Raw genomic sequence first — 286,113 nt, 5'->3', positions numbered from 1 at the left:
TAGGTAAAATGAGCCACTACTTGTACCCAGGCAACTTTTAATAAAATTAACCATTTAAATAAAGATGATAAAAGGTGCAATATGTCAAATGTGATAGAGCTGCAGAATATAACGTTCTTGATTTGATTCTCTGTAGCTATTTAGAGTTCTTGTATCTATTTCTGTTCGTTCTGCACCTTTTTGTTGTAGACCACTTGAAAACTGGATGAATATACAAACTAATATACAAACTGCTTGAACCACTGACAACTGAAAGAATCTATTTTATTTGAAACATGGCAATAAACAATTTCACATTCAACTGAACACTTGTTTCTCCACATTTTCAGCAAACAAAGTATAAATTAAAGAAAACTTACAGTTATTACCAATTTGCTCACTATTAATATTCCAAATCATTATAGGGTCTTGTTTAACTATTTAACAGGTAAGTCATAACAGCTGAAAATGAGGAATTCATTTTTACAAAGGTAAAGTTTATACTAGTGTAACACGGCTGTAACGTCTTCCATATAATTCAAAAATGGTTAGCATCAGCATTTTCTGTATTTAAAAAGTCACTATACTCTTTGCCTTCCAATCATAAAATAAATAATGAACAATGAATCACAAAGAAGTCATTTAACCATTATGACTGAAAAGGACAAAAAGCAGCTCTGTAAAGCAGGATGTTACCTTAACTGGCAGATAATTTAATTCTGGCAAGCAGAATGAGGAAGATACCCCCCCAAATCTTTTTCTATTAAGAACTCCTGATACTATCCTGCCTTTCCACTTCCATCTACTACAGCACTGCCTTTTCCCCACGTCACAATAAATCCTTTTTATTATAGTCTTTCTCGAACGCTTACACACTATAACCAGGTCTGTTAATTATTTTTTAAAAGTTTCTTCTGGGGGAGCATGCCCCCGGACCCCCCTAGCATTATTGGGCTAAGCCCCAGATGTTCACAAATAATGTCTAGCTCTGCCCCTGGTTATAACTATATTTCTGTTGAGGGTTTCTAAGTTGGAGTGGAAAATTGCTGCTGCTCCTCCACCTTGGCCTGTGCTTTGAGGAGCATCATAGTTCATCTGACTGTGGAGCCAGGTTTCAGTAAGACAGAGGAAGTCAGTTTGGTGATCACTTATCACAGGGTCTGCGTCCTGGTTCCCTGATTGTCATTTTAACTTTATAAATCCTGTTCTACCTTATGTTATAATCATTTACATATAGACATACACTTATTGAGAAGTGTTACAATTTGAGTTGTTACTATAATAGAAACCTCTCACAAATTCGTATTATATTCACTTGAATCCCACTGGTTCCAGTCATTGCTGACAAATCATATATCTGGTTTAGCAGAACCACTGACAATTCTGATATAGGATTTCATAGTCCAGTTACAAATGAGCTGATCCTTCCTGTCTCTGAATGAGCAATGTGTCTCTGTAATAGAAACAGTGAACAGCAAACCCTCATTTATTACTGGGCAATGCATTATTAATGGGCTCGGAGTCTGCATTGTACCATACATATGTTGCCTTCTTACAGACTCATCATACCTGCAGGTGCACCTGCACCTGCACACACACACACACACACACGCACACACGTGCGCACACACACACACACACACACACGTTTATTAGGGGAGTTCTCCCTGTGCTTGTGTGGGTTATGTTTATTAGACATAAACATGTCTAATATTGAGACTAAAGTTACACATCAACTTTAAAAATTCTTATTTATTGTTTCAGATTTCTCTGTGACATCGTGTCTACAATAACAGTGAAATCCTTTATTGCTGATATTAATATGAAGCCTCCCAGCACTGCCTTTGAAATGTGGCTGTTTCTAAACCTTTGTGGTTTATGCAGCTTTGTGCAACAGTGAGACTGGAGCTTCTGATGCATCTTTCTGTGACAATAAGGAAGATGACACATGTCTTGACTTGTTTAGAAATGATGTAACATCCTGTTAGTTGCCCAGGTGATTTTGTGCCTGGGTTGACAGGCAGCTCTGCTCCTCCATGTCCAGTCTCCTCTGGTCTTTCCATCTCTGTCTTTGTTAGGGTTAGACAGTGTCCTCAACATCTCTAAAACAGAAGAGTTGACAAGTCAGGTACTCACTGTATATTTTGTATTAAGGTTTTTAAAACCTTGACATGAGTTTGACCAACAGGAGGCCTCAGTGAGCTGTTAGGTCTTGATGTTTTCTTCCCCTGGTGATGGTTGTAATTACCTGTTAGCTCAGGATGACTGGCTGTAATTTGTTTAGGAGAGACACATATTTCCGACCTGTGGTACCATCATCTCCTGAAGAGAATCAAAGCGTTATAATATAATAAAAGATATAATATTTTGATATATAATAAAATATCGGGACAAACTACAAGTTTCAGAATTTCCCCTAAAACAAAATGAAATATTTTTTTTGTTGGTGAGCAGCAAATCAGGTGTTTGAACTATTTTGTCCCAGTCAAACTACAATACTATATATTATATTTTTACATTTATATTTAGATTTATGTGTTTAGACATTGGATTTTTACATTCTCCTTTCAAAGCTGTAATTGGGATTGTAATATGATGATTATTTTGACTGTCAAACATTGTTACATCTGAAACCTAAAAAAAAAAAAACCACCATAATGTAATAATTTATCATTATTGAGCTTCTTCCAAATCTTAGATAGCTAAACTTGGAATCAAACTATTCAGGTCAGATATTAACTAGTTAAGACTTTCAAAATCTTTTAATAATCTTGTCTCCTTTTTTTCACTTGAGCGTTAGAGGTTGTAAGCAGTAGACTGACTCAAGGCAGACTCGTAGGAGGACGTAGTACTGTCTCTCTACCAGCACGCTGCTGGCTAATGCAGCACTGTGCTGCTTTGCCTCCAGGTGCATTACTGTACCACTGCTGTCCATCAGGTCCACACACTCTACAGGAAGAATTTGACTTTTATGCTTTTTCAAACAGCCATATGAATATCAGCCAATACGTGACATCAGTGAGCAAAAAGATATTTTGTTCTGGTTGTGAATGTTGTAGAAGACACTGACATTTTCTGACATATTCCATTGAAAAAATATGTGAGTTGTTGCTTGTTGAATTGCATTATACTGACAGATTATTTTAATATTTACTTTCGGATGTCAGAGAGTTGGACACACTATTAGACACCACTAGATTCAACTAGGTGTACCTAATAAGCTGTGATGTATGAACAGATGTACACTACTGGTGAAAGGTTCGAGAACATTCCAGTTTCTATTGAAATTTAAGCAGTTAAAGTCCAGTGAATAACCTGAAATGGTACAAAGGTAAGCGGTAAACCTCCAGAGGTAAACCCTTAAAACTGTAGCTCTTTCCTTTACAGTAGTTGCAAAGTCAGCCAAGGTGTCAGTGAGTCCAGTTTCCTACACAATCAAAAGACACATTTAAAAACTGGAGGAAACTGAGAGGAAGAGGCCCGGTGGACCCAAAGCCACAACTGCACAGGCTTAAACCCCATCGAGCTCAAAAATAAAGGTTTTCTAAAACAGCGAGACAGAAAGAGTTACACATAAATAAACTGTACATTTAGTTGCTGACACTTCCTCATAGATAAATGTTGCAATTGTATGATAACTACGAAGAGAACTATGCTGTACTGTGTTATCTTTGCATGTTTGACAGTGAAAAAACAAACTGAAAACTGAAATAATAACTGAAAAGACTTGACAACATTAGTTTTTTAGCTCGGAGTAAGCCCCAACAACCTTCACCAGGAAGTAATGACAGGGAGAATAGTCTGCAAAAATAAAAGCAGAAAAAGAAAAGTCGGGGGATGTAAAATTTAAAATGTTCACCCTTAAAGTCCAGACCGCACCTCTCCTTTAAACGATGGAAGAGGTTTATCAGCTTACAGTTGAGATTGAATATTTCCATCCTGTTGTCTGTCGAGACATGTAAAATATTACAAACATGAGATTTCACAATAAAATTTGTACTGTGGTTGTGTGGGGTGTATTCATAGTCACAGTCTTCATATTTAATATATGGTGTAGAGTTTTCCACTACACACAATTAACTGCACTTTACATTAAAATGCATTGATTTAAATGTTTTTCTACTTGAGTAGCAGAGAAAAAGAACCTTACCTCCACACAGGATAGTGACAAACATCTTGTGGTCCTGACTGCAGTTCAGCTTCACACGTAGTGCCACTACTGTTTATTCCAAAGAGCCCAGGGGGTAATGAGGACTGGGCAACAGTTTGAGCTGTGTGGACTGGCCTGCATCATGAAGATACAGTAAATACAAACAATCACTTTGCCTCCTCCTCCTCCTCATCTTCTCTGTTTTAAAGTTTGTGTCTTTTAAATGGGGGGACCCTGTAATGCTGTCGCTTGTTTCCATGGAGTCTCCACACACTGTAACCTTGATAGCTGCTTGTGTGATGTCAAGACTGAGTGAAAATAAGGTTTTTTAAATTAAAATAAATGAAAAGGGGGTAAATAGAATGAAAAGAAAGAAAAATAAAAAACAAGAATATGTTTTTAAAAAGTACAGTGGATTAGTGGTTAGCACTGTTGCCTCACAACAAGCAGTTTCCTGGTTCAAAACCCATCAGGGACCTTTCTGTGTGGAGTTTGCATGTTCTCCCTGTGCTTGTGTGGGTTTTCTCCAGGTACTCTGGTTTCCTCCCACAGTCCAAAAACATGTATGTCAGGTTGATTGGTGACTCTAAATTCCCCATAGGAGTGAGTGTGAGTGTGTGAGGTTGTTTGTCTCTATGTGGCCCTGTGATGGACTGGTGACCTGTCCAGGGTGGACCCCTGCCTTTCACCCAAAGAGAGCTGGGATAGACTCCAGCAGATCCCTGTGACCCTGGTTAGGAATAAGTGGGTATAGATGATGGATGGATGGACAAAAGCATGGTATCTATGTTCTCCACAAAGTCTAAGCAAAAACGTAGTGTATTTACCAAAATGTCAAACAATTCCTTTGATGCAAAAATATGAGAGCAGGTTTTAGCACATTTTTACAGTGATAATTAGGCTTTCCTATTATATATCCTGTAGAGCTGTAATAGCCTAAAGATCAGACAACCTTGATATGTGATTCAACTCACGAGACAAGATGTTGCCACACAAGAAAGCAATCAGGAGGATTTGGAATATCTCTTGGAAAAAGCACTACAGACCAGTTGAAAATGTTACAAAACAAAAATGCCTGAGCTCTGTAACCTGAACTCAGGTTTTCAATAAATGCTGGGAATATAAAGAACTCCAAAGAAACTCTAAAACTGCTTAAATAACAGAACGAGAAAACAGATCTCTGACTCAGGTCTGTGAACTTCCAGATCTGATATAAAACATGAGCCACCCTGGTGAAAACCCAATGGGACGCCTGGCTCTGTTCCTACAGCTACTGGATAATGACTGGAGCATTTTAAGGCCACTTCTCACTGCAAATACATCAAGCCCATGTTGAAAATGTATAAAGGTTTATTTGAAGACAAGACTTTGTGCCGGTCCCCTTCTGAAAACACAGAATGTAATAGCTGCACTGGACCGAGAACTCATCAGCGAAAATAAAAGAATTTCTTCCATGAGTTTGATTTAAGTCTAAAATGTAATGATTCACAGATCATTTCCCATCATCCATTAAACTACGTCAGAAGTCAACATTTACATTTAACTTAAATAAGTGCACAGTCAAGTCACATGTCATAACACTGGGCAAACAGAAATACAAGGTTACAGTTCAGCATTACATTACCAGCTCTGGGGTTTGTGCTACACCCTGTTATTCTCGCAGACAGGAAGAAACCTATCACTGCTGGAAAGTAAGGATTGAGATTTTGTGATCCAATTAGAAACAGCATGGGGTCCACACAGAGCAATGGGACATGAAATGAAACCCGAACCCATCCATTTCACATTTACTGTAAGTCAGTGTCTAAAAGCTGAAATTCTAATGCAAGAGAAAGAGTGGAAAGAGCTGAATCTCAAAAAGATTTTGCAAGTGATGGTGCAAAACTGCATAAGAAATCATTCTCTGCTCATGATTCATGGTGGTGTAAGAAGGTGAAGACTTTCAAAATCTTTTATTAATCTTGTCGTTTTTTTTTTGTTTTGTTTGTCTTTTTTTCAGAGCCAGAAATGGCAGGCTCAGATTTACACACACTGGTGTTCTCTTCGAATCTGGAGTTAAACAACATTGGACATTCAGAAAAGGCAGCAATCAATGCTCTTGGTGTTGAAGAGCATACGTCCATTTGCTGCATGTCTCCATATCAGCTGTGAGTGCATTAAAGAGCTATTTGCAAAGGACAAGCGAGTGCCTGCGTCTTAAAGTGTCAGTGGCTGACTCAAATCAAGTCACTTTGGGTCATGGGGTGTAATGAAGCAGCACAGCCTGTTTGGGCCACTAGCAGTGCTTTTCCACTCTTCTTCTGGTTTAAATTAAAACACCTGTGTTCAAATAAAATCATTTCACATGAGAAGGAGATCTGTCATCTCAGTGACATATGCTGTCCCCTATCGGCTGACAGTGCTGTCATTCCCACTGCAGATCAGAGCTAACACTGACTTTTCACTGTGAGGTCCCTGAATATCAGTCAGCAACACCCCCTGCATCGGGACAACGTTGCACCTGAAGCATCTCCACCTGTTCTGCCTGTGGAACAGCGAAGTGGCTTGGCCAGAGCCGAGGTTCTGTTTGACCTTTTCCTCCACAGCTTCTGGTCCAGTGCAGTTATCTTACTCTACATGAGGACCCACTGGGATTTGAGTTTGTCTGAGGGATTGCAGTGGACTTGCCCCCATTTTAGGGCAGTGGGAGATGACTACTGACAGAGGGGGTTGGGATACGGCCACCAGGCCACCCCCTACAGGAGAGATGTGAGTAGGGCAGCGGCAGGAGCTTTCACAGCTACTTCTGCTGCTGCTGTGCTCATTGAAAAAGTCAAAGCTGAGGCCATTCGCCTTGAGTCTGATGGAGTCAGTGATGCTGTTGTGAGTGGAATTGCGCTTACTGCTCCCACTCTCAAACAGGTCCTGCCGACACAGGATGTGGCGTCGGATAATCTTACGGAAGGTTTGTCGAAACTCGCGGATGCGGTAGGCATAGATGAAGGGGTTGACCACAGAGTTTGCGTGGGAGAGAATAATGGCCACATACATGATCCAGAGTGGAGGCCGATCACACTGAGGACAGAAGAGGGTGAAGCAGTTGATGATGTGTAAAGGCAGCCAGCAGACTGCAAACAGCCCGACTATGATGGCCAGAGACTTGGCAGCCTGGACCTCTTTCTGCAGCGTGGAGTGTGACTTCTCCCCGTGAAATGCTTTCACCTCAATCAGCTTGAGCTGGTGGCGGGCTGCCATGAAGATACACAGGTAGATGGCCAACATCAGTAGCAGAGGAATCAGTACACAGGCAAAAAAGTTGAAGTAGACCATATACTCCATGACCACCACCTCCTCAAACAGGCACTTCATCAGGCCAGGCGAGCAGGTGTTGTTGGTGCTTTCAGCCGGCTTGTGCCAGCCCATCATTGGGGTCAGACCGATGACGATGGATAAAACCCAGCAGATGGCGATGATGCCTCGTGCCCGCTCACCTGTCACCAAACTGTTGTACCTGGAGCGGGGGACAAAACAAACATCTGTCTAAGACTCAGGGGACTGTTTCCCAATAGGACCGTACTAAAATGACCTATAGTTGTTTTAAGAGAACTTTCTATAATGTGTGATGTCATGTTAGCCGCTAACTGCACTGACTTAATAATGTTTTGTATAAAGGGTAGGAGGTTTCCCTTGACTTATAATGTGCTCGTCTGATTGCTCTGTGGATGCACTTCTCATCCAGGAACCAGGACAGAAAGGATAAACAACAAAGTCTTTCAGGACTCCTCAAAGGAAGAATCTATTTTGAGTATGCCTGCGGTGCAGTGTGGGAGAGCAGCTGAGATATTTGACTTGTTTCTATCACATTCTAGAAATGTTAAAGTGCAAAGGTCAACGCAACAAAAACAACCCCCACCCCCCACCCCACCCCACATCAGAGATGCAAAAAAAACAGCACAGGGAAACTCTCATGTATCTTCAGCAAGAGGAGGAGGGGCTGTGTGAAAACAGATTTGCGTCCTGAAAACAGGAAGGCTGAGCTTGATGTGGCTCTAAGGTTAAATATGTCAGTATGATGAAGTCACAGCGAGAGCCGCAGCGTCACTGGTGGTCAGCGTGTCATTAGGTGGCAGGTAAATGTCTATAGAGATACCATCCAATGCAAAGGTGAATGACGTACAATAAAAAGAGCCTGGCGAGCTCCGTATTTTACAGTAAACGAATAGAAAAAGATTCCCCAGGGGTTAAAGGAGGTCACACGGTCTGTATAAGCAATTACAGCAATTTTCATTTGATTGCTCCGGGGGGATATGGCCTCATGGGAGATGCCATTTCTGGACACATTTTTAGACTTTTTGGGTTAAATGTCATGTCTCTGTCGATAGCTAGACACAAACTACTGAGACTTAATGCAGGAGCCACTGCTTTGGAGAGAAAAGCAGATCAGACTAAACTGAAGATTGGGCCACATTTTAACTAGAATCACAAAGTGAATTTTAAAGACTTTGCTTATCAAAACATATTTTCTCATCTTTTTCATTCTTGTCTTCCATGGGTGGACCCTGTGATACCACAATCTGACAAGACTTCTTATTGATGGCCACTGATGTTTCATAGAACATCAAAGGTCATCTAACCCCCTAGTTAGTAGTTCTTGGCTTACACCTTATAACAGCTTATACCTGCTCTATAAAGTATAAACATATATTTTGTTAATGTAAAATAAAGCCACTACATTTTTCCACACTATAGAAATGCAAACTGGAAAGTGAAATCATCATTTTCCCCTGGTCACTGACCTGAGTGGTATCTTGATTGCGATGTAGCGGTCCAATGCAATGGCCAGCAGGCTGAAGATGGAGTTCTGTGTGAGAACCAGCACGAAGCAGGCCATGAACAGGCAGCCATAGAAGTTGGAGCAGAAGCCGGTGCTGATGACGATGGCAAAGGGAATGGCCAGGACGCCCACGGCGATGTCGGCCACCGCCAGTGACACCACAAAGAAGTTGGTGATGCTCTGCAGGTTACTGTTGAGGCACACGGCCCAGCAGACCAGGACATTACCCAGCACGGAGAACACAGCAATCAGCAGCTCCAGGACGATGTAGAGGGCAGAGGCAGCAGGGTCGTCCGGCATGGTGAGACAAACGATGAGGAGAGAGGAAACCTCGCCTCAAAGACCATCGCTGCAGCGGGCTGCTGAGCTCAGCCTCCTCACCTCCAGGTACATCCACCAGATCCTCCAAGCAGCTGTGGCGATTCCTTCACACCTGCTCAGCTCAAACAGCTGATGAGAGCTTTTTTCCAGCAGAATAATCTATCATTGCTCCTGACTGCAGGCACAGGACACAGTCGCCTCCATTCTCTCCTGGTAAAACTCTGCTGTCCTCTCCCCTCAGGTCCTTCCCCTCAGCGTTTTTTTCCCATGAACTTCTGGAGGCGCTGAGATGATGCCAGCAACGCACATCACTGGAACATTATGTCACTGGAGGGGAAGAGGTGCAGAAGTGAAAAAGAGGAAGTGATTCTACAATAAAGGAAGTGAATTTCAACACACACTTCATCATGTAAATATTAAAGCTGGACTCTATCAAGGGTGCTTATTTCTAAGAGGTTGGTATTTCCCAATCAGAAGAGGAGGAAACATACATGTGCAACAGCTCCCAACCACTACTGCCGACTCTGAAAACCTACTTCTTAGTCAGGCAAAGCTGAAGCAGTTTAGGTTTCAGCACAAAGGTAGCACCCATCACTGGACCAAGAACCTGATGAACCTGTCTCAAACAGCTTGTCGGGGCCAGTGACAGACTCTTCTGCTGCAGAAGACCCCACACAGTCTCTGCCCTCAGTCTAAGCCGCTCTGTAAGGAGACTTGTGTTGTACATTATTGCCTTGAATGCTAACTTCCTGTAAGTGACGAGTTGGTGAGAATTCAGCAGCTAAACAGCTGCTGTTAAGTTCCTCAAGTGTTGTTAGAGCACCAAAATGTGCTAAGATGAAGTTTATATTGGGTCTACATTTGGAGGGTGGTCAAAAACATTAACTCCATCTGAATGTCAATAATGTCTGCTGGATACAGTTGTGCTTATAACTTTACATCCCTCTGGCACAAATATTGACATGCATCGTCTGCCTGTTTTACCAAAAATGTTTTTTCATTCTGTTAAAATGAATCATTTATAGCTTTTAAAATGACACAGTATTGCTCGGGTTGTCCCAGAGGTATGAAAATACATGAGCGTAGCTGTATGTAGATTAGCCAGTGCTCGTTCCCTGGTTCACCACATCAACTTAAAAAGTGGTTATTCTCCACAACTTACCAAAACGAAGTGAGTGCAGGTTTAACAATAAAAATGATTTATCACATTTCCATTTGACTTAAATGAACTCCTACATGTCTGTGTCATAGATGGCTGCACACCTTCTGAGACATTTGAAATTGCTCTATCATATATCACGGCTCATGACTGTTTGCAGCTGGTGCTTGTTTTGGAACTTGATAAATGTGTCATATTCTTCATCTAATGCAAAGAACTATACCAGGCCACCTGGTTTTGGTCTGTACCTGACTGACTCCTGTCTTCTTGGCAAATGATTCAGTGTTTGAAAGCTTTATGTGTCCTGGTTCTGAGCAACAGGTTTGACACAGAGCTAGTTCTTCACACAAAAGATGATAGCATCAGCCTTTTATTCTCTTATTTCTGCTAAAAAGGGTAGGTTTTTCACCATATTGTGCCTGTACAGTAACTCTGTATCGCTTCTGCTGACTTTGTGTTGTAAAATGTGCAGAGTCAAAGGAAACCAGGGTTATCAGTAATCAAAATTGTTGCAGTAAACCTTTAGTTTTGATCACATTCATTTCTGGCCTTTGCACTAGCAATGATGGTGCCAGGAGAGTGGTTACGTCTAATTTTTAGAAGTTCGCTAAGTTTGTCCCCTGGTCTATTTGCATTTAGTGAATCAGACTGTAAATCTGCTGTTGTTGCGGTGCTGAATTCCCTCTCAGGGAATTTATCTAGAGGTCCTGTTGAATTTTAGGAAATAACAGCTGTGCTAGAACACAGAGGTCTTTGCTCTCCCAGTCACGCTTTTCCCTTTGGGTCAGATGAGACCTTATTAATAATACCAAAGACTTGTTATTCCAAGAATGATCGTTATCGGGATGTTTTTTTTTTTTCTTCATTCTCATTAACTTACAAATAAAGTTATTGTTGGCCTCTTTCCTCTGAGCCCAGAGCATTTATTTACCTTGATGTCACAGACATTTAGTGTTATATTGCACTTTATATGTTTTATGCAGCAGCGTTGTATCAAAACAAAAGTGCAGGAGGGCATTCAAGGAAATTATGAATCTCTGAAAACTACAGCAGTGATCCTCCCATGGCAGCAGTCCACCATTTAATTCCACGTTGTCATGAGTCTGAATTAAGAAACACATCAGAGAAACTCCTGAGATTAATGGTGAAAGAAGGAAAACAGATCTGTCTTATGGACAGTTTGTGCTTCATATTAGCCACTAACAAGCATCTCAACTATTTAAATTGGAATAGTTCTTTGTAGTTGATTGCAGGGTTGAGATGTTTTTTACAGTCAGTATATGAAAAATTGGATGATTTACAAGGTTTTTAATGTTTGAGTGAATTTGCACCAAGCAGAGTAGAGTGCACCCCCACCCCCCAAAAAACAACAAATCCACTGTGACGCCACCTGTCATGCAGAGGAAACACAAGAGGAACAAACCTCAAAGCTGCAGCTTCCTGAGAACAGACACCATCGCTCTGCCGTGCTGATGGGTGCTCCTCTAGTCAGAGCAGCTCTGTTGACAAGAGTCCATCCATGAGCCTAATAGTGACTACACCACCAGCTCCAGGAGAATCTAATAACGTGAGCCTTAACCAAGTTAGGAAGTACAACATTACGAATGATAATGAAAGCACAGATGCCATATGCCATATAATCGATGATCAAGGCCCTGAGACACAAAGCCTATTGTTTATTTTACTTTGACGTCCATAATGCAAAGCAAATTTGCAAAAATTCTGATTACCACAAACCCAATGACACATAAAGATTACTGAGCCTTAGGGGAGCATGAAGGTCTGACTATGACAGAACTGACTTCAACTGTTATTGAAACCAACTTTTCTCCACAGATATGAAATGAACAGGAATATCCAACCAAAAGCACCAGAGCAGAGGGCTGCTGGGAACCACAGAAGAACCACTTCTGACGACTGTCTTGTTTTCACTGATAAGGAAACCTAATACCCACCGGAGGACAACTGGTACCGCGCACCTCAGCTTTGACCACATACTTTCTAAGTGTCACCTGCAGCTCTCACTGCTCTGACACACATGCACCTCATGTTCTTAGGCACAACGTGCAGGCACCAGATCACAGGTGTGTGTCCCATGCAGAATATAATCAGAATGATCGAAACCAGCATTTAAACTTCAGCTCAGACTGAAACTAAAACCACTCACCTTTTCTTCTTTCTGCACATCGGAGAAAATGGCACTTTGTGAGATGAGGCGATGGAAGCGCGCTCAACCAAAAAATCTGACGCCAGTGATCGTTTACACTTCGCTCGGGGTGGTAAATGAAACTTCTTCAATTTATTGCCTGATCAACAAACCGCCTCCGGCTTCAGACCAGGCCATGAAGCTTCTTCAGCGGATGACTTCAGACAGGAGACACTCTGCTGTCTCATGAAACACTGGTGCGGATGGTGCGCCCGTTTCCTCTCCAGGGGCGGACTCTGCCGTGCGCACAGACCAGACCGGCCCTGACACACAAACTTGTGTCTGCTTTGCAACGGGAGACAAATGAGTCAAGTTTCAAATATATTTGTAAATGTTCTTACACTGAAAGACAAATATCCAGTTATTACTCAGTCCCAGAGCCCTGCCCCTGACTGAACACATTATTCATCGTTTACTGGAAAAGGAATTAAAAAAAAAAAAAAGTAACTAGGTAAGGCAGAAAAATCTTACCAAGACAAAACAATGACAACAAACATGGCTGCTTCAGAGGTCTTTTATAACTATTGCCAGAAAAAATAAGCAATCTAAAACCAGACAGCATTTTTTACAACTGATTATCAACATAGTGTGCACTTAATACTGTAGCTTAGTCCCTTTTCAAAAACACACACACACACACACACACACACACACACATACATACGTCATACAGCTTCAACTTCACCGAGGGAACATTTCAGCACTGCATGTAGTGTGATTAGGATTTTCTCTTAGGAAAATATAGTCCACACAAAAACAAATTGTGGCATCGACTGTTAAAACAGGCAACATGGGAAAAAATAAAGCATTTTCAAGTAAACAGTGAAAACAAAAGTGTGATGTAGTGGACTCAATAATTCACATTTGATTTGTAGATATGGTAAAGCCATACACTCAAAGGGCATCACCTCAGGGTCCACTAGTGTAACATGTCCCTCATGAAGAGCTGGAATGTGCTTCCCAGCTTTTGCCAGTTGCCATCTGGTCTCTCCTCAGGAGGCCAGGCCCCGTGTACATCAATCACTCCACATCCACACACACTGGACCTCGCAAAGTCCTCGGATCACTAAAGTGTGGTAAAAACGCATTCGGCTTCCAGGATGGGGAGACGTCAGATCTTTCTGCAGCTTTAAGTTGCTCCTGTTAGGAGCAATAAAACACATGGGCACGTGGTGGACTCAAGAACACAATAAAACTGTTGGCAGATCATTCTCAGCATCACAAAACGGTCATTGCTTTCAAATGTCTTTAAATAACTCACTCACACTCTTCTCTTGTACACAAACAAAAAGAATGTCACCATTGCAGGCTCTTGTGCTCACTTAAAAAATAAATCACTGACTGTCTGATGCAGCTGTACACACTGTGGTGATGTGGGCTGGCGTGACACAATAGCCCAACGCAATGTGCTTCTAAATCGAGGCAAAAATGTTGTTTCTGATGTTGCTATTGGTACCAGCTGGCTGCTTCATCTGATCCAAATCAAAACCATGTGTAGTCTTTCTCAGCAGACACATGCAGGGATTTCAACCAGCTTCACAGCCCATCACTCACTGGTAGTGCTGCTCAAGAAGAAGGACCTTCTCTCACAAACTACTTCCACACTGTGAAGGTGCCTGGTGAGGAAAAATAACCCCAAGCTTTGACTGAACTCAGAAGGCAGGAAACTAGCGTGAAATACAAAAAGCTTATCTCAGTGCAGCTACTTAATGTAAATGTAAAAAAATGTATAAACACTTCAGACAAACAAATAAAGCAATGACCTCACTAGAATTACTGGAAACCATGCAAATAAATACAGTGAACTTGGTATTTTGAGGCACAATGAACACACCGCAGTCAGACAGCAGTGCAGTAACAACTGCTGACTGAAACTGGATAAATCAAATGACTAAAGTCTCTGAAGAGCACTGGTTATTCATACTAGGAATTTCAAAAACTATCAATATTAACACACAAAATAATAAAGTCTATGGCACAATGAATTCTTCCACTTCACTTGTGCATATTTTGCAATTCATGTGCAAAGCAAAAGGTTTGGTGGCATTTGCTGATGTCACAGGAATAGTCTGACATTTCGGGAAATAAACTTGTTTGCTCTCTTGCAATTACCCACTTTTATACCTGTATGACAACATTATCACGTTATCTTAGCTTAGCATAACAACTGGAATTAATTGAACTATTCCTGTAATGAGATTCTGCATTAACCTACAAAAACAAGTCTTCACCTTGGATCTATCTCTTCTGGCTTCCAAAAAAAAAAAAACAACTACCTTCCTTACCACTATGAAATCTAGTTTCTAATTATTGCAAATTCTATGATCTAAACAGAACTAGTCCACCAAAACACATTTTATCAAAAAAAAAGAAAGACACTATATGCTACTCACTCAAATTTTGGTTATGGTGAACTGTTGTAATGTATGTGCCTAATGAAAGACACCTAAGTGCAAGATAGTAAATGCAGCTCTATAAAATGCAAACACATGATACAGTTGTAAGATCAGCGTTCAGAACTCCGTACTCATCAATTCAACATTAGTCCTCCTTCATGAATCTGTTAGTGAAAAGTATCCTAAGAGTATGTTAGTACTGCTTAACAACAGCTGTAGTAGCACTGTAAAACGTAGCATATTTCTGTGCCTGAAAATCAGTCACTCATGATCAGATTGTGATGTAGCAGTCTGCAGTGTCACTTCTCTCTACAGCTTCTCTAATCATCAGCTTCACAAATTGCAGTGAAATTGCAGACTTTTACACTGCCCCTGCACAGGGCTGGCCCATAGAGAGAGCTCATCTCCTGGTATATCGCATCAAAACTTGCACAGGCACTTTATCCATTGAAAGAGAGGCATCTGTATTGTACTGTAATGTCTGGAAGACCTGGTGCAAAAAGGCGGTCTCTGTCTGAATTTCTTTCAAAGGGAATTTTGAGAGTTGTGGGGAAATTCCAACATCGTTTTTGCTTAGTTACTCTACAGGAGCACATGTTTCCCATTAAGTATTTGCAATCAAACACAAGTAAAACACTGATTTTTTTTATGCAAACCTTTGCAAAGTAGGACACTTAAAGATCAGACTTATCAGAATCCCCTCTAAACAGAGTGGAGACCGGGTATAAGTGTGAGGAAAAGCCAGGTAGAAGGCACTGAGACTTGGTTACTTTTCCATGCTGCTTCTTCAGATGTGAAGCGACGGAAAAGTTGACCTACAGGATTTCATCACCGGTCACTTCTCATGGCTTAATAGTGTAACAGTAAACATACAGTGAAGCCCTTGGACTATAAATCTACACAGAGCGCCTCCTACGCTGCACTGAGAGGGTGGAGTAGGCATGTGTGTCCCATGAGGTCTCGGCCTGCCTGTAGTGTTGCTAAATAAATGCAGTGTGACTGGGAGTTGCTGTGATGAAGGGGAGGGGATCAGTGAGGTATAACAGTTGACTGTGGTGCTGAAAGGTAGCCGAGAGCTCAGGAGGATTGGCGTGGTTCTGACTGTGCTGCAGGAGCAGGGTGGCTGAAGTGAAGTCAGGTCTCAAAGTACTTGTAGATGGCTGTAACGTAAGTCATGACACTCTGCCAGTCTGGCCTTTCTGTGTGCACCATCTCATTGATGTCCTGGAAGAGAAACGGGGTGTTACAAAAGAATCTTCTCAATCAGAAAGACTGACTGTGCCTGAGATGAGACCTAAACATACACAACCTCATTATTTCTTTTAAACCTGACAGGATGTCAACAGAAGCTGTCTGTATAATATTAAAGCATTTAATCCCTTGGTGTTCCTCTGTATGTGCCCCCCTACCAGCACCTTTAGCACGTACTAATTAACATGGCGTCTCATTTGTTCCATTTGTACAAAAAGCTATTGTGGGAACAGCTGTTGGAAACTCCAGGGAAGGTTACGGGTTTGAACAGTCTTCGACTACACAGCTTTGGTTTGCAACCAGTGACGCACCAGAAGGTCAGTGAGGTTTATGAGGTTAAAAGCAGAACTGCAGCTGGCAAAAGGTACCACTGCTTAACGTACTATAGTTCACCTCAGGTTAATGATTAGAGTGAGCAACTTCAGTGGTTGAAATTTATTTTCATTATGGGTGAGGAGGGCTTATCAGAAAACACTGGAAATGACTGATCTGACACTAAACATGAGAATCCAAATAATGCAGGAAGCTTTCTTTGCACTTATTTTTATAAATGATAGTGACATAAAATTTACCAAAGTGCATTTGATGCCCACACTCTCTGCAGCCTGGAAAGCTAATGTGAAGTTTCTCCTCTGCAGAAAAGAGAGAACCAGAAAGAACCACACAGTCGAACAGTGTTTCTAACAATTAAGGCCAAAGTGTTGATTAGATAAGGTGGATGATTTCCGCTGAGCTCTACTTGCCTTCTCTTGGCTGGTGAGCTCATGGTAGGGGATGTGTGCAGGCAGGTAGGTGTGAAGCACAGCGCAGAAGGCCAGGCCATCGTTCCAGCTACTGCTGAAGTTTGTGATATCGATGTTCTGAAAAACACAGTGAAGATTTATTTACAACATGACTGAAGCCGACAGAATCGTTTAAAAGTCCAGGGCAGAAATCAATAGGAAACCCATTTATGGCCCTGATCCGATTTGAAAGAGGGTACTACATTTTGTCCCAGGTCATGAACGTCACCATTGACAATTGCAGTTTTCAACAGTACTTTCAAGAATATTATAGTCACAATAAATTCAGTTGCTATGGAGGCATTTAAAATGATTTACCTGCAGAGAACAGCTCCTCAATCTGATGACGGTTATGAGATTTTATATGTATCAACATGACTCTTCCATATCTCATTCATCAAGTTTTCCACCATCAACTGTCATGTGAATTTTAAAATGAGGGATTTACAGCGCCCTGCAAACAACCACTCAGCTTATAGGTAACTAGATGCTCAAGTCTGAACAGTGTCAACTATAATCCTGATAGTACACAGTGGTTTAGAGAAGGCCTTTTTTGGCAGGTAGGTGCTCACAGGGTGTGTTAAATGTTGCACACTTCCTGGAGCGGACCTGAAGTGCCATGGTAACCATAACCTACATCGACAGTTAAAAGGGGTAAACATCACTTTGATATGTGATGTGACACTAGAAACTCCTGATGATTGTCATTTAAGTCATTTCTAGGAGAATGCTAAGCCATTTATTGTCTCCGCACATGTTTAGACAAGCACGTCGGTTTGAGTCAACTGCCTCAAGAAAGACAACAAACATGACCTACGAAGACAAGAGGGTCATCATGACATTATCTATCCACCATGATACTAGCCTGAAATGGAAGGCACAAAGGAGAAGAAAACTGACTAAAGCAAGTTAAAGTTACAATGTTTTGATTAATTTTCAATAAATATATCCTTGTGTTTCATAATACAAAATTATTATTTATTGTTAGTGGCGGGGGCAGGAAATATTGTAGCATATAATCCAGTTTTACTGTTTTTAATCACACAGACATTAGGTCACCATTTACTGTTCATGGGCTGTATTAGATTACTTCTAATGCAAACCCAACATGTCCTGCTATTTCTATCTCAAATTAAAAGCATTCAAAACGCACCAACACTAAATGTAGTCAATGAGCTGTTAAAGAGCTGCAGGCGACAAGGCTGCACACCTCACACTCCTCTTACTCTGCCCTGTTAAGTGCAAACTGCTGTGATTATTATGAAATTGTGTTACTTTTGCTCACATCATCTTGGAAAAGGGTTGATAACTGATTAACCTGGGTTTGTTTGGTCATGCTGCAAATAGATACAACAGTTTATTTTCTGCTTCAAAAGCATCATACTGCACATAACTGTCTCAGTCACCGCTCAGGGTGCTCCTTCAGTTCAGCAGACAGGGCTTAAGACTTATATTTTTATCACTGTCAAGTCATCAATTTATGTCTTTAGTCTTATCACCTGATCTAATGACAAAAATAATAATCAGCTCAAATTACTATGCAAGGAAATGTTTTTACCTGCTTTTCATATTATTTAAAATATATTATCATGAACTGTGCGTCCAAGCACACAGCAATATTAATTATGTACAAAAATTAATAATTCTATTATAAAACGTAAAGCGGTGCAAAAGAAAACTGCCATCTTTCTGTGCTGCTGTTTTTGTAACTCCCCACACACTGTTTTCTTTGGTGATCTTTGCCTTTACAAAACATTGGTTCATCTTGTTTGACAGGAACTGGCGATACTCCACAAAATACATCTGAATCACCATAGTTGACCCAGGCACATTCATCCTACTATGAAAGAATAACTGACCTTTTGCTTATTTCTGGTAGCCTTCTGTAGTTACTATTTAATTGTACTGTGAGTCTCGCTTCATGTCCTTTCACTGATGACAGTGACTAAGAAATGATTAGCTGGCGTGTGTGACCTTTACAGAGTAAGAGTTTTCCAGTGACTTAGCACTGCACTCCTATATGACTGCAGGCACATGAGGGACAGTTTATTAAAACAGGATCAAAACCACTGCAGCATAACCAAAGTAGTCATCTGCTTTATTCCATGTTTTCTCCTTTTCTGTCAAAGTCTGACTGGTGCCTACAGTAGCCACTACTCAACTCAACCACCAACAGTTTGATTGGATATTTGGGTGTGTTACTTATGCAATCAACAACGGACTTAGACTCAAGCTGCCAGCCACCAGCAGGGATGAGGAAGACTTTTGATCATGTGGATCAGATCAACTTATACATTCCAGGGACAGGGCAGTAAACTACCTGGTAGCCCTCAGTCTTCTTCTGGCACCACTTCAGCAAAGCGTTTCTCTTAGAGCCTCCATATTCTCTGGCCAGTGCTGACAGTGGGTCCTTTCTTTCTTCTCTGTAATAAATGCACAGAGAATGTGTAAGCAAGCACTACTAGAGATTTGAAGCTTTACTGAGTTAGGGAGACAAACAGGTACTAAACATGTTTCCTTAGTCATTTTCTTTCCTAAGAAAGCTGACATATTCTATGAAAGAAAAAGAGACAGGCACTGCAAGCACATTTGCAAATTACAGGCAATATATTTCTCCCAATTAGCATCACATACAGGTGAGTCAGTGCTCAAAAAAGAAGCACTGTACCTTAAGCGGCTGCGTGTGGTGGGAGTGATGGAGGCAGTGGGAGAGGAGGAGGACAGGGACAGTGGAGAGGAGGCTGCACTCATAGCCATCAGGGAGGTTGAGGAGGCCCCGTCTGGAGCTGATATGTCCCTCTTCATCTCCTCACTGCTCCTGCGAGACACTGGTCAGGACAGGGGAGACAATAATTATTGTTCATTTCAACTAAACTGGAGACAGAGATTTTGCTTGTAACTTAACAAGCCTCTCTAACCTGAGAGTGCCTTGGTTGAGTCCATGTTGGAGACCCTCTGGAGGACAGATGGAGGTCGACTAGATGACGTTCCCCTGAGAAGGTGCTCAGCTGTGGATACATCACAGTATTTACGTCACAGAGTAACAGTGTTTCAACTTCCTCTGAAAATTTAGTGGAACAGGGTCAATAAAAAGCCACATTCTTGTTTCTATGAGTTCAGGGAATACCAACGGACAAGACTGGCTCACTTAGCAAGAAAACAATAAATTAGACTAAGATAAACAGAACTCTGGAGACTACAGTCAAGTCTGCACGTTCACATGAAAAACTTGAACTCATTACTGCTAAAAATGACCTGAGGGAAATTGTACAGCATGTGGTAGCTCATTACTCCCTCTTATCATCCATTCTACTGTTTTGATGAACTACAAATTGACATCAGCATACAGTTATCCTGCTAACTCCCATCTCCAGGCCTCTGGGAAAACTAGCCCTTTGTTTCTCATGAAAAAGGGCACAGTCCATTCTCATTAATTGTTTAAGATAGGTTGCTGTCACAAAAGGTGTAGCAGAAAGCAAAGCACTTTTATTAATGTATGCTTAAATTTCTGGGAGGAACAGTTCCGAAATAAAAATAAATCCGTATTTAATTATTTAGAATATAAAGTGTATTTACAGTAAATTGTCACTGTGGCAAGAGCCTCACCTGGCATGGGGATGTCAGTGTAGCTGGGCCTCTTATCGCTCATAGAGGAGAGTGGCTTGGCTGCTGACATAGACCCAGTAATGGAGTGTCTCTGAAACCGCAATAAATAACAACTTTCAGTATTACAAACTCCACAAATAGTCTTGGTGAAAACCAATACAAAATAAGATATATCATATGTCAAACATCTCATTCTGATTTTGCACACACACACACACACACACACACACAAAAAAGAATGATCAAATTGGGTGTTCTTTTATTAATAATAATAATATCTAATAATAATTAATATGAATAATAAAACTGTTCTTACTAGCTGAGATAGAAGCTTTCTAAAATTTCATTATCATCATTAGAGGTCAACTGTAACAGGGTTTAAATCCACTGGTATATCTACCTCATGAAAAAAAACATTCAAAAACTGTATCAAAAAGAATAAGTCAGACGTTCACATCTTAGGGAACAAACTTTAGTCAACTATGGCGACTCGTGAATTGTTGATGCCACTGTCACTAGAACAGCTGACAATGAGTGAGCAGGGAAGAGTGTTTATTAGTATATTGAATGCATCGCCTGCCTGTTTCACAAACTGTTACCTATAAAAAAAACACTATAGTGCACACTGTTAATCACTTGTACACACTTTAATAAAAAAGTCTGGTGCACAGCCCAAGAGTTATTGATTTGGTGGAAAGGTCAATGTCACTTTCTACAGTGCAAAAAACCTAGTTGTTACCGACTCAATCTTGCATCCAGTTGCTATGTTTCATTTATGATTCTTACTGTTTTTTTTTAATATAACCATACTTGTGTCTTTTAAAATCATATTTGTTGATACTACGTTCTTGATGTCTGAGTTCATCAGTTCTCTTATTTTATTTTCTCTGGTGAAGGCAAACAGTACTTTTCACAATATGGGCACTTTAATAGAATAGCCCATAAACAGTTTTGCAGCATATTCACATAAAGGCTGTACCTGTATGGGTGAAACAGCAGCTGCTGGGGGTGTCTTCATGGGACTGGGACTGAGAGGGGTGCGTGGTAGAGGGGCAGCTGAGGCTGTTGGAGCCATGGAGGTACCATTGGAAGGTGGACCTGGGTTAAAATGGAGAAGGGACAGTTACTCATATATGACTCATTTTAGACCTGTCCACACAAGCAGTTAAAACTGCAATGGGGAACAATGCATGCAATGTGAGCCTCATCTATACAACATCTCTATTTATTTATTTATTTATTGTGTGGTACCTTGTGACGCACTGTCGAAGCTCTTGATGAGTGTTTTGACAGTGGGTGAGGGCTCTGAGGAGGTGGAGGACCGTCGACTGAGACCCATCCCCTGTCTGAGAGCAGCTAGGTCTCTCTCCACTGCATTCATGTAGTTATACACTCTGCCTCTCTCCTCCTCCTGCCTGGAAAACATGCAGTATTCTAGTCAGCATGTATACTGGGTGCTCTGCTGCTTTAAAAATGGCTCTGACTGAAGAACTGACATTATGTTGTAGGGACAATTATAGGCAAACAGCTGTAATGGCAGTTTTTCAACTGTTGATCAGCAATGATAAATAAATGTACATTGTGCTAATGAGCATCCAGCATTATAATCACATAAGCAAATTTAATCTCCCCTGCTTTTGTTTAGAATCATTCGATGGACGATGTCAGTATGACCGTTGGAGCTCTTTCAAATCTCTTTGGCTCTTACTTGCGGCTCTTGACCTCATCCAGCTCCTTGCTCAGCTTCTCATTCTTCTCCTGTGCTTCCTGCAGTCGGCGCCGCAGATCTCCAATCTCCTCCTGTGCTTCCGACTTTATGTCATTAGCAATGACAACAGCTGTCTGCAGATCAGCCTGAAACTGACGCCACTCCATTGACTCCTCCTGGATGAGCACACACACAGACACAAAGGCAGAGAGTTGAACATTGTTTAGGCTAATTAAAATGTCAGATCACCCCAGCTTTCAGTGAATCCACTGGCAATCCAGGTAAATATAGTGTTCACATAAATAAATAATTTGGCATCTCTTTCTTCTACTGCATAAGAAGCAAACTACTTTAACTTTTAAACCTCACTTTTTCTGTACTACTACTTCATCACAATTTCATGCAGTGCCCTTACCCTCAGTCTGCGGTGAAGAATCTTAATTTCTCTCTCCATGTCATGCTTCTGGTCCTGCAGCTTCTTCACGGAGTCTGAGGTTGGAAGAAGATACGTGTTGGTGGTATTAATGCTGTCAGCCCACAGACTGACTCTATACTGCAGATGCCAGAATCTCTAGATCAGTAGCTGCCAGCTTTAATAAACATTAGGCTTCAAAAACCTGCTGACTGGTCAAAGTTGGCCAATAGAATAAGACTGCATTCAGGTTACAGTGTGCGCTTCCAGCCGACTTACTCTCGAGGTCTGTGATAATGAGGTTGTCGTGGAGTTTAAGAGCTCGGTGCTGCTCCACCTCATCTTCAAGCTCGAAAATTGTTTCCTTCATGTCTGCGATCTCTGTCTCTTTCTCCTGGAGTTCCACACGCTGCTTCTCCAGTGCACGCTCTTGCTCAGCCATCTGCTGCTGCACCTGATCCTGGAAGTCTCTGTATTCCCTGTCCAGCTGCACACACAATGAAGAATAGTCTTCATTTATTTATTAACATACCACAAGGTAATGGCCTGAATCATGTGAAACAAAACCACAGCAGTACCATACTGTAACATCAAGAGATGTAATCTGTACAGCGTGTGCTCTCTGCCTAGTGAACACGTTTCTTGCACTACTTCTTGCTAAGGCTAGGCTCTGCACCAAATCTGAACTCTGAATTTGGGACATCTGAGCAAAAATCAGGCACTGATTCGTAACAATAAATAGGACTCCTGACTTGGTGACCAAAAAACTCTTGCTGGAGGTTTTGGAGCCTAAATAAAACTTTTATTTAGATCTTAATTAAGTCTATTGTACCTTCAGGACACTGATGATTAGACAGACACACCAGTCTGTGTAATAGCCTCTTATTTTACCTCTCAAGTTCTCTTTCAACTAACCTTACTGGAGGTCTCCTGCAGCCGGCTGAGCTCACTGTGGGCTTCTTCCAGCTCATCCTGCATCTTTGCAGCCTTCGCCTCAGCCTCTTCTTTCGCAAGGCGTACACCTTCAAGGAGCTGGCAGATGTCATTTTTGTCCCCCGCGGTGTGAAGAGAGTACAGCTCAGCCACCCTCTGCCTCTCCTGATCCAACTGGGCTCTGCAACGGCTGAGCTCCGCCTGGTCATTGCTCACTGCTGCCTTGTACTCTTCAAGCGCAGCTGCCATTGCAGCTCGATCCTGTCTCTCAGATTCCATGATGCGCTCCATCTGATGGTTCCTTTCTTTCAGTGCTCCGATCATCTCCTGGGCCTCAGCGTTGTCCTGTTCTGCCATCTTTAATGTGTTAGACAGGTGTTGTTGAACCCCCAGCAGCTGCTCTCTCTCAAAGCGGGCATTATCTGCCAGATCTGCATAGCGCTGCTCCAGTTCCATGTAGCGGCCACTCTTGATGTCCTCCTCAAGCACATAGGATATATGGTGCTCATCCAGCAAAGAGCGCAGGTATTCGATCTGGCGACCGTATAGCTCCAGTTTGTCGCTCTGCTGGCACAGCGAGTCCATAAGGATCACCTTCTCCTCCCCGAGCCGCTCGTTCTCTCCGTTTAGCTCCTGAGTGATTTGCTGCAGGTCAGCCAGCTCCTGTAGTGTGGCCTGGAGCTCCTCAGCAGTGCTGTGCTGGTTCTCTTCCATCTGGTGGATGCGCTCCGTCAGACAGGCCACAGACACCTCACTGGCATTGCCACTGCTGCCTCTCCGGGACCGCTCCCTGCTGGGGGCACACTCTGATTCAGATGAAGAGGAGGCTCCAGAAGGGGCATCCAGAGCATCATCACTGGAGGTGACAGCCTGGTACACCTCACTGGATTCACTGTCAAGATTGTCTGCTGAACCTCCATGCTGGTGACCTGTGAGCAGGTCTTCTAAAGAGCCAGGGGCAGAGCCTTCCACTGAAGAGGTCAGTGTACCTGTGCCTCCACCGTCACTTTGCCCACTGCCTACTGCCAGGTCTGGACTCAGGGAGGCATAGTTGAACAACTTGTCGGAGCCATCCAGCCTCTGCTCCAAAGAGAAGCCCAGCGCATTGAGTCGGTCTTTCAACATGCGGTTCTCACTCTTCAGCAGGTTCAGCTCCTCTCTGATGGCCTGGTTCTGCTCTTGTAAGAGAATCAGAGTGGACTCCACATCAGCTGCTGTGATGGCTGAAACATGGGGCTTCTCTTCCTCTCCAGCTTCTTCCTGCACGGGCATGTCCTTTCCTCCCAGGCCAAGCTGTGCCCTCATGTCCCTGAGCTCACTGCGCAGGTGTAGGATCTCCACATCTTTGCTCTTAGCCAAACCCAACAGGTCTTTGACTTTGGTCTCCAGAGCCACCTTATCACTGATCTGACCGTCTGATTTTGACTTGCTCATACGGCCCTCGGACTCTGCTAGGATTTGGCTGCGAGAACGCTTCCCTGAGGCCACATCCCCTGCTGTAGTCCCTACCAACTTCTTAGCAGCTGATGTCCTAGATATCCGAATACGGTCTCGTGATGTATTTGGTTCCTTGGAATTCAAGGATGTTGTACGTTTGGATGCTGTACCTGATAAGAAGGGAAAAGCTAAGCCTTACATTTCTGACAAAATAAAATGACCAAAGATTAAATTAATATCTGCAAATGAAATCGTATTAATACCTGATGTTGTCTTTGGCTTACTGTCTAAGTTGCTAGCACTAGTCCCAACTGAGGCAGTCCTCTTGGTCTTGACAGCACTATTCGATGCAGGATTTCCTCCAGCCATAGCTGCTAAAAGATCATCACTGCTTTTCACCTGAAAGCACAAAAAATTCAACACTTAGAAAAACTCAAATTAAACTCAACCTGCTGCATGTACCAGCTGCCAAATGGTCACATGATGAGTCTTACCTTAGATAGAGGTGCAGTGGTGGTGCTCTTGGCTGCAGTCTTTCCAGTGCCAGCGGTGGCTGCAGCCTCCGACTTCCCTCGATCTCCACTCACCTTACTCACCGCTGGCCGGACTGACTTCTTCATACTGAGCTCTCTGAGGCCAATACATTTACAGCTCAATCTGTGGACAAAGGAGAGGAGAAAGGTAATGTATGCCAGCATGCAGAGTGATAGCTTCAGTTTTCCATGGATGAGGAATTGTTTCCACGGAGTCTATTCCATAAACACTAGAAAACACAGAGGCACTACTGAATAGCTGCACACTTCTAAAAACCTCTGGCTATGATTTGAGGTTTGGTGGATCACTGTACATTTGTACCTGATCCTGACAGTAATTAGCTGTAGATATTATTCAGATGTTGGAGTCTAAAAAGCGTTTGTTCATATCTACATCATGATACTTCGGCACCTGTGTCCCACTTATAAATTGTAGCTGTGTTTCCTGTGTACAATAAATCACTTCAGTTAGCTTTGGTGGTACCAGCTATTTAAATAACAGTTTTCAATTACATTATATTTGGTAGCTGTTTAGGAAACTGTAGGGACCATACAACAACAACAACAACAACAACAGGGGCGCAAGACAAACCCAAAACCAAAGGCTTCTAAAGGCCAACCAATATGTCCACTAGATGGCCCACGTGTGTTAATCATAGCTCAGTGTAGCCTCGCACCACTGGGGCTGCACTAACTGACACTGATAAAGATACAGTTTAATCTAAGCGGGTGGTGGAGACATGTTCGATCATCAGGATACATTAGCAGTGGAGGGAAGAATGTGGTCTTACTAACTGCTCCTTATCACAGTCAAATGACTGGCAAAAAAGGGGTTTCCTTAGCACTGTGCAGAAAGATCAGCAGGACCAAAAAAGGAGAAACAGAATACTTCACAGATCAAAGTGAAATCTCAAACCAACTGCTATCATATTTTGTGAAGCAAAAATGTGAGTCTGTTAGACCGATACAGGCCAAATGTTCAGATGCACTGGATTTCTTCTTGCACTGCCAAGAAATCAGTTAGTGCCATGTTCATGCAAGATGTTCTCATACCACTTCACAATCACTGTTGCACTGTTTAAACAACCTGACAACCCAGAAAAGATTCCTAATAACAATTTAATGAGGGCACATTCTTGAACACACTTTGGTGGGGTGTGATTCAAAATGCATGCTGAATCCGTACGCCATGATACAAAAATATATCGAACAAAGCACTTATGTCTACATTGGAGTTTCTTGTTACAATTTTGCCAATAAACTATGTTCACCTGGCAGGGAGCAAGGTGGTGAAACTGGCTGAAACCAAATAGGAACGTCCTTCACATGTGTTAAGGTCTGAAGTGAACCTGACTTGATGCCACAATAGCAAAGAGTCATTTGGGACACAGCCGGAGACAAAGAGTAAGTATTTTAGCAGAGACTTGGACATCTTGAAGTTCTCTTAAGAGGAAAAAGTGAGCTGAAGTGATTTATTATACACAGGAAACCTTGCTACAATCTATCTCTGGGTCAGTGCTCTGTTGTTTTCCTAGGAAGAACCTTGTTGTTTGGATATGGAAAGAAATCTCATCAAATAGACAAATCTGACTTCAAATAGAGCACTGTGAGTAGGGTCAGAAATGTTTAAACCATTCACTGACTGAAACCTTTCCTTGAATTTTAGTTAAATAAATACGCAACAGAAAAATGATTCAATGATTAAAATCTGATACAGAAGGATAAGGTGGACAGCAGAGTGATAGCTCGGTTCATATTTGTGTTGCATATTGTTTGCTTTGTCTCTGCAAATATGAGTTTAAAATAACCTGCCACTAACTGTAACTCTGCTTTATTCAAAAACAAACACTTGACTAATAGGTTACAGCTGTGTTTCTGAGGTACAGGTGTTACTTTAAATCATCCTGCACCAAATCTTCCACTTCAAGTGCACTGATGCCTCAATGCGATTCATTATTCTCTTTGTTTGGCTTGTTATTTCTGTCAGGTTAACCTTGGCCTTCAATGACACAGATGTTAGGGTTAGTGTTCAGCTGCACCTACTTCATAAAACTAAAGCACAAAGTACACACACAGCCCCAGCCTCCAGACATTTGAGGAGTCTGTTGGCATTTACAAAGATGTGAGTTGCAGACCTTTACTCAGAATCTGTATTAAAAAAAACTGATTTAGAGAAACTTCCTATGGCCAGTTGAGACCCTGGACAGTTACGTCTAAGTTTAGGAGGTAAGGGCAAATCAAGTATCCCAGCTGGTTAGACTATGCAGTTCTGTGCCTCCTTTCATAAAAAGGTATTTTTACTGACACCGACTTGTACTATAGGACAAAAATAATCCAAACTATATTTTCACTGAGCTCAGAAGCACAGAGTTTCGGGCTCCTTTTTTTTAGCCTGTGTCCTTTACTTGTTTAAAGTTTTTTAAAAATATACACTTTTTTTACAGGCATCCCCACTGCACTAACTTTCCTTGGAGGTTACAGTTATCAGCATTTTTGGGCAAACCAAAACATTACATATTGCCAGCTTCTCCTAAGTTATTTCTGCACTGGAGCTGTAAATAATTTTCTGGAAGACTAGGCCAGGGTTGTCTGTCTGTTTTTCCCCCAAACCTGATTCGAGTCCTCAATATCTGCATATACTGAATCCCAGTGTGATACAGGTATTTTTCTATATATTTACACAGTACACACTTAAAGTACATTCGTTATTCAAATCAATCTAGTATATATGCTTAGCAATGCATTAAGAAAAAATGGCTGCATCTAAGTTGTTGCTTGAAGTTTTAATTAAAAAAAAAAAAACAAATAAACATTGTTATATGGTTATGACAGTTCCACTTAGTGCAGCATTAGTTTTCATTTGCTGCTTAACATAACCAAGTAATAACCAAGTAAGCAAAATAAAACATGTTAAAAGTAGAACACTCAAAGAGTAATGTAATCAAAATCCCACTTTAAAATAGTGTAATATCTTAACTTTAACATTCACAGTAGCAACAAACACAAATCTAATTCCTATTAGGTATAGTAAAATGTGATGATTGAACTGATTGTGCAGTGTTTGTTTTTTAGGTAGTATTGAGTGTAGCTCTGTTACTCCCGTCTCATTAAATGCTCACATTGCAGGCATTGCAATTGGCTGCTGGACAGTTTTTGTTTTCTAACTTCAAATATTTCCATACTGCAGACATTGAAGTCACATTGTGCTGCAAATTGCTTTCTCTCTTTATGACACCAGTGTGACAGATGACGCAAAACAAAGGATAGTGCTTAGGTTCAGCTAAATAAAACCATCTTCAGCTCAGACCAGGACATCCCTAGATTTAGTTTGTAACTAACTAGTTTGTAGTATTTTGACAGTTCTGCTTTCCACGTGTATCAGAACCTGCAGCTGAAATAGCTGTTAGCCTATAAATGAATCATCAGCTATTTCGATAATCATGTAGGTAATGTTTCAAGCAGACATTGTCCAGGATGTTATGATAAAAATGTATTTAGCTACTTTCCTCATACTGTATAGATCAAACTACTAATGAAGAAACTAATTAGCATATCAAAACTGAACATATTTGCAGCACTGACAAACTAATGGACACAACAAGAAAACACCATTGCAAATGCTAACATCATACTATATGCCACCAAGCAAGTTAACTCTTCTCCAACATAAGATACAGGAAACTCAGTGGGTCTCAGCTTGCCATGATAAAACACAAGTATATAGAGAAATTAATTACTTCTCTGCAGACGTGCATTTATCCTTAAGTTTAATTTGTGCTGGGTGTTTTTCCTGAGAACAGATGTGAGATCAACAACTTGCCAGTTTTCCAAGTAGATGAATGTGAGTCAAAGCAGATGTCTGACACAGAGAGCTGCTTGCTAAAGCACAACACTCTTTACTGGAACTGAGTAGACACAGCCTGGGGATCAACAGAGCAGCTAAATGGGGCAGTCAGCTGCCTTTTCTTTCACTCTCACATTCTGGAAAACAGTATTAACTTCAGCATATAGGTCTACACAATCTACAAAAACATACACCAGTGAAATAGGGCTATTTGTTTTATACCAACCAACCAAATCACAGCACAAAAAATAAACACACACTCAAACATCTGTAATGAATCACACTATATCAAAAACAGTGTTATTTATGTGTTGCTGAAAAAAACCAAGACTTTCCTGATGACACCACAATATTGGGTGGTTTGTGTTGAAATACAGTTCAAACTTATGATGAACAGCACAGAGATGAAAAGGTCATAGCCCAGCTGGGTGTGTCTGACACAGCTAAACATTTTCTTAAATATTGGGCAAGGTGATTGACAATGCATCCAACTATTAAGAAGGAAGGGTGGCTACTGACATACCAGTGACCACAAAGATTATATAAAATGTAAAAGTTTAAGCTGTCTATTAAATAGAAATAAAATAATCCATCACTGTTTATCAGTAAGAAGGTGGAGGTTGTCTAATCATGACAACACTATAATGTCATTCTGTACTGCTCCACACTAGCAGCCTGCAGCACTGGTCCTGATTCAAATTAAACAGACCTACAGCATTTGATTTCAGTGTTAATGAATGCAGTGGATGTCATTCAAGCCTAGCCAAAGAAACAAGTGGGCATAGTGTTACTCTGCTGCCTGCTCAATAATAGCAAGTCCCTGAGAAAAGGGACGAAGAAGGAACTGCTTGTGGGGCAGTGGTCTTAAATACCCCCTCCCTGCTCTCCTTCCACACACATGCTTTAACTGTAGGGGAGGCACTTCCTTCCCATAACATCAGCTTCCTGTGGTGGCGTCTCCAACAAAAAAAAAAACAGTAAACCCCACAAGGGTTACTGTGTGCACAAAGAAACGAGGCACCAGTCTGCCTGAGACGACCCAGACACTGTCAGACCTTGAGTTTTATTTCCCAAAATAGACCTCACAGATAAAAACAAAAGCCATTTTATAATATGGCCTTCAACTACAGATACTGTAACTACAAGAAGCTGACTGAAATTCAATTATTTACATTTTCAGCACCTTTAGCATCACATGTGCATTACAGACCAGACATGAATTATCACTTACCTCCCACCTCGTTGACACACTGTGGAAGTCCTGCAGTAGACACACACCTTCCTTTCCCCTTGTTCAGTGATTCTGGGTGAAGCTCCTAACACAGGAATATGTTTTTCTAAAAAGCAATGCAAGATCAGGCTCAGCCAAGTAGGAAGCTCTCATAAATTAGAACTCTAGACACTGATTTAAGGAGGAGGTTGTGAAATACTGGTCTCTCCAGGCTATTCCAGGAAAGCTAGGAAACATCCCTGGTCACCCTTGGCTAACAAAACATCTTAAATGAACCGAGTGTGCAAGAGAGAGGATGTTTAATAACACACAGAGGCTAGAGCTCTGAAACAGTTTGCCAAAAGGCCCCGAAAGCTGCACCCTCATGTTGACTCTCCCAGGGTGGGGGGCAGATTGACATTCCTCCGGGCTACACCCACACGGCTAACATTAGCGCCAAACACAGACGTCCACCAGCCAAACCTTTTTAGTAAACACAGCACACCCCCTCTGTGGAGTCGGCGAAAGACAGGACAACCATGACAAAGTACAGATGGCACCTCGGAACAAACGGAGATAACCCAGTTAGCCCTTAGCTGTTAGCTGTTAGCTGTTAGCCCGGGTCAGACACACAGGGAATTTCGCTTCAGCGACTTCCTGTTTAACCACACACCTTCAAAACAAAAGCAGCGACCCGTCACTGCAGTTATGATACCTGTGTCAAAGAGTATTTAGACCTCAGCTGAAAAGTGGCTATAGTAGATACAACAAAAACAATACAGTCTGGTCACGGAGAGCGATATTTGGAGCCAGATGAAAACATGGTCTCAGTTTGGCTACACAGCCAAAACTGCTAAGGACCTATTAAAGTTGATTTTATAACACCCAGAGTGTTGGCTAAACTACAAATAAAAACTAAACTAAAGTTTACCATATGGTTACAGCACTCTTTTAAACTCATTACCCAGAATACAAACTGACTTTACTGTCGACGAAAACATAGCCGTACTTAAAATAGTCTTCAAATAGGAATAAATCTGGGAATGCACGTCAACGTAGAGCTGAGCCTTATTTTGAAATACACAACACTAAGAGTCCGAGTGACTATTATGAGCTCGACAGCTGAACTACAACCTGGTCTGAGGGTTAAAACAACAATTATGGTGCTGTTTAAATCAAACTAAACCAACACAGCGAGTATATGGAGCTAACGTAGCTTTAGAGCACGTCTCTGTGTTTCTTTCTCTTACTTAATTGAGCCCAGCTGTCAGTAAGCGATGCTTAAAGCTGGAGGTCGCTAACGCTATTGTCAGGCTAACAATGTTAGCATAGCCGGCAAAAACACAGCGCTGGGACAGTAAAGCGATTAAATGTTCATACCAGAGTCTCCTAGTTTTTCGACAGGTTAATAAAAGGTCCAGATAACGTCCCTTCGCAGTCGCCTGAGGCTCGCTGGTCCCGCAGCTTCAGACGGCGCAGGGCTGCATCGCTCCCAGTCTGCAGCTGCCGATGATGCTCTGCCCAGCCTGCTGTGGTTGCATCACCTCAGCATCACCCTGTGCAGCATGTCAGCGCCTGCACGGTGTCTATGACCTGCGCTTCTCTTATTCATGCCCCCCGCTTACCGCTGCACTTTCCCACCTTGCCCTCACGGCGGAGTCACAGGATAATCATTAGTATCTCAATATTAGCTCTTCTCCCTTTTTAGGATTAGATCTCACACAATCTGCCATTACTGAGCACAGGTCAGCACAGTGCTGCAAACATTATTTCGTCTATTTTTTGGGTTGCTTGTTACATAATGATTTTTTAATGTCGAACTTCTAGAAGGAAAAACGCTTGGAGGCTTTATAGAAAAGGACCAAAACATTACTCAGCCTGGTAAGACAAAATAAATCTGACAGCTGCTGAAAACAAAACTTTTTATTCAGTAGTGAGGAAGAACACAACATAAGAACAATGTTAAGTTTTTATTTACAAGAAGCATACATAACATGACACACTAGTCCTTGTTTATCTTAAAACTAAGAGTTACTGATTATTGCTGATTTTACATGAATCACACTAAGCTTAGAGTTTGTGCTAACAAGTATATACTTGTAGTGAGATGAAGAAAAGTAATGCGATCACAGTATATTTTCAGCGAGCTTTGAAAGTAAAACTAGTTTGGATGATAAACCTGTTAATAACTGGACATTTGAATCACTGTGCTATTTCAGATCATCTCCAGGTGCTTGTGTTTCTACAGCAGTGTGGTTTTGTCCTATAGTGGTAGGAGACTACATACAGGGAACGCAGAAAGCAACACATATACATCAACCCCAGCTGAAGAAATGAAACCAGGCAGAGTCTAAAAAAAAAAAACAATGTGAGCACAAAACATATGAAGTATGGACAGAAGACAACTGTGACATTAAAATCACACACAGTACAGTATACAATCCGTGGGTAGAAGAATTAGGCCTCGCCTTTTCCTGGAATGATTTGCCCTTTACTTCTCTGTACCACTCCCCAAAAACACACTCATATCTACATTAAAATGGACTCGGAGACCACCAGAAGGACCTGCAAACTGAATAAGGACACACACGAAATGATTAGGTCAACATGCCTGCATGTTGTTGTGTGTTCACTACAGCTTTCAGTCTCATACTTTTTAATTCTGTACAAAATTATGACAGCGTAAACATCAGGGAAACTGAAACGTTCAATTGGTCCTCAGCAGGGAGACATTGGCACAGGTAAACTTTCAACCAACTAAAACATTTCTAGGGAAAAAATGAATAAACATGACAAATATATTTCTATTCATTAAATCATTCCTCAATCACTCGCCCACAGAAATACATCAGCAGAATTTACACCCTGGGAATAGGGAGCTAATGTGCACTGTGACACAACAGGGCAGGGGAAAATATTAAAGTGAAGCAACTCATTAAATAAAATTTTGAAAAAGGAATGATATATTTTGTCCATGCATCACTTAGGGATGTCTTGTATGGACACAGCAGGTAAACAGCACACGCACGCTATCACATCTTCAACAGACATGGCTTTGATCACGGTGGCTCTTTCCAAGTTTACAACGTGTTGACAGTTCCCCCTGGTGGCTGAATAAAGCATCCTCAGAATAAGCAGGCCAGCCATGGCTGCTCAGTAGGGTTCACCTTATCAAGCAGCTGGCATGTTTTCTCTGGACATGATCTTTATGGACAAGTGCAGGACGTTATACTTCGGTAGAGAAGAGAAGGCTCTGGCGTTTGCTGTCAGGCGTGGGAATGCTCTCCAGCTGAAGGAAGTAGAGGAGGACTTGAACCTGTGAAGAGACGTAAGAGGTGATTAGACCCACACAGGTAATCCAAACATCACCATCTCTTTATCCTGACAGGAGTTTTACCTGAGCCATGACCTCCAGAGACCAGCTGTCATTCATGGAGATTGGTTGTGAGCTGTTTGAAATTTTGCTGTCTTTTTCAGAAGGCCGAAGCAAAGTGGGACCAAAAACTGTGGCCAGATTGTGCAAAGACATCTTGTTTATGCTCTCGATTTCAGCCACCCTGTAAGAACAATGTGAAAACTCATACTCACAAAAATGTTTTACTGTGTTTTTTTTTAACACCGTTGAACTATGGTACAATATAACAGTTACTGTAAGTCAAACACAGCCTGTTTGTGTTATTTATCTCTCTGTAACATCATTATAAAAACAATGTATTCTAACTGAGGTTGTTTACCTTTTTAGATGGTCAAGCAGGAAGAGGAAGGTGACAAAATTGGGCTCTGGTAGAGACAGCAGCAGGTTGACCATGCAGCTCTCCTTGGCCACGCTGTCAGACAACGCTGCAATGTAAAAAACAGACATGAATGTCCTGGTGTCACAACCTGCAACTGCATTCATACCCTCATGATCAAGGAAAATGATGCAAAAATAAAGAACCAGTGGCTAACCGATGCCTCCAGCAAAGTTGGGGTACAACTCATCAGTGAAAAGAGGCTCTGGGAGCTCACGGAAATACAGCTTCAATGTTCCAGCAATGGCATTTACGTCCATCTCCCTCATCATGACAGACACGTCCTTATTGTCTACACAGGAGATGAGACCAGAGTCACTTAATACCAGTCCTGCAGGGCTCTGTCTGAGGTTCTGTCTACTGTTGAAGTTTTCCATTATTCCCATATTTGTCAAGTCGTTTTTGAAACTGAACTCACTTGAATCAAATGCAGCCTTCAGTGCCTGAATGTCAGTCGCGACACCAGACACTCTGTAGATTCCCACCTCCTCCATCCCTCGTCGCTCGATCTCCTCCACACACTGTCTCACAATGAGGGGAACCTTGGAGCGCTCTCGCCTAGTGAGGACACAATCACACAGAAACATGTGTTCAAGGAGCCACTCATAAACCAACACAGCATACAAATGTAAATAAAAGAGACCATGGCTGAAACAAGTGTAGCCTGTACTGTTGTTTGCGGTCACTAAACCAGGATTTCCGGTACAATACACACACTAAACACATCAGTAACTCACTTAGTCACTACGTTGATTTTCACTCCAAAGACGCCCGACTGTTTACGTGAAGGCATCCTCTTCAAACTGAACTCTCTGCTGGTGAATTTCATTGAAAGCTTCACCTCAATCTGAAACCGGTAAAGGAAGGTGGTTACTTTAGACAACCACTACAGGCGCTGATAACATAATCTTAAAAACCTCAAGGCTATTCTGTTCAACCTTTGCCAGACAATAGATTCTGTGACATTAACAGGATACTGATAAATGTTAAGAGACAATAAACTTGAACAAACTACAAAGAAACTAGCTCAGTAAAGGTTGTACCATACAATAAATATTGAATGTTTGCTAAAAGTTAGCTAATTGTAGCAACCCTACCAGACCAATTAATAAGACTGACTGACTGTAGTTGCAAAATTCCCAAGTGAACTGAATTAAATTTAACAAGGGTGTGTTTTACTGTTTATGAATTCAACTTTTCATTTGTAAGATGAAGAATATTGTATTTTTTACCATAATCCATGTATGTTTTTTTGTGGTATCAAAAAGCACTGTTACTACTCATCCACCTATTACTGTTAGAGGTTATTCTACTCATGCTTTAATTTAAAGGTGAAAGCTAAGGGAAAGAGAAATAATGATATTTAACAGCTGATGGTATTTAATGGTATTTAACTGCTGATGCTCCATTTTTAATGAACTAGTAGTTAAAAAGTATGAGATGTCAAGTTAAATGTCTGCTTAAAATTGACTTACAGATTTCTGAAACGTTTATTATATTTGTAAGAGCAGAAAAAAGGAAGTCAGGTCACATCAGAAAACCCGTTCCATTTGTCAAATCTGGGCCAGAGTAACAAGTAAACGCCAGAGACTCTTTAAAACACAGTTTCAGATTTGTCAAACTTTTATTCATGTACAGAACTACTTTACAACTTAAACCTCGTTAGCCTCCAGTGGATTGGTGAAAACACTCACCCCATTCATGGTGATGACTGTCCTCTGCCAGTCTTTATTTTGCAGTGTCTGAGGATCCAGCTGAAAAAAGGTGCGTTTTTATTTTAGAAGCAACATCAGATTCTCTTCAGAATTAAATTCAGGAAATATTGACAGTGAGAGAATCACTATGACTGTATTAAGTTACTAAAAGTGTTCACTGTAATCATAATGTGAATTGTGAGAATTAAGATTACTTGTGTATAGCTAAATAAATGTAAGTAAATGTGAGCGTTACCTGATCAATTACTTCCCTCCACCACACATAAACTCCATATGGGCACGTAGTATTACATCATGGCAGTGATCTATTTAATCATCTGACCAATACTGAACTTCCAGCCTGTATTTACAGTGATCAGGCATGACAACATCATGTCCCCACCACTAAGCACCGTGCCTGTCCAACATGGCAAATGTTCTTTCACCCAGGAAACCACCCCAAATCTCATTCAGATAATCCTTTGTTCAGTGAAAATCAATTTCCTTACATAATACTTTTTAACAAAAAGATTAAAGAAAATGAATCAGAAGACAGACTTGTAAATCTCAAAAGAGATCAATCCCAACATCACGCAACACAGAAAGCAAGAACAAGTTTGTCCTCAAATGGAGGTTCAGGAGACATCCTTTACAGCACCATCCAGTGCAGACATGGCCACAGCTTATTTTCCATATCTTTACCTTTGGTTTGAGGAGACTGCTGCGGACTCTGTCCCACAGGCGGGTCCCTGTACTTTGGGATTTTCGTGGAGTCGTGTCTGCCTCTTCCTCCTGACTGCTAGTGGCCTGATCCACACTCTCCTCCTCATCAGGATTAGTCTTACTCATCCTTTCTGGCATGAGTTCTAAAACGTTACTTTCTCTGACTAAAACAAACAAAGAATCCAGTGCTGTTCCACAAAAATCACAGTTTTCTAAATCACTACACTATCATGAGTCCCCGTTCCTTCCTCTCTGAGTAACAAGCAAATATTCATCATCTTCATGGACATGGGCTAGCTGATATTTTCCACAACCTTTTGTGTCATGTTCCCATCTTGGCATTGTGAAACTCCAAATCCTTTCATTGTGGTGGGAGTCAGAACAGGAACAAAGCACACAGCATGTTTGCTGCTGTGTTGTTCTACTTCCCAGATGGATTTGGAGGATTAATTCCTGAGAATCCCCTCCTACCCTCATTACTAACGTGATCACGCCTACCGCAGTAGGGAGTACTGGGTGACAACTCTGTCTCAGGTAGCCCAAGCAGGATCCTCTGGAGCCAATCACTGATTAGAACAAGGGACTATTAACATTAGCATTAACTAACACGTGCTTAGCCTTCCCCAATGTAGAAACAATATTTAGTGTTGAAATCCATCATATAACCCTTTCTCAAAGCCCTGTATACTTATTTTGATTTATCTATTTATTTATTTTCTATTATTTGCTATTTCGCCACCCCTATGGGTGGTGTGTCTTCCTCAATCTCGGGTCCTCTACCAGAGGCCTGGGAGTTTGAGGGTTCTTCGCAGTATCTTAGCTGTTCCTAGCACTGCGCTCTTCTGGACTGAGATCTATATATATATATATATATATATATATATATATATATATATATATATATATATATATATATATATATATATATATATATATATATATATATATGTATATATATATATATATATATATATATATATATATATATATATATATATATATATATATATATATATATATATATATATATATATATATATATATATATATATATATATATATATATATATATATATATATATATATATATATATATATATATATATATATATATATATATATATATCTATATATATATATTTTTTTTTTTTTTTTTCCTTTTAAAAAAATCAGGTTTTCTTACAAATGTTTTCATTAATTACACTTTCAACAGTTTCAATCTGATAGTTATTAAAGGCATCACTCTGTCTTCTTTGTTCCTTAAGTCCATTTATTACCATCGATATTTATTACAACAAAGCAAGCACAAAGGCCAACATGACAGAACAGGTCAAGAAAGTGCCTTAAATACCTGACAGATGTCCTGTCTCCAGGCTGTTGGCTCCAGAACAACCTCACCAGTATCTGGCTGCCAACACTCTCTAAGACTCCATCATGCTTTGACCCACACGTCCAACAGGGAAATCCCTTCATTGGCTGAACAAAGAGCACTATGTTTCTCTCTGTCAGCAGCAGTGCCAACTGATACATTTGGTCAACCCAAAGTCTAATCCGCCCTCTGTCACAACACCCTATCAGGGGTCAAGCTGAAGTGACCAATGGGCACCCTCATGGCTCAGTTCTTTTTCAACATTGAAACGCCCGACAGGGCAGGATTAGGCGGGAAAAATCCTGGAGTCAGCGTGCCAGATAAGATACCACAGTGGAGCTAGTGGACTCAATAGAGGGAGCAGGTTCACACATAGACAGTAGCGACTGTCCAGTAGATGTTAATGAAACTGCACTGATATACATAAATACTGATTTTTAGTTTCCTTCTCTGCTTTGGTGCCATATGGTTACAATATTACATATATAGTTTATTTCATATACAGTATTATATAGTAGTAAAATATCCCATATATATAGTGCATATAGTATCTTACGTTATATGTTCATGTTTCTGTATATATGAAGTTATACAATCTTGTTAAAAGTCTCAAATACTGGACCTCAAAATTTAAGTGTTAGTCTGGCTCTAATACTGTCTTAAAATCATTCTCTCGGGTCCCTAACATTCACAAAACACTGCTTTGACATTCGACTCATGTTTCTCCTAATTTGGTCGTACCTTTATCTGTCCTTTGGCCATGATCTTGTCTGTGACCTCTCCGTCCTCTTTGCTCTGCTTGGTTTTGTTGCAGCACTTCTCATAGCAGAGCAGCCTCAGAGTTTGAGAGCCCTCCAGTTCAATCTCAAACTCCTTGCAGGGTAGCAGAAAAAGCATGTTAAGACTCAGCCCAGTGAACAGCAATCTACTTAAATGTTATCCAAAGAGTTGAAGTTTACTCAACACCATGCCCTATTTCAAAACTGCTCTGATTTAATTTCACACAGTAATATCTGGGAGAGACCCAATCTTTTATTGCCTTTCTAAAAGGCACAAAGAGTGAGCTACTGACAAAGGGGATTGTCAATCAGGTTTATTTTCCTTTTCAAAATTTGCTTTCTGCACTCTGGTTTGCACTCTCACCTCGTTCCAGTTGGGCTCTGTGGAGTCTCTATACACTCGTGTTTTGGCTTTGTTGACAAAGTAACCGAACGAATCCACCTCCAGAGAGCAGTAGAGGTCTGGTGAGCAAAAGTAGAAGTATTTTTAACAGCTGAATCAAAATGAAACTAAGAACCACGAATCCACATTAATCATCTGGTTGAAAGCTGCCCAGGGTATAAGGCATATTTGAGGCAGCCTGTACACAGTGTTACTGGCTAGTCCCACTTGTTTCCCTGCAGCTGCCCTCCAATCGGAGGGCATGCACAGCCTCTCAAGATGCCAGTGATATGGCAAAAAGAAAGGAACAAGCCACCTACTTAAGCTCTGTTTGATCCCTGATGCAGAGTGGATGATGACATTCAGAAAGCCATATAAACCAGAAGATTCATCATCTGTGGAAAGAAAAGCAAAGAGTTCGGGTTGAAAATAAACTAAAAAGCTGTGGGTATGTGAAACGGCACATTAAATCCTCAAAAGGCAACGTAAAATGAACCTTACCTTCCTTATTCATGGTCATGGGAATAGTGTGGACCGTCTGGAGCTTCACACATGAGTTAGTGAGCATCTGCAGCTCCAGAGAGGTCAGAGAGAAGCTTTTAAAACCTATAGGACACAGGTTAAGGTAAATGGATGAAGCAAAAGCAGATAAAAATTATATTGTATATAAATAGTGCCATGCAGATCCCGTCAGTATATTTTACAAAGAAAAAAAAACCCTCACACTTCTTCTGCTGCTCACGAATAATGTCCCTCCACTCGGCACGCTCATAATCAGAAGAGATGAGAAATGTGAAACCCTGGGAGACCGAAAGCAGAATTGTAGTCGTTTATTGTATCTCATGCTGTTAACAGCAGAGGGCAGCAGAAGCCAAAATGAAACTTATTTATTGAAGGTAGGAGCTATTCCCAACTCCCAGCTGGGTAAGAAGTTTCATTCACTAACTAAACATATGTTCTACATCCATGTTGAAATATGCCAGGGTCAGGGTCAGGGCTCCCGACTCACCTTGCCATTTCTGTTGGCCACTCTGAAGGCCATGTTCGGGGACATAAGCAGCAGCAGTGACTCTTGCTCTGATAATTTCTTCCTCAAACGTTCAATCACCTTAGGCCCCTTGGTGGTTCTCTACAGAAAAACAGTAACAGGGTTAATGTAATACATGGCCTCCTGTCTAGACTATTTGTTTTATTCACGTCTTAATCTTTAAGTTCCTCTTTTTATTCCAGTTTTCAGACTTTGGTACAAAGCGGTCACTGTGGTGTGTCAGTACTGTAGTCCCTGCACATTACTAATAAACCGATCATAAATGGCATGTTGGATTCTGTCATGTGTTCCTTGTATTTTGTGTTAGTGATGCTGCATAGGTGTGCACATCCTCACCTTCTCTCTTTGGATCTCACTCTTGATCTGAGAGATTTTAATCTTCATAGCATCAATCTCCTCATCCTGGATCAGTGGAATGGGGGTGGACTCACAGTCCTCGATGGTCTGGAAGGTCAGGTCAGCCAGTGGGATGTACCACTTACAATCATACTGTTGTCCTTTACTGTTGGAGGTCAGACACGTGTATAAAGACATGGTTTCTTAAACTTCCTGAATTTTCTTCACCAAGTGATTGTTATGCTGTCCTGTTTTCACAGCAGAATAGTTTGTTAGCAGTGGGAAACCAAAGATATGACACACCAAAACCTTTATCCCCTACTGCACCCTCTAGCTGCTCACAACAAAACAGTTCTAGTTTCAACAAAGCAGAATTTACATTAACCACTTTATTGTCTGTCTGGGCGGAGTGACAGGAATTTGAACCAGTGGACTGTCAGGGTCAAAAACCTGAATCTCCATCCTCCGGCTGGATGCCGACCTAGACTCACCCCGCAGCCTGTTTCTTCAGCTTGGCGCAGAGCAGCAGGTCGGTGAACAGGAAGATGTGACGGAGTTTCCTGGAACCTTCCACCAGCTCCACCATGAAACGATCCCTCAGCAGCTGACGGTTCTGCCAACAGGAAATGAGAAATCACGTTATTGCACTCACTAATCAAACTGTGCTGTAAGAACTGATGCTTTTGACTATTGTATCACTGCTAAAAAGTACAGCTTCTAATTATTTTTGGACTGATGTTTGGACATGCTTGGAATTTAGTCAGTAAATGTATACAGTATGTTTCCTCAACCTACAGCTTTGATGACCTCTGTTTTTTTTGGTAATGTAACCTCAGCTTCTCCGCTTCTTGTCCAGCCGTCCTGCTGGGGAATATAGGCGGATGTGATGACACAAGCTCTTCCTGCAGTAACGTGCATCTACAGTCCCTCTCCTCCTTTTGATGTCAGGGCTGGGGCTGTTTACACTGATGCTGCCCATGTGAGACCTTTCCATCCCACACCAACCACAGTTTGACAAAAACAAGGAAATCACCATGGCATGATTTTCCTCTGCTGTTTTCTGAACACTTCAGGCACTCAAACGTGTTTAGCACTCACTGCCCTGGTTTCAGAAAGACGTGGAAGATTTGCATCCACTGTTTTGTGACACAAACATGGACACAAATAGTCAATAATCCAATGGAAAAACAAGAACTGTCACTGCACTGTGGTCACACCCTCCTGACAATGACACTAGATTGTATTCCTATTTTTCTATGGACTTTAAGGAGACATTACACATTGAGGCATGTCAAAGAGTTGAAGCTAAACAAACTCATGGGTTTAAATGGTCATGGTAATTACAGAGAGCTAAAAACACCAACAATGGATGTAAATTTAGCCAAGGTTCAACAACAAACCCATATTTTAAACTGGCTGTCACACGCTGGCTTGTTATCTATCAATCTCCTTGTGGGATTTCTGACTTCCTAGACAATATACAGAACTGTTCCCAAGAACTGTCTTTGATTTGATATTCCACCGTGGTGAGTAGGGCCAGTTCCCAGTAAAATACAGAGGAAGTCCTCAGTCAGGTCACTTGACTCAGACCCCTGAGATGCACGGTTTGGGGGGGCAGAAGGATCAGGAAGCATGGGCGTGTCAGTGCACACCCAGTACAGAAGGCTAGTTATGCAGTAAAGTTGATAAGGCATGTTGCAGGTCATTTCTGGGAAGCAGAGTTGACACCAAAGCAGGGACGGATGGGAGTGAGCGCAGGGGTAATCAGCGGGTTTTCCTGGTTTGCGACACGGAGACCCTCGCCTCCAATGTTTGCAGGGTTTGTCACGAGCTTCCTCTACGTTCCACTTCCTTTACGACTAAAGCAGACAGGCTGAGATGAGTCAGCTACAACTTGACTCACCCACCAGTTTTATTGCAGATTCCAGACACCTTGTGTTCAGAGCTTTTTACTGTCAATAGTCAAGATATGACGGTAAGTATGGGGGTAGATATGATCTTGAATTCCACAATGCTGCTGTCTGAGTGAGCCAAAAGGTTTGCTCTATAATACTGTGGAGTCTTCATTTATTCATTTCTTCACTCTTCAAAGTTTTAGCCACACATGAAATTTGGTAAAGACATTCATGCACCCCACGGGATCAATTGTAATTCTGTCATCATTTCTATTAACATCACCACCAGGTCAGCATTTTTCTTTGTCCAATACAATAAAAACATTGGAAGTTGGTGGAAAAATACAAGCTCAATTATCGTAAGGATGTGTGTACTAAAAACAGTGTGGTGCCTTTGAGTTAGAAGGCCTCCAAAACTGAACAGACATTAGTGAATCATGTACAGGACAAAGATTAAAACATATCAAAGTAGAAGCCATGTGAGGAGCCAGTATGGTGGTGACAGGTCTCATAGCTTTGCCACCTGAGTGGGAGCTGATCCTTGCTGCTGTATTTACCAAAACACATGTTATTTGTATTTGCAGCCCTGACTACAAGGGGAATCTCTCAACCTGCAATCACAAAATCTTAAGTATAAGGCTCAAGTAGTCACTAAACCAAACTGACCTCTCCCTTCTTAACTGTCATGGACTGTCTGCGTGGGGTGATCTCTTCATTAATACTGGACAGGAAGTTCTGGGAGATGCGCAGGGCGTCCTGTAAGTGGGGATAGTCTGGGTGGCTGGATGGTGTGTGCTTCAAGAGGTCCTAGAATAAAATAAAAAAACATGATGACAAATTCCATTGCCAAATTCTCAGGCAGGCAGCATGCTGCTCCAGATTTTTGTAAGGCACGCTGACTTACATGCAGAACCAATGTGCTGCGTGTCACTCTGTCCACAGGTTTGTAGAGAAGAGCTGTAGAGGAGGAAGAGTCAGCTCAACAAGCCTAGTCATTAACATGGAAGATGGCAATTCATTTCACTCGGTACTCACTCTCCAATGAATTTTTAGATGACTGGTCTTTGCAGTCCTTTGTGCTTTTGACCTTCAGATTCTGGCAGGAAGATAACACCAGAGGGAATGGTGAGAAAAATTACCCTCATTAAACCAGAGCAAATGCCCCACAGCGCAATTAAAACAATCAGTGTGTCTGTGCAGTGCAAGGACTGCTAAAACTGCTCTGTCATCACTTGTACAGGCAGCTGTACAACATCAAACACTCGCCCGCTACAACACCGCTGTGCGTAGCTTGATTACATACCTCAGATATCTCTGCAAACTGAGCGTTTGCCTGGCAGCATTTGTCAGCCGTCTCCACAGCAACCTTATAGTTATCCACAAAGGCTCGGTACACTCCAAGCTGGCTGGCCTACAAGGCACAATCAACATAAAGAATAGATTCACAACATAAAAGCAAAGGTAGATCTTACCAGTCCATGATTCTCACTCGATATGATACAGTGTAAAAGTATTCTGTTCTCAGCCACACGTTGCCATAAAAGAAATACATGGATAATTACAAATATTCAGTGAGGTACAGTGTTTGCAGTGTGTGTGCGTATATATATAAAAATCTATGTAGATCTGTGTGTTTTTCATCTTCATTCAACAACAAACACTGAGGCAGCTCTTATTCAGCGACCTCCTATGGGGCGTTTTGTTCTCCTTTACTGCTTGGCATGCAGTGTAGTGAGGCTTTTATCTGGCCAGGAGATGACTCCAGGCAGTCTACTCACATGTGCTCTGCAAGATCCACTGAGCATTACTACCAGCCAGAGACTCGCACCTTTTCCCCTCAGTCGGCCCATTTTAAGCCATCATTAATGAGCGAGGCACGTCGGTCCATTTGATTAAAAATAAAATATATTATTTGATGCTTGTTCTTATCCAAATGATAAGCTTCAAAGGAGCTGAAGGGTTTGCCACACTGAACTAACTTCGCATGTGGTTACTAAACCCTCATCATACAGTGGAATGACTGCAACATTTCACTGATATTAGCCCATCAGATACACTGTCAGACTTTGTCTGTGTGGTTGCCTGACAGTGATCTGCCCTGTTGAAAGAAGTGGAAAAACAGGAATTTGCTGCTTCAGCTCTGAAACATTGTTACTAAATGTTTTCCTCCAAAATTCTATCTTCAAATCATTTGAATAATCAAAAATAGGACTGTATTTGTCAATTTTCTGAGGCATGGTTGATTATATTTGTGGGAACACAGAATTAATGGATTTGCAACATCAGGGCCTTGCTTGTGTATGCTTGTGTTGGCCCACTTATCACACACTGACATGCATAAGAGATAATTCCTCAGTTGCAGTTACAACATGAACATTTTGGTTTTCTTGGTTATCCTATTGAAGTTAATAAAAATACTATATCATCACTGTACCAGTTTCTGAAAGAGGTCGCCCACACACTGCTGGTGGCTCCAGTCCTGAATTCTGGGCAGCAGAGCGTCATAGAAGTCCTTGTGGATCTCATGAAGCTCTGGGACTTTGAAGAAGATGGTCTCTATTTCCTGGATGGTCAGCATTGGCTGAGAGGTGGTGGCTGCTGCCCTCAGAGGCTTCATGGGCTGCATGAATAACAACATTCAATGAAAACAGTTACTGAATATACTGTAAATGAATAACCAATAATCCAAGTTCATTTGCAACTGAAAATATGTGTCAGTAAGATGAAAAAATAGCAAAGTTAAATAAAATTAATGACTTTGTAGAAAAAGACAAAAACGCTTTTTAAATCTTTGTTGTAAATGAATTGCATTCATATTCTGTAGTCAAGGCTTGCAATAAGAAATAGGGAAATTATTTTGTGTGTGCATTACAAGTTACACTTACTATCAGGAGGGCCTCCAGGTGGCTGAGGTAGGTCTCCTCACTGGCTAAGATTCCTGACAGAACCCACTTTCTCATCTCCAGCCCCTTCTCCTGATCCAGCTCCACCTGACACAAACACGTTGGAGAGAGGAAATAAATGGGAAACATGATAAGAAGTCATTTCCTACATTATAAAACATTAAAATCATCATCATCATTTTGACATAATATGTGAACTGTAAAGGGAAATGATTTTTAATAAACCACCTAGACATCTAGCTGCAGATGTGGGATTAAGAAAGACCAGATTTGATTAAATTCTGTGGGAGTTTAGGATTCCAGGAGGCCCACACCAGACTCCTAGCATCTTAAGGAAGACAAATGTGTTTCTAGTCCAGGAGTTGTTAATTGCAACAGGTCATACCCATCAGTCATCCTGGTCACTGGAGTATCAGGCTGTATCAAGATCTTCCATTATATTAGCTAGATAAAAACAAAAAGTTGTATGCTGAGCAGGCTCACCCCCACCCTCAGCCATGACTTCGGCTTTGAAGATCACCATGTGTACACATCAGAGGAGAGGAATACCACAGATAGGACGAGAGCAGAGCAGAAGGGGAGGGGATCTGGGTCTCTATATAACATCTGTTTGCCCGCAGTATGTTTGATGAGCACAATGTTTTTTAAATGCTTTGCTGATTGGAACTAGTTTTTTTTTTAGCGCTCCTCCACTGATTTTACATATGAAGTTCAGAGTACTCATCATGAACTGTACTACTGTTACAGCATTTGTATGGCATCTAAAGTCTAAAGTCTGGAAAAAAACAAACAAACAAAAAAAAAAAAAACAGATGACAACATCAGAGTTACTGTCAAATTAATAACAGAAAACCCTGCGTTTGGGGTATTGTGTATGAAAGCCACTGATATTTTTAAGACACTGAAGGAGTAATAACAAATGTGCAGTATCATGGGAAATGTAGTATTTTGAAACTTTCCCCTAATTAAGGAGAAAAAGTGAACTTATTACTGTTTCTGCAGGTCTCCAAACGTTGTGTAACGGTCACCTTAGTTTCTTTTTAAAAGAAATGTGTTCTTTGCTCTACTTATACAGACATGGATAGGATTAAACCCAGCAAACATCTGATAACTGGTCTCTTGAAAAGTGGTCATTTATTTTTGAGAAACACTAAGACTAACTTTACATTACGATATTAATTTATCAAAATTATCATGTATAATAAGTAAGGAAGAGCACTGCTGAATAGACTGCCCACCTGCACGTTACATTACTGGCCTCGTGTCAGATTTTACAGGTGAACTAGTGATTTTTTTAATAAAACAAAACATGAAGGAGAAACTGTTTTTCCAAATTCAAATTCAAATTCTACAGTTTCCATCATGTTTATCCCTCATACGCACATGCTGTGACACCCAGGAGTAGAATAACAAGTATCATTATCCATTTTCAAGAGGGAGCTCATGATTTATAGGAAATGCTGGTGCAATTCACTGCAACACTTGCACTAAGACTGGCATGTGTTTGAGATGACAAATATCTTAGAGCTCTGAGTCATTTTTTAAGTAGTTATATTATGGGGAAAATGACCTGGCCTGAAATCAACTTTTGCACTTAAGAAAAATATGGAAAAATATCAGCAGGATTGACTTGGTACACCAAAAGCAGACAGGACAGTGAAGGACAGTGCAGCAGAGAGAAGAGCGCAGCAGCATCAATGTAAACTGAGAGAAACAGCTAACATGTCAGACATGGTGGGAGTTGACCCAGTAACATTACCGACAGCGTGGACTCCAGTGAGCCAGAGGACTGGGTGTCGTGGCTGCTCCGGGTCTTTGAGCGGAGCCGTGGCGAGGAGGAAGGAGATTCAGTAAAGGACAGAGGGTCGTGACAAGGATGGTGCTCCTCTGAGTGCTCCAGGTCATATCCATAGGACAGAGGGGTCTCGTTGTAGGGAGGCTCTGTGAGAAACAGTCAGACAAAGGACAATAGTCACATGGTCTATCATTAAACTGTTAAGTTATGTAGTAAACACAGTGAAACATCATGGGAAATGCAGCAGACTTGACATTTTTTCTGTTGGTATTCTCATACTCAGTGGTGCTAACAGAGCGCTAATATCAGAAGGTTATTTTTATGGAAATCATTGGAAAGATTTGATAATAAATGCAAACTGCTCTGGGAATATATGCCAATAAATGGGATTTGAAATGATGAATGCATTAAAGCTGCACTAATCCACATTTTTATATTAACGAAGAACAAAATGAAATGGACACTTAATGTGACCATTGTCCCTACTTGTGACAAACAAACAGCCAAAAATCATCCCATTCTGCTTTAACTTTCAACCCTATAGACCATTTTAGTCTCTTAATGCTCAGAGTTTTGGATCTGCAGCCTTCACTTCACACTAAACTAAATCTTAATGCTGCTTTGATGTTTGGATTTCTAGATAATACTTTGGCCTGGTCTTAAAGACGGTCTGGTAGCAAACCTGTAACATGAATTATTCCTGCACTGCAGCACTGGTTGGTATCCAGTGTGTCCAGGTAAATATATCCATGCAACTCTCTGTGATTTGCTGTGGGTCCTTCCAATAACAGGCTCTTGAAGGCAACATGAAAAAGCCTCAGAAAGCAAAAGGAACAATGGCCTGTTCAGTTCATTTTTGCTCAAGGGACCACCAGTTGGTTAACCCCGTCATAAGTAATTTGCAGTGTATTCTTAGAAGTTGCTGATATTTTGCCCATACCCTGTGCAGTAAGACAAAATATAAAAAATTAGAAAAGCACTGAACTTCTTCTTCACAGCCTCGGAAGGACATGCAGGTCCATTAGTGGCCACTATAAACACTACAATAAGCACAAAGCAGCAGCCTGGTTGTTTACTGCCATTTGTCTATATATCAAATCCTTTTTTAACCTTCATAAACCTGTGACCTACTCAGATCTACCACAAAGCCTGCACCAGCCTCAGTGGGCATGTGCCAGGAGAGTGGATAAGCCTGGGGAGCTGCAGAGACAACATGTTCTCTGGTCATGCAAGGGTTGTTGTACAATGTGTTTTCAGGACAACATAGAAGCTGAAAGACACTGCAGTGATATGGTGTAATATTCACTGTGTGTATGTGTGTATGTGTGTGTGTGTGTGTGTGTGTATACCACTCATAGAGGTCTCAAAGCTCAGATAACAGCACAGTTCTTCCAGAAAATCAGTCAAAAAAGCAAGAAAAGGTTTTGCTGTGTGACTTGAAACCCAAATGTTTTACATCATGCTGATGGCAGTGTAACAAATGAGAAATACATGTTGTGCTTGTCATCGCTGTGCTTTCAGACTTTGCAGGGCACCCTGAAGATGAGGATCAACAGGCTCTGCATCCTGTAATTAGTGTCATCCACCCCTGACTCACCAGCACTTATCATCATTATCGTCGTCGAGGATGTGGCTGTTGGAAGGTGCAGAGACCTCAAAGAGCAGAAACAAACTAAACCGTACATGTCTAGCAATGTTGTATACTGTCTGTTACGAAGAGGCTATAAAACTGGTTTAGCTCGGCTTGAAAACAGGAAAGAGAGGATTCCGGAAACCAGCGGAAGATAAAGCAGAGTCACCCTGAAGAGGCCTGGAAAGCAGGCGGACTGACAGGATGACATCCACAGAGGCCAGGACAAACACACTGAGCTCAGCAGAGAGGTCAAGATATATACTGACTGCTTGAGGAAAAGACCGCTGAAGGTCAAACAGCTTCAGAGCACAGGGGAAGTCCATGTGAAAGGCCACTCCGTGCTCCAGTGAGATTATACATCAGGCTAGCTGAATAACACATCCTCTGTTGGGCTGCAGCCTCAGAGCCACAAACTATCTCCTTTCAGTGGAAAAAGGAACAGAGCTTGGAAAAACACTACAAACAGGGAAAAAAAAAAGGAACTAATTTCAAAATGCATTTAGCAGTATTACATACTGAGCCATGTGTGTCTTTGGTAGGAAAGTACACAGAGCTCACTTGGCTGTGTGGCAAAGTGGACATCACAATAGATCCTCAGTGTGCGCCACTGTTCTAACATTCACAGGGGCCGCTACTGAGGAAGTGTCCAGGCAGGTCTGTCCGGAAAAATCTGCACTTCATCTGCTTCAGAGCGGAAACAGGCTTTCGGCACAAGGTCATCTTTTCACAAACAGCTCCCTCTCCCACTAACTCACATGTTCCACTATGGTCGTGGCAATCATACTGAGATGCCTGTTGAAATTAAAGACCTAACAGAGCCTCAACACTTGTATGAATCTATGCGTATGGGTAAATGGAAACATTTATTTAAAGCACAGTAACTCAAAGAATGTGAGTTGCTTATTCCTAAAGATGTCTTGTTTCTTAAGATTTCTTCATGTGCTGTGGTTGTAGCTTTTGAAATTCTAGTAGTTAAATAAATCCCTCATATTTCAAGACGTTTTGCACAGGACATAACCTTTGTGAACGGACTAAACCTCACTCAAAAACATTTTTCAAATCAAATTAATGTCCATACCCGCACTGCAATTTCTAGTTTTTGACCAACTTATATTAGTACAGCGATACCTGTCATAAGACAGCATCAGTCATTCTTGGATAAATTCAGTTTTTCAGCCAGTTTCGAATGCTCCACAAAACTGTGTTGATCTGAAAACTACACGACAAAAGCCAGAGTGAAGAGATGATGCAGGTTCTTGTTTTTACTCTGGAGTATTCTGGATAATTGACAAAATAAAAAGTATCACACAGCAGGGCAGCAATGTAATGTTGGCAGTTCTGCAGTCTGTCCTCCCTGTGCAATACCCAACTGGAATCAGCTTAAAACGGTTTCAACTGTGCAACAGAGCTGCAATAAATACATTCTAATGATATTACATAAGATTGCTGAGTGCAACAGCTGTGGTTGTGAGCTGTGTGGAGCCATGGATCAGAAAGAAGCTGATTTTGCTTTGGACTGTCTCTGAACTCTGTAATTCTGTGGTTTTCAAGAATTTCATTTGACTGTGTTCCTAACAGTCACAACTTTTTTAGATGCCAGATTACTGCAAATCACCAAAAAAAAAAAAAAAAAAAAAAGCAAGATTTTAGTTGGAATCGCCTTTTATCACACAATACACAGAGCATTTTCTTTCCCACACTACTGCGCTGAATACAGTGCCTAAAAATAGAACTCAAGGATATATAAGGACTCAGCCAAACAACTGGTTCCTAGCTCTCTAGTTGGCTAATCAGTCATCATGAAACACTTTTCCTTCCTGCAACATGTAAACAGCCACATTCAGTAGACAGTTACAATGTTTTGATAGCAGGAGGCATGTTGGAGGTCCTATTGATGACAAACCAAGGCATATTTAGTCCTAATCCTAATCCATAGAAATGAACTATGATAAACAGGCAGATACAGTGACAGATGTGCAGAGGAAAAAGTCTCAGAGCATCAGAGACTCACCATCACAGAAATAATCATGTGGTTTTATTTCCCAACACAACAGTATCAAGGAGGAACTTTCTCTTGGGACACCTTTATTTATATTTCTGTTTTTAGAGTCAGACTAAAAGCTTGTGTTTTCAAATGAAATTGCCATCATCCTGTGACATGGACACAAAAACTCAGCACAGCATTTTCACTGCACAGCAGGACATTTAAATATGGGGTATGACAAGCTTGGTATTGATTCTGGAAACAACCAAACAAGAGAGGCTGCAATCAGAGAACAGAGATCAAATTCAGCCTGTCTGGCCCTCCATTTGAACAGTTAAATTTACCACAGATAGAATATCAGTTCTCTTCTACTGATGGGAAGACAGCAATTCCCAAAAATAATAGCAGCATCAGTAAGCCCCAATTCCACCTCTGGGAAAAGGCACAGTGCCGGCCAGCCTGGCACAATGACTGATCACTGATCAGTGTTTTTAAATAGCTCAAGGGAGGCAAACTCCTGACAGATAGAGTGAATCAGAGCCCAATTACTGCTCCCCTCTGTGAACATATTGACCATCTACACAAAGATCAGTAGGGTGGTAGACAGAATTTAGATTGCAAACTCCCCAAAATAAACACCATAGAGCAAATGTGCTGATTGATTTAAGCATCTATAATTTACCACAGAGGGGCGGGGTGTACAATGAAGGACGTCCTGTCGCCTCTCTAACTCTCTAATGGCTGTATAGATCTGGAGAGAAAAGTTGCACCTTTGAAATAAAAGAAGCAGAAGATGCCAATGTGAGATGCTGTTAAAAGCTTAGCACAACTTTATGGTTCCAGCAAATGGATTTTCCTCTGGACTGTGTGGTCACTGGGGAAACAGCAGAGGCGGGGAGGGCAAACAAAGGGGAGCCTGCTCAATGGTGGTGGCTTTTCAGACACTAGATGTAGTGACCCCTGCCCGGGGTCTTTATAGTTCTCATCACTTTATGGTAAGAGGATAAAACTTGATAGATTTACCTGTGATGCACTTCATGATGACATTGAACTAATGAACAACAATGAACTAAAATTTTGGGCAAATTCAAGTGACCTTATGATAGCTCTAGATGAAAAGCCAGGAAATGGGGAATTAGGAAGTTCTTACAATACATCTTGAGGGTGGCGTGAACGTATACCACATGGCAATCGAGCCAATGTTTGTTCAAGCATCTGACTCAAAACCAAAAATACCAAACGTGTGAAAGACAGGATTTGCCTGCAATCCATCCAATAATTTGTAAGATGTTACAGTGCAAAGTTCTGTATAAACTGCCCAACCCTATAATCCCTTGAGCCCTCCTGCTAGTGTGGCTAAAGATTTGTATTCTACATGCTAAATGTTGGACTCAACATGTTCCTCCAGAGCCACAGAACACATTAAAGAACTGTTTTCACAGGCTGCGTAGTACTCAACAACAGTAGTACAATGATGCTGACATTCAAAGTCCCATACTATGGCAAACACACCCATCAGAGAGTACATACTGCAAGTGGAGCATCTGTTACAGCACTGGCACTGGCTGGTTTTTTGGCACGCTGTAAAAATGTTAACCAAAACATCATCTTCACAAACTGGCTCCCTCAAAGTTCCTGCTGGACTGGGAGGCCCTTTAAACCACAGGGCCGGTGAAGGCAGCGAGGCCCACCAGTACCCGCCTCTGATCTGTTGCAGGGCAGCCTAAAATTAGTGCCAGTCATTGAGCACTGTAGGTCACAACTGGAGCGCCTAGCCAAGCACACCTACTAATCTGTGTGTCGAAATAGCTTAGAGTGGTCAGACTACTGCTTGTAATGTGAGAGAATCAAAAACTGTTCCAGTCTGTGAAAATAAACAGACAATAGAGCACATGCACACACTGGCTACATACACCATAGCTGTTTTGTCTTATCTGGTTGTTGTATTAGGGAATAATTCTGTTCACACTTCTTGTGTGAAAGGCCTGTATTTAGTCCTGGAGCCTGGTCAATGGTTTTACAGTGAACACAAACATACTGTAACTGCTGACACTGCTGATTATGATGAACACACTTAAGTCATTTAACCAGCCACATATGATCAAATATTCATTTGCATGTCTGAACAGAATTAAATTTTAGTGAACAGACCTTACCTGATGTGTTTTAATGTAACAGGCTTAGCTGTGATCAGCCTAGAAACAAATGATGTCAAAAGGGTTATCTGAGCTCGGACACTATAAATTAATAACAGACATATATTACAAATTGAGAGCATGGAGTTTGAGTGGATCAAACTTTCTTTTTCTTTTGTGTCTTTCTTAATATGATTTACTTTCAAATTGCCACTTGTTGTTAAGGCACTTCTCACTCATGCTGACCTTATACTCACTTTGCAAAAGAACATTTTGACTAAAACAAACTGAGTGACACAACAAGCTCCGTGGGTCAGGGTGTTGTGAGAGGTGAACTCATACAACACTTAACATTTCATTAGCCATTTCCCCCCACACCCCACAAGCAGCTGAGACATTCCATAAACACTTGGCCTGCCAGCCAGCAGCACAGAGGGCCCTTTGAGTGGGACCCGGGAGGGGAGCTGAGGCTGCGGGACCAGAGGGCTGAGGCAGAGCACGAGGGAGGCTCCCTTAGCCCAGGGAGACCTGCAGGCTCACAAACATGCCAGAGATTTTTTCTGTTAAGCTTTATCTGTGGAAATGCATCAGTTAGCATCTGAATAGAGAAGCTAAAGGGGAACTTCAGGGTGGATACCTTGCATAGTTTATAACACAAGTGTTTTTATTATGTTTTGTGATCAGGAGGAACAAAATGGCTATTCATGGCTTTAACTGTGAGAGCAGCTGGCAATGGCTGGCCTGGTGTACTGATGGCCTGCCAGCTTTTGACCACTTTACCCAGTACACTGCACAGAAGAACAGGTGTTTTTCTTACACATTCATACACACACACACAGACATGCGCGCGCACACATACTGGCTGCCCTTGAGAACTGCCAATACTTCCTCTGGTCAGCCTACATTTACTCTAGGAAAGGGAGAGGCTGAATTCTTCAGCTTCCTTGACCACTAAACCTCAGATGTTGATATCCAGGTACAATGATAGGCCTGTCTGGGTCTCCTAGAGGGACCTCAAATATTCATGAGTCTGCAATTAACTGGGAGTACAGACCAGTGCTGCTGCTGAGGCAGCAAGAAGTGCCAGCCTCTGGACTGAGGCCAAGTCATCCAGACAGACTTCATCACCTTTCAGACAGACACTTTCTATTAATGTCACAGCCATCTGAGACAGACCTGTCTACCACCTGAAACTGCCATTTCTGGCCAAGGCAAGCTCGGCTAAATGTTTCCTAAAAAAAGAGACAATCTCCTGATATTTGCTAAATGATTATGATTAAACTAATGGGAGATTTATTATGTCCCTTTGGCTCACCTCTTCCTCTACACCCTCTCATTCTAATACATTAACCATGAGACAGTCTCCATGGCCAAACCCTTCTTCATCTACAGGCTGCGGCCACAGCCATGTCAGTGCCATAATGATAATTAATCATGGCAACATAGACCCATCAGAGAGGTGGCCTCCTTAAAGGCCCACAGCTAATCAGCAGCTCTCACAGCTTGACAACTGGCCTAGATAACCAGAAATCAGGAGACAACAATTATTCTTCTATTCATAGAAAACACTCCCTTGAGACGTGTCAATTTTAGACTGGCCATTTCTCACAGTGATGCAGCTGAGTAGCAGCAGGACACATATGGGATTGTTTGTGTCAGATAGTAGCCATTTCATTTTTCCCAGGCAGAGACAGGCTGCCACCACGCTAGACACTCGAACACTCACACAAAAGCAGCAGGAACAATGTCAGTATAGTATCTGTTGCAGACATATTCCATGACAGGGTGCAGAACATAAACACACAGACACACACACACACCAACTACAGCCTAGCAAGCCTAATTTGAGTTGGATTGTACCCTTCATAAAGCCTTGTGTAATAGTTACACAAGGCTTAGTTAACTGGAGCATAAAGCATCTTTACAATGCTGAGATAAAGTTAGCTTTACTAGGATGATTTAACAGATTTCAGTGAATGCCACAGCGCTTTATGATAAATGCAACCAAGAAAACTTTCCAACTGCTCTGTAAAAGTCAGTGACCACAACAAAGAGCAGTTTATTGCAAAAACTTGCCTGAAACCAGATCCCTGCCTGAAGCCTAATCCAGCAATGAGCACAGTAATGTTATTAAACCAGAAAATAAATCCAGACTTCTGGTAATCCACAAAGCAAGGTCCAAATGAGGCAGCTGTGCCATCATGTCAGCAACAAGTCCACCCTGGACAAAAGCTGCACCTCAGGCTCTGCAGCATGGTGATTTGAACAGAATGTGTCAAATGGGACAGAGTCAGTTTACTGGTCACGGGATGTACTATTCAGCCGATGAAAACAGCTGTGTACTGGGCGTGAAATATTGAATTGAAAATGAAACTCCACCAACAAACCAACTAAGACATTTTTTTTACTCAAGCATGTCTTGGCTCTGGATAAGCTTTGGCTAGTCTGAGAGAATTTCTGATGATGATGTCATTAGGTTAATCATCTTCGGCCTGGAGATTATAAATTCATAACAGAAAGTCTGGGGACATGAACATTTACCAAGCAGGAAATACATAATATTGGTTGCATTATGGGAAATGAAGGCCTAAGCATTTTTGGAATAAAAGTCAGGATTTCTCTGCCTCTGCTACATCAATTTTGACCACTGTTTTTTTTTTTTTTAAATCAGTCTATTCCAAACCCCAATCCTTATAGAAGCTCAAACTTAATTAAGTGGCCAGGGTGCTGTTTTGATTTTTTCCAAGTAACTTACACAGAAATATATTTATTCTTTAGAGAAACATACATTTTCTGTGTATCTACTCTTAACTGCTGTTCTGTACATCAATCAAAAGAAACACACCAGAGCCATCCTGACAGATTGTTTTCAGTACTGTGTGACAAATGGTACAGATGCAGACCCAGATTGAATGAATTTAGACATTTCAGTCATCCAACCAGTGTGGTAGCTTACACTTCATGCTGATTATATCACAGTCTATCTGCTTGTTTGTCACATACTTTGTCAGAGAGCTTTGGCCTGCACCACCTTACATAACAACACACTATTCTGCTCATCTGCTTAATCTGACCCACAGCACTTTTTTCTGGATAGAAGCAAACAATTTTCCATGTCCAATCCTAATACACGCTCTGCAACCCAATCCCCGTTTACTGAATATTTGGCCTCTACCAGCAACAACATGTGGCCTCCCTTGTCGCTCATTCTGACAAACGTTCTTGCAGAGGAACACCCACTCCCACCTCCCCTTCTGTCCTTGGCATTACCAAATTGCCCAGACCCCTCTCCTTATCCCACTTAACATTGTTATATTGTTAACATGTCAATACTCATGTTCAATGAGTGATACTGCTATTGTGTTAACGCATAACAACAGGAAACACGGATGGCAGGCATTTCGATTGGGACCCGTGTGACACACTTTAAGCCCATCTATCCTCTTTTTTGAGTGAGTTGTCAGGGCCTTTTCCAACCCACCTCCTGTAACAAAGAGCCTCCCTAAATTTATCACGCTACACATACCCCTTTAAGTTAATTACTCAGCACCAAGGACAACAACACTGATGTGCGTTGACATGAAAACACTCAGGGTGGACAGAGCAGAGCGACTGCGAGGCCCGGGGGCAGCTGCTGTCTTAGTCAGAGCATCTCTGTGAGAGTGCTGCAGCACTCAGCGTGCACAGAGCAGAATGGGGAGAAAAAGAGAGGGCAAACCTCACAAAGGGGAAAGAAAACACCACCGGGTTACTGTTAAGCATTTGGGTATGTAAAGTAGATCTCGTCTATCCAAACGCCTTTTGTGGCAGATTTAGTTTTTACAGGATCCAACATAGTGAAATCTTCTTTTTTCTGTGCAAAAGGTAAAAATATTTGAATGAAAATTCAATATTCAATATTCAATATGGAAAATGCCTGAGAGAAAATTCAGTTCTCATTAATGGAATGAGAACACATATCAAATCTGGCCTCTTTTTTTGTAGGCCATGTTAATCATAATAGCTCAGTTCAATCAGCTAAGTCAAGTAAACTAACAAAGAAAACCACAAAATATGTATTAAGATGATAATATTAGCATTTTAGGATGGATTTATTGTATCAAGACTAAATATTACAACTTTACTCAAGTGATTGGATGTACACTTTACATATGAGTGCTTATTATCGATCAAGGCCAGCCAGGGTAAGCACAGACCTGTCTTTCAGAGAAGCCTTTAAAGTGCTGAGTGCTGCTATCATCACTATGCATTTATTTCATCACTTTTCCATTTTTAATCCTAAAAATCAAAAGCTTGAGGAACATCTGTGTTGTGCAGTGTACCTTGCAGACCTACCCAGATCTCCTTGAACACCGTTGTCATGAGAGGTCCTGTTGGATGTGGTTGAGTCCCTGTCACTTGGCCAGATCTGGCCCATTTTACGGACTCCAATGATGGACGCTTCAGAAACCATGACCTGCTGCTTCAGATGTTTCTGAGACAGAGGTGTAGGGGGGCTACTGCTCTCAAAGGACTGCTGAGAGTTCTGGGAGGGTGAACGGCTTTTCTCCCTGTACATCTGGTAGGTAGTGGGGCTGGGAGACACCTGGCTGGACTGGCCTGAGGAGAAGTCCTCCTCGCTGGATGTTAAGTTCTCGTTGGAGCTGCAGTCTGGTGTGTAGCCACCTCCTACATCATCAAAGCTGCCAGGGGAGTAGGAGCGCCTTGGCCAAGTGAGGTGTGCATCCTCCTCTATGCTGCGGTCCCTAATGTGGATGACTCGAGTATCCCCGTCAGTCATCATTCCCCCAACATAAACACTGGTGTAAGGCTGGCACTCCAGTGGCTGTCGCTCAGACTTTCCCCCAGTGGAACGTATCACACTGTCTTTCAGGAAGTGTGGGCTGACCTCTGTGTCATCATATGACCCATTGTAGCTGCAGTTCCCCTCAGTGGATCTGCCTCTCTGAACAGACTTGCTGATGTCCCCTGTAGCAGCTGACAGGTTCCCTGGGAGGGAGTGCAGGGACCTTTTTCGCTCCATCTGCATGGCCTGACAGCCCAGGGTGCTGATCTTGTCAGAGACCTCTTTGTCATTCACTTTGACCAGCCCTCGCTCGTGGTGGTACTCAACGTTCACATAGAAGGGTTTCTCCTGTCCACTCATAACTGACAGAGCTCTGCCATCTCCAGCTGTATGAGAGTGGGCCCTCCTGATGCGCTCAAAGTTGGATCTCAGCGCTGCTACTGACCCTGTGCCCACAGGGAAATCAGGAATCTCTGACTCCTGGCGGGGAGGTGACACCCCACTCTTCTGTTTTGCTGGCGATGCCCCATCCACCACCTCTACTTCTGGAAGCAATTTACACCTCACTGTTCTGGCAGGGCCTCTGTCCTGCTGCTCCTCCACTGGAGTGTCATTTTTGTGGGATCTCTGGCTGTCTGGGCCACTGGGCAGGTCTCCGTCATTTGCCTGGGGCATCCTTCTAAATCCCCACCTCTGCCCGTCATAAGACTTCCTCTCTTTGGCAAGCAGAGTCTGGAGGTAGATCATCCGAAAGCGCTCTTTGTTTACTTCCTTCTCCAAGTGCTTGATAGACAGCTTACATTTGTCCAGCTCCTGTTCAATGTCCCCCTGTGAGTTCAAGTCCATGCATGGGGGATCAGACTCAGGGAACTGGGCTCTCCATGCCTCCACAAATCCCACCGGTTCAACCATGATCACTCTGACAGAAACTACTTAGTCAAATACCAACATACACACATACATTTCTAAGGCATGAACTGGACTGAACTGTCTATAGCTTAAAGCTTCCATAGTGCTAAAGTACAGGCAGGAACAGTGTTTTCAGGAAGGATCCACTTTACAGGGAATAAAAGCTGCTTAGCTCACGGTCTTTACTCACAAACACAAGAATAAATCCTCCAGTCTCTTTACTCCTTTGGACAAAGTAAAGGAGAGAGTGAGATTAGCCTTTGTCCTCGCTTGGTCCCTCGTTTTGCTCGTGTATTCTCTGGGGAGCCCGTGTCTCCCTCTGTGTTGGGTGTCACACTGACTCTCAGAGCTGTGGTGTCGCGGCTCTTAGCGCTACAGTTGCACCAGAAAGAGGAGGGGCCATAGATGTAATTTAGGTTTACACCACAAAGACATTAAAACAGTGATACTTTGTCAAAACTCTGTTCTCGGAACACAGACTGTTCAGGTAAGAACCGTAAAAATCACCGGGGCACGTGCTCCCGTGGAAACAACAAAAAACGCTAGAGCAGCTGTGAGACCTCACGAGGAGACAGAGTCCACTTTAAAGGCAGAAAACGTCTCTCAGAGCTGGGAACAAGACGGTGCAGTCTTGAGGCTGGTGCAGTTCAGGTAGATGAAAGATGAAAAAACGAGTTCCCGATTTCCAAAGTAACTATCTTTTGACAGCTGCTTGAATCCAGCTCTGATTTCTACCCCCCAACAAGAAACCAAGCGATCTGTCCTTCTTTCCCACCCCGTCTCTTTATGGCACTGCACGCTTGTCCTTTCAGTTATGCTCTGAAAACTGCGCTTAATCCTGGCAAAGTTCATTGTGTTGCAACCTGGAGCATTGCCTGGTACAAATATCGCCACCTGCAGGTTTAAAGGTCTAACGAAGCAGTCTAAAGCTTTGCACAAACAAATGCTTCACTTCGAGATTTTGGTAAACTAGATGTACCAATGTTGAATTTTATATGCTGTAACGTGTGCATCATATTTTTAACTAGCAATACAGTTGAAGAGAAGAACGATAAATGGTTTTATGCGTTTAGTTCTAATCAACAGAGTGTGGTATTTATTTTGTTTTTGATTTTACTGATTTTTAGTTCCAATACAATAATATAGGATATGTCAACTTAATACCAGATATTCAAACGGAGTCTGGGCTACCTACCATAAATCTAAACACAGGCAACAGCAGGCCGGTGGAGTATGGAGCCAGAACAGTGACAATTAGACTTTCACACTGAAAAATCAACTTTGGCATTTGTTAAAAAACAATAACTTTGGCACTGAAAATAGTTGCAACACAATGAACTTTGCCAGGATTAAGCGCAGTTTTCAGAGCATAAGAATAGAGTTTTGACAAAGTATCACTGTTTTTATGTCTTTGTGGTGTAGGTTATAATTATTTTTTGTATTAATGCTTTTTTTCAGTATTTCATTTTTCAGTTCCCATTTTGTTTTCAGTGCCAGAGTTTAACTGTCACTGTTCTGTCTCCAAAGGGTCCATGTCCGCCCTGCTGATTTAAAACACTGGAGCATACAGCTTCTAAAACTACATTTCCACGACTCTGTGAACTTACAAGGCAGTCTGCACAGAGCTGGTGCAACTGAACTCTCCTGAACAGCTCGTTGACCTACTTCCTGTTAGCAACCAATCCGCGACGACCTTCTGGTTTCCATGGGGCTGTTGACAACAACCGCTTCGCTCCTTGGCTGGATAGCCAGCTAGCTAGCTAAAGATTGACAAAGCAACATAACGGGTATATTACAAACGTGTCCTTTTCGTTAGCAAATGGTCGTGTGCCAGCGTCATTATCAAACCAAGTGAACTGTTCTGTAGAGCCTTTACGGACTGGCGAGCTAAATTCGTCGACGACAGAAAACTAGCTAATTTGCCATTAGCTGGCTAATCTAGAAAAACAGGACGAAGAGCAGCGACAGCAAGTTTCAGATTTTCCAAGATGAGTGAACAATTGAAAATCATCGTTGAACAACTCAACAAAGAGCCATTTAAGAAAAACTTCAACCTCATCACATTTGATTCTCTCGACCCGATGCAGCTGCTGCAGATTTTAAATGATGTTCTGGCTGAAATAGACCCAAAGGTTAGTAGCGTTACTTTTATGTCAGCGCAGACTGTGATAGTGGTTAGTTAGGGGGTTTTCTTGTGTGTTATCTTTCGTTCAATTATCTTCTCATTTCTAGCAAACTATAGACATCCGTGAAGAAATGCCTGATCAAACTGTAAAGAGAATCTGTGCTCTGCTGGCAATGCTAAAATACAAACCTCCTGGCAGCCTTTCTGACGTGTAAGTACTCAAATGTTCCCATCTCTTTTAGTGAAACACTTGATGTTTTTACTGTTGCCTCAGAGAGATTTTTATTAAATGCATATACAGCTACTCTCTCTCTTCTTACTTGCAGGAGCAGCTTCAGACAGGGTCTGGTGACTGGTAGCAAACCTGTGGTGCACCCTATCCTCCACTGGCTGCTACAGAGGGTCCCTGAGCTGAAGAAAAGGGCTTACCTGGCTCGTTTTCTGGTTAAGCTGGAAGTGCCTGCAGAGTTTCTGCAGGATGATGTCATCAATGACACCTATCACCAGGTTTGTCAGTACATCACAGCTCCAGTCACCATGTCATTTCCTATTTTATGAAATTGATAATTATACTGATAAATAAGCAAGACTAAGATTAAACATCAATTTCTATTTGTTCACAGTATGAAGAGCTTGTAGAAGGGTTTAAAACATATCACAAGGAATGTGAACAACTGAGGACTTCAGGCTTCTCCACAGCCGAAATCAGAAGGGTAAACAAAATTGTAATCAACCTTTTACAGTTCACTAGGTGTTGGACGTTGTTGTTGCTAAACTTTCTCAGTATAAGTTTGTCTCACATTGATATCAGTACTTAAATTAATTAGTCAACTAATTGATTAGTCAGATTTTAAAAAGTACTAATCTGTTCTGATGCTTTTATTTACATGAATCATTAATTCATCTTCCTTATCTTAGTTAATACAGTGGTATAAAATTATCCACCTTTTCTTGATGATAGGACATTAGTGCAATGGAAGAAGAGAAAGACCAACTAATCAAACGTGTGGAGAGGCTGAAGAAGAGGGTAAGTAAAGTGTACTGCGAGGCCACTTCACTCTTGTAATGCTTGGGAGGTTTTAGGATTCATTAAGGAATGAAAACATGACCTCAGACTTACAGTATATTAGCAGCTCCTTTAATAGACCTGACAGGGAGCTGACAGGCTGCAAGGCTGTTTTAACAAGGCTGTGAAGTAATGAGGTGTTGATTTAATGGGTCCTACTTGTAGGCATGCCAGAAGGTGAAACCTGACTCTGTTAGAGGCGCTTGGTTATTTCTGTTAATGGCCTACTATCGGACGTTGTCATATTAACTTGTCAATCCACTAGGTGGAGTCAGTGTCCAACCATCAACGGATGCTGGAACAGGCCAGACAGCTGCGAGTGGAGAAGGAGAGAGAGGAGTCGCTGACTCATCAGAAGCAGGAGCAGAAGAACCAAGTACATACATGTCTTTAATTGCAGTTTATCATCATGTTTATTGGCTTATTACTATGCCCAAAGCCTTTCAGTGCCTCATACTGTCTTTAAATTCTCGTATCTTGTTTGAAGTAATTGCAGATCCAGTTTGCAGTCTTTTGCAAAACTAGTTTTTTGTTTGACTAAAACATTTTTAACAGTAATTTTTCAGAGATAAGAAAGTTGCTTGTGAGAAACCAACTGTGTGAATGGACAGTTTTGAAATACTTTTACTTTACATGTTGTATAGAGCTGAACTGATTAGTCAGTTGGCCAGCATGGTGGCTTAGTGGTTAGCACTGCTGCCTCACAGCAAGCAGGTCCTGGATTTGCATGTTCTCCCTGTGTTTGTGTGGGTTTTCTCCAGGTACTCTGGTTTCCTCCCACAGTCCAAAAACATGTATGTCAGGTTGATTGGTGACTCTAAATTGCCCATAGGAGTGAGTGTGAGTGGTGGATGGGTGATATTCAGTCAGTTGATTTGTCAAATAACTGATTTAAATGTGAATGATGTGACTATTTGCTGGTTTTCTCTGTCTTCCATAATAACACAATGAATATCTTTGGCACAAACCAAGCAATTTGAAGAGATCACTGTGGAAAACATGAAAACTAATTTCTGCCATTTCGTGAACCAAAAGATAGACATGTTAATTCATAAAATAAGATTAATCACTAATTAAAAGAATGTTATTGAATGTCATTTTCCCACCTTACCTGTCTTAGTAATCATTTTTGTGCATTCAGCTGTTCCAGGCCGAACAGAGACTGCAGAGATCGCAGCAGCAGTTGAAGGATTTGCGACAGGCAGCAGCAGATGCCAATCCAGAGAGTGAGTGCCTGCGTCCTGCTGTTGCTTCTGGACGGCATAGCTGGATGGGAAGTTCAAGGACACAGCAGAGCTTTAGGGGATCTCAACAGGCTTTCATGTGTTCAGATCCTCTAATTATACTGTTCTTTGAAGTGCTATAATACAGCAGCTGAGCTGATGTTTAAATTGTCTTTTTTTTACCTCATTTGGTATTGGACTCTCCTGCCAGAGGAGAGATTTACACATTTGCAGTTTCTAAAATGACGTGCAGTGTGAACTTAGGTGGACCTGCACAATTAGTCAGTTATCACATTTACTGTATGTCTACATCCAAATAAGTATTCTGAAAACACATAGGCATAATCAAATTAATAAATGACTAATTCAATTAATGGTGTGTTTTTCCATATTTTTAGTGACTTGGCAAATATATGTCGTATTCAGCATGTCTCAAGATATTGGAGGCGTTGAAAGCCTAATAGTCCCCAAAAAGCACTAAGCTCAAAGCTCTTAATTAAAAGCTCTGTCTCTTTTAGGTTTAATTCGGAGGCTTGAAGAAGAGATCAAGATCAACTCCTACATGGTCTCTGAGAAACTCCCCAAAGAGCTGGAGGGAATGAGACGTACAGTGCAGTACCTTCAGAAGGTGGCATCAGAGCCTGCCATGGGCCAGGATGATCTGCATGAGCTGGAGGACAAGGTCAGGACCAGAATGTGATATGTTATCTATCTTCATACATTGAAAAAATTCTTAAGTGTCATTTAATTTATACTTTCACAGATTAAAGAAGTCGATTCTCAGATAAACCAACTGATTGAGAAGAGGATGATGAGAAATGATCCCATGGATGACAAACTGACCCTCTACAGGCAACAGGTGTTAGCTTTCTTGAGTTTCTTTATACGTCTGATCTTGACCGTTGTTGCACTAAAGTATATTGTAAATATAATATGCATACTGTTTAGTTTTGAAGATGATTAAAAGCAGAAGTCTATTTTAGGTTTTTTATGTAATGAACATCTATTATTTTAGACACTAAAAAGATTTAACTGGTTTTTACCCCAAAGCTATCTTCTGGATCTGGATTCATTAGTTTCCAGTTTTTCCTAGAACATTTAAAACAGCACATCTAAACATGTTTTATTACATATATAAATACTTTGCTTATCATAATAATCTGACTGCTTTTAAAGTTTTAACTGCTGGATACAAGATGTCTCTTAGCTCACTGAAAGGTTTATTCTATGGGCACTGGAGGTTTTACAATTTCATGTACACCTTTAGTAAGTTGCTTATCAAACCACAGCTGGTTTCAGAACAAGCAAATCAGACTAATGTCAAACTTAGTGCATACATCATTGCTCACAGTGTAGCTCAAAACACATTTTTAGTCCAGTCTTTTCTAGTCTGCATTCAAATGCAGCTTTTAATGTCCATGGTACATTGTATGCTGGGTGTTTTGCCTTCATACTAGTATCAAGGATTCAGCAGACACAACATCCTCATTTCTCAGTTGCAGTCAATCAGAAACTCTTGTCATGTTTGTATATTTAATGTAACATAACTCTTGCAGGCCTCCATCATCATTCGAAGGAAGGAGTCAAAGGCAGAGGAGCTTCAGGAAGCCAGGGAGGAGTTAGCTGCAGCAGAGAGGGTGCTGAAACAGAGGAACAGTCAGACACAAGGCTCAGATGGAGAAGAGGTCATCCGGAGTGATGAGGTCAGAAATGCTTCTTATAGTCACAATGCACGTAATGTAAACAGTATGAGAGCCTATTGTGACTTTTTTCATGGCCACATTATTTATTTTATTTACTGTTATTATTTTTATTAATATTTATTTTGTATTGGATTTGAATGTGTTGCATACAAGATGTCTAACTCTGTGGTAAGAGTCATGTTGCCAATAATCTGTTCAAAGTGTCAGCTTGCATCACCTACAGAAACTCCAGATTTTGCAGAAGTAAAGCTGGTGCAGTAAAGTGGCTATTTCTGTTCCTATCCAAATACAGACAAGCTCACTGTCTAATGTTACTTATCCCTTTTCCCTACTCTCCCCCACATTCCCATGGAGAGCCATAAATAGAACACAGCAGAGAATATCCAGAACAGGGAACTGTTGGCTTTTTTCCCTAATCTTTGATACAATCAATCTCCTAATTAGAGTCAGCTGGGTACATTGTAAAGACTTTGAGCATAAAACCTTTTTTTTACTTATATCTCAAGGCAAGGATGTACTCACCCATTCCTACACATAACATGGTCTACCCAGAGGTCAAGGACCTAAAAACCGAACAATATTAATTGCACATAAGTCAAAAAGTCTTGAGCGATCACATTGTTTGCTCATGTATACATTAATTTAGAGTTCTGTAGTAGCAAATGGATTCTGATAGATGAGGGCTGTGCTGTGACTATATGCACTATGTGTATGAGAATTTTTATAGCCTAGTGTTTGACGTACATGAGGTGAGTGCAGGGTCTGAAACTGCACCAGCTTTCTCCTCCCTCCTGTGTCCTGTGGGGCTGCTGTCCATGTGGATGGTGCACGTGTGTGTGTTGTTACAGAAGTGCTGTCCCACTGCTGACCATGACCCCTGACCTACATGTGTCAGCTGATTGTGAAGACAGGAATTGCCTATGGGGTTTAGAAAATTCCACTTATAACACCAACATTTAAGCTGGTGAAAGTATAATTTAGCATTAGTACATTCATTAGCAATTATTTCAACATTTGGGGAAATACACATATTCACTTTCTTGCAGAGAATCAAATACATAGTTAGACAAGATGAGTACCATGCTGGATAAATAACCACATAATGTGGGACCAGTCTCTGCTCTCTGAGTGTTTAATAAAGCTGCCATGTATAGCCTGCTGTACGGACTCTAACTATTAGGAACTTGGAGTTGACAGGGCACATATACAGTGCATATGAGGGTAGTATGTGAAGTATGAGTATGGGCAGTACTGACATAGAAGCATATTTTGACCAATATTATTAGCTTTGGACAGAGCCACACTAGTTATTTTCCCTCTTTTTTTGTCTTCATACTAAGCTAACTGGTTGCTGGCTATTGCGTCATATTTAGATTTGAGTAAGATATTACAACCGGTCTTCTGATTTAGTTTTGGCAAGAAAGTGAATAGTATTTCCCACAATGGCATACTATTCCTTTAAATAAGCAAGCCCAATGTACTTATGATCAAGAACATTTTCTGACCTTTACAGTATGTTGTATTTTACATTTTTGTACCCACAAATTTTGTTAGAGATATAATAAGGTAGCACAGAATGAAAGAGGAGAGTGTACTTGAACCAGAAACAAAATGAGAATTTCCATTGAGTCTGGCAAATGATAGAGGAAGTGAAATATCAGTGGAAATTTCAACATGTTTATATTTGTTTTCAAAATGTTTATCCTTTTCAGCAAGGAAAGAGAAAGCAGTCAACTAAGCAATGCAGTGGGGCGAAACAGTAACATTTTCTTTGTCACAGAAGAAATATTGTGAAGTGTTGCAAAAAATGTGGCTGACAGTACAACTGCTGTAACGAAAATGCTCACGTCCTATATTTCAACAACTTCATATGTTTTGCATCAATTATACCAACAAATTACAATTAATTAGAGACTGACTGACATACATTTGTGACTGACTGAAAGGATGAGATGAAGCTGTTTGTAGAGACAAAGAGGGCCCTCAAGCCTATACATGAATGAAGTTAATGGAAAATGTTTTGTCAAACACAGCTTATCAGACTCCTCCATAGTTTGGGCCATCAGCCACAGTGGAGATGATCACTTTATCAGAGGTATTTTCCATTCTGCTGGTTATGTGTCATCACATGCCACCCACCAACTGCAGGGTCTCTCTGAGAGGGATGACTATATCTGCTCGTCACTGGTTGGCCAGTAACATGAAACTATTTTATCAGCCAGCTTCATCACACTGGTTAAATTTAGTCTTAACTTCAGTCAAGACACCATCACGAATCTGAATAACATGTTTTTTTTATGTGTTTTGTAAATTATGTGGAGATCAGGCTACATTTTATTTTTTATGAAATACGTTAATGCTGCATGTCCCACATGCACCATCTATGTTTTGACTGACTTTTCCATATGTAAGCATGTTTTGGTGTTTGACTTAGCTGCCATCTAGTTTACCAGCATTTGTTTTGGGGGCACATTGTCAAGAGCACTGTGCAGCACTCTTCTGCTGCACTAATTCCTCTTCCAGCCACGTCTGCCCTTGATGTCCCAAAATACATGAGGAATAAATGTACAGACACACACACCCACCCACTCAAACACACATTAAGCTTTGTCTGTCCCTAAGAGACATGAAGCACATTCTGTGATTTCTGGGGCTGTTCTCCCATGTCTGTGTTCATTTATAGCTGCTCTTCATTGTGGAGGAGTTTCATTGTGTCCCAACAGACAGTCAGGGCGGGGAGTGACTGAACATCCACTTACAGCCGTTTTCCTGCCAGATGAAGCTGCTTGCTGTACATAGCCGGCTGTCAACCTGAAAGGAGCAAGTGACTGTTTCAGATCATGGCATTGCCCCCAGGCTTCTTTTGCTGCAGTCACTGCTGTTCTATAATCCCTTTCGTCCCCTGGCTCAACCCATTGTCTTCTTCTGAATCTCAGCTGTGCTGGACACCATGTCATTGAATGCAAGCTGTATTTATACCTCTTTCATTGAATTTCCCAAAGAAGCATTTGCTTGTAACAGGCACATAAACATTGGTTTCACTGGAGCTGCCATAGTTGAAATGATTTTATTTAAAATGGATCAAATGACTTTGTGTTAGTGAAAGGGGTTACTCTGGTTTACTCCCTTTGGAGTAAGTTGAGACCAAACCAGAACCAAAAGGAGAGTTAAAGGTTCAGTGTGTAATATTTATTTTGATCTAAAAGCAGAAAATAAATCTAGTATAGATGAATATGTTATCATTAGTGTTAGGGGGGGATCTGAAGGTTGCATTTTTCAATCTGCCTACTAGATGCCCTTAAATCTATCACATTGTACACATGGCACCTTTAATAACCACTTAATCCAGGTTTAGGTGTAGAAAAGAGACCCAAAAACATATTTAAAAGCATTGTGTAGTACTCCCTTCTCTCAATACTAATATGAAGTGTTCTTTTAATTTGAAGATATTGTTGAATTCGGTTTCCTTCTTCCTTAAAGCTGAAACGTTTGGTGGCCAAATTGCGGACCAAGGGAACCATGTACAAGAAGAAACGCCAGGAAATTGCTGAGCTGAAAGCAGAATACGGTGTCCTGCAAAGAACAGAGGAGATTCTCAAACAGAAGCATGAGAACCTGCAGCAGAAACTGGTAACTCTCCATTTAGTTTTTTTGTTGCATTTTTCTTGTATCAAATCGCTGACAGGTGAGATCTGAATACAACACTGGTCTACCATCATTTGTTGGCCAGTGAGCAGCTTTGTTTTACCAGTTGAATTCAGTAAATTCCACAATATATAGAGAGTAGTCATCTTAAAAGTGGTTTGAGTAATCATAATTTTTAATGTTTCATATCGTACGTGGACGACAGAAAGCCTCCTAACTGCCTTTAATGCCCTCTCTGCCATGTAGCACACAAGCTGTATCCCCTCCACCTCTCTCCCTGCTCTCAGACTGCCATTCCAACTGTGCCATTTTCACTTGATCTCCCCATTCACACAGTTTGTGTTAACAGTGAAGTGGGAGAAGCTTCCTGGAAAAGGCTTCACACCTCTGTGTAGTCCCAGCACCTGACTTGATGATGGCTGTCTGACGCAGGCAGAATTGCTATTTCTGATGGCTGCATCTGCTGCGCCTCCTCTGTCTGTATCCCACACTAGGATTTGTTAAAGCAGTGAAAGTTTTCCAACTTGTCACATGGCCAGCTCTTATGTGGTTAGATCTGTCATTACAAATGAGATCTCATTTCATAGTTACCTGTAGTGTAACACATTCAAGGTCTTGTGTTTGAATCAGTTTTCAGTTTCAGGAGCAAACCTTGACTTCATTTGGATGGAAACTGTATTTTGTGGTATTTTAAGGTCATTCTCAAAAATTCTCTCAAAAGGGAAAGTCACTAGTAGTAAACTGATTGATGGTTCATATTGATATACTAATCTTTAGAGTGTCTTTTAAGACTTTTTTTTTTTTTAACTTGTAAGGCAGAATTTGCTGAATTTGTTTATGTACAGCAGAGTTACTATGTGTCCCTGCTGTGTTTCTATAGCAAACTGTCGAAGCTGAGAAGGGAATCTCTGGCTACAGTGACACTCAGGAGGAACTAGAGAGAGTGTCTGCCATCAAGAGCGAACTAGATGAGAAGAAGGGTCGCACACTGGATGACATGTCTGAAATGGTGACTATACCAAGAAGCCTTGTAACCTCTACACAAAAGCAAATATTGTAATTTAGTGTAATGGATTTGCAACACCAAAAATTAATTACCAATACATATTTAGTGTTGTCTCTCTGAAGGTTTGTTTTACAGTTGATAAACAAATGCTAATTTTAGTTTGGTAGTAAAAGACAGATTGCAAAATGACACTTGTCACCTTTATTAGGCAGTGTTTAACTATATAGCAAAGATATGTTGTGTTAGAAACCCTGTCTAACATAGAATTTCTTAAATGTACCACACAGCTGTAGCCCACCAACAAAAATACACATGGTGTTTTCACTGAGTGTAGGTAATTGGAGCTCCCTTAATAATTGCATGAGTTTGTACACACTGTGTTTGCTTTGGTTTAAGGGTCCTGATACTGTGCATGCTGGCTCATTGTCACATATCTCCTGGGACACCTGAATACAACAGAGTCATCTGTAGCACCTGTGATTTGCTACTAATTAACTCAAACGGCTAGTACCCCCTTTTCAATTAATTAGTATGTGGTGTTGGTGGCCTCTTTTAATTCCCAACACAGTACCATGGGAATTACTTCAGATTTACCAGAAGTACAATAGAAATGCAAACTGTCTGGATGTGCAGCACACATAATTAGAATTAAACCTTTGATTTGTAGTTTTAGGATCGCTCCTCTACATGTTAGTGCTGAGCTTAGTTGTCACTGGTAATAGGCAATAATTTCTACCTTACACTGTAAGCCTTTTGTGCCATGGTCCTATAGAGGGAAGCAAATTCACCTGTTTAAACCATGCTCCAGGCCATGGTGAGTGTGTTGATCAGTTTGGCACCAAGTGCATTTGGCAAACTATAGGTCACTCCAACTTATGTAGTCAAACGTCCCTGGCTCCAACCTGAAAGATGACTTTTATACACAAACTTTGAAATGCAGTCCAAAGCCATAAAGCTGAAATGTATGCAAAGTTACACAATTCAGCATTTTATGCTATTTCCTCCTACTTTACATTGTGACAGTAGTAAGATTTATGTTGGCTTTAATGCAATGTGTTGTATTGGCTTGGATTTACAGGTGAAGAAACTAAACTCCATGATGGTGGAGAAGAAGTCAGCTCTAGCTCCAATTATAAAAGAACTGAGATCACTGAGACAGCGCTGTCAGGTGAACATAATTTTCATTACAACACCTCTATTTCAAAGAATCCTCACACCATATCAATTAGTGTTTGTAAAGAAAATTGCCACATTTAAATAAGAACCTTAAAAAGGCATGACTAAACATAATTGTTCCTCTTTAACAAACAACCCTGCAATAAAAGTACTCTGCCAAGAAGATGATACTGATTTTTCACTGTCATTCTTATGGGTGTGTCAGAATATGTTGATCACTTACCTCATCTGATTTGGAAATAATTCATGCTCCAACGTGTTGTTTAGAATACAGTATATATAATGCAATTGAGTGGAAATACAGCTCACAAATGACTCATAAATTATCCCCACAAAGCCAAAGCAAAAGCATTTGAATTTTCATATGAAAAAAACATGGTCAACTTTAAATCTAAATCCTAAATTGAAAAACAAATAGTGGGACCATTACTGTGTGTATACAAGCCAGTAAGACTTCAAGTGTGTTGCTTCTGTGTGGACAGGATCCATTAAGAATAATTTACATAGACCAAATCCACAATGGGAAGCCCCCTTACATCAACTGCGCTAAAGCCGAGGATTAAATTTTCCTACACGTGTTCCCAGAATTGCGGTTCCATCTTACTGGGTAATGTCTACTAATGAAGAGCTGCAACAGGAAGACATAAATAGATTTTAAGAGCCTGTTATAAGTTCAACTGCTCAAATGCCAACTGTGATCTTGTGTTGATGTGAAACAGTGCTGTGAGTTTGACAGAAGTTTTGAAAATGTGTATTCTCTGTATTAGTCTCAGTTCTCATTCACTGTGCAGTATGTTAAATCATTTGTCTTCCAGTTCCTGTGTGTGACTGTTTGAATTCTGATCTTAACAGGATCTAAGCCACGAGTATGAAGAAAAGAAGGTGCAATATGAAAGTTGTGCTGCTGGTCTGGAGAGCAACAGATCTAAATTGGAACAGGTCTAGTTATTATCAAGCAATGTATTTATCAATGTATTTATTGATTGTATTTATAGATGCTTAGTCACGGTATTTGTGTGTAATATATTCTGTATTTGCCATAGTGTCATATTATCTGTCTTCATGTTCATTCACAGGAGGTAAAAACATTGAGGGAGGAAACAGCACAGGATGAAAACCGATACCATTATGTCAACTGCATGTCGGAGGTAGAGATTTTTTTTTTTTTTTTTTAAATCACCTAAATGAAAAAGTATTCTAGCCATTGGCCAAAGCCTGTGCTGCTCATTATTTACAAGTCAGAAGTGGTCAAATTGGAATTGACACTCTTGCTAACCACAGGGGTGCTGCAGGAGAGCATGAAATGCAGCATTTTGCAACTAGCCTGCCCCCAAAACCCATGGCGACAATAAACCCACCTCTGTTCTCCACAGATCATTGAGATGCAAATACAGCGGGCAGCTGAAGAGATGAAGGCTTACGTGTCCTCTGATCCACAAGAGAGGAAGAAGGCCATCAGGTGAGCATGCTGAGCTAGACCAGCTGCTGGATAGATGAATCGCCCCTTTTTACCTGGTGGAGCTCTTATTACAGCACAGTCACTTAAGCTGCTTCCATTTTATTCTTGCATACAGCACAGAGGATTGTCAGAAAGTCATTACCGCACCTGATTTTAAGATATGCTGAAACACCTCAGACATTAAAAGAGGCTGGGCAAGATCAACATGAGTTTGTGATGGCTTGCATTTCACTTATATTCTGCTTCTTTTATAGGGAAATGTACATGAAGAACATTTCAGAACAGGAGTTACTTGGCAAGGTGAGATAAGTGTGTTCAAGATGTAGCAGATGTCACAGGTTAAAATATTCTTTTATTCTGTCAAAAACACAGTTGGAGGACATACAGGACAGGCAAGGAAACTTGCTAGAAACTTACAGAACTGCAGTAGTGTAGAGCAGAAGATAAGGACTGTTTCTCACTAGAATGTTTGTAATTTGGCTTTTTTGTATAGTTATATTAAACTATATAAAATATTAGTCAGGCTTTAAACACTGATCAGACTTATACTTTAAAAATATACATTTTCTTTGCATTTTTCTTTGAACTTACTGATTACTCTTTTTCTTTGTAAATTCCAGAAGTTACGTGAGAAGCAGAAGCTGGTGAGGGAGAGCCACGGCGTCAACATGGAGCAGATGAAAATGTGGCGGGACCTGGAGCAGCTGATGGAGTGCAAAAGGCAGTGCTTCATACAAGCTCAGAGCCAGGCATCTATTGGTCAGGTCATCCAGGAGGGAGGAGAGGATAGGCTGGTGCTGTGAGGAGACGTTTAGGCAGGGTCAGCTACAAGACACCCACAGCCCATTTAATATTTTATACCTTCCTCTAACATGTCTACATGTTTCTACAACATACTTATCACAGTGTAAACTGTTATTAGACACTAGTACAGTCAAATAACAGGTTGGCAAGTTACCATTTGAACAACTCATCATACACAAAGCCATAGTTTCACTTGATAATTTATCTTGTGTAAGAACCAGACCAGTAAGTTCTGGTGACGACACATCATAAGATGCGACTCCACAAGTTACATAAAAACACATGTATCAGGGGGTGTGGCAGGACATGGGCTTTCACGTTCTCTGGGCCTGGAGTCTTCTCTTTGACACTTCTTTAGGAATATACTTTCAACCAAAGTGTCTACAGATAATGGCAAACAGAAGTGGGACACATGGGATGTGACTGCAGTCAGCTATTTTTGCAACCACAACTATGACCTTGGACATGGCTGTTTTTCCCAGATTTGGAATTCATTGTAATATAAATTTCATTGAACAGTGGAGATGAAATTGTAATATTATTTCCTTAGAAAATATCCCTTTTTTTTTTCAAGATTACATTTCACATCTAATACATATATATTTTAGTTGTCTTTGTGTTTCTATTAAATGTATTTTATAATAATTTGGACCCATCTTTTATTATAAGTCATCTAAACTGTAACTAATTTGAAAAAGATATATTCACCTAATTCATTTAAAACAGAATGAGACATACAGTGAATACCTGCTTAGACTAAAGTACAAAATAAGGAAATCATGTGTTAATTCAGAGCATTATAGTTTTGTTCTTTAACTGGAGTAATTTTAACTCATATGTTATATACAACAAGATGTGCATTTAACAAAACATGAGCAATTGAATTGTCCAAATACAGTTTTAAGTTTTTTTTTTTTTTTTTTTTTTGTATAAATTAATTTTAAGCCACAAATGCAACAGAACATCATTTAGTTCCTACAACAAAAGATTTATTACCTTTTTTAGCAAGAATATAGAACACACTTGTGCACATAGATTATGGTTTAAGTGTCTTGTATTATTCCCAACAAATGTCTTCATGAATTTTTCAGGATCCCACTGTCAGGCCCACAGAAACTTCATCTGCTGTTGACAGCCAATGTTAGTGGCTCTCGTCCCAAATGGATCAAGTGTGCATTTGTAAAAGGCAGCCTGGTATCCAAGTGGGTGCTGCAGTGCTATATTGTTACAGCACCTTGTGCTTCTTGGGGCCTTATTAAGATGTGTTAACAGATGATGCACGCCAGTCCTGTAAAACATCTGACAATGATACCCCCTAAAGAACACAATGTCACACTGGGGAGGGGGGTTGACCTAGTGTCCTCACACATCTCTGGCAAACTGGCTGCCTGTACAGTTATGTAGATGTAGCTGATTATTCTGGTGCAGTCGGACTGGATTCATTATTTCTGGCAAAAACAACCGTAATCCTGAGTTACTGTTGTGTCTTTATCCCTAGCTGGCAGAAAACTTTTAACTATCTGTGACCCCCTTTTTTTCTTTGGCTCTGAGTCATTCCTGCCAAAGAAGAACAGGGGCCCCCTAGTCAAGTGTAAATGAGGTAGTAACACATTAAGACACGGGCCTCTGAAACAGGATGCTTATCCTTAGAGAATTGAATAGCTTATCTGGTGAGTCTATACCGGCAGGATACACTTGACTGTAGGTCTGTGTGCAGTAATCTGTGTGCAATACCAGCATGGACAAGTGTTTCTGTGGGAACTGTGTTGAAACACTGCTGGTTCTCTCGCAACTTGGATGCTGAAAGGACTCAAACCAAATGACATTAAAACAGCAGGCATGTCAGGTGTTTCCCCATCACAAGATAAACTCTATCACTGGCATAATTTCCGGTCACAGAACAGTTTGACCCGATATTGCGGCCAATAGGAAACAGTAAAATGAATGCAAATTGACCGCGGGCTGGTACTTTACAGGGAAGAAAAGCCCCGGGCTCCGGATGAGCCATGTGAGTGCGCTCCAACTCATTTCCTGATTACTGCCTGTGTTTCTGATGTCTCCCTGGGTTGAAGGCAGCTGACAGCCCTCGTCCAATGATATGAGTCCACATGCGGCGCAGGGAAGAGGGGCAGCAGCGAGGCGCTTTGATAAAACCACCCTGTCAGCGTGTGGAGTCACAGAGCTGCGCCACGGCGAGGCAGGGCAGGGCACGGAAACCCGCAGGAGGACCAGGCTGTGTGAGGACAGTCCTCAGCGCGCTGTTGCACACACGTCCCCGCCGTTTTCCGAGATAAGTGGACGTGTTGACTGATCTCCAACCGGACAGGGAAGAGGAATCTGGCTCACTCCAATATTTTTCCGTAACTCACGCGAAGAGGGTCTTAACGGGGGCCAGGTGGACACGTTCACCCGCGGTCAGTAGCAGTCGATAGCTGTCCCAGCGTGCATGCTCAGCTCTCGCTCGGCACAGTGCTCCGTGTTCCAGTGAAAGTGCCGACAGCTGACAGCAGCAGTGTTCGGGTCGAGCGGTGGGAAGGAGCCGTCTGTCCGCCATGGAGAACGCTCACACGAAGAGTGTGGAAGAAGTTTACAGCTATTTCTGCGTCAACGAGAGCACAGGACTTTCCCTGGACGAGGTGAAGCGGCAGCGGGAGAAATGGGGCCTAAACGGTACGGCAGATTTAACACAGACCGCTACAAGCGCCGCCGCAGTCAAATGTGTGTTGATGTTGTAAGGTGGGCAGTGTGCTCACAGGGGTGAGTTGGTGCGGTGAAAGTCAGGGTGTCACCCGCCGGCCCGCCTCACCGGGCTCCGTGCGGTGGTTTCACTGACGTCATCACCGGTGACCTGGAGGGTTTCCCGTTTCTTACATCTCAGCGGACTAGAGATCACTGAGGGGACACCGGTGGACAGCACCGTGCCCTGTCTGTAGCATTGTGTCAGGGCAGCAGCTGGTGCAGACCCAGCAGGCTGTGCAGGTCCAGAGGCTGTCCGACACTGAACAGTGGATCAGGATCACTGAAGTAACCTCATGTGAGGGAGGCTAATCTCTCCTGTCCCAGGCATTAACAGCTGTTTTTAAATATCACCTGGGAGGTCGTGGAGGGAGGACTCCCCTCTCCTTAAATCACTTTGAGCTTTAAGTTGAAGGGAGTGTGTCTGTTATGTGCCATCATTAGAGCTGATCAGGATCTTAAAAGCATTACATTACTGTAGCATGATTGGATCACATCTGTCATGAGATTCAGTGATCAAACACATTTATATGCTTATCAGCTACATCACAAACCCTCCCCCATTATACAGCACCTACCACTAAATCTTCACCCCTTAGCAGAATCAGAACTGAAACTGGAAATCTCATCCATGTCTGGGATTTAGTTCTCTCAGAGAAACACTGTCTCGCAGCACATGTTTAACTGAACAGGTCCCCATCAAGAAAGAGGAACTGAGTGTCTTGTGGTTACAAATGTGCAGGTATTTAAACATCACTCACCTTCCTTTTGTTTTTGTTTATTTTGTCCTTTTCCTGTGCCGTCTCCGGATCCACTCTCCCCTGTACGTACCCCCACAGAGTTACCAGCTGAAGAAGGTAATCTTTACTGTGATAATACTGACATTGTTACTGCCATTTGATGCAAACAGACCTCTGTGGTGGACTCTTTTTAACTCACTCATTACTCTGCAGGGAAATCTTTATGGGAGCTTGTGATTGAACAGTTTGAAGATTTGCTCGTTCGAATTCTCCTGATGGCTGCATGTATATCTTTTGTAAGTACACTTCAAGATGTTTTTTTTACTGCGGTTGGTGGGTGTTTGCCTAAAGTCAAAATTGTAAATAGGATTATTACACAGTCCTGTGTAATGAATAGCAGGGGACTGTTTATGCATTGCATAGTGCAGAAGTGTGAATGTTTTCAGTTTGTATAACCCGGCTGGGGTTATGCACAGATATTAGAAAGTTAAACAGCTGAGAAGGCTAGTGAGCCATCTGAGGAATGGTGACAACAGCAGTAGCAGCAGTGAGTCGCTATTACCACGTGCCAAGTAAGACATCTGAGCTGTCAAGTATGGCTGCTGTGTAATGACTTACCCAGGGCTCGCCCAGGACACTGACTTTCAGTGCTAGGCAGATAAATAGTTGATAGTGCACTCCTTTTATGTAATACAAGCATCAGCACATGTGCAGGCCCATTCAAACGCCAAAATCAAATGAACATTTACACATAACGTTAGTATATATATATATATATTTTTTTTTTTGTTGAGATATCATGTCAAAAGTCACAACCTTTTTTTTTTTTATTTGCAACAATGATACCCCCTTATTTTGTATCTCAAACGGTTAGCAAAGAGCACAGGCGAATAGACTGACCACTGGCACTGTAAAATCAGTGATTCATTTTGTTCTTTGAATTGAATGCACACTCCGTTAACAGATGTCTGGAGAACATTGGGTATGTGTGTGTTGGTGTGTGAGCTGCTGTGTAGCGTGCAGTGCCCAGTGCCCAGTCAGGTGATACAGAGGTGTCAGTGGCTGCTGTCTGGCAGGGGAACAGATCACCACTCAGGACCAAGTTTGGGCCCTCGTACCTCGGTGGGAGGGCTCTCATCGGACAAACGTGCACACCCACTCCAACATAAATTTAATCACTCACATGCTTTCATGTGTGCCCAGGGAAAATCGGAGAACACAAAGCACTCGCTAACTACTGAAGTGGTTTCTCTCAACTGAATCTATGAACTGAATTCCAGGTTTTCATTAGTCTCGATTTAGTAATTTAGTGCTGACAGGTCTTCAGAGCCTGTTTTTAAAATCACCTCTTTAATGAGATTAATGATTTCAGTGTGATTAAGTTCTTTAGCCTTTGCATGCTAGTCTTTATGTTTGAGCTGAAAAAATAGTTTACTTGTTTGACAATCAGTTAATCTTCAACTCTCCTGAAATGTTCATTTCTTGTTCCAGCTTTTCCAATGTAAGCATTCTCCACTTCTGAATATTGTTCTCTGAATATCTGTGGCTTTTGGACTGCTGGTTGGACAAAACAAGAAAGATGTCACTTTGGACTCTGTCAAACTCAGATGGATATTTCACTGTTTTCTGACATTCATTAGATCTGTGCAGGGCACTGTTGTGCTTCTCTACTGACACCAGCATCAAGAGTTAGTTTGCCAATTTAGTTACGTTGTTTAAATGTCTCTGGCATCCAGCACAGCCAGACACTTAGGTCTTACTGAGGCTGATTGGATTATTATATGATGGGACATTATGAATTTCCCTGAGAGTCTTTTAGGGAACAACAAACCAAATGAGACTCTAGGTCAGGATATTGTAATATTGCTTTCAGCTGGCATTAAAAAGTTCTAGTATAGCATGTCAGTCATCGTAATGGGTATACGTTTGTCATTTGCTGAAATGGAAAGCTGTTAGTACTTCCATTTTAGATGTTGGACTTTGAGTTCTGACATCTGTATTATTGAATGCTTCTGAAATGCTCTTTCTTAAACCAAACAAAAATCACTAACTATCAATATCCATGAATAGCCACCGTTTCCCACAGTGAAATTCAGGTTGTTTAAAAACAGGAAAGGGTTGAGTTGAAGAATATATATATATATATATATATATATATATATATATACACACACACATAGTTTTATACAAGAAATATGTAGAATGATCATCACCAATTAACAGTCTTTGGCTTTGATGTCAGTCTTATTTCATTTATCTGTCCCTTTGTCTATCATGAACAACTCTTGACTTGTCTGACTGCAGTAAGCTGATAGCTGCTTGTTCTGTGAAATGCTGTCAATGCTTATGTCCTCCCTCTCACACTGGTTTCAGGTCCTGGCCTGGTTTGAGGAGGGAGAGGAAACTATCACAGCCTTTGTAGAGCCTTTTGTAATCCTACTCATTCTTATAGCCAACGCCATCGTCGGAGTGTGGCAGGTAAGACTTGGGATGTCACTGTGTTTAAAACCCTGTCTCCTCTGTATCTGCGGGATAGGTCTGGAAGTTATCACAATATTTTTACTTCTGGCTCTGATTCATCAAATTTAATGCATTTTTGTTGTAAATCACTTTTGATTCAATGGCAGAATGATGTATTTTCTGTAAAAGGGGTGCGTGTGTGCATGTATCTGGTGCAGTGCCCAAAATGTTGACCTGACATCTCTGGTGCAGTTTCAATAGAAAAACTTTTGTTTTGGGCTTGAATTCAGATTGTTTAACAACATATGAACTGAATACACTGGAAATGAAGTCTGTGTCAATGTGAAATGCAAAGCCAAAGCTCTTAGTGTTCTGATGTCTAAGACACAGCTGGATAGGTGTAGAACATGAGGTGCATTTTTACTAACATCTGTCATGCTCCACCGGCACTGGAGATGAAACACTGAGATATGATTTTGTCTTGAAGAAGGCCTCTCCTGAAAAGCTGCAGTTTGTCAGTGACGATCAGCAGTCTGTGTGTTGCTGACATATGAGGCTATAATGCTTATTTAAAAAAAAAAAAAAGTGTGGGCAGTCTGCTCTGAGTGAGTGATTGGGTTTTTTTTTTTTTTTGGTTTTTTTTTTTGGTTTTTGCTGATGACAGATGAAGGTGCTGGTGAAAGATAAAATTGGAACAAGAGACAGAACACGATGTGATTTATATTGCCATTCTCTGCACTTAACACCTAAATGTCCCAACTAAGGCCTAATAAAATAAATACTTTGAAGAGTCACAGCCTCCTTAAAATGGCAACACCATCATTCTGTTTAGTGGTGCAAAACCAAGAAACATGCATGCAATTGTGTGAAATAATCAGAGCAACTCAAAAATGTGAGCACCAAATCTCATTTCTCTTTCTTAGGAACGTAATGCTGAGGATGCCATTGAGGCTCTTAAGGAGTATGAGCCTGAGATGGGGAAGGTGTACAGGCAGGACCGAAAAACTGTGCAGAGGATCAAGGCCAAAGACATTGTGCCGGGGGACATCGTAGAGGTCGCTGGTAGGTTGAGCTGTGCATGATTTTGTTTCATAGCTTGTCGCTAGACCACCAGCAAACTGAATGTGACAATTTGTAAATTTTTTTACACTGGATTTGTATACTTGCCTCTGGGGCAAAGGGAGTACCTGGATATCACAGGAACCAGACAAACAAAAAGTTGACATTCATAGAAAACTGGCAGTGCCACTGAAGCTTCTGCACTGCAGCTCCTGTCGTGCTTGTTTTGCTCCTTCCATATGGAGCCATTTTAGCAGATCATAGAAGAGCTCTGGTGTTTTCTGTGTGATAGTTCCTTGCTTGTGTTTGACTCAGCCTCAGATAAAACCTACTGTTGACAGATCATTTGAGTCTAAGTACAGTCATGGATCACATTTAGTACTAGCTCGAGTTAGAAACCCCCTCATCCCCAAGTGCCACTGCAGAGGTGACTCACCCTGCAAGAGTGATGTCTTTTGAGATATTTGAGATATTTTTATTAAATGTTGTTATCCAGGTTGAGCACAAATGCTATTAAGGCACGTGTGCACGTGTGTGTGTGTAACATGATGCTACATCCTCATAGCTCATCCCATTGTAGCAGTTTTGATCCATACAGTTTGTGCACTGAGCACTGGAGTGATTGGTGCTGTCGAGGGCCAGTCAGCATATTTCAGCAGCTGAAACCCTGAGGATGTAAAGCTTTGATTGTAAGAGTGCTGTGCCACCTGCAGCGCACACAGGTAATCCTGGAAAGGGACAAGCAGTGAGAGCTGTGCTGAGGTTCTTAAAACACTAGCAATATTTTGATACTGTTTAATCCTAAACCAGTGAAGTGATGCGTTGTTTTCCTGGGTCTAGCAGTAGGGTGGCTTGTGGCTGTGATTGGCCATTTACATTATGGAATGCAGTATTTATAGAGGCAGTGACAGTCGTGAAGATGACAGGTGTCTGGGCCTACCCTGTGCCTGCCCCTCCCATCATGCTCTGGGGAACATGGCTACAGCGTGTGACGTGGTACAGTGTTCAGCAGGACTTCTCAGTAACCTTGACGAGGACAAGTGAAGCAGGAGTGCACAGAGATTTCATATTATTAATGTTTTCATGTTGTATATAATTCATTATTGCTTTGGTTTGCCTATGGGTTACAAAAGAAGCTAGGCACAAAGCACTGATTTGGTCAGGTTCAAAGAGAGACTGAGTCACTGCTCTTGCATATTAGAAACCTGCAGTGTTTATGAAGGTAGTTGGAGGCTTTTCTGTCAGCAGCATGAGGCTGGTTCAAAAATGCTGCTTAGCAGGCAGCAAAACTGGTCACTTTATCCTGTCTATAGAAGCATATCCGCTTCAATGTGCTTCTTAAATTTTTCTCGTCTTTCACAGCGCTCTCTGTCAGCCTTGCTTTTGTTATGAATAACATTTCCCTGCAGCTCCAAAGTGAGCCCTGCGATGCACAGGCAGAGTGTGATGATGCAGGTGCTGGCTGGATGACTGCTGAGCGGAGGCAGAGGGAGCAGAGACGAGCCCTCAGTGGCTGCCTCAGCCGTGGGAAGAATAGCCTGCAGCCGCTCTGTGCTGCTCTCTGGGAGGGTGCTGCTGTGGGTTTGAACACTGCCTCCCACTCACACCTCATCACTCCTCAGCGCCACAGTCACATGCTCACTCAAATTTGTATCATTTCATAGAAATGTAATGCATCTCTCAGCTTTGTATCTAAACTGGACCAATTAATGCATGGATGTATATTTTGGAGCTCGTGTTTTTAGATCTGGTCGTCAGTAGTGGAGGAAGTGAAGGCTGATGTCAGCCATTTTCTCAGTCAGGTCAGCTGTCCCTCTTGTCATGTTGATAAAATACTTGCTCATAACAATGTGGCTCAGCCAAATCATGTAGCAGTACACAAAAACTGATTTGTTCCAGAAATGATCTCGCTTAGATTTTGAAATGATGAACGATCAGTAATGATTTTTGTTTACTGCAAGATAAATTTGTACAGGCTTAAGAATGCGCAAGTACCAGCAGCTAAAATCTGATAAAGGAGTACATATCTAACTAACGCATCAAAACTGTATTAACTGATAATATATGAAGTTCACTAGCTCTTTTCCAAAACACACTGCGACTGGCAGTGTATGTTGACCTTCTCTCAGAGCAGCAGAGCTCTGTGGGGTTGTTTTCTGCCTGTGAAGTTGAGGAGTCTGGTAGTGGCTCGTGGGGGGCATTAGACAAGGGAGGATCTCATCTGTTCCTATTGTGTTGGAGAGAGATGACCTTATAGGGAAGTGCTTTGTGAATAACCATCCCACCCCACCATGCTCAATGCACAGTGACCCTACCCATCAGCACCCACACCCTCCACTAAGATTCCAGACACCATGGATAGTACAGTATGTGGCATTTAATGTGGTCTGGCAAGCGTCCGTTGTCACTGAAGGACTGTCTTTTGGCAAAGGTTCCTGACTTGTCAGCAAGATGTAGAGGAACGGTCTCATCATGCCAACCAGGGAATCAGGTTTTAGAAACACAAAAGGGCAGAGAGCTTTTTATTCACACCAAACACCGTGCTGGTTGAAGGTGCTGATCAGTGAAATGGAGACAAAGTTGAAGAGAAGCACTGTATTCATGTAAGGCTCTACATAAACACATGGACCAGCTGCACCGATCTTGTTAACCCTAAGCCTTGTAGTGCACTGACTGCTGGCAATCCATGCTATGCTGTCGGCTTATAGATGAGATGGTGAGAGGTCAGACTCTAACCCAGGTCAGACTCTAATGATAGCTGCTAGTGAAAATGTAAACCTCAAGACCTGTTGTCTGAATTTACACCTCTGACCTGTTGTCTGCAGTCGTTTTTGTCAACCATAATTTAAAATCTATACTTCACACAATAACACGTTACACATAATTGTGCCATGCTTCATGTACATGTAATTTCTGCCACACTCCACTAAACCCTCAGTTCGTTTTGACAGGAGCTTGGTGCACTCAGTTCTGGGACAAGGTTTGTTGCTATGGCAACGGAAACAGTTCCATTCTATGTGGAGGTCCAGTCTCCTGCTACCTAAGGTTCATATCAGACTGAGGCAAAGAAGAGATCTCATGGGTGTAGTCTATAGATGGGGCTGGCGTAACTGAGGTCAAAGGTGTGGATCAGCTCCACAGTCAGCTGCTGTGTCAGCTGTTGGTAAATTTTGGTTCATTTCTTACTCCAGCCTGCTAAATAAACATTGCTTAATTCAATTCAGTTCAATTCAAGTTTATTTGTATCATGCCAAATCACAATGCCATCATCTCAAGGCACTTTACAAAAAACCCCAACAAATCCCTTATGAGCAAGCACTTGGTTACAGTGGAGAGAAAAACTCCCTTTAACAACAATAAACAACAAATAGACACTGCCGTGTCCGTAGGATCCATGTTGGAAAGCTGCAGGATACTTCACCTGTTGACCGTTCTGAAATGGCCCTCTTTAAAATGGCAGGAGCCTTTTGTTCGGCTGCTATCAGCACATGTAGCCCCCTGGCTGGCCCTGAGGAAACCTGGCCCTCTGGACAGCATGCTATACCCTAACACACAACAGGGGCGGGTGCCAGTCAAAGCTGGCAGCTTGGTTTCAATCACTGCCTTGTCTTCTGTTGAAAGGTCTGTTTAAAAGGCACCTTTGGGAGTCATATAGGGTGCAATGTGTCACCCAGACTGAGCTTTTGTCACTTTAAAATCTGTGGACTGTATGAGCCATTGGCAAGTATGGAGGTGAAGAAGTGGTCATGCCTGAGGAGATTCATGGACTGCTACCAAGTAGGATGTTGACACAAAGGGATAGATGATATACACACACACTTCATCAGAGAAAGTCTGTGGGGGCACACAGCTGCAGGACATTTCTAGTGTTTCACAATGTCAAAGTCTCATCTGAGCACTCTTTTTGTGTTTTTTTTTTTTTTTTTGGTGAGCGTCATTGTTAGAAGCCATCCTCTGGCCTCGTGCCTTGGCTCAGTACTGTTCTTAGAGGCTGTGTTTCTTCAAAATTAATGACTTAGCACAGGAAATGTTGAACAACTGTCTGGGAAGAATTGTAAAGCTTTTTTGACTTCTAAGAAAAACATTTTATGTTTAGTTCCTGTGGCAAAAATGTGGGTAATCCTTTTGATCTCTTCCAGGGATGGGATCATTTCTCCTAAAAAAGCTAAGTGTGTGACTATAAAATGGGTTCCTACATTTGCTGTGCAGCAGGATTATTGATCCATGCTGTCAAAAAGAGGTTAATTGTAGTCTTGGTTTGGATGACCCTAAGATCATCTGTAGGCCGGGTTGCGTGACCTTCTCGGAAGCGAACCTTCAACTGCGCCTGTTGTTCCAGACTCCAATGGTTTAAAGATGTAACTGAGCTCAACCTTAGTCCTTCTCAGAAAAGCTGTCATTGTCTGTTCTTGATTGGCCAGTGCCTGCGGACAGATCAGAGTTACTGGCACCACTTTCAGGACATCTAATGAGTTGACAGTCATCCAGCCCCTCACAGGGTCATGTCTCATAGTGAGAAGTCAACACTCATGGAACGCTGAAATATATGCAACTGAATGTTTTAGTTGGAAATGGGTGAAAATGTGGGAAAGTAATGAGAGTCAGTATTATGGTGACTTTAATTCAATTGTAGACGGAGGTGATGTAGAGGAGCCAGGGCCCAGTTTTGGTCCCCTTGTGCTTCATGTGGCAATGATGAGGAAACAGCTGCCATTATACAGCCACATTTAAACATGATCAGCGCATTGGGGAACATACTGAAATGCTTTTTCCATTTTTGGCTGCATGTATTGTTGGTCCCACTGCTATTTTCCCCCTCCCTTCTCTCAAGGGCATGGAGGGTTTTGGATTACGGTACACGTTTCCCTGAATCAGAGTCTTGGTACATTGGTACATTATCAAATCTTTCTGCCCCTTTCAGTTTTTTTTCCCTCAGCGTTTGGGGTTTCACTTCAGCTTTGTCTTGATGTGTCATTAGATTCTTAGAGCTTGTTTAGGACTCTGTCTCTAACTATACATGTTCTTGATTGGGGTGTTTTGTAGCAGTCTGACACAATTAGCTTTTTTAATTAAGTAGGCCTATATGTAGTCTACATTCATGGAACTGTGCCATAGGCCTGAGCCATTTCCCCAGTTTCCATTGCCTTTATGTGCCATTAAGAAGCTGAAGTGGGTCACTGCAATTGTGATGTACCCAAATTGGCCTTTTCCTCTGAGATGGGCCTTTGAAGGCTCACAAGACTTCATTTCCTCCTGTTTCTCTTTCCCTACGGCGATGGCAGCACTGTGGCACAGCAACCAACCTGCGATGAGTTGGGCTTCATCACTTTACACTAATGCCGAGTTACCACCGGCAGAAACAGACTGTTAAATTTTTGTTTAACCTGCATGCACACACACGGCACTGTCCAGTGCACTGTTCAGCTGGCATCAAACCTGCGATGCTGGTTGAGTGCTATTCATGTGGTATAAAAGACTGTCTGGTCTTATCATATTTGAAGTCTTGATTTTAAAATAACTGCTTTGTTTCATTTCAATTGATATTTATGTTGCTGATGCATTGTCATTTTAATTTGCTGTTGCCCTGTTTGGTTTTAGTTGGAGACAAGGTACCCGCTGACATCCGGATCTGTTCAATCAAATCAACAACCCTGAGGGTGGACCAGTCCATTCTGACTGGTAATATAAGTCTGCTGATCAGTCGTTGACTTCTCCTTTGCCATTTTCATCAATTTAGTTCTGTTTCTCCTGATAACATAAGTATTTTTAAAATTGGTTTAAGCACCAAACTGCATTGATTAGTTGCCTCATAGCTGTGACATATGTATATTTGATATATTTTGGGTCTGATACAGTTCACTGACATGCTGGGCCAATATACATTTTAAATTTTAATACTTACATTCCATATTTTTGTAATATATAGATCTTTTTAATTTGTATACTTTTTATGTTCTTTCTAATTGATATTTTAACAGTTTTCCTAATTGTCACACTAAGTTTTTCAGCACAGCCTACAGACTATGCCATCCTGCATCTTGCTGCACATATTTAAATCTTCAAATCTCTGAACATATGCTTGTCATTCAGTAATAAATAGAAAGCCAAGCTAAAGATTTAGATGTCAAGTATTTCTTACTCTTAAAATCATACTATCTGTGGACTGAGCCCTGGGCATATGAATTGAAAAGTTCAGGAGTGTGTGTATGAATGAATGATCAGGACTGCAGATCTGGCTACAGAGATAATTGGCTGTGTTGCTGTTAGATCATCTGCAGTGATGAATGCAAACCCATTTATAACCTGATCCCCTGTGTTTTGTCTGTAGGGGAGTCTGTCTCTGTCATCAAACACACCGACCCTGTGCCCGACCCACGTGCTGTCAATCAGGACAAGAAGAACATGCTTTTCTCTGTAAGCTCGACTCTGTGCAAGTTATCACACATCCTGTTGATGTCCTTCAACTTGTTTAGTTTCTGTGAACTTCCTGGAAACACTCACTCCTGATATTATATGAAAATATGAGGTGTTATCAGATGTGCTTGAACCAGCATGTACATACTTGTTATTTCAGGGTACTAACGTTGCTGCTGGGAAGGCCGTGGGTGTGGTTGTGGCCACCGGTGTAAACACTGAAATTGGTAAGATCCGTGACGAGATGGCAGCCACTGAGCAGGACAAAACACCCTTGCAGCAGAAGTTGGACGAGTTTGGCGAGCAGCTGTCCAAAGTCATCTCTCTCATCTGCATTGCTGTGTGGATCATCAACATTGGACACTTCAATGACCCCGTCCATGGAGGCTCCTGGATTCGCGGGGCCATCTACTACTTCAAGATTGCCGTGGCACTGGCTGTGGCCGCCATCCCTGAGGGTCTTCCTGCCGTCATCACTACCTGCCTGGCCCTGGGTACACGTCGCATGGCCAAGAAGAACGCCATTGTCCGCAGCCTGCCATCTGTTGAGACCCTGGGCTGCACCTCCGTCATCTGCTCTGACAAGACAGGAACGCTGACCACCAACCAGATGTCTGTCTGCAGAGTGAGTCCCAAACACACACGCACACACGCACACACACATATACATACATACATACTCTTGGTGCATTGCTGAGCGGTTTGGTTGTCAGTGATTTCTCATATTTTGTTGTTGCTACCAGTTACTGAGAGAGACTGTGGCTGCTGAAGTCACATACATTATGTTTGGCAGCTCGAATGCTTACAGTGTTTGTGCAAATCGAGTGAAAGAGTCCCTCGTGGTCAGTATTTTAACAAGACAACTGCCACTCCTCTAATCTGCATCGGGTTGTTGGGAGACTTGCAGTGCTGCTGTTGCATAACTGACCTTGCGTCACCAAGCTGCTAGCAGCCAGCCTGTACTTCCTTTCTCTCTCTGCATCTGCAAGTGGCACGCTGATGCCTCTTGGCCCCACATTAGGAAGAGGTTTCAGCATTTATTAAAGTGTTCAGTGCTTTCTCTCAACTTTGGCTCAGCCTGAATTAGACTCATGGCATTAATTTACAGTTTTATCAAACAGCTGTTTAGGTCTCTGGATTGTTTGGGTTATCTGTTGTCCTGACCATAATTAAATAGGCTTACAGTTCTGTAATTACTGCTGTTCTCCGTTATCCACTGGGATCACATATTACACTGCTGAAGAGAGAAAACATTTCCACTCAGCTCATAAAGCTTCCTGACAGTATATGCTCCGTAACTGATCTAGTCTCTGCATTAATATTTAATATTTTGGACTGACTGTGATCAATGTTCCAAGTTATTAAAATAATTAAAATCGTGCAACCAATTGCTCTAATCATCAGAGGAATACAGCACCAAAATTTGACAATTTTGACACATTAAGAAACAGGCCACCTGGCCAGGCCCTCACAGTGACTCACTGTAACACTGCAGGATAATGGGCTGTCTGGGGTCCACTTGGGATTTTGTGTAGTCTCTGCTGCCACCTGCTGTGGCTTTAAAGAAACTTGTTATGCTGCACTCAGTTGTCTGCTTTGGAAAAAGAAAAACTAATTTGTTCTCCTGCTCTTTTGATTTCCAGATGTTCATTATCAACAAATCTGATGGTGACAGCTGCTCTCTGTCAGAGTTCACAGTGACCGGATCTACCTACGCACCTGAGGGAGAAGTGTAAGTACTTTACAGCTGACTCCCTAACAGACAAAAAATCTAATTAAAGTCTACAGTGTTGGGTAGAATCTGGTAGGATGTGGGCTTAAAGAGGATATTTAATCCTGTACAGTACCTGTGAGCAGTAGGGGGTTGGCAGGAAGGAGAACTGGAGAATGTTCCTGCCGGTAATGTTGGGCAAGTATTAGCTGCACACACACCCACGGATTGATACTCTGTACTTGCCCTCAGGTACCAGGATGATAAACCAGTGAAATGCTCCCAGTACGATGCCCTGGTTGAACTGGCCACCATCTGTGCACTGTGCAACGACTCCTCTCTGGACTTCAACGAGGTCTGAACCCTGCCTGCTTCTGCTACATGGCTGATATGGGGGGGGGTTCATATATTTATGACACTAAACACTACATAAATACAACATAGAGTAGCAACATTCTGTTTTCAATATAAAACTGAATATTACAATAAAAAGCACAGCTTTTATTCACTTTAAGAACATCTGTGGCCAACCTTAAACTGTATTGGCTGCTGTGTCTGTGTTTTGAAGAGGAAGAGTCTGAATCAGAATGTTTTTGATGTGTGTGTCAGGTGAAGGGTGTGTATGAGAAGGTCGGTGAGGCCACGGAGACCGCACTGACCTGTCTGGTGGAGAAGATGAATGTGTTTGACACTGAAGTCCACAACTTGTCCAAGATTGACAGAGCTAACGCCTGCAACTCAGTAAGTGCTCCCCAACCTGTCCACACTGCACATTCCCACCGTTCCCACTCAGCAGCTCAGTCCTTTTGTCCGATCAGGTGATCAAGCAGCTGATGAGGAAGGAGTTCACTCTGGAGTTTTCCAGAGACCGGAAGTCCATGTCTGTGTACTGCACCCCCAACAAACCCCGGTCTTTTATTGGCAAGATGTTTGTTAAGGTATGAAGAAAGAAGTGGGCTGAGGCCTGTGCTGACTTGTTGATTCTTAGCATTGTTTTTGATGACTGATGGTTTTCTACCATGTTATGAATATCTTATTCCTTTGTTGGGCCTGCACAGGGGGCACCAGAGGGAGTTCTAGAGAGATGCACTAATGTCAGAGTTGGCAACAGCAAAGTACCTCTCAGCAAAGGTATCAAGGAGAAGATCATGTCTGTGATCCGTGAGTACGGGACAGGTCGTGACACCCTAAGGTGCCTGGCTTTGGCCACACGAGACAGCCCACCCAAAGTTGAGGAAATGGTGCTGTCTGACACCGCCAGATTCTCTGAGTACGAGGTCAGTTTTCACTTGATTTCTGGTACAAATGTTTGGGGATTTAATCAAATTTGCTGTGTGGTATATATGTGTAGAGCGTTCTTGTCTTTCTGTGTCCAGTCTGACTTGACGTTCGTAGGCTGTGTCGGCATGCTGGATCCTCCCAGACAGGAGGTGGCGGCCTCCATCCAGCTGTGCCGACAGGCCGGGATCCGGGTCATCATGATCACAGGGGATAACAAGGGCACAGCTGTGGCCATCTGCCACCGCATCGGCATTCTGACTGATGAGGACGATGTCGAGAGCATGGCGTACACTGGACGCGAGTTTGACGAGCTCTCCCCCTACGACCAGCGTGAGGCCGTAACTCGTGCTCGCTGTTTCGCTCGTGTCGAGCCTTCCCACAAGTCCAAGATTGTAGAGTTCCTGCAAGGATTTGATGAGATCACTGCTATGGTATGACACTACAAAACCCTCTCTAACTGTGTTCACAACAAGAACATATAAATGTATTGTTTGAAAAGCCGGTGTTAAATCCATCTGTGCTTAGCTCTGAAAATACCGTCAGCATGTTCTCGAACCTGTGTCCCCTTGTTGTTGCTGGTTTGCATATATTACAGAACAAAATGTTTTTCTGCAGACAGGTGATGGAGTGAACGATGCCCCTGCCTTGAAGAAGGCAGAGATTGGCATCGCCATGGGCTCTGGCACTGCCGTGGCCAAGTCAGCCTCTGAGATGGTCCTCGCCGATGACAACTTCTCTTCCATTGTGGCCGCTGTTGAAGAAGGCAGAGCTATTTACAATAACATGAAGCAGTTCATCAGATACCTCATCTCCTCCAATGTGGGAGAGGTCGTTTGGTGAGTGTCCTCAGGAGCAGACGACTAGAGTTGACTTACTAGTTAGGAGGATCGAATTACAGCTGTTTTATTGGCTGATTGGTACCCAGCCTGCATTGTTGTGTGTCTCATTATTTGCTGATTAGACTGCTTTCTCCTGATAGCATCTTTCTGACTGCTGCACTGGGTTTCCCTGAGGCTCTGATCCCAGTTCAGCTGCTCTGGGTGAACCTGGTGACAGATGGTCTCCCTGCCACCGCCCTCGGCTTCAACCCCCCAGATCTGGACATCATGGAGAAACCTCCCCGCAATGCTAAGGAGCCCCTCATCTCTGGCTGGCTCTTCTTCAGATACTTAGCCATTGGAGGTCAGTTGTAATAGTATTAGAAGGATAATCTATAATGCGCCTATAAGCACTTTGATAACTGTAGTTTGCTGAGAAAATCTGTCGGATGATGGGGTTATTGTGGTATCTTGCTCCCAGGGTATGTGGGTGCAGCCACAGTGGGAGCAGCTGCCTGGTGGTTTACGGTCTCTGAAGATGGACCTCAGGTCACTCTTTACCAGCTGGTAAGTGTTCCTGTATGGGGCACCGTTGTTCAGCCTTCCTCAGCCATCTGCCCCACCCTCACTCTCCTGCCTTCCTCCCCACAGAGCCACTTCCTCCAGTGCGGCCCAGACAACCCAGATTTTGAAGGCCTGGAATGCCACGTGTTTGAGTCACCCTACCCCATGACCATGGCCCTGTCTGTGCTCGTCACCATCGAGATGTGCAATGCTCTGAACAGGTAAGTTCCTTTTAGAGGAGCCTTTGAAGGATGAGCAGAATATGGAGAGCAAACTGTATAAGTGAATTACCATCTGTGTTCTGTGTGTTCAGCCTGTCAGAGAACCAGTCCCTGCTGCGGATGCCTCCATGGGAGAACATTTGGTTGCTAGGGGCCATCTGCCTCTCCATGTCCCTTCACTTCCTCATCCTCTATGTGGAACCTCTGCCTGTGAGTTATATAAACCAGTTACAGTCATAAATTGATGTGATTTAAAAACTAAAATCGGGAACAAGCTGGTTCCTTGGTGGTGCAGCAGCTGTTGAGTTTCAGGAGTAATGTGGTTCTTTCTGCCCTATGGTGGGTACTTCTCCCATTTTAGTTATGTCATTTACCTAAAGATATTTTCCTCCATTTTGCCTTTTATGAGAGGAGTCACATTAGGGCCACAGACAGAAATGTGGTGAAAACGGGTATGACATACCACACAACTGTCCCGTCTGGAATCGAACCTGAGACATTGTGATCATAGTATATAGTCTATGTCTTAAAGCAGAAGTTCCAATTTTTGCCAAATATGCCACCAGACATCCTGTACCACTCACCTTACGGCTGGTTATAACTCCCCACGAGTCACAGAATGTACCTGTAAAGCTTTTCCTCACATGCACAACGTAGAGTGTACATTTATAATCCTGTATCGCACTCTGGTTAAAAAGTAGTTGTAGTGTTAAATGACACTTGTCACACTCTCTCCCAGGTCATCTTCCAGATCACCCCTCTGGATGTGACCCAGTGGCTGATGGTGCTGAAGATCTCTGTGCCCGTCATCCTGCTGGATGAGCTGCTCAAGTTTTTGGCCAGGAACTACTTGGAATTGGGTAAACAGCTGGAGAAGCCCTCCAGAAAAGGCTGCTCTCTGTCTGCATGTGCCAAGGGCATCTCCTGGCCCTTTGTGGCCATCTCCCTGCCCCTGGTGCTGTGGATCTACAGCACCGACACTAATGTGTCTGCCATGCTGTGGCCCTGACTGACTCCACTGCACTACCCTCCCTGTGCACCCGTGTGAAGTGGACATTAACATGCACATGTAACCCAGTTACATTAACTCAGAACCACCTACAGTCAACACTTGCATCTGCTCTGACAGTCCGTGTGCTGTCAGATCTTTTGTATTTAGGACATTTTCACCAGTACATATTTTTGGGTGGGTGGGACAGGATTTAATCATATTTCAGTGACTGCCATTATGTCCATGTGTTTTACCATCAAGATTTTCTCAGTTTTGATCCCCTGTTTTAACTGCTACAGATGCCAGCTCTGTCTGAGCTGCATGTTGAGCTGTACAGAGAATTTACGATATTTTATAATAATGAATATTTTGTAATTTGGGGTGGAGGGCTGTGGGGAGAAGATTGCTGGGTATGAAGAGGATGTAATTGTCAGGAAAGTGTAGTACTGATTTTTGGGCCAGGACTTGAATATATTTGCCCTGACATGAATCTCTAGTTGCTTTGAGCTCCGTGCATCTCGTTCATTGATTATTTTCTGCAACAGGCAGAGCACAGCTACCTCAGTGCTGTTATATGACCATTACTACCAATCTGTCTTAACAACCATTTCACATATTATCATTTGAAGTGTTGAAGGTGAGGTAAGCACCCATTTGTTTTACTGGAGAGACAGAACCCTCACACACATTGTAATGTCTGTAATGTTGGGGAAAAGAGGACAACGTCATGTTAAGAGTTTGATTCAGAACAATTTTTGATACAGCCTGTTAAATTTGTTTTTACTTGAACATGTCTTCATTTTGTTTTTAAGTTCAAATTGTAAGATTCAACTTCCAGTCTTAATTTTGCATCTTAATTACACTAATATTTATACTGTATGTAAATTGTGCACATATACTGTACTTGAACATATAAAAAGGCATCAAGAAGCTGTTAGTCTTATCAACTGAGCACAACATGGAACGTTTAACGGGATCTGAGATCTCAAAAGGCCGAAGCGACCCACATTGGAAGAGTCTGTATATCTGTACATAGCACACACAGTAGACTCCTTAGATTTTTTTTTTTTTTTTGTTGCTGATATCAAAACGCTCCATGCTTTCTGACTAGTTTACTTCAGCATGGTCTTAACTTTTCCGTATGCCTGTTCCAATAATACCAAGCCACTGAGTGTTTTTTTTTTAGATTTAAAGCTAACTCTTGTTTCTTCCTATGCTTTCCACCTGTTTAACTGCAGAGTGAGTACACTTTGACCTGCATGCCAACTACTATAGCGCTGTCTCACCTTTGTGGTTGCACACACATCATTGCAGTCTGTCATTGTTTGTATGAAAATGGCAGCAATAACAGCTCCTTATATTTGACAGGACTAGCAGTTTTTTAAATATATTTTTAATGGTACGAGTATGGTAGAGAATGAATGTGTTGAAGCGTTTGTTTGGAAATGCCTTCAATGTCACCAAGTGCCAGGTACACGCTGAGTAGAAATAGCCTTTGCATTTTAAACTGCCAGTGTCACTGGCGGTTATTTTTGATTGTAGACTGGCAGCATGTTTTGGCAGCTGGCAGAGACATTGACATTTATGTGACCCCACACAGGACATGGTGTTCTTTTATTTATATGCCTTTCTTCAATTTCACTTGTCCATTGTCATAATCTTCTGCTTGCCCACAGCATGGCCTTTATTACTAAATTTTTTGCTGCTCAGATGCTTTTGACTTTGCCCTGTGATTTTTTTTTTTTTTTTTTTGTTTGTTTTGTTTTGTTTCTTCTTGTCCATTGATTTGATTCTTCCTCTCTTTTTCTTTGCAGCAAAGGCCAAGTAAGCCCAACCCGACTCTAAATTCCCTACAGAAACTTTGGTTTTGCTTTGTGTTGTGCATGTGTGTTTTGGGCAGCACATCTTACAAAAGCTGCATGTCAGTTAAGTAATATGAGGACAGGGGCTCATAAAGGTCATACATCATTTTTATAGGACAGCCATAAATAAATGTCTGATGAAAACTAGCCAATCCCCCCTCATCAGTCCTTTCATCCTCCTGCATGAAGAGCCTTAGATTATATTATTCTCATGCCATCTTTTTAGACAAAGTTCTTAGTACTGTGTACAGTAAAGTGTACGTTATTCCATGGTGCATGTCCGCCGAATCAGCCATGTTTTACCAGACTTGTGGAATAGACAGTGTATAGTATTGGTAAATAGAATAGACATTCGTCAAATAGTACAAATGTTAAATAAGCTCAAAAATACAGTTCATCTTTCCTAAGGAAATACTTTTATGGAATATTTAAAAACCAGACTGTTTTTGCTTTGCACTGAGATGTGCAACATGTTTGGAGCAGATTTTGCCATATATAGGAAGTTGGACATGCAGCCACGCAGTGATGCTTATGTTTTACCATGAGAATGGCAGGCAGTCCCTTCGTTGGCATTATTTGCCGAACTGCTGTACTGTATTTTCAGAGATGATTGTACAATGTATCACATGAACTTTGGTTTCAGGTAAATAAAACTGTAATACATTGGATTAATGTGGTGTCATAAGCTGTGTACCACCAAGAAAAACTAGATTCTCATCTCAAGTTAATGTTTTATTACACATTTTGTAAATATATACAAAATACTACAAATATTAGTCTTGAAAAGGTTAAGCAACCCCTCCCAACTTAAACAACTATAACTTTTTTTTTTTGATACAGAAAGACAGACTCAGACAACACACCCAAAAACAATTATAAGACAGTAAAATTAAGATAATACATTTAAAAGAGCAGCAGAAATATGGTACATTGCCACTGGTTTATAGACCTTGTGCTTCCCTGTCAGACACGAGGCCATGGGGTCTACACACTATTTACTGTGGCACTTCCACCCCTTCCTTCCTATGTCACAAACCTGAGAGTCAGTCAGACACACATCTTTGCCAGTCCCTCCTGAAACACGTGCTGCAGATACCCTCCAACCATTTTTGGCCTGAAGAAAATTTCCAGTCCAACCATTGCTTTACTATACGTACTCTAGCATCCATCTTGCCTGGGAACACTCTCCCATGTCCTGAAAAGCCCAGCATCAAACAGAATCCAAAGCAACCCTTCTTTAATACTTCAGTAATGAAGTTGTATTTTACACTACCAGTCAAAGGTTTGGACACACTTTCTCACTCAATTCAATGATAGTGTTTCCAAACTTTTGACTGGTAGTGTACCTGGACCAGTTTATGCTGGGAGCCATGTAGGGACAGTAAAAATGAACCAGGGAAATGAAGAAATGAAGAATAAAGAAACAACCAGCCAATCACTGATCTTGACTTTTTCTGAAGCCGAGTGCAGACTGGTCCTGTAAGACTGCACTGCACAGCTGGGTAGACAATCTAATCTTGAATAGCTTCACAGTGAAGTGGCTGATAAGACTCATTAGGACGGGGAAACATCAAGTCAAAAATGGCAGTTCTGCACTAAACTGCATTTACATAAGCACTGACGTCCTTATGTCGCTGTAGTGCAAAAACTTGGGCATCAATCTAAATTGCATTGTTTGAAAAGTTGGCAACATCAGTCACTTGGTATTAACCTTGTGTGAGCTGTGTGAGCAGTGCAGCCCTCTTGTCCTGTTTGAAGACCCTGGTGGCTGAATACTTCCCACAGTCTGTGTTAGAGGCATTCCTCATTAGTCCGGTGTCACTGCATACCAAACCACTGTTCCTGATCCGCCCACTGCGCTGCTTCACTGTCACTGCCCTCCAGGTCTCCGTCCTCCCCGCTGCCCTCCATGTCATCTCCGTCCAACTCCACCGTGGCATCTGTGGGACTCTCTTCCTTCTCCATCTTCTGCATGCCTTCTAAAGACTTCTGGTCATTGGGATCCAGGCTTAGGGAAAAAAACAAAACAGCAGACTGGTTTGAATACAGTGTCTTCAAGTAAATTTTCCAAGATAAATTAATGGTTACCTTAGAGCTATGCTGTACTGATCCATGGCTTCTTGGTAATCGTTGACAGCCACCAGAAAATCTCCCAGCATTCTGTGTAAGACGCAATCACTCTGATTGGCCAAGGCATTCCGGAGGAGGGCAATCCCTTCTTCATATTTCTGTTCCCGACCTTCACAAAATAAATGAAGTAATAAAATGAAAGCACACTTTAGTTTCCATCTGTGCTCAGCTCATCATTTTTTAACTGAACATAATGGTTTAAAGTCTGATTAAAAGCTTACTCAGCAGTTCAGCCTTTTTGACCACAGCCTTGGTGTAGTCAGGCCTCTGGGCCAGTGCTTTGTCCAGCAGGGTTTTGGCTTTCTCCTGAGTCACAGGGTCTTCCAAGCAAACAGTGGCAAGGATGGTCAAAGTCTGTGCATTGGCCCCCAGAGTTTTGTAGATGTTATTCGCCATCCCCATGGCCTCTCGAATCCCATTGGATGCCAGATAACAGTCGATCAGACCTGGAACGAGGCAGTTATTGATGCTGCAGGAATAGAAACTTGTGATACTGCAAAAGACAAAGACATATTTACAAATCAAACATGCCTTCATAGCAGTCAAGTCGGGAGGGTGCCAAACGCATGGCCTCTCTGAAATGGATGATGGCCTCCTGAACTCGGCCCATGTTTCTTAGTGCTGCCCCCTTCAGCAGGAGAGCCTGCACGCTGTTGCTGTTCAGTTGAATGGCTTTGGCTCCCAGGTAGAGGGCTCTGGAGTAACGTTTGCTGTAAAAGCTGTGACACCTGAAGAGCAGACATGTGGAAAGATTAAGAAAAACAAGAAAAAAAAAAACACTAAACAAAATTATATTTCATTAGCAGATTTAGACAAAACGTGCACCATTTCTTATCCATCACACAGCACATGAAATGACATTTTCCTCAATGGAACACCATTCATAGACTCACCCAGAGATTACCCAGGGTTCCGCATGTTGATCTGAAATATTAAATAATCGTCCTCCCAGGACTTCAACATCCTCCAGGTGTCCCTCGCGGGCCATCAGATAGCCATAAACATCCATTCCTACAAGTGCAAATGACGGTTACCTAGACAGCACAAACTGCCCATGTCCTGTTTAGCGTCCACAGCATGGATGCTGCTTAGAAATCAAATAGGATTTCAACTGCCAAATACACTGAAAAGTTTTTGACGGATTCTAATCAGTAATTAAATGAATCATTCTCTTACACAGTAACACACCTTTGATGAGGTACGGGTCTAGCATCTGGGCTTGTTCAAATTTAAGGATAGCATTTTTGGTGTCCCCTGCCCTGAAGTAGACATCTGCCAGGCTCACCAGGAGGTCCACGTTATCCCGCAGCAGAGATTTCTTCTCCAGAGAGCTTGGACAGAGACACACAAAATAAATATGCTGCTGCGTTCAAAGCCACGTCCAGTCGTTTGGTTTACAGAATTCATTCACTGCTCACCAAATGGTGTTAATGGCCCTTTGATTGTCTCCTGCATGTATGAAGGCATAAGCTTTGATCCAAACAGAGAGCCAGTCCAGGTTGGGGATAGTCTGGATCACATCCATTGTCATAGATGCCACTTCAGCACCTTTGACTGACAGAGAGAGAAGACCTAGCAGGAAAAAAAAAAAAAAACAATTTAAGATCTAGATGTGTAAAGCAAGCAGTAAGACATAAGCAGGAAATGTGCAGGTTATATGCTGTTTGTTGCCCAAAGACGTGTGTGTGACCATGCATACCAATGATCGCATCCAGGGCGAGGGGACACTGTCTGAGAACCTCCTTGTAGCTCGTCACAGCAGAACGCTCCTGACCGGCTTTCCTGTACAGGTTAGCCAACATCATGTTGATCTGAGATGGGAAAGAACAATAACATTCACTTTATTACTACACAATGAAATAATAATGTGCACAACTAATCTAAAATTCCTGAATAGTATTTTTTTTTTTTTTGCAGTTGTGGCCTTTCTTTTAAGATCTTAAAATAATAATAGCGCAGCTAACAATGCATATAAAGGTTTCACTTCAGATAAAATCTTAGTTACATGTCATTACTCTGATTGGTCTGCATTAAAAGGGGCACATAAAGCATGAAAAGTTAATTACTATAACTATGAGAGTAGCAGTCTACCTTTGGAGTCCTCTGTCTGGATGGAATCCCATCAAGCACTGCAATGGCATCTTTGTCCAGTTTTAAGATGGTGTAGCATTCAGCTATCTTGTATTTTACTTCAATTTCTGATGGCAAACTCTGGAAGACAGCATTTAGTGTAATTATGTGATTTTCTATTAGTGTTTATGCCACCGAGCAGACAGAAATATGGAGTGTTGCTAGGAAAGGTGGTGTGCGACATCAAGGAGGTCAGATGAGTTTGGAGCAGAAAATACCATGTAACATTAACACAGGTTACAAGACAACAATGACTCTTTAAAAGACAAACATGTGTCAATTACATGTGAACACGTCTCTTTTTAATCAATATTTCAGGAGCTTTCCTTAGTTTCTACACTATAAATGCAAGCAAAGCACCCTGTCGCACATCAAGGAAATCTGAATGGCCTGTATGAAGCTCAGACCAAAGCAGCAAATGAAAACAAACATATCCCCCATTGTGTCTTACAGTGTGGGGGAAATCCCCAATGAAATACACTGAGATGCATTATAGTTTTAACTAACAATTAAAAATAATCCAAACATCACCTGAGCCTGGATGTTGGAGGCTGCTCCGCCAGTAGAGCTACGAACTTTAGATGTTTTGCTGAGCACCTTCTTCTGCTGCAGCGCCATGCTGTACTTGCAGGCAGCATTACGGTATTCCTTATCGTGGAAGATGGCATCCGCATGGTAAACCAACAGCTGGTACTTCTGGGCCGGCGAGAACAGCTCTCTGTAAGCCAAAACAGACCACAGTCAGAGGAGACCCCCGACAGGGCTCTGTGTTAGCTGAACAAGTGCGAAGACTCAAGCAGAATAATACAAACTAATATGAATCTAATCAGTCAGGAACAATAAGCCTCCTGGTCAAAAACTCAACAATGTAAAGTGGCAAGACTCCAAGGCCTTTGTATAAAGACCAGAGCAATTTCACAACATCAGTCTCCTAAACTACACAGGCTGAAACCAGAACATTAAGCTAGCCGCGATATGCGACTATTTCTTGGAGATCGCGTATACAGCGCCAGGACAAACATAAATTACATATTTAGCTAATAACATAGCCACTGCTGTTGAGTATTTCGTTAGCAGAGTTGTCGGTTAGTTAGCGGTTAGCACTGGGTTATTTCTGTACCGATGTAAAAACACCAGGTGTGGGCAAGTTCTCTTCAGGAAATAGACGGGCCCCTTCTGACATTACTTACGGATTGTTGTTGCTCATGGTCAGCAACAAACTGCTCAGTATCCGAACATTAGAGTGCAGGCCAGCAGCGGCCATATCCCGAACGTGGTCTATGACATTCATGGTGGACTGAGGTGAGAGCTTGCTCCAGGTTTCCGTCCACACTTCCAAGTTTGCAAACAGCTAACGCAAACAGCTAGCTTCTGCAGTATTAAATATGGCGCCCAACTGTCTTCCTTCCGCACAATGTTACCTTCAGGTGCTCTTCACAAGTTCGCGCTTTTCATGCACAGTATTCTTAAATACGATAACTTCATAGAGTATGGGAAGTTGGCCAATAAATTGTCTTTTAATTAGTTTTTGTTGTTTAAACAATAAATTCACACATAAAAGATAAATAAATGGTCTTATTTGCTTCTTGAAGAGTCTCTATAGGTCGCCGAGTCTCATATATTTCTGATTTCCCGAGAGTCCACAAAGCGTTTTCGGTCTTTTTCTGCAGCCGACTGTTTAAATGTAGTAAATTTGTGTGAAGCTGCAAACTTTTACTTTGATTTGATTTGATTCAAGGACCCACCTGACACATATCATTTAAAAAAAGATTTGCAATTGTTATCTCATTTTCTCATTGTATGCGGTGCCCCAATAATGGATATTACTTGCCCCAATAATGGATATTACTTCCATTAAGACAGGAGTAGATGAGGTTATCCTCGTTTTCCTCAGTCTGCCTTTATCTGTCAGCTAGCTCAAGACATGAGCATTTACATTTACCAAGACATGATATCACAGAGTCCAAAAACATGCATGTCAGGTTGATTGGTGAATCTAAATTGCTCGTAGGAGTGAGTGTGTGAGGTTGTCTGTCTTTGTGTGTCCCTATGTGGCCCTGTGATGGACTGGTGACCTGTCCAGGGTGTACCCCTGCCTTTCACCCGAGAGAGAGCTGGGATAGGCTCCAGCTGATCCCCGTGACCCTGGCTTTCAGGAAAAAGCGGGTATAGAAGATGGATGGATGGATGGATGGATGCTATCACAGAAGATGTTTGTGTCCTTCCTCACAAGATTCAAACACAACATGAGGCAGCTATGTATTGGTCTTTCAAGTCGTCATGTGTTTGCCACTACATTGCTGCATATACAGTAAATGAGGATATTCCAAACACCTAGAAAACAGTGAAATATTCAAGTATTTGGATGTAAAAAGGTGAATTTTATACAATAGACAATGTCATATCATATTATAAACCCCGTCTGGGATTCTCATGAGATAACAAAGCATAGATACCAGATTAGCTCTTTGTTGAGACCTGGACAGACAGTATAGTAACCTCCTGCAACTAATTGTTCAGAGATGCAGTGTATTACATCTCAGTGATGAATGTGAGCAGGAGAGTTGGTGGACAGCTGGAACATAATGATTTCCAGGTTGTTTATTTGTGGAAATATTGGCTTCCATGTTGTTTATTTGTGGGAATATTGGTTTCCAGGTTGTTTATTTGTGGGAATAATGGTTTCCATGTTGTTTATTTGTGGAAATACCAGTTTTCAGGTTGTTTATTTGTGGGAATAATGGTTTTCCAGGTTGTTTATTTGTGGAAATATTGGTTTCCACATTGTTTATTTGTGGGAATAATGGTTTCCAGGTTGTTTATTTGTGGAAATATTGGCTTCCATGTTGTTTATTTGTGGGAATATTGGTTTCCAGGTTGTTTATTTGTGGGAATAATGGTTTCCATGTTGTTTATTTGTGGAAATACCAGTTTTCAGGTTGTTTATTTGTGGGAATAATGGTTTTCCAGGTTGTTTATTTGTGGAAATATTGGTTTCCACATTGTTTATTTGTGGGAATAATGGTTTCCAGGTTGTTTATTTGTGGAAATATTGGTTTCCAGATTGTTTATTTGTGGAAATAACGCTTTCCATGTTGTTTATTTGTGGAAATATCAGTTTTCACGTTGTTTATTTGTGGGAATAATGGTTTTCCAGGTTGTTTATTTGTGAAAATTTGGTTTCCAGGTCGTTTACTTGTGGAAATAACAGTTTCCAGGTTGTTTATTTGTGGAAATAACAGTTTCCAGGTTGTTTATTTGTGGGATTAACAGTTATTTGTTTAGAAACGTTACTTGAGACACATATAGTCAACTGCGGCCGCGCATGCGCACAGCTAAAGCCAGCCGCTGAGCCCTGTGTCAAAACAGAGGGAAATCAGCGGCCACGGATCTCAGCGCGATTTCGGCTTTAGCTGTGTTTTTGTCGGCGCACAGTGCTTTTCATAGACGTCCGCGTACCATGACCGAACAATCAGCATTGCTTCTTCGAAAACAACTGGCAGGTAGTGTAGATACAGAACTGTGAGCAAATGTTGTCGATATAAAAGCTACCGACCTAGCAGCTAACGTTAGCTTTTGTAGCTACGCGAAGCTGTGTTTACGCCATAGGAGTGAGCTCAGAAAGCTAACCAGGCACATAATGGGCCCCTCTATCACTGCAGCTCAGTGTGTGGCTGGGTTGCTGGGATTAGCTGATGGACTTGAAAATTAACATTTCGAGCCGTACTTGGCTCAGGTAGCATAGTTTCTGAATCGCAACGCTAACCTTGCTAACGGGCTAGCAGGTTCGACATTAGTTAGCGACGGAACAAAGGAATAATCAGTCCAGGGACTCTGCTCTGATGCCTTTGGCTCTGCCACTGATAGCTGCAGTCATTTCACAGACAAATAGCCTACTATACAAGTAGCCGGCACATTTAAAGATATAATGTATAATGCTAAGGTTTCTGATGTGAAATCAGCCAGTGATTGTGCTTTGTTAGAAGCTCTCAGTAATAATGTGCATGTCAGTGTTGAGGCCCACAGTGAGTGAACTCTCCTGGTTGTCCTGTTGGCTGATGGGGACAATGATCACCAGCGTTTTACTGCTGCTAGAAGTGCCAAGTCTTGTCTCATCAATGGCACACACCTGGACCTCCACACTGACACACCGGAGCCTCTCCTGGACTGTTGGCTTTGTGACTGGCAGTCCAGCTCCTCAATGCCTGTGGACTGAAGCATTTTAAACTAATGTATATTCTTTTATATGATACAAATGTCTGACACGTCACCAAGCCAAGGATCTTTGTCTAGCTGTATTTTAACCAAAGTGGTTTGCTTTTGTGAAGGTAGACCCACTGTAGTCATATGCCGTGGTTTTCCCTAACCACTGCCTTTGGACAGGTTTCAGGTTTTTGCTTTGAGATATTCTGGTTTGGATTTGTGTGTGGGGGGATGTGAGTCATTGGCTTGCCAGTGGTTGAATCCATTCAGTTGTTTCAAGTTAGTGATTCACTTCAACTGGAATTATTCTTGTCTCGTTTCAGTAAACATTAGCCAAACTAATATTCACTTGCATCAATGTTTATTCTTCTGCAAGGTTTCAAATAGGCAGAATGATCTTTTTAGTGTTATAATACATACAAACACTAACAATTCCCAGCTACCATTAAATCGGGCAGTAGAAGATCTGTTATTCTTAAGCACAAATGAATGTATATTCCCCCACTGCTGGTTAAATAAAAGTTCTATTTATATGAAACTCTATTAGTCAGAGTCCTGTATCTTAGCGCTAATGTAGTCATTACTACTTTGAAATATTGATATTTATATATCTTAATATTTCTGTCACCAGCACTTAACAAAAGGAAAGAAGAAAATCTGGTCCACTGTAGATTTACCTGTACCTTCCATGGTACATGGTTCATCCATGTATGTGGCTCCAGTGTAGATTCATTATAAAAAACCTGTATTATCATTTTCCTCTGCCAGTGTTTAGTGTGCAGTTTCAGGTGTTGCACTGTTATGACCTGTTTTAAGTTTTTTTTACGTTATTATCCATCACCTGCTCATAATATTAACAAATACTGTATGTCTCTTCGCAGAGCTCAACAAGAATCCAGTGGAGGGATTTTCAGCTGGTCTGATAGATGATGATGACATATACAAATGGGAAGTTGTGATCATTGGTCCCCAAGATACCCTTTTGTAAGCCAGAACTTAATTGATAACCCTATTTTCAAATATATTACTATCAACTATCAAATATAGTTACAGTTCATATTTGTTCTTGACTGTGTTATTTGTATCTATTGCAGTGAAGGAGGTTTTTTCAAAGCATACCTAACCTTTCCCTATGATTATCCACTACGACCTCCAAAGATGAAGTTCATCACTGAAATCTGGCACCCAAATGGTAAACATATAGAATGCCAACACTGTCGTGAATATCATTGCTTATGTTGTATGCTAAATTGTGACCGCTTTGTCTGGACATGTAAATGGTCTGCTATTGTTTTAAAGATGTTTGTGGCTGAACAATGTAATCCTGGCTTTGAGTTGAATTCTACTGAACTATCTATCTTCATGTTATATTGGATATTGTTACACCCATGTTCCACTTCTTTACAGTTGCAAAGAACGGGGATGTTTGCATCTCGATTTTGCATGAGCCAGGAGAAGATAAATTTGGTTATGAAAAGCCTGAGGAGCGCTGGCTTCCAATCCACACAGTAGAGACAATCATGATTAGTGTTATCTCCATGCTGGCAGACCCCAACAGTGATTCACCAGCTAATGTGGATGCTGCTGTGAGTTACACTACTTATCTCATTCGCCTGACATCAGAAATCTCTTTTTTTATTCTCATAATCTTGGCAGATCAAGTAAACTGAGGATGTGTCATTAAAAGACTCTGATGTTGCTCCCACAGAAAGAGTGGAGGGAGGACCCTAATGGAGAATTCAAGAGGAAGGTGGCCCGCTGTGTAAGAAAAAGTCAAGAGATGGCATTTGATTAGGAGTCAATTGTAAATTCCAGGGTAAGCAAAATGATTTGTTTCCCCTCAGACTGATATGTGAAAGTGTGCTTTGGGAAATAACAGTAATAATCGTTTTCTGCAATGTTTTTTTTTTCCCCCCAGTTAAAGGAAATACCTTTGGAGGGAAAATTTCGGCAAAAGGCTTTTACATCTCTTGTTTTGCCAGTCAAAGGAACTGGTTGGCTTCAACCAAGTTTCTGTAAAAGGTTGTCATTTTCCGCAAGATGAGCCAATTTCGAGAACCCTACCAGCGAAATTAAACCCGTTTCCTACCTGGAATTGTATATTTAATTTAATTTATTTTGAAAAGTTACTGATGTAAGATATGTCACTACTGTAAATTAACTTGCTTTTTTATCTGCTGCTGAACAGTTTCTACTTTATACCAGGTTTCTTATGCAGTTTAGTGGTCAAGATTGTGTAAAACAAAAACCCGTTACCATTAGGTCATCACTCGTCCTCCCTGCTGCATACCTGCCACCAGGTTAATGTCAGCCAAAAAAAAAAAAAAATCTGTCAATAGTTGTGATTAATTTCAACACTGTCATTGAGTCACTGTTGCCTTTTGTTGGCTTCACAAGGTGAGAACTTTTAGAGGGACCTTTCATACACTCTCTATTTTTCTGAGAAACGGCCTCCTGTTGGCATTTTCTTCTTATGCTAGTGTATGTCTGAGAGCTGTAAAACATTGGCCCTCAAATCTGCATGATCTCCTCATACAGCTCTGTTATGTATTATTCCTTGCTCTGGATGTGAATGGAATGGCTTACTCTGTGATTTGAGAGTTATTTTAGCATAATGACATGCACGTGCATAGCTAGTGCTAACGGGAGGATCGTGCCAACTCCTCAGGATCAAACTCTATTCGGGTTAGAGTGTTAAGAAAAACCTCTAATATTCCTGACTCTTTCATTTAACATGTGGCCCTCGTGGTCAATTAAGATATAAGATATTCCTTAGTGTAATGTCTTTTCACAATGTTATTACAAGTCACAGATGACCAGGAGCAGCTTGTGAGAATAGCCGAAGCTGTGACTATTCCACTTGCGTAATGAGTAACTGGTGTCTGAGCTTATTTCAGTTTAAAAGTATAACAAATTTGGACAAAATATGGCTAAGTTCTTAGTCTATTAACATGGGGAATTTTAGGGGTTCCATAGTAGGATTAGACTAGTCGGTCTTGCTTTGTTGTGGGTAAATGATGTATAAGTCACATTCACTTGTGGGTTTAGGCTCTGGGGACTTTGGGTAGATTGTCAAGTAATGCTCTCTAATTTTGCCAACATCTTGAGTTCCGATTGGTACATACTTAGATGTTATATTCATCACCTCTACTCAATCACTGAATTTGGGTTGTAATTCTTGATAGACTTGAAATTAACTCACCACTTAGCAAAGTATAAATAAATGTTCTGATGGGAAATGAACACAATCCTGCATGTAGATTTTATTTTTTCATGTTTGGGTGGAGTCTGGAAACCATTGGCTTGTGTTCACTTTCACTGAAGGTGTTGCTGACTATTAAGCCATGATGACATCGATTTTGAATTGTCTGTGACTGACACTGAGAAATAGCTAACCATCTTTTGGCGCATGCAATCAGGTTTGAAGGAGTTGGGTGTGTTTAAATAGGATCCCATTGTTCATACATTGAGTGAATGTGATGTGTACAGTGACTAGATTTCTGTAGTCTTGATGATCACATAGCTGCTGTTGACATTACCTTTTTAAGTCATATTTTCTAACCTACCATGACCTCCTCTGACCGGTGTTCACTGTATTTGCACAGATTCAGTGCGTTTGAAATGTCATTAAGCAATACACTCTGAAAATGATGTGTCCAGGTAATCCACCCTAACGCCATAATTTGTTTTCAGATATTTTCTTTTTTCCATTATGTGTCAATGCAATGTATATTGGACTTGATGCTCAATAAAGTGTGTAAACAGAGTGGTTTGTAGTTGTTTGTTTTTTACATTTTGGATGAGAACAGTTTCTGGGTTCAAGTATATTGGACCTCTGCTCTGTAACTGGACCCCTGGCAATAGTGTCAGATGTCAGCGCTAGTTTCCTCTTGCACCAACAGGCTCTGCTGGCTACAACAAATACTGAGCTGATAAAGATGCTAGCAACCTCTATAAAACGTGAATTTGAGATGAGATTGTAGGTGGAAATGGAGCGAGTTACATTTGATGAGCAGCTGAAAAAAGAAAGCTTAATAACAAGTAGAAGTGGTCAGACTTTAATAAGGTAAGATTGTAATATGTGTGTTAACTAACTGATGGATTTGTTTACCGTCTTCAGATGTTCAATGTTGAATTGATTCATGTGGTTGACATTGATAGGTCAGAATGTAAAAAAAAAAAAGGCCCAGATGGTGAGTTAAGATGTTTTTCCTTTAATGCCAAATACACAAATGTCAAATAATTCATGGTATTTCATTTTGAATTACAAAATGAATGACTGAAGGATGACTGGGTGCATCTACAATATATTATGACTTTAGATGTGTGTATTTTGTATGTTTTTTCTGATGACTGAACTGAACATTAGTTTTCATGGTGTTTTCAATATGAATTGTGGAAGAACAGTTCATTCACTAAAAGAAAATTAGTAATACCAAACTATAAAACTATCACTCTACTAATAGTAGGCCTGCATTTATAAATGTTACAATAAGGCAGTGCTAATTTTAAGAACAGCATATACTGGTGATTTGTTCATAGCAAGTCACATTTTAGAAGCTAATTGTAACTTTTCTATGTAAAATTTGATTCTGCAAAGTAAAGGGGTCCTCTAAATGTGCATTAAAATGTACAATACAGCCCTCTTAAAGTGTGTTATGCTCGAAATGTGCTGCTTGAATAGCACCATGGATTATTTTAACTGTCAGAAATTAGGTTCTGTCTTGTTATATCTTGACAGGTTTACCTGCTCAGCAAGAGGGGGGAATGTACAGACATATAAATGTGTGTGCAAGCAGCCAGCGTATGAAGACAATACACATTCCCAAATCTATGATGTCTGCACCCCTTTTACAGGTAACCACATGAAATCTTCTGTTATTTTAAAGTCAAGGGGGTTTAAGAAGGTTTGAATTAGATAATTTTTTTATTCATGAGATGTATGGTTACTGTCATTGTGTCTGCCTCAGCATCCTGGCCTGACAGCTGGGCAGAGACGCTACCTTTACAGTATAGCCAATGTTTACAGTACAGAGCACATGAGATGGCAGATGAAGCAGCACTATCTCAATGTGCTCCACACATGTGCTCATTCAGGTGGGTATCTAAATATCTCACACTAAAACTTCACCACTACCATCCATCTCATGTTGTGAGCTGCGTTTCCTAGGTCAGAATCCCACCTGCAGAAGGAGGTATTGGGATCATCAGCTTAGAGAAAATAGCTGGGTCACACACGCTGTGGAGACAAGGACAAAACCACAAGGACAAAGGAAATGCAGCAGCAGTAGCAGCACAGCTAATTCCATTGTCATATTTCCAAAAATAGACAACAGAGGAGCAATGTGATAGCAAATGGACTGATCCGTTTGAAGGTTTTAATAACCCTACAGTGAGTGTTTATGTTTGCCTTTGGATCAACATCTGTACTATTATTGCACTAATGTTAAAATATGACTTTATATGTCGCCTAACCATCATTGGTGTGCAGTCATAGTTTTACACAGACCTAGAAATATTACAGGCACTATTGTATTCACAGTTCTTTATTTTCTTTATTTACTTGTGCTATTTTGCTGGGTGTCATAGTCGTCATGTGTTACAGCCTACTTGTTTTCTTAATCATGTTATCTAAACTACAGTAATAAATGTATTGGATAGTCTGTTGTGTCAAGGTTCAGAATTTCTATCTATAATAAAGCTTAAATATAAATTAGGTGTTTATCAAAATGTAGCACTTATTACAGAACTTGACACTGATCAATAATTCTTTTTTATATGTACCTGACAATCTAACATGTAATCTACATGGTTTATAATACACCATAACATTATGACCGCTGACAGGAAAAGTGAATAACACTGATTATCTTGTTATCCAGCATCTTGGGTACATTAAGCAGCAGGTCAATCCTTGATGCTGATGTGTTGGAAGCAGGAGAAACAGTCAAGTGTAAGGATGTGAGTGGCTCTGACAGGGGCCAAGTTAGTTTAAAAACTGATCTCTAACTTGTCCTCATATCACAGTTTTCACTGTTTTGATATGTTTTTCAGTGAATAGACAAATGTGTGTTTCTCTTCTTGACGGTATCAAAGCAAACAGATTCACAAAGATGCACAGTGAGCTGCAGAGTGACACAAGTGCCAACCTACTGCTGCACTGACTCCTGTGTACACAGCTAGGCAGGTGGTCATAATGTTATGGCTGATCAGTGTATATTTTTATGTTTATTTTTTTATAACTGTGCATTCTCATTGTCATTTTAACAACTGTGTTGATGTTCTTTTTAATATTCATTGATATAAGCTACTATGTGGTAGCATGTGCTGCTGGTCGCCCACAAGCTCCTGGATTGACCCATGTTTGGCATCAGCAATGAAGGAAATGACTTTAAAGGTAGTAAACCTGGCTTGAGGAATTTGACCCTGTTGAAAGTCTTTGAATTTAAAAACCAATCTGTGTATAAGTTCAGCTCACCTGAGGTCTGTTAAACATTTATGATAAACAATGGCACTAGCGTTAGCTTGACTTATGTACCTTACCTTAACTTCTAACTAGTTATGCTAGTTAAGTAGGTTGTATTTGAGCTAACTATATTTCACACACAGTGCATTCAGAAAGTATTCAGATCCCCTTCACTTTTTTCAATGTTATGTTGCAGCCCTTTCCCTCATGAATCCACACTCAGTGCCACATAATGACAAAGAGAAAACAGAACTTTAGGAATGTTTATAAATTTATTAAAAAGGACAAACTGAAATATCAGATTTCCATAAGTGTTCAGACCCTTTACTCAGGACTTAGTCGAAGCACCTTTGGCAGCAATTACAGTCTTAAGTCTTTTTGGGTATGACACAACAAACTTTGCACACCTGGATTGGAGGATTTTCTACCATTCTTCTTTGCAAATCCTCTCAAGCTCAGTCAGGTTGGATGGGGACCGTCAGTGGACAGACATTTTCAGGTCTCTCCAGAGATGTTCGACAGGGTTCAAGTCAGGCCTGTGGCTTGGCCACTCTAGGACATTCACAGAGTTGTTCCTCAGCCACCCCTGTGTTGTCTTGGCTGTGTGCTTAGGGTTGTTGTCACATTGGAAGGTGAACCTTCAGCCCAGTCTGGGGTCCTGAGCGCAGGGGAACAGGTTTTCATTGAGGATGTCTCTGTGCTTGCTCCATTCAACTTTCCCTCAACCCTGACCAGTCTCCTAGTCCCTGCTGCTGAAAAACACCCCTACAGCTTGATGCTGCCACCACCATGCTTCACTGTTGGGATGGTATTGGGCAGCTGATGAGAGGTGCCTGGTTTCCTCCAGACATAAGTTTTAGAACTGAGGCCAAACAGTTCAGTCTTGATTTCATCAGACCAGAGAATATTTTTCCTCAGAGTCTGAGAGTCCTTCAAGTGCTTTTTTGCAAACTCCAAGCAGCTTTCATGTGTTTTGCAGAGGAGAGTTTTCCATCTAGCCACTGTGCCATAAAGCCCATATTGGTGGAGACTGCAGTGATGGTTGTCCCAACTTTGTCTCATCTCCATACAGGATGTCTGGAGCTCAGTCTGAGTGACCATCAGGTTCTTGGTCACTTCTCTCACCTCGACCAGCTCTTGGAAGAGTCCTGGTTGTGCCAAACCTCTTCCATGTGAGTATCATGGAGGCCACTGATTCTCCTGGGAACCTTTGGTGCAGAAGAGATCTTTCTGTAGCCTTCCCCAGCTCTGTGCCTTAAAACAGTCATGTCTCTGAGCTCTGCAGGCAGGTCCTTTGACCTCATGTCTTGGTTTTTGCTCTGATATGCATTGCCAGCTGTGAGGCCTTCTATAGAGAGGTGTGTGCCTTTCTAAATCATGTCCAATCCATGTAATTTACCACAGGTGGACTCCAGTCAAGGTGTAGAAACATCTCAGCAATGATCAAGACAATTAGGAGGCTCCTGAGCTAATTTTCACATGTTGTTACAAAGCGTCTGAAATGTGATATTTCAGTTTGTCCTTTTTAATAAATTTACAGACATTTCTAAAATTCAGTTTTCATTTTGTCATCATGTGGCACTGAGTGTGGATTAATGAGAAAAAATACATTTAAACAATTGTAGCATCAGGCTGCAACATAAATTGAATAAAGCAAAGAGGCTCTGAATACTTTCTGAATGCACTGTATGTTAGATAAATAAGGGTTTAGAGTTGGCAGTTGTCTCACTATATATGGAAAAAAAGCTAACCTAATATCATAACACATGCAATGTGTGTTGCTAAGCTTTAGCTGTTGTGTTGCGGCCCTTGGGAACGCTGTGCTCTGCCACTGATTGGAGATAGCTGTGGTTGGATCTCATGGTCAGAGGGGAGAGTAGCACCACATGTGACTGGAAGGAAAATGTGTCTAGTTAGCTTATCACATATTATTACCATGATTTCTGTCCCTCTGGGAGGAAGACCATTTGTTAGTAGTAATACTTTTTTGCAGATATGGTAGATAACTGCATTTTGCGTCATTTACTTGCAGTGGGCAAAGGGAGGAATCAGGATTTCTAGAACACTATACATGTATATTTTTTTGAAAGGGCTGTTTCTCCTACCAGTACGACCGATACAACACTGTACTACAGATGCTGTATTGCATATTGCCAACACTTGGAGGCAGTGTGCTCCAAATGTCCTGTCAGCTTTGTGACAGGCATCACCAAGACATACAGCTTTCGTTTCCAGGAAAATGAGGCTCTGCGGGCAGTGTTTGCCTCACACCTCTTGCCCCGGTGTATCAGAGGCACCTGCCAGGTTAGCACCTCAGTATTTGTGTGATTGAGTAAGATTACTGCTATGTAAACAGAATGTTAGAACTCTTTGAGCCTTCACAACCATCTTTAACATCTTCTTCTCATGACGAGTGGATTTACTGTGAAACATCTTACATTATAGCTGCCAACTAATTTGGCTGTCCAGGCCGTGAAGTGAGAAATGATGTTAATAATGTTTTATATGCTCAGTTGAATCTGAGCAGTCAGATGCATATCCTGAAAAACACATAGAGCTTTAGTTCAGTGCAATTCAGTTTAACCAACCAGACTGACAAAGATTAATCTTCAGCATGACCTTAGTCTGGGGAAAGCATTGTCATTTGCACAGTATTCCAGTAAGGCTCATTGCTTAGGTGCATTCTGTGAGGCTTTGTTTATGTTTTGCTCTCTGCAGGCTACTTGGTGATGGGGTGATGCCCTTCTTAGGGTCCCAGGAGGAAATCACTCTGTCCATGACCCCTTTATGAGTCCACCTGAGAAATGACCATTAGGGGGAAAGAGTTCGCTCCTGTTACACTGTGATTTGGCTCAGGTCCAGAGCACCAGTGAGCGACTGACAGACATGATACAGTTCCAAGGCTGCTGTCGCACCAGTTCTGAGACTGACAATTCACATTAACTTATGAAGTTAATAGCCCATATTTAATTCTTCAACCACATTTACACAAACACCTAAAATGTGCAGATACAATTCGACTTCGATGTACTTCTGTCACAGGTCATATATGCAGATGACGTACAGCGAGACGTCCTTTGACCCAGTGTGACAGTAGTCACACTACTGTCACACTGGAGGGAACTCGGACATAACCTTCTGTCTGAGGGTAACAGGTTATTTTTGCCAGCTCCCTTTATCCTGTCACATGAGAATACTATGTATGTGTATGCAGAGAGTATGTGTGTGTGACTGGAGCATTTCATGTCTAGGAGGTCATATTTCTGGTCCTGTAGTCTGGTTACTCAAGAGGCCTAAACCCTCTGCAGCCTCATGTGAACTTTCATTCAGCGCTGTGACTCATTTTTGTAGCAAAAACAGTGTGACCTCAGTGCTGCGTATTAAACCACTGCTCAGAAAAAGTAATTGCAGTTTTGAGTTGCAGAAGTCTACACACTGAACTTTTAAGCCAAATAGAAATGTGTTTGTCTTTAAGGGCTTGGTTCAATTTAAGAGAGTAACCACAAAGAGAACTGTAATGTAATTTCCACAGTAGTGTGCTCAACAATCCAGAGTAGTTTGTCACAGTGTCTAAATGAACACACCCAAATATGCCTTCTTCTGTGCTGGGTGTAGGAAACAAAGCAAAGGGCCTTAGTTTGGACACAGCTGTTCTGCTTGTCCAGTTAATGAGACTTGACCAGTATTAACCCCTGACAACTCATGACCCGAATGTCATGGTTGATTCTTGGGCGCCTTGCTGTGAGGCACCTCATTAACCAGCCTAGCTGCCTTGTTCCTGTCAGTTGTGGAAAATCGGGTTTGGATGGATTAGAAACCTGGCTTGACGGTTTAGTCAGCCTCAATTTACTCAAAGCATTGATATTTTCCCCTAGCCTGATTTATGTAAACAAACCACAACACAGCTCTTAAAATGTTAGTTAAAAGTTAAAAGTTCAGTTTTTCCAGGGTTTTCTTTCATTTGTAGAGTCTCATTGCCGTCCAGCGTCAGTCCACTACAGTGCTGCAGGAAAGTAAGCGGTTTAGCCGTCGTGATTAGTTTCAGTGGCATTCATATCTCACGTTATGGAGATTAATGTCAGTGTGTGTGATGCTGAACCACAGGGACTCCAAGCTGTAAATAACACCAGACAGCCCCAACATTCAGAAAACTATTTTGTCGATGGCTGGTTGGTCTATTAACATACATTTAAGCAGTTGGAGGTAGAGAGTCTCTGCTGGCAGGGATAGATACCATTGAACTCACAAAGAAGCGTTACTTTCAGGTATGTTGTGGCACATATCCTGTCACTGATGTTTTCTGCAGGTCTGTGTGCTTCCCCAGGGAGGACATGGTCCCGAAGGCCCTGCTGACTGCCCTGATCGATTGTGGTCCCAGCTACACCACGGTAACAGACACAATGTTGTGTCTATTGGTACTGCTGTTAGTCCTGTTTTCAGTAACTTGGAGTATTATACACTCAGCACAGTTGCACGGGTAAGGCTAGGATTTATTATAAACCTTATTATTATACAGACATTCTGTAGTCTTTGTGGGCCCAGTTGCTCTGATCTCCAGTGTTAAGAGTAATGAAATCTTCCCACAGGGCTGTACCTGAGCTGCTCTCCTGGCACTCAGTCAAGGCAGTTTGCCCTCATTAGCTGTTTTTAGCTTCCTTAGGGGACAAAGTGTGACAGCAGCCAGCCTTGTGTCTGTAACAGAGATAAATAGGGCAAGCCCAGGACATGTGGACTTAGGTTAGAGGCCTGTCAGTGTGACAGTCTATAATCTCCTCATCTCCTATGCTCGCCTGTTTGGCTGCTCTGCCTCTATCACTGTCCTGCTCTACTAACTCTTGCTTACTCTGTGTTGTACTGTACTTTGAGCTCTGGGTGGATTGTGTCACACCAGTCCCAGCTGTACTGTTGAACACCTGGGTCATTTGTGGTTTGGTTTGCTTGTGCACACTGCTGGAAGTCTGCAGAAACATGGCCCACCTGATGAGCAGGCGGTGTTTCAGTGCTCCTGTCCCCATTGCTCTGGGATTCAATGACAACCAGTGCTCACTTTTATTTTCTATTTTGACATGAATCATCCAGGCTGTTTGTGTTCAGTGCATGCTGCAGCAAAACTTTCTTGCCTGAAACCGTAGAGCTCGAGGTTGCCTGAAGACTTTAAAACCAGCCTGCTCTGTTTACGTCTTCCTGCCGTGTTCCTCTATACTTTTGCTCTGGTTGTTTCTCTGAGGTTGATGACATGGTGTGGTTACGTGCACAGAGTTGTTTTTGTTGTTTGCTCATACTTAAGGCCACTTTCAGTATCATCTGATCTAGAACCACACGGCCTGTACAAAAATGCCTTTGTTACGTAAATAACCATAATGTTCTTAAGGTTCCAAAGAAACCAGAATGTACTAGACAATGTTAAAAGCAACAAGAGTGCTGAGTGTGTTGGATGTAGTCTCAGGTATACAGATGCTACTGCTCTGTCTGTGGATTGATATGAGGCAGGTTGTTCCTGCTGTTTCAGAGCTGATCACACCTCACCAGGGCAGCCCCTGTACAGCCCGTGTGCTCTGGAGACAGCTACAAGCTCAGGGGAACAACTCTGATGGACACAGGATACCTGGCCTGTGTTAGTGCTGCCACAGCTCCTGCTTCCACCATGTTGGTTTGTAATTTTCAGTGGGAAAATTGCCAGATGCCTTTTACTTTATCCTGAGGCATAGTTGGCACCCAGTTTTGGGTGGTTGCCAAAGTGTTTTCTTTCTGGAACATCTGATAAGTAAGAAGATCTGAATGCTCACATGTCTAATGTACTTTGCATTTGAGAAGTAGTTTTAAGCCTGTTGTTTGTAGCTCAAAGGTTGCTTTGTTTCAGCTGTCCCCATTTCCTCCACATTGTTCAAAGAATATAAATTTGTTTAGGCAAACACAGTGTGTGAAATACATGCCTGTGGAGAAGGATTGGTCTGCTCTGTGAGAAAATCAGCTCTGTCTGAAGATGCCACACCTGTCTGTTGATGGGACCTTGCAATGTGCCTGACTTTTGAGGAATGTGGGAGCACACAGGAATCAGACATTCCTGACTTTACTGCAGTTGGATGTGGAGCTGAATGTGATGTGATACTGTCTTGGTGGGAAAAACATGCATCTATGAAGAAAATACCTCAGCAATGTATTAACATTGAAATTCAAACGCAGGTTTATATTCATATAACAGCCATCAAACACACAAAGATAATAAATACTATAGTCTTTATTTAAATATTGTACAGATTTGAAAATGTTTTTCACAGAGCTGTACACCCTATACACACACACACATATATATATATATATATATATATGCGCTGCAGTTGTAACAAAGTCTGGAGGATGAATTTACTGGGACAACAGAGAAAGAGTGTCCATAGCAGATACTGTATACGTCAGGAAGCAGTAACCACAAAGCTAAGAGTGGCAGTACAATGTGACTGGGAGAATTGCTTTAAGGCTGCTTAGATTGTCCTCAGTGCTGTAAGACTTAAAAACCCTCATATTGTCACCTTTCACTGATCTGCCTTAATCTGCACATCCACGTCTATCAACCTTGTTTCAAAATAACACCTGACACTGCAGTCTTCTAGTGTGAGGTTGTCAGATGAAGTAGGGCAACAGTCCATTAGATTGTAAACAGTGACCTGAAGAGCCACAGGGAGGATTTTCTATGTGTGGGATGGCTTTATCACTATTCCTATACTCCTGGCTGAGTGCAGTGAAACAGATTTCAGGAGTGAAAAAAGGCTGAACGTACTGTAGGTGAAAAGACCTAATGTTAAGACAGCAGGGCATGATGGGAAAGCTTATGGCTACTTAACATTTTCAGGCTTTGTGTTTAAGCAGCTGGCACATAATCAGACTTTTAAGGAATATGGACATGTTTGCCAGTATCAACAGTTTCTGATACAAGGCACATTCTCATAACATTACACTAAATACAGAAATATTTTTAACTGTGGGTAAAGGTAGGGGCAAATGCAGAGTGCAAATCTGTAGTAATGTTATGACAAAACATAGTGACCATTTTTCACTTGAAACCTGCAGTGACCTCACCTATCAATGTGCCAGTGTAGCTCAATTGCAGAACGAAATACCAATTGTGAACAACTTTTTGTAAAGCTACTCTGATGAGCTGATCAGCCAGAGGAATTCAACAATCCCACTGAACAAAGAAGTTACAAAAATAAATTTGGTCTCGTGACCAACTTCCACTGTGTTGAGCTTTTTCAGATATGCTTCTTAAGCTTTGTGCGTTTAAGGCTGCGAGACCCATTTAGCCCAGTCTGTAGCCTTCACATCCATTTCAGACACTAATTACACACATCAATACAAGCACAAAATTCATAGCACACACACACATTCATACATGTGTAATCAGTCACGACCTCAGCAGCAGCAGCAGCAGCAGCTGTGAGATTAAAGGGAGGGCATCGGTTTGACACAACATATATGTGGAGATGTTTCTGAACTGTAACTACCTTGAATCATGAAGTAACAAAATGTCTGTAAGACTTGAACCGCACTGGTATGGAAAAGGCAGCTGCTGCTCTTCATGAAACCTTATTGGATCAACCTACCCCAAGAAACTAACCACAGATATATAAATGTCACATACACTACTTATTTTGCAAACAAAACATCCCCGAACAGCACACCAGTCATACCAACAAACATAATAGGCATTTTAACTAAGCTTTTCTAACTACCACTTTATCTTCAGGAACATCTGTCTGCACAAGGCAGCCCATTTATTGAGCCCTAATGCTGCCATTTCCTGTGCAGTTCCCTTCTTGACACTACTGATGGACTGTATCTTGCCCTTCTGGCAGCCCAGCGTGGGACCTCTTTAACAGTCTAACACCTACTGCCTGGCCACCCCTGCCCCCCATCTCTGAATCTCAGCTTCCTTCCTGCCCAAAACACCAAGTAGAGAAATACGACTTATCCTTGTCAGAAAGGTTCCACATTTCCAGTGTGCCCAATGACTGCTTATCTTGGGATAAATGGGCAATGGGATTATCCAGTGAACACTGCAAAGATGCCAACACTGCAGCCTGGCCAAGAGGATGTGTCAGGCCTCTTTATTCAGCCACTCTCTGATGTACACAATCACAGAGAAGTGGGCATGTAAGTAGTTTGTGGGGGGGGGGGGTGAGTGATGATCAGCTGGGGGCTGAGGCAGAGCAGAGCCAGCAGATGCTTTGGAAGCTTCTGACATCAGTCTTTCATCCCGGCCAGCAGGAATCAAAGAAGTCCATAACCTGCAGAGGCAGGAGCGCTGTCACAGCTCCATGCACGCTCTAGTCTGTATATTCTGCCACTATTGACAGCAGCACTGTGATATCATCTGGCTTTCCTCCTGCACATGAAAAACAGTGCACTGTTAGAATGTTGATGGTGTTTCAACCCTGAGACATTTTCTAGCTTTGAGGAACATGATGCAAAACTTCAGTTGCCAGTTGGTTCAGGTAGAGCTGAGACACCTACCTCTTACATTCAGTCCATTGTCACAGGCGAACTGTGCAAAAGGCGACATGTAGTTGGGGTCATATGCCAGAACGTGGGCATGCTCTGCGATGCTCCGAGCAGTCTGCTGGATGCTCTCATAGTTTGTGTTCTGAAAAGCCAAAGCAAAGCAGACATGATGATTCTATTTCACACTGTATTTCTGAGCCCACTTGCACCGGTAAACTGGTTTGTGCCTTACCTTGAGTTTCTTTAGCTCTTGCAGGATCATGTAGTCAGGCATGTTGTCAAAGAGCCCATCAGTGGCGGTGAGGATAATGTCACCTAGCTGGACATCGAAAGAAGAGCTGTCTGCGGCGTCTGGGCTGAAGGCAGAGATACAGTGAAGTCAGGAAGAAAACAGTGTGTGTGATGCTTTTGGTGATTTAAGCGATTCACTTTTCAAACTTGATGTTTCACAATGAACACTAGTAATCCAAACAAAAAAGCCTCAACCAGGCTGTGTCTGCAGACATGTGTCCTCTCATATAACTCTGTTTTACACCCTGATCTGATCGATTCACCTAAACCTGTGACCCAACCTCTCTACTCAAGGACTGCTCACCAATTGCAGCAGACCACTCAAAGGGAAAATGTCCTGACAAAGCTAGGCTCCAGTTGATAGTGATATTTCACCTTGGCGTCTTAATCACAAATGTTGGATGAGGACAATTTCAAAGAAGCAACACATGGTGGTTTTGGAGAGCACAGTGAGTGCCAATAAAAGGTGCTGCCATAATCACGATGGGTGCTACAAATACATATACACAGGAACCAAGTTAGTCTGCAGTGCCAGTGTCAAGTTCACTTCTTGGAAGGTGCCCCTGCACACCCCTAGCCAGTCATGAAGGTTATTCATTATAAACTGCCTGGACTTCATCACAGCACATGGAGCCAAAAGCTCCCAGGAACAACTTGTCCTGCGCTGTGATTTGGATGGAGATGAAACTGCAGTTCACAGGGAAAAAAAAAAACACCGAAACTATAAACCATCTCCTATCAAAACACTATTCTATTAGAAGAAAATGTTTCTGTGCATACATATGCTGCACTTGAGGTGAAAGGACTGACATGTTTAGATTTAACAATCACTGCTTAGCACATCCATGAGCCTAAGCCATTTCTCAAATGCTGAGGGTGGACTGAAATATCTGATCTTCAGTTATACAGATAACTGTGCTCCCCTGATATATGCTCATCAAGCTGCAGGACGACTAAAACAAGGCCTTGGAAACACAGCCTTACTATTCAAATGTATCTATCAAAATCCTAGAGGTGTATGTTGTTGCCATCTTCCACTACTACTTCAACATGCTCCAAACTGTGGATTTTCCAAGCTCTTCTTATGTTCTTCAGCCACAGAAATGTAGCTGCTGAACTTTTTGCACTTACATTATTGGTTGCTATGTTAGTGATCTAGGACTTAGCTTAATCTGCTGCTGCACTCAGTGTAAATCACTTTGGGCAAATCCTTCAACTAAATGACTAAAATGACAAATTAAAATGAAAGTGTTATTTCAATAACCACGGCCAATCCATAACGACTACAGGAACTCATAATGGATTGACTGAAACTAAACTGAGGCTGTTTAGAAGAAATAAAAACTGAATGCTCTCATTCTGTACCACTGGAGACATGCAGTGTAAGGTTAATCCGTGGTTCATCTTCAACCAGTTTTTGAGAAACGTTTTTAAGAGGCTCAAAATAATCTCCCTGACTCAAGGCCAAGTGAGTGAAAAAGAGGCAGAGCCTGCTGGAGCAAGATTGGCAGTGGCCTCTCCATTTGCCGGTCAGCCCACACAGACTTTGACCTGGGTAAGAGGGAAAACTTGGCAACTGTCCAGCACCTGCCCAACACTCTGCTGACATCTGCTGTGTCGCTGCTTGGCATACCACAGCCACAGGACACAACAGCATGTGTCCTCTGACACACCGTTTACACTCCAGCTCAGCTCAGTACAGTCACTACATTCACAGCACTGCTGCATGTGAGGGACACAAGCATGACAAAATGTTCTGCAGTCCAGTTTGTTACAGTTCCGCCTGTTATGTCCTCTCCAAATGGACACTTATGTCACTTATGTTGTGTGGAACACACACTCCTCCCTACCATCTCTCCCATTAACTAACACAAACTGCTCCACAAACATATGCTGTCCCCAACAGACCAATACAGATGTGTGTGGGGCAGCAGATGCATGAGGTGCTGCATGTTAGGGGTCTCACCTGTCACTGAGGATGGCGCCCTCAACACCCGGGGGAGCAATGGACAGCTGGAAGGGTGTGTTGAAGTAGTGCTGCTGCTCATCTGAACGGTGGACCACCTCCCCTCCCCGGACCACCAGGAAGCCTGAGTCTCCCAAGTTGGCTGTGTGCAGGCGATGGCTCTGTCGGTCCAAAACCACTAGGCAGGCTGTGCTGCTGCCTGCAAACACACACACACACACACACACACACACACACACACACACACACACACACACACACACACACACACACACACACACACACAAACACAAAATATGTTTCTCTTCCACTGCAATGCAAATGAATTAGAGTGAGATCTAAGCATAAAATGCAAACACAGACTGTATCATCTGCTTCAGGCTACGAGCATTTCAAGTTGACAGAGTCCAGACTGACAGGAAACATTCCTATGCCAGAGAATCTGACTTGCAGGAAAAAGCACAGGTGCTAATATAACATTAAGTCTCAGTATATCAGCATGCACAATGCCAGGACCCTGAAACTGAAGCAACAAAATGGAATTCAGCCAACAGCTGTTTAATTTTTTACACCTGTGCTTTTCCTGCTGTGGCATGTCAACATGTCATCTGTGAAAGGTAGCCCAGCACCAAGAGTCTCATACAGTTTTTGCTGGAATGAGAACAGTGCCATGAACACAATGAGACAGTCCTCTCCTGCCTTTCTAAAGCTGAACAGCTTAGGAAAGAAATTCAGGAGGCTGATTAACGAAGTTAGGCTGAATACATAATCTTGGCAAACCACAATCGGTTAAGCCGTTTTAGTTATTTTTTGAGTTCCACCAGTTGGGAGATGATGAAGAGGAAACATAAGCTGCTGGAGCAGGCGGACATGTGTGTCCACACCCTGCTGGTGATTCATCTGGCACATTAAAATACACTCTCCGGCATCAACCTTCAAAACCCCTCTCACGCACTGTGCCTCTTTCCCTCTCTTCTGTGCTTTCCCTGCAGCAGTACAATTCCACACACTGCCGGCTTCAAGAACATTCCCTCTGCAGTGGAGGAACAGCACAATACAGTGTTGTTTCCCCTGTCGCGCATGTGATAACAGGGTGGAAAAGTACTGACGCCCGCGGAGACAGAGATCTGTACCTAAAACATCTGTGTGCCAATGCAGCACGTTCATGCATGCTTTGTTGTCAGGAAGTGGCAGAGAGGAGGAAAGGAATTCTGGAAGGGAACGTACAGGGGGAAGGTCGGGACATTCCCTGGAGTTCATAATGGGATCTGGCTGTTCTGAGTCATGATGCAAAAATCTCCATCCAATCACCACTAACTGAACAAACAGAAGTAAACAATACAGCCCTAAATAGTGCACTCAGCTCCAAACCACATGGAAAATGTAGTGTTTCATTCACAGGCAGAGTATGCCATCACACAGGCATAACGGTGCTTTCCCACATGCTGGTTAGGAGAAGTATTTATTCACAGAAACGAAGTGCTTCTAAAACAACTATAAGTGGGTGTGACTGGGATCGCTGAAATCCAGTGCTTCCAATGGATTCACTCACCCAACAGTGGCACTTTGTTCTGCAGCAGCTCGTAGTAGCTGGTCGTGAGGACTCCCACGGGGTTGCTGGGAACGAAGCGTCCCTCCTTCACCAGCCTCTCGCATGTCTTCATCAGCGTACCTGAAAACTGTGATGGGTCCACGCCATAGTCTCGCCAGCCACCTACCCCATCTGCTACACCTAGAACAGACAGGCAGTGATTTAATAACTGGAATTCATAGTTTTTCCATTTATTCCAACAAGCCCTCGTCCACTGTGTCCTCTATACAATGCTTCTCTTTAAACTCCACCAGGGGACTAATTGGTCCCATTAAGACAGCAAAGCGTTCATGTGAAAACTACCACAGAAATAATCTTTTTTTTTGACCCGAGAGGCACAGAAGGTGCCTTAGGCAGGTTCTCTGCTGTACAGAAAATAACATTAAGGAGTGATCACAGAATGTATGAAACGCCGTTCCATCTATTCGCAGTTCCATCTTTCAGCTGCCACATTTTCACTTTTCTATTAAATTCAGTCTGGACATGTGCAGAGGTTACGTCATTACACTTCATTAGTTTACATATTTTATACTTGACGTAGTTCAGTGCATTAAGCTCATAAATTATTTTGTCTTTCTCTCAAAACACAAACTCTATAACTGGAGCAGCCATCCATTGTCCTATAGAAATACGCTCTGCTCTGTATGTTAGTGTGCTTGTGTCCATAGGAGCGTTCAGTCAGGCCCAAGATTTTCCTTGAAAGGGAACGTAGTCTCATTAATCCCACGACTGAAACATGTGCTCCACTGACCATACAAGGCTGGCCCTCTGCATCTCCACAGCCTGTGCCAGAACACAGAACCAGGCCTGCTCGGAGCACAACTTCACAACTAATCAACCCTGCCAAAAAAATAACCTGCCTCAGTGAAAGCATGTCCTGATTTCTGTGTTTTCTTGATGCACTCACTAAATAACAGGATGTTTATGTAATAATCAATGCTGCTGTGCTGAAGAGAATTAGCAGGCAGAGGTGCAGCCTGCATTGGTTTGGCTTATTCAATACACTGATGTGTGAGGATCGAGCTCTTCAGACAGTCTGAGCTCAGGAGATCCGCTCCAGGCATACTGAAGACAAAACCATGTATTCTGGCTTTATGAGTTAAGACTGAAGTACACGGATGTACTGACAGCAGCGGACAGGCCCATGTCACCCAGCGGGCACCTACGTATTATACCGGCCGACACGTGAAATCCTTCCTATCAGCCCTCGGGCCTGACCTTACACCGGTCATTCACGTCACTGTTACGCAAAGAGGCACGTCGCATTGTTTGGCCAACGTGTCTACAGCAAACAGATCGGACACTCACCCAAAACATCGGCGGATCTGTGTCGGGCAATGAAGCACGCGTCGTCCCCATAGCACATCCCTTTCTTCAGGATGCCTCTGCGGAAATCCTTGCCGAACCCGCAGCTCGCCGTCACCAGGCTGTAGTCGCGGCTGTCAGTCTGAGAAAGCCCGCCGATGACAGCTCTGGCAACGAGTCTACCGTACGACAGCACGGACAACATCACCCACACACCAGCTCCCCACCGCGGGCACCGGCCAAGCTAGCAGCCCCGCTAGCTCAGCGTCCGTGTGAGCGCACACCGCTGACTTGCTAACCTGCTAACGACGGTGGGGCTGAGCTGGGCTGAGCTGGGCGCGCACAGACGGACACCAAATACCGCCACGGGGACTGCAGTTCCTGGGCCACGCCAACTGAGAGAAATTCACAGAAACCAGTCGCCTCTCTGGCTCCAAACGACCCGTAAGTGACGGTGCTGCGCAGCCATAGTGCCAGGTCTTCCTCCGAGTCTCGACATACCACGCAGTATGGACTCACCGTACCCTGGCCCCGGTCCTCTGCGAGAGCCTGGTCTTGTGACTGCTCTGACGTCAGACAACATTACGCAACCTGCGTTTCCTAATAAGGAAATGTCGCCTCCAGTCCACATTAATCTTATTAATACTGAGAAAAACCACTAAAATAGTGACATATGAACGCATCGCATCCTTTAACATGCTCTTATACCATGTTTCATACGTATCACAGGTCTGACGACATTTCACTGTTCACATTACAGTATAAACTGTATCCTGACGCCCTCTGGTGGTGCATTTCCACTTTTCTTTACCAACAAAAACTGCAATTCACAATTTTGTATTTGATTTTTAAGAATCAAAAGCATTAAAGAAACAAAGTGCACCCAGACACCCATGTCCCCCTAAAATACACTCAAAGTTTATTAGAAAGATTTAGACATTACAAGAGTGCTTCCTTATTCATTTAACTTAGCACAAGACTTTGTTTAAAAATGTGATAATGCAGTGGAGTCAATGCTCTTTGACATTGACTGTAAATGAACAGAAAAACTTTTACAGAAGTCAACAGGTGCTTGTGACTTTCCCCACAGTTGTTATAGCCATTAATATCCCTTGCTGACAGAATAAATGACAATTGGAAAAAAAAAAGGACATGAAAACAACTGGAAAAATTGTGCACAGCTTCAAACAAGGCATTCCTGTGCATAAATAGCCGTATTACATTTTTCCTGATTGAACAGTCATATGTGGCAAAGACTAGCTGCAAAATGGAGTGCAAAACACCTGAGGTCTTCATGGTGACATATCAATTTACCCCTGTGGACAAAACAACAAAATATTTTGCTTTCATCAGGTAGGAGTGGATATCTTTATAGTATTGGCAGCTTTGAAGGATAACCAATCCTTCAAATGCAGAAGACGAAAGCAGAGTCAAAGAGTGAGACCCCTCATTTCTTGGCCTGCTTGGTGACCATGTTGCGGGGTGGAGTAACAGGACGGCTGCCGTTGGGCTTCTTCTTCTCAGCTGGTTTCAAAATCTGCACAGGAATACAGAGTTGGAAATTTTAATTGAGACTGCATCACATTGTTGTAAAACGCACCTAAAGAAGAACTTTTTTTTGCAGGTGATGAAATAAGCAGTGCAATGTCAGATTCTGAGACAATGCTTTAGAGATTTGTGATAGGTGGTTTTCATTGTTTCCATTGCTGAATAATTAAAACCCCTAAATAAAAGAAACACATTTTTAAATGGTTGCTGTACCTGCAGTCACAGCCATTAAGTGGAATTGTTTCCTAATTCTGCATTAGGACCGCGAGTAGTGAAAACCAATCTTTATTCATTTGATTGTTGTTTCATTTAGCAATATTTTACTGTAGCACAGCATGTCAAATAAAAGTACAGTGTTTTCCTACAATCAGAGGGAGGAAAGGATCCATCAAAAAGGGCAGCAGGAATCCAAGTGCTAAACTGCTGCATGGCAAAAAAAAAAAAAAAAACTAAATACATTTTAAAAACTCATCACTTCAGCGCCAAGTCAAGTGCATGTCACAGATTTTAGACTGAATCAATAAATACTATAATAATAAAATTCACAACAAATAAACCAGGAACTAACATGCTCATTGTCAACAACTTGACTGCAGTATGAATAGTACCAGCAAAGATAAACAAAACAATGAGCATCCACAGAGTTAGTTAGTTTCTCTGTCACTCTCAGATTTGCAAAAACATTTTCAACCTTAACATGTCTGTGCACCAGGTTTTTTTCTATACATCAATATTTCAAAATGCATCTACAAGACTTCTACGTCCTGCAAACTGCAATGCTAAACTACGGCCAAGGGGCCACCTCTAGGGGACAAACATATTCATATTTCATTAAAGCATAAAATGGGTTTTTGCCTAAAGTACTTAATGCACATGCAAAGGTACCTCACCTGAAAAGAGCACATGAGGGTCTCATCCACGCTCATCATGGCACCAGCATTGTCAAACTCGCCACAATAGTTAGGTGCTGAGAACAAAGTGACAAGCTGCCTCTTCGCAAAAAATTCATAGCCATCCTCAACTACCTGCACGTGAGAAAATGATGGACACATTTGAATGCATACATCAGTGGATGTTAACTGTATGACGCTGAATGTCAGGAGTGTGAGATACAACCTAGCACAGTGACACAGAAAACCCCCCCTGATGGTTCAGGACCCACCCAAGATCAATCTGAGTTAAGTATCACAACTAGAGAGCAGAAAACATATTTCTGCCACTGAAATCATGTGAATGTTTTTCCAGTGTTTCATTTGATATTTCCTTAAAACAGTATGAACCACTAGGCATATGCAGCCAGTGACCAATACAGTGCACGGCCACATTACACAGTCACATTTCTGTCGGCAGTGGTGAAAGTGATTCTGATTACCTGATGGGCACGACAGATCAGATCCAAATCATGCTTGTGCAGAAACTTGGCGACCACTTCTGAGCCAAAGGTAAATGATACACCTCTGTCATTCTCTCCCCAGCCCAAAACATCCTTGTCTGGATCAGACCAGAGCAAATCGCACAGCAGACCTTGGTCGGGCACATCAGTGGGGCGCATGATGCGCCTAATCTGCTCCATGGACTGAAGGTCAGGTGACAGCCCTAAATGGAAGAGCAGTACAAATAAAACACACTGATATTAAAGCAAATGCCTATTACGTATGAGTGAGGCCTACGTCAACTGACAAACTGAACAAGAACAAGGACAAGGACAAATAAGAGCTGACGTCAAGGGACTTTGGACATTAAAACAGTAGTTTATTGAAGTGCAAGGTAAAATATAAAAATTACAGGATCAAATACTACACCTTTAATATTTTAGTTTTCATCTAAAAAAAATTAAAGTCAAAAACAAAAAAGGGCAGGAACCCACCTCCATGGCAGCAAAAGATCTTCTCGTCAACAATGGCGGCAATAGGGAGGCAGTTAAAACAATCTGTGAAGGTCTTCCAGAGTTTGATGTTATACCTTCTTTTACCTAAACCATTAAGACAACAAAGTAGATTTCAAAACCAACTTCAAACAGCTTAACCAGCCAGAGAGATTCTGTGTGAAGACTAAAAGACTTGTTTTTTAGCAGCTAGTTGCACCAAATCCACATTCTGAAACCACACAAAAATGTTAACCTGATCATGGCACAAGGTATTTTTAGTCATGATATTCATTCTACATTATACTCACACTCATCATAGAAACCATATATTCTGTTGATTGAAGCACACTCATGGTTTCCCCTCAACAGGAAGAAGTTCTCAGGGTATTTGATTTTGTAGGCCAACAGAAGACAGATGGTTTCCAGAGACTGCTTGCCCCTGTCCACATAGTCACCCAGAAACAGGTAGTTGCTCTCTGGAGGGAAGCCGCCATACTCAAACAGCCTCAGTAGGTCATAGTACTGCCCATGGATGTCACCTGCAGAACAAGGTAAATGTGCTGAATGCTTACACTAAGCCATGACCTCCCATTTATGAATGAAAGCAGAAATAATTGTGTTTAGACTACAGCCTCAGTTCATTTTAATCATAGAAATTTACTGAGCCTGTTTTTTTTAAACGCATCAATAGCAGATCCGTTGTTTTCTGACAGACAAACATACAAATCTTACCACAGATCTTCAGAGGGGCCTCAAGCTCCAGAAGAATAGGTTGGCTGAGAAAGATCTCCCTGGATTTGAGGCATAATCCGCGAATCTCATTCTCCTGGAGCTGCACATTTTTGCCAGGCTTAGCTCCTCTGACTGCAAAAAGAAAACCCACACAGTGAGCAAAGACAGCAGCTGGACAGGGCTAAGGTGAGTCCACAGTGTCGGGGAGAGCGGCTCTGTGCGGGCCCAGTGTGGGACAGAGGCTGATCTACATCCCGGTATTAAGGGCTCCTGTCTGTACGGGGGAATAGCGGGTACTGACCAACTACACTTCAGATACATTTAGATTTTAAGGAAACAAATTAGGATGTATCATCTTTGCAAAGGGACGATAGTATATTAAACTGTCTGACTAGATATTTAGAGGATGTTGATAATACGCTAAAGCTAGCCGTCTGTCCACTCCTGACGCTTTCACATCACCCCGGTACCAGTTTTAAGGCTAATACCTGAGGATCTGCTTACCTTCTAAAAGACGCTGGATTATACTGTCTATGTTGAGCTTGTCAACATCAGCCATTGCAACGATGCTTTTAATCAAGTCGGCTCAGTCAAATCTAGGTCTTGGCGTCACCCTCTTGTGAAGCTAGCCCGCTAGCTGTCCTAGCATTAGCTGCCTAATGTTAGCTTCGGTGATTTTCCGGACCCTGCTTCTGTGGAGCTGCTCGTCGACACTTCGGACAATCTAGTCAGCTACTGAAACATCGCAGTGTTAAAATGTTTTACAGCCAGTGTTGGCTTTTGCTTAAAAAAAAACGGGGGCTACAAAAAAATAAACGTCAACCACACTAGCCGCTAGCTAGAAGCGATGTCCCGTGTATTCCTCTCCGCCGCACCTCGGTCAGCTAAGCAGCTGCGGCCCGCAGGCTCTGAGAGCTGCCCCGCTGCTGCCCCCTGCTGCACCGGATGGAGAATCAGTCTGCGTGTAAAAATCCCAGTTGATGGATGAACTTCATTATAATGTAGTTATTAAAGCATATAGTCATGTCATTTTAGACTCAAGGGATGTTGTATTTCCAGTTATATCATCACCCCAATGGTCAAAATAATATAAGGACGGCACTGTTTTAAGACAAAATACAACCCCAGTTCCAAAAAAGTGGTGAGGCTGTGTAAAATCTACATAATAACAGAATGTGATGATTTGCAAACCTCATAAACCATATTTTATTCACAACAGAACATAGAAAACATGTCAAATGTTAAAAAAGAGAAAATGTACCATTTTAAGAAAAATATCAGGTCATTTTGAAATTGATGGCAGCAACACGTCTCAAAAAGTTGGGACAGAAGCAACAAAAGGCTGGAAAAGTAAGTGGTGCTAACAAGGAAGAGCTGGGAGAACATCTTGCAACTAATTAGGTTCATTGGCAACAGGTCAGTAACATGACTGGGTATAAAAAATGAACATCTCAGAGAGTCAGAGTCTCTCAGAAGTAAAGATCTGTGAAAAGCTGCATCTATAAATTGTTGAACAATTTCAGAATAATGTTCCTCAATGTAAAATTGCAAAGACTTGAAATATATAATCACCTACAGTACATAATATCATCTAAAGATTCAGAGAATCAGTTCCTATGGAATGGGCAGCTTGCACGTCTGGAAAGGCTCCATCAATGCTGAAAGATATATATATCTTTCATACATATATATGTATGTATATATATTAAAGCAGCATATGCTTCCACCCAGACAACTTCTTTTTTCAAGGAAGGCCTTGCATATTTCAGCAGGACAGTGCTAAACCACGTACTGCATCTATGACCACAGCATGGCTTTGCAGTAGAGGAGACTGGGTGCTGAACTGGCCTATCTGCAGTCCAGACCTTTCACCAATTGAAAATATTTGGCACATCTTGAAATGAAAAATACAACAAAGTGGACCCAGTTAGATCCTATATCAGGCAACAATGGGGCAACATTTCTTTCCCAAAGCTCCAGCAACTGGTTTCCTCAGTTCTCAGATGTTTATAGACTGTTGTTAAAAGAAGAGGGGCCCATGTTTACTGTGGCCTGTCATGAGACGTGTTGCTGCCATCAATTTCAAAACACCTGATATTTTTCTTAAAATGGTACATTTTCTCATTTTAAACATTTATTGGTGTAGTATTGGTGGTGTAATAATGATGACAGGAGAATTTCATTTCCATCTATATGTTCATATTGTTAAAATAAATAAATCCAAAGCCTTTGAGTATTTTGACCATATGTTTACTGAAAATCAGAAGGTGGATTGTGATGACAAGAAATCAGTCTGAAAACAGAGGTGTTTCAGTGGTTATCATTTATTGACATAGATCATGTTTATAAAGTCCATGTTTATATTATGTTGTTTTAACTTGTTTGCCTTTGTGTTCAATGAAAACCTCTGCTTTAAAATGTTCATGCTATCTCTTTTCGTTTTCATTGTGAAAAAGCAATTTTACCAATTGATCCTTAAGCAACACACAGTTTAGCACATATTGAGTCTGCTACATTTTCCTTTGACAAATGTAACACAAGTAAACCATACAGAAGATGTATTTTCAACATCAAAATGAGGGAAACTAGTCCTGTACCTAATAGACCTTTAACCTTTTTTACTTTATCTCTTTATCTTTCTTTTTTTTCTTCTTGACATATCCATATAAACTTTTTTAGCCAATAACACCCTGCTTTATATTTCTACCTTAAAAGAATTGTACCCTGAGACAGTGGAGCTTGTAACTGCTGAGCTCCACCACTCTGCATTTTACTCCATTTCTGCACAGTCAGCACTGGACTAAAACTCAAATTAGTATATACAGCTAATTAAATCTCACTAATGAAATAGTTTTTCTGCTGTAACTGTGGGAAGCAAATCTCCCTCTGTGGAGCCAAATGGAAAAGAGTAATTGTTGTTTCTTACACTGGGATTAGCTAACTTTCTCATACATCTGCATGTCCAACCTCTCGGCTGCTAGAAATTACCCTCATCATCAAAATTTCATTGATATAATGCAGATATGAATATGAGTGGATCTGTGAAGATATGTTCCACAATGCTACTGCCAGGGGGCAACCCTCACCTCCTTTATTCGTTCAGCAAACATAGCTCGTAGCAGGTAATACCGTAACAGTTAACAGTTAACATTTCCTTTTCTGTGGTCGCATATACTATTCATTTCACTTTCACCTATAAAATATCATATGTAATAGTAATAAACATACACTTGTATGTTCAATTATTTATTTAGACACTATTGTGCAAAAATTGAAGCTGAAATCCTGCTCTGGTCTGTGTGATCATGCACATATCTCAACACAAACATCACAGAATGAAAGGTCCAGAGGGAAAACTCTGGACTAATAATGAATCTATTCTTTTTCGTCTTTTTCTTCACCATGTGTGATGATGTAGACCAGGTTCTTGTAGTCTAGGTTTCCTGCTACATCTGGAGGGAATGCTGCAAACATCTGTTCCATCTGTCGGGAAGAAAAAAGAAAATTATTATATTTTTGACTGAATTTGGGAAAAAGATCACATATTCAAAACTCTCACTATCTTGGTGTGACATTGCCAGAGGTGGCACTCTAACCTCTTCAGGAGAGAACCTGTCTGCCTGGGTTGTCAGCATGTCTGTCACGCTGTGAAGAGAAGCAGTGATGATGAGCAGGCCTGGCATTCATCTCAATGAACCACTGTGTATTGCAGTTACTCACAACTCCTTCTTTAAAGTCCCTTTTCCCTCAGGGTCAAAGACTTTGAAAGCATTGAGAATAGTCTCCTCTGGGTCAGCACCTAAAGATGATCAGTGGAAATGATGAAAAATGTTTTTCAAAAATTGCCATTGTCCTGAAAGTTTTTAAATTATTCACATATAGAATCAGTCTTTGTACAACATATAACACCTCCTTCACCTTTTAGTTTCTCTCCAAACATAGTGAGAAAGACTGTGAAATTAATCGGTCCTGGTGCCTCCTTCAGCATGTCATCAATCTCCTCCTGCTTGACATTTAAACGGCCTAGAGGAGGGCAGATATGGTGGAACGTGCTTTAGAATAGGGAGTCAGGCTGCAACTAACCATTATTGTTTAGTTACTGATTATTTTCTTGATCAATCAATTAAATTAATTGGCTGATCAATAAAATGCCGATCACAATGCCCCTGAATACCAAGGTGACAGTCCAAAAAAGGGCACTGTCACATAAGACAAGGAATACAGCATCTGAGAAGGTAGAACCAGGGGGTCTTTGATTTAAAACATTACAACATTATCAAAATTGTCTCACAACTTGCTACACCTAACATGAAATATATGTGAAACCGTCATGAGACAGATGCACATAAACACACACATGGTTAGGCCTACCTAAAGCTGCAAAAGTGTCTCTCAGGTCATTCTTGTCAATGAAACCATCTCTGTTTTGGTCCATGATCGTAAAAGCCTGCAGAAGTGTTTTTTCCAGTATGCACATAAGCATTCATCAGAGAGTACACTGCTCAAACACAATGTGAAAGAAAACAAAGTCAGAGCACTGACTTCTTTGAACTCCTGGATCTGGGCCTGTTCAAACATGGAGAACACATTGGAGCTGGCTCCCTCTGCTCTCTTCTTTGCTTTCTTGGGTGCCTGAAAAATTTGACAATGATGTCTCTAATTAGATCCAATACTAATGGCACGATCGCCAGCTGGCTCTCTGCTTCAACTTCGCTCGTAATCAGTTTTACTGTGACACATGTGCTTATGATAAAAAGCCAATGATCACCAAACTTACAAAGTGCGCGTGCATTAATTGCATGCATGAATTTCATTAGGAAGGATTACAAACATTGTCAGTTTGTTATGGAAATATTTACTCAAGCCTCTGGTTTTGTAAGAATGCAAACGAAGCCTGGGGAGGGTGTGGTCCGCTGCCCGCACTCCCACAGTCCCAGGATCACACAAGGGATTATTTTATAGGGCCTGGGTGATGACAGAATGGTACACTGAGCCCTGTTTGATCAGAAATCCCTCAGAGGCAAGGATTATGTCGAGCTATTTACATGACTGCCAAGGAACTGTGAAAAACAGTGTAAGGGGATGCAGCCTGATGACATCATATTGCTTGGATTCATGGGCCTGTCGACAGCTGCTGTCTAACCCTTGCTGTGGATTAGCTCTTGAGCACTTGTATATCTCATGGTCAGGACTTCTGGCGCTCGGCTTCGTTTATTTCTTTATTTTGTTTTAAGAGGATTCATGCAATCACGGGACAGGAGGCAGAATTTGCTTTCTTGTTGCTGTCCAGTGAGGATCAAGATGAGACCAACATAGACGTTATCGTTAAAAAATAATGCATTCATTTATTCTTGACCTGTTTGTAGCCTGCACCTGTTGCACATTTCTTCTCTTTGATTCCTTTCTTCTAATCTCATATTTTCCTAATTATCCCTACTCCTTTCTTGTTTGCTCTCTTCTCCTTGTTTCCATTCCTTCACATTCTTCTGTCATCTCTCCTCATCTCCTTTCCCCTCTCCTCTTGTTTCCTGCTCTTTCCCCAACATTCCCGTCTTATGTTTCCTGTCGTCTGCACGCTAAGCTTTTCAGCTTATATAATTGTGTTTTTTCAAATGTCATCAATGTGAGTAGACAAAAATGAATAAGTCATCAAAAGGAACGACTTATGGGCTGTATTGATTAATTATCATTTGTGTGAGCAGAGAAAAATGTATTAATCATAATCACGTTCCATGACAATATATTTTGCTGTATAATATCTGTAATAAACTAAGTAAACACAATAGCCATGCAGAAACAGAATGTCTCCTTACAGTATGGTGGTTCTCTAAGATGTAACACAATGACAAGGAAATCTGGGTCCACTCACCATATCTCAGTGGTAGCTGGATGTGGACTAAGCAGAGTCCCTGCTGCTTAATGATGGGGCAGCACACAAAACAAGGGGTAGATATACTGACCCCTCTGCCCCTCTACAGTATAATGGTGCATGCTTATGTACTATAAATACACCATGCCTTCTTTAGGCAGAGACCCAGACAAAGAAGACTGTTCCCTCTTTGACACTGGTCACTATTGTTGGGGTTCATGAGATTTAGGGATAACAGCCAAACACACATACCCTAGACCCAAGAATAACTACAGGGCATAGCTTTGGCTCAGGAAGGACTATTGTGTTTGTGACTGACAGTTGTGCACGATGGGATCCTTCATCCAGCTGTCCTGTTAACGCCCACGGGGGGACCAGAGCTATGCTGTGATGGGAGATGTTTCCTGGTAGCACAATAAATGGAACTGTTAGCTAAGGCTTTGTGAGCGCCAGTAAGACTTGGTCATAAACAGCACGCCATGCTGTGGAAAACATAGGTGAGAGGTGGGAAACATTGTTTATATGACATGTGTGAGAAACAATCTTGTTTACTTTTTCTCCTAAAACAGTGTTGGACAGTAATTCACCATTAATGAGACTTGCCTATAGTTTAGATAGTGTTTGTATCTTTAATGACTTAATGAACATTAAGTAAAAGTTTTGTAATCATAGATGTCAGGTTTAGCGGATTTCAAATAGAGAAATATTTTCAAAAGTCAAAAATTAAAAAAGGGACAGGCCCATGTCCAGTTCCAAATATGACCTTTAATAACTTATCTAGTCAATCCAACACATGCATTATTACCTTTTTAACATAAAGTAATCTAATGCACTATAATCCACAACATCAAACATAGCTACATCACACACTCACAATTGACATTTTTAGTACCCTTAATAAAAAAAAGTGTTTTGCTAATTGTTACTTTACTTGGACTGTGCAGAATGACGTATGTGCAGAGTTTGACACTAGAAGTCAGTTGTCACGTTTGTCTGTGACAACTTTCTCTCTGCTCACCTCAGCGCCCAGTTTAACACATGTATGTGTGAGCATGATTTGGTGACATCACAGCCAACAGGGGTTCACTGTGCAACTCAGACAAGTGTGATGTGGATAAACCTCAGATGGAATAATGTGCTGAAAATGGACACTGATGGTGAATGAGGGGACATTTTCTGTCCACCAAATAAACTTGGAAGTGAAAATAGCTGCATACTGATTTGAATCAACTTGGTGGGTTCACCCTAAATTCAATGTGGTGTTTTTGTGTGAATGGAGCCTTTAAGTGCTTACAGGACTTACAGACAATAATCACACTTTGGAAAAGCAGTGAATGGAGCTTTTATGGTGATATATTATGTTTGTGTTTTATTGTGAAATCCACAGCTTTCACTGCACATGTTTTGACATGCCATAGCCTGAAAAGCACAGGTGTAATTAATAACCTTAATTAAGGCTGCACTGCAATTAGATGTTCCAGTTACAGAGCTGTGGTATTGTACGTAATGGCTCACAGGCATGGCTTACCAGAACACTTACAGTACATCATTTATGTTATTAGTTCCACCTGCTTTGACAGGTTCAAATGTTTGATGTGCAAACATGGACAGCTTTTAAGACTGAAGCACAACAACAAACGTGGACTTAGTTCAACGGTGAGGACTCATATTTAGGACATGTGAACTTCATGCTTTGCTGCAAGTCCACACCGCAGACTCCTCCTTTATTTCTTCGGCTGTTCATTTACCTCTCTTGTCCAGTAGGTAGTGCTACCAACCCACAGCTTTCAACGTCCACACTACCACAAAAACTCTGAACTCGTCTCTAATGCTGAAACAACTCACTGTTGTGTCCACATTTGTTGAGTTTAATTCAATGCTCAGCACGATAGATATTTCTAGAAATCATTTTCTTAGTGTATTGAAGATTTTGTTTTAATGAAATCACAAGGGAATTCATCTGCATCATGTAGCAAATGAGGTATTTAATTATGTTGATGTAATTTCTATTCATAAAAATTGCAAGACATTATCACATTTTCTAATGAATATTTTAATAAACCTTTATATGGTCCACTAATCACCACTCTGCAAAATATTACCTTTAATACAGACAGAGTGCACATATATGGTCACATTGTGCTGGTACAGCTGCGAAAGGCAGGCCTGTGTTTGTGTGGGGTAATATCAGAATTGGATGTTTGGATGTTCTGTATAACATGCAGGGTTTTGTATGGTTTGTTGTTTCTCGCAGTACTGACTCCAGGTTCTCACTGTAAATAATTCTTTGCAGGCCAAAATGAGTTTCAGAAAAAGATTACTGAAATGAATATAATTATGAGTTTAAGGTGTAACACTGCTCCCATTTAGACCTATAATGTTAGAAATAGTAAAGATAAATAGTAACTAGCATGGTAAAACATTTCCATTTTTAAAAATAAAAGGGTTATGATTACACAAACCTACCAGAGTCCAATGCTAAGATCTTTGAAATATTGTACATTTTGTCTTTGTCCTAGTGTTGACTATCACCACAGGCTGAGAGAAGAATATACATATACCAGGAATATTATACATATACATATTCCAGGAAAATGAGACAAGGGGTCTTATAGTAGATGTAGCTGTATTTATTTTTGTACACTAAAATAAGCAAGGCATAAGGTTTTTTTTTCTAAAACTCTGTATTTAGGATGTTTTACCAAAATAAATTCCCCCAAAGAAGCTCAAAGAAGACATTATCACTCATCAATAATATGCCATTTCATTAAATATGTCAGCATTTAAAAAAAAAAAAAAAAGTAATTTCTAATCCCTCACTGAGTGACCTCAACAACACAATGATTTTCTTGATTTCCCTTCTGTGCACACAGCGTTCATTTTAAGTAATCACACGTTATGTTTGAGATTAAGCTTTTTCAGAATGATGTATTAATTTGGATGGGGTGATAAGGTTACTGGAAGAGGCCCATGGTGCTTTGTGGATGACAGAAGTGAATGTGAGGTCAAGATAATATTGAGAAGCACAGGAATGATTGAGGCCATGAGATTTTTCATAAGGCTGAATGTGGATACAGTCAAAGCGTCAGTGTCTGGAGGTGGAGATTGTGGGTTTAAGTCCCACCTGGGTCCCTACAGAGCCTAGTTGCTCTATATTCCTGTTGAGCCAGAACACGGTGTTCCTATCTGGCATCTGAAAATGTCTGTAATGATAAACACCTTGTCTGATGTGCTGGCAAAACAAAAAGGGAGTTGTTATGGTATGAGCAGGTTGTGCTATTGGGTATGGAGATAGGTTAAAGATTTAACTGAGAAAACAGGATGTACTGGATGTCATTAAATACTGAAATGTCCTGGGCCAGCGCTTTGGGCTTCACTCCAGCTGCCCCTGCCCTGCCTTGTGTGTGTGTGTGTGTGTGTGTGTGTGTGTGTGTCTGTGTTACAGTCTATAAGCAAACAATTGGCTCATTAGAAAATGTGTTGTATCCTTTACTCAAATGCTGATAGCATAATTGCTTCATTTTGGATAAAGGATGTTTTAGCAACAAAACTATCCTTGATAGTTACGGTGAATTCTGGTTTTGTGATACGTCACTATCTTCCTTATCATATTTGCATCCAGCATTTTAGCCTCACCCTAGAGCCACAAATAAAATGCAATAAGTCAAACTTTTAATAATCTTCCTTCACTTTTCCCCCTCAGGTGTTTGTGTATGGCAGAAGAGTATGTCATTGTCCCTGGAGGTGCTAAGAATGTGAGTCATGAGGATATTATTTTCTACCTGAGACTGATTTTCATAAGGGATATCAGCCAGACCCTAGTGTACATTGTGAGGCTGATGCAAACGGATCAGGAGATAGTACGTGGATTAAAACTGGTTTTAATAGATATATTCATTCACTGATAATGATATAATTAATGGGGGGAATCACACAATGCACCTAACTTTGCTTTTAAGGCTGTAATGTCAGCAGGGGGAGCACATGGCCCCAGTGTTGTAGTAGTACAGCAGCCTACCTGTGCTGATCAGAGGAAGGACTTTGGTCCAATGTATTGGTATAGATTAGGGTCAAATTTTGTATATAGACATATATTTCATTTATATGGAAGCAGAGTTAAACCATGAATCAGTTCAATCACCCATGACCCATACTTTCAACATCTATCTATCTCTCTCTCTCTCTCTCTCTCTCTCTATATATATATATATATAGTAAAAAAGTATATATTGTTGTAAATAGCTATTGTAAATAAGTGTATAAAACTATGTAAGATAAAATAGCTTTCCTTAATCGTTTTAATTTATGCATAGCACTTTAAAAGTCATCAACGAAAATAAAAGTCTCCATCCATTAGCGCTCCTCTGGAGTTTTTGTATTACATGTCCATTAAAAATGTGGCCAATGTGGAGTTTACCATGGTGGCATTTTGTCTAATCTGTGTAATAGCGACGCATCTGATCATTTTAATTCAGCTGTGGATCTAATTGTTCTGTCCCATGTGCTGCTGCAACAAACACAGTAAAAAGTAGGCTTGGCTAAATTCCCTCAACTCCACTAATCTACACATCATCTCCTTCCCTTTTCCAGACGGTATCGATCAACCCCGGGCTTTACGTCAGTATTGATAACTTTGCCAAAGCAAAATCAAGTGCAATTGTCCAGTTAATGTTGGGGACGGCATCACGGATACGCTCTCTCTTTACTTTACACAGACGCAGGCACTTCGCCAAAAATATCTGCTACTTTTTCCCTTCCTGCTCCTAAAAACATGTTGGCAGACTTGTCAAACATATCGGTGGACTCTCGTGCAAAGTCTGCTCCTTACTTTTTTTTTTTTTTTTTTTAAAGTGGGACCTGTGATCGGAAACGCTGTTTAACGAGGGGGAATCCAGCCCACATATTTATTGCAGCCGCTGAAAAAAATTTCCTCAATATCCCCCAAGATGGCCGCCGATGTAGGATCGATGTTTCAATATTGGAAGAAATTTGATCTACGGCGGCTCCAGGTTAGTGCTATCCTCACCTTTCTCGGCTCGTTTTTCCAGCGGTACGTCTCCTTACTGTCCCGCGGTGTGTGCTATCTGGTTGTGGGCGACTGTGAGACGAAAGCTGGCGGTGTTTGCATTGATAGTTATTAGAAATTGATCCGTCTTCTGCCTTTGTTCAGTTCAATCATTGATCAGCGGTGGAGCGACCGCGGAGCAGCACAGCCTCCGCTAGCCACACCGATCTGGGATCAGCACCGCGGACAGCACTGATGTTTACACGCTTTAGCTTTTTCTGCTTTTTTACTCCGTTTTGTCCGCGACCAGCACCGGCGTGCACGCACGTACGGAAACTTTTAATGCGCCCCGGATCTCTGCTCCTGCTCGTAGGCTGTAACTTTTTCAGCCAGCCCGGTGTTTTATGCGGTTTGTGTCGACGGCCGGTGCCTCGCTGCTGCTGCATCCGTCAGCGGGCGATAGTACGAGCCTTTTAACTTGACACTTTTATTACCACCGTGTTCTGCATGTGGCCAAGTTGAAGGTCTAATGTGGAAAGTTTATTTTGTGGACATTAGCGGACATTGAGACACCTAGCCTGTGTGGAGAAACCTTAGTGGAGCCGTGGGTCCGTGGCGGCTGCTCTGTCGCGGCTCCAAATGCTGCTCTCACATAATGTGGCAGGTGAGCAGTTTGTTTGTATCACAGCCGTAACATGTACCTATGTAGTCCCGCTACACGGATATGTCGAGCCCGCAGCCTCCAGGCTCAGCCCGCGGAGCTGAAAGTTGCCTTTCTGAGCCACAGTGTATGCTGACAGACCTGAGAGCCTGAGAGCCAGCGCTGTGATAAGGTTGGGAAAGCTAAGGGCTGTTTTCACTGTCCACTCCCCCTCCTCCTCTCCTCTCCTCTCCTCTCCTCTCCTCTGAAGCCGCATAGGGCTGCTCGGCCGTGGGGGCTGTGTAATTGTATTCCCCGCTAATGTTTGTAAATCAGCCTCGGCCGGCGCAAGGGCACCGTCTGTGCCGTGTGACTGATGTTCTGTAACATGAGAGGTGACAGGAGCGTGGCAGCCCGGTCCCTCGGAAAAGCCTACCGAGGAGGAGAAATCAGATCTGGTGGCTCTCGGCTGTCTTGTGCTGGTCGAGTGTTATTCCAGCTCCCAGCCGCTGGACCTCTCTCTCATCCAGCCTGGGATCCAGCAGGGCGAGGGAGCTATTGTTGTTGATGGTGCGGCTCCATGTATCGTCCTCTGTGCTGCCTCTCATCCGGATTCAGCCCGGCTCCACAGGACCGCATGTATGACAGATCTATACATCCGAGGTTTTTGATTAAACCTGACTCAGTAGCCTGGGAGCTAAATCTGAACTGGCCCTTAAGGATGTCCAAGCCATTGCCTGGCGTCAGGAGCAGTGATGTAGTAGTTTATTATAATAATAATGATAATAATAATAAAAAGTGTGGCCTCCTGTCTGTAATCATTATAAGGCACACAACTACTAATATAAAGGAAAAAAAAATCATGATCCTATAGAAAGTGTTCATCCATTCTCATGTTCCCCTGAATAACCTTATCCTCAGCTTAAGAAATTGGATGAATAAATCCACTGATGAGGGCAATATAGGTTTACCTCCCTGTTTGAGGCTGATGGACTACATTTCCATAGGATGTAGTCCAGGTGATATTGTAATCACTGTTGCTAATTGCTTGGATAATTCTGCAAACAGGTCATTTTGTAAAAATGTGTTCTCTTCAAAATGCACATATACTAGTCCTCGAGTCGTACGGAGTAAATAAGGTGAAACTGACACTGTGACAGGTGAATATCTACTTTGACTTCTGCGAAAACGCTGCTTTTTTTTTTATGCTTTAGCTCCACTGTCGATCATTTTACATGTGACACAGAGGTGTTATAGCACATTAGATACACGCCTGAGTTTTACAATTAAATTTAGTTTGTTTAACACTGAAACCATTAATATTCCACAGGTCTAGCATGGATTTGATCACATTATCTCATCGGCTGTGGTTAACCTTCTTTACAAGCCTCCGGTTGCAAACATAGCTGTAGCTTAAATGCAACATCCTCTGCTACATGTGTCAGAAATCAATTAATTAACTTATTTCTCATTCAGTCATGGTTGGAGCTTGTCTCCTGCAGTGTAAAATCATTATAGCCATTTCACCATCTAAGCCCGTATGGAGGAGTAATGTTAATATGTCAAAGGACAAACACAAGCGATTTATTTTAGCAGTTCAGGCTGCAACGTTTACTTTCATATTATACGTTATTATATCAGTGAACTGAGTGTGCAGATTTTTAGTGTTTGTGCAGTAGGTTTGTGCCTCTGAGTTGTACAGGATGAATAATTCACCTGCAGGCTGATGAAAAGAGGGCAAGGAAAGTGCGAAGTGCTGAGGTGGAGTGACCTTGGTTCCTGCTGGCTGCAGGTCACCCGGCCGTTGCTGTGGTAATCATTCACACCAGCCAGATGGCATTTCCGTGGGCGAGCATCAAAAGGACGGGTCAGGGTCTGTCCTGCCAGGTCCTGCCAGGCCAAAAAACAAGTCTAATACAGTACCTGGAGAGAGAGTGCCAGGCCTGCAGAAAGACTGTGCAGAGCCAGGTGATGAGAAGGTGTGGTCAAACCAGAAGGAAATGCAGTTTGATTACAGTTGTGGTTTTCTTTAGTCCCGTTAACACAATATTTTTTATGTATTACGTGTAGTTATTTATAACACATATTACTACTTGCTCTCAACACACAGAGAAAATGGATTTACATCGAGCAAAAAGAGTTGATTTGATTTTGCTTCAGAAAACTTGGACACCATGCCTTTTGTTACCAGTTACTTTAATCCCTCTGTTGTTTTTTGCAATGTCGCAATGCTGCGTTCATACGGCGAAATAATGCTCCGCTCATTTGTTCACATTTCTTAGTCTTGCATCCACTCCATGAACCTAAAAGGCAGCAGGGTTTTAGATCAGGAACAAAAGCTTGTGATTGTACTACATTTAGCATGACTCAGTTGCTCTGGTGTCAGCTCTAATCCACACACAGAGACAACAGTATTGCCAAACAGTGAAATTGCTTTGCAGCCTGTGAGCCTGGCTGCCTCTGCTGCCAGCCTGCTCTGTGTGCTGTTTGCCAGTAGCTCCCCCCCACACACGCATACACGCACACACACACGCACGCACACAGACACACACAAACACACACCAACCCTGCAATCTCAAATTGGCTGTGAAAATCGGTCTCTGTCTCCCTTTCATTCATGCTTTCATATATTTGTTTGCTGATATTGTTAATGTCACATGCATCAGTATAATCTCATTGTAGTGGGGAGTAAGTAAGTCCAGAGCGCCTCACATCTTGTATTATTTATCATAATGACTGTATCATTTAATTCATATGCTGTGATAGATATAAAAGGCTTTAAAGTTGACCTCCACAGTGGGTGATCTAGGTGCTCATTATCTCATTTTTCAAGACTCGTTTTTTCTTGTCACGTTTTTCTAAAATCATCAGCAGATTAAGTGCTATTTTTACATGTAAATGCTGCCCCACAATCATAATCAGCACTGGCTCCATTTGAGCATGCCTCCTATGTAAACATTTCTTAACATGCGTTCATTATTACCTCTTCTGTGAATCGATGGGTGGGGCATGTCTGTCACGGTCCCATATCCTTCGGGTTGCCCCTCACTTCCTTTGACAGTGACAACAAAGCAAATACAGGACTATGTGCAGCAAATTGAGATGTGAAATCCAGGATCCATAACCCCGGTACATAAAACGCAGGGAACATTAGAGAGCGAGAGGAGTGAAACAGACTTCAGCATTAAGCTGTTTAACCTCTCTGTGTAGCATTAGTGGTAGAGACTTCAAAGCAGATGCTTCAGCGTTGGAAGCAGAATGACAAATGGGTTTAGAGACAGCTATGGTGAGCATTCTCACAGGAAGAGTAGGCCTGTCATTAATGTCAGCTTAATCACTTTGACCTTCCTTCAAGTAGATTTCCATACCTATCCAATCATTTTGCCTTGCTTGTGCTCCTGTTTGCAGACTGCCATATGTGTTGCTGTTTGATAAGCCCGGGTGTAATGATTTTACGGTCTATATATGCGATTGTACATTTGAATTATGTTAAGAGCTTTAATATTAAATACAATCTAGAAAATAAGATATATTCCACTTACTGCTCCACTCATCCAGATACGTTTGGTTTTCTGTATCTATATCTGGATAGTGTTGGGGAATGCATTTTCATCTCAGGTGTTTAAAAAGTTACAGCTGAAGCAAGTGTCTTTCAGGAAACTGTAATCTAAAGCCCTGATCCACGGCTATCATGGTACGTGTCACTGTTGTGCACTGTGCTGTCTGACAGTCTGGCATTTCTGTCCCTGGATCAAAACAAATTGCTACAATAATAGGAGTGGATGAAAATATTTTTTTCATACTGGTAAACACTGAATGTTGTGATGGCAAAGTCTGTAAAGCCACTCTCCTGCTTTTCACCTGCATGCTACACCATGTGAAATAAAGGGTGAGCGCTACAGTATACTTACTATAGAAAGGGGAGTATCATTTTATTCAGTGGTGTTGCTGTAATAAATCTTGTGGCCAGCAGTCGCAGCACTGAGCACACTGCTGCTGAAAGCACTCAAGGAAGGAAGTTGAAAGGAAAATCGTTGGGTTTGTGTGGATGTTCATGTTAGAGATCGTTCTTAATTAGAGTAAATTGTGATTTTTGTTACTTTGCACCTGCCTGATGTTGTTTTTTCCACCTTAAAGGTTGCTAAGAAGATTGCTTGCCATCTGCCAAGCTTAAATTTAAGATTTCATGAGGCACTCTGTGCCTGAAATGTTACAGGAGACGGTGATACATGAGTGTGATGTGCATGATGTTTGTGAATCAGGGCTAGTATCCACAGTTTTCATTGGATCTATATACTACCAAAGAAATAGTCTGTTGAGTGTATTCTGTGGAGTTTACAAAATAACAGAGATAGGGTTATTCTGCAAAGAGATGTTTCTGTTAAATGTTTAAGTCTTTGCGTGCCCCGGATGAAATTCCATCCACCTTGGTGCTATTGAGGTTGAGCAGACAGCTAATATAGACTAATGTCTTAAAACCTGAGCAAATAAGGCCACACTCATCTCCATGACCATATACCACTTGTGGCAAGTGGTAAATTGGGTCAGCTAAGACCTTAAATTGCCTTTTGAGCTGGAGAAGCTGAAATTATTAACATCAGGTAGAAATAATATTTTATGGACACAGAATCATTAATGTTTGTGGCTAAAGGGTGCTAAGATTTGTCAGTCGTCTTTCTGTCTCTAACACTACCTGAGCTACAATGCCTGTTTTCAAAGGCTTGTTGTCTTAATGCTTGCTCTTATGCAGCATTGTGCCGAAAAAGCTGTACCCCCGGTGTTTCAGCAGGAATGCCCCCTTGGTAGTTGACAGTGCTTCATAGCAAGAGACGCCAGATTTTTCATAGCACTGCGTTCTCCTATCTCTTGCCCCTAGGCTGGAGCAATTGCTTTGCAGGAGTAAATAACCAGCTTTAACAAAACTTTAGGGACACATTAGTGTGCTAGAGGATGGCTCCATGGTGGTAGGGCAGCCTCCTTTCCTCACAGTGAGGCAGGCGGAAGCATCAGGAGGAGAGAGGTAATGGCTCATCGGCATGGGTATAAAGCTGTGTCCTCTGTCCCTGCTGACAGCCAGTCCCCTGCCCAGCAAGTCCATTTTGAGCTGCTGTGCTCCACCGCGGCCGTGGCTTTATTTGTTTTGACTGTCTGATGCCACTACAGCCGTATTGAGAATCAGTACTTTCTTGTTCATTTTACTGAGCTTACAATGAATCCCTCTGTCTTGTCTCAGTTGCTCTTCTTCTCCACCCCTCTCTCTTTCTACACAGCATGCCTCAGCTGTATTTGGCATGGTTTCACATCCTGTATTTTATTCCTCTATTGTCCATTTTGTCCTTCATGACAAAAAAAGTCTTTTTTTCCCCCAAATGTGCAAGTGGCAGGTTTTTGTACAGTGTGTGTGTGTTCTGACGTTGGTTGTCATGTAGCATGGGTTAGCACAGTGTGATGGGTGTTCCTGAGCCCGGCACACTCATGAGATCAATGCTTCACTAACCTTCTCCAGGTTGTCTTTGGGGATCTCAGCCACTCTCATTATGTGCCATTGCTCAGAGTGTGTTTACTGGACTGGAGGAATAGTAGTCTTGTGCATACCACCCATTTATAAGGCTCATTTGTCCTCATTTAAGTGGGAAGAGAAAAGACGGCCTCATGGTGGTCGTTTGAGTTTTAAACCAGCATTTGTTATTACTAAGCAGATGAGCTTTTATTTATCAAAATAATACAAAAGGTGTGTTATAGCAAAAGCAGATGGATCAAGCTTGTTGTGTTAGCCGGTCTTGTCTTTCTGCAGCTGCTACCCCCACACAGTTAATTACTCTCTTATTCATCTCCAACAATGGGAGGGAATAGAATAAATCTGAGCTGCACACTCTCGCTTCTTCGCCAGGAAGGTGCAGACTGGGACCTTAAAGCGAGCGAGTGGCTTCAAGAGGTACAGTTTATCATTTTTAATGGAGAGGAACAGGAAGTGGAGACATGAAGCTGGGCTGTGTGATTTATACCCCGCCTCAGTCTGGGGAGAAAGAGCAAGTCTATCTCTCTGTCCACACCTCTGGTTTGTAGTGGCTGCCGCTCAGCTTATACCCCTTTGGCGTTCTTGGATCCTCTTCAGCACCATCAAAACACACTTATGTGTGCGCTTCTCCAGGGAAATAACACAGCGGGAGAATCTACTGTACCTATAAGATTTTAAAAAAATCCCTGTTGCCCTGTTCATATATGATATATTATTAATATGAGCAATTATATATGTTAATCCATGAGGTTTGAGTGTAGTTATTGTTGGTATGTAGGAGCGACAGTCTGCATCTTTCCACTCCTTCCTGCCTCTCAGTTTATCTTGTTTTGTTCCTTGAAAAGCCCAATGATGTCATGCCTCCATTGTCACCTGTTCATTTACTTTCGTAGTGGAGGGCATTGGGGTATTGATTAGGGTTTGCAACTGTGTTAGTAGCTCTGTCGGTGTGTAATATAGGCCTTGAGGCTATTCTGTCTTTCCGCTCAGTCTCACGAGTGCTTTCCAGACCTTGTAATCTTAATTAAATATGCAACTTTGATCGCAACATGGTCACTATTTTTGCATTTAAATGTGGTCACAGACTCCCCCCCTCCCACCTTCTCAGCTGAGAGAGAGGGGCAGACATTTCGAATCATAATGCAAAAAAAGGGCAAAAAGAACAAAGAACTGAATTGAGTCTCTTCTATTTCAGTGTCCCTTGTTAGCCTCCCACTGCGTTCGCCCTATAGTTTTTTTCTTTCCTGATTTTTTTTTTTTCCTGATTTTTTTTTTTTTTTTTTTTCCTTTTTCTTTTTTTCCAGATGAATTTTATGATATTTTCCTCCCCTCCCCATCTCTCCCTCTTTCTCGGTCTCTCTCACTCCTCAGCAGTTTTCCCCAGACAGGTTCCACAGTGTTTTAGAGGGGATGGATTTAATTGCTCTGTGGGGATTGGTTGGCTGTGCCGGGCTCGGCTGTTTAATTAGTGTACCCTGCCGGGATTGGTTTAATGCTTCATGATCTTGAAATTGTCTGATTGTTCAGCCCTCTGGGGACTCTTCCTGCCTACGTAGGCCAGCAGGTTTAGCTAAACATTGCTCCAGGCCTTTGCTGTATGTGGCAGGAGGCAGAGTATGCCCAAGGAACTGAACTTTGGTTGAGGTTGGGTGTCAGCATGTATAAAAAAAGCAGGGGACAGGCATGTGAAGTGGACAGTCTTCTGGATTCTCCAGAGTACTTGACTGCAGGATTTCTGTATATACCTCAGAGGAATGTTTATCCTTATAATATTAAATCTCATCTTGATGCTGTATGGAAATGATCCAATTGACTATTAATGCTGTACCAATATTTAGACTGTGTTGCAGTGTTTCTTTATGATAAGCAAGCATATGATTTTTAGCTGCAGCCAAGCAAAAATAATTTGCTATGCGTGTGGTTCTCTGCTTGGCCCACACATTTTCCTCTTCCACCTCTCTCTGCATCCTTTCATGAACAGTTTAGAATGTGTGACGATCTCTGCTGTGATGAGGCCGTCACAATCATCTTGTGTGGATCTCTGAGTTATGTGCTTGGTCACCTTGAGTGAGAGGAGCCGGGGAAATTGCATTTGTGTAAATGGGTGTGGGGTGTGTCTGTGTCCCTCCTGTAGCCTTCCACAGGATGCCCTTGGTTTGGTTCAATCATGGCAGTGATGTTGACCTCAACAGTAAATGTGGTCGGCGTCAAATCCTGGATAAGGGTAGAGCATGTGTTGTGGCGGTGCAGTCCAGCACAGATAGTACCTATTGAAGGCTAAGCTCATTCCGCTTCATCAGACTTATCGAGCCAACTCACTCAAAGAACTCAACCTTGAAGTGCATAAATCTCCAGTGGATGATAATAAGAATACCTTCCTCTGCCTCTCTGCCTGGACTTTATAATGCGTTTGTCCTCACAGTGAATGATGACTGAGTGTTCTGGTGCAACAATGATTACTTTTTGTCTGAGAGCTTTCTCTATTAGGAATCCTCCAGGCAGATGCCACGCAGATCATGTATTCTACGGTTGTTGTCTGGATCCTCTGTGCTGTATCCAAGGGTCATTTTTTTTTTCTTTTGCATGTGTGTTACTGTTGTGTTTACACCCTCAGAGACATCTAGCGGAGGCACATGATCACCAAGGTGACAGACCGCATGGCAACTGAGCCACTCCCAAATGAGAGGCGCACCTTGAGCTTCATCCCTCTTTCTCTCTGGGGGAGATGCCCTGATTACTGAGTGACTTTGTGCTCGGAGTTGAGGGCCCTCTCCAGCTGTTGGGATTGTTTGTACAATGCCGATAAGGGGTTGTGAGTAATCAGAGTTGGGTTGTGTAGACAATCTTTTAATCTCTTTATTATGAATGTTGTTCAGCTATGTAGGTACATTTTATCCATTTGTGATACATTTTATTTACCGTGCTTGATTTTCATTTGGCCTTAAATAATAAGTGGACTACCAGAATATAACATGAGGTCTGGTCATATTCGTGGGTTTGGCAATATTCATTGTTCATTGTTATTTCTCAGCAAGGAACCTCAGGTCAGCTGTGGATCACAGCCAAAGTCAACAATGTTGCTCTTTCATAAATAAGCCCAATACTTAATATTGCAAGGCTGGCTCTCGTTCAAAGATAAAAATATTATTGCACTTCAGCCCCATCCCCCATTACCTTTTGGTCAGGGCGTGAGTCCGGCACCCGTCTAGACGTGCGGCATCATTAACCTGCTGTGACCTCAGTCCCTGATGAATTTGCTCTCATATCCCCTGCAGCCTAGCGTTAGCAGCCTTCTTACCATCCATTGGGAGGTGGGGCTCCTCAGGACTGGCCATTAGAGCCACTAGCCTCTACTGGCAGGCATTAATAGGCCAAGTGGCCGGAGCCACTCTCAGACTGCTGAATAATTCAGACCGTCTGGGCCGTGTCTAGTCCCGGCGCGCAGGGGGGTGTGAACTGGGGAGCAGGGTGCAGGGGGCTGCATGGAGGGCCACGGGTTAATAACAGGTCTGCCTCTCTGTGTCAGCATCTGCTGAACCCCCTCAACCCCCAACAAACACAGCCCACCCCACATATGAAAGAATCCTGTTCAGTTGATTAGATTTTTTCCAAATGGATCAATTTTTAATCAGCGGAGCATCTGACTACAGTCAATACCATCGTCACTGGGAAGACAGTTGCTGGACAGCTGTCTTTATTTACAGGAATGTTTACTTTTTACTGTATGCAGATGGAGCAGTAGGAACCTGCCAGCTCAGTTCACTGCGCCACTGCAGACCTTGTTCGGTCAGGGGTCTGGCCTCATTCGTGCAGTAACCACTTCAAATTCTCTTTTAAAGCCTCAGCAAATTCAGTGCTCTCTGGTTTTGCCATTTGGCTGATCAATCATGAATGTTTATTTACAACAGAGCAGAAAGGTTGAAGAGTCTAATGTCTCATTTCCCATTTCTGAATGTAAGGCCTTCCAAAGAGACCTCTGCCCATTTGCATCTGCATAAGTAGTAAGTAGGAGTGAAGAGCCAACAAACTAGCTGTAATACTGCCATCAACATTTCATTGGGCTGTGGGGAGACCCTAACATGTTAAATAATGAGTAGCCCATAAACTTAATGTTCAGAAGCTCTTCACAACTGCTGACAATGTCTAGTTATGACTTATACGTAGGCAGAATTATGAGGAGATAATCCCTCTTCACAGCGTTCCTCATTTTAGCACATCTGGTTCTTAAACATCACAACCACATAGTATTATTTGTGTGATCACTTCAAGGACCTTCCACTACAAAAATATCAGTGAAGAACTTGTTTACAGTGGACCACTGTACAGGTGACATATTTATAGCATATACGTATTGTCCTGTCAGTGTGGACGACCCCATGTGATATGGTGTTTGTGTGGTTTTGATGAGTATTGTATTACAGAAGTTTTGGCACAAAAACTATGTAGATGAAATAGGTGTTCACACAGTGCTCCCTTGAAGCAGTAAGATTTTTCAGTAAACAAAGTCAAATGGTGTAAAATCAATAATGTTCTGTCCTGATGGGGGCTAAATCAATTTATCAAAGTCAAATAGAATAATCAATTATATGAGAACCCATAATTTTACATTAAATTAACATTAAAATGTAAATGTAAAATATTACTTTGTCCATATTGCTTAAAAATATTTTTATATCACTCACATCCCCCAGTAGATGGTACAAGTTAAATTATCATGGAGTTCCAGATATCGATTTGCTAGTGCTGCCTTCATTTTTCATTTCGTGAATTTGACAAGAGATTGGTCTTCATCCTAAAGACAAGACTTGGTAAAACCAGAGTGATCAAGTTGCAGCTGCTATTGTTGTGGACCAGATGGACTAACATTTTTAAAAAATTATATGTGTCAGTGCTGATTTCATCAACACATGTGCCACTTTTAAAAAGGATTGGCTGAGAGCAGTTAAGTGGTCGGTAGTACCATAATGCTCAATCAATGGAGCATGAAGTTATATCAGCAGTTTTGGAGGGGGTGGTTAAAAATAGTCTTTCAGAGAAAAGCATTGTGAAAATAATTGGGTAGTGCTAATGATTTGCCTCTCTAAAATGAAAATCTAGTCCAAATATTTGTATCACAGTGTAAACAACTTTGCAGTTTCTGGCCAAATGTAGAAGACCTGGACACTGTGGAGGGAGAACAAAGAGCAGAAAGTTCCCAAGGAGAAACAAAGCAGCTATGCATGGATCCCTAATAATAATAATGAAACATCTTATTTTAAATATGCTTGTCTTTTCAAAACAAGTTCCAGAGCACCTTATAGTCATTAAAAATAAAATGCAGAGCAGATGACATAGATCAATAGAACAGAAGGACAGCAAGGCAGTGATGGAAAAATGAAATAAAAAGAAGGGTCCAGCTGCACTGATAACAAAACAATAGACTCTATTCAAGAAGAACATATTTTCCTTCCAGTACAAAAACACTTATTTTTGGCATCATGCCACACATTGATGTCATGACATATTGGCATGATCACATATTGATATTTTAGTATTGTGAGATACTTACATAAATACTTGCATGTGATGTAATGACTTTATCACACTTGTATAATCAATTATTGCTACAGACATACAGTAGGATATGACATATTGAATGAGAATTGCTAGTATGTCAATATGTCTAGGAAAGTGACATGACATGATGGCATGTTGACCCTGTAAAATAATGACACGTTTACATAGTAACCTCTCATTACCATGACATTGGTGTGACATGGCATGAAACATATTTCTTATATGTGTAGTTTATATATATATATATATATATATATATATATATATATTGATAAAATCAAAAACTCATGAATGTCAATGACCATATTTTCAGAAAGGAAGTAAATAAGCAAGAAATGCATACCTTTTGCCAATGCACCATCATAAATCTAATCACTTACTTAAATTACAATTATTTTAACTTTACTTTTGCTCTATATTTTTGCTGCTCCACTTCCTAAGTGACGATAGATGAAACACTTGGAAAACAAAAATATAAATCACTAGCTGGAAAGGCTTTTGCAGAGATCTGACACCAAATAAACACCATGTCCTCCATCTAATCTTCCCTCTTAAACATCAAACTTATGCAAAAAGAAGCAATGCTTTCACTAAAGAGTACTTACTTTTTGCTCACTAATGAAAATGTTTTGAATCTCTTTGCTGCGGTGCCAGTGGCGTTGTTTTCCTTCTTTGCTCTCTGATTATAGAACTGTATAAACTGGGCGAGATTTTGAATTCTTAGCTGATTGCATGCCTGTAGCCATGCACTTGCTCTGCTTCACTCTCCAGACCTCTTTCTCCTGATAGCCTCCTTTTTCTTGTACAGAGAGATGCAGTGCACTTTTTATGCAGTTATGCTGAATAGGTGCTGATGTATGTTGAAAACAGTTTTGCAGGTGCCTTGTCAAAATGTGCAGCGGATAGGCAGTAACACAATTCTGTTTAATATGCTATCAATCAGCCGCTGAATTCCCATTTGTACATATAGTATTATGAGTCTACTGTTCCCCAGACTATCATGACACTGCTGGTGTTTAGCTGCTCTCATGTCCTCCAACAGTGTTTCCCTATTGTCTGTTTGTCTGTTTAATATGCAAAGGTGGTCATTCGGGGAGTCATTTTGGACCAGTGTAAACGAATCGGCAACAATGATTAGCTGGCGCTGCAGAGGAAGTGTCCATCATTGTGTTAGTGCATTCTGAGACCATCACTCTTCCCTCAGGTTGTCTCTCCACTGCTCTCTCAGCCTATAGAAGACGCTCTCTGAAAAACACCCAAACAACACCAGAGTAAATACACTGTAAGTGGAGTTACTTAATGGGAGATTTTGCATGCTTAATTGCAAGTATGGATTGAAGGTCCATTAAAAGACATCAGTGTCTTGGAGTCCAACATACAGTTTGAATATACTTCAGATGGATTGATCCATTGACTTCCTGGCTTTTCTATCTGAGAGAAGTAATTAGAAACAAAGAGTGCAATATCATTTTGAAGATGATTTGAAAAACAAGAAATAAAATATAGTTAGTATCCAGACAGTCCTGATTCTGATGCTGGACCTTTTTGTTTGTTCAGTGTTTGCAAGCATGCTTCAGGGTGGCACCGTAGACGTCCTGAGGGAAATATCAGGCTTATTTATTGGAGCCTTTTTAGCCCCAGCTCAATAGCAGCAGTCTGATGGCCGAGGTACAGAGGGACTATCTGGCAGAGGAAGAGGTGGAGGAGGAGCTGGGCCTGGCGTCAGCCCCACTGACAAGCTCTTATTTACCGTCCAGATCTATGACTCATTTTATGTACCTAATCGTAAAGCACTGAGATTTATCGGAGGTAACGGGACAGTGGGGAATACCCCAGGAGACTGGCAGATTCAGCTCCCTCCCCCTCGCTCCCCTGGCTTGGCTTCAGGTTCACTCTACCTGGACCAGCACGCCAACACCTTCTGGGAAAGAGGGGTGTGTTAGAGCTCAGATGAGTAAGTCATATTTCTGCCAGATATGGACAGCTGATAGCTCATCTAATAAAGAAGAGGGTCGTAAAAATTGGATGGGCTAATGGATGACTCTGTAAGGATTAATAACAGCTTATTGGTCAGGTGCAGCGACCTCTTGCAGAGCTAACAATGCACTGGCCAACTGGGCTCTCGCTGCATGCAGCACAGCAGTAGCTGATCAAACCAGCAGTGTGTGTGCGTGTGTGTTCTTTGGGGGGGGGCATGGAAACTAAATTGCTTTCATAATTTTTTAACGCTGTACCTACTGTATCTCCTATGTTTTAACTACCACATCCTGGTTCGTGAAAGTGCAGTTGGATTTTTTTGCTTTATAAATAATGTATTAACTTCAGGGAGAAAAAATCTAAAGGTTGACATCCTCACTTACCATCATTTTTTCTCATGTCTGCCACTCCAGTAATGGCAAAGGGGGAAGCACAAACAAGAAGGTATTGTAATACTGCCTTTGTTCTGACAGGAACGCTCTCAAAGCCTGTTTTATATTCCTGCCGAAAATTAAAATTAAACTTTCATTGTTGTGCATGCTGTTTAATCCAATAACGATCTGATGTAACAAACTGCCGTAATATCTCCCAGCATACTTAATCGGAGCGGACTTAGCCCTGTCACTTTATATTAACCTCTGCTGCAACAGGAGAAGGGCTTCACTAATCTGCCATTGTTGGGTTTGGCAGTCTGTAGCTTGTGCAAAACAGATTTGGCAGTCAGTGCGAAAGTAAAGGCTTTATAATGACAGCAGGGCCTCTCTGCTATTTGAGCTAATAACGTCAAAATCTAATAATGCTGTGGCCCTTTGAATTAGATGGGAGGTGAATGGGTGGGAACAGTGGTGGTGTGGAAAAGGATTTTGGGGGGATGGGTTCAGCCATCCCACCTCTTCTCATTATTTCACTCACTTTTTAGACTCCAAATTGGCAAACAATTGAGTCCTTAATGACCTTTAAATTGCGCGTGTCTGTGCCCACACAGTCACTGGCAGGCTGATCCTGTGTCCTGTGAAAAATGTGCAGTTGTGGGGAAGTTATACGAAACTGTACCATCCTGACATCTGCCACTGTAGTTGGATGCCACTGTGTTAACAGGATATTAAGTTCACCAGGAAGCGTCTGAGCAAGGGAACTGAAGAGTCCCAGCGAACAGTGACCTCACGCTGCTCAGCAAGGCAGCATCTGCAGCGTCATCAAAGCACTTGACTCCTGTGTCCCCCCTGAACGCAGCCTTGGAAGTTAAAACAAAAAGCTGATTGGCTGCTCTCTCAGCCTCCCCTCATTTCCTCCACTGTGGATGAGGTCTCAGCCCGGGAGATAAAATAGCAGTTATTTCTCATGTGCTATGCCATTTTGTCAGTTTGACTGTTCCACTTATTCAGTGTTTTTTGACTTGCTGAGCTTGAGGGGATGTGAGTGCCATTTCGCAGCCAGATCTGAGTTGTGTTGATTGAATTAGACAAAGTCGGAAGATAATTAAGAACCGCAAGGCGCTGCAAAACTGTCTGCTTCCAAACTGGTGAAAATGAGACGCTGCCACATCAATGAGCTAGCTGGCTCTGCTTGATGTCAGTGGTGGGTTATATCAGTTGACACCCTTACCTCCTAGTGCTGGAGCCAGTTTCCTCCTTTCCCTTTAATGTTTCTCCAAATATGATTAATCACCAGCCGTAAAACCGTTGCCTCTGACAGTGCACCACGTTTGTACAGCTTTGTTTGTTTCTTTCACGGTAGTAATATGATCCTCAGCTGCCAAGTGTAGTTTATGGCATAAACACAACCCCAAAGAGGTGTGTCTGGGAGTCAAACGGAAATCACAGCTTGGCCCACATCATCTCTGATACTTTACTTATGATTTAGAAAGCCTGCATATATTTATTTTTCATATGTTTTTACATGAGTGTTTTATGGAGATTTCCAATGCTGAGCTCCTGGTATTCTTAGATATATTGCAATAATTAGATTTTCCAGTTTTAATCACTGCTAAAATCTTTGTACATTGTACTGTTTTGTCCTAATTTTGATCCCGCACATATATTTAACTCTCTTCCCGCTACACCCAAAGTGAGAACGCACTTTGAACTTCGCTCAAAAGGTCAAGCACGGTGAACTACCACAACATGATTAAAAAGAACAGTTACCAACCATTCCAGCATTTAATGAAGTATTTTTCTGTTTCTGGAGACAAAATAAATTCTCCCCAAAAGTCATTCACAGAACGTGAGAAGTAAGAGTTAGACAACGTGATAATGTGCTGGCACCTCGTGTGCATTCAGGCACTTCTCAGCCTTTCTCTTCTCTTTTTATTTCACCCATTTTATTTTTCACCCTATTTTATGGATGTTGGCCATGTTGGTGCTTCTCTTTCTTTTCCATTGCTGGATAGGTAATGTAGCTGTGAGGTTAATGTTGAGAATCGTATAGCTCAGGCACAATAAAATTGACACAGTGAGACCTAGAGAAGTATGTTTATGTGTCTGCCTTTGTGTTTGTGTGAACCTGAATGTGAAAAAAGGATGGGACTGTTCAGAGGCCCCCCAAAGGGGCTGGACTGTAGGCTAGGAGGGTGGGAGCGCAGTGGAACATGGGGTGTCAAAGGCTAATTTTCAAAGCCACTCACGGGCGCTCATCTCTCACAGTGAAGTGGCAAGCGTGGCAAGTGGCTTGCACGTTGTCATGGATACTAAAGCATGGGACCCCAGAGATGGGGAGCGGGGGACGAATGGCTGCCCTGTCTATAGGATTCCTGTCAGCTCTTGCCTGATAGATGGCATTGACGGATCATTTGTCATACTGTAATTGTTCTCAGCAAACACAGAATACCCACTAGTATAAACAGTAGTGTGCCGCTGGGCTAATAAAGCGGGAGAATGGAAAGGGATTCACTGATCCACTGCCTCTTTCACTTAAAGAGACAATGGCTCTGTTGTCCAGGCAAGGCGGTCTGATTAGAGCTGTGAGGGCTGAGAAAAAGCCTGGCCAAGAGAATAAAACAAGGCAATCATAAAGCAAACGGCAGTCACTTCTCTGTATCGATGTGGCTAGGCGGGGGTGAAATCTGTGAGAAGTGTTGACAGCTGAGGGAACAACAGGAGTATGTCTAGGAGTGATTCGTTTTCTTCCCCCCTCTCTATTTGGCCAGTGAAACAGTGAGGGAGAATGCTTGTCCAAGATAACAAATACAACACAAGTGCAGATGCATAGCTGGGACTAGGAGCTCTATCTGCCCAGCTCTCAGATAGCCAGGCGCCTGAGCTGGGTACAAATGACTCTGGGTACAAAGGTACTATTTGTTCACCCTTGTTTTGGTATGGGCCCTGTGTCTTTGCTATTACTATTGGGACTGACCCAGTGCCATCTCTCTGCTTGGAATGCTCTCTCCACCTTGGCTTGTGTATTGTGGAGCTCAGACATGCAAGGCTGTTGAGGTATGTATGGCACATGACTGGGGATTTCTGATGTGAACTGGAATTAGCTTGGCTCTTACCCACATTTTCATGAGTTATGTTAATGTGAAAATGAAAAAAAAAAAATCATTGAGTTACATATTAATGGTGATGGCAGACTGCCAGGGCACCAGCAGGACATGATGGCTCAGACTTCTCACCACAACACAGTTTAACCATCAGTCATCCAGTGCTGGATGATCAGGATTTCATCAAATTAGATCAAACCTGCAGGTGCCCACACTCTCACTCTTCCTCACTCATTTGTTCACCTTCCTTCCCTATTTCAGGGAGTATGTTTCTGTCTCCACTGCTCTGTAGTCCACTTTATATGCAGGAGGAGACCAGGAGGTGTATGATGTGCTGACTAATGTGTGTGTTGGAGGGAGGCCTGTGTCCTGCAGCCTGCTGTTGTTGTGTGCTGAAGCAGGCGGTCCTGGCTCTCCTTGTGGAGCACTTCACCCCTCTGACTGTACCCTGACACACTGTGACACGAGGAGCACTTTAGGCTGACCTGGCTGCTCACCTTCTGCCTGATGGACAGATTAAAGGACCATTAAGCATAATTACTGTTTCAGTTGGAGAGGCCAACTCATCCTGTCAGAAATGGTTACAAATTGCTGCACCTCTGCCCCCTGTATGGCTCTTAAATTCAGAATTTCATTGCATTTGTCTACTTTCTTACTATCAACAGGTTTGGGATTTGACAATAAAAATTGTTTGGTGAAGAGAATTGGAAAGGCAAATTGGGATAAATGGAAATAAGACTTCAGATTTGCTGAAAATTGTACTTTTGTAGTTTGCTTTGCCCATAGGTGTTTCAGTGTTTGTGGATCTGTGGCTCTAAGCCAATCAAAGTGAGCCTGATGGCTGTGGAGAGGTAGTTGATCTGGAGTGGAGCAGTGTTAGTGTGTGGTCTGCTGCGCTGTCTGTCTGATTATGTAAAATGTAGTGAGGTGGCGTAACACTGGCTGACTGTTGCAGTGGTTTGCCAGCTCCAGAGGGCCTGTTGCGAGTTTCACATGAGAATGTGCAGCAATGCTTCATAATGTTCTCCTCTCTGTATCCATAAGAAAACCCACACTGCCACCCTAGGGAAATTGGTCGATACCATCAACCCAGCTGGAGGCCCAGGCAGCAGACAGAGTTTTCCCATTTTTACATCAACACTGACGCTTATTATGAGATCTCCCTTTACTGTAACCTGCCCCTCTTGCGCCCCTTCCCTTCCTCATTTGGCCACTTATTACACCCATGGTGAGAACAAACAGTTTCCCTACTTAATAATTCACATCACTTTCATCTGATACTCAGTTACCATGGGCAATTTAGTAGTTGAATAATTTTGTGAAAAATTCATTTATTATCGCTGTGCGTTATGAATCTGGAGAGACGGAGAGTGGAGTGGTGGAGGATTTTAAATTGCGTCTGTGGAGCGAGGGATCCAAGGGTAGGTAATGTGTTCTAATGTTCTCAGCCATATGCATTGTTTTCAGGGCTCATCGGTTTTACATCGATTCCCACTGAAGTGTTTAATTGCATCATGAATATGATCTAATTCTGTCCTTTTCACTGAAACTGGAGCACTCTCTGCAAATGATGTACGGCCTTGACAGCACCACATCAGGATGTATTTTATATGGAATGTAAATTATAGTGTTAAATTAGCCTGGAAAGATAACTAGCTGGCACGGGGGAATGGACTCAACAGTTTAATTTAGTGTCAAAAGGCCATGAAGGGATAAATCACCTCTCTCTCTCCTCTCTACTATGCCATATTAAGCTTTAATCATTCTCCTTTTCTTGTAATATGACTTGTTTCTCACTGCTGCCTAAGGAGTTCTTGAGAACTACACTGCATTTCTCACATTGGCTGTTTGTGATGCTTCAGTTCGAGCATGTGGAAGACAATGTTTAGTTTTACTTCTTGAAATGTGCATAATTTTGCTGTCCCCAGAGAGGTCTGGAAATCACTTTGTTACTAGCAACAGGGGATATTTTTGCCATTTCTGCGAACAAACAAAAGCCGGTGGAGAAATGCAGGGCTCCATGGCAAAGGCATGTTAGTAGGAGTATTCATAAAACAGATGAAAGCCATTAGGTAGGCCTTGGTTTGTAAGAGGGACCTCTCCCCATTTCCTGTCCTCAAGGCTGGAGAGTTTGTCTGAGTGGCCTTGCAATTATCCAGAGTTACCCTCCATGAACCAAATAGGCCACTGTGCCTGGGAGCAGCCCTCTCGCAGCCTTGTCTATCTAGTCGGATGGTGTCCTTGAAGAAACCACCTGACTAAGATCTGGGTTTTAATGTGAGAACTCACTTGGCTTTGTGTTCCCAGAGTTATTGTGCTGAATTGACTTTCAGTTTAATTCGCTTCCCATCTGCATGTTGCTATGAGTAGACAGACGCAGAGGTTTGGGGACCTTCAGGTGTCTAAATACCTGTGCAGCTTTGTTATTGTCATATCTGGATAGCAACAGCTGGACACATAGAAACCAACCGCTCACCACTGCGCAACCAGGGTACCTCTTTTGAATTCATCCCACTGTGCTGCTGATTTTGACAGCTCTCTGGAGAAAAGAGCCCTTAAATTATCAAGTGGGGCCCTAGTTGTTTTCCTTGTTTTTCATCTCTTAGGAGGGAGTGAAGGGTGGGCTTTGGGGAAGAATTGGTATGTTAAATGAGCTATGGGAGGTCTACTGAGTTTTTTTTTTTTTTTTTTTTGAACAGGGGGAGTTCAGTCAGACGAGAATTGCTGTGTTGGGCGTTTGAGGCAGCTGTGTGAAGTCATTTTCCAGGAGTGCAAGCGGGAGAGAGGTGCGGATTAGGCAGCGCCTCTGAGCCGGAACAAGTCTGTCTGGGAAGGGATGAAGGCTACAAACCATAGATCTAATTCCCACTCACGCTGCTAGACAGCAGAGACACTCACACACAGCCAGTGTGAATTAGGCCCATTTGCTCCCCTCAGTCTGAAGCGAGCGAACACAGGCGCAGACAGAGAGAAGTTGACAGACTCCTCACATCCGGCCCTTTCTCCCGACTCCCTGTGCTGTTTCCAGCCCACCTCCAAAAGCTGTCTGCACCTTGTGCTCATTTTTATTGTTTTTTGTGCTGCAGGTCTTTATTATTGCTGACATTAACATGAACACAGTGCAAAAACAGGTTCCACTGTAATCCTGGGAGGGGAGAAAAAGGGCATTCCACTGGCAGTGCAGACAATGTTTGCACCTGTGGCCCCATTGAGTGCTTGAAACTGCAATGTTCTGAAGTTCATGTCTTTTTAATGTGTGTAACGCTTTGCCTCTGGTCATGCGATTTCCCTGAGGTTAAGGAAGGTTCATGAGGCCACACGTAGTGGTGGATTAGCTGATTTGCCAACTGAAGCTTACAAACACAGCTGCCCCTCTTTGCCTCCACGTGAACCAGACCGATTCCAGTGCCCTCTTGTCAGCATAAAAAAATCCTGACCCCAGAGCTTGCAGTGCAAGGATCAATGTCACTGACCCACATACATGTCCCCTTGCCTCTTTGTGATTGGACACAGTTTGCTTGTGGGTCAACCACAGCTCTGGAGAGGCAGGAGGGAAAGTACAATTCAGACCTGACTTAACCTGAAAATGCTGTCCATCATGTAACTAATGATGTCCAAAAGTAAACACTATTTGTAAACAGCATTTTCCTCAATTCCACCAGTGTTACAAACACTTCTTTCTGAGAAGCTCCAAAAAAAAAATCAATCCGATTGCTTTAGTTATTAAGGCTGCTTTTCGAGCTCTGTTAGTTGTTAGGAAAAATGAAGATGTTGTTGTGAGGACCCCTGTTCTCTACCCCCATTGTGCTTGTCTCTCCCATCACAGCCCTCTGCATCCAGCGTGCCCAGTAATGAGTTGTATTACATGCTCTGTGGTGGGCATGTCTTGTGTTAGGAGGCTGTATTCAATCTTTGTACTGTGAATGGAGGGGAAGGCTCTTTGTGTGTCTTTGAGAGGCACTGAATTGAAACGGTGTGCACCGAGTGAAGCTGATGAGGAGAGAGCAAGTCCTGAGAGGAACATGTGGAAGCCTGGCAGGCAGCAAAGCACTGTAGTATGTTTGTGTGCACTTGTGCGTAGACATGTATCCAACAGTGTGTCTGCAAGTGCTCTCTGAATGTTCACTGCAGAAGGATGGATTTCAAGGAAGTGTGCTGCTGAGCTACATGTGAGTTAAATTTGCCTCAGTTATTCGGTTTACTTATCCCCCATTTTTAAAGGGCCTGCCAAGAGCTAGTGTAGATTATATGAATGAAAATCTACTCCAGTCGGCTCATTCATCACTTGAGCCTCTCATTGTGACCCCTTATAAGGACTGCAGAGAATCTTAGCTATGGGCTAAGTGATTTTATGAGGAGCATCATAAGGGCTCAGGTCTTATACCTTTTTGTAGGAATGCATTTTCTACCTAGATGGCAACAAACTGCATTTGCACTTAAAACATATTCTGTAATCTTCTGTTATTTTACATACAAATTGCATCCCCAGCGATGCATTCATCATTGCTCATATCCAGCCCACTCTTAAATGAAAAATGTATCTGAGATGAATAATGGATCCCTCCATAGTATAATTTTGTGTTTCTTGAATACAGTCGAGAGTTCCTCCTTAGTCTTTTCCTCTAAATTTTCCCCCCCTGCCTGGATAAAGTTTTAAAGGAGAAGAGATATGAAGAAAAATTACTTATTTACCGTGGTTATTGTTTACCTGAGAATTTTCACAATATGAAGCCTCTTCCACACCCGTAATTTGTGGAATATAGCAGGAAAGAAAAAACACACTGTCGCCGCGAATCATGGCGTAGTGACTTTAGGACACTCCAAATTTGAACGCCAGTCAGTCATGATCATGTGCTGTGCCTTGTAGTATCTTATATATTTAGTCCATGGAACAGTTGGTTAGGAGATGATAAGGTTTGTAGCTAGCTAATGTACACAGGTGCTGGTGTAGTGGCAGTTTTGTGGGCTTCCTCTGGGGGCCATGGGTGGGCAGCCTTGTGTGAAGCCGGGAGAATTGAGGTTGAGTAGCCGAGCCCTCTGTCTTTATCTCTAATTACATGGTGAGGCTTGGGGGAGATTGGGCAGAACTGTAAAGCCCCCATAGATAGCTTAGCTTCCCTCCCACCCCCTGGCTGTAACACAGCAGGGTCTGTGGGTATGAAGCAGAACCAGGTCTGGTGGGGCTTTAATCCCAGCACAGACGTTCTCCCCGGGGAGCCCCTGCCGTTCTTTCCTCTCTGCAGTCTGCCACATTCCAAGCCACCGCTGGGGGAGAAGCACGCCCAGGCTCCGGCAGCCCACTCTGTCGTGCTCTACTTGCTCCTGACGGTTTTTGTTGTCCCTGAAGTTTCCCAGCATGTCCTGGGAGACATCCTGACACCAAGTTGCAGATGGGAATCACTGGACCGAGGCAGCTGGTGTCACGATGTGGATTGAAATTCACAGTTGGTATAAAATATGAAACAAATATGTCATTATACATATGTTTTCCACAGTTTGTTCATCCAGCTGTTTCCTAGCCCCTCCCCAGCCCTGTCATATAAACCTGGGCAGGCTAGGGCTGATAATTATCCATTATTTTGCCCCACTTTTCTGAGGGAGGCTCCAGTCACTTACAAACATTATCTTTTGTAGCTGTCACTTCACTGTGTTGGATCACTCATAAGATCTTTGTATTCTGGAGTTTAATGTTTACATGTTGTTGTTGTTTTGATGATATGAGGCAACGCTATCAAAGGCGAGCACAGAACACACTTCATTACAAATGAAGAAGGCAGAATTATTCCCAGTCAGTTAAATGTCCTTTGATTCCTTTGCAAGTTTAATCTGCAGAAATCGATAAAAGGATGCATGTTGGGCTTGGGAGTCAACAGCAGCTGTGTTTGATGGGTAAACGGACAACCAAATGGATGATGTGAGGGAGCATTCATCTTTCTTTAGGCAAACTGGGCGGCTAGGTCCCAACTAATTGATTGATCGTGTGACTTGCTGATACAATCAAAGCATGGCCTGATTTATGGCGATAAATCGATTGATTAATAAGGTTTTCGTTGCTGGGGTTGGTCCGTGATGCTGGTGAGAAGTGGAGGGAAGACACATCCAAGTCACACATCCATCTTGGAGCCGTCAGCTCTGTTGGTTTAGTGTGGTAATAAGAAAGGCCCGGATCTCCCAGCTGACATTTACAAAGAGCTGGCTGGCTATGACCCGCTTCTTAGATTAACCTCCACTTGTTCTCATAAGCACCACTGATATTAAAAGATGGGGAGCAACAGCAGCCAGGGAAAAATGAAGTGTGACTTTTTTCGCTTCACCGTTTGCATACATCATTAGGGGGAACAACGAAAATCAATTGCAAATTCCAGAATAAATAAAAACAAATATCTTGAGCAGCATAATGCGAGGGCCTCTTGTTGACTCTTTCCAGATTACATTTAGCCGAGTGTTTAAACGCTGATTTACAACAAGATGGAGTCCATTCCCTGCACTCGCCTGCCTGTCTGCCTGCCCGTTCAGAATATGAAATGGAAGTTAAACACTGTGAATCTCCAGTGTGGGGAGGAGGGCTCTGGACGTGTGGGCAGTGTAGCATCAAATAGATTGTGTTTCCTCTCGTGTAAACGCCTAATGTGTGCCGAGTGCTCTGACACAGATGAATGTAAGGAATTTGCTGTAAAGACTTTACGGCCCTTTTGAGAGACATGGCTGGAAACTGGTAGCATGGAACCTGCTCCACGCCCCCCTGAACACACGTACGCACACATGCACATACACACACGCTTGCACAACTGCTTACACATGCACACATGTCAAGGCACACAGCCCCCCAAGGAGAGCAGCTACATCAATCTGTTAAGGCTGGTGTGGACATCAGGGATACTTTTTATTTGCTTTGGGTCAGGAATGGCGGCACTGATGATGAGATGAGGATCCTGTCTCAGACCTGCTCCACACTGCGTGTTTTGTTATGGTACAGAGTAATTCTGGTGATTCTTTTGACCGGGCTCATCATTTAATATTTGAGAGCTACCCTCTTTTGCAGAACAGGGAAAATTATGAAATGATTCAAGTATAAACTGCCCTTTCAAGTGGCTGCTCCCATTCTGCTGCAACAGAACTTGTCTGCCAGATCTTTGGGCCTTTGTGACGCCGCTCAAAGCTCCCAGCTGCTTGTTGTCATCGCCGCTTTTATTCCCACTCTCACCGCTCTATTTAGATTCATTTATTTTTGGTTCAAATGCTGTAAAATGAAAGTGCGATGGAGAGAAGGAGGGTAAAGGAGTGTTCCCTCTCTCAGACAGGTGGCCCCAGTTTATGTCGCCGGGCCCCAGGGGCCCAACTAAGTGTGTCTGAGCGAGAGGAGGGACCTGTCTCTCAGCGCTACACAGGTGGTGTGAAACGCAGCCCTCTCTCCACACCTGAAATATTCAGATTCTTCCAGCGGCGTCACTTTGATCTTGCTGCAATCGACAAGGGAAAACGGAGAGAGTAGGGGGGAGAAAACAACAAAAACAAGAGGAAGAGCAGCACACCTGAGAGTGAACAGATTGACATTTCTTAAGAGAGAATAAACAATCGCAGGTTAGCTGTGTTGCATTGCTGCAGCTCGTCATTTCAGGTGAAAGTGGGCCATTGCGGTGATGGCTGCATCTGTGGAGCCTTCCTCCTCTCCTACGAACTGACCTCAATGGTGAAGCTTCACAGAAACAAGTCTCCCACAGTGCACTCCTCTTTTTCCACTCTGAAGGAAACAGGAAAACAAACCTTGTCCCCAATTTTATTGTTCTGACACCATCACTGTTCTAATTTTTTTTTTTTTTTTATGCAACCCCACACAAAAAAGTTCTGCTTGAAAGATTTCTGTTTTTGGGGCACTGGCTGTTTTTCCTGGTCTTGGTAATTGTGGACCATCCCTGTCGCTCCTCCACATTCACATCTCCATTTGAGCTGATCATTTGGTCGTCTAAGGTTATCATGTCTTCTCTCACGTTTCAACCCACTAGACTGCTAATGAATCATAGGACTGTGTAATTAGTCACCCTGCATGTACCACACAGTGACAATAGACACCATGATTGTAACCACAGAGTTTGAAAGGAGCAGAACAATGGTTAGCCTTAATGATGATAAATAAGGTGTTGTAATTGGCCTTCGTTTGGAGTATTCAGTCATAGATTGTAATTTGAAGTTTCTAATTTGAGGACATTTAAAGTTATTCATTGAATTCAGAATGGATACAGGATTGTTAGAAAGGGCTGTAATAAGCTGTTTTCATGATACCTCTTGATACAATTTTAAATAGGACTTGACGATAAATGGAATTAGAGCCTCCCTGATCATACTAAGATCTGTTGCCATTATATCAGTGTGACGTAAAAAAAAAAACATGCATGTGTGTCCAAATGTGCCTGTTGGAATTAAAGAGGGAGAAGTGTTGACAAGTAGGCTGTGCTCTGGTGCATCAGGCGCCAAAAACTCTCTAAATGAAGCAGGGTATGACGAATAATGGCTGACAACACCAGTCACACCTTTTGCTGATGGTTGTAACGCTCGCACGCTTCTCCTTCCTTTTGTAAGATTTAGCATGCTGTTTGAAGACAGCCTGACTGACTGGGGATTAATTATTTTGGATGATTTATCAGACTTACCAGTCCAGAGTTTAGAGAGGTGTCAAAATGAAATGTGATTTTCCTCGTTGGTAAGTCCTCACAATCTATACACTACCTACATATTTCTGCACAGTGCACTCAGTATTACTGCTGTAGAGTGGACAGTTGCCGAATGTGTGAGTGATATGCAAGGCAAGGCAGCCCAACCTGGGAGCTGGGACCTCACAAGGGGTCACAAGACAAATCTTGGAGGTCATGAGACGGTTCAAGCACCCCAAAATGATTACATTAATCTTTTTTTTTTTTTTGTGTAATTATAAGCCACAGGGATATGCATTTACTGTTTCATCTCAAGGAAATGTATTTTAGAGAAATTCACTTAGATAACAGCACTCATATCTGTGCATTAGCTTAGCAGACACTGCATTTTAGTTAAGTTCTAGAGATGCTGGTAGGTGACCAAGGCCTAAAGTCTCTTTTTAACCTATAGTGGAGGTATAAATTCTACAAAGTAAAGTACAACAATACCCCCCTATGCAATACTAAAATATTCAAACAACCATGTTTTGGTGTTACTTCTATGGTTCTTTCGCAATTGACAACAAACCAGGTATGTCACCTGGATCATAAGAATGGGGGAAACTCTACTCACAGCAGGTTCAAACAAACTCAGAATTATATGTTTATAGTATTTGACTCAGGTGTGGTGTGGTCTGACAGCAGTGTGGTGGTGTGAATTGGAGCAGCTCTAACTCAGCTGATGGGGAGTGAGAGTGAGGGGGCAGCAGTCGGTCTAAGCAGATGGAGAGAGATGCCAGGTGATAGCAACCCCCCGGTGCTTCCCTGTCAGAGGCCGCATGCTCAGCTCATGTTCCTATTGCTGGGCCGTGGAAGTCAGAGGCTCCTCCTGCTTGACTCCCTCTGTCTGGACAGTCTCACACACACACACACCCACACACACATACAGTCTGCATGCTCTGCCCTTAACTGATGCTCAGCCCAAGGAGGCCAGATAAGAGTTCATTTTGGATCTTTCATATGGACAGGTGCCAATACGTGCTCTTTCCCTCCTCCACTAAACCACTCCCTCCTCCTTCCATGGCTGAGGCTGGGGGTGGGTGGGAGTGGGGGGATTCGGATGGGGGTGCAGAGAAATAATAATTTTGAGGCCAGGCTAGACTGCAGTGATTGGGACTATTGATTGTGGTGATTTGATTTTATTGATCAGTCCCCCCCTCTCAAATGTGGCATCTGAGACGCAGGGCTAATCTAAGTCAGCTATGGACAATCTTGGCGAGGCGATAAGGAATGTATGAAAGGAAACTACACTTATCTTAATCACAGACTGCTCCCTGCTCTGCCTTGCTGCAGCCCATGTGTGCACATGTGTCTGTGTGCACGCGTGTATGCCCACTCTGTCTTTTGTGCGACACCTTGTGTGTAAGTGTGTGTGTGTGTATTGCATGTTTGTTTCGGTGTGCTGGGGGTTGTGAGGCAGTACAGTCACCAGGCAGAACAGAGTGGATCTATAAATTGATGGAATTCAAAGCCTCCAGCATCGATTACCATTATAACAAACAGCAGCACACAGAATGTCTGATTATTTTTAGACAAAGATTCTGTGCTCTCAGCAGCAATTCTGCTGATGCTGTCACACTTTCAGACATCTGCCTATGATTGCAATTAGATGGGATACAAAAAGAAAAATAATACCCCATCTGCATTTTCCCCTCTCTCCTTCTCCTCCCTATTTTTTCCTCTTTAATTTGTGCTGTCCAAGCCCAGTGCACACAATAGTGATTTTGACTCGATCTACCTCATTGCAGTACCTTGGTAGTTTTTTTTCCCCCACTTGTCAACATTTTCCACCATGAGTTGTCTTTGTGAAAGGCCAGAAAATAGCTTACCGCTACAGATGTAATCAAGACGAGCTAGGTTTAATGAATCAATGTCAGATCTGCTCCAACACAATACATTAGTAAGCTCTGCATTTTAGCTAAAACAGTCACTCTTGTGTAGATTGTTACAGTGTATCTTTTGTGCTCTAATTTTTGTCAAGAGCAGTTTTTGTTCAGCAAGTCTTTACTGGATTTGATTATTAGACGTTTTACTCTCTATTTGCTGCCCTTACCTTAACAGATGTAACCTGCCTTGCATCACTTAAATGAAACATAGCATACTTGACAGCCAGCTTATGTCATAATCCTCAGTGCTTTGTCTTTTTTATAGATATTTGTTACCATTGCAGGCCTCCATTTTTCTTGCCCAGTTTATCCCTCACCCAAAAGAGTCTGAAGGGACCACTCCCTGCAGTCTTTGCTGCAGCACACTTCCTTAACCCTATACCTCTTGATGCTGTAAAAATGGCTGCTTGGCAGTTCAAAGGGGGACTCCAGATGCTGGCAGGATCCATCTGTAGTTGGTGTCAGGGCAGAGCCAAAGGACGTGTGTGTCACGGTGTCAAGCTTCAAGTACATTTACTGACTGCCAGTGGGCTGCGGGTTTGTTCTATTAAAGCCAGTAAGCTTCTTGTTTCTTGGCCTTTGTTTTTGATTCAGAAGTCACCAATATTGCTTTCACCTCTTAGATTGACTTTAGTAAGGCAGGACTGGTTGCATTCTCAAAATCCCTCTTTCCTGCTCCTCCAGCCCCAGTGACAGCTCCGCCCTCCCCAGGGGAAACTCATCAATTATGGCTGGATGTTTGACTGGCAGAGGCTTAATGACAGGAGCTCTGTATTGACCCAGCTGCCACACACTGAAAATTTGGTCCCAATCGTCCTTTTTAAAATGTGTCAAATGATTACTGAGAAACTCCTCTTTGCACAGTTGAACTTGCCTTTCCTATGCTCTTAGGTGTTCAAGACAACAGAAGTATCTGCGTGTTTGTGCAGGCTGAAGCTCAACACAATGACTGGAGATAAGTGAATTTTACCAGGGATCTCAAAGGTGGCCCTGGTTGTAGTTTGATTGTAGACATCTGATTGGGTAGCTTTTGTCTCCTGAGACAGCATTGCAAAACACTACATTACTACATTGTGAATTCCTTCCATGATCAATCTGGGCAAGACGACCAAAGTAGCAAACAGTCTGTTCTGCTTCACTTTGTTCCAGAAAAACAGGCAGTAGGTTTCATTTGATAGGCTGTTTCCCAGGCTTCCCTCTCTCATAATGGTCTAGAAACTGTGGGGGTGCTTTAAAAAAAAAAACATGCCATTATGTTTGCACTGTTTGGCTTGCATACAGCATGAGTACTCACCATCCTCATCAGCTGAGCTGCAATAAAATATGAAACCAGCTTTGTGCGGAGGCCTGTGCAGCACTGGTGGATGAGGAAGAATCACCACACTGGTTATATCTTAAGTACTTATAAAATCCACTCTCAGTCATTTCTAGAAGAATTTTCTTTTGGCAAGATTAGCCAATCTGGGGCCATTTGAATCTAGTAGAGGTTGGCCGGCTTCTGAAAGCCCACTCTCTAATCTCCAGGAAGGCTCATCCCAGATGGACTGTAAGGACTAACAGGAATTTGTGAAGTTTTGTCGCCTTATCCTGTACAACCACAACCTTTTTCAGTGACAATATTTCCCAGGAAAGACATATTTCCCACTAACCAAATGAATCCTGAATATTTTGTAAGTGAAGAATTTGTGATTTTTAAACAGGAAGATTAGTGATGGTAATCACACAATTAAAACTGAATTTTTAGTCTTCATTACAAATAAGGAATATGACTATGGGATACCATTTGGGGCTCCATGATTAGAGAAAGAACGTTTCAGCTTTGGTCAATGTGGATACGGCAGGTGATATTCTGTAATTTTCTGACTTTAAACAAACCCTAATAGACAAAACACAACAATGAAGTTAATTGCCTGCTGGCAGCAGTTTTACATTTATATTTCCCAAAATGTTGATCTGTTTGAACAAACACAGCTGCTATAGTTTATTTTGAATGATTCAGACATACATATACCCCTTCACTTTTTGAACATTGTGTTATAGATTTAATTCAAAATGGAAATATGGATTTAATTCAAAATGGAAATATATCCAATCAATAACCCCACATAACAAACTGAAAACATGTTTTTAGACACTGCAAATATATCAAAAACCTGAAATTTCTTTGTACTTTGCAGATACACTTTTAACTGTGGTCACGTCAGGTTTTAATTCTCCTTGATGTGTCTAGAACTTGACTGGAGTCCACCTGTGGAAAAGTGATTTGAATGGACATAGTTTAAAAAGATACACACCTGAGGATATCAGGTCCCACAGTTCACACTGTACGTCAGGGCACAAACCAGGTTATAAGGTTGAAGAAAGTGTCTGTGAATGTCCATGACTAAACTGTGGTGAGACCTTGATCAGAGAAAGGCTATACAACCAACTGGGAGCTACACCACCAGGCTCTACTCATCACCTGCTAATACCATCCCTGTGGTGAAGCATGGTAGTGGCAGTAGGGACAGGGGAACAAGTCTGACTCAAGAGAAGGATCAATGAAGGCAGAGAAACATACAGAGACCTGGTCCAGGTCTCTTACACATTGTCATTAATGGGTACTGAGTATGGATTGTTTAGCAAAAATGTCCAGACCTACAGCACAATAAAGAGTACAAAACATGAACAGAGTTGAATGCTAGCTGAATCCATTTTACATAACATCCTAGTGCCATAGATGCAAATATGAACAGTCCACTCACCGGCCACTTTATTAGGTCCACATGTTCAATTGCTTGTTAACACAAATAGCTAATCAGCCAATCACATGGCAGAAATTCACTGCATTTATGCATGTATATGTGGTCAAGACGACTTGCTGAAGTTCAAACCGAGCATCAGATTGGGGGAAGAAAGGGGATTGAAGTGAAGTGACTTTGAACGTGGCATGGTTGTTGGTGCCAGACAGGCAGGTCTGAGTATTTCAGAAACTGCTGATCTACTGGGATTTTCACACGCAACCATCTCTGGGTTGTGGTCCAAAAAAGAGAAAATACCCAGTGAGCTGCAATTATGTGGACGAAAATGTCTTGATGTCAGAGGAGAATGGGCAAACTGGTTCAAGATGATAGGAAGGCAACAGTAACTCAAATAACCACTCGTTACAGCCAAGGTGTGCAGAATACCATCTGAGGCTGAAACTGAGGCTACAATTTGCACAGGCTCACCAAAACTGAACAATAGAAGACTGGAAAAATGTTGGCTGGTCTGAATCTTGATTTCAGCTGTGACCTTCAGATTGTAGGGTCAGAATTTGGCGTAAACAACATGAAAGCATGGATCCATCCTGCCGTTCATCCGATCCATCAATGGTTTCGTCTGCGGGTGGTGGTGTAATAGTGTGGGGATATTTTCTTGGCACACTTTGGGCCCCTTACAGTAGGTACCACCTCAGCAACATTTAACCGCCACAGCCTACCTGAGCATTGTTGCTGACCATGTCCATCCCTTTATGACCCATCTTCTTCCAGCAGGGTAATGCTCCATGTCACAAAGCTCAAATTATCTCAAACTGGTTTCTTGAACATCACAATGAGTTCACTGTAACGCAATGGACTCCACAGTCTCAATCCAATAGAGCACCTTTGGCATGTGGTGTAACCTTAAAGTTAGTTTTGGTTCTTTTGAACTTCAGTTAATCACTTCGTGGCAAATCATAAATCATATATATAAGTAACTTTCTGGGATGATCAACATGTTTCGGTCTGCACTGGTTAATAATGTCAACCTGCCAATGTGAGCCCTAGATCAGACATTGCTCAAATGTTGTTTTGAACGGAAAAGAAAACTGAATTATTATGATATTCTAAAACCCGTTGGCAATGAGTCATTTTTGTGAATTTGGTAAAATTCTTATTGTTGGTAGAAATGCATGTCAGACTATACACTCTGTCCTACTTTAGCCACTTTCTACCTTGTCAGTCCAGGGACTTGAACCATCAGCCCTTCAATTACCGGCCTACTTCTCTCACCGACAGGCTGCCACCGTCCCATGAGGCTACCACTGTAGAAGTTTCACCCTTCCATTTTCTCTATTTTTTTTTCCTTGTGTGATGATTTATTAAATTGCCTTTAAGTAAGGCTGCAGATTAATTAAAACACAGTCAATTTAATTTCCCAGCGTCATATATAAATTCGCAGTGGTAATTGAATCCCCTACTTCACTTTTATATTGTAACCCAGCAGTTACAAGAGAAGATCCTCATCAATTACCAAGAATCACAGTCAAAATGAAGAGGAGGTGAATGTGCAGTTGTCTGTTTCAGTGTTGCTCAGTACAGGAGAGTCGAGTTTGAATCAGTTTTTTTTTTCTGTTTGCTGAAAGAGCCGGGAATTGGATGACTGATCAATATATCGGATTTGCAGCTGGCATGTGGTGCAGCTGAGTCCAGCATGAATGCAAGGTTCTGATGAAGGGCTTGCTACACAGACAGCTTTGAATAGTGGATCAGACATGTTGCTGGGGTGGAGCTCTTATTTAGTATAACACAGACATGTAAACAACCAATGTGCAGAGACATTAATGGAATAGCGATCCGGCCTGTTGTTTTAGCAAAAGGGTAATTTGGTTAAAGCTATGGGAGGCCCTGTCATGTATTGAAAATCTCTCTGGGATCAATATAAAGATTGGTGCAGGCAATGGGAGAGAGCTGGAAAAGAGGCTAAAAATATATCAGACCTGTGGTAATTATGACAGCAAGCGAGGTGTTTGTATCTTTGATTCAGGTTTTGGCCAGGCTTAAAAACACAGCCTTTTATTTCAAAAGGAAGTTCTATTTGTTTGTAAGGGCGTTAGTCAGGTTAATGGGTCTCTACATGTACCCCCCTTCCTCTTTTACTCCCCTCCCTCTTGCCCCACTGCCTCACTGGCTCTCTATAGCTGTTGCAAGCGTATTGATTATTTCAAATACTGATTATCTAAAAGGCCTTCTGCTACTGTAGGCATTGGATTTATTTTGGCTTAATTATTTATGGGCCAGGGCTAGCTGTAAGTATTACTGCTGTGAGATCATGAAGGATTACATTGTTAATATTCAGCAGTGTATTTTTATTTATGTACACTCCTAGCTTTACTGGATGAGCGTTGGCAGGATCCCTAAAGTGCCGTCTCTCTCCGCTGTCTTCCTCTCACCGTCTCCCTGTCTTTTGTGTGTTCATAGAGGGAGCTAAACTCTGTAGCGTCTGAGCTGGCGGGTCGACAAGAGGAGAGTGAACATTCCCACAAGCACCTGGTGGAGCTGAGCAGGGAGTTCAAGAGAAATGTCCCTGAGGTGAGTCTAGCTCCCCCCTGTTCCCTCTGTGTCGCTTTGCTCTTTTTCACTTGAGCAGGTACAGACTGACTGCGTCATTGCCTCTGCTGAGCCCCCGATGTACGTTTGAACAGTCAATTATTTATTTATTTTGTAAAATCTGCTTTACAACATGTATTAATGGTACACAGCACTTGTAAGAAGTCAGGATTACCCTCAGACACCCGTCTGCAGTAGCTCAGTTAATATTTAAATGCTGAGGCCTTGCAGTAATGTTAGCCTCTGGCTGGGTGTGATGAGAGGCCAGGGGGCTCATTTACAAAAGCTAAGCACAACTTTGCTGCTTACGTCCAACTCCAAAACGAAACCACCCGCTAATGAAACAGTCTCTTGGTGTCAGAATTGGCAGCTGATATTGACTTTCTCCAAATTTCTGTGATGTAACAGGAACAGGTGTCTCTCCAAACCCGTCAGGAACAGGACTCTGACTAAACACAATCTGATGAATGCTAATGAAGAGGTGCCCCCCACCCACGGCATCAGACCGCCAACATAACTAGAACTCACACTTTTTGTGCTACTTTTCAAAAAAAAAATTGTGTTATTGAAGACAAACACATGGTAGAAAACGAGTACAAAGACAACAAAAGTGTACATTCTTACATTTAAAAGATAGAGCTGCATTTATCAAATCCAAACAATGATCACAAGCCCATGTGTACCCTGAACGAGTTTTCAGCCCTTTTCTATTTTGGCTGCAAAGACATCTAAATTCTAACTGAGCCTGTTGAAGCCCCATATTAGCTTCAGCTGAACTTGCATCTACAGTAGCGCTGAACGACGACTGTGGATTTTATCCTACAGTCACTTAGTGGAATCTCTCTAGAAATAGAGCTTTTTATGTGTGCAGTATGAATATGAGGGAGATCTGCAACAATCTGTAATGCTTACAGTATACATAGAGGTATTTCAGCATAGTTTTATAGCAGGAAAAATGACTCAGTGAATGTATCCTTTAATACCCCCCACTACCTAGAGTACTTTACACACTCCTCACCTCCTCAGCAATTCACTGTAAATTGTTGGAATTCATTCGTTCCAAAAACAGAGTATACAGTTTTTCCAACATAAATGGCAGATAATACAGGAAAAACAATAAAGTAGGCATTCAAATGGAGCCACCAGAGCAAGATCCCTCTGCACTCCCCTTTCTCTGAACTTAACTGAGAGTTTCTCTTCCTTGTACCATATTTGCGTCTGTCACCCATTCTCCAGTTAACATTTCTACGTACCTAGCAACTGAAATGGTAAATTAAAACCTTTTCAGTTTTGTTGGTAGCATAGCAGTGATGATACTTAGGCTATGCTGACAGTTTGCTGAAATGTACACTACCAATTTAACTACGATATTTGGAATTTGATTTTATGTTTACAGTCTGTGCATCGCTGTGTTGTCTTTTTTGTGCACTTTATGTTGCCATGACCTCATTCCACTCCTCTCCTGTAAGGCAAAATGGCAATTAGGTTATGATGTTGAATACATGAAAGTTGAAGCTATGAATGATAGATACGATTTTGTCCTTTTTTATCAGCTTCTTTGAAATGATCATCCATTGACATCCAGGCTGAAGTCAAAGAGAATATTTTTAAATGTTATAAATGAGCCCTTGGGCTATTTGCTGTGGCTATGCAGTTTGCCTATCTCAGTGTGAGTATGTAGTGTAGTGCTGTAATCTTGACAGTATAATACAGGCGTTTAAGACAGGATCAGGCTGTCACCAGTGGCAGCACAATCCCCTTACCTGAGGCTGTCGGAGCTCGCACAAGTCTGGATCTCTGAGCTCTAATGCAAGCTACTGGAAAGCCCCACTTTTCAAACATGCCCACTCAAACCCTTTAGGTTTAACCACTAATACCCACACCCTATAACAACATACCTCACACACGCATACACGCAGTTTAAGCAGAGGTACTGAGAGAGTCCATTAACATTAAAGATGTTCAGTCCTCTTTGTTTGCGAGCTGTTTGTGCCTCTCTGGGGCCAGTCTGATTCCTAAACAGGTGGAGCATCTGCAAAGTGCAAAATGCTGAGACGGAGTTTACTTTTTTTGTCTGTACATAGGAAGTCCGGGAGATGGTGGCACCTGTTCTCAAGAGTTTCCAAGCCCAGGTGAGTCTTTGCATTTTACAGATACATGAAACATCTACAGATTATGCTGAATAAACCAGAGAAAGTCTGGGAGTTGCTAAATAGTTGATAAATAGTAGATGATTTCCATATTATATTTTAGTGAGCCATAAAACCATTCATGCTGGATATTATATATACATAACCAGTGCAGATCACTGTGTTCCTAGGATGAATGATTTGATAGATAGGGTGAGGAATCCATGGCATACTTTTCATGTTACTGCTCATCTGCTGCTTATTGACTGATGCCTTTTCTGTCAAAGTGAAGTAGCATCTATCTGCCATTAGATGATCAGATATCTGGCTTCTCATATTTTCTTGGCTGAGACAAGCCCTCATTTCCTGTTGTGATGGTGCATTCACCGTGCCCCCTCTGACGTTGCCATATTGAAAAAGTCATCTGATACCTACCAAGACTCTGCTCCAGCCATTAAACCAAGGTCATAAATCACATTTGTGAGCTGCGTTATGGTCTGCAAAGCAGAGGCTTATGGAAATGATACCACAAATATGTTTCCAGTCTCGCTCTCCCCTGTAAACTCCCGCTCAGTGCTAACCTGAAAGCCCTATCATCGGTAAACATGAGAACACTCGGCATGGATTGTTCAGTTCTCTTGGAAGTGATTATTGGCAGCTTCTTTTTAATGTTTTATAATTGACTATGCCCAAGCAACTGTGCTCCCTGGCAGGAACTATCACATTCAATACTACACTCCGCAATACTCTGTGGTTGATTTGTGTGCTAATTCAATTACTCTAACTGTAAAGTCACACAAATATGAGAAGCACCCTTCCATAGCTTTATTGTGCAAACAGAAACCCACAGGATTAATTTAAGCACCATTGATGTCTGACAACTGGGAGTCTAGAGATGTTTCATAGTAGATAAAATAGATGGCTGATAATGAGTGATGATATTTTTTTTTTTTTCTTGTTAGCTGCAGGCCTCTCTGGGTACCTCTGTCTCTCTTGTGTAACTTCCACAGGCTTATGTTCTGCACGTTGATAAGTTAGCCAGCTTGGAGTGGAAAAAGCTTTACCTATATATTTTTTTGATCGCTAGGTGCAACAAGCAACTTGGTACACCATAATACTATAATCCTCTGGTGTTTTCTGATACACTTTGACCTTATTGGTAATGTCAAACAGCTTGCGGAGGCTTGTGAACTTTACCCAGCGGTAGCCTGCGTGACCTCAGCGTAAGCTGTGGGACCTCGACCTGCTGCGGCAGGGGGAGAATGTGCAGAGAAGGTGGAGTTGGATGCGCTTGTTTGGCTCTGTGGTTTGGGATAGACTAAAGCTCCCCTGCAGCTGCACTGTACAGGTGGTGAATTGCAGAAATGTCCTGGAGCGTGTGTGTGTGTGTGTGTGTGCGTGTGTGCGTGTGTGCGTGTGTGTGTGTGTGTGTGTGTGTGTGTGTGTGTGTGTGTATGAGGATGCATATATGGGAAACAGAACTGGGTCCTCTCTCCCTCCCCCCAAGTTCTGTGGCCCAGAGGAGCGCCTCATGGTATTTGGACCCTCATCATGCCACTTCTAAAGGAGAAGTCAGCTCCTTTGAAGTTTTTGCGACATGACAGGTTCTCTTTCTTTTCTTTTTCATTTCAATGTTCCCCACCCACTTTCTCTCTCTTTTCCCGTCCAATCTCGCCTTCTAATTATCGCTAACCAGGCGACTGATTAGAAACACGTTGCCGACCTAGTTTTTCTGTGGAGCTGGAGGAGGAGAAAGGGTTAATCCCAGAGCTGGTGGCTGTCATTGGTCGCTTCCCTCCTTCTTCTCCTCTTTTTCGTTCTGCTCTCCTCTTTCTTTCCCTGGAAGTTTGCTAATGAGGTCCCGTCAGAGCTGAGGAGAGGTGTTAATTTGGCCTTATGAAGTAGGAAGGAGATTAAGGACAGTGAGGAGCTGAGTTTACGGCTTAAAATACACCGCTGTCCTTATTAATCCACAGAGCCCTGGGAGACCGGCGTTTTTGGGTTTATAATGAACACTGTCTTATAATGAAGGTAATTTTAATAAAAATTTACGGCAAAGCAGAGGAGATGGTACATGTCTCCATGGTTTCAGGCGCACCTTAGGGGCTGAGGGATATGACAGTTATTTCTCAAATAACCGATCGCTGGAGAGAAGGGCCTGTTGGACCACACTTTTCACAGAACTTTCACACAAGCTCTCGCTGCCATCTGAATATACAGAAGGCAGTCTTCATCAGGTCTCACCAAGACTACGTGGGCTTCTCAATGCAATTTACACCTCCCTCTGCTTTTAGAGTGTAAACTCCCCTCAGGATAAACCTTTGTGAAGCAGTAAAAAAAAAAGAACAGTGACAGATTTCTTGTGTTAGTACCCTCTTTTTTTTTTTTTTTTTTTTTTCTTTGGGAGAGGCAGATTCCTCTCCTCATCCGGCCTGTACCAATCTGAATATCAGGCACAAATTAAATCGTTCTATTTTTCTCCTCTCCTCTTGATGTCGTTTGGTGCTTTCAGAAAAAGAAAACAGCAGTATGGGTCCCTAATTACTGAAACTTGCTTTACAATGATAATCCGTGGAGTAATTTAGCGTGCACAATGAGAGTTGTGGTGCTTGCGCAGATGGAGATTCTGATAAATAGTTTGTAACGTGTAATTAGCAGCTCTGCCGGTTACATACCATTAACCCCTCAAGCTCAGGAATCATTATTGGCCCTCATTATCAAGCAGCAAGGTACGATCGAGCTGACTAGACATCAAAAACATCAAACAGCTATTAAAGCACTGTGAAGTGGGGGCCGGTGGACACCTGTTTATGAGTCTAACTGTGCCATTTCTTCCCTCGAGGTTGAGAAGTGATGATGTGGGGGAAGACAATGTTTTTATGTATGGTGGTGTTGTTGCTTGTTTTCTGAGCGCATAGGAGGTATTTTTTACTATACAGCAGCTTTTCAACTTTATGAAAGTGAGTAAAAAGAGTTCAAAATGGCTGCCCTTTCTCAGCTGTAGTACTGACTTGTCATGTTCAGGAAAGGCACAAACAGGGCATTTTGAAAGCAAACTGAGGTTGTACTATCATGATTTGTAAATCTCTTTGTTGCACAGAGGTGATGTTTTTTCATAACCTGCCCTGTCACAGTGTATGTTGGAGAATAACTGGGGAAATAGGGGATTAAATGCAACAGAAGCCGTAACAATTGTTTGGATTGTCCTATGCATTTACCTTTCATTTGTCAGAAACATCTGAAGCTGTGTTTTCAAACTAAATCCAATCATATGAAGCTTTTTGCAGATGTGCTGACCAGAGTTGGGGAGTAAGACAGTGTTACCATGTTGTCCACAGTGCCTTGCCCTGAGCTCACCCGCCATGCAGCGAGGTAGACAAACACCGTCTTTGATCATCCATCGAGAGACGACCAGTTCTTCCTCCTTTTGATTAATTCCTGAAGGAAATGATAATTTCTCTTGAATGTATGAATATGTTATGAATAGTGGAATAAATCAAAGAGTAAAGGATGATAATTAATTACAGCGCTATGATAAAAGGCTGTGGGTGTTATGACGCAAGCTTCCTCTGTGTCATTATGAGAGACTCCGTAATTACCTTTCTGCACGAGCCAGCGCTCCTGGCACTGCTGGCGGTAAGAGTGCCGCTCACTGAGTGAGTCTAACGGTCATAAAGCTTTTCCCTGCCTAATTGTCTGAGGGGCTCTATGGCACTTTCATAGATGAGGGACTGTGCCGTTAGGAAAAATGCTCAGCGACGCTACAGCTTTTCCAGCTCAATGAAGACAGATCTTCAACATGGGCTAAACCTTGCAGTTATTAGGTACAGATTGTTTGAGTGGATGGCTAACTTGGGAAGGTGGGGTCGGAACAAGTGAGCATTAGTCTGACGCAGAGCAGCTCTCAGGCTATGTGCAATTTTAAAAGCAAGCTAGTGTTGATTTCTAATGTATTTTGTACATTATAGGTCCATATTTCTGTGCCAATAAATCCCTGCCTTATGGTTGCCTCTGAAAATTCCCTTTGTATTATTATTCATGCCCAACCTTACGTAAGGGGCATTTACGACACCCTCCTACTTCTCTCCCTCGCTTCCACTCCACCCACCACCCACCCACCCGCTATGACCAGCCTGCCACATACTGGGCTGAAGAGGTATGTCTTATGCCCATCTCCTGCTCGGCTGTTTCAGGCTCATTGAGCAGCAGGCCAGGCTCAAGATCTTCAGGCCATTACCTATTCACAGCACGTCCAGGCCTCCAGCCTATTGTGGGGAACATAATGGGCTCCAGGGCCATGTAAACCACAGGCTCTCTGCTCCTGGTTTATCACTTGTGTCCTCTTCATACTAGGCACAGAGAAGGAAGGTGGGAGGCAGGAAGGTAGGGAGAGAGAAGGGGTGGCGTGGGAGTGTAATTGGACATTAGATAATACCTTCCTTGAGTCTTTTACGTCTTCTACATCTCCTGAGGGTGAATGTCCCCTCTTGTTCTCCACCTCAGTGCAGTAAAACTGCTTTGACCAAAACTTAATTCACTTCTGTTCACTTACTATTTCAGTCCTTATAGATTTGTTTTATTGATTATGATTAGTCAAAGATGAACAAGTTTGTACTTTGTGTGTGTATTTGGATCAAAAACTGTACAGCTGTCCATACTTTTTCCCATCTAATGCCAAAGCCCATACTTTGACTGATGAAGGAATAGCACAGTTAAGGGCTTTTTTTTTTCTTATTTTGAAGGCAGTTATGCTTTTCAGAGGCAGGCTCAATTTAACTTCACAGATTCATTTCACATCAGATGACCACTCAACAGACCATTTACAATTAGCTCCTTTTTTATATTCGTATAGTTACTTGTTTATTGACCCATGTTTGTTCTAAATCTAAAGTTTGTCACTTTTACTGAACAGTAGTCACAAATGACAATTGCAGAATAATGATAAATGCTGAAAAATAGAGTCGAGACCGAATGCAAAATGAATTTTAGAGGTGATGCAAACACACAGATTTCCCCAGGGCAGCATCGGAAAGTCTTCAAAATGTTTCATCCTTAGCAACATATATGCCCTGGACAAAATAAGGGCAATGTTAAAGAGCAAATGATTTCATAGCTAAAACAGTCAGCATGTTTTGTTGCTAGTTAGATACAGTTGGAATTGAAATGGCAAAGTGTCTTGTTAATAAACAAACTCAGACTGTGCCTTTAGTATTTTTTATTTTTGCATAGAAAAATTGATTTTGGGTTTTGTCTGCACACACTAACAGAGTTAAATAAGAAGCAAAATACATCAGTGTTTGCTAACCTTAGTATCAAATCTACTGGTCAGAGCAAACAAAGTTGTAATTGTAAAGCCCTTCAGTGTATTGAATTGAGCAAAAGTGTGTTTTAATTCTCAGGAATGTTTTGCTTTCTCTATGGTCTCATATTTTATACATGCCAATGTCTAATAAAAGGCATGTAAATAAAAAGCAAAAACAATACAATAATAATTATTAACTGGCATATTTAAACAGCAGGTACAAGTCATTGTTGTCACGCAAACATTATAGAAGTCAACACATTTTCTACAAACACAAATGTGTAACTCAGGAATTCCTGCAAAATGCCATTAGGCTGTTTCCCAATGGCTCTGACAGTAATTTTAAAATGAAATGTCATCAATTCAGTAAATGACTACACAAACAATCCCAGTAGTTGGGTGGTAGTGTTTCAAAGGTGAAGTGCCATATTTCAGCTCCAGATTGGGCCTTTTGAAGAAGTTTAATATATCTGACTGCTCTTGTTTGTTTCCTGTGTGGTGACTGATTGTTGTGATTCTGCTGGGTGTTTTTATGCTGAGATGCCTCAACCTTTCCATCAGCCTTCCCAGTGTCAGTCTTATCCCTCCTCTGCTGTGCTGTGATCTGATGGTGTCTATGTGTGTGTTGGCGTGTTTGTTTTCCTGTCCTGACTGATGCCCTGTCGGAGCGTCCCAGTTGGGTGTATTCATCATTATGGATGCGTGTTTAGAGCCAGGGATGCACACCAGGTAAAGTAGAGAGGGGGGGATGGTGAATGTTATAAATAGGCACTTGGCTCTCTAGCCATGTGGAATTGATGAGTTTCAGCACATTCTGCTCTGCAGTGCCAGGTTTAATTTCTACCGTCCTGACAGCACAAACCTCAGAGCCCAGAGACGTCACGCCTGACTGCCGCTGCTGTGCAAATGTTAGCCATGTTTGAGGATGGACGCACGCATAGCACCGGCTGCACTGCTTCTATTGGGCATCTGGCTGGGTGTACATCCACTCCTCTAAACCCCTGTCACCTTAAGAGACAGACAATCACGTTCCCTTTCTGACCACTCACCAAACAGACACTCACCAGCAGCACACAGTTACTAATCTAGGAGACAGTTTCTAAGGCCTAGCTCGTCTCAGTCTAACACGGTCAACTACTTGTTATGAGACAGGTGAGAGCCTCCCTCCAGGCACCTCAAGTCAGAGAACAGCAACACCAGCAAGTAGCACTGTCTGAAATTCTCCGACTCCTGGCTCACTCTCAGCTGCTGGCAAGAGCACAGTCAAATTAGCCAATAAAAATGTGTGAAATCGGTGGCTCAGTGCCGGCAAGGACATGCCAGGAGAAATAAACATCAGTGCTCGTACAACCAGGAAAAGCTCATGTGAGGAGGAATAGGCAGAATGGGAGAGCTGCTCCGTCAATTCTACGGCGCGATTCTGCGATTTCAGGCGCAGAATCAGAGCACAGACATAGGCAGAGCGAAGCAGTTTCTCCGCTCCACTGAACACTGAAACCCAGCCTCAGATCAAGCCAGTGGCAGCACAAGTCAAAAGAACATGAGCTTCTGTCAGAGTATACACAGCCCTCATGTGCTGAAAGTGATTTAATTCTCTCTGTTCAAATGTGGTGTTTCCCCCCGCTGAAGCCTGGGAATACCAGTCTTCGTTTCACATGATGCCTGGCTGTGAAGTTTAATTTCAGCAAAATCTAAACATGCTAATTAAATATCATAACTTTCTGAAGAAGGCACTTGTAAAGGTACCTGAAATTTTAATTTAGACTTCAAAAGAGCGAAGACTTTAAAGCAAATCTATTGTTTTTCATTTAGACTTGCAATTTTCTTTTCTCTGCAGTGCTGCAGTACGTAGTTATGATTGATCTGGTAATTAAAATATGCAGAGAGGGAAAAATATTAACTGCTCTTTTTTTCCGCACTTTCTTTTTGTTTTAGAAAACAGCCGACACATTTTCCTTCTCTTTCCAGCACAGATAATTAAATTTTGCACATTGATGTTCTTTACACAGCATTCATCGGCCTCATTATTTTTCCATTTTCATCTTTCTGGTGAGAGATCGATAGATTGATAAAATGATGGAGCCTATCTTAAATAATGCAAGCAAAGAAAAGTTACACTTACTTTGCTTCTGGCTAAGTGTTTGAACTTTTTATTCTTCTTTCAAATAGTATTTAATATCCCATGAAGGTAGCTCTTGCAATATTACATGTTAGTGTAAATCATTTATTCCCATTTTGTTGTCCCTTTGCAAAAATAAATAAATAAATAAATAAAGGGATGCCATTCCTCTCCAGTTTTAGTGGGCCTATGGTATATGGCATGATGCTTGTCAAGGCTAATATCCTAAATGATAAAGAAACTGGCAATTCAAAGAAAGACAGCGTAAAGTAGGCCAATTAGTACCTAGGGAGCATTTTGCTAGAAGAGATAGCAGCTCCAAATGTCACATGCACGAACATTAGGACCGATTGTTTATAATATGACCTGACAGTTTGGGTCTCTTTAATATGGGATTAACTACAATACCAATTAACATGTGGTTCTATTAAAACAAGCAGCTGCAAGTGAAGTAACTTCCTTACCAGGGAGGCGAGCAAAAATCCTTGATGTACACCCCACATTAAAGTGTTGCTTCTTCACCACAGCTCACATGTATTTTTACACTTATGAGAGCTGCTACTTTCATTCTTATTTTACTGGAAATATGACATCCTAAATCACAACCACCACCCTTAAATATCTAAGCCCACAGATCAGAGTGTTCTTTGCCTTTGTCACAAACAGATATATGTTTTAAAGTCCCACTGCAGGGCTCTCTTTTTCATCAGAGACATAAAGTGGCCACTGTGGCCTGAGGAGAGTGTTAAACACATCCTCAATTAAAGCAATCTCCTTGTGATTTCTCCTGCAGTCCCTGTAATTGGGTCTCAGTGGATTTAGTGGGAGAGCTTCAGCTCTTCTTCTCGAAAGAAGGGTCTGGTGGGGCTGAGGGCATGGCTGCTGGCCGCCAGTCCCACGCTGCTAGCAGATGGGAGGAATAAGCAGGAGTTGACTGCAGCCAAACAGGACAACAGGTGGAACAAAGCTCAACCATGCTTTAGTTCTTTAAGACCAGTGATGTTACTTAGTCAGCAGGATTTATTTAGGAACTTTCTCAGTGAAATGAACACATGCGGGATTTTGCAGTACTGGATTAATCAACATTAATCATCTCATGTCCCCAAAATTTATGCTGTGACTGTTTGAAGGGAGCCAAGTCTTAGGTTGAGAACCAGTCGGCCAAAAAACTGTATAGCAGACTGTTAAAACTAGCTCCACCACAACAGCTAGTAGCTGTTCGTGCATCAGTATTATCAATTTCATAAATGGCACATATAATAATTTAACACGGTGGCATTTCTTTCTGCACAAGTACTTTCATATTCAGACGTTTGCATTTAACTGCAAATCCTTGTTTTACTTGTAGTATTTTGAAAGGAAATAGGATAAGGATTTAAGTTCTTCCATCGCTGTGTTACAATGACAGGATATGACTATAACTAGATTTATATATGTTACTTGAAAAATAAACAGTAAATCAAATCATTCAAAAGTTAATTAGGTTGTTAAACTTCTTCTTACAGAAAGAAATTGCAATTGTCAATTACGATGATTATATAAATTAATGTAAATCGATTGAAAACAAGTGGATGCTGATAACAGAAGCAGACAAGGATGTGGGAAAACTTCCACAACTGATTTTGGGACAACTGAGTCTTAAATTGTGCTGAAGTGTTGATTTGTGTGTTTGTGGGCGTGTGTCTTCTTCTGGTGAGACATGTGAAGGACAGCTGAGGGTGCAGCGAAATCCAGTGATAGGCTTGTTTTATTACATCTCATATTGAAACCAATCTCTGTCCATTCACCTGAAGGACAGCCAGCTATTCCCTAACTAAATTAGCCAGCCGCTGTGGTGTGAGAGGGCCTCCGCAGGCACGCAGAGCCATGCTCTGACAGACACTCACACAATCAGACGCAGGTACAGGCACTCATGCAGTAATGTGTGTTATTTCTCCCCCTTCCCTCTCATGCAAGAACTCACATTTAACATTTGCATGTTCCATGACACCCCCCCCCCCCCCCCCCCCCCCCCCACACACACACACACAAACACACACACACGCACACGCACACACACGCACAAACACTCCCCTGTTGAAGGCAGGGGATATGGGGTAATTGCAGTCATTGTGGCAGGTTGCATGTTTGTGCCCCTGTCAACAAGGTCCTCCTTGTGGGACTATGTGACACAGTTCTCAGCACTGTAGCATACCCGGCTAACAGACTTCACTGTGTGTGCATGTGCGCCTTCACAGTGCATCTGCCCTTAATGTAGTAAATGCATGGAGTTGTAGCCCACTATGTGCCGTGGCTGGGAGGGTGAACATTCTCTTCATGCTTTCTCCACCTCCCTAATGAAATGTCCTTTGTACAGCCTGTTTTTTCTTTTTCTTTTTTTTCTTTGTTCACTCACGGCGGATGTTCTAATGAGGCAGAGCCTGAAATAGCAGTGGGGCTAGCGCTGCAGAACTATGACATCCCATGTGAGAACTTGCCCAAATCACAGTGGCTGCAGCCCTGCGTCAGGTTTCTTTATTTATAACCCGTACGGAATTGTCCTACACTCTGAGCATATGGAGGGTTATGTAACGCTCAGCATCCAATGGATAACCACTAAAGTCAGGTCCTATATATAAAGCTTGCTGGAGAGTTGTTTCTGAGACTGCTTAAGATTGATTTAGCACTTCTAAATGTCTATTTCACAATAACGCAGCAAAAGAAGGGTTAATGTGAAGCAAAAAATATTTCTACCTTGTAGTTCTTCTGAAGGCTGATTTGCCCAAATTAGAATGCAGGTACTATATTTAACCATGCAGATACTTTTGGTTTTATTTAGCCAAGTGCCTGACTATATATCTGATATTTCCAATATAAAGTGGATGAAGTTTTGTTGGTGGTCTTTGCAGCAGTTAAAAAAAAAGCAATTCAGAAGCAGTTTCTCAGGATAATCAACAGACTCTACAGACATTCTTAAAAAAGCCACTATAAAAACTGCACATTGTGTGGTTTAGTGGTTCAAGGCACAGGTGTGGGTTTGTAAAATGAAGCTAAGAGGTCAAGAAATGCATAGCAGACAAGCATAATGTTTGTTTGTTTCTTTTCAAAGAGGAATATGGAGGAGACAGAGGGGTGGTGGTAGTGTGACCTCTTTAAACCCAATTAGCTGATTTAATGCAGCCAAATTTAAATCCTTTACACTACTCATTCAAAAATACTTAAAAGCATTTAAAATAACGACAGGTCACTGTACTGTTTATCTCTGGCCTCTTAAACATACTCAAATGAAACTCAAAAGGGAAAGTCGCTTCGATAGAACATTTTCCATGTGACTTCATAAGCACAACCCACAATTTTTTATATAGTCATAAATGTTCAATACTCCAACCCATATGAAATCCCATTCTTCTATTTTATTGGAAAGGAAGCAGAAATTTAAAAAAAAATCTCAAAGTAAATGACAAAATGTGTTTTTTGTCAATTTGGTGACGTGGCTACTTAAGAAATATTCACAAATATGTTTTGGATGCTCTACTGTTATCTCCAGTTGCTGGGATCTGCTTTAAAAACATCATCAGCACTGGCTGCCATAGGCATCTCATCTGATTAGCCTTCACTCGCTCAAATTGAAATGCCACCTCGCGCCTGTCACATTGTATATGAGTGATCAGGCAGGAAAGCTGGTCATTACAATCATGACATCAAATGCTGGCAGCAGAGGTCAATCAGTGTACATTAACCAAACAGAGCTCATTTGTTTTACAGCTTTTAGTGGCATATTGGCACTAGTGTACATGAGCTTTAGGCTGGCATCCAGCAGGCATGGAGGGCCTCCCAGCAGAGCGGACCAAGATAGGCCTTGGCCAGCCCTCTAACAGAGGAATGTGAAGGAGACAGAGAGTGGGGTGTTAATGTGCTCCCTTCCCCCCTGGTGTTCAGCTGCTCAGCTGATTTATGTAGCTGAAATAAACTCCTTTACACTGGGCATTCATAAATATCTAAAATGTTTTAAAATCATGGTCAGGATCCTGCTAGAAAATGCAAATAAGTACAAAATAATTTTGGAACAGCCATTGATGTCCTGTCCAGTCTTCCCTCTTTTTGGCTGCTACACTTTGGAAGCTTTGGGTGTTGGGTGACATATCACCACACTGATGCAATGGTGTGTGAGTTTGTGTACAAATGCATGCACAGTCCAGAGATCACTCTTAACCCTCACCTGGTCCTAATTATAGCAGATGAAGGCACATTTCGGTGACACTCTGGTGATCTGTCATCGACAGGCGCTCTCCAGTCTGTCTGGGAGTGATATCTCTCTGTAAAATATGTATGACATCAAAAAGCCTTAAAGGTTATTACAAATTAATAATGAGTAGTGGGCAGAGAGCAGTAAAAAATAGCCTTCCCTTGGTGTCGTGTTTAAATGTTTAATTTAACATGTTCCAGTATAAATGTAGGCTGGCTTGCAGCAATATGTGCAGGGTCCTGAGGCCTCCCCAGACCGTCAGTGGTCTGGAACGTACAAACCCAGACCCACCAGACTCACGTGTTAATATCGACATTTAGATTTATGCAGATGGGAATGATCGTCTGTCTGGAGCTGTCAACTGTCATCTTAAAAGGCACCATGTTTCTATCTAACAGCATACAGAATTATAAAAACACTAAAGGAAGCAGTTTTACTCGCATCAAGCACAAATTCTCTGTAGGCTGTGAGACATAGAAAAGCTCTTTCTGAGTGTTTCTCTGAAGCAAGTGGAATTATTGGCCCTGAACCCTCCTCACAGTAATGTCTAAAGACACTGTACAAAATTGCCTTATTTATGCCTGTAATGTAAGCTGTCTGTTCTGGTGTCGCTCATTCTCCGTGGAACCGACGACAGTGGCAGCCGAGTCTGGAGTGAATTTGCCGGGCGACTACCTGAGAAACATCAACAGTCATTAATTATGTAAAACTCTTCTCGCAGTGGGAGCAGGGAGAGCTGCATACAGCTGCAGCGCCCGCTCCTATTAGACTCAATGTGCTTTACAATGAGCCCCCACTGCCTGGGGGCGTGGAGGGATTATCAGCCTACTGCCACGACCCCCCATAGAAAGACACACACACTTACACACACTAAATGTGATGTTCTATTAAGTTCTGCACCAGTGTATGCTTATGTTTAGCTGAGGAGGAGAAAAAAAACTCTGTGCTGTCTCTCCTCCCTAGTCACCCCATCATTCACTTCTCTCCTTCGCAGACCTGTTAGGTCTTTTTTCTCTCTCCCTGGCAATTGTCTGCTTTCCGGCTTTCTCGCTACGATGAATGAAATCGGCAAATCTGACAGGACAAACGATATGCCATGTTTGTCAGGAGTAAAGGGGCTGTTTCATTGTTGATAGTGCTGCCACCAATGCTGCACTGGTCTCTGCTGCCTGGAACCAAATTACCCACGAGCCGTCCTATGCGAGGCCTACCTGAGATCTTCCTCCGAGCGCTGCGATTGACAACAGCAGATTTATCAAGCAAATAATGGACCTCATTTCTGCACCATGTGTTTCCAATCCATCTCCTCTCAGCAACAGACGCGGGCTTGTTTGGCAGACTTCAAGTCATCTCAACAATGTTTCGTTCCTCCGTCAGCTGTGCTCTTCTAGTCGTGGTTCAAGGCTCGTTCATCAGCGCTGTTCGTTTTAGCGGATGCGGCTTTGGCATGATGTTCCTCCATGCTGAAACAAAGGCAGTACTGACACCTGTAATTAATTAGGCTATTATGCATTCCGCAATGATAATTGCCTCACTGGAAAGTCACCAGCCTTCTAAGAGGAAGAGAGGGGAGAGGTGGATGGAGAGCACTATCCATCATAGTGGAGCGTTCTCTCCCTAGCTCTCTCCCTCATTCTCCCCTCATGTCATGCTGTCTCACCTTGACTGGTGTAGGCAGGGCTAGAGAAACACTGTCAACATGTGTCTCAGGGTGAGATATGCAGCTGTGCCTCCCCCTTGCCAGGGCTGCTCCACCAGCGGCCTGCCAGGGTCCTTCCACTCCAGGGCTTTGGTTCACATTGGCACACTTACCCATGACACCCCATCTGTTGTAGCTTTGTTCACTAGGGCAGTACAGCGCCAGGATAATGGGGGCACTTTATTTTTATAATTAGCCCTTACCTACACTTCTCCTCTCCTCTCTCCTCTTAACGGTTCTCCCAGCACTGAAATCTAGTCCAGGTGCACTCATTACTACTTTTCACAGCCCTCCCTTTCAGCACATCATTTGCTGCCTTCATCTTGGCCTCAGCACGCCCCCGCTCCCTCCCATCATGGCATGATAGATACTTTTTCAACAGACACACTTTCCTCAAGGTTTAGGTCATTTGCAGCATCAAACATTTGAAAGCGTGAGCTCAAAGGAAATGACAACTCCTGTCTTTTGAACTACAAAGACATTCAGAAAAGATTTGTTTTCTTCCCTCCGTTTGTTTCTCACCAGATCTTGACTTTGACTTTGCCGTGACTTTGAGGTGTTAGCGCCGAGGCTTGTGCTTTTGAGCTTTTGTCGGGTGGGTGGGTAACATAGTAGTACCGCCGCCTGTTGATGGTGAGGGGGACCCAGAAGGCACCCGCTGTGCAGTGGAGACAGCAGGCCCTTTGATCTAGATTTAATATTGTGCCATGTTCTTTCTCTCGTGCTGCTACGTGTGCCACGTCCATGGGGATTACGTCAGCTCTACCTTGATCTGAAGAGATCTGCTCTCCACTGGGATAGTGACCAAAAGGCTTGCTCCTTGTGTCTTGTCTCATATTCAAGTGAAACAGCTTACATCATATATCTTGATTTACCTTTTTACTATACCTGCTAGTCAGTTGGTTCTAGGGATCACAATGTCATTCATTTGGTCTGCCCTCCACTTTGGTCTAGACTGAAATTTTTAGCAACTTAGATGGATTTCCATGGCATGTGTAAACATTCATGGCCCCTGGAGGAGAAATATTGAAATACAACTGGGTTGATTGCAATGAAATGTAGTACGCACATACTAGTTTTAGCATGTGTGCATATTCTACAACTTCCTTTCAGAAGCTGGTGAACCCCTCCTATAGTGCCTCCATGAAGTTGTAATTATGTCACTAAATATTTGCAGCATTTTGACATCAGGACACATAAGTGGTATAAACATATATCGGTGTGGTCAGCTTTGGGCATTTATTTGGCTGAGACGGCAGCTCTGCAATGGCAGAGTGGCGGTGGCATCAGTCTGTTGAGAGTGCGTCACGTTGACTGACAGGCACCGCTGATTGGAATTGATGTGGTGACGAGTTGTGTGTCAATGCTCTGACTGCTCATCTCGCCGGGCATCTAGAAACGACCACATCCACCGCCATGCTGCTACCACCACTCTGAGATGGGTGTCACCATGATTAAATCTGCCCTCAAACACAGTCCGTGTGTAGTGTGCATCAGTGTGAGTGCGACTTGACGTGTGTTTGCATGCTCTCAAGTTCAAGTGTGTGTGTGTGTGTGTGTGTGTGTGTGGGTGTACACGGGTCTCTCACCATCCAGACTGTATTGCAATAGTGTTTACCTCTGCCCCTCTTCTCCACCCACTCATCAGTCACTCCACACCAACTCATCTCTCTCCTTCCACCTCTCCTTTGAACCTACACTGAACGCAAAACAAATGCCTGCACTGACAGCTGCACAAGTGCTGGGTGGCACGTCTAAAATATGATCTTTTCCATGCTGCAGAGGGAAAAATCGTTCGATCATTTTGCATTTGTTTTTTTTCACATATCAAAAGAAACTAAAAGCACATAACAGCAGGATTGCAAGTCTCTTCCTTTGATTGTTTATAGGATTTTAAGCAACCAAGTCACAGGTATTCCTGTGAGGAGACAGCCAATAAGATACTACCCTCATGTTCTTCAAACTTGGATTCAAAATCAGATCAAGTTAAAATTTTGACCTTATATTTAGGAGGTACACAGTAGTCATCAGCTGATAATCTTGAGAGATGTGGAATAATTCTCGCAGGTGTTATATCATGTCCCGTTCTTTCAAGATAATTGAAAAAGTTTTGATTCTGAGATTTTATTTCTAAAATTTAAAACCAGAATGTAGCCTTGTATTAATAAGAAAATATTCTTGATGTGTGTGTTAAAGTACATATCTGTGTGGGTTTGTATTAGAGCTTCAACCGCAAAACAATAATTTAGCAACATTTTTAATAGTACATTTTTGCTAAACAATGTTTCTAGCTTTTCAAATATTGGGATTTTGGGTTTTTTCATTTTATATAAAATAGAAGAATAAATTTAAGACATTGTGTAGTAATTACAATTTATCTGATATTTTCACTATTAATCCATGTATAAAAAATCTTAATAGGTGAATAGATGACCCTCTAAGTGTTAGTATTATTGTATCTTGAGACATTTAAGACTTTCTGAAGACTTTCTGTTAGATACAAGATTTTGGTGCCTTTTAACGGGCTCTGACCATATTTTGCCTTATTTTCTCAACACTTATGTTAACACCCAGGACTGAGCATTTGTCACGATCCAGTAGATTCTTCTGGAATGTTTTTGTGACAAGTGGCGTTACGGTAGTAGTGTTCTTCCCACTGTTTTGTTCTAATAAGCATGGAGTGGGACTGGGGTTGTTGTGACATCCTGTCAGCCTGTGGGCTGGACTAGCGCTCAGTGAGCAGCACAGTAGGATGGACTCCCTATGATTGTGCACTGACCTTTGCATCATGGGGAAGATGACAGGTAATTTAGAGGCCCCGGGGACTGTAGAACCATACATTTGCTGTCCCCAAACCACCCACAGCACCAACCACGTTCACCTTGAGATGGAAGCAGAAGCAGCACTGTTCATGAACAGTGCCTGTACACACACATGCAAAAATCAGAGTTAAATCACATACTGTGCAAACCCAGGAACAGATGCATATGCTTTGAGTGTTCACACACTTATTTGCACACACACAAAATCTGCAAAATCTGCCTTGACACCCACCCGACAACCCTATCATCGTCACACATTCTAATCACCTGCATCATCACAACCCGTCCTCAAACAACCAAATCACAGAGGGTGGCAAACTGGTAAGGCTGAGGGGGAAAACGATGATTTAGAGTGATAATTGCATAATCACCAGTTGTGATAATTGTAATTGATGACTGCATAATTGCTAATTGCGCTCTTTATGGGAAACTCTCTTTTCCGTTGTCTCTGTGTCTCTCTGTATGTCACTCAGTAGCCCTTCAGCCTCCTTCCTCTTCATTCTAGATTTGTTCTCTTCTCCTTCATTTATTTCTCTCTACACAACACATGCTAGGTTGTCCTCTCTCTCTCACACACACACACACACACACACACACATAGAGACTCACTAGCAGGTACTGTAAGTATTCTCAAAGGCTTATCAGTAAGTATTTCCCAGCAGCCTTGTCCCAGAGGCTGTGCTCTGCCCACTCTGTTGCTACATGAAGAGTTATGGAGAAGTGCTAACAGGTTTCCTTTGTCTCTCTCTTGCTTCTCTGCCCCAGGCTTTACTCCTGCTTGTAAAATCAACCTGCGGCCAAGCCCATTCCCTCGATGGCCATATCCTTTATCACAAAACGGGTGAAAACAAAGAATGCACTGTGAGCCAAAGCCAGGGCCAGAGCCATATCTTGCAGCCATAGGAGGAGAAGAGATTTACCAGTTGTAGTACTTCCTCAAGCCATACCTCTCTGTACAACAGCCCTATCTGCTTGTATTTGTTAGTATGAAACACCTTTCTCTGAAATCCCATGTGCTTGGCTGAAGGTGGATTAGCATGAAGATGAAGATGACTCCCTGATCAGCCCATATTATGCACGACACCTCAGAGTGCTTTGATAATAGCAAGGGTGGGTTGTGTGTGTGTGTGTGTGTGTATGTAGGGGAGGGGGGTATCTATACACATAGTAGGCGCTAACGTGAGAAGCCATCAGGCAAGCGTGTGATTGATGCCTCTGCTAGCATCTGTAGGCAGGTTAATGGTGTGATTGTGGCGGTAATCTCGGTGTTCTCTCGTTAAAGAATGATGGAGGGCCAGGAGACCCCGTGTAGCTCTGGAAGATGGAGCCCTAGCTGTTGCCTTCACAGGATCTCAGCCTTTTTACATATGCAGTCAGAGGCCTCATTTGATATATATTCTTCAGAGGAAGCCAGGCCAGCAAAAAGCTGATGACTAGTGGTGGGTTCAGCCACCTTGCTGTAGAGGCCATGTAGTTCAGGTGTAAACTCAGGTTGGTAATAGATTGTTTTGGTGTCACAAAGTGCTGCTGGAAGTTTGCTCATTGTCACGTTGGAGAGCAGAGGAAAACAAGCTTTGGGTCACCAAATTGCTCCTCTTCACAACAGAAAAGAAACAAATATAAAGCGAGTCTCTCATCAGCAGGGTTGAAGCAAACCTTAGCTGAAACAACACTAGTTGTTGATATACTTACAACCCACACATAAATCTGTGTATGGGGCCAGCGAACCTCACACATTTTCAATGTTTGTCAACCATGCCAACATTGATGTCATGTCCTGGAAGGAGAGGGGAGGTGGTGTGGGGATGGGGGTAAGGATATTGGCGGGTTGGTGTTTAAATTGGGGTATAGCTGAGTGCAACAACAGCATAGTGTAGTGGCAGGGAGCTGGCTGAGAGATGCAGACTATTGCATCTGTATTGATTGGGCTTCAGCCTTTTCCATTTTCCATGAACTCCTCTGAGCTGCTCCAAGTGGGAGTGATGGGGGGATTTGGTTGATCCTCATGATATTTCTTTAAACATGATGCTGTTGTTATGCCTCCTTGGGGAAGACACCAGCCATTTCCAGTAAATCAAAGGCTCCCTGTTCCTCACTGTTTTCTACACATCTTATTTATAACCCCACTAACCAGCCCAAACACACCACCACCACCAGCACAACCATCACCATTCTCATAAGTGCTTACCACCTTGGCAAAAGAATGTTTTTGAATTGCAGTTATATAGACGAGCAGCAGCCCAACTCAGCCATATCGCACTGTTGACCCTCTGTTGTGGAGTCCATGGAGATGATCCAACTGAGGCAGTGACAAAATGACAAACAATAGATGACAATAATTTGAATTTGGGCCGATCTTTTTATTGTCATTTGGACAAAACTGATCTTACATCCTGTTACAGAACTGAGCATGTTGAAAGGCAGCTGCAGCGTGTCCTCCTGACTTACAAACAGGCCCGAGGTCTTAGCGGGAGCTGGGAGCAGGATAACCCACATACCCACTAGTGCAGGTGCCCTCTCCATGGGGCCAGGTGGTAGATAATTCGCATTCTTTGTCCCTCCTAATGAATCGTTAATTGGTTTGCGTCACCCGCTGAGCTGAGGATAGCAGGTGCCGAGTGCTGCTGGTGATGCAGGCCACTGTCACTGGCGAGCCTCCTCACACACGCCAGCACCTACATTTAACAGGCCAAATGTCACCTCGCAACATGTCGCAGCTTGGCAGTTAAATAGAGGGGATATCGTCATAGTTTGCAGCTTGTTCCTGTAATTGTCTGTGCTTAAATAGAAACACAGCTTTTGCATTGCAGAAAATATGACCTGCACTGCGTTTCTCTACATGTACAGTATATACTGACAATACAGTACATACACGAGGCATGCAGAAGTGTTTGTTTCATTTATTGGCAGGATGCTGTGAGGTTGACCTTTGCTCTCGTTACTATTGATTCACTGTTAGCCGTTTAAGATTTTAAGTGTTATCTGCTCTGTAGAAAAGCTTCAGCTGAATATTTGAAATGTAAAATATGCTGCACGTTGTTATGTCAGGATTATATCAGTCCATGTTTAACCGTAATGGTGTCATCTCCCCTGCAGGTGGTTGCACTGAACAAGCGCAGTAAGGAGGCAGAGTCTGCATTCCTGGGAATCTACAAACAGCTTATCGAGGCCCCAGGTGAGTTTCCTACTAGGACCAGACATGTGCATCTCCACAAACAACACCAGCAGCAGCAGCACAACACCACGCTCACAAATATTTCTTCTAGAAGACTCTTCCTCCCTTCAAACCTATACCCATATCATTGGCACCAGCCCTTGTTGTATACACACAGAGCTTATAAAGTAATTTTCTTGTCATGTATGGAAATGGAAAGATACATAATACCATATACCCTGTAATCTGTTTTTCAAAGTCTGTGCTTTCAAAGTGGTTTCCAAAACTCTGCATGAGGCCACTTTAAAACCCAGCACTGGTCCTTGAGTGTAGCTTGGCTGAGGAGCGAACACATCCTTGAGGAGTTCTGCTGTTGATTGTGGAGGGCCAATTAAAATCCCAATTGAAGTCTGGCTTCGTGTGGAACACAGGCCTGATGAGGCCAATGGGGGGAAAAGGGAGAGAGGGGCAGCAAGTTAGAGCGGGGAAAGGCATATTGTGTGTTTATTCAGTTGTTATTTCAGTGGCAGAGCACATGTACTGTATTGCTCTTTGTTGCAGGAGACAGCAGCAAAACGCAGCCCAATCTCAGTCTAGATCAGAGAAACACTTGTGGCAGGAGTAGAGAATGCTGTTTACAGATTCAATGAATACAAGATAAAAGTCTGCGTCAGAGAAATAGCGACAGCCACTGACTTTTAAAGGTCTCCATTTTTCCTTGAAGTCCCCTGCTTGATATTGCGCCACCATGCACACACACACACACACACACACACACACACACACACACACACACACACACACACATACACATACACACAAACACTTTGAATGGAGTTATTTCCTTGATAAGAAATATCGTTCTTTGAAGATGTATTCAGTTTGATCTTCTGACCTATACCTTTTATATCAAGACCTTAATTCAAGTCCAAGAGTGTCTTGTGGGACATATTTTGTCACATACCCTTCTCAAGTAGAGAATAGAGTCAACTAAGAGTTGTTATGTTGGGAAACAAAGGCTTTAAATATAAAGAAAAGGCACTGTCACCCAACATTAGCTTGTATATATTTAAAAAATGCTGTAGCTTCTGATTTCAAGATACCTGATTTTTTTTTTCTTTCTCCTCTCTGACTCTTTACATCAGGTGTATGAATTCTCAGCTGTCTCTGAGTGTCATCATGTTGAGTATTCAGTGTTAGACCTTCCTGTGTCGGGTTATATCAGGTGACGTTAGCACATCCAGCCTCCTAGCTCTAGCTGACTTTACTTATAAAGATGGAGCCTGTGTCACTGAGGCTCATATAGGGGGAATCTAGTTGTTTTGCTTTTCAGCAAAGGTCAGTGAGGTGATATGACAAAAAACAGTGCTGGGGATGTAAACACTTACTAATTACTACCACCCCCTGAAATTGTCTAAGAAGTGGTACATTACTGGGCTTAGTCATTTCAGTAATTCCCAATAATGGCCCTACATAACATATGGGGTACTAAACTATACACCAACAAAAAATGACAGCCGTGTCAGTTTTTTTTTTTTTGTTTAATTTGTTTTATGACTTTGACCTCTAGGAGCCCAGAGCACCGTTCTGTGCAGAACTGTAAACATGCCAAACAAAAGAAGAATGATGGCAGCATGTATAAATGTTAGTGCTGACGGCTGTAGCTGGGCCCTGGCACCAACTTCCCGATCACCTGTTTATAAGTGGTGAAGTTGGCAAGTTATGACCGGATAGGATCCATTGTTAAGTTACAGTATGTTGTGATGCTTTTCTTTTCAGAGGTGATAAATAAATGAAGTCATTTACTCTTTAGTCTGCAATGGCTTTCAGTTGCAATTCCACAAGGACTCACCTAATCAGGCACAATCTCAAAAGGCAAAAACCTACTGTAGGTTGATCCTGACGTTAGTTGCACTCATTGCCACACACCGTTTGTACGTATCCAACTGCAAGCGAGCAGAAACCAGAGCAATACGAGCATTTGTGTGTTTGTCCCTTGCGGTATCTGTCATCAGTTAGGAGAGCCTACTGTATCCTGTGCCTGTTTGTCACTGTACATCTTGCCGCTGGTGTCCAAGGTCACAAGTCCCCCCCTCTACTGCCCACCACTTGCTAGAATGGATGACTCCAGGTACACCGGAGGACAGTCATTTGGCTGTAGCCCCACTTAATTTCTCTCTGCCCCTCAAACACAACAGTGAGCTTTCCTACCATTCCCCCAACAAACGCTACAGCTCATGTATTTTTAATCTTTTGACAGATGCAATTATTCTTTACACGCTGTGCTCGTTAATCTTAATGCAGTTATTACTATTCATTGCAGGACGTTTTTCTCTCCTATTATTTCATTTAAAAGTGCCTCTCCCTCAATGTGTGTGTGCGTGCTCATTTGTGCACCAAAGCTAAGGTCGTCTGTCCAATCAGAGCAGGCCAACGGCAGAGTTAATGAATGCAAGAGGCGAGCAAGGAAAGGAGGGGGAGGGACACACATGGCAGCAGCTCAATATGTGACCTGTTGTATCTGGCTATCATTAACATCTGGTCACATATCAGTTATCCACTTTGCCAAGTTCAGTATTGAATACAAATAACATATCTATTACATTTGTGAGATTCCAGTGTGATTCCAGCTTTGTTAATGTAGGATAATGCTCCTGTTCAATAGCAACAGTCAACTTTGAGCAGAAATAACTTCTTGATACAAGTGATTGAAGTACTTTTTTTCTCTCTCCTCTTGCCTTTTATGAGGCCCCTAAGCTGAGATGTCAATCCACTGGAGTCTTTCATTAGTGTTCTATGTTTTGATTTGCCTGTGACATCTCCCCATGCTGTGCACTGTAACTCCTACCCAGTCTGGGGCTTGAAAGAGGCCTGTTAACAGTGTTTCCCTAACAATGTTTATATCACCTCCGCACGGTTTTTGATCAGTGCAGATAAACACATCCTGATCACTGAATGCTGAAAAACAGCAGCTTCTGCCCAAATTCACTGGTTTCCCAGAGAAGCACCTAGCTTCCTCAGCCTTTTTCTTCCTCTCCTTCGCTCTGTCTCATTCTGCTCTTCTCTCCTGGAGTGTGTGTGTGTGTGTGTGTGTGTGTGCGTGTGTGCACTTGTGAGTGGCGTTTGAACATCAGCGTTTGTTGCCACCTCTGTGAGAGCAGTGAGGCCCTGTCGCCAGGGGCGTAGCCCTGAGACTGACGCTCCAGGTGTTTGCGCTTTCTCGCCTCCACTCAGTACACACACTTATCCCTCAGGATCCACCCTGCTCTCTCTCTCCTTTAGAACATATCTCCTTTTATCTAAGCAGGGAGCTCACTGAGAGTTTGTGAAGATTCTGATCTGAATACACCACTCTTTTTGTGTGTGTGTGTGTGTGTGTGTGTGTGTGTGTGTGTGTGTGTGTGTGTGCGAGCAACGCCTATACCGTGTGTGTGTGTGTGTATGCACTATAGTGGAACTTTTATGGCAACAGTGCATGCTAGTGGTGACCACCAGTACTGCGGACCAGGACACAAGTACAAGCAGCTTTCTGTCACATTAAGAACATGTTGACTCGTGTTATGAGATGGTTGTAAGTGCCTCACATATTCATATCAGACGTTACCGTCGGCTATGAGATTATTCCAAAAGATGGCACTGACCTTAGTAATTTAGAGTCATTCAAATGCATGAAGAATAGTTGTCCTTCTGCAACCCTCTATATACATAAGCATGCACCAGCAAGAGAGGCCTGCAAGGCATAGTGAGCTGGCTTTATTGTAAGTGTGCAGCTGAGTACCTGCAGTCAGGATGAGAACGGAGGAGGAGTGCCATGTGTGTTTGTGGCAGTCTGTTGGAAAATAAGGGCGTATAAAAGCTGATGGAAAATGAAAGCTCTCTGGGCGGGACGAGATTATGCACAAGTGATTAATAAGAGCAGTAATAAACAAAGGCCCAGGAGATGTTTGAGGTGCTTAATAATGCATTATGTTCATAAAAGAGCTGGGCCTCTCCAACTGATCCCTGTGGAGTAGGAGAGCCCAGAGGGACCAGAAGAGAGTGTGCTCTTAAAAGACATCAACTGTATGTGTGCAGGAATGTCTGTACCTCTGTGTTCATGTATGTGTGCCTCAGAGCCGATGGGACTACAGTAACCATGGGATTCAAAAATGTAAAGACAATTTATTAGCATATATGATGATATCAATTCATTGCAATTTGTCCTGCATGTCTCATAAATAAAAATGGCGAGGTAGATTGTTTTACTTTAACATATTTTCAGGTGAATTTTAGTTTGGATGTCACCTGCACTTTTTTCACTGCAGTATCTCATGTTAATTTGAAACGCTATCTAGTTCTGGCTCCACTTTTTGTTGCACGCTTTAAAATGTCTCAGTATTGATGTCATTCCTTCTCCGTCCTTCAGTCTGTCAAAGACATAGAACAGCAATGAAAAAGAACAGGTTAAGAAGTTTCTCTTTCAGCTTTGTTTTGTGCACACACAAAAGCCGCTGTTTCCCACAATCATTTTTTTTTCATTCCACCTTTCTTTTTATTTTAGTATTTTCTCACTCCTTCTGTCACATCAAGGTAAAGTGAGACTTCAGTTTGCTATCTGAATATCAAATGCTTATTGTTTAAGATGTGCCACAAACAGAAAAGTCATGTTTATGAATTTGTTGCAAGCGGTTTGGCTTTTTCTTATCGAAAGTAATCCTTGACAGGTAGAAGAAGAGGCACCAATTTATCCTACATACCTTATATCACTTTGTAAGTAAAGACTGTCGTGTCAACCTAGTTTTGGTCCTTGACAACAATATTACAGCAGTGTTACTGTTTGTTGCAGCAGCGGCAGAGCATGTTTATGGACCTTGAAGTCCACTCAGGGAAAAAAAAAAAACAAGACTGTTTTGAATGAAAAGAAAAAAACCTTGGAGCACAGCCTTGTAAATTAATTTGTTCGTGTTGTATGATGGGAACACAGCTGGCCTCATTAACATGCGCACAACAAATAATTATAGCGTTTTTTTTTCCTCTCTTCAGCCAGCCAATGCTTGGCTAATGGGCTTGCTGGGTTAATTATGTCAGAGCGTAATTACACAGGGCCCAGGGAGACATAATGGTGCACCCTGCTGCGCTCACACCGCCTAATGATGGTGTATCGCTGACAGAGCCAAGACGGACCGCCCCGACACACCTGCTTGTCTTGGCGCGCAGCACTCTGGTCCACCCCCACCCACCTACACACACATCCTGAACCTGTGCACCATCCTACCCGATGCCACCCGCAGTTTGCTGAACCGTCCAGCCTCTGACAGACTGGCACCCTGGACTGAAGGCTCACCCAGATAACATAACTGCCACATGCTTAAGTTGCGCAACACCAGAGAAACGGCAACACACTGACCACAATATAGCAGCTACAGTGTGGCAGCCTCATTATTGCACAGCCAAAGTGATGAAACTCAGTATCAGTGCTGCTGAGATAGTGCAAAAACAATTAAAAAATCATGTAAACTTTTGTTGGCTATTAGCAAGGTTAGAGTTTATCACAGCTTGGCTCTTATTTTCCATTCTGCTGGTATTAATAACATTGTAATCTCTAACTAAGACACTAACACAAAGCAAATTGCAGGGCAACATGAGCTTCAATTTAGGTCCATCACAATCACCTCCAGTACCCCATGGTTTATTTTTCTACCTTGCTTTCTTCTACTTTCCTTATATACAGTCCTTGTGACTTACAGGTTATCATACATACTGAAATCTTCTTAATACACTTTTTCTACAACAAAATTGACTCCTAATTGATACAAAAAAATAAAAAACAAATGTAAATCATCATAAATACAAAACACAAATTAGAAACCATCCATAACCCTCCATATTCTTTAGCAAATACAGTATTTTATGTTAACCCTTCAATGGGTGATGAGGTTTATTTAGTATTTCCAGTAAGTAGCATTAAACTTTATACTCTTTTAAGGTCATTTTTACAGTCTAGTTGAATCTCTTCCATCTCTGAAGATTTGTGGATAGAACTAATTAATGTCATAGACCCCCCTATGGTTTACCTAAACACATTCTCTGTATTTTTCAGTTTTGTCTATATGGTCATTTATAATAATGACATCACTAAAAAGGGGTCAGATGGAGAAAGAAAGAGAAGTACTTAGACAGGCTGTAAACAGAAGATACACAATAAAGTGAATCCCCAACCTGTCAGCTGTAAACATGCATTACAATTTTCAGACTCCCTGGTTCAATTTTGTAGAGTTTTACACTTCATTTTAGATGTGCACACTTGCCAGTTTACTTCCAAATAAATTAGTTTTAAATCTGTATAAACTGTTAGCTGGTTTACAACCTGTCAGACCCTCTGACTGCTCCAGTTTCTTCCCTCATTGGATTTTGTTGTAGCAATATCACCACACTCCCGGATTTCAGCAATTACTTTGGCAGGTAAAATGTTATTATAACTGATAGAAATGGTGGTCGAAACTTAAAAGAAAAAAATCACACAAGTTGCACTAAGCCAGAATTATTCTTTAGTGCCACAGAGCTTCTCACTGAGTGAACAGTGCATGTTTGTCCACTGACGATATTAAACCTTCTTGTGAGACTCTCCTCAGTGGCTGCGATTCCTCCAGAGTCAGGCCTGTTTCAGCAGGGAAAATGATGTATTAAGTGTCCTGTGATTTATTAGCTTAAACGAGCTGCCTGTTGCCTGATCAGTTATTGTGACCTCAGCCCAGACATCCAATCATCCATAATTAAGATAAGAGATGAATTAAAAGTGAACCATTTATTTGCACCAGGAGTGATGGGACTCATCCCATGTACATAATGCCTCATCAGCTGCGTTATATTTTTTGATTAACAGGAATGGAAGCAGTTGGGTTAGTGTTGAATTCCTCTTACATTCCAGGTTTTATGGTGTGGATTTACCATCAGAGCTGCTCTAAAAAAAAATCTCTAGTGCTGCTTATTAACAACATCAATTAGTAGCTCTATTTTCTAAGGTTATCAGCACTCTTTCTAGATTTCCTTCAGTAACTGTAGATCCCTGCCCCTTGGAGGGCTCCCTGCTGTTCTGCTTTGACGAAGGTTAATTTTGTATACAGACTTAAGTTATATCCCTTCACTTTAAATTTGACTTCACTTTCCTCCCCTGCCACTGATTGATAATCCTGACTTGTCCATGTGTGAGAGATCCCTTACTATAATCTCTGTCCTTTGATCATTAAAAGTTGAAAGGATATATGGGAAAGAGGCTGATAAAGTGATTTCTGTGACAGTGGGTCGATGGAATAGCAGTGCTTTAAGTCATCCAGTTTGTCTTAGAGGAGCTGTGCTCTTAATAGTGATGTCCCTTGTGACTGATGCAATATCTCCACAGTTGGTGTAACAATGGATGCAGACAATGTTTGACTGTAAACGGTCTTGGGAAAAATAGCTCAATCAATTAAATGGCCAAAAATGTTTGTCTGATGAAAATGCAGATATAGCGAGCTGCAATGTATGTCCAGGGTTTCAACAAATTGCATATTGCAGAAGTTTTGGCTCTCTGATGAGCATTTGTTTTTGTGGCCTGTCAGCTCAGAGTTTGCATTCTCTCAGTGGCATCTGGCAAAGTTTAAATGGCTGTGGCTCTAACTTCTTATGAAAAGTCACTTCAGTCGGTGCCCATACTGAAGAAGGGATCCAATTGGGTTTCACACAGAAGTCTAAGATGAGTGGATGAAAGCTGAGGGAGAAAAGTTTGTGCAGCAAAGCAGCGATTTTCCTCCTCTTTTAGAGTTTTGAAGGGCTGCGGTGTGTTTGTGCGTGTGTGTGTGTGAGAGAGAGAGAGAGAGGGTGTACATGTGTGCACGTGGCTCTACATCTTACCTCCCCCCTTGTCAAGGAGCTCCCCTGAGCATCCCTCTCTGTGCTTTGGCACTAGAAGTCACCTCCTTTGGTGTTCGGCAGGCAGGTACACAACAGGAGCAGCTCTCTCTCTCTGAGCTGTTGAACTTTTCGGGAGGGGAAGAAAGGGAAGGGGAAGATTAAAAACAGCCCTGTGATGTGGAGTGCCGAGCTGCCTCCTGAGAATTCCTGGCATAATAATTTAAATGATCAAATGATACAGAGGAGACTTGTTAGCTGAGAAACAGCCTCCTAGTTGGCCCCATGGGCCCGGTGCTGCCGCGCATGCATTGCAAAACAGCTCCTCTGTTGTGCTAAAGAATCCTGCTTTTTTTCTTTTTTTAACCCCCTTTTCAGGAGCAGACTTTTTCTACACTTTGCCTAGGTGTATACTTGGGACTTAAGACTTTGTCACATTTTCATGGCAATCTTTTTGTCATCTTTGTCATTCATCAGTATGTGAACAAGCTCATTAGATTTGATTCTGTACATGTGAAGGGTCAGAACAGCACTTGTGTTATTAGGTCCAGCCTGTGAAAATTTCAAAGGCGCCTGAGTGGGTAAAGTCTTAAGAGTCACTCCTTGAAAACAAGTCTCAGTGGAATAGTCTGCCTCTGTTGGAACTGCTTTGCGGAAAACTCTATAATGTGCTTTACAGCCAGCACGCACAGTAAAACAGCTATTTTGCTTTTTTTGAAAAGTAGGAGTGTCTTGATATCATGTGAATCTTAATAGTTCTTTCTACAGAGATTTGTTTGTGTCTGTTTCTCACAGATCCAGCCCCAGTGCTGGAGGCCTCACACACCCTGGAGGAAAGGCTGCAGCAGCTTCAGAGTTCGGCCCCAGACAGTGAGGCCCTTGTACGAGAGATCAGCGGGCACTGGAAGAAACACCTGGAGTGCCTTGAAAAGACAGGTCAGGCCCAAATCATACATGTCAGGAAGCAGTACTTTGTTAATGCAGTTTTTATAGTATGGCACCGAAAGTGCTGCTGCTGTATACAGTTGGAAGTGAAGGTTTGGGCACCTCTTGACCAGTGGTGATTTTTTGTTTTAAAGTGGAAAGTTGCCGACATGATTTCTCTGGGATATGGCACATAAACAGCACTTTCAGCAAATATAAATGTATACTTACATTTCATGTCTTAAACTTAATTAAATTTAAAAAAAGGTTTGGGCATGCTAAGACTTGTCAAATTTCTTTAACAAGACCTCAGACTGTTGAATTAGCTCATCAGGCCTGAGCCATGTCAACTGTCCTTAGGAAGTGTCAGCTGGTGCCAGTTTTAAGCTCTTCAAACCTTGTGCAAACACCCAGCACCATAGGTCCTATAAAGCGGCTGTTTGTAAGCTGGGTAGAAGGGCTTATTAAAACCCACATTTTAGTGGAAAAAATCTGCAGGAAGATTTAGCAGACACAGGAGTGATAGTGCACCGGTTTGTAAAGAGTCTGAAAAAGCAAACTTTATTTGCTTCCTCATCATCAAATCCAACGTCAGAAGTATGCAAGAGAACATCTACTCAATGCTGATGCATTTTGGAATCAAGTGCTGTAGCCTGATAAAATTAAAATATAGTTTTTTGGCCACAATTACCACAATCACAATTACAAAAGGTATGTTTGGCAATAAAAAGGAGCAGCGTTTCATGAAAAGAGCTGTCATGCTTTGGGGTCGTGTTGCAGCCAGTGGCACCGGAAACGCTGGGGGGAAGAATTGATTCCTCTAAATACTCACAATTGTGAACCCAAACATCACACTGTCAGTAAAAAAAAGCTGAAGCTGAAGAGACGATGGCTAATGATTGTAAAGAGACTACGAAATTCACCGTGGACCACCTCAAGGTTTTGGAGTGGCCCTCACAGCTCCTTAACTGAAATATAGCTGAAACTCTGTGGGTAGATTTGAAAGACAGTCCAAGATGGTGTGCCTTTTTCAAAGAAGAATGGGAGTAAATCCCAAATGAAAGAATTAAAATATTTCTAGCAGGCTACAAAAAGAATAGTACAGATGATGAACCTTTGTATATGCCACAATGATGTTTTTATGTTTTCATTTTTGTTCAACTTATGACTTGAAAAGAAGCTATGCATTAATATTTGCTGAAAATGATGTTTAATGTTTGATGTGCTATAGAGGCAGTATTGGCAACTTTCCTACTTTAAAAATCATCAAAAGATGCTATTTGTTAAGGGGATGCCCAACCTGCTGCATGCAACTGACCAGAAAAGTGCCTTATTGAATGCACCTCATCTAATTATGACTATTTCACATATAAGTAATAAATCATCAGAACTCTATAGTCCCGGTTTCTTCCCTGCACACAGAGCCCACGGAAGGCTGTCCAGCAGTCTCAGGGGCTGCAGCACCAGAGGAAACCCCAGAATCCAGCTCTCCGGCCTCCCTGATGACTCCCAACAGCACACTGGCTCCTGGGCCCCCAGGCTCTCCACAGCAGAACTACCAGGACCAAGCTGAAGACAGAGGGTGAGAGCCAGTGGACATTAGGTTTATATTTCTTAAAAGAGACCTTCTTAAACATTGTGTCTCACAAAGGTTCTGAATTCATGATGATCTAGAATATACCATTGATATCCTAAATATAGTTTTTATGCTCATTAAAGTAATAATATTAAATATTATTCACTTTACTTAGGGGTACTTAGGGGTATTTTTGGGCTGTAGTGAGGACCTGACAATGGTGGAGTACACCAGTACAGCTGTGAAAATGGTTAACATGTACTGTAGCAAACATGGGTCCAAAAAGATCCCAACACTCACGCATTGTTCTTTGAAATTTCATTTGGCCAGTTTATCTGCGAACTCTGCTACACATACCATTTCTAGGTGGGGTGGGGTTTTAGATTGACATATTTTTTCTAGTGTAGAGTTTGCGTATTGTAGCTTCAAATGTGTGGCCACGATGTAGTGAAGGGACTGATGGAGTCTCTTCTGTCAGGGAGGACGAGGAGAGCACTAATGTTAGTTCGGCTGACCGGCTGTCAGAGGCTGAGGAGAAGATCAAGGTTCTGCATTCATGTAAGTGGTTTAAACACTAGCAAGCACTGAAGCTGTTCAGTTTGATTTGTAACTATTAAAGAGCCGATATGTGTATAATTGGAGGATGGTGCCCCCTGCTGCTGCCCCATGGTGCCTTGATCATATAAATGAAAGTTCAGTGAACAATTTTACTGATGGAATTTGTGTTTGACAATATATATCAGCTGTGTATAATTTTTATGAATGATGAGACTTTTATTAGAGATCCCTTCACTGGTTCTATTTGATCTAATGGTCAATAGTCATATTTTATATTAAATATGTAAAACAGCTATAAATATCAATGTATTGGATTGGTGAATAAATTCAGTAATTTATCATTAAGTTCAAAGTTCATTTGTGTGTGTTTTTTAGTTCATATCTCATTTCACCCTGTCTGCCTGTCACCAGCTTTGAACACTGCACAGACAGAACTGCTGGACCTGCGCTGTAAATACAACCAGGAGATGACGAACAAGTAAGAGTCTGCCTCTCTGTCGTTAGTCTGTGTTTACTTTACCACATATTTCTGACACAACTTTGATACATCTTCCCCGCCCTCCTTCCAGTCCTGGCTTTTTCACACTGCCATCCCTGTGGCCTCCCTCACCAGCTCATTGTAGCATTTCAAGTGCTGAAGCTGCTCCTCTTTATTTTGCCTACATAAACTCATGTCCAGTGTAGAGTTGGGGAATGCCATTGTAAAGGCAGAGAGTGAGAGTGACTCAGCCGCTAATGCAGGTCGATGAGAAAGGTCTGTGTTTGCCTTCACTGGCAGCTGGGCCTTGACAGCCCTCAAGAAGAATTGCTCCATTTAAAAATTGCTTCAGAAAACACTCTACCTTGTCCTGCTCTTTGAGCGCAATGTATCCACCGCATGCCTGAAATGAATCTGAGCTTGTATGAAGGATGTCGATAGACATTCAAAGTAAACACTCCTTTGTTTGGGTTGTGCTCCAGAGCACAGTCAGCCGCTGCTAATGGATTTTCTCCCAGGCTTAATCCATGGCGCAATTGAACTGATGTTTCTAGACCCACTGCCATCCATTTTGTTGGATTGGACACATTTTCAGTTTGGTCTTACCTTTTGCGTGCAGCTGCAGTTTGAAAAACCATCTCAGTTATGTGGTTTGTCACACAGTGTTTGTGTGTCTCTGTGCATGTGTGTTTCACCCTTTCACGTTCCTCTAGGTTGACAATAGCACCACTGACCCCTGAACTCCAGCTGCAGTTATGCCTCCCTGACCCCCGGTCTCTGAACACTGGGCCGGCCTCTATTACTCTCACTGACTGTTTCCTCAATGTTGATAATAAATACTATTTGTCTGCCTTAGCTTGAGTAGCTGAGCAGGTAATCAATACAAAACATTTTTTGTACTGCACAAGTTCATTAAACGTGGAGCTGACACCTGTTAGTGTTTGCTGTCAGCAGGGCGCCATCTATCCTGGTCTTATTGATGGGATCTGGGCATAGCAAGACCCTCTGAAGTCAGGGTCGCACCACACAACACTCATGACCATTAATGCCCAGAATAGGTTTGGCTTGAGACAGCCTCAGTGTGGGAATATTGGAGGATTGTATTTTGCTTTGTTGAGTGTTTATGCCACAGTGATTCTATTGAATAACTAATGTTTGGCAATCGTATAGCCTGATGTGAGACAATGTAGGAGAAGTTAGGTGCAAACATGAAAGAAAGTGAAGGTTTGGCTTAATGTAGTTAAATGTGATGTGAATTTTAAAACTCTAAAATGTTCTTTGAACAGTTTATTCTTTTGGAAAAAAGCACTACTGTGTCCCTAAACCCGAGAAACCTATGTGCATATTTAAATCAATCGCAGCATCCTCGTTATTTCATCAGTATGTACCTTTTGAAAATCAGGTCCCATGTGCACAAAATGAAACTGTTGAACTTCAAACAAACCTCATGAATAATCCTGCTGAGCTTCTGTTTAAATTAGACTACTGTGATTGTCAGATGTATGGAGGCAAGTTGGAGTTCAGTCTCAGAAGAGTTCTGAGGACTCAAATCAATATGAGCATATGAAGCTGTCATTTTACCAATGAATGGATCACTGGTACAGGGCCATGGATACAACTGAGGACACTCAGGTCAGGTTATCGGTATTGGTCAAGGTATCTGGCATTTTCAATGACCTGCAAAAGAGTTTACATCAACCTTTACACACACAAACTTGGGGAGTCCTTAAGGTTGATTCTGATATTTGTTAGTCCGTGTGTTAATAAGAAGATTGGTAGGGAATCATTTGGATTTAACATTTCAAGTATAATGGATAAAGTATGAAACAGCACCACATCACATAAATTAGAACTGAACAGTTAAATGAATCATTTTAATTTGGGGTTTTTTCTGTAGCTATTGAAATATAGTACATTTAGAAAGTATTCAGACCCCTGCACTTTTATCATATTTGTTATGTTGCAGCCTGACACTACAATTCTAAATTAAACTAAATTCATTTTTTCCCTCATGAATCCACACTCAGTGCCACATAATGACAAAGAGAAAACAGAACTTTAGGAATGTTTATAAATTTATTAAAAAGGACAAACTGAAATATCAGATTTCCATAAGTGTTCAGACCCTTTACTCAGGACTTTGTCGAAGCACCTTTGGCAGCAATTACAGTCTTAAGTCCTTTTGGGTACTCCTGTGTTGTCTTGGCTGTGTGCTTAGGGTTGTTGTCACGTTGGAAGGTGAACCTTCAGCCCAGTCTGGGGTCCTGAGCGCAGGGGAACAGGTTTTCATTGAGGATGTCTCTGTGCTTGCTCCATTCAGCTTTCCCTCAACCCTGACCAGTCTCCTAGTCCCTGCTGCTGAAAAACACCCCAGTCAGAGCTCAGTCTGAGTGACCATCAGGCTCTTGGTCAACTCTCTTCCTAAGTACCTTCTCCCATTGCTCAGTTTGGCCAGATGACCAGCTCTTGGAAGAGTCCTGGTTGTGCCAAACCTCTTCCATGTGAGTATCATGGAGGCCACTGATTCTCCTGGGAACCTTTGGTGCAGAAGAGATCTTTCTGTAGCCTTCCCCAGCTCTGTGCCTTAAAACAGTCATGTCTCTGAGCTCTGCAGGCAGGTCCTTTGACCTCATGTCTTGGTTTTTGCTCTGATATGCATTGCCAGCTGTGAGGCCTTCTATAGAGAGGTGTGTGCCTTTCTAAATCATGTCCAATCCATGTAATTTACCACAGGTGGACTCCAGTCAAGGTGTAGAAACATCTCAGCAATGATCAAGAGAATTAGGAGGCTCCTGAGCTAATTTTCACATGTTGTTACAAAGCGTCTGAAATGTGATATTTCAGTTTGTCCTTTTTAATAAATTTACAGACATTTCTAAAATTCAGTTTTCATTTTGTCATCATGTGGCACTGAGTGTGGATTAATGAGAAAAAATACATTTAAACAATTGTAGCATCAGGCTGCAACATAACAAAATTGAAAAAAGCAAAGAGGTCTGAATACTTTCTGAATGCACTGTATGTCTTATGGAGCTGTGATAACCCAATGAGCATGTGGACCTAATTTTTTCTAAAGAAGGCTGCAGCTATGCATTTATGGTACTGAAATGCTAGCCCTGATACAGTCAGTCACTGACTTTTTTTTTTTTTTAAGGTACACCTTGCTAAAACTAATGCAGTCTAGCATGTAATGTAGTTTTTATTCAGACAGATTCAACTGTACGGCCGTTTTGGAGGCTGTAGTTTGTGGTGGTGTGTTATGTTATGCTGCGAGTTTCTTTTTCTCATGACATAACATGAGTGATATAAATGTGGCAAAATATTTCCGACGACTCAGACTAATCAATGTCAGTGTGTGGCTGAGAGTAGTGCAAGGTTATAGGTCTAATGAATAAAACTGTCCTTTATTAGCAAATCTGTGTGATAATATGGCTGAAACATACCGGCACATATTGTGGTCTGTGCAGGGAATTACTTCAACAAGCAAAACACCATTTCATTTCAGTTTGCTCAGGAAGTTGTCTCCTAGTTACTGTGTAAACACGGAGGTGCTAACTGTTCAGCACTTACAGGCCTGTAGACTTTGGTGGTGTTTCTCTGTGTGACATGAAGTGCCCTTTTAGGAATGTGCAGGGTTGCAGTCTAGTTGCCAAGCTTGGATAATTATTGTTACCAGCCACAGTAAAACAAAAACTTCACAGTGCAGCACAACAGCAACTCCCTTTTTAAATCCTAAATAGATGTGGAGCCTTCCATGCACTGTGTGTACACTCCAATGGCTATCTAAATTTGCCTGCATGTTACACTAGCAACTGCAGAGCTAAAAGGGGTGGCTCATTACTTTCCAAAAATGAGCAAAAATATAGCACAATATTGCACCTTTGAAATATTTATATACCAGTATTTTTCCTCTAGATCTGTTCTTAGAAGATGACATTTCCTGTCCAAGCAGGCTGGCTTGGTTTGAATTTCCTAAATATAGATGCAGAAAGATGGCAATGTTTTTCAGAATGTACTTTAGGCCATTTAACCAGTGGCCCTGTTTTATAATTGGTCTTGGTGTCTGTGTGATTGCTGTTTACTGAAGAGAAGGAATATCTTCTCAGTATCCCTGTGTTTTTCTGTCTGGGTGTCTGTGTTCCAGGGCAGAGCAGGTTGATGCCATCATGGAGAGTCTTGAAAAAGCAAACCAGGTGAGTACAGTCTTCCTCTGCATTTCTCTGATTGAGGTACTCCTTCGTTAAGATAATCACTCCTGTAATCAAGCCTTGGCTTTAATTAGACACCCTCCGTCCTATGCCCCCGCCTTTCATCCCCCTTCCACCTCCCCTACCCTGAGTGTGTGATTAGTGAGCGTAAACCCGAGCTTTCATCGGTGGGCGCGCAATGGTAGCACGATTCCACTCAGCAGAGAACAGGAGACTGCCATGCGCGATTGATGCCTGAGCGCTGAACGCCAGGGTTCTTAGTTATCTCATTGCCTTGATTGCTTCCTATCCTGGTGATACCTTTTTTTTTTTCTTCTGATCCTTTCTTCTCCTCTCTGCTTTTCTCTTTTACACTCTGTTTCTCACTCTGCTGCTTTCTGCCAGCAGCTCCTAGATAAATGTTCTCAAAATGAATCATTAATTAGCAGGCCGAGTGTGACAGAGCAGGTAAACAGTTTGGGGAATAAAGTAGGCTGACTAAACAGCCCCCTCAGCAGAAAAAAAACAGTGGCTGCGCTCGTCTTCTCAGGCCCATGCTCAGGTTTTCACTCAGCTCTAAAATTTCTGAGTGAAGGAGCCTCCTTTGATTTATGTATATGCTCTCACCTCGATCATCTCATTAGCCAACTGATGTGGCAGGTGCATGAAAGCTGTGACACCGTGTGAACACTGTGATACCATGTTTGTGCACAGAGAGCAGAAATGGCTCAGAGAGAAGTAGAGAGGCTTAAGGAGCAGTTAGCCAGTGGCCAGGGTGCCTCCGCAGGGAACTGCCATCCAGCAGAGGGCACTAGCAGGGTAAGCATAATGTGACATCATGTGAAATGCTTGTGTTTTTGACTTCCATCTAAGCAGTTCTGGTTAAAAATAACCTTACCATCTGTATCTGACACACTGCAAATAGTCCCCTGACATCCAGCTACAGCATTAAAATTCTGCTTGTTTACTAATGCATCACATATAATCTAAAATAATAAGTCTAATTTCCTGCACTATGAGTACCTTATCTATATCAGTCTTTTGATGACTGTAGTTCTGGCTTAATCCAAACAGATATAAGCTAATATATAATAACTGTCAAACATATAGTGCAAGGTTATAAATTGGTATAAAAGTCTTGCATCAGATCTGAAAACCTGAATAAAAATACATGGATTGTTAACTCATCATCTTTTATCCAAGTTAAATTCCCTCACTTAAACCTAATAACATCAACACTGCAGAGGCCATGATTCCCTTGCAGACCTATTACATTTTCTCTCTTCCTCACTTCCCTTATCACTTTTTTTCTTCTTCTCACACCCTTCGTCACCTCTCCTTCTCACCCTGTCAGGAGAAGAACGAGAAGGGTGAGGTGTTACCCTCCCAGCTGGAAGCCGCCCTGCTGGCTAAAGACCGCGAAATCCTTCGTCTTCTCGAAAACATTCAGAGGCTGCAGTTTACGCTACAGGAGGTTCAGGAGACATCAGCCAATCAGATCCTGGAGCTGGAACGCCAGCTGGCCTATAAGACAGAAGCTATTGAGGTGAGTGGCTCTTACACATGCGAAGTGACAGAACATGACCAACATGTCCTCAGTGGCTCTGAAAATTAATGAGATGCTTATTAATATTAAACAAAACATGCTGTTCTTTTTTCGTTCCAGAGATTAGAAGCTAAACTACAATCCCAGATGGACTATGAAGAGATTAAAACTGAACTCAGGTGATGATTTTAGTCTAGATACAATGTGTAACGCATTCACTATTTTAATCCAAAAAATTGACTTTGTCCATCTTTTTGTTTCTTTCTGTAGTATCCTAAAGGTAATGAAGCTAGCTTCAGCAAATGGCAGCTCATCTCAGGTAAATATGCTCCTACACCATCTTCATACAGCAGATTTAAAAGACCAGACTTCTTCTTTACCAAAGCAGACCTTGGACTTCTTAATGTTTTCTTGGTTCCACCCAAGAAAAACTACAGCATTGCCACTGAATGCCTCATATGATCGTCATTCATTATAAGGATATCTGCAGCCACTGTAATTGATTAATCGAAAATTAACAGCTTTTTTTGTGTGTCTTTGTGTGTATAGGATTCTGCCAAGGCTGCAGAGGCTCTTTTGTTGGATAAAGAGGCCTTTCTTCCATCTCACAAGTACTTGATGGATAAGGCCCGAATTTTGCACAGCAATGGTAAAATAAATGTTTCATTTATTTTGTCTGTGACTCATGATTTAAATGGTTTAAAGGACAATCTTCTGAAGTTTCAAGAGGCAGTGAGTTTAGTCATCTTTTGAAAACATCTCACAGTTCACTGTTTGCTTGGTGCTTATTGGTCAGATTCAATCAGTTTCTCCAGTCTTAAATCTCTGCATAAACTGAGTTTGGGTTTTCAAGGCTAGGAAGCAAGTTAATATATGAGATATCTGTTATCACTTGTTTGTCTGACTACACAACAACAGGTATTCTGTACAAGCTTGATGAGTAAGAATGTGTTGTCTGTCCATAGATGATGACCAGTCTGACGATGCAGGAAAGGAAACAGGCAGACCTCTTGGCTCCAACTCATCCTCCTCTCAGGTGGATGGCCGTGCCTCTCCCAGCTCTGGCCCTCCCACCATAGATGGCTCTTCCTCCAGCCACGATCTCCCCCGCCCTTTCTCTGTGTCACCATGCTCTGGGGACCGACTGTCAGGAGACCACATCCTTCACAAACAGCTCCTTTCCCCACACTTTAAAAAGGAGGGCCTCATGGCTTTTCCAACTGCCCTCTATGCAGCGAAAGTTGCCCTCATGTCCGCCACTCAAGGGTCTGCAGGGTCAGGCAGTGCTGATGCTGGTTTGCCCAGCGACCAGTCAGAAAGCGGCAGCTCAACTGCAGGAGATGAGGACCAACTGGACACGGCTGAGATTGCGTTCCAGGTGAAGGAGCAGCTGCTGAAGCATAACATTGGCCAACGTGTGTTTGGCCACTATGTGCTGGGGCTCTCTCAGGGCTCAGTTAGTGAGATCCTGGCAAGACCTAAACCTTGGAGGAAGCTGACTGTGAAAGGCAAAGAACCTTTTATTAAGATGAAGCAGTTTCTCTCTGATGAACAGAACATCCTGGCACTCAGGACCATCCAGGTCCGCCAGAGAGGTGAGTTGAAAAGACAGGACAGAGATTATTAGAAAAACATGCTGCCTCAGATGGGAACAAATGGGATATGTAACTTCTTTTGTAGTTTTGGCCACTTGTGACACCACTGTATACAACTTTACAGCAGAGCTCAATATGGACAGTAGTGATGGTAGTTGCCTTCATAACAATCACACATACATCCAATGACAGTTAAACCAGAAAACTAGATAGTTCATGTTTTTCTTATTGTCAGCAAATTTCTTAAAAACAGCAAAACAATTAATTTAACAAGTACAGTGTTTGTGGACAGCCTGATACACCTTACTTCTCTGTACCATGGAACTCTATTGATTTCTAAATACATTGTGATCTCCCCTCATGTTTATGGTCTACCTGCAGATCCACCAACAGCAGACAGATGAATAAAGTTTATCTAATCTTATGTTAGCGTCAACACGGGTGCACTGCGTGACATGTTCCTTCATTACCATGAATGCGAACACTGTAAATTAATTTGAGACATTCCCACAGGCACCATCTTACTGCTGTAAATGCTCACTAGAGCACCAATTGTGTATTAATCAGCAAAAATAATTTCATTATTTTTAGTTCCAAACAAATGCATTACTTTTTTTTGTTTGAGTAACATCTGCTCAAAGCTACAGTGCTTGAGGATCTTAATTGTGTATTGTGTAGGATCCCATATAAAAAATAAAAAATAAACCTTATTTTCTTCATTGCATTTGTTGACAACTGAAAAATATACATCAATAATGTCAGACTTTGGTGTCAGGGAGTCTGATTAAAGTATAAACATGAAGTAATTCTTCATATACCAAAATAACCAGAAGGGTAACCATAACCCTCTTCCTTGTTTGGTCTTGAAATTAGATGGTTCAGTTAACATGGTCAAACATGTGTCGCCATATGTAGCCAGTGCTACCCAAATAAGATCTAGGTTGTGGAAAAAGTTCTTTTGAGAGTGTTTAAGGGATTTGGGAGAGCACGACACTATGATGTACTACTGACTCAAGAGCAAAGCAGATGTAATCATGCTGTCTTGTTTTGGTGGCTTAGCTCCTGGACCTGTGTATGTCTAAACCTTTTAATCTACTTGGACCTCATCTTTGACTTCTTCATGGCTTCCTGTGCCATGTTTGTAGTGTTACTTTTAAACTTTGTTTTCTCCCTAGATTCACAGCTTTTGAAAGTTGAGCTTCCCGTATACTGCAACCTCAGACAGCACGCGCTCAAAGGCAGCCATTGATCTACCAGTCAAAAGCAAAGCCTTGGAACTGCTCTCTGATCAACCATCCCACTCATCCCCCTCCTCTCTCTCTCTCTATCTCTCTCTGTTACCCTCTGTGGCAGGGAGCATCACTCCACGCATCCGAACTCCTGAAACTGGGTCAGACGACGCCATTAGGAATATCCTGGAGCAGGCCAAAAAGGAGATCCAGTCCCAGAGGGGAGGTGAGGATGGAGCTGCATGTCATAAGTCATAGCTGAAAGCAGTATTGATTGATTTTTTTTAATTTTTTTTTTTAGAAATTAATGATGTTCACTATTTAGCAATTTTGATGATTGCTTTATTGCATCTAATTTGGAAAGGTGATTTGAGTATGCTTCAGCGTGTGGGTCTTACTTGTTTAGGTGATGGGAAGTCGTCTCTGAACAGCTCATCAGGCAGAAGCAGTAACGGAGCAGGCAGCAGCTCTGATGAAACTATAAAGAACATCCTGGAACAGGCTAGGAGGGAGATGGAAGCCCAGCAGCATGCCCTGATGGAGATGGAGGCATGTGGGAGGGCTTCGACTGCCAGTTCAGGAGCTCAGGTAGAACGTCTAGGGCCCCCAGAGCGTTCCAGGGGCCTGCCTTCACCCATGTCCATCAAACAAGAGGAAGGTGGCTGTGTTACCGTGTGCATGGCCAATCCTATCAGCAGCCCTCAAACACCCCTCAGTGTGCTCTCCCCAGCAGCCTTTGTCCAGAACATCATCCGCAAAGTCAAATCTGAGATTGGTGAAGCAGGCACCTACTTTGACCAGCACTGGTCTCAAGAGCGGGGGCCAATGGTAATCTGTGGCGGAGGTAGCTCTCGGCCCTTCAATTCCGTTTCTCCCTCCTTGTCTTCCTCCTCCTCTGGGCCCTCCACCTTGCCCCGGCCATGGCCTCGTATGGAAAATGGTGAGGGTCTGTCCAACAGTGAGGATGCCTCTGCTGCAGAGGACGAGCTGGGGCTGGGCCGGCCAGTGGAGGTGAAGGTAGAATCAGATACGTCAGTAAGTGGCGAATCCCCAGGACCTGGCCCAGGACGCCTTTCCTACTACCCAGCTTACATTCCCCGTGCCCTCAAACCCACTGTGCCACCGCTGACTCCAGAACAGTATGAGATGTACATGTACCGAGAGGTGGACACCATTGAGCTGACCAGGCAGGTGAAGGAGAAGCTGGCAAAGAACGGCATCTGTCAGAGAATCTTTGGTGAAAAGGTCAGATGTTGCTCCTTCATATTAACACATGCATTCTGCTAATCACACAGAGTCTTTACTTACAGTGAGGAATACAAGAGACAAGAACACTGATGCACACTGTAGTAAGAACTGTAATACAGAGATTAGATTAAGAGAAATACTGGGATATTTTCATGGAAGATTGAAATAAGGGAGGTGTTTAAATGTAATTGTTGAATGTGATTTGTGGAGACAGACATTTAAGTTTTCAGGACAAACTGCTTCAGTCCACTGCTTCTCTGTTGAATTAAATGCAAAATGTTGACGAGTCAACATGAAAATGACTTTTTTGTTTTTCAGTCTTTCAGATCTGCTTTTGTGGTTTGGATGGTTTTCTTGTGGTATAACATAGCTCATGGGCAGATGACTAAACTCTTTAAGAATTTTTTGGCACTGAGGAGAGTTCTTACTTTACATGCCCACACCACCATACTGCATCCATGCTATGATGATCATATCATAGCCGCTTCAGATGTGGCTCTGCAGCTTCCACACTAGTAGTGCTGCACAGAACCTTATCCTGAAAGCCTTCCGGTGCTTTTCTACAAAATGTGGAAGTGCAGTGGTTTGCGCTTTGGTACTTTTCTTTAAATCCTCAGCTCTTTTTGTTGTGGAGGTGGTGAACAGGGTTTGATGCTGTCCTTTGCTGAGAGGCTGTGCTCATCTTTATGACTTGTTGGATGTGTTGTCACTGCTCCTTCGGAAAACATTTGGGAGGCTGGCCACAGGTTTTACCATATCACAGTATTCTCCATGTAAGTGACTCTCTCTGTGGTTTGGTGGTTTTGTAAGCGTCTTCAGACTGATAACAGCTCATCTCTTCTGGAGTTTCCTTTGTGGCACAGTGCACCTGAAGGAATTTGGTGCTGATCAGCTTTTGTTGTGACTCTGCTTTTATAAGCTTTTGACTCTTTCTGTCTTTAGTGATCAGCCTTTAGTTATCTATCAATTGTGACTGATGGAGTCACAAAGGGCAAATACTTTTCAAATCGGTGAAATCCCTGTTCGGTAGGTTTGTTCCATTAATGACTAAATTTTAATATGAATGTGAATGCTACACTTTATCCAAACACAGAGAACACTGTGACAAATATAGAGCAGCAGAAGAAATCAGCTCCAGAAAATTTTCCTTTATTTCCAGAAAATCCCCCTAGGTGTTGCTGGGGTACCTGTGATTTGTCAGACTTCATTCTGTCTGGAGTGGATAAAATATAACAAGTTTTATGTTGCAGATTTGACATTGTAAAGGCTCAAGTCTTGGTTCTCCAGTTTCTCCCTCTTTCAGGGGGAAGTATTCATATTTGTAAATACTTAGCTATTGATTTTGTGGAAAATATTTTTCAACAAAGACTAAAGACTGTAGAGGTTTTTATATATCTATTTTCTCAAGCACTTTTTTTCCCTAAAAAACAAGAAGCTAAATAAAAGAAAAAACAAAACATTTCTGTTTTTTAAATGTTCCCTGTTGGTTCATTACCACATGAATTTTCTCAGCGTTTTTCACAATTCTATAAATCACAGTGTAACTTTTTAACATGAGTAGTAGATGGACATGGTTTCACCAATATGAAATGCACTGCATGGCCGAAGTAAATGAGTGTATTTGAAGAGAGCCAGCATGAACATTGATGGTGTTTTGCTTCCCTCTAGTGGTTATTAGCTGAAAGCATCTCACCGAGCAACAAGAGTGTCTTCCTTTTAGGATAATAATTTGGAAAATCAATCAGTGATGTGCCATTTATACATTCAGTGTCAGTACAGTTACAGATCATGTGTCTGATCGCAGTATATTAACTTGTGGTTGTATGTCATAGGTGCTGGGACTCTCCCAGGGCAGCGTGAGTGACATGCTGTCTCGGCCCAAACCCTGGAGCAAGCTAACCCAGAAAGGCAGGGAGCCTTTCATACGCATGCAGCTGTGGTTGCTGGACCAGCTAGGCCAGAGCCTCAACCAGCCCCCAAACCAGGGCCACAATCAGGGTAAGACTGGAGATTATAACATACGCTCATATCCACAGGAATGGACAAGCAAAAACTAGTACTTAAGATGCTGCCTGACCACCAAATTTAATAATACCAGAAAACTGTTGCAGTATTTAATCCCACACACAGTAGGACTTCTGCAAAAGGCTACATCTAGACCATAAACTTTTTTTTTTTTTTGATGCCTCCGACTTCCAGATAAAAGCCCAGTGACGGCCCAGTCTTCGCCGTCCCCACCCCCTAGCCCAGCAGATAGCCACCCAAGTCCACTGGTAGAGCCTGTCAGCCTCTCACTGGAGAGCAGCAAAGAGAACCAGCAGCCTGAGACTCTAGGGCTGGGGCTGCCCCCCCACCCAGAGGGAGGGAAATCCACTCCCAGTCTCATGGCACTGCACCAGCCCACAAACCCACTTGGCATCCAGGAGCTGGTGGCCATGTCCCCGGAGCTAGACACCTACGCCATCACTAAAAAGGTCAAAGAGGTGCTAACAGACAACAACCTAGGTAGGTCTGAGTTCACAATGTGATCTTAATGAATTAACCCACAAGTTACACATTAACAGTGTGTTTTCGTTTTCTTATAGGTCAGCGTCTTTTTGGTGAGACTATCCTGGGTCTGACTCAAGGCTCAGTATCTGACCTGCTCTCCAGGCCCAAACCTTGGCATAAACTCAGCCTGAAAGGAAGGGAGCCATTTGTTCGTATGCAGCTGTGGCTCAATGATCCTCACAATGTAGACAAGCTGAGGGCCATGAAAAAGATGGAGAAGAAAGGTCGGGGCCCAGGGTCTATATTGCAAATTATGTTTGAGAATTTGCTGGTGTTTTTATATTTCATATATCGCTGTGTTCTCTTCAGCCTATCTGAAGCGACGGTACGGGCTGCTGAGCACTGGCTCGGACAGCGACTCACCCAGCACTCGTTCTGAGTGTGTGAGTCCGGCCTTGGCCTCACTGGACCTGTGCCCTTACAGCCAGATGAAGAAACCTCGGGTAGTGCTGGGAGCTGAGGAGAAAGAAGCCCTGAGGAAGGCCTACCTCTTGGAGCCCTACCCCTCTCAGAACACCATTGAGATGCTGGCATCCCAGCTCAACCTCAAAACCAACACTGTCATCAACTGGTTCCACAACTACAGGCCAGTTGGATTACCTTTGTGACCTTTGATAATAGCTACTAGTGCTGTTCATTTTCTTTAAGCTGCAACTGAAATTGAAAATGTAAATTAGAAAAGTAAACTTAAACATTGTGTATCTAACAGCATTGTTTGTGTGCAGGTCCAGAATGAGACGGGAGGTGCTAATGGAGGGTCTGCCAGACAATGACACAGATGCTGAGCACCACAGTTATTCTCCCTCAGTGACGCAGAGCCCCCACTCTGATGGAGATAACAGGAGGCTGCAGCAGCCCTCAGGACACATCCACTCCAGCCTTCCTCTTAGCACCAACACCACTCTGCCTCATGTTAAACAGGAGGCAACAGACAGGGAGGATGAGGGGGAGGAGGGAAGACAGGGCTTCATGAAACAGTCAAGAGTTCAGTGTTTCTCCCCAGCAGCACCTTTCCCGCAATTGAAAAGTGAGCATGAGGACTCGATCGCTGGCTGTCGTGAGCCTCAGATTTCTGGACAGAGCCTGAGGCAGGAAGAGAGGATGAGCAGCCAGGCTCAAGGGCTCTACCCTGGCACACTGTCCATCGATGGACACCAGAGAGCCAATCAGTCCAGGCATGAGGGTGAAGATGCTAGAAAGTCACCTGTTGACCCAGTCAGCTTCAAGGCTTCATCTGAGCCCTGCCGTAGCAGTCTAGAGGTGTCCCTGAACTCCCCCTCTGCTGCGTCATCACCCGGCCTCATGATGTCAGTCTCCCCTGTCCCTTCCTCATCTGCTCCCATATCACCCTTGCTTCCAAACCCATCAACGAGCACCAATCACAGCCTGGACCCTAACCAGATCCCTCCCTTCCAAAGCCCCAAACTTAACAGAAGCACTCAGAGACGCAATGAGAAAATGGCCAATCTCAATAATATCATCCACAGGCTAGAGAGAGCAGCCAATCGAGAAGAAACACTGGAATGGGAGTTTTAAGTCCCCTTTAACATGCATCTAGTCCTTACGACCCTCGAGGTGCACAGGAAAGTCCCGGACAGAAGCTTCCTGAAGACTTTGAATGAGACTTGGTTCATAAAAGGCCTGTCCTCTCAGACTGATAACTCACAGGAAACGGGAACACAAAGCTAAACATACAGCTGAATTCCCTGCAAGAACTTAAGAGTTGAAAAAGATTTATAAATGTGTTTTTTTTTTGTTGTTTGTTTTTGTTTTTTGATAATGCATACCACTTTGAAATATATGTGACAGCACTAGCTGTTGTTTTACCTATTGGACTTGACATGAAGACTTTGCAGCTATGGTGTCATAAAATGTACACTGATGTTCTGTAGATTGCCACTGGGTGAGATTAAAAAAGACCCCTGTCTTAAGCCATTTAAAGCACTATAACTATTTGAAAAGAGACATTGACCAAATTTGCTACTTTTTGAATAGCAATTTTTCAGATTTTGTCTGTAAGACTGGACAGTTTAAGTCGAGTAACATGAAATCCTATTACTGACTGAGGGATAGTCCTGTAAGACTCTAAATATTCAACATCTTGTATGTAATTAGTTTCTTGGTGATATGTTTTGAAATATTTGTAACTCACACGTATAAAATGTGGTTGTACATGTTGTAGAATTGTCTGCAATAGCCCTCTCTAAACCTGATGTAGCATGGTACTCACCTGACCCTGTTATTCTCTGTAGTTAGTCACCTGTGATAATACTTGAGCGAAAACAAGAGAAAAAAAAGTTGAAAACCCTGCAAAAAATAAGAAAAAAGAAAATGTTCAATCTAATTAGTATAGTACTTTTAGTGTTATTTAATTTTTAATTTTTTAATTTTTTTTTTTTTCTTAAAATCCTTGAGGTTTACAGTTTAGGGCCCATGTGCTCCTGGTAGTAAGTGAAACATTTACTTCACATGAGCACAGTTTACATGATTTCTTTCAGACTTACCTCTCTAACCCTCAAAGGCGCTGGTTCTCAGACTGTAATGGGCCAAGACACAGGACACCTAGTTTACCTCAGATTATGTTGATGCACATCATGCTACAACCATGTGTTTCACTCTGACACATAAACATGTTCCACACTTATTTGAAGGGGGGGGGGGGGGGGGGGGGGGGGTACTTGTATCATGTCTCAGATATGCTGAGATCAAACAAGTTTTATGGAATGAAATCTGACTTTTACAAAGAATATGCTGCTTTTTGAGAGACAGGGAGCTAATCATGCTTGTGGTATGTTCCTCCTTACAGGTGACACCTGATTTAGTGCACTTTCTTAAAATGGGTCATATAGTGTAGCTAAAGTGTACTTGATGGAACACCCCGACTTCTAAGCACTGAGATGGGCTTCTGCTGTTGCAGTTTGATAAGAAAATCTTGCCACAAGTGACATTTCAAAATGCTGTGAACTGGACATAATTGGGACAAAAGCTCACAGTATTTGAGAACATGATACACACAGTATGACCTTTCATCAACATGAAAACATTTAGTCTGTAAGTACATTATATTTAAGGACACAAATGGTTACAGGTATCCCCTCATATTATATTTGACCACTTGTGTATTGTGTCTGTAGAAGTTTCTTTGTCATGCTTGCAAGATGTTCTTTATATGTTTTGCCTCTATTTTATACTCAGAACAATTAACTAGATATTCAATACCTCGTGTATGAACTACTTACGGCACTTAGATTTTGATAAATGTGAGGACTCCAGAAGATTTCAAATATCAACATTAACCTAACTTAGTGTCCACAAGTCTTTGCCTTTACTGTATCGTTGAAGTTGGTAGTAAACACTTGCACATGTCTACATAGTTCAGAGGACTTGGATTGTATTATGTAGAGATATATATTACACAATTACTAAAAAAAAATATCTTACATTCTTGGAACAAAATGTGCTGATTATATTGAAATAGAGTGTACAGATTTAATAAACCAAACCCATTCAAGCCAGTTCTGGTCTGGCAAGCTTGCCCACATTTTAGACCTTCTCTCAGGGTAGTCTTGCTTTTTAAAGCTTTACTGAAACAGTTGCTCTCATCCGTGGTGATGACTATGATAAACATTATGTGGTGTAGAGAATGATTCTGTTGTATATTAAATGGGTCGGTGGAAGTTGCACGTATATGGGAATTGCAACTTTCACAGAAACCAGTGGTTTGTTGGAGAATTATTGTTGTTTTGTAATTCATTACACGGATGTGTCAAAGTACAGTGTAGAGTGGAACTACCAGGATGAGGCTGATGGGTTGCATTTTTGAGACCAGTAGACTTTGCGCTCTAAAATACTGTTCTTGTTTTCTCTTGGAGCCACAGAAGATTTTTCTCTGGTTTTCGTACCACCGTTTTTGTGCATAATATACTGTATGATTAGAAGTGGCATTTCTTATGTGGAAATTTCATTGTCTTTCAAGGTAACATGGATATATGACTGAAAAAGAAACGTATTTACCCAGACCATTATCTCTTCATGTAAAGCTCATCTCATTGTTTTGCATGCAAATCCATTCTGGTCACATGACAAGGGATAGACTGTTTTTGTGTTGTGTGCTCTGACACAGGGACATTGAATCAGCACTTACGTTAGTGAAGTCAATGCATGATGCAGCTGATAAATTTGGCTCTCACAAAGACATCATGACAGTTGAAGCAGAATCCAAATACAATCAAGTCAACATTATTTCCATGTAATAATATTTAAAAGATTATTTTGTGCCATATCATATACCTCATGCATTATCCTCACAGGAGACATGCCTTGCGATAATGTGTGATCTAAAAGTTGTGTTGGGCATTTTGCCACCCAGTTACAAAAAAAGCTTAGCTTTTTTATAACCATAGCCCTACACGTTAGATGGTTTTATTTTGTAATTGACGTTTGTCACTAAATAATAAAACAATTGGTTATCAAAATTTGAATGATTGCAGTCAGAGTTGTTAAGAAACCAATATCCACAACTCTGACACTAAGGGTTTGTCATAAAGAAACCATTTCAGTTTGAAGTCAGCTGTGAGCCAATAAAGAGAAGTGTCCTGCAGGCTTAAGTAACTGACTAATGCCTCACATGTCGGGCTATTTATTAAATGTTAAAGAATGGGCAAAAGTATGCCGAGCGTCTTGGAACTGAATTCGCATATGTAAGCCATCATTCAATACATAATTGTTTAAGACCCTGCTGTGTTGTGTTTTTATTTCCTCGTGGTAAGAAATGAGCATCCTTATAGAAGCTTGCCACGTTACGAACGGGACACTTCAGTAAATGAATGCAAATTTATAAATGTACTGTACTGTATGAATGTGGAACAGTAAGTTATGTAGGATGTAAGATCAACGTTATTCATCCCCAAAGGGAAATTCAGGGAGTCCTGTATTTCATTAGTCAGTCAGTAGTGAAAGTAGTCAGTCATCTCCTATTGTCTAAGGTGTTGTAGAGTCTGATGTCAGTGGGGATGAAGAAGCTCCTGATGGTTCAGTCCTGCAGCTCAGTGAGCTGAGTCGTCCACTGCAGCTGCTTCTCTGCTCCATCAGGATGTTGTGAAGGGGATGATCAGTGTATTCCAGGATGGACTCTACCTTTTGATGGACTCTTTGTCTGCATCTCTCCACCACAGCCTCCAGTGAGTCCAGCCTCGTTCCAGTCACTGAACCAGCTTCGTCCACCGGTTTGTCCAGCTGCCTTGCATCCTTCTGCTTCATGCTGCCTCCCCAGCAAACTGCAGCATGGAACAACTTGCTACCATAGTTTGGTAAAACATGTGCAGCATCTTCCTGCAGACGTCTAAGGACCTAAGCCGCCTTAGGAAGAAAAGTCCTCTCTGCCCTTTTTTATACTGTTCATCTGTGTTCACAAATATGTGCGTATTTATCTGGAGAACGTAGTCGTTTGTACAGTGTCGGCGCAGTCACTCAGTAATTACAGGTGCAGGCAGTTTATCAGTAATTGAACCAGACGACGGTCCAATGTTTACATGATAATGCCGCGTGGTGTGCTCGAGCCCCTCCCCCCGCCTAGAGCAGTCAGTCGACGCGGTGACGTCACATCACGTAAGTTGTTGGGCTGGAGAGCTCGCGGTGATGGCGACGACGACTCAGCGCTGGAGAGGGACGCAGTGAAGCTGGCCTCGGCTCGGATATGACTCATGTTTATTTGATCCAGGCTTGTTTGCTGCTTAGTAATTGCACCGGCTTCGGGTGAACCTTTGGCTTCTAACTTCTCGGCGCTGCTTTTCCTGGTGAGTCCGCCGGCGGTGTCCGTTGCTCGCTGTGTTTTGACAGAGGCCTCCGTGTTGGGGTCCGCCCTCCATCTCATAACAACAAAAACAGTTGCAGAGAGCTGCGCTAGCTCGACTAGCTAATGTTAGCTACCAGCCCACCGGTGGGTCTGTGTGAAAAACTACGCCAGTGAAACACACCAGCACACAGCTTACTGTTAAACGTTAATGTTTTACTGAACCTCAGCTTAACCTTACTCAGCTGGCGCGCTGCTCTTGATTAGCTAGCCTTACCTCCGTTAGCTAGCTTCAGGAGAAGGGAGAGCAGAAATGCGAAAATGTGGCCACTAGCTAGCTACTGTAGTTTATTGACTTGACTTTTAGTGTTAGTTGTTCATTTTATTAACCTGTTGTTAGCTACAGACTCTGTAATGTTCCTAAGAAGAAGTGTTTGGGTCTGGTTTTAAATGACTTTAGCTTATTTCTAGCTGCCGCATCTTAGCTAACGTTAGTTGACTGTTGCACTGCAAAGTAAAGCTGTAATCATCCATACGTGACACTAATGCATTGCTTTTCTAGTGTTGCTGTGATGTTCAGCATTAAAGCCAGTGCACTCCAGCTGTCAGTCATTGCTATTCTGTATTTTTGAAACGCGCTAATATCAGTTCAGTAACTGAGGCTACATCCATGGTGGCCTGTCACGGGATAGAGCTACGTTAAGGCTCTAAGGGGCTTAGCTTTCCTGTGTGATTGTGAACTCAGAGCCAGACTGAGCCGTAGGTTATGAGCCTGCTGCAGTAAACAGAGCCGTGTGTATGGCAGATATGCTTTATCAGGTCGCACCAGCAGTAAAACTCAGTCAGTGAAGTAATGACCTCGCTTGGCTGCTGGCACCACTATAAACAGCCAGGCAGTGTAGAGGGCCTCACTTGCCGCTGGTGCAATGGGATTTTTGCCTTCTTTCTGTACTTAGGCCTCAAAAATGTTTGTCAGAAGGTGTGTTGAAATCCTGAACAGCGTATTCACTGACTTTCTTCTCCGATCAGGTTTCAGTCTCTACAAGTCATTGACAGTTGACAGCAACTAATTTTTCTTTTTACGCCACTGTATCTGCTATACTTTGCTGTTTCTGGTATTATCCTCATAGCTTGGAGGAAGCTGTTGAAATTAGTATTTTCTATGGACTGAGTGTATTTCTGAAGGTGAATTTTAGATCAGTTGACGTGACTGAAGTATGACATGTCTGTATGCTGGCTAGACCATTTAGTGCTTCAAGATCCAGCTGGCTTTTTCCCATTCCACAACTGAGTTAAAGTGGTGTCTCTGAGCTCACATGCAAGCCACTGTGACCACCAGTACAGCTATATTTGCCAGGGAATCAAAGGAGCTTTTGTAGCTTGAATGTCTCAGTGAAAAACTCTGCTGTTTGCAAAACATAGACCTAGAATGTTTGCTCATTATTTAGTTGCATGTTTACCTTCACTTCCACAGATTTCCATGTCTGATTTGTGAGTTTCCAAACAAGATCATCAGGACTGCTCATTGTCCATTACTGATTGTCTGTGGTAAGTCTTAAAGATATATGACATTACTGTTTTAGGGGTGACATAACTGGCAATAAACTTTATGCAAGGCCACAGTGTTGCTCTCCAAGCCTTCTCTTGTAGTGCATTTTCATGTTGAATTGATTTGCTATTGAACAGTTTGAACATGACTGCCCAACCAGGGGCTTACCATCTCCTGGTCGATCATGGGCTGCTATTAGTTTGTTGCTTTCATCCATTCCCTGAGAAAGTATTTACACATCCTGATCCTTGTGTCATAAACACAGTTGGCCAGCCTTTAAAACCCAGCCACTCCCTTCATTCTTTTTTTGTGAGCTCCTTTAAAGTCTGTCCACACACAGTCAAAATAAATCAGCAGAATGCAACTGCAGATTAATTAAAAAGGGTGTTGATGTGCTTTGTCATTTCAACAAAAAGCAGTTTAACTATGCCCTTCACTGGAAAATTGTGTATTCAATATTGTATTTTTGTTGTTAATCCAGTTTCTCTAAAATTTCCTTCATATTTTCCAACTATGATCCCAGTGCAATCAACTGCAGAATAGCTCACCTCAGGCTCAAGGAGAAAGTAGAGCCTCCTATGAAATGTGTCTGATAAATGAGATAAGATTAAGTGTAAAGTAGAGTCACTGTTTTATGTGACGTGTTTTAAAGATGATACCTTGAAAATACAATTTCTGATTTATAAGCTTTCTGTCAGAATTACATATCAACCTTCTGTGTTTTTGTACAGATTGATCTAGGCCGGAGTTTTTGTTGGGTGACCCACACTCCTTCACAGGGGGCCATGGTAAAGTATTGTCAGTTTATAAATGCTTTGGACAGTATCTTCTGTCTGTCACGTGGTCTGGGTGCAGTTTGCTGAATCGGAAACGCAAATGATTTTCACTCAGTCAGCCTTGTTTACCAGGAAGCAGACAGTTACATCAGATACAACACTGTTAAATGTCCTTCAAGGCTGATATCTAAGCAGGGCAGCTTTTGGTTTTCAATGTAGGAATGTATGGTGTGTCATGACATCACCACTGGATTGGATGTGTGCCTTTTGAACTGTGTGTATTTGTGAGCTCCACTGTCTATTAAGATATCTCTTTCAACCACCTTGATTTTTCTTTGCACAATGTTCAGACTAAACTCTACTCCTGACCAAACACAAGCCACAGATTCCTGTTGATCTCCAACAGCACAAGGCCGGACATTTCTTTAAACCACTTTGCCCTCGAGGAGACTCTCTGACTCTGCTTGTATTACCTCGCATTCCCCACTGATAAGCATCCTCTGTGAAATATGCTCATCTTGTCCAAGACTAGTGTGACCTCAAACACTTGGTTTTCACGAAAGCCCACAGACTGCTGGTGAAAACTGGTATTAAATAAAACATGACCTGAATTTGATTTTGCCAACCAAAATTTTGATAGACTCCTGCCTTCTCAATCTTGGATGGATTAATTACCATATCTATTTGCAGTTTTCTGGAGCTGTATGTTACTGTAATACCATGGCTTGCATGTACAAGACATGTTTATAGTAAATTATCCTGGGTTACAAATTACAGTGTGGGAGGGAAGTACAAGCTGTGCAAACCAGCATACATCACTGTCATACTGGTTATATATTACTACAAGGCTTGTGATACTTCTGCCATCTCTAAGTAATGTGAAAGCGAAACATATCGTGCTGTGGCCAGGAAAAACAAGGTAAAGTGAAAGAGAGAAGGTCAAAAGCACACAGATGTTTTGTCCTGCATAAAAAAAATCTAGGGCTGTCCATTACTGGGAGTGTGTTGTTTCATGTACTGGTGAGACAATGAAATACCGTCCACCTGGAGGAATAGTTTTATGTTTTTACAGCTTCTTTGGTTTGTAAGGTTTGTAATAGTCATTGACAGGATTTCACAACTTTGGGAAGCTATTACAACAGCAATTGTTTTAAGTTGTATTGAAGTTAGCAGCTGAAATGCGGTGTTCATGTTACCAGGAATATTCCAGTGCTGGATTACAATGTATTGCAGAAAAAACTGAACCACTTCCAATTTTTGTTTTCACACAAAAGTGCCTCATTTTGCTGGAGACATTTGTGGTGACAGTAAATGTTTTTTTTTTTTTTTTTTTTGTCTTTTTTTTCTTTTTCAGCAGTGAACTCTGTGTAAATGGTCTAAAAACTACTGCCAAGATGGTCTTTTCAAGGCCTTTAACCCGACCCCCAGCCTAATTGTGCACAACAACTTTTTGGTTGAAGTGGTGAATGCATGTATGTGAGTGTGTGAAAGGAGCAGGGTGTTTGAGAAGGAATATTCATTCAGCCTTCCTGTTCAAACATTTCAAAAACCATAGTTCAACCAGAAAACTAACAAAAATATGTGACTGGAAGAAGGTTATGGTTGTTTAAGTTGATACTCTTTCAGTAAATAGTTGAGCCTTTTCTTTACAGGAGGAGGAGGGGCAGCAGAGCTTGGAGTGTATCCAGGCCAATCAAATCTTCCCCAAGAAGTCCCCTGTCCTGGAAGAGGAAAATATGCAGGTGAGGAAGCACTGCCCCCACTACTTATCTTGTAGTTAAAAAACAATTAACCAGTTATGTACAGTCTCGCCACTGTAATCACTTACATAACCACCTTCAAGCTAACTTCACTTTTAGTTTTTTACATTTTATGTAAAAAACTCATTATTAATGAGAAGACTCAACAAGGTTTTTTTTTTTTTGCATAAAAGATGTGAACCAAAAATACAAATGTGAAATCCCTGGGTTCTATAATAAGATCAATAGTTGGTTATGGGGAAATGTTCTTCTCATGGAAAAGGTGTAAAATCTGAAACAGTCATAGTTTTTATTTTGCTTGTCTGTTATGCCTGACTACTTGTTGATACAATTTGCATTATAGTCATGATGATCACATCTAGTGTAAAGTCAATCATATCACAGCCCTGTGTGTGTAACATCATCACTGCTGATCTATGTGCTGCTGCAGCTAGTTTGAAATGTTTTATCTCCTGCTGTTGCTAGGTGCCCTTTCCTGAGCTACATGGGGAGTTCACAGAGTATGTGGGCAGAGCAGAGGATGCTATCATCGCAATGTCCAACTACCGCCTACACATCAAGTTTAAAGAGTCCGTTGTCAATGTAAGTATTTTGAAAACTGACTGATGAACGTCAGGGTCAGATATGATGAGAGAAAGCCTCACACAGTTTCACATGATCAAATAAGGAACTACATTGTCTCTACATGCAGTGTGAAGGTTTTAATGTTTTGTGAATGGATAGAGCTAGTGCCATTCTGCCAGCACTGTAGTGACCAGGCCATTCAGAGCTGATTTGCACTGACAGCAGTGCTGCGTGACTCTTCATCACCTCTTGTTTTTACACTCGCCTGCCCGCTCTGCTTTCTCTTCGCACTTGCCGTTGCTATGGTTGCAGTGGTTCCAGAGGGGATGCATAACAGTCGCACCCTCTCTCTCTGTCTCTTTTCTCTGTGAAGGAGACTAGCTTTGTGAACAACTTGTGGTCACAAAGCCCTCACCTGCTTTTGCAGAGATGTTTACTGCACTGTTTTCTTATTTTAAGAAGTTTTTATACTTCTCCCACTGGAATGTCTCCAATAAATTTAGAAAAGAATGACTTTTTACAACCTAGAGTCACATCCCATATAAAAAATAGCAGTACTAAACCACTCGCTTCAGTCTATACTCTGTTATATGTGGTGTAATATCTCTCAAAATTTTGTTTCATGCAATTCTAAATATTTTTTAATCTCAAAATTGAAGTGTCTGCTTTAATTTGTTGATTAAACCATAAAAGGAATATGATGTATTCAGTTTGCCAAGCTGCTCTGATGCTGACACATGAGAGCAGAAATGTTGTGCAATGACAAATCATGTGCTGCAGAGAATCACTTTTGCTTGTTTCACATCCTTATCTTTAAAATGATCATCAACTGTGGGTATATACTGGTGCACTTAATAGTTTAACGGATGAGTCTGGTGACATTCCACAATTTTCTTATTGTCAACATACTCCATGAAAAGACCAAAACCAACAATGAATTAATCCTAAGTATTTTTGTGTTCTACAAAACCTACTGAAACATGAGACACTGTTGCAGGTGGGGGTGACATGCTCCTTCATTCTCCTGAACATGGGCAGCGTAGAGTATTTAGTCAGTCCCACATGCAACATCCTGCTACTGAAAGTACACACAACTGATCAGATTTATGCTACTGTTTATGTTTTCATTGATTTAAATGAAACCACTCACTTTTAGCAAAAACAGTCTTGTTGAACAGAAAAAAACATATAAGTATATAAGTTGCATTTCTAATTATACTAATTATAGTCTAAATTAGCCTATGAAGAACGTAGACAAGACTTAACAACAAGCAGAAGTACATTATGATATTCATTCATCCATGTTAAGTAACATTAAACAACTGCGCCAACATAGGGGTGTGGGGCGATGAAACAGCGTCTCCTCCTCCTCTCTCTGGTTGCATCACCCCAAACCTTTTCACCTGCAGACTTTATTACCTGCACTTTGAAGTGTGTGAAATGTTTTTACAATATTATTTTCAATTGAGTCCAGAGTGCCATCTTACGCTAGTGACTACTCGACAAAATGAGTGTAAATGTACACATAAAAGTTGCTTCATTGTATAAGTCGCAGGACAAGCCAAAGAAGTAAAAGTGCAACTTACAGTCTGGAAACTATGGTAATTCATAAATGATTGTTTAGTTGGTTGAAGTTTCATATGTATAGAATTCGCCCCGCAGTTCTTGGGAGTGTATTCATCTGAATATTTCCTTTTGCTACTGGCCAGTCACGTGTTGCTGGGCTTTAATGGACCTTGATGAATCTCTGGTTCCTGGCTCACAAACCACCTCAGTATTCTCACTTCACACGGAGCCGGCGTTCACCTCACGCTTATTTGGACGGGTTGACGAGGCATCTGCATCACATGGCAGAGCTGTCAGAGCTCACAAATCAGGGGTGGGAGGTGCTGGAATAGATCGAGAGGCTGTTAACAAGCTGCCCAGGAATTTTGATGGTAGGCAGATTAGGGACGTAGATTAGAGGGAAGGAATTAAGTTGCAGCAGCTAAACATCCGGAATGCGGTGCGATGGCAGTCTGGCACAGACAGAAAATAGTTACAAGTTGATGCATCACTTTCGTTATTGTTCTGTGTGTTTTATTTCGGATAGAGCTGTTGTTGTGAGGTGTCAGTAAGTACCCAGCAGAATTGCACGGTGTGAAGTGGGTGACTTGACTGTGTAATTTGTGTGTGCCTGTCTGTTAACCAACTGGTGCTTAGAGGAATAGAATCCTGCTTGTTCATCGTGTTTAACACCAGGTGCTGAATTGAAATAGATCTGGTGGAAAAAAAATCTGTGTGGGGAAAAAAATCTTTCCACACAAAGCATTCAAGCTGCCAACCTTTTAATACCTCAACAGAATCTCCATTAAGCAATAACCCTGTCATTGTATTTCATGTAATGGGGGCTTGATCTGCTGTTGACTGGCTGTCGATCATGCATGGCTCTGGTTTGTGTATCAACAGCAGCTTGAGGCACACCTTTAATGAAAACCTACTACACTGGTGAAACGGGCTACATTAATTAAAAGACCTTATTTAGAAGAATTGTAGATATTTCCCTTCAGTATTCAAAAGTATGTTCTTAAGTCATAAGCACATGAGACATCTGTACTTCAAATTGTATTTGCCTATAAAAGAAAAGACTGTAGCTCTGGGAAATGCAGATACAAGATCATCAAGATCTAGTACTGAGTGCCTTTGTTGTCCTATATGCAAATTTAAGAGGGTTTAAAAATGAATTAAAATACAATGGACAAGTCACACAGGTGACTTGTGTATTTTTAGCACAAGTGGTTTGGTTTATATAATTACATATAAGAAATAAAAATGTAAAGTTGCAGCACATATGTCTGATTCTTGGCATGAAGGCATTACTCTGTGGGCTACCACTAATCAGCTGCAGTCTTGCATACTACTTGTACTGACTGCATGTGTCTGGTTGATATATTCTGGATGTACAATATTTCCCACTGCAAGATTAATGTTGAGCATGTGTTGTCAAGTTTACTGGCAGCAAGGATGATATCCCTTCTGTTTTTCACTCTGCAGGTCCCTCTTCAGCTTATAGAGAGCATGGAGTGTCGGGATATGTTCCAGCTTCATGTCACCTGTAAGGACTGCAAAGTTGTCAGGTATGACCAGAGATGTACCTCTGGCATTCCAGCTGTTAACTCTTTTTGCTGAAGACTTTTCCCATCACAGGCCACAGTCAAATATGTGTAGGTAAAAAAAATACATGTCATGTTCCCTGCACTAAACAGTTACCAGATCAGTTTATTAATCCAGTTCTTTGCGCTGCGCACATGTTATTTTTCACTTAGAATAACTATCGTTTTGTGTTTCAAAAAATTCTGCCAAATGTTTAACATATAATAATCCTTTAAGCAAGTCACCTTTGGCATGAATGGTGACACCCAAAGGAGAGTAGTGCTCATTATTTGGACCTGTTTTTCCAGGTAACAAAATGCTGGCAAACCGATTTAAAATCTTCAGCTTATGAACAAGGAGTTAAAGATGATCAAAGCTTTAGTACACTGGAGTATTTAATAGCATTAACAGCATTCTGAGAGCTGCTGACATGAAAGCATCCATGATGAACACATATAGACACGAAACTCGCAATGAACCTGTGAGTAAGGTTAAGCATACCTGATATATAACAATGATTCATATTTCAAGGTTGATTCTGAAGCATCTGTATTGTCGATATTAATGCTGAAAGGTTGTTCAGCACCCCCTGGTTCCATCACAATACTTTGTAACCTGACATAGGTGTAAAAGAGGCTTTTGTGTTTCCTAGGTGTCAGTTCTCCACCTTTGAGCAGTGTCAGGAATGGTTGAAACGCCTGAATGTAGTAGTGCGCCCTCCCTCTCGTCTGGAGGACCTCTTCTCCTTTGCCTTCCATGCCTGGTGCATGGATGTGTACGCCGGGGAGAAGGAGCAGCATGGTGAACTGTGCAGGCCAGGTGCTGTAATGTCTCTGACCAGTCCTCCCATAACCCCAGCAGAACCTCGGTCTTATCGGACATCTCCTCTTTCTAGGTGAGCATGTAACGTCCTGGTTTAAGAATGAAGTGGAAAGAATGGGCTTTGACACTCAAAATGCCTGGAGGATATCTGACATCAACAGCAAATTCAGGTAAAGCACCTTTCATTCAGAATACATAACCTGCTGCCGTGTTGACTTCCATCACTCCCAGCTAGAGGACAGAGCCGTCTTTTGCTTTTATTGGCGTACACCACGTCAGTGTGTGTGTGTTAGACACTGGGAGGTTGTGTTGTTGTAATCCACTGGTGCTGCGCCCTGGGCAGATAAGGGCCCAACCCAGGATTAGGTGTCTGTAGACAGAGACTTTTGTTGAGCCATCACAGCCCTGTGGTGCACCCTCCCTCTCTCTCCCTCTCCATGTTTAGCTGTTTCTCTGCCCTTCTGCTCTGTCAGGCTTTGCCCCAGTTATCCTCAGCAGCTCCTGGTGCCTGCCTGGATCACTGACAAGGAGTTGGAAAATGTGGCAGCCTTCCGCTCCTGGAAGAGATTTCCTGCTGTGGTTTATAGGTTGGTGTGTGTGTTTGTTTTTGTTTTTTTTTTGTTTTGTTTTTTTTTCTCTTCTTTTTGAGCTCTTTACACCAGAAGGTTAACTTCAGTAACTAACTTTACTGCCCCTCAGAAATGACAAAATGCAGTGCTGATGTTCTGCTTTTTTGTTTGTGAAAGGGGTTACATAATCTCCAAACAATGTCTTAAATAATAACAGCTCTGTATCAGTGCCACTGTGGACAGAGTTTCCTTTGCCTATGAAAACCAGAACATACAGCTCATTAGTAATGGATAATGTTTATTGGACTACATTGGTGTATTTGCATATATTCATACTGTGTCAACATCACTAAAACCAACTAAGTTAACCAGTGACATGCAGTGCGTCAGTGCTTCAGTAAATTGTGGTTGCCCTATTTAATGAACAGGGCTCAAGAGCCCTTACACTTTGTGTTTGGAAAACTCCTCCGACCGGAAATGGCAAATCAAATTTGCATGACTGTGACAACACCTGAAAAGAGACAAAATTTTGCTTTGCTGTCTGTAAAATTACTAAAATTACTAAAACCAGCAGCTTCCAAACTTTTAGTTAAACTGGTTAGAGTTTTTATTGGTCTGCCTACTTCTATATCAGGATTTTTGGACTTTAGGTGAGACCAAATGTGCAAGTTGGGCTTTAGGAAATGTTCATTCATTCAGGAAATTTTCATGTCTGACATTTTATATCCTGAGCAATTAACTGATGAATCGAAAGTAATTGCTAGATTAATAGTAAATAACAGTGGACTCACTGTGTTTTTAGGCACCTGAGCACAGGGGCTGTGATCGCTCGCTGTGGCCAGCCAGAGGTCAGCTGGTGGGGCTGGAGGAACGCTGATGACGAGCATCTGGTTCAGTCCATAGCCAAAGCCTGCGCTGTGGACAGCAGCTCCCACAAACACCTTCTCAATGGAAACTACACCAATGGATCAGACCTGCCTGATACTGACTTTGGTAAGAGCTACATTCACCCGCTCACTCACTCACCGATGTGTAGTATTCACCCAAACCCAAATACACAGTTAACACACACCAACACACAGACAGGCAATTTTCTCCATCATGTGGTCTTGCTATCTGTATGTTGTGCAATATAATCCCTCAGGGCTTGCCTGCAACAGAATTACATATACACACACACACACACACACACACACACACACACACACACACACACATACACATTTTATGTCAGACAGATTTGATGGATGCGTCTGCATGCTACATAGTCACATCTTGATGAATTATTTGGACTTTTTGATCATAATAATGATTTCAACCATATGTCGCAGCTCTAGTTTCATACAACTTTGCTGTGTTTTGTGTCTGTATCAGAATCGTCCATGACCAACAGCTCAGAGGTGGAGACATTGGCCATTCAACCCCATAAGTTGCTGATCCTGGATGCCAGGTCCTATGCTGCTGCTGTTGCCAACAGGGCCAAAGGGGGAGGCTGTGAATGCCCAGGTAGGTCTTCTCAGCTCAGTCCCTGGTTGCATGCAGAATTAGGTCACTGTGTGCTGTGGATTCAGCAGCTCAATTAACTACAAATGTGACTGTTCTCTGTGCTAAAAGTAAAACCGCCACCAATTTTTGGTTGCTCATTTTTAATTCAACCATTGTTTTCCTCCTGTTCCAGAGTACTATCCCAACTGTGAGGTGGTGTTTATGGGCATGGCCAACATCCACTCTATTCGCAAGAGTTTCCAATCTCTGCGTTTCCTCTGCACTCAGATGCCTGATCCAGCCAAGTAAGTTTTTATGCCTCTAGCTCTGCTTCCAGCTTCCTCTGCAAGCACAAACTATTAAACCCAAAGTGCTTAAGCTTTGTTGTAGAAACTGTAGGTAACTAGTAATCACAGCTGTGTTTTGGCCTTAGCCATACATCTGTGCCTAATTTAGAAAATATGGCTGAACCCCAAGTGGAGGATCTCATTCCATGTGCACATCCAGACTCTTGCCTCAGTGGTGTGTAGTTGAATTACACTGACTTTTGTTGAAAGTGTTTAGAAGATCAAATCAGAAGACAAAAACAGCTTCTGAAAAATCTTTCTAACCCTGGCTCCTCAGATCGTACAATTCATGTTATTTGTGAGTTTTATTGTATGTGCGCAAACTTTATGCTTAAGCAACAGAAAAGTAATCAAACCTTTATTATTATACACTACTATAGTGACTGTGATTGCTGCTGAACTAGATTTCAAAGTAAGAAAAAGAACGTGTAAGTCTGTCTCTACCCAACCCCATAGTGCTGGAATTATAATCCAGATAAGACAAGTGAAACATTTACTCATAATTGAAGTAGGTCAAGATGGATGCTTGTTTCACTATGGTCATGCAAGATTTTGAAATATGACATGATTGTTATTCAACAGGCAGAGCCATTTTTGACATTTGACCCAACACCTGGATTTTATAGCTGCGTTAATTCATCAGTGGTCAATAGGGGACATGGAAACAACCTTTTCATGAGTGAAGTTATTGGTACTGTCTTAGCAAACATCCACCTACTTATACATCATGTGGAAAATGCGCAGTCAATCATTTAGAATTGTGCCTCTGTCACTTCACAAATGCAGATGTTGCGTATTTAGCCCCTCTTTTTATCTCCACCATCCTTTGAGACAAAGCTCTTTAGATGCTAAATCTTTCACTGTGTGCATGAGTTAGTTGCTAACTTTATCTGTCTGCAGTTTGGTCTTGAGCAGGTAGAGTACAATGGTTTGTTTGCATTGGCTGCTTAAAAACAACAAAGTTGCTGAAATACATTAAGTTAATGTTATGTATTTGTCTTTATGTGGCCTTTACCTAGTGTCTTAGGAATATCAGGTCCTCAGATTCTTTTAATTTTTTTGTTATTGTGTTTTGCTCTGTTGCTGTCTGTGTGCCCGTAGCTGGCTTTCTGCACTAGAGAGCACAAAGTGGCTGCAGCACCTGTCCCTTCTGCTGAAGGCGGCGCTGCTGGTGGTCAATGCCGTGGACAGAGACCACAGGCCCGTCCTGGTGCACTGCTCTGATGGCTGGGACCGTACGCCTCAGATTGTTGCTTTATCCAAGCTGCTGCTGGATCCTTACTATCGTACCATTGAGGTGAAAACTACCATTTCTTTAGTACCGTTGTCGGCCCTGGCCTTTCTTAGCATTGTTTTTGTTTTTTGACATTTGGGTAAGATAATGTTTTGTTTTGTTTTTTACTGTTAGAAGAACTGTAAGATCTTGTCTTGTTTGGTGCAGGGCTTCCAGGTTCTGGTGGAAACTGAGTGGCTGGATTTTGGCCATAAGTTTGCTGACCGCTGCGGCCATGGAGAAAACTCTGAGGATCTGAATGAGCGCTGCCCCGTCTTCCTGCAGTGGTTGGACTGTGTTCACCAGCTGCAGAGGCAGTTCCCATGCTCCTTCGAGTTTAATGAGGCCTTTCTGGTGTGTACTGGTGGTGGAAATCAAAAACTACAGTTGCAAAGTCCTCTTCTTATATCCTGAGATTAGGCATTGCAGAAGGTTGTCATTTACAGAAGTGCTTCTGTTTCAAGTATGCTCTCGATCAGTTTACAGTCAAGATACTGACATGTAGTTACTGTCTGAGTCTGTTCACAAGTCATACTAGAAAACTTCTGTCATCTTTGCTCTTATCATACCTGAAGTGCGCATACAGGCCTGGGCATGTCAATTTGTGTGTGTCTGCAGGTGAAGCTGGTGCAACACACCTACTCCTGTCTGTTCGGCACCTTCCTGTGTAACAGCGGCAAGGAGAGGGAGGACCGCCACATTCAGGAGAGGACCTGCTCAGTCTGGTCACTGCTGAGACCAGCTAACCGCACACTGAGGAACATGCTGTACTCCTCGCACTCCGAGACTGTACGTCCACTCTCTAAGTGTTCTGCCTTGAGTCTGATTCTGTTTTTTCTAGGTTTGCATTACACGTTTACTTTTACTTAGATGAAACCTAATTAAAATGAAAGAATTCAACAAAGCCAGTACAAAAATATTGATGAAGCCTGGTGAAATCTTACAATCTAATCCTGCACTACTGCTCATTAAAGCATTCAGAGGCATAATGGTAAAGATGAGCCCTTGGGCTTTGTATTTCATAACATCTCTTTAAATTTATTGTTAATTATGATGTTATCAAGTGTGATTTAAGCGTCTCTTTGCCACCCTTTCCTAGAATTGCATTTTTGTGGTTACTTTTGTTTTGCTGCTTGCATTTCTGTGTGTGGCTGTCACGGCCAAAACTGTTCTCCACTTAACATAAAAATCATATTCTGCATTGAGATGTTTTTCTCTGCTCTTACTCAGATATACTCATAGCCATTATTTTCAAAACATAAGGATTTGTTACTGTAGTATTTTGCTGTTGTTAGTTAATATGTCTCAAGTTAAATTTGCAGCTGTATTTGCAGGTTCTCCACCCAGTGTGTCACGTGCGTAATCTGATGCTGTGGACTGCGGTCTACCTGCCCAGCTCCTCCCCCACCACCCCCTCTGATGATTCATGCGCCCCCTATCCTGTGCCTGGTGCCAACCCAGAGGATGCGCCCCTGGGCAGGTGAGCCTGGCGCGCTGGCACCCGACCCCCCCCCTCTTCCTTTGCCATGTAAGATAAACCTAGGTTGAGAACTCCCAAAGCTGGGGAGGCCTGGCTTTCTATCGTGTCTGCTTAGATGCTTTCCTCTGCTCTGGCCCTTGCAGTCACAGATATATTTTAATGCTCTGTTTATCTCCTCTCTCATGTTAGTCTGATTATTATCAAAGAACTCCAGGAAGTTGTTTAATTTTATTGTTGGCATAGTTTGTGCTAGTGCTAAGTTAAAGTCTGAATGCTTCTCTCGACACTGTGCTGCATTTCTTGTTCTGATGAGGCTGACATGAGATTGATTTGTTAGTTAAGTATTTTGTGCTAATTCTGTGAGTAGCTTCTGATTGAATTATAGGGTGTCAGATGCAGTGGGCCATGGTTAGGTTATTAAATGCTATTATTGTCTCTAATTTGTCTCTTGTTTCTTGTCCAGACGCTCGAAGACTCGCTCCTTCGACAACTTGCCTAGTGCATGTGAGTTGGGAAACTCTCTGGCCCCTAACCGCCGCTCCAGTGACCCGAGTCTCAATGAGAAGTGGCAGGACCACCGGCGTTCTCTGGAGCTGAACATGGCAGTGGGGCCTGAGGGAGGGGGGAACCAGGATCAGGAGGTTCTGCCTAATGGAGTGGGGCCTTACCCAGATGGAATGGACTCAGAGCTGGATGACAGTCCGCAGCCCCAGGGCTCACACACTGAGCTTGGACAGGGAGTCTCTGTGAGTCCAGCATCAAGTGGAGACGAGACAGAAGAGGCAGAGCTGTCTGTGGCAGTAGGCGTGGCCGAGGGCCAAATGGAGAACATTCTTCAAGAAGCCACGAAGGAAGAGGCAGGAATAGATCAGAAAGAGGGAAGTGCTGCTGTCACTCATGTCTTTAACACTGTGGACACAGTGGACACAGTGGACACAGATGTAGCGAAAGATGCAAGAGTTGAGGTGGAGAGTGAGTGTGTTAAGATGGATGGGACTGAGATGCACAAAGAAGTGTTTGATAATTGCCACCATCCAGAAAATGGTGTAATGCAGGCTGAAGATGATGGTGCATCTCTCCCTTTGCCCACGCAGAAGGCAGAGGAGCTGGATCAACAGGATGTCGAATACTCTCGTGTACTAGAGGAGCATGCCCATGAAGCCAGTGTGTCCAGCTCAGCTGAACCAGAGCAGCCTACAGCCCATAGAACTATACCTAACGGCTCTGTCAACAGGTCCCCTGAAGAGCCAGGTGTGGATCAGGAGCATTGCCCTGAATCTGACAAGGATGTCTCTGAACTGGTGGAGCAGGTGGATAAGAGGACCTCCCTAATGGAAAGCTCCACAGAGACTTTAACTGAAGAGGCCTGCAGCCGGTTGGAGCTCCCAGCACATCAACCTGTTTGTCAGAGCCGTCAGCCCTGCATTGATGGCAGGAGCCATCCACCCTGCTCCAGGAAGGAGAAGGGCCTTGAGACAGTAGAACATGGCGTTATCAGAACTTTAAATGGGGGCACCAAGCGACCCACTATCAGTGCCTTTCAGTCTGGGAGTGCTGACCTAAGCAGGGATGGACTTTGTAACGGAGACAGCTTTGATGGGGAGCCGTGTGGAGGTCCTCATTGGGCCAAAGGGAATGGGGAGCGGGCCCCTCTGAGTCGACAGATGTCCCTAGTAAGCTGTAACTCCCTAATCCTCCACCCACGGAGCAGCTGCTCACAGCACCGCTGGGGCCACACCTTGTTGGGCCGGGCCACCATCAGCCCGGAGCAGCCTTCCCGCAGCCACCTGGACGACGACGGCCTGACGCTGCACACAGACGCCATCCAACAGAGGCTAAGACAGATTGAGGCGGGACACCAGATAGAGGTGGAGACTTTGAAGAAGCAGGTGCAGGAGCTGTGGAGCCGCCTGGAGAATCAGCAGCACATCAGCTCCCACAGAATCAATGGAGATGTGGGAGACGAGGTGGTAAGACACTGTGACAGGAAACTGACCTGTTTGCCACTTACATGTAACTTTTAATCTATAACTGGATGCTGGATGGATTCCTTAATGTTTACTGGTTAAAGTGAGCTTTATTCTGTGTACTCCTTCCTGCAGACCTCAATGACAGATTCAGAGTACAACCTGGACCCCAACTGTTTGTCGCGCTGCAGCACTGAGCTCTTCTCTGAGACCAGCTGGGAGCAGGTGGATAAGCAGGACACTGAGGTGGGCAGCTCGGACAGCCTGTAGATTTCTATTAGCTGTCAACGCAATGGCTGTTTATGATTTATGCTCTTCACAGCAGTTGCTTTGCACTGTATTTTCTGATTTTTTTTAATTTACTTTGGCTTGTTGTGCAACTTAAACAGTGGAAGGCATTTATCTGTGGTAATATAGTCATTTTGTGACTGGCACTTGTGACAATTGAAGATAATGTACCACAGAAAAAGTAAAAACATTTATGTTCACACTAAACTCTAACTCCTAGTGTAACACAAGTGAAAATGCTGCCCAAAATAAAGAGCTATACTGCAGACTTCAAAGTGCAGGTAGTAAGGTCTGCAGCTGAAACACAGTTTGGAGTGAGTGTCGGTATTCAGACAACACAAGAGAGGAGGAGGATGCACTTTCACGTTTACGCAGATGTTGGGACAGTTGTTTAACGTTACCTGACAGATGAATGAATTTCGTAATGCACATCTGCTTGTTGTTATGCTTAGCCTACGTTCTTCATAGTAAGGCTGAACGATTAATTGCATTTGCAGTTAAATCGCGATTTGAAAAAACGCAATTTTGATCAAACGTTTAGCAGGCTGCAGAGGAAGAATAAAGTTGGCAGCTACACTACAACTCAATCTGTTAAACAATGACTTCAGCATCGACAGAACCTGACACTGTGGAAACTGCTTTAGTGTCAAAGAGGAGCAGTACGTCCGTTGTATGGAACATTTTGGTTTTAAAAAAGAAGATGCTCCAGGTATTGTGCAAAACCTGCCCTGCTAAGGTTGCTACCTCACGGGGCAATACTACTAACATGATTCAGCATTTACAAAAACATCACAAAGTACTGTATGATAGTTGCATGGAAAAAATGCCGACCACCAGTGTGTTAAATAAGCCAAATACCACCAGACAGGGATCACTTACCAAAACGTTTGAAAGCGTAACTCCATATGAACGCACTTCAAAGCGGAGTGCATCGCGAAAGATATGATGCCCCTAGGTATGGTGACCAAGCCTGGGTTCACTGCTTTAATAAATACACTGGATAAGCCATAATCCACACGTTTACGTTTATTACAGTGGTAAAGCCACAAATTAGTTTTTTATATTTCTTCAATATACACTTTAGTTTGTGTGATTTGTTACTGACTTTTATATTAATGTTTACTCCAGGTTTATGTTCATTTGTTTATTTTTGTTGTAAGTTTTACATGCTTACAAGGCTGGAAGTTCAACAAAATCAGTCATTATAGTACTAATGTGATTGTAGCTGATAAATAAAAATTTAATTTATATCAATTCTTACATCACAGGATTTCATTGTAACATATAGGCCTGGTCTACAGAAAAGAACATTTATGTTTAATCTATCTAAATATTGTTTTGTTCATACTTCAATGATTTATTGCTTTTCATTGTTGAAAAATACAGAACACAAAAAAGCTTTGAAAAAATAATCACATTGTAAATCGCAATATTGGTAAAAAAAAATCGCAATTAAATTATTTTCCAAAGTCGTTCAGCCCTACTTCATAGGCTAATTTACACTATAATTAGAAATACAACTTATACACCGAGGCACTTATGTATGTTTTTTTTCCTCTTCAATAAGACTTTTTAGCTAACAGCAACTAATATTCCGGTGCAATCAGAACATCCAGTCCAGAAAGTACCATAAACATTCAGGAGCTGTTAAGTGACGTTACTCTGTACATTACAGGTGACTCGCTGGTACCCTGACCATTTGGCGGCACATTGTTATGGCTGTGAGAGCAGGTTCTGGCTCGCCACCAGGAAGCATCACTGCAGGTAATTTAAGGGTTATAGGCTGTAGAAGTCACTATCGCTGTCGTCGACCACTTCTGTGTCTGACTGATGTTTAGACACATCTGGACTCTGGCTAGGTTCAGCTGAGGTTTTGCAGTTCACACATGACATCAGAAGGAGTCTTGTATTGATCTTGCGTGAGCATGTTTGATGAGGTTTATCTTCTAGCCTTCCATCTTCTTTTACCCAGCACTAACTGACTTTCACAAGTTAGAATAGTCAGCTTCACTGACAACAAATTATTTAAATATAACATGATGAAACCATTGCCTGCCCTCCATAGAAGAGACATCACTCTATGAGACCATTGACTGCAGACAGACTGTTTTTGTAGCTCAACAAATCAACAAGTTCAGTAAAGTATTGCATTTCCACAGACTTACCAGACTGGACCTCAAGCTAGGCCAGTTGCCAGCTGTAGTAAACAGAAATGCACTTCTCATTAATTCAAAACTTGGCTGGTGTTAGGTCAGTAGATTAATTTATTTTGTTGGCTGTGGTTCTCAGATAGACCTGTAGAATAAAGGGCCAGATAGAGGAGCGCTCAAAGTCTCGACGTCTGGGAGTGTCAGGATCTCTTTTGGTGCTTTGCAGCAGACGAATTTTGGTGTGTTGTATAATTCTGTCTTAGATGGTGGTATTTCCTCTGCTGTTATCACTTCCTCATGTTAGTGCAGTTGGATCAGGACAGCATGTATTTTTTGAGGTTCCAATGTGGTCTGAAGAGTTTGTTGTAAACAGTAATCCATAGTTGTTTCACCTCTGGATTGAAAACAGAAAGCACTGTAGCTGTCTGACAGCTCTGATTATCTTAGATTTAGCTTTAGTAAAGCCGACACACATCATCAGCAGAGTGTGTTACAGTATGTTAAGATTTCTCCACTGTTCAGGCTCTTCTTATCCATTGTCTGCCCCTCTCCTCCTCTACAGTGGCAGGGAGCCTGTCCAGGAGGTCTGGTGAGATCCGGCTCCCCTGTCCCCCTCCTCCTTCCTAATCCACCCTTTAAACCTGGCATCACCTCACCTCCATCCTCCTAATCCTTATCCCTCCCTCTCTATTCCTTCCCCTCCTCACTCGCTGCATCTGGTTGTGTTTTAGTTGTCAGCAAATTCCTGGGGAAATCCCTCTTCATTCTGAGATGTATTGACTTGAATGTGTGTCCTGAAGCGCCAGTGTGTTTGCATTTAGCGGTTTTAAATTGCTGTGCACGGTGCTGTCAGTGAGCCAGCTGTGTTTGGTCGAGAGCTGCTTGTTATCTGAAAAATTCTAATCTCTTGGGAAAAAAAAACTGTGGATTTCCTCAACCCTCTTCCTGCCATAGCTCCACATCAGCACCCCACCCTCAGCACACACCCTGGCAGCATGCTGCCCCAAACCAGCCCCCTGCATCTCACCTGCCAGCAGCACCGCATGGTCCTGAAGGCCACTCAGTCCACCTGCTGGTGTAAGAGGCTGGGAAATTAGAATTAGATGTTTTTTTTCTGCTCAGGGTGAGTACAGGCAGGTAGAATAGACCACTGTGTGTGTAAATGTCAGCATGGCCTTACATCTGAATCTGAGCATGGGTATCTGAAGTGTGACCTGCCTTCCTGTCAAGTGATGGTAACTTGTGTTTTTAATGGGCTGAATAATCAAGTTGGCACCGCTGAGTGTTAGAGCACCTCTGTAACCTGGCATGTAGTGAAACCTCATAGCAGAGATAACTGTAAACAAGAGCTGTGTGCAAAAGAGAGGTCTTCACAGGTCCAGCATTTTGGACCCAGTCTGGAACAGACCCAATGGACAAAACCTGAAACCAATTTGCTTAAGTTACATTTTTAAAAACCAACCCAATCTGAATAGACCTGAGGATAACCAGACTTGATCCACCGTGCAGTCAGGCCGAACAGAGTAAACGCAAACAATGGTGTATGAGTGCAAACAGTTAACGAGCAGTCACAGAGGAAAAGAGGAGCATAATAAGAATGAACCAAATGTAACTTAAAATCATTTGTTATCAAAAGTTATCAAAATCTAATATATATATATATATATATATATATATATATATATACATATACATACACACAGTGAGGGAAAAGAGTATTTGATCCCCTGCTGATTTTGTACGTTTGCCCACTGACCCTTGAAATGATCAGTCTATAATTTTAATGGTAGGTTTATTTGAACATTGAGAGACAGAATAAGAACAAAAAAATCCAGAAAAACGCATTTCAAAAAAGTTATAAATTGATTTGCATTTTAGTGAAATAAGTATTTGACCCCATATCACTCGGCAAGATTTCTGGCTCCTATAGGAGTGCTCCTATTCTCACCTTGTTACCTGTATAAAAGGCACCTGTCCACAGAAGCAATCAGATTCCAAACTCTCCACCGTGGCCAAGACCAAAAAGCTGCCCAGACAAAGCTGTCAGGAACAAGATTGAAGACCTACACAAGGCTCGAATGGGCTACAAGACCATTGCCAAGCAGCTTGGTGAGAAGGTGACAACAGTTGGTGCAATTATTCGCAAATAGAAGAAACATAAAATAACTGTCAATCTCTCTCAGTCTGGGGCTCCATGCAAGATCTCACCTCGTGGTTTCAATGATCATGAGAACGGTCAGGAATCAGCCCAGAACTACATGGGAGGATCTTGTCAATGATCTCAAGGCAGCTGGGACCATAGTCACCAAGAAAACAATTGGTAATACACTATGCCGTGAAGGACTGAAATCCTGCAGCGCCTGCAAGGTCCCCATGCTCAAAAAAGCACATGTACAGGCCCGTCTGAAGTTTGCCAGTGAACATCTGAATGATTCAGAGGAGAACTGGGTAAAAGTTTTGTGGTCAGATGAGACCAAAATAGAGCTCTTCAACTCAACCCGCCGTGTTTGGAGGAAGAGGAATGCTGCCTATGACCCCAAGAACACCATCCCCACCGTCAAACATGGAGGTTAAATCATTATGCTCTGAGAGTGTTTTTCTGCTAAGGGGACAGGACAAATGCACCGCATCACAGGGACGATGAATGGGGTCATGTACCATCAAATCTTGGGTGAGAACCTTCTTCCTTCAGCCAGGGCATTGAAAATGGGCTGTGGATGGGTATTCCAGCATGACAATGACCCAAAACACATGGCCAAGGCAACAAAGGAGTGGCTCAAGAAGAAGCATATTAAGGTCCTGGAGTGGCCAAGCCAGTCTCCAGACCTTAATCCCATAGAAAATCTGTGGAGGGATCTGAAGGTTCGAGTTGCCAAACATCAGCCTCGAAACCTTAATGACTTGGAGAGGATCTGCAAAGAGGAGTGGGCCAGAATCCCTCCTGAGATGTGTGCAAACCTGGTGGCCAAGTACAAGTGACCTATATGGATTGCCAACAAGGGTTTTGCCACCAAGTACTAACTCATGCTTTGCGAAGGGGTCAAATGCTTATTTCACTCATTAAAATGCAAATCAATTTATAACTTTTTTGAAATGCATTTTTCTGGATTTTGTTGTTATTCTGTCTCTGTGTTCAAATAAACCGACCATTAAAATGAAGATATAGCAGCATAAGTCCTGCAGGCTACAGATTTACTCAGGTTCAGTTCCATTAGTAACATGAGACCCTCTCTGACCTGACTATAGACTGGGGACAATTTGTACCTAGGAAATTTGGATCCCAGGTCGGGTCTTGGTTCCTCAGGACTGAATGGACCTGTGAAAACCTCAAGTGCAAAGCTCAGGATGAGCCATTCAATTGTTAGTTCTAGCTCCTGCTTTACTCCTCTTTTATCATGCGTCATCACTTTCGAGTCATACACAACAAATGCAAGGCAAAAACAAAAACTAATTACAGCACATTGGTCTGACCACAGCAGACACATTTTCAGTCCTGATCTTCAGAGGTGAACCCACTAATGCAGCATAGCCTGACTAACTTGGTTCTTCACAGCTGAGTAACCCACCTACAACATATTCAAATGAAATTCTTCCAACTCCTCTCACAATCCAGATTAAACTGCAGAGATGGAAATGGATCCAGAAATCAGTGTTTTCTTTACATTAGCCCTGATTCTGACCCTGTAGGCTCAGGTACCAGGCTCAGGTACCAGTCCTTATTCAGTAGTAATGCATTATGCAAGCTTTTACTTTGGATTCATACATTTTAGTATTCACTCACAAAATGTCATCAACTTACATGTTTTCTGGTTCCATAATATTAGTAGCAGTCAGATACTTGTTTGGATATTAATGTGTTCACCCAAGATATGTTCATTTATGAAGTCTAGTTGAAAACTCTTGAAAAAGGATTAAGATGGTTGAACTAAGCTAACTCATTTCCTCATTTGAAGATCAGGGCCCTGGTTTAAAGACAGCAGAGCTGAGTTATGAGTAAATCTGAAAAAGGAGATCAGAAAAGGAGACGCATGGTAAGAGTAGGTGTAAGGAGGCTCTGTCTGAGAGTCCAGCTATGACCGGTCTGTGTTCCTCCTGCAGGAACTGCGGTAACGTGTTCTGTGCCAGCTGTTGTGACCAGAAGATCCCAGTGCCAAGCCAGCAGCTGTTTGAGCCCAGCCGCGTCTGTAAGACCTGCTACAGTAGCCTCCAGCTCGGCTCGGCTCCACTGGACCTGGAGCTGGAGAAACCCATCGCAGCCAGCTCCAATTGAAGCGCCGCGGATTGGGACCAGGAGGGAGACTGCCAGCCGCTGACATAGGCGCACTGCTGAAGAAGAGCACAGGAGCTACACAGAATGTCCCGTGTGTGTGTGTGGGTGTGTGTGTGCGCGCAGCAGATATGGAATTTAATGTGTAAATACAGAGGATGATGTGGCAGAGGAACTGGACGATGCTTCGGTGAGATGTGGTGGGTGGTGAGCCACACTGAGTCTATGTGGCAGTGATGGGACTGCGCCCCAAGGCCAGAGAAGCAAAAATGGGCATCCTGGTACCTTGGAGCAGGCAGGCGGAGGTCGTCTCTGTGTTGCTGAAGTCATTTGAACAGCTTTGGTCCCCTCTACCATTCCACCGCTCATCTACACTGCTCTTCAGGTCCCATCCTGGACTACTACTTTCCTCTGCAGGGTGCAACAGCATAGTGACATGGAAACATCTTGTGGCAATCATGAGACAGTCCGTCAGCATCAGAAATGTCTAGATTGTGATCTGCACAAATGTTTAAGTAAAATCTTAAAGGGTCAGTTCACCTAAATTACCAAAAACAGAATATTTCCTCACCTGCTTCTAGTGGCATGTGATAAGGTCCTGAGGTCTCATCTGAGATTTCTGCTGCCACAATGCAGAGGAGATGACTATTGGTTGAGTTTCCCTTTAAAACTGTAACATTTCTTTCCTGAAACAATGTCACCCTTATATCTGTACTTGCCTAAAATTCAGCACATTGGGTAAATGGACCCTTTTAAAAAAACTTTTGGCTGAATCTCAGCTCAGCATATGTGCTTGCTTTTGTTTTGCTGAGCTTTTAGCAGCTTTTCACACTGAAAGAAAAAAAAAAACAAACAAAAGAAACTACTTCAATACTTCAGATTGACGCTGTGATGAGATTCAGCCCAGAGTGCAAACAGGATTTTTAAAAGCCCACCTTTGTGATTATGTACAATTTGAAGACATTGAAATAGTTTTTCTTGCTCAAAGTACCACACTTCTTTTAAATACCTTATTAGAATAATTAGCCATGAGTCTTAAAACAAGACGTTATAAGTTAGTGAACTATAGGAAACAGCCGCTCAGATCTGCTCCCTGATGGACTGTTACTATTCGTCTGCCGGGACTGTGAACTGATGTACTGTGGTGCTGTCAGTTTGTGTCGGCGTGTGAGCTGCAGGTTGTATGGTCTCAACACAGCCTGACTGACTGTGTAATTTCTCCTGCTAGCCATACCTTCATGCCCTTCACTCACAGCAGCCCCCCTTTACCCAGCAGGCACTGGAAGCTGGATGTCTTGCTCACTTTTCAGCTCTCTGGGGGAAATCATAGATGACAGGGTGAATTTGACTCATTTAAATTTTTGTGCTCCTTTTCAAAAGACGGCATGTTTTAATTTCTGTCATTTCTTCATATTTGAGAAGCAGCAGCCGCCTATGACATCACTGATTTCCTCTGTGATTGGCTGGCACAGGAGAAGAGCAGCAGCAGCAGAAAGGGCTCTTAGTGTTTTCCTGAAAGTTTGTAACTCCAAATGAAATCTGAGACGCCCACTCTGCCTCACACCTACTCACTGAGCTCCTTGCACACACAGACACACACACACACATTTTGTAAAATAAATGAATAAACTAATATATTCAGATACCTATATAGCATTTAAGAAAGTGTATAGAATCCTTGAATAGTGGCTCACTTAGTCACCAAAAAGTTTTTTATTTCTTTGTTTTGTTATGGTGTTAATTGCAGAAAACTACCTATATTTTGCAACCTGTTGGAGGTAACAGGTGTTTTTTTTAAATAGAGAGCAGGATGTCCTGTTTTGATGCTGCAGTGGTTTCCCTTTGATTTTATTTATTAAGGTTCTGTTGTTGAATTGCTGTTTTCAAACCCAGACAATTCAAATTGCCACAGGATAATCAGTGTTTGAGATGGGCTAAGCGGTGGTTGTGACCCGAGGCGATGACGGCCCTCCATTGAGCATGTCTGTAGCCAATGAGACATCTATGCACTGAGAGAACCGTGGTCAAAAACAAACAGCCTGATCCCAAAACAAAATCCCCGACTCTCACGTAAACAGTACTCCATTCAAGCCCACCTAAACACACTACCTCTACTTTGTGCACACACTCGTTCATGAACACATTCACACTGAGCTTGTAGTTGCTGAGTGACTTTTGCTTTCCAGATTTGTCATCAGTAATGGCCTTTGTTGTTGTTTTCCCCCTTAGTCATCTGGAGCATTAAAGACTGCAGACTTCGATTTGAATGCTTATCTTCTTGTTGAGACTGCCGGTCTGTTATTCCTCCTGACAGCACAGCCCTTGCTTCAGTTAGCAGTTGGCCAGTATATGTGACAGCAGAGGTTTGACTATGAGAGGAAATGTATGAATTGGCCTGCATTTAATCATACTGCAGCTGTATCTCTGATGGTGTGTGTTCCTGTTGGACTTAAGTGTGGTGGTTGAAGTGTGCAGGTAGTTGAAGTGTGCAGTGGAGCCACAGTTCAAGGTGGGCAGAGCGACAACAGGCCTGAAGTGTTTGTTTATCTCTCTGCCCTCCTTTGGAAGTGGTTTCATTCAACTGCTCCACCTTTGGTCTTTTAATTAGAATTGGGTGGAATTGTCTGCCCCTCATAAATTACTTTATAATTCCTGTACATTAAATATTTACAAAAACACTTCAAACAGGTAATACCATGGCAACAGCAATGAGGTGTTAGCTGTCCAAACAATTTTTTTTTTAATATCGGTTCACTTTGGTATGGTGCTATGGTAAAACAGCAAATTAAAGTATAACCTATTGGCAGATGACCTAATCATGCTCATCCCAAACATATGTATCTTTGTCCTAAATGTTGACTATCAAAGGTCAACACAGCTTAATTTGGTCTTAGGTCAGAGCTCTTTCACCTACAGACACAAAATGGCCGACAGCATGAACTCTTACCCTTTTTTTTTTCCCCACCACCATCTCAGGCATGTGGGGCACCAGGTTTATCTTTTTCAACAATCCATGAATGTGAATTGTCTTTTTTTTTTTTTAAAAAAAAAAAAAAAAAAGGCTATTTTTTGCACATAACATTAAGTAGACACTGCCATGGAGCGGGTCAGAATGAAGCTGAAAGTATGCTGTGCTTTTCAGTATTGTAACAAGCGTGATAGTTAATGGTTCTGTTTGTGGGAGGGCAGGGTAATGTGGGAAACAGGGCACCAGAACACACACATTGCCAGGATGATCCCTTGCTGTGTTTTTGTTTTGTTTTTTGTTTTTTCCTTCCCAAGAAGTTTTCTTGGTCTGCATATGTTGTAATTTTCTTCACTCACACTGACATGCTCTATCAGAGGCATCACTGCAACGGCCCAGTAGTCACTTTACGCGAGTGTGTGTGTGTGTGTGTGTGTGTGTGCGCGCGCGCATGTGTGTGTGTATGTCTCTTGGTGGAGACTGGTGCCAAGCAGTTTTATTACGGGTCTCTCACAAAGGGATCACTTGTGCTTTCATTTAATTTTCCTCCTTTCCCTTCTGTTTGATAAGCACTTTGAACCTTCTCATGTCTGTCAGAGGAGTGTGTAGCTGTACATAGCAATTTCCTGTAACAAGTGCTCCTTGTTTAGTCTGAATATTTTGTTTTGTTGGATTTACTTTAAAAAGAGCATTACATTGTTGTAGAATTCAAGGACAAAATAAAGTAGATCAGCCTACTGTGTTGTCTGCTAGCAGCACCTAATACCTGAGGAACACTGAGGCAACAGGTGTGCCTGAAAATCTGCAGCTGAAAACACAAACGCACACAAAAAGACTGTGGACAAACACTTCAGTCATGTTTAATGCATGTACTGGTATACAGCTCTAAAAATGAAGAAAATCTTAACTTACTGTCTAACATCAATGTCTACTTATCCAATGCAAATTCAAGTGAATACATGACAGAAAACAACCAAGAGAAAGAATCAGGATCAAGAAGCGATGGGTGCTGTTGTAAGTTAGTCATGCTTAGCGATGACACGGATGGAGGTGGTCCTACAGGCTCTAAAGAAACAATACTAGAAAGTGACGACCCCTGACAATACTGGACTTCATATCACTGCACAGAAACAGGACATCTGTACCATTACTAACAGCAGCGGCGGTGGACTAAGACCAAGCTGAGACGGCAACAGCCAGCCTGATTACACCACGTCCGGCATCAGAGGCAGAGCTGCATATTTCTGTACCTTAGGTTTGCTAAAAACATCAAGAAACACTTGCAGCAAAACATTACTTAGTTTTACAAAGTATGGCCGGACGACGACTGTCAATAAAGCAATTATATATGAAAGGCTATTTAGTGAAGAGGACCACACATTTGGTCCAGAGAGAAAAGACTGGTCATGTAACAAGAATGAGTTTTTAACTCCTGTTCAAATCCAATCTCATGTGCAAAGCGTTGCCTCCTCAGTGTGTTATATGTGAGAACATGTTGGCCTGATTCTCTGAACTGAGAAAAAACCCAACATCAGATTTCAAATTTTAATGAAATGCTGATAGAGTATTTCTGAACCAACGACATCATTAATCTCCCTGCAACATCTTTAGAAACTCATTTTAAAAAAAATAGACAAGGCTTTTCCAGCCGACTATTCCCTTTATCTATAAAAACTTAGACAGCAGTATTTACATCTTGGAGTTTATATTATAAAGTAGCTTCTCTTGGTTGTAGATCAGCGCAGGTTCCTGCCACAAAATCTACCGTGGGATTTTTCCCGGGAAAGCACGTTTCAGAGCAGAGAGGATTGTCGCAGGAGACGTGTCCCAGCACAGGGCCAGATGCTGCTGAACAAGGGACTCAGACTGCGTTATGTACAAGCAATAAGGCTGACAGTCAGCCTGAGTGAGTGAGTGAGTGAGTGTGGGTGTGGGTGTGTGCGTGTGCTTGCACTCAGAGTGGATCAGTGATTTCTCTTCAACCTCCCGTCAGGAGCAGCACAGACCTGGGTTCACACCGATGACTGATCCCACACCTGCAGGACAAGGACACAGACGGTGACCCCGGATCAGTTCTTTGTTGGTTCTGGTCTCTGATGGGATTTGTTGATAGTAAGAAAATTACAGCACATTACCTGAAGTATCCTTCAATATAGTAATATAATTAATATATTTTCAGTGTCCTGATCAAGCTGTACTTGCTGTTGGATGGACAGTGACACACTGAGACCAAAGGTTTGTTGTAGCAGCTGTGTATTCACTGAGGACACAACCTGAGGAATGGGACTGTGGGTTATAATCTAAGCTTTATTAAATATTAAAGGACCTTGTTTTTGTTGCTGCCAAAGAATCCCCTTGTTTTCTTATATTAGCTCTAGACTGCATGGATCTTTCTTTGATAGTCTCTATGTTGTGCATTATTGATGTAAGCATTTATATTGTTTTTCATGACATTTTATTGTAGTGTCTTGCTGTTTGCTACCTTCTTCCTTTTATTCCCTGTTTTTATGTTTTTGCTGTTGTTCCTACTCTTCCCTGCCATAGGCTTAGGATTTCCCAGAGTCACAAGATAAGTCTGAGGGGTAGTAAACAAGCGCTCAAAGAAAATATTATTTTGTTAACGTGAAATTCTGGAGAGATGTTTTTTTTTTCATGTCATTGATACGCTGATGAGGTTGAGAACCAGAGGTCTAAAATGTATGTGTATCCCAAATGTTCTGGGGTGGATCTGTGTTGAATGTGTAGTAAAGGAGCCTGTTTTGTGTTAATTTAACAAACTAAGTGCCAATATTATTTACATGTGTTTTCAGGATTTACAAACATGACAGTTTAGTGCAGTGGAAAAAGACTATTTGTATCTGAATATTTGCACAAAGAAACAAAATTCACTTTTGTAGATTTTTGTGCAGAGGTCCACTTTTTTAACTCCACCAAACCTGATTTAAGTTGTAACTCCTAAATGTGTAAATAATATTTGCACTGATATTGCTGAGTATCATCTGATAGTTGAGAAACACAGGAAACAAGGTTGGCTTGGCCCTGCACTACCTTGTTGACAGGGGCGAGCTGTGTTCTGACGGATCCAGCATGGAGTCGAGTGTTGTCCCCAAATCTCCCAGGGGACCTCTCCCTGCGGCTGTCCAGCACCCTGCCGGGTGACTTCTCTCTGTCCAGTGGTCGTGCAGGAGACTTGTCTCGTCTGAATTCGGTGCGGCCCTCCCGGTAACGGTGCGGGGTGCTGGGCTCACGATGCAGGCCGTCGTGACTGCCGGGGCCCGAGGACAAACGCTTGGAGATGTGCTCTGTGTAGGTGGGGGGGCCGCGCTTACTGGGACTGCTGTAGAAAACACAGCAGAGCGCACTTTCAGCTTTACTAGGGAAAACCAACTCTGTTTCAGAGGATCTGATGTTTTCACAGCAGATGGCAGTGCTGGTCTAGTAACCTGCCTGTAAATCCAAACAGTCATTGCACTATAAGTGTATTTTTGAGCTGATTTGTTTTTTCAAGGCTTGTAGGTGTTTAAGTGATTTTAAGCTTGCCTACACAGTGTCACAGTGTTTTTTTGTTTTTTTCAAACAGGACAGTGGGAGCTGACCCTCGGCTGGAGCCGGTCCTCTGCAGCTCTCCAGACTCTCTGATCAGACTTCCCTTACAGCAGATCACCCGCAGCTTATTCTGGTAGGAGGAGGCCAGGTAAATGGCCCCGGAGGAGATGGCTGGTCCCAGGTAGCGTGGGTTGGGGATGTCCAGGTGGCCCAGCACTGTAGGGCTGCAGGCAAGGAGAGTGATGTGGGAAACACAGCTAACTAATATCAGCATGTTTAAAAAGTGTTTGGTACAACCCCGCTGGTCTCTCTCACCTCAGAGCAGCATGTCCCTGAACCTCGATGACGTCCAGGGAATTGAAGTAGGTGACAAACAGGTAGGGCTCCCTGTAGGCTGCACCAGAGTAGAATGGAAAATGATACAGATATTAATATTTGATGTAGTGTTGCTGGTTGCTATACAACTGTAGTTAGAGAGTTTATTCACCAAAGGACAGAGGCAGGCGGCTCCACTTAATTTCCTCAGTGCGGCTTCTTCGTCCGTACGTGTCCACAAACACCCCAAACTCTGTCACACAAAGAAAGTAACTATACAGCCTCTTACTGCCTCCAGCCACAAGAAAGAATAGGATGAGTCTTCTGTGAGCAACAGTATCACTGACAGTGTAAATTCACAAAAACACCAATCACCTTTGTCTAAACATCAAAAACATGGACACAGGAGAAGAGGAAAAGCTAACGCTAAAAGCACATTTGTAAATAAACTGCTCACAGTGATGCTCTGTACTAAAGCATCATTTTCACCCAAACCCACCGTGAAAACACAGCAGGTACTCCTCCTTCTGCACGCCGCTGGCCACCTGCATGATGGCGATGGGGAAACTGTGGGACGAGGCGGCAAACACTGCTGAGGCCAGTGACACATCGTTCTTATCCAGGAACTCTGGAGTGCACGAATCAGAGGATCAAAGCTGAACATTATGTGTGTTTCACTGTGCACACACAATCCTGCCTGAACAGGCCCCTGGTGCCTGTGGTGCAATAGGACAATATAATATTCCTGTGATTACCTGGTACCTGATGTATGATTGTGGTTATCAACATGGGGCCAGTGAGGCTAAAGGCTCTCCCCAGTCTGTCTTATGAAGCAGCAGCCTGCATTAAGTCTCCACTGTGCAGGTCTTGGCAGTGGAGGTAACTATCCTACATGTGGTTGATTGGTTATTTTGTTAGAAAACAACAGAATTTTTTACATCATTGCAGAATTTTTAAATCCTAATCTGCAAAATAACTAGTCTACACTGTTACTATAGTCTATAGACAGCACTGTGGCTGTAATTTAATGGTGACTGGAAATATTGCCATCTGAAGTAAAGAGGAAGAAAGAAAACCCAAACCATGTGTTTTGCTTTTAAATTCAAGGAAATACTTTCAAAGACTGTGGTCCTTACCCTCAAGCACAAACTGCTTCATTTCAATCTTGTAGAACTTGTTGGTGCCGATGATGATACTGTAGCTGGTCAGATGGATGCAGCTGCACGGCTCCAGAGTTTCAATTTCCTGTGAGATTTAGAAGTTGGATGTGGGTGAAAGACAATGTTTAAGTATTGTACATAACAATATGGCCATGAAACCCTGCTGCTTTTCAGCTTGGCAGGAAACACATTTTCACCTCAATGAGTTGGTCAAATTCATACTCTGCTATTGAGACACAATCGATCAATCATTGTCTGCCTTCTCGTTTTGATTATGTAATGCTGCTCTTTCAGCGTAGTGCTTTTGTTTACCTTCCACCATATGTAATGATTCAACAGCCATCTATCTATTATCTATTGCTTGTCTTCAAACCTCCAGGGTTATGACGTAACATAAATGCAATAACATAACAGTGTCCTGCTGCCCACCTTACGAATGCAGTATTTGTTGAGACTGTCATTGTAGCGCAGAATGGTTATCTTGTTAGGCATTGCAGCACATATACAGGGCCCGTTGTCTATCTGTAAAGGAAACACACACCCCTTTTTAAATCATATTTTTCCATCAACAAGTAAGACAGCCCTCTGAAATGACGGAGCACATGATATGCTTTCTCAGTGCGGAGGAAGACCTACTCTCCCAGCAGAAAACAGGTGGCAGCCCTTCACTGTCTCAAAGATGTAGGGAGCCAGGTCAGACTGGCTGGGCAGGTGGGACTGAGCCAGAGACTGCTTCACTCTCTTAATCTCCACCAGACACAACGCCCTCTCGTCCCCTGCAGCACACACACAAAGACGTTATGGGTCCAGTGGTGTGGTCTTTCGAAAGACAGCGCTCACTACTTCATTGGAGGTTTGGACTCACAGACAGTTACTATTGACTGGAAAAGTCAACACATCTTGCATCTCACCAACAATCATCAGCAGTTTCTCCTGCTCTTTGATGATGTGGATCTGGAAGACTGATCCCAGACCAGGGATGTGCGTCAGGGAGTTCTTGATAACATTGAGGGCGTACAGACCCTCTTCAGAGCCCACCAGAACAATCTGCAAACACAGTCAGAAACATAGCCAGCATTATTCTGCTGAGTGTGGTGAAATTTCACACAGAGTGGCAAGCCTCAGCATGGGATCATAACTGCTACTGTGGATGATGTATGTTCAGTACAGTACCTGATCTGTGAGAGGGAGGGTGCAGTTAATATCCAGCCTATCATCGCCCTCCAACTTCAGCAGAGAGTTTCCCAGCAGTTTCTGTAAGAGCAGAGAGAGGTGACAGGTCAGCTGGACCACGACCTCAATGTGACCTTAGGGGGAGGCAGCAGAGGAGCAGGGGGAGTGGGGGGGGTGAGGGGGCTGGACGGCTACAGGACAGTGTGCGGGTTAACAGTGTCAGAGGTGGGACCAAGTCAGTCTTCCTGTACTCCATGAAGAATGAATTTTAGGAGCATGAGGCTAAAGCTAACCTGAATTTAACTGTTATAAATCATAACATTCAAGTCAGATGTTTCAAATCATGTCAACATATGCCACAGTCAACTCTAGATCCTCTAAAATAAACATTTAAGTTTATGAAGTTTATGTCATAAGGTTTGTGACTTGTTTCTCACAGTCACATGACTTGAGTCCCAGCCTCTAAAGTGTGTGCACAGGGTCAGCAGGGTAAAAACACAGACGAGTACACGAGCAGGTAAAAACCCACTGTGTGATCCCAGGTCCTCTGAACAGGATCGACCCAAAGACGATCACACATCTTGGTGAGAATGTGTGTACTGTGGTTAGAAAACAGGGCACACACAGGAGAGAGGGAAGAATGCCTCAATAAACACAGAGGACAGTGAGAGTGAAGTGAGAGCAGAGGGGAAAATGACCAACCAACACGATGACAGACACATGCACTAACACGTGCCTTGTTAGTGATATGCAGGTATGTGTGTGTGTGTGTGCCTCATTAGGTCTTGTGTCTATATCTTGGTAACTCTTTACCTGGACCAGAGGAGACAGAACCATTTGTCTTTTGGACACAGCAGCCTGTGTGTGTGATGAAACCCAATGGAATGGGCAGAATCAGCAAATCAACAAAACATGCCCACACACAGGACAGACAATGTGGGGTGATGACAGAGCAACAAACAAGGAATGAGAAAGACAAGATAATAAAGAGAGGGGCGAGAAAGAGAAGAGGAGAGAAGGGGACAATTAACGACACAGAAGTGAAACTGGGGGTTATCCATTAAACTGTAAACCGATGGGTCAATCTGCTCCTCATGGACAGTTCACGACTGCAGCCATAAACAAGACAGTTATCTGTGACTGCGGGTTCTAGCTGTTTATGGTTCGAGTCAGCAGACACTGAGAACGCAGACGGCCAGGGGCCCCAGATGCCCCTCGCTCCAGAGATACTCACTGCGTCGGCCTCGGCCTTCTCCCGTGAGGCTCGCCCCCCGGCCACCACAGACTCCATGACAGCCACCCAGCGCTGCTTGTCTGGGAAACTGGGAGCCATGAAGTAAATAGATGGTCCAGGCCAGCAGGGGGCGTGACAACGGGACTCCAGCTTCAAGACATAGGGAACATCTGACACAGGGAACAGAAGTAACAGTTTTGAATTAATTAAAAATCAGAACATGCTTCATTTCACTGGGGCTCTCTTGTAAACCCTTGTAAACCCAGACCCAGTCTTAAGCGCTCCCCTGAGATACAAACTCTTAACAACTATAAAACATGAGAATCAGGTTTGTATCGAATACATATGAATTAATTCCAAGGCAAAGCGACGGGTGAAGTGGAGGAAACAGCTTAAAGAAGGATGTTGTATTGGTCATGTCTACCTGACTTGGCGGTGTTTGGTAGCTCAGATGCTCCTACTGCTCCATGAACCACCACCTCTCCATCTGACAGACACAGGTCAAACTCCTCTAGCGGCTTCACTGAGTCTGAGGAACGCATAGAACAAACAGATCTGTAACTACTGGAAGGATTTGGTAGCTGTGTCAGATCTTATATTAAATACATGTTCTATTAAGTACTGGATGTAAAAAAGGTAAAACAACCTTCTCTGGGCTCGATCTCATAGATGGACACTTTAGTCCCATCCAGGACCACATATTTCCTCTCCCAGCCTTGGCCTCGCTTTCCATTCCTGAAAACACACAAGGCAACTGCAGCATTACAAAGTAGTGAAGATGAAAATAAACACTTTTTGCAAGAAACATTACAAATGCCTTTGTTTAAACTGGTTTATGCAGCAGGTGGGTGGATTTGGCCAGACAGAAGAGGAGAGATTGCCTGACAGGGCTTGTGTTCAGTGACATCAGCATGCCTGATCACTGGGAGGAGGCGACAGGGATGGAACACACCAGAGAAACTTTATAGCTCAAGACAAATAAATGAAATAGCTATGTGTTGCTGTGTGTTAAGGTGTTGTCCATTAGTCAAGTTTCTTTGACCATTCAATGGATTTTAGACTCCAGTCCATCATCTGCACCACAGGATTTGCATTAACTGGGAAAGAACATTGTGAGACACCCTTAAGCAATCAGATCATCTTGCTCATGGGCTGACCTGGGCTGCTTCATCCAACCCTCCAGGTGCATGTGTCCGCTGGCTTCTTTGAGCTGCTGGCCGGGGGAGCTGCCTTTGTCCCGACACGGGCCCTCGGACAGATGCAGCGAGCAGTCGCTGGACATGCCACACGTGGCTGGAAGGCAGGGGGAGCATTTTGGGTGGCACAAAGCGTGACATTCTGAGGAGAAAAAGCACTGTTGAAGAGAGAGCACTGACACACGGGGTTTTGGCTCCTCTCCACACACCTTTGTGCCATCCAGTGGCACAAAAGGAAGGAGTGTTCTTGGCAAAGGGCAGTGAAAGCAAAGGTAAAAACATGAAAAATATTTCCAAAATTAAGCTAATGCTAATGTCATCATTTAAACATCATTTAAAGGAGGGTTTACAGTAGGTTATTCACTCCAGCACAGCCATGTCCAAAAGTTACATCTAGCACATGGCATGACCAAAGCCATCCATAAATAAGTCTGTGCTTAGTACTTGGCAGTCTAAATATCTCAATATCATCATAAGACAGGAATTAGAGATATGTCAACGTGTTGTGCTTCACAAAACACAGACTATCAGTCTGTTCTCTTTTCTTTTTGCTTTGTTTCTATGCAGATAAAGTGGATCTTTGAATTCAGGACTGTCCTTGTGAACTCACCAAGACAGGTAGCAGCTTGGCGACCAAAGTGCACAGTGTCCAGGCACACAGTACACTTCGCAGCTCTCATGTTGAGTCCCACTGTGAAGCGGTGTGGGGTGTTGTGGTGCACCAGCCTCTCTCTTTCTCTCTCTCGGTCTCTCTGACTGTCCTTCAAGCGGCGGCTATACTCTGAATACAGTCATGAACACAGTGAGGGCAGGCAGCTCCACTTTGTCTTACTGGATGTGGTACATCCATCACTTCAAGAGCTCAGTGCACCATGCCATACCAGCTATGAAATCACTCCAACAAAAGAAGGTCTCCAAAAGAACTGTAAGATGTTTAGCAAAATGCATAAGCAAGTAAACTCGGAAGACAAAAAATGAAAAATAATATTGATTCAATCAATCCCTCCTACACTCACTGCTGTAGTTTAAAAGGTATTATCCAGTCAATATCAAGTTCCCTGTTGTGTGTCCATTATTCTTTCTTGGCAAGTCTATACAGCACAGCCTCCTTACGTACATTTGATCATCATGTTTATATGTAAAGTTAACTTCTAGTGACTGTTGGTTAGCCTGTTTTACATGATTAAGGAAATAACAGCAAATGCCTCAGAGAGTTCACGTTCATTTCTAGATTGTTTTTCTTTCCCATAATATCCACCTATTAGCTTACCTGGGCTGTTAGTGTTAGCCACATATGTTCAGTAATGACAATATTTTGTGTTGCTCTTTCACACTGTTTTGCATTTGTTATTTTAGATTCTGTTTTCCAGAGATCAATGAGGATTTTGTTGGAAGAGACACACTGACTGAATATTACCTTTGTCCTGAGTGTAGATTCAAACAGCATTTGGTGCATAGCAGAGTTTATTACATTAGTATATATTAGTGGATGGTGGAAAGTTCAGCTGGGACTGTAGTGAGGTAAAGACTCATTTGCACAGTTCTGCAAAATCAGATTGGCTAAGCTTCAGCAACCAAGATAAAAATGCTTCAGATTTCTAAAGCAGTGCACTGAAAAGAAGGAAACTTACTCAAACAGGTCTCAGCCTCACCTGATCAGGTGGTGGGAGCTGACCTTTTATAAAAGTGCAGAGCTTTTAAAATCTGGCCTTTTAAGGATGTGGATGAGGCAAAAGGAGAAGAGAGATAAGAGACCAAACTGCAGAAACCATGAGTTTGGAAAACTTACTTTCAAAAGTGACCCTCCTTCTTTCTGAAAGGTGTGTGAAAGAAAAAGGATAGTAAGAGCTCCATAAATGATCCATCTCAAATGAGATTAAAGGTGTCTCTATGTGTCTGTCTGTGTGTGTGTGCAGGTGAGACCCACTACAGTATCTGTCAAGTATGAAGCCATAAGCCTGCATGTACAGTCTGTTTCTGTTAGAGAAACAGTTGCAGTTCAGTAAACGTCAGCCCGTCACTCACCCTCAGGTGTTGCAGTTTCCTTTCTGCGTCCAGAGTTAGCTGGTGCTATGTTGTTCGGGCCCTGCTGGTGTTCAGGTGACTTCACCATGGCAGACATAATCATCTGCTGCCGTGCATTGGCTGGGTTTGTGGCACTACCATGGTCCTTATACTGAAGCGCTGGGTTTGGAATAAGTGATTTATAGTGTTTATATCAATGTAATCATTTATTTGATCATTGCTTTTTCACACTTAGTGAACTGTGTGATATAATATTAGTTGTATATATTAAAATGAGCCATGTTCACTCAGTGTATACAGTGAACTGCTACAGAGCAGCAGTCTGACCTTCCTCTCTCAGAGATCGGAGCTCTGCTCTCATTTTCTGCAGAGCTTCTTCCAGTTCAGAGCAGCGAGCTCGCTCTTTGTCCAGAGCTGTCTTCATGTCACTGTACTGCAGAGGCACTGGCTGGATGGGGGGTACAGGGGAGACCTGGCCTTGACTCTGACCCTGAGACTGGGCCTGTGCAGCCATGGCAGCCAACAGGTCCTCCCGGCGACGCCCAAACAGACCCTGAGTCAAACACAGGCAAACAGAGAAAAACATTTCATGAGATGAAAAGTGAAAAGTGAAAAGCTGTTTTGCCACGTTAAGTATTTAGGCTCATTACTTTCCTGTGAGGCTCTGACTCTAAATCAGTTTCTGTGTGTTGACAATCTAGAACTCCTGATTGTGTAGAGATGCTGCTGGAATTCATAATGACAGTTTATGCATAATGTGACTCATTTGTGGCTGCCCTGAGTTCAACCTATGTAATTAAGTAATTTTCAAACTTGTCATTTGAATTTAAAAAGCCTTCCATGAATATATATTTATCAAGCACATTAAAAAAAAAAGAATTACATAATGGGGGATGTGCGCCTCTTCTATCTATCTATGGCAAAATTAGTCTGCTTCACAATAACGCAGATATTTTTGTTCTTGCAAAAGTGGAAATGGTGCCAGCTGTGGGTTATGATGAAATCATGTGTGTGGCAGTCATGACTCCCTGAATGTGTAACACTTTTTCCATCACTATAGAGTTTACCTTTGAGTATTTAGTTTCATACTTCTTAATGAGATTAGAAAAGTTTTGCTTACTTAAAGTATAATGTAAGGTGGTGGTGTGTAGGCAGGCAATCTTCTCTTTCTACAATTACAAATTTTAAAAACTTGTCTAATTATTTTTTTTGGGGGGGGCTTTCAAAAACTTTCTGTAGTACTGTAGACCAAAAACCTTAACACTTTTTTTTACTCCTCTGACTTTTCCTGTGACTTACATATGTTTTTCTTTTTTGGTTCAATGAAGTTGTTTTCGCTAAAAGGGACCGATATTCGAGTGCAACTTCTAGTTTAGGAAATACGGTACTGCCATCTGACCTTTTTCTTCTTGGAGCCGCCATGAGCCTGGGCCTGAAGAAAGTCTATGAGCTTGGTTTGCTGGGTGATGGTCCCCTCCATTTTCACCTTCTCATGGGAGTACACAGCCTGCAGGTGGAGCTAAGTGAACATCACTACTGCCATGAATTTCTCCTCAAGTACTTCACTTCACACAGAGAAGGTGACAGAGAGACAGAAAAGGGGAGGGGAGGGAGGTTGCTTTGGGGCAAAACAAAGTGTCTATGTGTCTTTCAATGTTAAAACAAAAGGACAGAACAGTGGGGGAGGAACAAGAATGCAAATGACAGAAAGATTTCAGTCCAACAAGTGCACACAAGCCTGTAGTGACTGGTATCATCTCAAACTCTCCTGGTATTTTTTTTTTCTCTGCATAATATGTATTTATTTGTATACATATATGTATACATACATACATATGAATATACACATATTATATACATATATATGATATGTGTATATGTATATATGTGTGTGTGTGTGTGTGTGTGTGTGTGTATGTGTGTGTAGCAGCACCTGGATGTTCTCCAGCTGGTATTCTAAGTCCGTCCTCTCAGTCTTCAGCAGGTCAGTCTGGTCCAGAGCATCTTGCAGCCCCTGGGTCAGACGGAAGATGTGGGTCTTCTGGGCATCCATCTGTTGCTGCAGTTTCTCTTGCTGTGTAAGTAAGACAGCTGTTTTGTTACCAAATGGACCCTGTGACCTTGCCACTTCTTACAACTGATTTGATTTGATTTGACAGCAGAACAATAAATCATGCCATAAAACAGCAAGACAAGCACGTAGAAAAGATTCAAACATCTATAATTTGAACATAGGCAATAAAAGAAAGCAGTAGAGCTCAATGGGACACACCTCATCTAGCAGTCTCTGCTTCAGATCTCTCTCACTCTCCAGTTTTTGCTGTAAACTGCGGGCGTTCATCTCCAGCATGGCATGCTTCTTCTCCAGGTCATTCAACTGAGAACAGAAAGCAGAAAGTTTGCTCTAACATCTGCTAACTGTATGAAGTGAAGTACTTACTGAACAGTGTGGAAATGCTTACAGTGTCTGCAAGACTTTCTGCTTTGAGTTTCTGATCTTTGAGGGCCTGCTGCAGGGCCAGGATCTCAGCTTTGTGCTCCTTAACTGCCTGTTCCACAGCCTGGCGAGACTCAGAACTGCGTTGCTCTGCACGAAGCCTGCAACATACAGCATCACACTGTTTGCACAAGTCACTTTTAACTAAATAGGCTGAGCTTGAATTCCTGTAACTGACTTAGAGGACTTTTTGAATGAAATCATATAAGTTCAGTGTCATGTACCAGTGTGTTTTCTTGTGTTCCTGCACTCTTTCAAAGTGGGGAACTGATAGCGTGTGGTTCTTTCAAGGGGTTATTTCCCCTTGGGTTGGGTTTAGGATAAAATGAAAATGAACATTTAAACAAATTCTGTGCCTTAAAACACTTTTTGTGTAAACCATTTTCCTCACCAGGCCCTGCCTACACCTATTCAGAAAATAATTTCATATATTTCCCAAAATACCTTTTGATAAACCCAGGAGAATATGCCCAAACCTGTTGCTTTCAGTGTGTGTAGGAGGAGGAAGCCAGATCCAAAACTGATAGCAAGAGAAAATTTCAAAGCAACAACAGTTTTTTTTTTCCATGGCAGAAAAATAACATACACTAAAAAGTGTAAAATTCCTTGTGGAAATGATCTCAGGGTCTTTTGAAGAAACTATATACAGTATAGTAGAATACAAGACAAAATTGACCTAGAACTGCAAGACAAATATATATATATATATATATATATATATATACATATATATATATATATATACATATATATACATATATATATATATACCCAATTCTGGGGTCGCAGGGTGATGTGGCATGTGTGTGAGTGGTCTTCACCTGTTCTGTTTCTCTGTGTCCAATAGTCTCTGGATCTCCCTGGTTCTCCTCTCAGCCTGGTTCTTCTCCTCCTCCAGTGTTGACCTCCATGCGTCCCACTGTCTCTCCTTCTCCAGCAGCTCATCGTTCAGAGTCTCAAGCTCCAGAACCTGCTCCTCCAGCATGGTGCATGTGGTCTTCAGTGTCTCAAGGTTCTGGGGAAAACCAGGATTTAAATGAGAAAAGCTGTGTTTTGAAAGTCAAACTGTACCAAAGACACTACTCCATAAGTTATTCCTTCTTTTTAGAAAGAACAGACAGAGAACTGATGTACAGCTACCAAGTTGTCCATGAAATGCATTAGAAAACATGATCAGACCAGGTCACCTCCTTACTTGGCTCCAAGGACCTGATGCTCATGTGCTAATTGTAGGCAGCTTCAGTGGTGAACAGTGGTCAGCATGGGCACTTTGACTGATCTGCAGCTACGCAGCCTGATGCACAGCTACGATGCAGTGTGTGTTCTGACAACTTTTTATCACAGCCAGCATTAAGGTTTTTGTGGTATTCTGTGTCGCAGTAGTTCTTCTGTGGGATTGGACCAGCTTTCACTCCCCACACACAACTTTGTTCCGTGGGTGTTCATGAACCTGTTGCTGGTTCACTGGTTACCACTTTTGCGAGGTGCTGACAACTGTCTTTGAAGAGCACACCTCAACAACTGCAGGTTTGGAGATGATCAGACCCAGTTTTCTAGCCATCATGGCTTGGTCCTTGTCAAGGTGGCCTTGAATATCAAGTCTAGATTAGATTAGAGTTATTGACTCTCTTGCAGGGAAATATATTCCTTTTAGTGGGTTTGGGATATCCCTTGGTGGCCTGCCTCTTCCCCTCAGGAGGGTAGGTTGGCAGCTCTTTATTAATCAGTTCAGAAAGAATGGTGTTGACCCAAAGGACATCACAAGCCCCCTGCAGTTTGCCTACCAGGCAACAGGTCAGTGGAGGATGCAGTCAGCATGGCACTGCATTACATCCTACAGCACCTCAAACTACGCATGGGTCCTGTTTGTGGCCTTCAGCTCAGCACTCAACACCATCATCCCACACATCATCTGACACATCATCGAGCTTTCTGACCGACAGGAGGCAGCAGGTGGGGCTGGGGAGAACCACATCCAGCACCCAGTCTTTCAGTACAGGAGCACCCCAGGGATGTGTGCTCTGCCCCTTCGTCTTCTCCTTGTACACCTATGCCTGCACCTCAGGGGACCCAATGTTAAACTCCTGAAGTTCACAGACGCCTCAGCTTTCATCGGCCTCATCTGAGATGGTGATGAGTCTGACAGGAAGTGGAACAGTTGGACCTGTGGTACAGTCGCAATAACTTGAAGATCAAAACAGGGGAGAGGACAGCGGACAGCCCCCCCTATTGTACCCCCCCCCCCAGTTGTATCAGCAGTGGAGACCGTCAAGTTCCTGGGATCTACAATCTTTGGTTCAGCAACCAAACACGGAACAGGAACAGACTCCAATGAGCAGTTTGGGCTGCAGAAAGAATCATCAGTGCCAAACTGCCCTGCATTGAGGACCTGTACACCTCACGGGTCAAGAGGAGGAGAAGATTTCTGCAGGTCCCTGACATCCTGGTCACAAACTGCTCTATCTTCTTCCTTCTGGACACTGCTACAGGACACTGTACTCCAAAACAACCAGACACAAAGACAGTTTTTTCCCCATGTCAAGACTATGATGAACAGTAAATCCATGTTTGTCAATAAACACTGAAACAGTTCAGATATTAGCATCTTTGCAAGACCTTCAAACCACTGCAGTGACTGTTAAATTGTAAGTATATTCATCTTCATTATTGCCTTGTTATCGTTCTGTTTTTTTACTTCTGTTTTCTATTTTTATTCTTTTCCTGTATGTGTACCTACTGTTATGACAAAGCACAATGACAGGGTTGTGTCAGGAAGTGTATTCGGCGTAAAACTTGTGCTAGATCAATCATGTGACGACCCCTAACGGGAGCAGCCAAAAGAAGGAAAAACTGTTATGACAAACTCACACTGTGAGCTACTGTACCAGAGTCAAATTCCTGTATGTGAAGACATACCTGGCAATAAAGACGATTCTGATAATAATGCAGGAAAATGTTCCCTATCAGGATAAATTATTTTATTATCATTATTATTATAATGCATTATCATGTGAGCAAAACTTTAATGTTGTAACTAGTTAATAGGGAACTAATTTTAACCATGTTACATACTTTTGGGTAGGAGTACAAATGTAAAAGTACAACGTATAGTACATGTAAGTCAAATTTACACTTAAGTACTTGAGTAAAATTACTTAGTTACATTCTTCCACTAGCACTTTATACAGTACATCTCAGCTTATTATTGCCACCTATTGGGAGGCTGTGATGGTTCACTACTAGAATTGGCAGAATATAATCTTCTCTGTAGGATTTTCAGCTGCTGTAGCAATTCAAGGAACATGGGAACAAGGGAAGTTTTAGCATGGCTAAATGCTATGCCTCTAAAAAAAGGAGGAGTCCCTACCCAAAATGACATTATACAGACAGGTCATGTTCACCCCTGAGTCTTTTCCTGCAGTTGGTAAAAGGTCATTCAGAAAGGAAAGCAGGGATAAAAGGTGATCTTGACTTTTTCATTTACCTGTGAGAAATTGAATTCAATCAGCCATAGCACCACGCCTGAAATAAATTACAGTCCCAGACACAGAGGAGCATCTGAGGGCAACTTAAAACAATACACCTGGAGTTTGACAACAAACTAATGTAAAGCAGGATGTGCTTGTAAATTCAGTTTAACTCAGAGACCAAAGCTGCATTTAAAAAGGTTGCTCCGAACCCGAATAAGCATTCCAGTGGAGTCACTTACACGACATGTTGGGCCACAGAGTGTTATTCACAAAGTGAATAGTTGCTCTGTGGTTCTTGTCTTAAAACACACTGCTTTAGACAAAGCACTGGGAGACAAATATAGCCTGTGCTGGTGCTGCAGCAACACCACAGCCCTCTTAAGTCCAACGCTTCCACAGCTGACATGACCTGGGAGTGATGGGGATGACACATTCCTCCCACACACCAACCCATCCCTTGTCTATGCCTTCCATCGCTGGTTACACAACCAGCAGGACCGAGAGCGCTACTGGACACCCACACACAATTCCTCCCACAGGGGCAATGCACACATCACACAGCCTCCTCCTCTCCCTGCATCAGGAATATAGCACATAACAATACTGAAATATTTCCAGGGTTTCTGGTGCCTGATTTTCACTTAACACTGTCAGAGCTCAGAGAGATGTCTGGGTCACCTGTCAGATATTGTGGAAATAACCACATATTGTATAAGTGAAAACCTGGTGTCTGAAGGAACTAGTCTTGCACTTGCTGGCACATTACTGCCATCTGTACAGGAGGAATCCAAACAATGTAAAAATATTCTTACTTATGGCTAATAGCAGTCAAATACTCCAGTACCATAAACAACAGTTTCTAATATACAACCAGATTAGTACTAACAAATATATAATATTTATCAAACTGCATTTAGTGCGTTTGACCACATGAATAGAATGCACTAGGTTTGGATAATTGCTCCTGAATGTGACCTTTCTTTGCACTGCAGAAAGAAACCCACATAAGCAGGTAAAGGGGAGACACACACACACCCATAACTATAACATGACCACACCATCCAGGTACCTGTTTTTGGTTGTTAAGGTGCATCTCGCGGTCAGCAACCTCCCGACGCAGCCTGTCCACATCCTGGCTGAGCTGCAGCTGGTCTTCTCTCTCATCAGAGGCCTCGTCCAACTGCTTGGACAAGTAGAAGTTCTGGCGGTTCAGTTCTGCATTCTCCTGGGTCAGAGTGGTCAGCTGCTCCTCAAGATCTGTTATCACCTGTAGGGAGTAATCAGGACATTCAGGTTTAAAAAGAGGAAAACAAACAGTATACAGAGACCATAATCAGCAATCTGTTTTTAATAATTCATTTTTGAATTGAAAACACTGTTTTAAATGTTGTCTCTGTAGACTGTAACTAAGAATTAGGTCTAAAACAAATATGATATTTCTTTTGAGCTTTTTTTAGTTTCATAAAATGTTAGCTGTAATGTATACTCTATGTTGTATTTAAATGACAAAGCCTGAAATCGGTAATTACGCAAATAAAAAGGTGAAGAACCTGAGTTTAGGTTAGCTGACCACAGCTGTGGACTCTCTGGACAAAGTAAGATAAGTAAGTATATTCACTTTCCAATTTCCATGTACAAATGGGTCTAACTTATATGTAGGCATAGCACCAGTGCTCATCCACACAAATACCTGAACAAACACACCACACAGTCTAAACTCGACTGCTGCATTATTACATGATGCAGATATCTAGGTTAGTGATATAATACAGTAATGATTTTGGAATAATACGTGGGCTACTTGTTTAAACCAGGCAGTATGCAGAGCAAGTAGCAGACTAATCATTTCATCAGCATCAGTCTGTTCTCTTAATCAGCCATGACTATTCTGCATGCTGTAGGGAAATGAGGGTTAGAGGCTGATGAGGCTCCCTGTTAAGAGCCCCTTATTCACAGCTCTCATGGGAACACATGTACCATACTGAACTTCAAGGTGGCGGGGGGAAATCAGGCAAAGCTTTTAAGTACATAAATTAGCTGTCTTTTCGGTATTGACTCAGTACGTTTGCACCCCTGGGGCAGTGGACTGACAGCAGCAACTAAATACTTAATATGGGGCAAGGACATCAGTGGTGGAATGAATACAGTGGTGCTCTAGTAAGACTGTATTTACTCTACTTGTCTGTCATGCCAATATATAGAGCAACTTGCAGACCTAAAGTAAATCACAGCCAAGTCTTTGTGAAAACTGTGCTTTTACAGCCAATAAAAAAACCCAGTTAAAGAGGCAGTCAAGTCAACGTTTATTTATATAGTCTAATATCACAAACTACATATTTGCCTCAAGGGGGCCAGTAAATCAGCTCATGATTTGCTTGACCAAAGTCTATGTAATATTTACTGTGTACCGGTGGCACAAATACAGAGGGACAACTGCTCTTTCTAAGAAACAGCCTAAGCAGCAGACTTGCTGTAGAGGATAAATTAATCTACAGTTTCTTTACTCACTATTTTTAAAAGCAACCACTTTTTTATGAAATTGCTAGGAGTAATTGATATGGATAAAAGTAGGATATACTGCATGTAGATAAAGTATATTTGCTGTTAACTCATTGAGTAGCAGGAAGAATAAAACACCACATTAGAACTCATTAAAACACCACCAGTGGCACTTAGAGGCTGCAGTCCTCACACAATAGATTATAAATCCCAGAATACAAAGTAGACCATACTGACAATTTAAGTCTTATCAGTGATATGAGTAAAAACACGACATTAATGTGGTCACTACATTTTATTGAAGTATGTTCTGGGATGTGTTCTGTGAAAAATTGGCTTTTTAGGCTTAATATAGCACAGGAGGAAAGTTCATAGCATGGTCTGTCTGTATAGAGCAGATAAATATAATGTACCAATGTAAGTGCTGGGTTAGATGGAGATAAAATGTCAAGTGGTGGCAAAAATCATCCCCTGGTGACTACGCTCATTTTTATGACAATTTGGCCTATGATTGTCGAGATATCTTCCTTGGGTCAGAAGTATCGCTGGAACAGCATAATAGAGAGACCGACACGTCTAAACGGAGCAAAAAATAGAGTGGCATTTTGTTGCAGAATTTGGCTGCGTTTGCCTGATCACTGGCCAGCTGAAATTATGCACAGTGCGTTCTGAACAGTTTGTCAGTGGGAGGATCTCAAAAGTAGGTCAATAGGATCAAGGAAGACCATGATGATCTGGGTGTTAATTCAAGGTATATGAGTTTGAAGGCACTCAAAGCCCTTCAACATACTTTTTAACAAAACAACAAAAAATGTAATACAGAAACACTAAAACTGGTCAACAGACTGCATTTTCTCAAAGTATTTTCTTGAAGCATTATTACTTGGATGGCTTCCCATGATGCCTGATTATCACAAAGCCTGGTGCCAAAATGCTGTAGTTTGTACAAGAAAGCAATAAGAGGAAATAAATATCTCTGCAGATATGGAAACATAATCAAACAACAACAAATTAAAACTCTTCTGGGTAACTGAGTCAGAATGTGTGTACTGTGAGAGGCTGTGTTACCCAAGTAAACTGCTTCCAGGCAGTTCTTAGTATATCTTACCATGTAACATTGCAAAGAAACAAACAAAAAAAAAATCCTCAGAATGTGAAGCTGCCAAACCATGATCACTGGATAACAGCCATTATCTTCCTATTACAGTTCCAGCAGGGGTAGCTTTGCTAATGATAGCTCACTTACTTGTTATTGTGCACCATGGGATAATGGAAACAATTTATGAGAATTAATCTACCACAAATGGTCATATTTGCCCTGTTTGAAGCATCAATTCTCACTTTGATCATAGACACAATGTTTTGGGACAGCTCTGAAAACAACAGTATGGAAACGTGGTCGTATTTCTCAAAAAATGCAAGCACTGTAATATTTCCACAAAGAAGTCCAGCAGGGAAGATAAATGTGATGATGTTGTGAAGGTGAAATCTGTTTGACCGGAAGTAGAAGATAAATGTTTTGCCCAAGCTACAACTGTAACGCATTATCTCTGAAACATTGTGGCTGCTTTAGGTTGATAACTGTGTGTGATGAAGTGTAATGATTCAGCTTATTCCTTGAAGGGAGGAATAGCTTACCGCGCAGCTGTCTCTCAAGGCATCAAACTTGCGTTGTATCTCATCCCTGTGTGCCTAGCACGTAAGACAAGAGAGACAGGGACAGATTTCACTGCCAGAATAATATAACATCAAAGGAGCCATCATCTTCAGTACTTCTCTAATTTGTCTCTCTGTCTCTCACTCTGAGCACAGTGATCTCCTCCTCAGCTTCTGCAGTGGTCTCTTCAAGCTCAGTCTTGGCCTGCTGCAGCTGGCTTTCCAGAGCATGGCGAGCAGCCTGCAGGTTGCTGATCTGGGACTCACGCTCTTGCAGAGACAGAGTGAGCTCTGTCACCTGATGCTTAATCTCCAGCTTTTGCTCCTCATGCTCCAGCCCAATCTACAAAGGGAGACAGAAAGGGGCCATCCAGGATCAGGGAGGAGGTGATTCATCCCAGGAAGCAGTCAGGGACATGCTGACAGAGACAGGACACAACTCCATACAAAGATGAGAAGGCATTACACCTGACGCTTCACCTCATCTGACTCTACCTTGATTCACTGTGCTGTCTTTTCTGTTACATCTGAAATAATAAGTGTAAGCCAAATTTTTATTGCCCAGTACTACAAAACTATAACAACGCATCATTTAGTTAATTCATACAAATCATTCAAAAAGTGCCCAAAGGTTGACATTTCCAGCCTATAGAATGAACCTTATGGACGATTTTACAACATAACAAAAAATCCTCTATAAGATGATATTAGATCTGCTCACTGGGTCATGTACCACAATCATGTATTGTACTTTTTTACCGTTCCCATAGAGGCTAGAGCCTATATATTATTATCCACTTTATAAGCTGCACCTGCCTCTACATGGGGTCATGATGCACTATAATTATTTCCTCAACATGCAGGAAATGACATGGAGCCATATGGAAGAGGTCTAGTCCATAATCTAACATTTAAATGTATTGTTTCTGAAAAGTGTTGAACGACATGCAGATTGGCATGAGACTGAAATGAATTGAAAACAGAGAAACTAGAAAATGTAACTTGTGTGTCACACTCTGGTGGGAATGTATATATCCAACACTCTATCAACACATGAATCCCACTTCACAGCACAGCAACAATATCTCCTCACCTCTCGGAGCCTAGTTTCCAGCTCCATCACACGGCTCTTGTTGCTTTGCTCTTGCTGACTCATTTTCTCTAGATGCTCTTCCAGTTTGGCATTCTGGGCTTCCAACTTCCCAGCCTGAGACTCCAAGTAGAACTTCTGCTGGCGAAGCTCAGAGATCATCTCCTCCTGGGCTTTCCTGACGTGAACAAACATGAACATGAGCAAAAGGTTTAATAGGAGGCAGGGCAACACTCTCAAGAGGTTAACAAGGTGTTATCTTCCAGGTATTATTTTGCAGAAGTCGTGTCTCCATTAACTCCACATCTTCCAAGTTATAACTTAGCATTATGACTGGGTCCACCGTTGTCCTTGAGATTACATTACAAATCACAGTATTCATTTGAAATCAGTGCAGTGTATTTGAGGCATAATTTCCATCCTTATTGTCCGACAGAAGACCATGTTTTGTTCATCAGTACTTACATGTTTTTCTGTGTATAGATGCTGCTGTTGGCTGCCAGTTTGTTGGCCTCAGACAACTCAGCAATTCTCTGCTCCAGGTTGTTCATCTTAGACTCCATAGCATTTATGGTCTGAATAGAAATCATGGACACTATAACTTGTGTTTTAATTCAACAACCAGTCATATCACTAGCTTTAGGTGATACCAGATTAGGACTCATTATTGTGTGCTCTACATTAACCTACTATAGATTAGTCCACACTATAAATCTATGTCAGTGTGATAAATGCTAAAATACGAAACAGTGTCACTGCCGAGCTGGTCACTTCTTACCGCCTTCTGTTCACTGATGATGCTGCACTTCTCCCGCACCTCCTCCTCATATTTGCTCTGACTGGACTCCAGCATCTCCTTATCAGCCATGTCCGCCTTCATCTGGGCCTCCAACACCTGCTCAATGCCAGGCAGCCCACAGAACCATAACCAGGATATCACTTAACAGGACAGAGAATGGTGTGAAGAGGACATACTGTAGATCTCCCAAACATAGAGCACGCCCACAGCTTAACCAGCCAAAGCATGACCACTAAACATAGCCCAGACCTCTCCCTGTAGGTTCATCAGTATATCCTGTACCTGCCTGTTTAATACAGCACCGAGGGTTCTGCATATGTGTGTGAGTGTGTTCCCATATTTAACCTTTATCTTGTCTTCGTAAAGCTTCTCCTTCTGCTTCAGATGAGTCTCCAACCGCTGGGCTGTGGCTTGAGATTCTCTCAGCTTCTCCTCCAGCTCCTACACAACAATACAAATATATTTGGGACTGCACACTAAACAGTAGCATCCACATGCACTAAGGTTAAAAAGTTGCTAAAAGTACCTCCGAACTACCTCTCGGTATAAACGTCATCTACAGCCTTACGAGTCTAGTCAACTACGAAGTTGTTTAAGCTTATCTGTGAGGGTATTTTGATTGTGTTGGGGCCAGTTAGAGATTCAATAGACTTAACAACTCATAGCTGTTTTATATATATATATATATATATATATATATATATATATATATATATATGTATATATATATATGTATACACACATAATTTTAGGTATGAATGAATACTAAGACCAGTCCTTTTCATAATGGATGTAGTAAGTTGGCAGATTCATGAAACGCAGTATAATCCATACCAATGACTTCTGCCATTATACTGTACCAGTCTTTATTAAACTAAAACATAGTATAAAGTATAAATTTTAGCTAGCTAGCTGTGTACCTTTATTACCATTTAAGTGGACCCCTAATTATAGAATTAAAAACTTCAGCAAGATGAAAACCACAGTTAATACTATATTCTGGTTAAGCTCTGGCCAGATTGAATCTGGGCAAGGGGATGCAAGGGATTTAGTAATGTGGCCACATATGTTCAAGAATAATAAAGAATATGTATCAAAATAATACAGGTGTAATACATACCATCCTAAAAGGTTTGAGAAAACAAACAGCAGAATGAGAGAGAGGTGTCAATCAGGCCTAGTCTGTTTACACCCACACTAATGAGGTAACTAAATAAAAGCATTTGTGTGGATGTCTCATGGCTGTGTGGGGATTTTAAAACAAGACAGAATAAAGTAAAACTAATGGGGTAAAAGTAAGGGGTAACTTTCTGCCCTGTGTATGCAGAAATAACAGTTTACATGTACAGATCAGCCATAAATAGTCTGTATTATGTAAAATAGCACATCCTCTGCAATGATGACAGAGAGCTATGTTTATCTCACACCTCCTCTGATTATTTTAGCTCTGCACAAGAGATGAAAGGTGGGTTACCAGAATCTTATCAGCCATCTGCTGAATCTGCTGGGTCTTGCTCTGGATCTCATCTTTCATTTTAGTCTCTCGTCTCTCAACAATCTCCAGCCTTTTCACCTGGTTCTCAAGAGTCTTTCTACCATCCTGTACACAACAGTAGCATACAAACACACACTTTTAATCACTTACAGGATATTTCTTTTGATTTAAAAAATACAACCCCAGGTCAAAAGAGCCATAGTTCAGCATTGTAACTTCCACCTCAGGCATGAATTAATGACATAGTGTAGAATCTGCATCAGTGTGGCTTGTTAGTGATGCAGCTCTGCAATGTTTATGTCAGATTATAATTATAATAAGAGAGAAAAGAGAAAATAATAAAACAAGCAAATTACAATCATGTTTAGTAGTGAGAGGTATTTCCTCTGACTTGTCTGTCTGCAATAATCAATGCTAATTATCAGATGTATTTGTCTAGAGCTTGATGTCATGTGCTCTTCAGAAGAACTCAAAACAGCCCCTCTGTACATTGTTTAATACATATTGTAGACATGTTATATATTCATAGCAGAACTTTGTAAAACCTGGTGCCCCTATAGCCACATTGCACATTATACACAGTGTGTCCATGGGAGTTTGGTCACAGAGACTTCTTGCTGGTCTCTTTCCCTGTTTCTTGACAGTATCTTTATTTCAACTTGATGATAAGTTAGGCAAAATGCCAAAAAAAAAATATATATATATATATAAAAACAAGCAAATATAAGCTAGAACTTTATTAAAACTGATACAAAAATAAAAACTGACTTACAGCTAAAATATTAGGTTATGTGGCTGACACTATAATGTATTTAAAACTTTCTGAGACAGATTCCTAAGAGTGGTTGAAGATGGTGAAAGAGTGTTGATATCTGTCTATGGGTATTTTTTATTTATTTATTTTTTGTTAAATTTTGATGTTAAGGTATTCATATTTGTCCAGTAAATCTGGCCTGCAAGAAAAGTGTACGGAAACAATTTACCAACATTAAAGCAGAAGCAGGAGCAGTGATCCACTGGAGATTCAATTAGTTAAATGTCACATGCAGGCTGATTAGCTTCATAAGCTTAGTCACAATAACTGCCTTTCTCTTCAAGACCACAGGTTGTCTCTAGCTGATTAAATGCAGATGATAAAGCTACAAAAAAAAAAAAAGTAAAGGTGTCATACACTGCTGGTCTCCACTCCTCAGAATGTCCTTGGGCACAAACCTCAAATTGCTCCTGGTTGTTCCATTAGTGTGTGATTGTGTGAATGATTGTGTGATGAATTGTCAAATACCAGATTGCCCTTTAAGTGTGTTACAATAACCATCCATTTACAGTATATAGACGAAAATCTGTTTAAATGAGTTAAAGCCCCGTTGGTTTAGTTTTACCTTGTGTGAATTAGAGGAATGGGGCAGCAAAGAAGCTTCACGAACCAGGACGCATCACATAAAAACGTGGATTTACTTTTCCGATTGAGACAAACATTCAGGCTATCTGACCTGCATGCTATCATGGCATCACAGCACAAGTGTTCCTCAGAAGGTGCAAAAACAACATGTTTACCAGTGAACATATGGGCTCTTTGTGCTTCGCCGACACTCAAGCCAGATTTATTTATGAAACACTTTAAACAAAGAGGTGATGTAGTGCAACAAATGACATGATACACAAAATAAGAAAAAGAAACAGACAGGAGACCAGAGCACATACAGGTAAAGCGGTGTGTGTGTGTGTGTGTGTGTGTATTGTGTATATTGGAGGTGTGTATGTATGTACCTCAGTCTCTCGGAGGCGTCTGCGCAGGCTGTCACTGGAGTCTTCTTTGTTCTGTAGCCTCTCTAGATCTCGCTCCATGCGCTCTTTGGCTGCTTTCATACCTTGAAGGTGGTCTGTAGCCTCAGCACTGGCCTTTAATGCCTGAGGTTAAAATAAAAATATTAAGCAAAAAGTATGAGCTCAAACTTGTTATCAACACAAACTCCAGTTGATATTAGCCTTGTTTAATTTGTCAAAACTAATGTCTAATTTCTCATATAACAAACCACTGTGGAATGACTACTACATTAATTTACCACAGGTGCAAATATTGTGCACAATTAATATGTGAAATGAATCAGTTACAGCTGCATCACCTACGCATCACCAATTAAAAACAAGAACTCCAACTCTGCTCACCATTTCATAAAGTAGTCTGCATAGCATTAGGAGTGGACCTGTGCCAAAATTGGGCTCAGTCAACCCTGAATGTCATCACCACAACTGCATGTGCTCTTGGCAAATCAGATGGTACTTTTAAATAATAATTTCTAGGAAAAGACTATTACAATGAAATTATCTTTACTAATGAGGCAAGACTGTTTGATTGCTGATAATTAAGCAGCAACTCTAGTTTAAAAGACAGCTTAATTGTCCTTGGGCTATAGACCAAATCTGACTGTAGTCAACAGTTAGAAAGACAGAGAGGAAAAGGAGGAGGTCAGGAAGGTTAAAGATGGAGTTCATGCATTCAGCTGAAAGTGTAAAATGCTATTAGATCTCTTCTGTTTGGGAGCACAAATAAATTATTCATTATTCATCTTGTTAAAAATATTCTACCTTGGCAAGCTTCTCTTGAAGATCCTGGATTTTTGTCTGCTGCTCAGCATTTGTCTAAAAGGACAAATAAAGTTATTATTATATGTAAAAACTGACATTTCAAGTAATCATCCTTTGTTGAACTCACCTGAACTCGAATGACAGAATCTTATTACAATTTAATAAACTCCATAAATCACCTTCTCCAACTTAATGATCATCTCGTCTGCTTCTGCTTTGCCTTGCTCTTTGACCTGTGAAGATACAGGAAACCCAATGTTCACGACATGTGGTAAAGTGCATAATAAGAGAGTTAAATATCTCTGACATCAAGTTACACTTTTATTTTATACCCTGATCCAACAACAGAACTGAATGGTCAATAGCTGTAGTTACAGTGAAGACCTTCTGCATTCTGTGCTGGTAATCTGCAGCCTTCCTTTTCAGTTCTTCACTCGTCTGCCGAGACTCTTTCAGCTCAGCCTCATACAGGTCGCTACGGCGACGGGCAGCCGACAGGTCCTCCTCGAGCTGTCTGATAGAAACTCGCATCTCCTCCAGCTGGGCATGATATTCCTGCACAAAGACCACAGAAACCCTGATAAGAGGACAGCAGAGAGAAGAGGAGAGGAAAGGAGCAACAGCTAGTCTCCACAAGCATCATTAAAAGGACATTAAAAGTAAAAAAGGAAAATGTCTGAAAATGATAAAGAGCAGTAAATTCCACTTAATAGTGGAAAACACACGTTTGCCAACAAAGTACCTGCAATGGGAGACAGTCTTTTTGAATTCTGGCCACTTATAAGCACTTCATGCAGTTAACTTTATTTGCTTAGCAGCCGTTAAGGCACAGCAATTACTGTATGTCTAAAGTGAAACAGCACTCCAGCAGCTTTGCTGTTGTTGGACCTGAACCTGTTTGAAGAAAATGTTCTTGTTAGAAGCCACTACATCATTCATGAGAGCAAACACACTCATAAGAGATGTATTTTAGATTTGCTGCAAGCACATTCAAACTCAACAGGATGAAAACAGTCTATCAAAGTGGATATTTTAAAGTTATTTGGAAGAAAACCATGACATGTTTTATGGCATTCATGAGAGTAGAAAGAATTTAAATAGGGTAGTCCGTCTAACCACAGCAGTGATAGAAACTAAATAAATACAGCAAGAAAGCTGAACAGAAACATTTGGTCAGCCAGTGTCACAGGTTGTTTAATGTCATTTAGTCACAGCCTAACATATCTAATTTCAACCTTCTCATTAGCTTACAGAGCATAATCAAGCATCTAATAAAAAGTGGCATCCTTCTGCATCCAGGGGGACTGATGCTCAACTGAAGTGAAATAGAGAGCTAGAGAAGAGAGAGTCCACTGAAACCAGCCTGTGCAAGGTAAGAATAACCAGTGAGGTAATATAAAAGTATGTTTGCCCACTCCACACTGATCATTGATCATTTGGGCTCCACAAGAGCAGGGCAACAGATTGACTGGATGTCCTGGGAACCATGTTTCATCTGACTGTGACTTCCTGATTCAATAAAAGCCAGAAAATGATTTTCAAATTCCAGTCATTTGTTGGCAAAACAATGAGTCAGTATAAGGAAATGAAAGAAAAGGGAATTTCTTTTTCAATATGATGATAAACAACTAAGGACTCATGGATCAATGAAACAATATTCGCACATCATTTGCATTTGGCTCATTCAGATTATGAAAACGTTTGAGTGTAAACAGTAGATCATTAATATGTGTTCAACAGTTCAAAGAGAGGAGACCAGACATTCAAATCACATACAATATAGTGCAAAATGGAGGGGCTTTCAGTTTATTCACTATTTTAGTGGTGCTAACAGACTTTATCCATAGTATCGGCCCTAAAAGCACAGTACATTTGTGCTTAATCATGCACCCACACATACACAGGTGTCTGCAGGTGTCCCTGGTCCTGGAGCTGTATATCGCTGTGCAGTTACTGGACCACCAACCTGCAGTGTCTATTTGTTGTCTATTGTTCTTGAAGGGAGTTTTTCCTCTCCACTGTCACCAAGTGCTGCTCAGAAGGGATTTGTTGGGTTTTTTTTTTTTGTTGTTTTTTGTAAAGTGCCTTGAGATGATTCTATTGTGATTTGGCTCTATACAAATCAATTTTAATTGAATTGAACACAATACATGCATACTTTAATGGTCTCTTTAAGTGTCATGCCATCCAACTTTTGGATACCTACACAACCATGACAGGAACAGTCTGGGTTTGTCAAATTCTTTGGTCTGTCTTTAGTGAAACTGCCTCTTTGCATATGTTGACAGGTTTAAATGGCTTTAGCACAGACTGCTTTTCTCTGAAAATGAATCTATCCCCAATCTCAGTTTGTTGATCAAACACTGCACGGCTTCTGCATGAAAATGATAAACACTGCAGTCACATGACAGAGCGTGGGAGACAGATGCTTTTCAAGATGAAATGCTGGAATTAGCTGCTGTAAATAGCCTGCTGAGAGGCACCAATGGAAACAGCCAAAATACACACACAAGCCACAAACTGTCCTCATCCATTTCTTATATTGTGTTATTTATCCATAGGATATTTTCTTTTAAGAAGGTTTGTTATTTTGAAGTTTCCAGAATCACAATCTAACATTTTGACCTAACCTTCATTACAAGCCCAGTGGGCGTGTGTTATGAACATCCTACTGACAATGTTGAACCTGTGCTTAAAGACTGCCTTTTGGCAATACATGATGCGCATGAGACAAAGACTGAACTGAGAAATTCTGAAGTCCTGCAGTCACCGAACCGTTGGAGACTGGACATCAGGGAGGTTGAAGCTCAGCTAAAATGGCAGGTTCTTTGCTCCACTTGACTCTGACTGACTGGCTGACTACAGACAGTTGAAACACAAGGCAAACTGGCAAAGGATGTTGGACTACAATGCTTAACTAATTTTGCGAGGTACAGGATCACACTCAGGTATGTGTTTTACAGCAGGTAAACTGGGGTTTTCAGGGAAGTACAGCTTCACTGGGTGACAGGACATTTTGAGGCAAATATATAGGTAAATGCTTTCAGTCCATGTCACTCATGCAACTAGATCAGGGAGTTGCAAAAACATAGTAGGAGACAGAAACGAGTTGTCAGCTAGGGCAGGGCAAACAATACAGACAGGGCTAATCTAAATATCACAACCAAAGGAAGACTAGAGAGGACAATTCTCCATGTAAGGGTGAATCCAACGATGCACACAGGGTTGGAGTTTACAGGCGCAAGTAGTTAATGGGGAGATCAGGATTTTATAATTGATCATCCAAGATGAAATGCAGTTGAGTGTGGCTGGAGCTAGCTAGGGCAGGTAAATAGTACAGAAACAGGAAAACACAACAGGAGTGACAATACACTAAATTAAAAGCCTGAAACAGGAAATGTGGAGAATCATCCTTTCAGTTTAGCCATTCTGAACACTTCTTGAAATGTGGTTTCTTTCAAGTACAGTTTACCGAACCCTTAAGTGCTCCCAGGAAAGCTGGGATATGTAAGCCCTCTAGTGCATCCCGGGTATGGAGAGATTCAGTCATGCCCTGAACACTTCTACAGGGAGGCAACAACTTGGGCATCTCCCTGGACCACTTCAGCTGGTTTCTCTGGCAAAGGGGCAATTAATTCCAAGGCACTTCTGAATTACACAAAGACCTTTGACTAAAATACTGCATATGTTGTCTGAATCTGAGATCTTATTCTGAGCTAGGATTAAATAACCACATGTTCTACCTTGAAGTATATGCACAGTACTCGATATAAAATTCAGATTTTCAAAAAAAATTGTTTATTACTATGAAGGACAGGGTGTAACCCTCTACATGCACCTCTGGGTTTTAGTATATCAAGTATATCAAACTACTGTTTCTCAAAACACTAAGGCCCCAGCACCTCATCACGACAGCCTGCCCACTGCATCAGTGCTCTCTTCACTCGTAGGTATATGGCTCTCATCACCATAGCAACCATTGCACAATGTATTCAGTGCTTGGTAACCAGCACTAGTGTAGGCTGAGAAAAACAGGTTGCTTTTCTATTACCTTTTTTAAGAAAAAGTGGTGCATAATGCCAGGAGGATGATTTTTCATGCTTTCTGGCTGTTGTCCTGAACTGGCAGTCTTGTAATGACTTCATTCTCACAGCTGGTAATAGTATGTCAACTGGTGCTGCCACACATGCAGAAATACATGCACACACACACACACACACACACACACACACACACACACACACACACGCATACAGTACATGCCACACAGTCAGCACATTTAATTTCTGTAATTAATTCTTGATGTGTCGATCCAACAATGAACTGAAACTATTTTTATACAATATATATGGTATAGTCAACTTGGTCTGCAACATGTGCTGCATTGTTTTTCAAATACACTTTGAATTTTATTGGATTTATTTGTTGATATTTTTGAAGTGAATTTCTTTTCTGAAAAATCACCAGGTGAACTTTACCCTGATGTTTATCCTTGCTGTAGGGTCAAGGATTATAAAAGGTAACAGTAATAGCTTATAGCAAGTAAACATCAGGAATAAATAGTACATGTCTATGTTGTGTATAACCCAGTGACTTAGCAAGATGACACCCATGATGCTGCCCTACCTGCTCTTTGATCTCTTGAAGTTTGTTGCTCTGCTCCCGGATGTCATGGAGGAGCTGCAGTGCTTTGTCGTCCTCCTGTGACACCTCCATACGAGCCTGTTCCAAACTGCGCTTCAGACTCTGAAACCGAGACATACAGTTCATTGGATGCACCCAGCCAAAACTAATGCGATGTTAGCAGTCCAGCAAAATCTGTTTAAGTTGTGAAAGCTTTGGCACTGTGGGGGTTAGCACTGTTTCCTCACAGCAAGAAAGTGCTGCGTTCAAATGCTGTTCAACCTGGGACTTTTCTGTGTGGAGTTTGCATGTTCTGCCCATGTCTGAGTGGGTTCCTCACATACACTGATCTGCCCAAACATTAAAACCATGTCCTCAATATTGTATAAGCTCCCCTTGAACCAAGCTCTGACCTCAGAACTCTAAACCTTTCTGTTGTAGCAAAGCAGTGCTGGTCTCCACATGCATCATTAAGCCTGTCACCATTCACCAGTTTTCCTTCTTTGGACCACACTTGGTAGGTACTGACCCCTGCACACAGGGAACATCCCACTAGACCTGCTGTTATGGCAATACTCTGACTCAGTCCTCTAACCATTAAAGTCAACATGATTCTTACACTTTGCCCGTTCTTCCTGAATCCCACACATCAACTTCATGAACTAACTGTTCGCTTGCTGCCTTATATAGATCCCACCCCCTGATAGGAGTGGCTGTAATGAGATAATGAATGTTATTCACTTCACCTGCCACTGGTTTTAATGTTGAGGCTGATCAGTGTATGAGTATATGCACACACATACACACAAAAAGTGGTAACTTCAGGGCTACTCACACTGCATTCTGTGATGTAGGTTGCCAGGTCCTGTTCCAGGATGGTTCTTTGGGTCTCTGAGGCCTTCAACTCTATATCCTTCTGCTGCAGCACTGACTCTAGATCAGACATCTTCCTCTGAACAAGCGAGATCTCCTGCTCAACCTGGAAAAAAGAAGACAACATGAACCAAATTTTTCTTATGGCAGCTTAATATTAAATATCTGGAGCTCGTGGACCTGAGGGGATATAGTTGTTCCAGCGTCCTTGGGTGTGTAGCTGTGTTAATGATGACTTCTTACTTTCTAAAATATTAACAGCTATATTAGTGACATTACACTTACTGTCAGTGTGTGTGCATGCAAATGTGCAACACTGCTCTTGTTTGGTGGCACGTCATTGGTAGCGATTGATAATACAATTAGATGTGCCTTTACAGGATTACAGGGCCTGAAACCAGAGAAACAGCAGGTCTGGCAGGACAGTTACACATACACAGTCACAGCATTTAGTGTATGACAGCACTGACAGTCAGAATGCAGACACAGATCACAACAACGTGGCACCACAGCATGGGGTCAACACTGCACTGAAATACAATGTTACTCCCTAGAATGACCAGACCCTCTTCAAACTACATGCATGTGGCTAAAAGGCAAGATGTTAATGGAGTATTATAAAAAGGGTAAAAGTGAAAAACCACTGTACATTTCCAAATATTTTTAATGCTGTAGATTCTATGTACAACTGGACAACCACTCTGTCTTCGTCATTCTTGCACACGCATGTCAAAGTCAGTTTTGAATCATACTTCATTACCTAGAAATCTAAGAACAAAAAATGTTCGCAAAACAACAACAAACAGTCAATATGAAGTATTTCTGTTTGCCCACTGATCAGCAGAGGTGTCAACAAGGCCAGCAAAAGATTATCACAGAAGATCAACACATCTCTCCAGCAAACATAGGTTATAAAACATGAAATGTTGACTGAGGGAAAAGAATAATGGAACTGGATAATGGAGTTGTGGGAGGAGAGATACGGGAAATGCTCCTCATAATAGCACAAAATCACACTTCGCCTTAGTTTTGGCATCTTTTCACAGTTCATCCATTGATCACATTACATATTTTTAACCACCTCGGGACATCATCATTTTATTTTTTATTACAGTATATTTCGCCTAGCAGTTATTGTATCTTTAATGTTGTGTCATTTGTAATTCTAAAAAGAAAAATAAGTGCTAACATGTTCATGGCAGAAGGGCAGCCTCTTGTTCAGAAAGAGTGACACAGAATAGCAAGAGCAAACAAAAAAATACATAAAAAATGTGCAAACAGATACACACACACACAGATGCCAGCTCACCATGTAGAGTCATACTGACAAACTGCTCGCTGCTTTAACTTGCTCTGGAAACAAACCCTTACCATGTGAAGAGTAATACCTGTGACATTTGTCCGACAATTCGGGTTGTTTTGTGTATTTAAAGTAATGGTGTTTTTCCAAAGGAGGTGGTCTTGTCTAGAGAGCTGATGGATGTAGTCACTAATCTGTAAGAGACCATGAAGAGAGGATGGGAATGGTTAGAGAAACATGACAATAAACAGTCTTCCACACAAACTATATGAAGACCTACATCACAGATCATCATAATCATTGCAAACAAAGCTAGACATATTCAGTTCCATTCAAAATCTCTAATACCAGGAACAGCAATTAGCAATCAAGCACTGAATACTTGAAAATTCACTTAACACATAACCATTTCACAGCATTGATGCTTTTGACACTAACACATTTTCCATTTATGCATTAATGCGATCACACAAATGATTAGCAAATAAAGTATACTGTTCACAGGATTGAGTATACCACAGGAGACCCGAGTATGCTGGCCAAATATGTGCTCATATTCTAGCTTAACAGAAACTATAAATAGCCTGCTCGTGTTCACACAACAGCCTCTTTTACCACCACTGGATATATTTGGCAGCTTTCGTGATCAAGAGGCAGGCGGGAGAATGAGCGACACAGGGAGAATGCCTATTAAAAGCAGAGGCTCACCTCCCACTCTTCCCTACAGTAACAAGCTCATGTAGACAGCTACATGTGGATGGTAATAAACGCTATGTGTTGTCACTGTTGCATGATAGCATTCATGTGAACTGTCATTCATAATGTCTGTTGTTATTTTGCAGTTGCAGCTCTTCAGTGTGGACTGTTGAGCATACTATCTGTGACAGCAGGATATGACCATCATATTGCCTGGAAGATCACATGTAGTAGCATCTGAGTCAAAAAACCAAATTATGGAGACTACAGATGTGCAACGGATATCATGAGTCTCTAGAGATGAATCTGGTGTTTGCTAATGTTTGCCCAGAAACATGACTGATGCTATCATTATGCTTCAGAGGTCATTTTGGTGGAGGGTGGTGTTTGGTAACACAACAGACCAGATAGCATGTGTTCAAGCAGCATCAGAACATGCTTGGAATTCCAGTTTGATTGGCATGACACAATACAGGAGCAGGTGGCTTGTAACAAGTGATGATGGCATGAGCAAAGCACTGGGCGAGTTGAGCTTTCTCTACACTTGGTGGATCTTCAGCCTGAAAGCACACTGGTGATCAATGATGTCTATTGCTGGAGTGTTTAGAAGAAAAACATCCCGTTTGTATTTGCTGTCCTAAAAGGATGTGCCATACAATTAAACTGAATCTATTTTAACCTTGCAAACGTGATCGCCCAAAGATTTTTAGCTATGTGAAAGCGTAGTCACTGAGAGACACAGAAGCCTTTTTTTGCTCTTGTTCATGTCTCCTGGCAGCGCTCAGAGCTTAGAACCTGCTCTCATATCTATCTATATCTGCTAAGACACCAACAACACTGCAGGATTTAATGCTGTATACATCTTAACGATGTGCAGACGTTCTGCACCAACAAGCCAGTGGTAAAGCTGGTGGTTACAGGGTGCCATCCTAGCATGAGGCACCAGATGGGATTCAGATCTGGCTGTCTTCCTCCTAGACTCAAGTGCTAGCTGACTGCCCATAATGAGCTGAGCTAACAGACTGTGCAGCTGGGCTCCTCCTCTGCAATAATTAGCTCCCTGAAAGCAATTACTAATAACTATACTCTCAAAAGTGTCTTACTAGAAAGACAATTTGACCATTGAGCTGGACTATCTGTGTCTAACACCTAATTCTTGCTATTGAAATGTAACATATATAGGTTTCAGTCCAGAGAAATCAACCTACATTTTGTTTCTACAATGAATGCAAGTGATATAATTACAGTAGATGCATTCAGAAATGCTCCACAAATGCTACTTGTTTATGAGAGCTCATCAACAACAGAACAGAAACATTCACAGAGAAACATTGGTTTTCAACTCAGTCGAGTAGCTCTGTTTTGTGGGTTGAATAATGTGCACTGGGCTGTGAGTCAGAGTTGTTGAAGAGGAGGAGAGTGGAGAGAGGTTGCATCCCAGTCATGGTGCTGCTCTAGATTCAGTCTGCAGGGTGACCAGGGGCAGAATATTGTACGGTCTGTAGGCAGTGGTGAATCACAAACCTGTTGCAACATTGTAGTGGCACAGATCCTTTTCTAAAAACAAGTTCACAGTCTTTCTATCATTTATTCCCCTGTAGTTTGACCTTTCAACCCATTCTCTCCACATACAATAAGACATACTGTATTTTTATGCCTATTGTCATGGCAACAACAAATTAGTAATCAGTCATGCAAGATAGATTGAGTGCTTCATGTTTATGGCATTGCAGCAGTTCACTCATTCAAACAAGGATCTCCAGCTCCATAGATTCCTGTTAAACACCACAGACTTCACAGATTAGCGATGGTTAAGACAATTCACAAATGCATCCACACAATTCATTCTCGGTACCACAGCACCATACAGTACATTTTTGGAGGTGCATTTTAGCCTCTGCAGATTTGCTTTGGTCTAATGCATTCACATATCATCTGTCTGTATTTGAATACATTCAAATAGACAGTTTATAGAGTAGTTAAAGGAACAAATCATGTACAGTTCACACACAGGTATAGCTACAGGCTTAAAGGTGCTGGAGATTCTGTTCATAGTGACATGAAATCTAATGCATCAACACACTGAAAGTAATACACAAACATTGGCAAACATAGCTATCTTTTATGTAAGCTATTAAAGGAAACGTCCATCCTGGAACCATTAAAAAATGACATTGGCAATTGCACCTGTGGGCCGGCAGTTTCCAAGCAGTAAGATGTCATGTTAAAATTACTGCAAGTATCCAGGGGTGTAAGCCCAGGCATATAAAGTCACAGTTAGCCTTGAATCACTAATTGGACAGTATTATACCCCAGTTCTCCAGTGTCCGCTGTTGCAGGGTTATTATCATACCTAACAAGGTGGGTTAAATATGGTACTAAAACACTTGCCACTGAGGCCATCAGTGCTACAGACCTAACCCTGAATGCTCTGCCAGTGATGCTTTACCAATTGGTGGTGGTGGTCAAGTTGACTGGATATCACAGTCTATAAAATTATGCTGAGCACTTGGGAAAGCACTTCAAAAATCCAGTCCATCATTATATCACACATTCAAATGACAAAGAGGATCCATGTGGGCTTCTAAAGGAGGCTTCTGGGAAAATGACACTTGACAATATAGAGCAATAGTGCTCTCTCCCTCTCATAACAAATCACATTACCACTGACAGCTCTGTTCTGCAGAGAGTAAATTCCTTTTTCACTGTGCACAGGTGTCTCACATGCCCTCTTCCTCATCTACCATCAATTTTGACTGCTGCTGCTAAAGGTGATTACATTAAAACAAACACATATGACTGTACAATCCTCCTGACAGCCTGTAATCCTTTTAGATGATTTATAGCTTATATTTTCTGGAAAACTTTTAAACCATTCTCCAATTAAGCATGAATTACTTTGTAGAGTTACCATACATAACACTATTATATATGATATTTACTGACATTATCTACTAATCATCTCTAATTCTAAGATTTTCTCTATCTGCCACACAATCTCTGTACTAATATCCTGTTTTGCTTTCAAAACTCCTGTCAGCACTGTAATTTGTAAGTCAGCTGAATAGGCACCAGAGAGAGCAAGCTGCCTTCACCTCTCCTCTATCCTTGGTAAAACCTGCTGTTACCATAGAGATACTTTCTTTCAACCACAGTCTTCATCATGTCAGACTTTCTTCTACTGACTTTGTAATTTCAGTTTTATTTCTGCAATGGATCTCAACCTCGACCACTCCAGCACATTCCCAACTGGAAACTTAAAGCGAATTAAGCTCATTAGAACAATCACTCTATAAAAGGCATTCATACAAACTTTGTCTCATAACTTACCTGGTTTTGGTGTAGGTTAACCAGATTTCTTTAAAAAAAAAGGCATGCAGTGGTCATCTTATGACCATATACAAACAGCGGGGAGTCTGAACACTACCCCAGGGAATGATAGCCATCTGTATGAGTGTATGCCACAGTAAGCACAGCAATGAAGAGCGATGGGCAAACAAAGACACACCATTTCAGTGTCGTGACCAAGAATAGCGCTCACTCCTCAAAGACAAAATACAGCTGCTGCATACGCTCTGTGTTACCCATGATATCTCATCACTCTATGAATCCTCAGCTGTAATGCCAGCCAGTCCATCAATCTGTGCCTATATGAAGTGACTGTCACTACAACAACGCACTATTGCAGTTAAGAGTAATACTAACATACTGTTGTTATTATTCATCACCCTCACCCCATTTTTATCTCTGATGGACTGAGTAAAATAATATAGCACTTACTCAGAGACTGCTACAGCTGACAGGTTTTCTGCGAAGGTCCTTAGACACAGCACTTCCTCGTCCAGGAAGCCCGTTTGTGTGGGGTCTCCCTTGGAAGCCACCAGCCAGAATGAAAGCTTCGCTGGTTCATCAAATTCGGGGATGTCATCCTCATTGGGGAGAAAGTGGAGCCAAGGAGAGAGAGATGCGCTGTGGCAGGGCAGAAAGCTGTGAGGCAGCAAGAGCGACGAGAGATTACTGCTTACAGCGAGATAGAGCAGAGGAGAGAGGAAAGCAGTGGAGAACTACAGAGAATTTGTATTGTAGAGTAATGCAGCAGACCAGTGAGGGGATGCTCTCACTCGCTCTCTTTTCTGTCACCCACTCACCCTTACCACCCCCAACTCTTTCTTTCTCTCCCCATACTGCAGCAGCCGTCACTAATCACAGTAACGTAGAAAGCTTGACACAGTGCATTAACAGTCACCTCCCAATAACTGCAAACCAGTGTACTGAAGACTCGCTGTGTGCAGCGCAAACACAATACCCCCTACTAAACCTCCTCTAAAAGAGGAAAAAGAGTGCAGTCTAATAACTGGCAGGACAAGGATGTTATCACAGTAAATTTCATCTTTCATCTTCATCTGCAAGTAAATAAAAATGAGCACAATGAAAAACAGATCTAGGTTCAAGTTTAAAGAAAGTCAGTATAAATGCAAAATATATTTTTTTCAGAAGTTACAAAGTTGTGAATAAAACTTAAAAAGACAATGACTGCATGGTTTTTAGCACAATTTAATGTTTCACAGTTAAAAAAACGTTGAAAGACTCTGATTTATAACGTACAGCAGCAGCAGCTTTATTCATTCATTAATCATCCTATTTAAACAGATTAAGAAAAAACACATTTCTAGATAAAGGCTAGAGACATCGGTTTTTGAGTCTGGCATACATTAAAGTTTCCACGCTTCATTTCATTGTGCAGCTATGTATGTGTTCGGTTTACTTTGAGATAAAACTCAGCAAGACTCAACAGGCTAGTTCTAACAGTCTCCAGTGCCTGACACTCCAGTTCAGGATCATCTTAATTTA

The 286,113-nt window shown here is 42.1% G+C and overlaps 14 protein-coding genes across 47 annotated transcripts; 5 read left to right on the top strand and 9 right to left on the bottom strand.

Annotated features, from left to right (window-relative positions):
* Positions 1-1,941: 1,941 nt before the first annotated feature.
* c8h22orf15 (chromosome 8 C22orf15 homolog) lies at positions 1,942-4,451 on the bottom strand. The gene is given in 6 exon segments (XM_026321057.1): positions 1,942-2,081; positions 2,228-2,254; positions 2,257-2,301; positions 2,806-2,928; positions 3,839-3,925; positions 4,130-4,451. Coding segments are annotated over 6 exon segments (447 nt in total). The 5' UTR covers positions 4,155-4,451.
* A 1,010-nt stretch (positions 4,452-5,461) lies between these two features.
* Positions 5,462-12,931, bottom strand: adora2aa (adenosine A2a receptor a). Its single transcript, XM_026321022.1, has 3 exons — positions 12,590-12,931; positions 8,905-9,590; positions 5,462-7,619 (listed from the first exon to the last, which is right to left on the bottom strand). Exons 2-3 carry the CDS (start codon positions 9,240-9,242, stop codon positions 6,737-6,739), a joined length of 1,221 nt encoding a protein of 406 aa, XP_026176807.1. The 5' UTR covers positions 9,243-9,590; positions 12,590-12,931; the 3' UTR covers positions 5,462-6,736.
* A 1,598-nt stretch (positions 12,932-14,529) lies between these two features.
* Positions 14,530-32,276, bottom strand: specc1la (sperm antigen with calponin homology and coiled-coil domains 1-like a). Of its 7 annotated transcripts, none has more exons than XM_026321011.1 (17): positions 32,121-32,276; positions 30,762-30,867; positions 25,648-25,810; positions 25,417-25,552; positions 23,699-25,323; positions 23,063-23,270; positions 22,787-22,860; positions 22,372-22,547; positions 21,915-22,078; positions 21,643-21,761; positions 20,664-20,754; positions 19,976-20,065; positions 19,726-19,885; positions 19,378-19,480; positions 17,019-17,135; positions 16,848-16,907; positions 14,530-16,248 (listed from the first exon to the last, which is right to left on the bottom strand). In XM_026321011.1, the coding sequence occupies exons 3-17, from the start codon at positions 25,771-25,773 to the stop codon at positions 16,159-16,161; spliced, it is 3,339 nt and encodes a 1,112-aa protein (XP_026176796.1). In that variant the 5' UTR covers positions 25,774-25,810; positions 30,762-30,867; positions 32,121-32,276; the 3' UTR covers positions 14,530-16,158. The 7 variants fall into 7 exon arrangements, with proteins under 7 accessions (XP_026176796.1, XP_026176794.1, XP_026176798.1 ...); XM_026321009.1 differs by having other exon boundaries at positions 30,762-30,846; XM_026321013.1 differs by lacking the exon at positions 32,121-32,276 and adding an exon at positions 31,224-31,345 and having other exon boundaries at positions 30,762-30,846.
* A 419-nt stretch (positions 32,277-32,695) lies between these two features.
* si:dkey-91m11.5 (BCR activator of RhoGEF and GTPase) lies at positions 32,696-58,905 on the bottom strand. The gene is made up of 23 exons (XM_026320984.1): positions 57,543-58,905; positions 47,420-47,601; positions 45,643-45,747; positions 45,192-45,377; positions 44,061-44,168; positions 43,793-43,853; positions 43,662-43,714; positions 43,424-43,564; positions 41,354-41,475; positions 40,863-41,028; positions 40,488-40,607; positions 40,203-40,278; positions 39,980-40,084; positions 39,799-39,873; positions 39,461-39,558; positions 39,059-39,190; positions 36,226-36,285; positions 35,269-35,378; positions 34,950-35,089; positions 34,689-34,823; positions 34,475-34,580; positions 34,138-34,297; positions 32,696-34,056 (listed from the first exon to the last, which is right to left on the bottom strand). Exons 1-23 carry the CDS (start codon positions 58,903-58,905, stop codon positions 33,967-33,969), a joined length of 3,894 nt encoding a protein of 1,297 aa, XP_026176769.1. The 3' UTR covers positions 32,696-33,966.
* Positions 58,906-60,491: 1,586 nt separating this feature from the next.
* Positions 60,492-73,620, top strand: ift81 (intraflagellar transport 81 homolog). Of its 2 annotated transcripts, none has more exons than XM_026321019.1 (18): positions 60,492-61,034; positions 61,135-61,238; positions 61,360-61,534; positions 61,651-61,740; positions 61,989-62,054; positions 62,359-62,469; positions 63,235-63,319; positions 63,835-63,998; positions 64,080-64,175; positions 64,873-65,019; positions 68,500-68,649; positions 69,545-69,673; positions 70,749-70,838; positions 71,699-71,785; positions 71,923-71,994; positions 72,220-72,305; positions 72,560-72,605; positions 72,926-73,108. In XM_026321019.1, exons 1-18 carry the CDS (start codon positions 60,891-60,893, stop codon positions 73,106-73,108), a joined length of 2,025 nt encoding a protein of 674 aa, XP_026176804.1. In that variant the 5' UTR covers positions 60,492-60,890. The 2 variants fall into 2 exon arrangements, with proteins under 2 accessions (XP_026176804.1, XP_026176803.1); XM_026321018.2 differs by having other exon boundaries at positions 60,891-61,034; positions 61,354-61,534; positions 72,926-73,620.
* Positions 73,621-75,252: 1,632 nt separating this feature from the next.
* atp2a2a (ATPase sarcoplasmic/endoplasmic reticulum Ca2+ transporting 2a) lies at positions 75,253-95,599 on the top strand. Of its 2 annotated transcripts, XM_026321017.2 has the most exons (21): positions 75,258-75,779; positions 76,685-76,702; positions 76,799-76,881; positions 78,959-79,063; positions 79,969-80,107; positions 85,703-85,783; positions 86,433-86,518; positions 86,679-87,143; positions 88,162-88,250; positions 88,482-88,584; positions 88,839-88,970; positions 89,048-89,167; positions 89,288-89,506; positions 89,606-89,941; positions 90,126-90,346; positions 90,490-90,692; positions 90,810-90,895; positions 90,980-91,113; positions 91,206-91,323; positions 91,853-91,973; positions 93,919-95,599. In XM_026321017.2, the coding sequence occupies exons 1-21, from the start codon at positions 75,662-75,664 to the stop codon at positions 93,930-93,932; spliced, it is 2,991 nt and encodes a 996-aa protein (XP_026176802.1). In that variant the 5' UTR covers positions 75,258-75,661; the 3' UTR covers positions 93,933-95,599. The 2 variants fall into 2 exon arrangements, with proteins under 2 accessions (XP_026176801.1, XP_026176802.1); XM_026321016.2 differs by lacking the exon at positions 93,919-95,599 and having other exon boundaries at positions 75,253-75,779; positions 91,853-93,863.
* On the bottom strand, positions 94,809-99,517 carry anapc7 (anaphase promoting complex subunit 7). Its single transcript, XM_026321020.2, has 11 exons — positions 99,417-99,517; positions 98,758-98,944; positions 98,188-98,307; positions 97,796-97,907; positions 97,515-97,668; positions 97,285-97,427; positions 96,990-97,107; positions 96,628-96,824; positions 96,318-96,542; positions 96,055-96,205; positions 94,809-95,974 (listed from the first exon to the last, which is right to left on the bottom strand). Exons 1-11 carry the CDS (start codon positions 99,515-99,517, stop codon positions 95,785-95,787), a joined length of 1,698 nt encoding a protein of 565 aa, XP_026176805.1. The 3' UTR covers positions 94,809-95,784.
* A 2,057-nt stretch (positions 99,518-101,574) lies between these two features.
* On the top strand, positions 101,575-106,195 carry LOC113138516 (ubiquitin-conjugating enzyme E2 G1-like). The gene is made up of 6 exons (XM_026321032.1): positions 101,575-101,729; positions 103,311-103,413; positions 103,524-103,621; positions 103,837-104,015; positions 104,138-104,245; positions 104,348-106,195. Exons 1-5 carry the CDS (start codon positions 101,687-101,689, stop codon positions 104,222-104,224), a joined length of 510 nt encoding a protein of 169 aa, XP_026176817.1. The 5' UTR covers positions 101,575-101,686; the 3' UTR covers positions 104,225-104,245; positions 104,348-106,195.
* A 9,758-nt stretch (positions 106,196-115,953) lies between these two features.
* pptc7a (protein phosphatase targeting COQ7 a) lies at positions 115,954-123,099 on the bottom strand. Its single transcript, XM_026321026.2, has 6 exons — positions 122,548-123,099; positions 121,201-121,380; positions 119,649-119,847; positions 117,624-117,747; positions 117,404-117,533; positions 115,954-117,275 (listed from the first exon to the last, which is right to left on the bottom strand). Exons 1-6 carry the CDS (start codon positions 122,747-122,749, stop codon positions 117,217-117,219), a joined length of 894 nt encoding a protein of 297 aa, XP_026176811.1. The 5' UTR covers positions 122,750-123,099; the 3' UTR covers positions 115,954-117,216.
* Positions 123,100-123,440: 341 nt separating this feature from the next.
* Positions 123,441-127,590, bottom strand: LOC113138510 (protein phosphatase 1, catalytic subunit, gamma isozyme). The gene is made up of 7 exons (XM_026321025.2): positions 127,196-127,590; positions 126,692-126,823; positions 126,268-126,498; positions 125,960-126,064; positions 125,465-125,688; positions 124,983-125,117; positions 123,441-124,081 (listed from the first exon to the last, which is right to left on the bottom strand). Exons 1-7 carry the CDS (start codon positions 127,248-127,250, stop codon positions 123,992-123,994), a joined length of 972 nt encoding a protein of 323 aa, XP_026176810.1. The 5' UTR covers positions 127,251-127,590; the 3' UTR covers positions 123,441-123,991.
* Positions 127,591-128,997: 1,407 nt separating this feature from the next.
* Positions 128,998-132,675, bottom strand: myl2b (myosin, light chain 2b, regulatory, cardiac, slow). Its single transcript, XM_026321031.2, has 7 exons — positions 132,561-132,675; positions 131,234-131,323; positions 131,063-131,138; positions 130,610-130,714; positions 130,412-130,490; positions 130,288-130,336; positions 128,998-130,174 (listed from the first exon to the last, which is right to left on the bottom strand). The coding sequence occupies exons 1-7, from the start codon at positions 132,561-132,563 to the stop codon at positions 130,067-130,069; spliced, it is 510 nt and encodes a 169-aa protein (XP_026176816.1). The 5' UTR covers positions 132,564-132,675; the 3' UTR covers positions 128,998-130,066.
* Positions 132,676-137,326: 4,651 nt separating this feature from the next.
* On the top strand, positions 137,327-218,478 carry cux2b (cut-like homeobox 2b). 2 transcript variants are annotated; one of them, XM_026320982.1, is made up of 22 exons: positions 137,327-137,569; positions 170,509-170,619; positions 172,722-172,769; positions 192,030-192,108; positions 200,749-200,889; positions 202,300-202,459; positions 202,932-203,011; positions 203,423-203,489; positions 207,634-207,682; positions 208,391-208,495; positions 209,031-209,222; positions 209,343-209,401; positions 209,493-209,541; positions 209,772-209,871; positions 210,188-210,817; positions 212,171-212,272; positions 212,453-213,291; positions 215,127-215,292; positions 215,494-215,799; positions 215,880-216,068; positions 216,154-216,430; positions 216,570-218,478. In XM_026320982.1, the coding sequence occupies exons 1-22, from the start codon at positions 137,507-137,509 to the stop codon at positions 217,378-217,380; spliced, it is 4,623 nt and encodes a 1,540-aa protein (XP_026176767.1). In that variant the 5' UTR covers positions 137,327-137,506; the 3' UTR covers positions 217,381-218,478. The 2 variants fall into 2 exon arrangements, with proteins under 2 accessions (XP_026176767.1, XP_026176768.1); XM_026320983.1 differs by lacking the exon at positions 137,327-137,569 and adding an exon at positions 138,125-138,229.
* A 2,968-nt stretch (positions 218,479-221,446) lies between these two features.
* Positions 221,447-261,155, top strand: mtmr3 (myotubularin related protein 3). Of its 25 annotated transcripts, none has more exons than XR_003296465.2 (23): positions 221,447-221,639; positions 223,110-223,183; positions 223,916-223,972; positions 225,613-225,702; positions 226,186-226,302; positions 228,377-228,397; positions 229,318-229,400; positions 230,069-230,235; positions 230,312-230,408; positions 230,712-230,825; positions 231,610-231,800; positions 232,182-232,313; positions 232,486-232,597; positions 233,741-233,936; positions 234,081-234,266; positions 234,531-234,701; positions 235,247-235,392; positions 235,856-237,362; positions 237,495-237,605; positions 239,323-239,411; positions 240,360-240,386; positions 249,023-249,141; positions 250,610-251,966. XR_003296465.2 is itself a non-coding variant. In XM_026320987.2 (23 exons), the coding sequence occupies exons 3-23, from the start codon at positions 223,970-223,972 to the stop codon at positions 244,065-244,067; spliced, it is 3,852 nt and encodes a 1,283-aa protein (XP_026176772.1). In that variant the 5' UTR covers positions 221,447-221,639; positions 223,110-223,183; positions 223,916-223,969; the 3' UTR covers positions 244,068-247,766. The 25 variants fall into 25 exon arrangements, 21 of the variants coding, with proteins under 21 accessions (XP_026176772.1, XP_026176770.1, XP_026176778.1 ...); XR_003296464.2 differs by lacking the exons at positions 249,023-249,141; positions 250,610-251,966 and adding exons at positions 240,752-240,920; positions 243,896-244,028 and having other exon boundaries at positions 240,360-240,381; XM_026320987.2 differs by lacking the exons at positions 249,023-249,141; positions 250,610-251,966 and adding exons at positions 240,752-240,874; positions 243,896-247,766 and having other exon boundaries at positions 235,856-237,359.
* Positions 248,873-279,417, bottom strand: citb (citron rho-interacting serine/threonine kinase b). The gene is made up of 38 exons (XM_026321034.2): positions 279,229-279,417; positions 278,397-278,516; positions 274,155-274,325; positions 273,950-274,003; positions 273,771-273,824; positions 272,952-273,092; positions 271,164-271,289; positions 270,035-270,130; positions 269,669-269,785; positions 269,356-269,465; positions 268,894-269,068; positions 267,946-268,143; positions 267,783-267,836; positions 264,715-264,912; positions 260,997-261,190; positions 260,141-260,276; positions 259,951-260,055; positions 259,612-259,752; positions 259,078-259,197; positions 258,006-258,231; positions 257,679-257,837; positions 257,443-257,466; positions 256,264-256,434; positions 255,615-255,795; positions 255,104-255,192; positions 254,882-254,986; positions 254,458-254,627; positions 253,224-253,304; positions 252,962-253,097; positions 252,687-252,826; positions 252,480-252,572; positions 252,027-252,135; positions 251,390-251,518; positions 251,063-251,143; positions 250,891-250,969; positions 250,626-250,799; positions 250,078-250,366; positions 248,873-249,065 (listed from the first exon to the last, which is right to left on the bottom strand). The coding sequence occupies exons 1-38, from the start codon at positions 279,391-279,393 to the stop codon at positions 249,042-249,044; spliced, it is 4,935 nt and encodes a 1,644-aa protein (XP_026176819.1). The 5' UTR covers positions 279,394-279,417; the 3' UTR covers positions 248,873-249,041.
* Between the last annotated feature and the right edge of the window lie 6,696 nt (positions 279,418-286,113).

Source organism: Mastacembelus armatus, chromosome 9 (genome assembly GCF_900324485.2).
Source record: "Mastacembelus armatus chromosome 9, fMasArm1.2, whole genome shotgun sequence".
Taxonomy (NCBI): Eukaryota; Metazoa; Chordata; class Actinopteri; order Synbranchiformes; family Mastacembelidae; genus Mastacembelus; species Mastacembelus armatus.
The sequence above is the reverse complement of the archived record's forward strand: the minus strand, read 5'-3'. Positions and strand labels throughout refer to the sequence as shown.

What these genes read in the sequence shown, in the direction of transcription:
- adora2aa (XM_026321022.1), bottom strand. Translation starts at nt 9,242, where the DNA reads ATGCCGGACGACCCTGCTGCCTCTGCCCTCTACATCGTCCTGGAGCTG. An exon ending in GCAATCAAGATACCACTCAG is followed by an intron (nt 7,620 to 8,904) that starts GTCAGTGACCAG and finishes CCCCCGCTCCAG; the next exon opens with GTACAACAGTTTGGTGACAG.
- specc1la (XM_026321011.1), bottom strand. Translation starts at nt 25,773, where the DNA reads ATGAAGAAGTCAGTCCGGCCAGCGGTGAGTAAGGTGAGTGGAGATCGA. An exon ending in CCACTGCACCTCTATCTAAG is followed by an intron (nt 25,553 to 25,647) that starts GTAAGACTCATC and finishes TTGTGCTTTCAG; the next exon opens with GTGAAAAGCAGTGATGATCT. An exon ending in TGCAGGAGACCTCCAGTAAG is followed by an intron (nt 23,271 to 23,698) that starts GTTAGTTGAAAG and finishes TTGTGTGTGCAG; the next exon opens with CTGGACAGGGAATACAGAGA.
- si:dkey-91m11.5 (XM_026320984.1), bottom strand. Translation starts at nt 58,905, where the DNA reads ATGGTTGAACCGGTGGGATTTGTGGAGGCATGGAGAGCCCAGTTCCCT. An exon ending in CACTGGAGTCCACGCTGTCG is followed by an intron (nt 45,748 to 47,419) that starts GTAATGTTACTG and finishes TGTTTGTGTCAG; the next exon opens with GTGGAGCTGGATCAGGAGAA. An exon ending in TCGTGAGCAGCAGAAGAAGT is followed by an intron (nt 40,085 to 40,202) that starts GTGAGGGTTTTT and finishes TGTGTCCTATAG; the next exon opens with GTTTTAAAAGCTTCTCTCTG.
- ift81 (XM_026321018.2), top strand. Translation starts at nt 60,891, where the DNA reads ATGAGTGAACAATTGAAAATCATCGTTGAACAACTCAACAAAGAGCCA. An exon ending in CCACAGCCGAAATCAGAAGG is followed by an intron (nt 61,741 to 61,988) that starts GTAAACAAAATT and finishes TCTTGATGATAG; the next exon opens with GACATTAGTGCAATGGAAGA. An exon ending in AGCAGGAGCAGAAGAACCAA is followed by an intron (nt 62,470 to 63,234) that starts GTACATACATGT and finishes TTGTGCATTCAG; the next exon opens with CTGTTCCAGGCCGAACAGAG.
- atp2a2a (XM_026321016.2), top strand. Translation starts at nt 75,662, where the DNA reads ATGGAGAACGCTCACACGAAGAGTGTGGAAGAAGTTTACAGCTATTTC. An exon ending in AATGTGGGAGAGGTCGTTTG is followed by an intron (nt 90,347 to 90,489) that starts GTGAGTGTCCTC and finishes TTCTCCTGATAG; the next exon opens with CATCTTTCTGACTGCTGCAC. An exon ending in TCTATGTGGAACCTCTGCCT is followed by an intron (nt 91,324 to 91,852) that starts GTGAGTTATATA and finishes ACTCTCTCCCAG; the next exon opens with GTCATCTTCCAGATCACCCC.
- anapc7 (XM_026321020.2), bottom strand. Translation starts at nt 99,517, where the DNA reads ATGAATGTCATAGACCACGTTCGGGATATGGCCGCTGCTGGCCTGCAC. An exon ending in CCTCCAACATCCAGGCTCAG is followed by an intron (nt 98,308 to 98,757) that starts GTGATGTTTGGA and finishes GCTGTCTTCCAG; the next exon opens with AGTTTGCCATCAGAAATTGA. An exon ending in CGCCCTGGATGCGATCATTG is followed by an intron (nt 97,669 to 97,795) that starts GTATGCATGGTC and finishes TTTTCCTGCTAG; the next exon opens with GTCTTCTCTCTCTGTCAGTC.
- LOC113138516 (XM_026321032.1), top strand. Translation starts at nt 101,687, where the DNA reads ATGACCGAACAATCAGCATTGCTTCTTCGAAAACAACTGGCAG. An exon ending in GGTCCCCAAGATACCCTTTT is followed by an intron (nt 103,414 to 103,523) that starts GTAAGCCAGAAC and finishes TATCTATTGCAG; the next exon opens with TGAAGGAGGTTTTTTCAAAG. An exon ending in CAGCTAATGTGGATGCTGCT is followed by an intron (nt 104,016 to 104,137) that starts GTGAGTTACACT and finishes TTGCTCCCACAG; the next exon opens with AAAGAGTGGAGGGAGGACCC.
- pptc7a (XM_026321026.2), bottom strand. Translation starts at nt 122,749, where the DNA reads ATGTTGTCCGTGCTGTCGTACGGTAGACTCGTTGCCAGAGCTGTCATC. An exon ending in GGCGCCATCCTCAGTGACAG is followed by an intron (nt 117,748 to 119,648) that starts GTGAGACCCCTA and finishes CTCTGCCTTCAG; the next exon opens with CCCAGACGCCGCAGACAGCT. An exon ending in AAGAGCTAAAGAAACTCAAG is followed by an intron (nt 117,534 to 117,623) that starts GTAAGGCACAAA and finishes TTGGCTTTTCAG; the next exon opens with AACACAAACTATGAGAGCAT.
- LOC113138510 (XM_026321025.2), bottom strand. Translation starts at nt 127,250, where the DNA reads ATGGCTGATGTTGACAAGCTCAACATAGACAGTATAATCCAGCGTCTT. An exon ending in GGCCCCTCTGAAGATCTGTG is followed by an intron (nt 126,499 to 126,691) that starts GTAAGATTTGTA and finishes CTTGTTCTGCAG; the next exon opens with GTGACATCCATGGGCAGTAC. An exon ending in GATCTTTTGCTGCCATGGAG is followed by an intron (nt 125,689 to 125,959) that starts GTGGGTTCCTGC and finishes TCTTCCATTTAG; the next exon opens with GGCTGTCACCTGACCTTCAG.
- myl2b (XM_026321031.2), bottom strand. An exon ending in AGATCCAGGAGTTCAAAGAA is followed by an intron (nt 131,139 to 131,233) that starts GTCAGTGCTCTG and finishes ACACTTCTGCAG; the next exon opens with GCTTTTACGATCATGGACCA. An exon ending in ACAGGTTCTCTCCTGAAGAG is followed by an intron (nt 130,175 to 130,287) that starts GTTAGAGTGCCA and finishes TCTTCCCGACAG; the next exon opens with ATGGAACAGATGTTTGCAGC.
- cux2b (XM_026320982.1), top strand. Translation starts at nt 137,507, where the DNA reads ATGGCCGCCGATGTAGGATCGATGTTTCAATATTGGAAGAAATTTGAT. An exon ending in AACCAGGAGATGACGAACAA is followed by an intron (nt 203,490 to 207,633) that starts GTAAGAGTCTGC and finishes TCTGTGTTCCAG; the next exon opens with GGCAGAGCAGGTTGATGCCA. An exon ending in ATAAGACAGAAGCTATTGAG is followed by an intron (nt 209,223 to 209,342) that starts GTGAGTGGCTCT and finishes TTTTCGTTCCAG; the next exon opens with AGATTAGAAGCTAAACTACA.
- mtmr3 (XM_026320985.2), top strand. An exon ending in GCTGTTGTTGTGAGGTGTCA is followed by an intron (nt 228,398 to 229,317) that starts GTAAGTACCCAG and finishes TTCACTCTGCAG; the next exon opens with GTCCCTCTTCAGCTTATAGA. An exon ending in GAGGATGCGCCCCTGGGCAG is followed by an intron (nt 235,393 to 235,855) that starts GTGAGCCTGGCG and finishes TTTCTTGTCCAG; the next exon opens with ACGCTCGAAGACTCGCTCCT.
- citb (XM_026321034.2), bottom strand. Translation starts at nt 279,393, where the DNA reads ATGTTGTCTTCTTTTTTCCAGGTTGAGCAGGAGATCTCGCTTGTTCAG. An exon ending in CCTTGAGAGACAGCTGCGCG is followed by an intron (nt 264,913 to 267,782) that starts GTAAGCTATTCC and finishes TACTCCCTACAG; the next exon opens with GTGATAACAGATCTTGAGGA. An exon ending in CCGATCTCTGAGAGAGGAAG is followed by an intron (nt 257,838 to 258,005) that starts GTCAGACTGCTG and finishes TTCCAAACCCAG; the next exon opens with CGCTTCAGTATAAGGACCAT.